Source organism: Tamandua tetradactyla, chromosome X (genome assembly GCF_023851605.1).
Source record: "Tamandua tetradactyla isolate mTamTet1 chromosome X, mTamTet1.pri, whole genome shotgun sequence".
NCBI classification, from domain to species: Eukaryota; Metazoa; Chordata; class Mammalia; order Pilosa; family Myrmecophagidae; genus Tamandua; species Tamandua tetradactyla.
This window is the reverse complement of record NC_135353.1, coordinates 44,303,374-44,591,731: the sequence shown is the minus strand read 5'-3', so window position 1 is coordinate 44,591,731 and position 288,358 is coordinate 44,303,374. Positions and strand designations below refer to the sequence as shown.

At 36.0% G+C, this 288,358-nt stretch overlaps 1 pseudogene; it reads left to right on the top strand.

Annotated features, from left to right (window-relative positions):
- The first annotated feature begins 189,084 nt into the window (after nt 1-189,084).
- LOC143671523 (CDGSH iron-sulfur domain-containing protein 1 pseudogene) lies at nt 189,085-189,411 on the top strand (annotated as a pseudogene).
- Nucleotides 189,412-288,358: the final 98,947 nt, after the last annotated feature.

Sequence of the window (288,358 nt, the reverse complement as noted above, 5' to 3'; positions counted from 1 at the left end):
ACAGAAACTTGGTACCAATTAACACCCCATTCTCATCTCTATCTGGCCCCTGGAAACCGGTATTCTTGTGTTCAACATTTTGAAGAATTGTTGTACTGTTTTTAACAGCAGCTGAACTGTTTTACATTCCCACCAGCAAAGTATGAGGGTTCCAGTTTCTCCAATGGAGGTTGGAGCAAGGAAGATTTATGATTTCTATATGATTACCCAATAACAGAAGTGGCTAGGATACTGGTCTCCTCAGGTAGAAGGTCTATTGTTTAGTTATTTCAATGAATCTTCCTACATATATGTATTTCTATATTATATATATACACACACACAGAGGCAGATATGTGATTATATATATGTGTGTATATATATATAAGTATATATATGGAATTTTGTTCACAAATTTCTTTTGGACGGATGCATGGGCTGGGAATAGAACCATATCTCTTGCAATTCGAATCAATTGGTCTATTTGACTATCCTTATGCCAGTAAAGCACTGTCCCAAGTGTTGCAATTCTTTATTTTGAAATTGCCAACTCTCTTATTCTTTTACAGGATTGTTTATACTAGGTTCCCTGAATTTCTATATGAATTTTAGTGTCAGCTTTTCAAATGTTTAAGGACCTTTTTAATCTCAAAAAATGAAGTTATTATCAGAGTTATTTATTATTTTTTATATTTTTGAAAATAATCACCTAAGTTGTATCACTTGTGGTAGCTTTATTAACAGCATATACAATTACATGGGGTACCCTATTTCTTGCTTTTCCTTGTTAAAATGAAGGTTTATTATCAAAGGGTGATGAAAAAGAAATCTATGGGGTTCTGCTATAATTATAAAACCATATATAGGCATATCTCCTCACCTTATTTATAGAATATGGAATGAATGCAGAAGTATCTGAACAAATATTTAAAGAATGGAGGCTATTAAGTAGGAAGTAGAGAAACAGATGAGGAAGGATGTTAAAGGAAAGAAACATTTTTATTGAGAAATTTAACAATATTTAATTTAAAATAGGTAATAATTTATCATGTGCTTCACTAGTGTTAATTTTAGTGTCATAACACCCAATAAGAGGAAAGAAAGTCCAGTGTTAATATCCCATTTTACAGTTTGGAATTGAAGTTCAGGGATTTTTGAGTGATTTGCCTAAAGACAGGCAGTGACCAGAGACAGCCCTTGAAAACCTCTTCCGTCATCATATCTAATGCTCCTTTCTCCAAACCAGCTGCCTTTTGAGCATATATTGTTTTACTCAACATTAAAACTTCCATTTGAGTTTAGAAACATAAAATCATGTGCAATTTATTAATTATATAGCAGTTATGGAGTTAGCTACTTGATGCTAAATACCAGACCATTTATATGTATTTTTTGAATACCAGTCAGTCACTTTGAAGAGTTTAACATATAACCGCTTATATTTGTATATATATCTGAAACAATATGAGGGCAAAGTAGCATGTAAACAAAGAAAGATAATAACAGTCATAATATATAATGTTGATAATTTTGTGGGGATTGGTCAAGAAAAGCTTTTTATTTGGAGACAGGAGTTTAAAGCCAAGCCTTAAATATACTGCAGCTTTAGTTTAGTAGACATGAGATTGGAGACTCCACTGGACAAGGACCGTGACCTAGTGCAAAATTCTCAGTGATCAGCACAATGTCATGTACAGATAATATGCTAAATTATATAAATTAATTGAATAGAAGGAAAAAGTAATCCATACAGGGATAAAAGCACATATAAAATTATTAAGGCTAGCATGGGAAAATGGCTGCAAGAACTTGAATTCTGTACTGTATTAGTTGATTTTGGACGACTGCTACTCACTCTACATTTCATTGATATGGAAAAATTATATACTCTTTCCATCGCCTCTGATCCTAACACAGAAGTGCTGTTTAGTTTTTGAATTGTTTGGGCATGACATCTGTAGCAGGTCTCAGAGATAAATCTCTCTCTCTCAGAATAAGCTAAACATCACCATTTCTGCTAGGCTGTTGTTTTATTTTTCTCTTTGTTTTTAAATCATTTTTCAACTCCAGTTTTTCATTGTACTTTGTGAGATGAATGTTAATAAACCATGACCTGCAGAGTCAGACCAACATTTTAGATGGTTTGGGTAAGCTTTAGAGAAAGAACAATAATGCCATGAAGACTTATATTCCAAATAACCCAGCTTCTGATAGCATGGAACTTTTCTTCTTAGATGTTCCTTAAAGGATGTCCCAAGTGACAGTCCTTGCAAATGCCTGTGCAACCAGAATGTCAGAAGTGAAATTTTTCCTTTTCACCTCCTAGCAATAGAAGACCCTGGAGGAACTAAGAGAGACTGTGACTGGAGAAACATGCTTTTCCAGGGTAACACCAAACTAGATCTCCTTGTCTCCCAATCATATCAAGTAAATATGACTCAAAATAGTACTTCAAATATGTTGTTTTGTATTTAGCTTTAGCATGATTTTCCCCTACTGAGTCCATGAGTGGTGTTGATTATAGCCCATTAATGAAACTAGGATGATGGGTTTAAACATCTGTGTTGATTTATATTCTTCTCAGCATAGATTACCTTTTGAAGGTTATAAAACAAATAAACAGGGTGGGCCACGGTGGCTCAGTGGCAGAGTTCTTGCCTGCCATGCTGGAGACCTGGGTTCGATTCCCGGTGCCTGCTCATGTTAAAATAATAATAATAATAAAATAAACAAACAAACTTCCATAAACTTGTGATCAGTTTAATTTACTTAAACAGCTGTTAGTGGGATGAAAGCATTGAGGAGCAAGGACTGCACTGGAAGGATCCCTTTATATTTACTGCCTGTTTTGGGGCAGCTGCTAAGAGTAGTGGAAGAATTATGGTTAATGTCTAAAATGAGGACAGGTCAAGCGCTGAATTTTTCTATTCAAAACATTTACAATGTTATATGCTGTGTTGATTTCTATCTCATGGTATGGAATAATTATCCATGCAGAGAAAAAAAGCTTTATTTTCCCAGAGTGACTTTAGCCAACCATATCATCTTATGTTATAGTTCACAGAGGAGTTAGTATGAGCAGGTGTGGTGGCTTGGATATAAAATAAATTCAACCCCATGTCTGACTCAGGTTTTTCCCTGCCTGTTGCTGAGTCAAATATATCATCTATGTATGAATGAAAGTTTTCATCTTGAACTACGCAGTCGAGAGATCCAAGTATTAATTTTATGATGAATAATGGGGACATATATTACAAAAGAGATTTCACACCAGCAGGCCTTGGGCTTATTTTCGCATACACACGTGCAATACTTTGGTTAGAGGGTATAGTCCCCCACATGCCTTAAAAGAAACAGAAAAACAAGGATGGATGGCTGTGAGGGTAGATCAGTGGTAGAATTCTTGTCTGCCATGCGGGAGACCTGGGTTTGATTCCCGGCCCATGCACTTCCCCCAAAAAACAAACAAATGAACAAACAAACAAAACAAAGAAAAGCAATTCAACAAATGGTGCTGCAATAACGAGATACATGGAAAAAGAATGAAATGTGACCCTACCATACAGCATTAAAACAAAAAAAAGAAAGCAACAGAAAAATCTAGAGAGATTTCACACAAAAATCCAGATTTCTGGCTTCTTTTAAACCTTGCAAATCTTACCACACTGGGCTCATGTTCATGCTGGCAATAGTAAGCTGGAGCTAAGAGACATCTGCCCTCCTTTGGGAAGAGCAGGAACTCTAGAGATGGCCACAGCTTCCTCCATTTTTAAACATCCGCTGCACTTCATATATTTATGTAAACATCCTGTTTCCTGTAAGCAGCTGTGTTTGAGAGTACTGCAAACTTGTTGATCTGGAGTAAAAGTCAGTCCAAATCAGTGAAAGGTAAACATCGCAATATACTTTAAAGGAAGACAGTTGTTCTCTTCAAGCACATAGTCTATTGTAGCATGGAATCAATCTTTGAATCATAGCTTAAACCTGGGATTGCTCCCAGGGTTCTTAGAAATCATTTAGCCAAATCCCCTCATTTTATGAATGTGATGCTTGAGACTTAAGTTTGCCCCAAATCTTTGAAGTTAGTTTCTAAGACAACTGGGCTCAGAAATATTAGCTCACTGTTATATTTAACCACTCTGCTACAACAAATTAATGAATATTTTCCAATAAGGCATGATTCAAATTCTACTCTATTTTAATTTCCCAGCTCACATTCCAGTTCTCAGAAATTCTCCTTGACTTGTCCAGCTAGTCAGAGCTCTCTCTTCTGTGAACTGCTTCAGAATATATAATTTGTACCTCTCACTTGGGCACTTAATCATTTACTACTACTGCGGTTATTTAACTGCACTTTATGCCTTGTTAACCCAATGAGGTTATGAGTTCCTCAAGGGCAGGAGCAGTATTGTATACTTCTTTTCCCCGCAATAGCATCCAGCACATGGATAAACACTTATTAAGAACTTAATTAATAATTGCTTGGTTGAAGTGAATTGAATTGAATAACCATGTCTGAAGCACAGAGGAGGAAACCACTTTTCCTTGTATGTACATAAAATAACCAAACTCCATCTTCCAGAAGAGCAAGGTCAGTGTGTTAGCTGAGATACCAAGTCCATCTTTTTTTCTTCATTCTCCAGCCACTAACCAGTCCTGACCTCTGACATATCAAGATCACTTTTGACTGGAAGGATGAAGGAAAATGTTTGGCATGTAACTTTACAGTAGAAAAATCAAGCAGATACAGCCTTAACCAAACTGTCCTTTTCTGAATTTAGAATTCCACAGTACCTTTGTTGTATCATTTCATAACCTCAATCACTTTCTACCTTGTGTTGCAACTTTCTACTTTATATTACAATTACTGTTAACATTTGAGTTGAAACTTACAGGTTAAAAAGGATTTAAACAGGCAAAGAGAATGTTATCCAAATAAAAAATAATAGTGAATTCAGAAGTTCAAAAGATCCCACAAAGCATAAATCCACAGCATTTCTGATGCAAGGTAAATGCAATATATTATTCCTTATTTGTGTTTTTTTAATTTATAGTTCAGTTCTGTTCTTTACTGACTTGTAACTACTATATGACTGTACTTCACTGAAGTTTGGGGGGTTACAAAGGGAAGGAGGATAACAGAGGGATTTGTAGTCAAACATAAGAAAATACATGTGTTCTTTGTTTGTTTGTTTTCTTTTCCTTTGTCTTTTTTAAATATAAAGGGTAGATAATCTGGCATTGCTTAAAGATAAAGGCATATCATTTCTGGGGATAAAGTTAAATAAATCATTTTTTAGCTTCCATTCCCCACAGATTCACTGATTATTGACATTTTGTCACAGCTATATTTTTCATGAACAACAAATATCTTAAATCACTGGATGGTATATATTAGTATTAACTATAGGCTTAGATATCATATTAAGTAATTAGCATCCAAATCAAATTTGAGGGGCAAATTCAGAACTTGGTGACTATTATCTCTTTGGCTTGTGATTTTTATTTTGCTGAAGGACTTTAAACTACACAATTTTGAGAGTGACAGCCCATTTCAATTGTAAAATTGCAAATACAAAGAATTTTAGACCTCTACTGTCAGCTTTTATCCCATCTTTTGAAAATTAAGCCTGTCCTATCATGCTGTCTTGCAATGGTTCTGACATATGTTGGCTATGCTTAATGTAAATGCTTTGGTCCACTCCATTACTTCTTTATTGGAGAAATCAGCCTTCTCCTGGAAATTTAAAATCTATCTTAAAATTTCATGAACAGATCCTTCCATTTTCTAGTGAAGTAGTTTATTAGAATCAGTGTACTTATTTGATATTAGAGATAACTGAAGATATACCCAATAAAACCATCCATGAAAACAGGTTAAGAGTAGTAAAAAGATCCTATTGGTACTTACATTTGGGTACATGTATGGCTAATGAAGTAGGAGCCACTGAGATATTTCTTCTACCTTTGTTAGCCTTCAAGCCCAGGAAGTCAAGAGCACAGTACATAGGTAGCCACAAGATTCAGAAGCTTTATGTAAAAAATAAATGCAGAAATATTAGACGGGTAGAGGGGCAGCAACAGTTAGCTGAACTTGTTCTGTGTCCTTCAGTCCTCCTTTACTTCCATCCTCAAGTGTTTATTAATCACTTTCTATGCTCTAGGCACTATCACATACTATAGTTTAAGCAGTCTCCTAAATATTTGAGATATGGAGATAAATGTGTTACACAGTATACAAAGTGTTTGGGAGTGATTCAGGTTACTTGAATGTAGTTGTGGTGGAGTTCTCTATGTTTAGTGTTCAGCATATAATACTCAGTAGTAACAGCTAACATCTAGTGAGCACTTACTATGTGCCATCATATATATTTTCCACGTTTTGTTTATCTGTTCATTCATTGATGGGCACTTGGGTTGTTTCCATCTTTTGGCAATTGTCAGTAACGCTACTGTGAACATTGGTGTACAAAAGTCTGTTTGTGTTCTTGCATTCAGATATTTTTTGTGTATATACCTGCTAACAGGATTGCAGATTAAATAGCAACTCTATACTTAGCTTCCTGAGAAACCATCAAATCATCTTTCACAATGGCTGTACCACATTACATTCCCATCAGCAGTGAAGGTTTTGTATTTATTCACATCCTTTCCAAAATTGTAGTTTCAGTTAGTTTATTTGTATTTTTATTTTTTGGCATGGACAGGTTCTGGAAATAGAACCCAGGTCTCTGGCATGGCAGGCAAGAAATCTGCCACTGAGCCCTGTCGCACTATCCTTCAGTTAGTTTAATAGTGCCCATTTAGTAGGTATGAAATGATATCTCATTGTGGTTTTGATTTGCATTTCCCCAATGGCTAGTGAAAATGACCATCTTTTCATTTGACTTTTAGCCATCTGTATAACCTTTTTGGAAAAAATGTCTATTCCTCATTTTTTAATTTATTTATCTTTTTAATGTTGAGTTGTAAGATTTTTTTTATATGTTCTGGATATCAAACCCTTATTAGATAGGTGATTTCCTAATATTTTCTTCCATTGAGTCAGATACCTTTTCACCCTTTTGAAAAAATCCTTTGAAGAACAGAAGTATTTGATTTTGAGTAGGTATCTGTTTTTTCTTTTGTTCCTCGGGCTTTGCATGTAAAGTGTAATAAACTGCTGCCTATTACTAAATATTGACGATGTTTATCTATATTTTCTTCTAGGAGTTTCATGGTACTGGCTCTTATATTTCGGTCTTTGATCCATTTTGATTTAATTTTTGTATAGGGTATGGACAGTCATCCTCTTTCATTTTTTTGCATATTGATATCCAGTTCTCCCAGCATTGAATTTCTCCCAATTATTGAAGACACTGCTCTGTCCCAGTTGAGTGGACTTGGGAGCCTTGTCAAAATGCAATTGACCATAGATGTGGGAGTCTAATTCTGAACTCTCAATTTGGTTCAATTAATGAATATTAATTACTATCTTTATGCCAGTACCATGCAGTTTTGGACAGTGGTAGCTTTATAATATGCTTTAAAGTCAGGAAGCATATGTCCTCCAACTTTAATTCTTCTTTTCCAAGATGTTTTTGGCAATTTAAGGCCCCTTAACCTTCAGAAAAATCTAATAATTAGCTGTTCCATTTCTGCAAAGTAGGCTGTTGGAATTTTGATATGAATTGCATTGAATCTGTGAAATAATTTCAGTAGAATTGACAACTTAATGGCATTTATCCTTTCAATCCATTATCATGGAATGTCCTTTCATTTATTTAGGTCTTGTTTGATTTCTTTTAGCAATGTTTTCTTATTTTCCTGAATATAGGTCCTTTACGTCTTTGGATAAGGTTATTCCCAAATATTTGATTTTTAAGTTACTGCTGTAAATAACTTTTTTTCCCTTGATTTCCTCTTGGGATTACTCATTACAAGTGTATAAAAATACTACTGATTTTTGCGTGTTGGTGTTGTAATCCACTTGTTTATTAGCTCTAGTAGCTTTGTTGTAGTTTTTTCAGGACTTTCTATACAAAGAATCATATTACAAGTAGAGAATGTTTTACTTTTTCCTTTCCAATTTGGATGACTTCTAATTTTTTAGTACCTCATTGGAACATAATTCCTAGAATTTCTAGGAAAATGTAGAATAATAGTGATGACAGTAAGGATTCTTAGCTTGTTCCCAATCTTAGAATGAGCGTTTTCAGTCTCTTACATTTGAGTACAATGTTAGCTGTGTTTTTTTCATATGTCTTTTATTATATTGAACTTTCCTTTGATTCTTACCTTTTGAAGTTTTTTGTTTTGTTTTGTTTTTTATCAAGAAAGGATGCTGGATTTGTCAAATGCCTTTTACTGCATGAATTGGAATGATTATGTGGTTTTCTGTTTTGATTTTTTAATATGATGTGTTATTTTCATTTTGATGAATTTATTTTCTTGTCTTGAACCACCCTTGCATACCTGGAAGAAAACCCACTTTGTCATGGTGCATAATTCTTTTAATGCACTGTTGTATTTGATTTTCAGTTGTTTTGTGGGTGTTTCTGCATCTATTTTTATAAGAGAGATTGGTCTAATTTTTTTGTAGTATGTTTATGAAGCTTTATTATTAAGGTGGTGTTGCCTTCATAGAATGAATTAGGTGGTATTCAAGATTGGTATTAGTTCTTCTTGGAATGATTGGTAAAATTCACCTGTGAAGTCATCTGGTCCTGGGATTTTCATTGTTGTGAGATTTTTGATAAATGACTCAATCCCGTTACTTGTGATTGTTTTGTTGAGTTCTTGTATTTCGTCCTAAGTCAGTATAAGTTGTCCATCTGTTTATAGGAAATCATCTATTTCATCTATATTGTTTAGTTTTTTGGTGTACAATTCTTCATAGTATCATTTTTTGGTTTATTTTTTACTTCTACAGTGTCCACATTAGTGACTGCCCTCTCATTTCGGAATTTACTTATTGGCATATATCTCTTTTATTTCTTTGTCAGTCTAGCTAAGGGTTTTTCAATTTTATTCATCCTCCCAAAGAACTAAGTTTTGGTTTTATTGATTCTCTCTGTTGCTTTTTCATCCTCAATTTTATTTATTTCTGCTCTACTTTGTGTTACTTCTTTCCTTCTGCTTTCTGTAGGGTTAGTTTTCTGTACTTTTATAGTTTATCCTGGAGTTCAGTTAACTCTTTGATTTTAGCTGTTTCTTCCTTTTTACTGTAGATGTTTAGGGCTATAAATTTCTCTCTCAGCACTGCCTTTGGTGTATCCCATAAGTTTTCTCATGTTATGTTCCCATTTTCATTCCTCTCGAGAGGCATCTTATTTATCTTGAAGTTTCTTATTTGACTCACTGATTGTTTAAGAACATGTTGTTGAACCTTCATATATTTGTGAATTTTCTAATTCTCTGGTTGTTATTTTATTCCAGCTTCATTGTATTATAATCAGAGAAAGTGGTTTGCACAATGTGAATCTTTTTAAATTTAATGAGAACTATTTTGGGCTCCTACATGTAGTCTTATCTTGGAGGATGTTCCATAAGCACTTGTGAAGAATGTATATCCTAGTGCAATGTTCTGTATATATCATTTAAGGTTAATTCATTTACATATTATTTAGGTTCTCTGATTCCTTATTGATATTCTATTTAAGTGTTCTATCTATTACAGATAATACTGTGTTGAAGTTTCTCCTATTGCTATAGAGACAGCTATTATTCCCTTCAGTGTTCCCACTATTTCCCTCATTTAATTTGGGGCACCTTGATTAGGTGCATAGATATTTATGTTTGTTATTTCTTCTTATTGATGAATTACCCCTTTTTATGAATCTATAATTTCCTTTTTTCCCTCTTTCAACCATTTTGCATTTAAAGTCTGTTTTGTTTGATATCTATATAACTACCCCACTTTTTTATTACTGCTTGTATGGAATATATTTTTCCGTTATTTCACTTTCAACCTGCTTGTATATTTAGGTCTAAGATGAGTATTTTGGGAACAGCATATTGCAGGATCTTATTTTTAACCATTTTTAGAATCTGCATCATTTTACTGTGGAGTTTAATCCATTAGCATTCAATGCTAGTTTTATAAAGGCAGAATTTATGCCAACCATTTTATCCTTTGGCTTTTATTTATCAGATCTATTTTTTTCTCTATCTTTAGCCTTTTAGTTACCCTTACTGATAATCTTTATTTCTATATTCTGCTCCAAGCCTCTTTCTCCTGTCTTTTCTTTACAGCCAGCAGATTTCTCTTTAATTTTTCTCGTAAGGCAAGTCTTTTGTTAACGAGCTCTCTCAGCTTCTCTCTATTTGTGAATATTTAAAACTTTCCCTCATTTTTGAAGGACACCTTTTCTAGATAAATAATTCTTGGCTGACAATTTTTCTTTTTCAGAATCTTACATATATTTTGCCATTGCCTTTTCTCCCCCATGGTTTCTGATGAGAAATCAGCACTTAGTCTTATTTGACTTCCTTTGTAGGTGATGAATCACTTTTTTTTCTTTCAAAATTTCTTTTTGGCATTTGACAGTCTGATTATTATGTGTCTGGGAATGGGTTTATTTGGATTTATGCTGTTTGAAGCATGTTGGTCTTCTTGGACTTGAATATTTATGTCTTTATAAGGGTTGGAAAATTTTCAAACATTGTTTCCTCAAATATTCTTCATGACCCTTTTTCCTTCGCTTATCCTTCAAGAATTCCCATGATGAGTATGTTTGCGAACTTTTCATTGTTAATTGTTTCCCTGAGGTCCTGTTCAATTTTTAGAAATTCTTTTCTCCTTCTGTATATTGTCTGTTTAAATTCAGTTGCTCTGTCTTCTAGCTCACTGTTGTGTGTCTCTAGTATGGTTTTAATTTCATCTATAGTGTATTTTATTTCCATAAGATCTGTGTGTATTTCCATTAAAAATTTATGTTTTCAAATTCATCTTTATATTCACTCAGCATCTTCTTAATATCCTTTATCTTTATCTTTTAAGCCAATGCTTTGAATTACTTAAGGAGATTTGTTTGAACATCTTTGATTAATTGTTCCAAATTCTATTTCTCCCTTGATTTTTAATTTGTTCCTTCCCATGTTTTAGTATGCCTATGATGTTTTGCTGATATCTGTACATCTGATAAACTTGATGGGTTTATTCTGAAAGTCAGTTTCTCTTTCTTATCTAGGATTTTGTTGTCGGTTGGGTTTGTATTAAGACTCTCCTTTGGCAGTTGTATCATCAGTATTTCTCAATGAAAATGGCCAGTTATCCAGGCAGGAGCCATATACCAGAAAAAATGTACCCTGAAAGAGGTCTTGGAAAAACTCCAAAACCTCAATTTTTCCCTTTCTCATTACCAGGTTGCACTTTCTGGGCTGCCCAACAGATAGTGCTCTTCAGTTACCTACTCCCCTCAACCCTGTGAAGGCAAGCTCTTTTTGCTTTTTTCCAGATCTTCATCTGCAGCAACACACTTCCCTTGGTGTTGCACTGAACTTCCTTGGTGTCTGGATCCTTAAACAGTAGTTTAGGACAATTTCTGCCTGGCTATTCCTTGCTTTGGGGAGATAAATATGTTCTGTCACTCCCTTACTAATACTCCATTTTGGAAGCTCCTCCCAGGGGCCCTTTTGTATGCAGCTGTCCTCAGCAGTTTGTGTTCTGCCCTGGTGTTCTGTGGACTTTGGTCCCTAGGTTTGGATATGTGTGGGGTTCTAACTCACTGCTGTGAGTGGCATTATAGTCTGTGTCCCAGGTGGTAGATGGGAGGGATCCTATTCACCACCTCTGAGTACTTCCTAAGTTGTGTGGAACCAAGTGAGGGTGAGGGAAGAAGACTGGCTAGTCTGGAATGGAATTTTCTTACCTGAAATTTTCCCCTTTCTTGAATTAAGCATTTGTGCAGTATTTATCCAGTCTATACCTTCCTCCTGATTTCTAAGCAAGTGAGATTTGTCCTTTTATTCACCGAATCTCTGGGGAGACTTTTTAGGGGATGTCTTAAATTGCCAGGTTGATAATATCACCCCTAGAACATTTAATAAATGTCTTTTATTAATAGTAGAAACCAAGCAATTTGAAAGTAGGACTTTTTGCACCACATTTTAGGATCTCTCAATAGATATAGAAATTCATTTATTAACTTTTTTATTGAAAAGTGTCCACTGAAGAACAGATTGCTGTAAATGACAAAGTAGAACACAGTTTATTGAGATTTTAAAAAGAATTGTAAGTGACAAGTACTGGATGACCTTTGTTGGTTAAGATAACCCTTAACATCTCTGGTCCTAGTAGAATAAATCTGACACCCATTCAATAATTTTGGTCATTAACTGGGTCTAGAAGAGATGCTGGACTGCTAGCCTACTTGTAGGAGAGAAGTAAAAATTTAAGTGCCTAACAATGTTTCCTAAACTGAATTAGGTGCATTGCATATGTTAGTTACTTCATCTAATTCCCATAACAGCTCTGTGAGATGCTATTTTTATTTTTTCTTTTCTAAAGTTGAGGAAATTGAGTCCTAAAGTCATGCCTGATTTGACTCCAAAGCCCAGTAAAACACTACCACCCTTCCTTGTATAAGTGGAAAGTATAAGCAAAATGTTTTGTATTAATGCCATGCTTAGGTTGTAGAATGTAAAAATAACAGCATAGAGGCTGCCTGTTTTACTGGCAACCACGCAAGTCAGTTTGACTACATTTCACCCTCTGGCTATACAAATCTAATGTGTCACTTTGGGAAAGTCACTTAATCCATCTAATCCTACATTTACTCATATTTATAAAGGGTATATAAGGTTCACTTCACAGAATAATGATCTAGTTTAAATATAAAGCATAGTAACACATAGTAGGTGTTTTATATATGTATATTCTGTAATATAACAACTAAAGAAACAAATTCACTCATTTATTTAGGCTTTGCTCCAAAAGGAGGTAATGAATGCCCCCCCCACAACCCATATAAGGAAATTGAGAGTAAGAGCTATTGAGATGATTGTAAATGTTTGCAGATGTTCATAGAGGAACAAAATTTTTCTGTCAATCTGCATGTAGAAAGGTCAATCTATGCCTTAGTGGACATTTCTGTGAAATACAGGCAATAATTAAGGGGATGTAGTGAAGTTTATCCCCAAGAACTTAAAATAAATGATATTTGAAATGTGAAATCAGTATGTGGGTACCACAGGAGAGATGCAAAATTGCCTTAAGAAGAAAAAAAAGCCCTCTGCAGTAGCAGTAATTTATATATAGCTCAAATGGAATTAAAAAAAAAAACATTTGCATCAGTCAGAATGATCTATTGGTCAGACCCAGAAACATAGCAACATGACTCTTTTGGCACATTGTGGGTGTTTTCATAGAATGAATATCTAGAAGCGAAGTTGCTTGGCTGATGTTTGTGTGCATCTTAAAATTTAAGAGCATACAGTCAGGGTGTGTGGGTGGTTCAGTGGTAGAATGCTCACCTTCCATGTGGGAGAGCAGGGTTTGATTCCCTGACAATGCACCTAAAAAACAAAAAACAAAAAACAAAAAAAAATACAGTCAAATTGCATTTTTGGAAAGACATTACTTATTTATACTCCCATCAAAAAAGTGCCCATTGGCAAACACTATAAGAGATGCTGGACATAATTGCTCTTTTAAAATTTTTGCCATTTTTGTGGGCTGAAAACACTATCATTTTTACTGCATTTCTCGGCTGAATAATGAGGTGAACATCTTTTCATATATTTAGTGACCTTCTGTATTTCTTTTATTCTGAATTGCATTTTCACTGCCTTTGCTCATTTCTACTGAGTTATCTGCATTTTTCTTATTGATTTATAGTAGTTCTTTATGGACCTTTGAGTCATTATGGAATTGAGCTAAAGAGGATGGTCTCTCAGTCCAGACTTTTCAGGTGTAAAAATCTTAGCACTACAATTACTGATACATGCCCTAGGAAAATTTACTTAAGAATCAGTTCCCTGATCTCTAAAATGAGAATAGCTTAACATTTTCCCCAAAAAGTTGTTATGATTTATTTAGTGCATGTAAAGCACAAATAAGTCTGGCATATAGGAAACATTCCATAGATAGCTGCTGTCATTGTTATTGTCCAATTCCATTAGACATGTTGGAGACATGGATTGATTTTTTACAGAATGATATTTGAGCCCATTTCAGATAGAGGACATGGCATAAAGAGACATCAACATGAGAAACACAACTTATGTTTGGGAAATTGCAAGTTATTTTCTTTGGTTTGAGTCTAGAGCATGTTTTAATGACTAAGAAAAAAGTCTGGAACAGTTTGTTGAGAAGAGTTTATTGATGTTATTTACATGCCTGGCTGAATTAAAGTGTTCAGATTTTATTTGGTAGACAACATGAAGCTATTCAGTGTTTTTCATTAGGATGAAATGTTCTTATCTGTGCTTTAGGAAGATCAACTTAGCACTATTGTAAAATTTGTATTGGATTGAGAACAGGTTATAGGACTGGTTACAAGATTATTTGATGTTACTCAATGTTTCCTTCCATTTATCTTGAACACTGTTAATGGCTGTGGCAATGCAAGGGAAAGGTTGGCTTGAGGTAACAATAAATGAGTAAATAGAAGATGGTGTGATGTTAAGAATAGAAGCTCTGTAATCACTCAGACTTGCATTCAAGTTCTGTTTCTATACTTATTAACTTTGTCATCCTCAGAACGTTCCATACTCTTTCTGACCCTTAATTTTCTCTTCATACAGTTTAAATAACAATACTTACCTTTTAGCATCCTTTTTAGGATTAGATGTAATATGTATTAATTATTTAACAAAGTATATACTTGGGGCTTAATGATGAATATTTACAACAAATAAACATTAAATTGCTTCCATATGTTTAGTACTATATTAGATAAGATCAAGTCCTTGCTTTCAGGGTATTTGTAGTCTGGTAAGGGAGTTAAATCTAACATTTGTGACTAATGTATATAAATAAATTCCAAATGGTGAGAGTGATAATATTCAGAGGTACATGAGGATTGAAGAAGCTTTGAAGAAGTACTCTCAAATTACAAACTAAGGTAGAACTTTTGCTAGATGTTTAAATACACTGTCAGTCTAAGCTGTCTGCTAATTTCATAATGAGAATCTGCTCTAGGTGGCTGAATTCTACTTTACTTTTCCAAGTAGAATAATAAAACTATTTTTCTTAATAATGTAAGAACTAAATATAAAAAGTTTGTGAATTAAATATGAAATACCAGACCCAGATAGCAGGAGACTAAATTTATTTAGTCAGTGTTCACATTTCCATGGCTTTCAAAAACGTTTCACGTGGGGAATCATGGTGAGCTTATCAAAAAGCATATGAACAGAGGCACTTCCGGGAAGGTGGCTGATAGAGTAGCTCAAGATTAGCCCTACTCCATGGAGAAGCTAAAGAAGGGAAAGGAGAGTGACTGAGATGGCAGTTCAGGTATGTGGCTGACCTGGGAGAACTTTCTGTACTACATGGGGCATCCCTGGTTGCAGAGGTAGAAACCTGGAGCTCAGCATGGAATCATGGAGCTGCAGAACCTACAGGAATGCATGCATGAAAGCACAGGACTAGGAAGTAAGCCAGGCCATGTTCCTTGGGTATGCTGCCCTCACCAGAGCAGTCCTGTGACCAGCAACTCACCCCACGCTCCACACACCTATATCCCATCACCCGCTCCCATTTTCCATGCTCCAGGTGCCCCCACCCCACCAACCCCTGGTGTACATACCTGCCCAAAACCCCCAAATCAAATGCAGCCCAACCCACCTCTCTACACCCCTCCCGAACACTACCTCCCCCTCCCTGTTCCCACCAGGCTGTTGCCAGTGCATAAAGGCTGTGGGCACTAACCTCCATAACTAGGTTACCACTGCCCCCTGCCCATAGTGTCCATAGCCTCACTCTGCCACCCGTGAGCTCAACTAGCACCCTGGAGGTGAGAAGGCAATGGTATGATATATTTAAGATCCTTAAAGAGAAAGAGTTCCAGCCAAGAATTATGTACCCAGCCAAGTTGTCCTTCAAATTTGAGGAAGAGATTAAATTTTTCACAGACAAAAAAGTCCTAAAATAATTTGTCAACAAAAGACCAACCTTACAAGAAATACTAAAAGGAGTTCTGCTGGCTGGAAAAAAAAAAAAAAGACTGGAGGGGGAGTTCTGGAGGAGGCAAAACTGAAGGGAGTGATACCTGTTTCAACAATAATAGTAGGAGACTTCAATACACCACCCTCCTCTGTAGGTAGAACAAGTGGACAGAAGATCAACAAGGAAATAGGAAATTAAATAGCTTGACAAATGAATCACACCTAACAGACATATGTAGGTCATTGCACCCCAAAGCACAAGGATATACATTCTTCTGTAGTGCTCAAGGAACATTCTTCAGGATAGATCATGCACTGGGACACAAAACAGGTCTTTATAAATTTAAAAACATTGAAATTATTCAAAGCACTTTCTCTGATCACAATGGGATGAATGAAACTGGATCTCAGTAACCACCAAACAATGAGAGCATTCACAAATATATGGAGATTAAGTAACACACTCTTAAAAAACCAGTGGGTCAAAGAAAATAAATTGCTAGACAAATCAATAGCTATCTGGAGATGAATGAAAATGAGAATACAACTTATCAGAACTTAAGGGATGTGGCAAAGGCTGTGCTGAGAGGGAAATTTATTGCACTAAATGTCTATATGAAAAGCAACAAAGAGCAAAAATTGAGGATTTAACTGCTCGCGTGGAGGAACTTGAGAAAGAACTGCAAACAAATGCTAAAGCAAATAGAAGAAGAGAAATAACAAAAGTTATAGCAGAGATAAATGAATGTGAGAACAAAAGAACAATAGAAAGTATCAGTAAAACCAAAAGTTGTTTTTTTGAGAACATCGAAAAATTGATGGGCCATTAGCAAGACTGACAAAGAAAAAGAGAGAGGATGCAAATAAAATCAGAAATGAGAAGGGCTGCATTAACACAGACCCTGAAGAAATAAAAGAAATCATAAGAGGATACTATGAACAACTATACACCAACAAACTAGACAACTTAGATGGAATGGACACATTCATGGAGACACACAAATAAGCTATACTGACTCAGAAAGAAATAGAAGATCTCAACAAACCAATAACAAGTAAATAGATTCAATCAGTCATAAAAAATCTTCCTACAAAGAAAAGCCCAGGGCCAGATGGCTTCACAGGAGTATTTTATCAAACATTCCATAAAGAACTAATATCAGTCCTGTGCAAACTTTTCCAAAAAAAAATGAGGAAAAAGAAACTCGGCCTAACTCAGTTTACGTAGATAATATTTTAATACTAAAACCAGGTAAAGGTGCTATAAGAAAGGAAAACAGACCAATCTCCCTAATGAACATAGATGCTAAGATTCTCAATAAAATATTAGTAAATTGAATCCAACAGCACATTAAGAGAATCATACACCATGACCAAGTGGGGTTTATACCAGGAATGTTAAGATGGTTCAACACAAGAAAATCAATTAATGTAATACGGAACATTAACAAATCGAAAGGGAAAAATCACATCATCATCTCGGTTGATGCTGAAAAAGCATTCAACAAAATTCAGCATCCTTTTTATGATAAAAACTCTCCAAAAGACAGGAATCAAAGGTAACTACTTCCAAGAAACGAATCCCATTTACAATTGCAACTAAAAGAATAAAATACCTAGGAATAAATTTAACTAAAGAGACAAAAAACCTATATAAAGAAAACTACAAAAAACTGCTCAAAGAAATCACAGAAGACCTAAATAGATGGAAGAGCATACCGTGTTCATGGATTGGAAGACTAAATATAGTTAAGATGTCAATCCTACCTAAATTGATTTACAGATTCAATGCAATACCAATCAAAATCCCAACAACTTACTTTTCAGGAATAGAAAAACCAATAAGCAAATTTATCTGGAAGGGCAGGGTGCCCCGAATTGCTAAAAACATCTTGAGGAAAAAAAACGAAGCTGGAGGTCTTACACTGCCTGATTTTAAGGCATATTATGAAGCCACAGTGGTCAAAACAGCATGGTATTGGCATAAAGATAGATATATCGACCAATGGAATCGAACAGGGTGCTCAGATATAGACCCTCTCATCTATGGACATTTGATCTTTGATAAGGCAGTCAAGCCAACTCACCTGGGACAGAACAGTCTCTTCAATAAATGGTGCCTAGAGAACTGGATATCCATATGCAAAAGAATGAAAGAAGACCCATATCTCACACCCTACACAAAAGTTAACTCAAAACGGATCAAAGATCTAAACATTAGGTCTAAGACCATAAAACAGTTAGAGGAAAATGTAGGGAGATATCTTATGAATCTTACAATTGGAGGCAGTTTTATGGACCTTAAACCTAAAGCAAGAGCACTGAAGAAGGAAATAAATAAATGGAAACTCCTCAAAATTAAACACTTTTGTGCATCAAAGAACTTCATCAAGAAAGTAGAAAGACAGCATACACAATGGGAAACAATATTTGGAAATGACATATCAGATAAAGGTCTAGTATCCAGAATTTATAAAGAGATTGTTCAACTCAACAACAAAAAGACAGCCAACCCAATTACAAAATGGGAAAAAGACTTGAATAGACACCTCTCAGAGAAGGAAATACAAATGGCCAAAAGGCACATGAAGAGATGCTCAATGTCCCTGGCCATTAGAGAAATGCAAATCAAAACCACAATGAGATACCATCTCACACCCACCAGAATGGCCATTATCAACAAAACAGAAAATGACAAGTGCTGGAGAGGATGCGGTGAAAGAGGCACACTTATCCACTGTTGGTGGGAATGTCAAATGGTGCAACCACTGTGGAAGGCAGTTTGGCGGTTCCTCAAAAAGCTGAATATAGAATTGCCATACGACCCAGCAATACCGTTGCTGGGAATCTACTCAAAGGAATGAAGGGCAAAAACTCAAACGGACATTTGCACACCAATGTTTATAGCAGCGTTATTTACAATTGCAAAGAGATGAAAACAGCCAAAATGTCCATCAACAGACGAGTGGCTAAACAAACTGTGGTATATACATACGATGGAATATTACGCAGCTTTAAGACAGGATAAACTTATGAAGCATGTAATAACATGAATGGACCTAGAGAACATTATGCTGAGTGAGTCTAGTCAAAAACTAAAAGACAAATACTGTATAGTCCCAGTGATGTGAATCGACATTCGAGAATAAACTTGGAATATGTCATTGGTAACAGAGTTCAGCAGGAGTTATAAACAGGGTAAGATAATGGGTAATTGGAGCTGATGGGATACAGACTGCGCAACAGGACTAGATACAAAAACTCAAAAATGGACAGCCCAATAATACCTAATTGTAAAGTAATCATATTAAAACACTGAATGAAGCTGCATTTGTTTTGTTTTGTTTTTACTATTATTACTTTTATTTTTTTCTCTATATTAACATTCTATATCTTTTTCGGTTGTGTTGCTAGTTCTTCTAAACTGATGCAAATGTACTAAGAAACGATGATCATGTATCTATGTGATGATGTTAAGAATTACTGATTGCATATGTAGAATGGTATGATTTCTAAATGTTGGGTTAATTTCTTTTTTTCCGTTAATTAATAAAAAAAAGAATACAATTGATGATCTTCCCATATCATAATGGATTTGGACCTCTCCCTACAAGTCTCTGAAGTAATGACTCTTTCAGAAACAAGGACCTGACCTTCTGATTGGAAGAGCTATAAGAAATTTTGAAATATGAATAAATTCGATAATGTACAGGCATCTCTGACAAGTTGAAAAGTGTTTTCTGGGGGGTGTGGGGGAGTAAAAAAAAAAGAATACATTGATGCCTAAGAGTTACTTCTGGAGGACCTCTTTTGTTGCTCAGATGTGGTTTCACTCTCTCTAAGCCCAACTCTGCAAGTGAAATCATTACCCCTCCCCCTGATGTGGGACATGACACTCAGGAGTGAAAATCTCCCTGGTGGCATGGGAGATTGCCCCCAGTGATGAGTCTGGCTATGGCACTGTGGGATCAACAATGCCATCTTGACCAAAAAGGGGAAAAGAAGTGTAATTAATAAAATATCAGTGTCTGGGAGAGTTCAAATAGAGTTGAGAGGATACACTGGAGGTCACTCTTATGCAAGCTTCAGTTAGACATTGCTACTTATCATAACTTGTGAAACCCTAACCAGAACCATTCCAGCCTATCCTATAAACACCTAGAGCAATATATAAGATTCTGAAAAGGTTGCATGCATTAGGGTAACTTTCCAGAAACCTACAACCTCCAGATGGTTCCCCCTAGACCAAATAAGTCCTGCAACCTAGAGAGCCCAGCTTCTCTAGAACATCAGCTTGTTTTATCTCTTTACCCCACATTACTGACAGCCACATCCAATATGAAAAAGTTAGAATGGCCATAACCCAAATACCCCTAAAGAGTGTGATAGATCAAAAGTGATGGTGGAGTCATACAGAGGAGGTAGGTTTTAACGAATGAATATGATTGCTGAATCATTAAGTTTATATTTCTTTTAGTCTCCAGTATCTTAGAGCAGCTAGAAGTAAAAACCTAAAATTGTGGAATAGTAACCCATAACAAACTCTGAAATCTTTTCTACAACTAATTGTGCTGTGCTTTGAAATTTATTGCTTTTTTGTATATATGTTTTTTTTTCATAAAAAGGGGAGAAAAATCGATTGTGATGATAAAAAAATATTTATTCCTTCTAGCCTCTTATATTCTGGAGCAGCTAGAAGGAAAAATCTGGAGGATGGCATGGTAGCCCATTACAAGCTCTGGGATCTGTCCTGTAACTACTTGTTGAAAAGTTCTTTGAAAAACTATTGCTTTTTTCTTTGTTTGTTTTGTATATGTCATATTATACAATTAAAAAGTTAAAACAAAAACAAACACAAAAAAGGTAACTACTTCAATATGATAAAGGGAATATATGAAAAATGGATAGCCAGCATTGTACTCAATGGAGAGAAACTGAAAACTTTCACCTTAAGATCAGGTACAAGAAAGGATGACCACTGCCACCACTATTATTCAACATTTTCTTAGAAATTCTAGCTAGCACAATCAGGCAGGACAAAGAAATAAAAGGCATCTAAATTAAAAAGGAAGAAATAAAACTCTTATTATTTGCAGATGATATGCTACTATACCTGGAAGGTACTCAGAAATCTACAGCAAAGTTACTTGAGCTAATAAACAATTTCAGCAAGGTGGCAGCATATACAATTAATGTGCAAAAATGAGCAACATTTCTATCCACAAGCAATGATATAGCTGAGAAGTCAGTTAAGGAAAAAATTCCATTCAAAGTAGCAACTAAAAGAATCAAATACTTAAAAATGAACTTAATTAGGGATGTAAAGGAATTGTACACAGAAAACTACATAACATTGCTAAAAGAAATCAAAGGAGAGCTAAATAGATGGAAAGACATTCCCTGCTCATGGATAGGAAGGGTAAATATAGTTAAGATGTCAATTCTACCCTAATTGATCTATAGATTCAACACAGTACCAATCAAAATTCCAGCAACCTACCTTGAAGATTTGGAAAAGCTAACTAACAAATGCATCTGGAAGGGAAGGAGACCCCAAATAGCTAAAAGCATCCTGAAAAAGTAGAACAAAGTGGGAGGATTAATACTCCCTGACTTTAAAACCTATTAAAAAGCCACTGTGGTCAAAACAGCATGGTGCTGGCACAAAGATAGAAGCATTAACAAATGGAACCAAACTGAAGTACAGAAATAGACCACCAAATCTATGGTCAACTGATTTTTGATAAGGACCCCAAATCATCTAAACTGGGACAAAATAGTCTTTTCAATAATTGGGCATGAAAGAACTGGATATTGATAGCCAAAAGTATGAAAGAGGACCCCTATTTTACACCCTACACAAAAATTAGTTCAAAGTGGATCAAACATATAAATATAAGAACTAGCACAATAAAACTTCTAGAAGAAAACATAGGAAAACATCTTCAAGACCTAGTAATAGCAGGCAGCTACTTAAACTTTACAGCCAAAGCAGAAGCAACAAAAGAAAAAAAATTGATAAATGGGAACTCCTCAAAACTAAATGCTCCTGCATTGCAAAAGACATCAGAAAGGTCAAGAGGCATCCCAGTCAATGGGAGAAAATTTTTGGAAATCACATCTTGGATGAAGGTTCGAATTCCTGTATATACAAAGAAATCATGCAACTCACCAACAAAAGAACAACTCAGTTATAAAATGGGCTAAAGATATGAATAGGCATTTTTCTGAAAAGTAAATACAGATGGCTCAAAAGCACATGAAGAAATGCTTATTTTCATTAGCTATAAGGAAAATGTAGATCAAGACTACAATGAGATACCACCTCACACCTATAAGAATGGCTGCTATTAAACAAACAGGAAACTATAAGTGTTGGAGAGGGTGTGGAGAAACTGAAACAATTATGCAGTGCTGGTGGGAATGTATAATGCTGCAGCCACTATGGAAGACTGTTTGGTGGTTCCTTAGGAAACTAAATATGGAGTTGCCCTGTGACCCAGCAATAGCACTACTTGGTATATACCCAGACGACCTGAAAGAAGTGATACAAACAGACAGTTGCACACTGATTTTCACAGCAGCAATAGTCACAATCTCTAAAAGACGGTAACAAAACAAATGCCCATCAACAGACAAGTGGATCAACAAAATGTGATATGTACATACGATGGAATATTATGCAGCAATAAAAATAAAAAAGACAAAATGACAGCCTGAAGCACATGACAAGGTGGATGAGCCTTGAGGACATAATGCTGAGTAAAATTAGCCAGACTCAAAAGGCACATGCTGTAGGATTCCACTTTTATGACCAGCATGAAGGTATAATCAAAAGCTTATCATACAGAATATAAAAAGCTTAGAGATACATAGAAGCTAGAGATGGGTGAACCATTAGCTAATGAGGTTGAACTCCAATGTAAGGGAATAGATAGGAAAAAAGGTAGTTCTCTAGTGGGTCTATAAGTACTCTTACTATATTAAGATGAACAAGATTGAAAGGGTTTGTATAGACCTATGTGTCCCACTGATTAACACTAGGAATATGATTTAGTTGTCACAAGAATTGCTTCAAAGATATGATTCTTGTATAAGGAGTGTTTAAGTCCAGGATACAGGGGGAAAATGGATATTGCAAGCTATGAGCTATGTTCAAAAGGAAACCATCAGCACTACCACATCAATAGCAGAGGTTAATAATGGGGGTAGGGACAAGAGTTAAGAGGATGCTTAGATTTCCTATTTGGTGAGGGTGTGTTTATTGGTTTTCTTTCTCCTGGGAAGAATGCAATTATCTAAAATTGAGAATCTTGATGAACTGTGAACTTTGAGCCCTCCACAAGATGCCCAATGAATGCAGGTGGCTGAAGGATGCACTGAAGAAGTAGATTGGTGAACAATGGTGTATACTTAGGAATGAGGAATGTGCTGCTACAAAAAGTAACAAAGTCATGAGGCATACAATGATGTGAGTGAACATGTAGGACATTTGGCGAGACAAAATAAGCTAGAAACAAAAGAATAAGAATGGTATGGTCACCTTTAGAAAATGATTATAAGAAAGCAGGGGCCTAGATTGTAAGCTTTTAGAGCAGACACATTAAGTCTGGAGTGGTGATTGTTGTTTCTGGATATGACAGGATGTTTTACATATATAACTTCATAATTAGAGATAACAATGAAGCCGAACATGTTGGGATTAAAATAATTCAGAGTGTAAGGGTAAGGAAGACAGTGTTTATATTTAGAACCACATAAACTCTTTGAGATAAATGAAAGAAAGGTTTATTTGGTCTGAAATCATAATTTTCTACAGTGTACAATCTAATTCAACCTATCTGTACAGGTAATTTGAACAATTGAAACACAGAGAACCCAGAATAAGAAAGAGGCCATTTAATCCTGTATAGATTATTGTAATGCTTGGATACATCTTAAAGTATATTAAGCAGACAATCAAAAAACATTGTCAAAGTCCCCTGAGGGAGGGGAGAAAGTATATGGAACTATTAAACCTTACCATCAGGGAATTTCCTGATACTGTGTCAAACTTTAGGGACACCCAAATCAATAGGCCATGCCCTTGATCATGAGGCTTACTCTTGTGAAGCTTATGTAGGTAGCAGTGAAGCTTAGCCTATGAGTTACTTTTGTTCTCATGCCTAAGAGTTACTTTTCGAGGACCTCTTTTGTTCCTCAGATGTGGCCTCAGTCTCTCTAAGCCCAGCTCTGAAAGTGAAATCACTGCCCTCCCCCCTATGTGGTACATGCCATCCAGCGGTGAAAGTCTCCCTGGCAATGTGGGTGATGACTCCCAGGGATGAATCCAAACGTGACACTATGTAATGAACAATTCCATCCTGACCAAAAGGAAGAAAAGAAGTGTAACTAATAAAGTATCAGTTGAAGAGAGAATTCAAATAGAGTTGAGAGGCTATTCTGGAGGTTGCTCTTATGCAAGCTTCAGTTAGACCTTGCTTCCTATCATAACTTACCACCTCCCAACCAGTACCATTTTAGCCAATCCTAAAGAACACCTAGGGCGATATATAAGATTCCATAAGGGTTCCATGCACTAGAGTAGCTTTCCAGAAACCTGCTTCCTCCAGATGGGTCCCTTGTCCAGATAAGTCCGGAAACCTAGCCCAATCTCTCCAGAACATCAGATAGATGCTTCTCCCTAACCCATATAAGTGACAGACCCTTCCAATATGAAAAAGTTAGAATCTCCATACCCCAAACACCCCTAAAGAGAGGGGTGGAAAAATCAAAGGTGATGGTGAATTATACAGAGAAGGTAGGAGTTCTTTACTTTCATTTCTTTTTCGCATGGGCAAGCACCCAGAATTGGACCTAGGTCTCTGGCATGGCAGGTGAGAACTATGCCTTCTGAGCCACTGTGGCCCACCTGAGAAGATAGGATTTAACAAATGATTATGAATGTTGAATCATTACATTGATATCTCTTTTAGCCTACAGTATTTTAGATCAGCTAGAAGTAAAAACGTAAAATTGTGAAAATGTAACCCATGTCAAACTCTGAAATATGTTCTACAACTAATTGTGGTGCTGTGCTTGGAAACTTACAGCTTTTTTGTATATATGTTATTTTTCACAAAAAAAGAAAGAAGATAAGTTGATTGTGAGGAAAAAATATTTAAGCCCTCTAGCCTCCTATATTCTGGAGCAGCTAGAAGGAAAAAATATGAGAGGATCATATGGTAGTCCATGACAAACTCTAGGATCTGTTCTGTAACTACATGTCAGTGAATGCATTGAAACCTATTGCTTTTTTATTTCTTTGCTTTGTGTATAGGTTATACTATACAATAAAAAAAGTTAAAAAAACAAAAGAACAACCAAACAGCATCTACTACAACACACACACACACACAAACACACAAAGTTTAGTTTAACCCTTATAACAAAGTTATTTGTAGTTAGATTCTATTATTATCCCATTTTATTTTATGGAGGGAGAGACTGAGAATTTAGAGAACATAAATGACTGTTCTAAAAAGTACACAGCCACTGTATCATAGTTTATTTTATTATATTTAGTAATGTGACAGAGATAGAAGATGCCTTCTTCAATCTTATAATAAAAGAATGAATAATTTCCCCCCAATTTTATATTCATTATGAACTACACCATGGGGTGAGAGAATTTTCTTTGAGAACAGTGTCTTGATTTCTATGCAGCATTGTGATTAGGGATATTAAGTGTGGTTTGCCTTTCTACCTTTACTGGGTACAAGCAGCATTTCTGGAGACAGACTGCCTGGATTATAACCATGACTCAAGTATCTATTAGTTGGGCAATGTTGGTAAAGTTACTTGAACTCTTTAGTTTCCTCATTTGCAAAATGGGGATAATAGTAGCACTTAGCTCATAGGAAGGTTTGAGAATAAAGTACATCATATATTCTAAGTTTTTGGTACAATTCCTGGAACATAGTAAGTACTCAAGAAGTTTTAGCTATTATTATCATTCTCACCCTGGCTTTTCATTTCCAGGTAGCAAATTTACTTAGAGAAGTGGTTACCAAACCTGAATGCATGTCAGAATTACTTTGAGGACTTATTAAAGCACAGATTACCGGGTCCCACACTCAGGGTTTCTGATTCAGTATGACTGGGTTGAGCCCTGAAAGCTTTCATTGATAACAGGTTTCCCCATGCTGCTGGTCCAGGAATCACACTTTGTGACCCATTGGCTTAGAGTATGTTGTTAAATCAAAGACAGATTACAGCTTTTGCAATAACATTGTTGGACACATTTCTTTGATTTCTCATCCTCTAACTATAAACTGTAAACTTCAGACTGACCAGACCTCTCAGAGAAAGGTGTCCATGTGGCTTCATGCTAAACATTCCCTGCACTGGGGAAACATGACACAAATTTGAAAGCTGGCAAAATCATAATCCTGAGTAATTACAAGTGATGAGATTGTTAAGTGCTTTAAATTCATTTTCTTTTTGTTCTATTTTAAACAGTATTACATTAAGGTCCTACTAATTTTATGATCTGAAAGTAAAAGGCAATATCTGTTTTTTTAATTGATAAAACAACATATGAGCACATACATTCTTAGCATACAAACATTCCATACATGATTTATGCCCAACCAGTGGCTCACAGTATCATCACATAGTTGTATATTCATCACCATGATCATTTTTAGAACATTTGAATCGCTTCAGCAAAAGAAATAAAAAGAAAAAAGAAACTCATACATACCCTAGCCCTTACTCCTCCTTCTCATTGACCATTAGTATTTCCATCTACCTGATATATATATATTAATTTTAACATTTATTTCCCCTATTATTTATTTATTTTTAACCCATATGTTTTACTCATCTGTGCATACCATAGATAAAAGGAGCATCAGACACAAGGTTTTCATAATCACACAGACAAATTATAAAAACTATACCATTATACAATCATCTTCAAGAAAAATGGCTACTGGAACACAGCTCTACAGTTTCAGGCACTTCCCTCTAGCCTAATACACCTTAAACTAAAAATGGGATATCTATATAATGTGTAAGAATAACCTCCAGGATAAGCTCTCGACTCTGTTTGAAATCTCTCAGCCTCTGATACTTTATTTTGTCTCATTTCTCTCTTTCCCATTTTGGTTGAGAAGGTTTCCTCAATCCCTTGATGCTGAGTCTCAGCTCATTCTAGGATTTCCCACATTTCCAGGGAGGTTTATACCCCTGGGAGTCATGTCCCATGTAGAGAGGGGGAGGATGGTGAGTTTGCTTACTGTGTTGGCTGAGAGAGAGATAGACCACATCTGAGCAACAAAGAAGGTTCTCTGGGGGTGACTTAGGCCTAATTTTAAGTAGACCTAGTCTTTCCTTTACGGGGCTAATTTTCATATGAACAAACCCCAAGATTGAGGGCTCAGCCTATTGAGTTGGTTGTCCCCACTGCTTGTGACAATACCAGGAATTCTCCAAATGGGGAAGTTGAATTTTTCCCCCTTCTCACCATTTCCCCAAGGGGACTTTGCAAATACTTTTGATACTCTGCTCAAATCACTCTGGGATTTATCAGAGCATCATGCTGAACAGACTTACTTTTTAAAGAACAGCTTACTTAAGAGGTAGGTCAGTAATATCAGCACCAGGATGAAAGTGAGGTGACCTTATTCATCTATCATAAAACTTCATAGAAAGCCAGCCCCTCGTTTGAGACCCCAACCCTGAGACACTGATCACTTGTGTCTTTCCCTCATATTGAACACTACCCTTGAAAAATTCAGTGTAACATACTCATAATTACAGTATAGAGAATGACTCCCTCAAGATCTAGGCTGCTATTTCAATGACTCATTGAGTTCATTTTCTTACTCTTTTTATATTTAAAAAATCTACTTACTATCCCTTCAAGTAATTCAGTCCTCAGCCTGTTATTTAGAGAGAGTGTCTTCTCTTTTTGAATTTTGTGTAGCATGAACATGTGTCTAGTATGAAACAGTGACCTACTAATAAAATGATGGGGCTGTTAAATTTCAAGAAATTGTTTCTGATAAACTAAATCATGAAGATGGTGCTTAGTTTTAATGCATGTGCCAGGTATCACAGGCTTCCCCACTTCTGGCATTTGTATTTCTAAACCATTCCTGGGAATTCATTAATTTGCTACAAAACATAGCATTGAATGAGCATAGAAATAAAAATGCAATGGCAGCCAAATGTACTTAATCAAGTTATTTAAAAATATATGTATTTACTGGGTAACTATTGTGGACTGAACTCTGTACTAGATGATTTGGGCGTTACTTGGGGGTAATTACTTTATTAGAACAATTGTAAGTTTACAGAAAATTCATGTAGAAAGTATAGAGTTCCCATAAACCCACACTTCACATGCAGTTTTCCTTATTATTAAAAATTTTGTATTAGTGTGGTACTTTTGTTACAATTGATGAAACATTATTATAATATTAACTTTGCCCATTGTTTATGTTAAGGTTTTAATTTTCTTTTTTCTTTTAATTTTCTCAAACAAGTCTTGTATTCATCTATAACCAACTGTTGTCTAATGTTAAATAAAGTTAAACATTCATTGCAGTAAGGAATTCTTGAAATTCAGTGAGAAAAGGTTGAGATCACACAATTTATAAAGTTTTTAATCTTTTTTTCCCTATTAACAAATATTTTGCTTTCCCATTATCAGAGCAAATATTGTTTTAGTGTCTAGAAAAGATAATATTAGTTACTCTAACAATGAATTGTGGCAGTGCTGTGGCCGATCTCAGATCACATAGTTTTAAAAACTTTTTAATTTTATAATATAACATATATACATATATATAAAGCAAAGAAAGAAAAAAGTGATAATTTTCAAAGCACCCATCAACAAGTAGTTACAGAACAGATCCCAGAGTTTTTCATGGGCTATAAAAATCTTATCTCAGATTTTCCCTTCTAGCTGCTAAAAATCACTGGAGGCTATAAGGAATATATATATATATATATATATCATCACAGTCGACTTTTTTTCTCTGTTGTGAAAATAACATATAACGAAAAGGCAACAAATTTCAAAGCACACCACAGAAATTAATTGTAGGACAGATTTCAGAGTTTGGTATGAGTTACAATTCCATAATTATAGGGTTTTTTTACTCCTAGCTGCTCTAAGATACTGAAGACTAAAGGAAATATCACTATAATGATTCAGCAATCATAATCGTTTGTTAAACCCTTCCTTCTCTGTATAACTCCACCATCACCTTTGATCTTTCTTCCACTCTTTAGAGGTATTTGGGTTAAACACATTCTAAATTTTTCATGTTGGAAGGGGCTGTTGATAATATGGGATAGGAAGATAGACTAGTTGATGTTCTGGGGAGGCTGGACCCTCTGCATTTCAGGACTTATCTGGTCCAGGGACCCATCATGAAGTTGTAGGTGTCTGGAAAGTTACCTTAGTGCATGGAACCTTTGTAGAATCTTATATATGGTCCTAGGTGTTCTTTAGGATTGACTGGAATGGTTTTGTTTGGGGTTTGGCAGGTTATGACAGGTAGCAATGTCTAACTGAAGCTTGAAGAAAAGTGACCTAGAGTAGTCTCTCAACTCCACTTGAACTCTCTCAGCCACTGATAGCTTATTTGTTACACTTCTTTTTTCCATTTTGGTCCAGATGGCATTGTTAGTAACATGTTGCCAGTGCCAAATTCATCCCTGGGAGTCATCTCTCATGCTGCCAGAGAGACTTTCACCCCTGGATGTCATGTCCCATGCAGTGGGGGGGCAATGATTTCACTTGCAGAGTTGGACTTAGAGAGAGTGAGGCCACATCTGAGCAACAAAAGAGGTCCTCCAGAAGTAACTCTTAGGCATACCTATGGGTAGGCTAAGCTTCTGTAATACATATGTAAACTTCACAAAAACAAGCGTCAAGATCAAGAGCTCGGCTTACTGATTTGGATGTCCTTAATGCTTGTCACAGTTTCTGGGTTTTCCCCAGTGATAAAGTTTAATAGTTCCCTATTTTTTCTACCATCCCTCAAGGGACTTTGCCTAGACTTTTTTATTATCTTCTTAATATACTCTGGAATGTATCCAGGCATTATATTAAGCTATATGGAATTAAAGGCCCTCATTTTTATACTGTGTTTAGATCATTTAAATGATGTATCCAGACTGGTTGAGTTAGATTATGTGCTAAAGAAAATTTAGGTTCTGGACAAAATAAACTTTTCTTCCCTTGGTCTCATAGAGTAGATGAGGTTCTAAAATATAGACAATGTCTTCCTTACCCCATGTTCTATATAGCCTTAATCCTGACATGATTGGCTTCATTCTTAAATCTACATACCAGGTTACACATATATAAAACAGCCTCTCAAAATCCAGAAATGATAATTACCACCATGGGCTAAATGTGACTGCTATAAGAGCTTGCAATTTATGCCCCTATTTTCTTATAAGCATTTTCTAAATGATAGTATGCAATAGTTACTGTTTTTTTCTGGTTTATTTTGCCTCACCAATTGTCCCACAGGTTCATTCACAATTTTGCATGCCTCACAACTTCATTCCTTTTCGTAGCAGCACAATATTAGATCATATGTAGACACCATTGTTTGCCAATGTCCTTCTTAGTCAGTGCATCCTTCAGCCACCTCCATTCATTGGGCGTCATGTATAATGTCCAAAGTCCACAGTTCATCAACACTTTGAATTTTAGATTATTTCATTTTTCCCAAGAAAAAGATAACCAATAACCACACCCTTACCAAATAGAAAATCCAAACCTACCTCTCCTTAACTCTCATCCCTCCCCTCGTTATTTACCCCTGGTGTTCCTGTGGTACTGTTGATGTTTTCCTGTTAAACATAGCCCATAGCCTGCAATAGCAGTCTTCCCCCTATACCCAGAATTTATACACTCTTTATGCAAGATTCATACCTGTGAATTAGTTCATGCAAGAAATTATTTTTATTTGTAGTGTTAATCAGTGGGACAAATGGGTCAAACAACCCCTTTCAATCATATTCACTTCAATATGGTAATATTACTTTTACCCAAAAGTGAACTGCCTTCACTTCTATCTATTCTCTTACATTTTAGTTCAACCTCAGTAGCTAACAGTTTTCCCATCTCTAGTTTTCATGCATCTCTAGGTCACCTACATTCTGTACTATAAGCCTTTGATTTTACATTTACCATGGTCACAAAAGTGGAATCATACAGTATTTATCCTTTTGTGTCTGGCTTATTTCACTCAGCATATGCCCTCAAGGTTCATCCATCTTGTCCTGTGCTTCAGGATGTCATTTCACCTTACTGCTGCAAAATATTCCATCATATATACATATGCTAATCCATGAGTTGATGGGCACTTGGATTGTTTCCATCTTTTGGTGATTGTTAGTAGTGCTGCTATGAATATCAGTGTAAAAATGTCTGTGTCATTGCTTTCAGCTCTTCTGGGTATATGCTGAGTAGTGTTATTGCCAGTTCATAGAACAACTTGATATTTAGTTTATTAAGGAACCACCAAACTCCCTTCCATAGTGGCTATACCATCATACATTTCCACCAGCTGTGCATAAGAGTCCCAATGTCTCCATATCCTTTCCAACATTTGTAGCTTCCTGTTTGTTTAATATCAGCCATTGTTATAGGTGTGAGGCGGCATCTTATTTCACTCTTGATCTGCATTTCTCTTATAGCTAATGGGAATGAGCATCTCTTCAAGTGCATTTTAGCCATCTGTATATGCTTTTCAGAAAAAATCCCTATTCAAATATTTAGCCCATTTTATAATTGGGTTGTTTGCTCTTTTGTTGTTGAGTTATATTATTTTTCTATGTACACAGAATATCAAACCTTTGTCCTTTGTATGATTTCCAAATGCTTCCTCCCATTGAGTTGGCTGCATGTTCACTTTTTTGACAGTCTTTTGAGGCCCAAAAGCATTCAAATTTGAGGAGCTCCCATTTATCTATTGTTTCTTTTGTTGCTTGTGCTTTGGGTGTAAAGTTTAAGAAGCTAACTCCTATTACTAGGTCTTGAAGATGTTTCCCTACATTCCTCATGAGCTTTACGGTACAAGTTCTTATATTTAGGTGTTAGATCCATATTGAGTTAATTTGTGTACAAGGTGTAAGTTAAAGGACCCCTTTCTTTCTTTTAGCTATTGGTATACAGTTCTCCCATACCCATTTATTGAAAAGACTATTTGTCCCATTTAAGTGAATTTGAGAGCCTTGTTGAAAATCAGTTGACCATAGATTTGGTGGTCTATTTCTGCACTCTAGATTAGATTCCATTGGTCAATACTTTACATGATTTTTGTGCCAGTGCCACGCTGTTTTGACCACTGTGATTTTATAACCAGTTTTAAAATCACAGTGGTTAATCCTCCCACTGTTCTTGTTTATTAGGATGCTTTTAATTATTCAGGGTCTGTTTCTCTTCCAGATGAATTTGGTAGCTAGATTTTCCAAGTCTTCAAAGTAGACTGTTGGAATTTTGATTGGTATTACATTGAACATGTAGATCAATTTGTGTAGAATTGGCATTTTGACCATATTTAACCTTCTTATCCATGGTCAGGGGATGCCTTTCCACCTATTTAGATTTTCTGTGATTTCTTTTAGCAATGTTATGTAGTTTTCTGTGTACAAGTCCTTTATGTCCCTAGTTAAGTTCATTCCTGGGTACTTGATTCTTTTAGTTGCAATTTTGAATATTTTTTCCTTAATTGAATCCTCAATTACAACATTGCTTGTGTATAGAAACTTTACTGATTTTTGCACATTCATTTTATATCCTGACCCCTTGGTGAATTTGTTTATTAGCTCAAGTAACTTTGTTGTAGATTTCTCAGGATTTTGCAAGTATAGTATCCTGTCATCTGCAAATAATGAAAGTTTTACATTTTCCTTTCCAATTTGGATGACTTTTCTTTGTCCTACATGATTGCTCTAGCTAGTACTTCTGGTACAATATTGAATAATAGTGGTGACAGAAGGCATCTTTGTTTCATTCCTGATCTTAGGAGGAAAGACTTCAGTCTCTATTGAGTACAATGCTGGTTATCAGTTTGTCATATATACACTTTATCATATTGAGAAAGTTACCTTTGATTCCTACTTTTTGAAGCACTTTTATCAGAAAAAGATGTTGAATTTTGTCAAATACTTTTTCAGTATCAATCCAGATGCTCATGTGAATTTTTCCCTTTTAATTTCTTAATATTAATTAATGTTCTTGTGTTGAAGCATTCTTGCATTCCTGGTATAAATCACACTTGGCTGTGGTGTATAATTCTTTTAACATGTTGTTGGATTCACTTTGCTAGTTTTTTGTTGAGACTTTTTGCATCTATGTTCGTTAGGGAGATTGGACTGTAGTTTTCCTTTCTTATAGCACCTTTACCCAGTTTTGGTTTTAAAGTAATATCAGCTTCATAAAATGATTTAGGGAGTGTTCCTTTTTCCTCATTTTTTTTGGAAAAGTTTGAACAGGATTGGTGTTAGTTCTTTTTGGAATGTTTGATAAAATTCCCCTATGATGCCATCTGTCCCTGAGCTTTTCTTTGGATGAACACTTTTCACAATTGATTGAATTTCTTTATTTGTGATTTGTTTGTTGATATCTTTTATTTCTTCTTGAATCAATGTGACTTGTTTCTGTGTTTCTGAGAATTTGTCCATTTCTTCTAAGTTGTCTAGTTTGTGGCATATACTTATTCATAGTATCCTCTTATGATTTTTTTATTTCTTCAGGGTCTGTGGTAACAGACCCCTCTTATTTGTGATTTTGTTTATTTGCTTCCTCTTTCTTTTTTCTTTGTCAGCATTGCTAGAGGACTGTCGATTTGATTGATTTTTCTCAAAGAACTGACTTTTGGTTTTATTGATTCTTTCAATTGTTCTTTTATTTTCCTATTCATTTAACTCTATTTATTCTTTGTTATCTCTCTTCTTCTATTTGTTTTTTTGGGTTAGTTTGCTCAAGTTCCTCCAGGTGAGTAGCTAAGTCCTTTATTTTTTCTCTTTCTTCTTTTTAAAATGTAGGCATTTAGGGCATTAAATTTCCTTCTCAGCACAGCCTTTGCTGCATCCCATAAGTTATGATATATTATATCATCATTTTATTTCATCTGCAGATAGCTGTCAATTTCTGTAGCAATTTCTTCTTTGACCTACTTGTTGTTTAAGATCGTATTATTTAATCTCCACATGTTTGTGAAGGTTCTGGTTCTTTGGTGGGTATTGATCTTCAGCTTCATTCCACTGCGACCAAGGAAACTGTTTCAGAAAACTTCAATGTTTTTAAATTTATAAAGACCAGCTTTGTGCCCCAGTATATGTTCTATGCTGGAGAATGTTCCATGAGCACTAGAGAAAAATGTATATCCTACTTTTGGGGGATGAAATGACCTATATATTTCTGTTAGGTATAATTTATTTATCAAATTGTTTAACTTTTCTATTTCTTTGCTCATCTTCTGCCTTGTTGTTCTATCTATAGAGGAGAATGGTGTATGGAAGTCTCCTACTAATATTGTTGAAATGTCTATCAACCCCTTCAATTTTCCCAATGTTTGTTTCACGATCTTTGCAATTCCCTGATTGGGAACATAAACATTTATGATTGATATTTCTTCTTCATGAATTGTCCTTTTTTTGTAGTTTATAATGTCCTTCTTTGTCTCTTATGATGTTTTTACATTTTAAATCTATTATGTCCTATATTAGTATAGCTACTCCTGCTTTCTTTTGGTTACAGCTTGCATGGAACATCTTTTTCCATCCTTTCACTTTCAAACTATTTGTATCCTTGTGTCTCAGAGGAATCTCTTACATGTAGCATATAGCTGGATTATATTTCTTAATCCATTCTGCCAATCTGTATCTTTCACTTTGTCAGTTTAGTCATTGATATTCAAAGTTATTACTGAAAAAACATTTCATGAATCCACCATCTCATCTTTTGGACTTAATTTGTCCAAAAGACAAACCACTGCTTTGCTTCAATTCTGTTCACTCTTCCAGCCCTCCCTCTCCTGTTTTTTAGTATTTCTTGTAGGGCCAGTCTCTTGTTGACAAATTATTTCAGCTTCTGTGAAAATTTTAGCCTCTCCCTCAGTTTTGAAGGACAGTTTTGCTAGGTACAGAATTTTTCTTGGGAGTCTTTCTCTTTCAGGATCTTAAATATATCATACCACTTTCTTCTCGCCTCCTTAGTGCCAGTTGAGTAGTTCAAACTCCGTCTTATGTGGTTCCCCTCATACACAGTAGAATGTTTTTCTCTTGCTGCTTTCAGGACTTTCTGCTTCTCTTTAACATTTGACAGACTGATTAGTATGAGTCTTGGCATTGATCTGTTTGGATTTATTCTATTTGGAGTTTGTTGGACTTCTTTGACTTGGATAGTTCTGGCCTTTAAAAGGGTGGGAAGATTTCCCCCATTATATCATCAATTGATCTTCCTCGCCCTTTGCTTTTCTCTTCTCCTTTTGGGATATCAGTGATTCTTATATTTGTGCCTTTTATTTTGTCCATCATTTTCCTGAGATCCAAATATACTTTTCCATCTTTTCTTGTCAGATGCTCTGTTTTGCATTTGAAATCAGTTATCCTGTCTTCTAATTCACTTATTCTTTCTTCTGCCTCTTCAAATCTGCTATTATGGGTCTTTAGTATATTTTTTATTTGGTCTACAGCATCTCTAATCTCTGTGATATCTTCTATTTTTCTATTTACTCTTTCAAATTCCTTGTTATGCTCTTCTAGTGCTTTCTTGGCCTCCTTTACATCATTACCCATCCCATTGATTTTATTTCATAGCGTTATGTGAATACCTTTCATTAGCTGTTCTAAAGTTTGTGTCTCTTCCAGTGTTTTAATTTGGTCATTAAGCTGGGCTATATCTGTCTGCATCTTGATATGCTTAGTGATCTTCTGTTTTTGAGGCATGTAAATGTTTTGATAAGGTTACTTTGGAAGTTGATTTCTTTTAGTAGTCTAGAGTTTTGTGTTTGCAGGATGGATGTGGAGCAGGATGTGATGTGTTGTACTGAGCACAACAGTGTGATGACTGGTTCCAGTGCAGGTATAGGCACAGGTTGGGGATGCTACATTGGTGCCTGTGAACATGGGGTGCAGGACACGGAGTTGTGGAGGTGAATGCAGGGGCTGTAGGAGTGGGGTGCAGCTCACACAGGCCTCGGAGGGCAGGTTCAGGGGCATTGTGCTAGTTTGAAAGGATGCATGTACCCTAGAAAAGCCATGTTTTAATCCTAATCCCATTTTGTGAAGGCAGCTGTTTCTTGTAATCCTTATTCAGTATTGTATGTTTGAAACTGTGATTACATCATTTCCCTGGAGATGTGATTTAATGAAGCATGGTTGCTAAACTGGATTAGGTGGAGGAGTGTCTCCACCCATTTGGGTGGGTCTTGATTAGTTTTTGGAGTCCTATAAAAAAGATAGAATTTTGGAGAAAGTGAGAGATTCAGAGATAGCAGAGAATGCTGTAGCACCACGAGGCAGGGAGTCCACCAGCCAGTGACCTTTGCAGATGAAGAAGAAAAATGCCTCCCGGGGAGCTTCATGAAGCAGGAAACCAGGAGAAAAAGCTAGCGAATGACTCTGTGTTCGCCATGTGCCCTTTCAGGTGAGAGAGAGAAACCCTGACTATGTTCACCATGTGCCTTCTCACTTGAGAGAGAAATCCTGAACTTCATCGGCCTTCTTGAACCAAGGTATCTTTCCATGGATGCCTTAGATTGGACATTTTTTTGGCCTTAGAACTGTAAACTAGTACCTTAGTAAATTCCCCTTTTTAAAAACCATTCCGTTTCTGGTATATTACATTCTGGCAGTTAAGAAACTAGAACAGGCAGCATGGGGAACACAGAGATAAGGCACAGTTGGAAGCTGATGGGAGAGCTGTATGGATGCACAAGAGCTGGTGCATAAGCAGGATGTGGGTGAGCACATGGAACGTGGGTTTTGTGAATATCAGGGTATAGTGTAGGTGGCAGAGATTTCAGGGCACAGTGAGGCAGGGTACAGGTATATCCTTGCGCCAGGGGTGGTATCCATGGGGCCATGATGCAGATGTGGGTGTGTGCAGGGGCAGGGCACAGGTCATGTGAGTTGCAGGATATGGGTCAGAGTTTGGGTGAGCTGGCCCTTGGCATGCATGTGTCTGTGCATGTGTGGGGGTTGGAGCCATGGTGCACATGTTTTCAGAGTGGAAGCTATGTAGCACTGATGTGCATGTGCGCACCTGCCAGGTGTGGGAGCAGGATGCTTGTACCATGGGGTGGGGCAAGGGTGCATGTGTATGGGGCAGGGAATTAGGGTACAAGGGTCAAAGGGCCAGGGCAAGAATGCATGGGAACTTTGCAGTGGTGGGGAAGATTTGGCTGTGCATGTGCAAGGGTCTGAAGGGCAGAGCCCTGTTGTGTGCTTGCTCATGGGCAGAGCCCAGAGTTGCACCTGTGTGGGCCAGGGACGGGTGTGGCCCTGATGTGCAGGTCAGTATTTGTCCAGAGCTGGGGTCATGATGGCTTGTACAGGTGCACATGCACAGATCTGAGAGGGCTTTAAACTGATGTACATGTGTGCCAAACTTAGGGTGGGAGGGGCAGGGCGAGGTTGCATAACTGTATAGGCTGGGGGCTGGTGTAGCCTGGGTATGAAGGTAAGCGCCTATAGCCTTGATGCACTGGTGACTGCCTGCAGCAGGCACGTAGGGGGAGGTTGAGACTGAGGGCCTGGGTGTGGGTGAGCCAGTCTTACACAGGGTGGGGTGAGACTGTGCTTCTGCACAGGAGAGGTGGGTTGGACTAGGGCAGGTGTGCACATGCTTTGGGCAGGGGTGTGAAGTAGGAATGCATGGTTGGGGGGGATTGGGGTGGGGGTGCTTAGAGCATCATGTGGGGTGGATGTGAGGTTCATGTGCATGGGGTGTGTGGGTGTTGTGTGTGAGTTTAGCATGTTCAAGGAACATGGTTTGGCTTACTTCTGAATCCCAGTGTCCTTGTCTGTACTCCTGAGGGCTCTGGGATTCTGTTTGGAAAGGGGTGCATTTGGCCATTTATACTAGCTGGATGGTCTCTAGTTTTCTGCATCTCAGTTCTTCAGCTTTAGCAACCAGGGCCTCCCTATATGGTATAGAAAACCCACCCAGCTTACCTACACCCTGGAATTGTTATCCCAGTAGTTTTCCCATCCCTTCTTTAGCTGTCTTTTGGAATCAAGACACACTTGACCTATCCTATTCTGCCATCTTTCTGGAACTCTCCAAGGTTCATTCTTTTTATTGTACAGTTATATGTTTTCTGTAGGTGTATGTGGCAACTTGCATACAACCTAAAAGTTATCTTTCTATCCCTTTTCATACATACAATTTAATCATCTTAATTGCATTGATGAAGTTGTGACTCCATCACCATTATTTACTGCCAAAATTTTTCCATCATCTACAACAGAAATGTCACACCAATTACACATTAACTCCTCATTCCCCACCCCAACCTGGCCCACTGTAGCTTTTATTCTAGTTTTTGACTGAGCTTCATGTTCCAGTGATTCCATATGAGTGAGATCATGCAATAGTTCAGTTTTTGCATCTGACTTATTTCAGGCAACATGAGTCATCAAGTTTCATCCGTTTGTTGTATGTATCAGAATTCCATTGTTTTCTTATGGCTGAATATTATTCCATTGCATGTATATACCATATTTTGTTTATATTTGCATCTGTTGATGAACATTTTGGTTGCTTCCATCTTTTGACAGTTGTGAATAAATATTACTATGAACATCATAATGCAAATATCTGTTCAAGTCTCTGCTTTCAATATTTTTGGGTATATACCTAGTGGTGGGATTGGTAGGTCATATAGTAATTCCATACTTAGCTTTCTGAGAAATCGCCATAATGTTTTCACAGCAGCTATATCATTTTACATTTCCACCAATGATGTGTTTTTATTTCTCCACATCCTTTCCTAGCCTTGTGGTTTTAATTCTTTTCTTTTCATTTTTTTTGACATGGGCAGGCACCAGAAATTGAACCCATGGCTCTGGCATGGCAGGCAAGAACTCTGCCACTGAACCACTGTTGCCCGTCTTCATTAATTTTATTTTTAGCCATTCTAGTGGGTGTAAGAGGGTATCCCATTATAGTTTCGATTTTGATTTCCCTGATGGTTAATGAAGTTGAGTGTTTTTCATATATTTATTGGACATTTGTATATCATCTTTGGAGAAATATCCTGTCAAGTCTTTGGCCCATTTTTGAATTGGGTTGTTTGTCATTTTGTTGTTGAGTTGCAGTTTATGTTTTCTGGATATTAAACCCTTATCAGATATATGTCTTCTAAATATTTTCTCCCATTGTGTAAATAGTGTTTTTATTTTCTTGATAAACCCCTTTCTTATACCAAAACTTGAAATTTTTATTAAATCCAATTTAATTATTTCATATTTTGTTGTTTATGTTAATGGTGTAAAGTTCAAGAAACCATTGCCTAACACACTGTCCTAAAGATGTTTCCTTATGATTTCTTATGAGAATTTTATACTTTTAGCCCTTATATTTAGGTCTTTGGTCCATTTTACATTTTTTTTCTTTTTTATTGTATAATATTACATATATACAAAACAAAGAAAGAAAAAAGCAATAGTTTTCAAAGCACTCTTCAACAAGTAGTAACAGGACAGATACCAGAGTTTGTCATGGACTACCATACCATCCTCTCAGATTTTTCCTTCTAGCCATTCCAAAATATAGGCAGCTAGAAGGAATAAATATGTTTTTATCATCACAATTGCCTTTGTTTTTCTTTTTTTGTGAAAAATAACATATATACAAAAAAAGCAATAAATTTCAAAGCACAGCACAACCGTTAGTTGTGGAACAGATTTCAGAGTTTGGTAGGTTACAAGTTCACAATTTCAGGTTTTTACTTCTAGCTGCTCTAAGATATTGGAGACTAAAGGATATGTCAATTTAATGGTTTAGCAACCATATTCTTTTATTAAACCATACCTTCTCTTTATAACCCCACCATCACTTTTGATATTTCTACCCCACTTTTTATGGGTATTTGGGGTATGACCATTCTGACATTTTCATGTTGGAAGGATCTGTCACTAATATGGGGTAAGGAGATGGAATTATCTGATGTTCTGGAGAGGCTGGCCCCTCCAGGTTTCAGGATTTATCTGGTCCAGGGAACTATCTTGAGGTTGTATTTTCCTGGAAAGTTAATCTAGTGCATGGAGCCTTTGAAGAATCTTATATATTGCCCTAGGTGTTCTTTAGGATTGGCTGGAATGGCTTTGGTTGGGGTTTGGCAAGTTATGATAGGGAGCAATGTCTAAATGAAGCTTACATAAGAGTGACCTCCAGAGAAGCGACACGACTCTATTTGAACTCGTTGAGTTAATTTTTATATATGGCATGAGGTAGTGGTTTTCCTTCATTCTTTTGCATATGGTTATACTATTTCTCCTAGCACTATTTATGCGAAAGAATATTCTTTCTTGATTTGATAGATCTGGCACCTTTGTCAAAAAGCAATTGATCAAATGTGTAAGGGTTTATTTCTGAACTCTCAATTATATTCCCGTGGTCTATATGTCTGTCTTTGTGCTAGTAACATGCTGTTTTGATTACTGTCACATTGCGATAAGCTTTAAAATCAGTAAGTTTGAATCCTCCAACTTTGTTCTTTTAGAAAATGTTTTTGGCTGTTTGGAGCTGCTTACCCTTTCATATGAATCTGATGATTGGCTTTTCCAATTCTGTGAAGAACTATATTAGAATTTGTGTTGGAAATGGGTTGAATTTGTATATTGCTTTGGATGGAACTGGAATCTTAAAAATGTTTAGTCTTCTAATCCATGAACATGGAATATCCTACCATTTATTTAGATCTTTTAAAATTTCTTTCAGCAGTGATTTGTTCTCCAGATACAAGTCCTTTACATCCTTTATGAAGTTTATTCCTAGATATTTGATTGTTTTAGGTGATTTCTAAATGGATTTTTTCTTCATTTCTTCGTTAGATTGTTCATTACTAGCTGAAATGTGGTTTTATTCACTTTGTGGACTTTCATCAACATGTACTAAGTAAATGGTGGAGACAGGACTTTTAGGATTCGAGAACATGGGTTTTCAATCCCGAGCTTGTCACTTTTTAGATGTCTGACCTGTACAAATTCATTAATTTCTGTTTCTTGATTTCATTATCTGTTACAAAAAAGTAGTACTAATGGTACCTAGACTGTGTGGTTGTTATGGACAGCAAATCAGTTGATATATGTTAAATTCCTAGTTCTAGGTCTAATGTTTATTATATTCTCAGCAATTTTAAATATTGTTCTTATTGAGAAGGGAATAGTTCTGTCCACAGTCTGTGAAACACTGAATGTGTTCTATTCAACATGTCTCTTTTGAGGCATATATTTTCTCTATAAAGTTATTGGTTCTTATGCTCTTCCACTTTACTCCCAACCTTAACTGGTGACATAGTCCTTATTTATTAATGAAAGATCATAGGCAAGTGTCTTGCTAAATACAAAAGGGATATTCACTTATTGGAACAGAAGTGATCTCCATATTTCAAGATTCCATATTTACAGAACTGAGTGACAGTACACATAATCTGGATTATACTTGTATGCTCCAATGTTGCCTTAACCACCAATCATCTTAAGTTCTTGCCAAGGAAATTTTGCCTGCTGCTTTTGATTTTGAAGTCCAACTTTTTTCATGCTTATCAGAAAAATAGTTCTTGCAGGCCTATTTTGGTCCTGATAGGACTCTCTTTGTATGTTGGAATTAAGACAGAGTGCTATGTGCCTCTTTATGGGTTGCTTTGGGAATGCTAGACCAGATAGCTAAGATTGTAGAATTCAAGCTTTGTTTATTGACTTTAATAAACCACAAAAGGTATATAAATGTAAATCTTATAAGATTTTTGCCTCAGTGACACTTGATGGTTGCTGCAGACTGAAGTAAATTTTTTTTTCCTTTTTTGATGTAAGTATGACTTTTGGAAAGCATTTGTTATAACTCTGAGCTCATTATCTAAATACATCCCATATGATCTTATTATAAGCTGTGTTTTTGTCATGATACTTCCTGGGGCTTATGCCTGCAGTGTAGCCCAAAGAGTTGAGAGACTAAGTCTGGAAAGGAAGAAATTTTAAAACCACAAATTGATTGTGATTATTAGGCTTTATAATTACACTTTACAGGTTTTTGGAAGATGGATCACAGCTCAGGCTCTTTATCCTTTTTCTACTTGTGATGGTTTAAATTCTTCCTATAGAAAATAAAATTATGTTTCCACATAGCCAAAGGTATCTTATTGGGATTATTAAAACTTTAGGATCAAATAACTTTTCTATGTTTAGTAGGTGACCACTAAAAGATAGTGAAATAGAGTATAACAAAATCACCAATGTGAAACATGGCATGAGGGAGAAGAATACAAAAGAGAGTAAGAAAGGGAAAGGAAAGTATGAACATGAAAACAATGAGAAAAATAGAAAATAATATGATAGAGCTAAATCCAAATATAGCAGAATCACAATAAATATAAATGGGTTAATCATTTCCATTTTTAAAAGACAAAGTTTGATAGAACAGAATTTTTTAAAAACCCAGCTATACAGCATTTATATGATACACAGCAAGCACTGTGTATTATGTACTTAATTCCATATTAAGTAAAGGTTGAAAGTTTGAAAAAAAAGGAAAAAAATGCCACTAAGACACTAGCAAAATTATGTGAGAATAGTTATTTTAATATAAGCTAAAATAAATTTTAAGTAAAAAAAATTCCTAAGGATATAAATAGGTAATACATATGAATAAAAATAAGTACCACAGAGTGATTGAGCAATTCTAAACTTTGAATACATCAAATAACATAATTTCAATATGATTTTTTTAAATGGTGAGGAAATTATAAATTCACTGGAATAAAGGATGGTTTAAACACACCTCTCAGTATGTGATAGTGTAAACAGATATACAAATAGTACAATTATAGAATATTTTCTATGTATCTATATTTATTTTTATATATAAAAATGAAATCCATGTAATTGATGATTTTTCATGCAGTTGAATGTGTAAAACGCTGCTTATATTAACTACAAATTAGTCATTATTTTCAAGCCCACCTGAAATATATTTGAAAATGCATCATGTTTTCTTCGTTAAACTAGCCACTACAAATTTCAAAGTATTATACAAACTACATTTACGACCAAAATGCAATTAAATTAAATGTTAATTACAGGAAAGCATGTAAAATTATTTATCTAGTATTTTTAAAGTATGCATTTAAGTAACTCATAATTGAAGAATAAAACATGTGGGATATTTAAAATATTTTAATTGAAATTTATGAAATACTATGTATCAAACTTGTGGAATTTTGTATTCCACTTGTGGAATTTTGGAACTTGTGGAATTCCATATTAAGTTAACTGGAATTTTATGGGATATTTATAGTAGCAAATTCTTATATTAGGAAATAAGAATGGCTAAAAAGAAATAAGTCCAGCGTAAAGATATAAGAAGAAAAGCAATAGAGTAAACTTAGATAAAGAGAAGGTAATAAAACAAACAAAAAATACAATAGACAGATTTGAAAAACTCCCAATTGAAATTATATATAAAATGATCAAACCTTTGGCTTGTTTGCTAAAGAATAAGGAGAAAGCACAAACATATCAGAATAGAATGAAAAAAGGTTCATAAATGCAAATGTAGGTGGGAACCTAGAAATCCTAAGATACATTATGAATAGCTTTATACCAATATGTTTAAAGACATAGGCAAAATCAACTAATTCCTAGAAAAATATAAATTAGCAAAACTGACTCAAGAGAAAAAACAGACAGCTTGAAAAGTTCTTTAACTGTTAATAAATTTGAATCAGAAACTACTCCGTTATATTGCCTCCTCATCATAAATGAAGAAAGAATATGTGTCATAAATAATGGAGAGAGAAGGCCACACAGGAGGTAATGATCTGAAAGTGGGATATTTGAATTTAAGTTTTAATTGGTTGATAAGTTCCAGTTATGACAAGGATCAGGGTGTGACAGGGTGGTGAGGATAACATAGAAAAATCACTGGAGATGAGGAGTTCAAGAATGTAGGTATTTAAGATAAACCATCTATTAGAGTTGTTAAAGTCAGCTAAAATGATGGTAAGGCTTGTTCTGAAAAAAGGAGGTTATACGCATTATGCCAGAACCTTTGAAGAATGAAGCAAACAGGGATCAGCCAGATGACTTGAGTCTTGAAGGAGCAAGTGTCTTTACATGGAAGTGGAGATATAATGGTCTGAAAGCTGCACTGAAGAGTAAAATGCACAGCATTTTCTTCTCTAGATCCTGATGGTACATGGAAGTTGTGAGAAAATCAATAGTTTTTATTTAATAGTATTGTTGGTGAAGCAAGTGTCAGGTAAGTTAAGACATTGACGATATCAGTGTAAAATGGGATTGCTTGAAATTTAATTAATAATTTGTGATCTATGGTATTATGGCAGTTCTTTGCCTAGAAAAGAAACATTTGGGGTCAGATGATAGAGAGAATTGGGAGTTTAATTTTGGGGAGGAGTAAAATTTTAAGTACTTGTTTTTTTTTTCCTTTCTGTAGTCTAGCTGTCATGGATGGTTAGATAGTAAAGAAGGTCAAACCAACTAGCTAGAGAAATATTCACTTCAACATCCACAGCAATCTACCTTCAATCCAGTTTAGAATGTTCTATGTCAATAACTTTATTTGTTGCTTACAAATTAAGAAAATACTTTTGGAAGTGCTTGAAGGTTGTGGTGAGAGCCAGAAAAGTTGAGGTTAAGGCCTTGTTGAGACCTGCATATGCTCTTACTTCGTTTCTAAAGTTTTGTTATTAATCTTAAACTATAGATTCCTCCCATCCCCCCATACCACTACAGTAAGCACTATCGACATGGGAAAGAGACAAATCACCCTGTGAACTTTGTTGGCTTTTCAGATTCAGAGAAATAAAAGCTGCATCATCTTGAAGTCTATTCAAAATAAGACATTGGAAAATATATTTTATTTCCCTTTTAAGAGTGATGAATGTTTTAGTTCTAGTATACCTAAAAGTGACACCCACATGTTTTTCCCTTAAAGACAGCGATATCTGAGCTAAAGGGGTACCTATATTGAGCTAAGTTTTGAGAAGTTGACTATATTTGTCAGAGCTTTTAGCAAAACAATATTATCTTTGAATGAGTACTCTCCAAGCTTGGTATTTTCCTCAAAGAAGCTTAGTTGGAATTAAAATTATTTGACTTGTGTCAGCTTTTAGAAAATAAATTTGTTAGAATGACATGTTAAAATAGCTGAACATTAATATCATGCCATCAGACATCAATTATAGATATATTTCTTAGAGAATGAATTTGCCCTTTCAATAATAGTCGAAAAATATTTTTACATGTCAAACTCACAATGAGAGGATGTTATAAATATTCTATATTATGTGGAAGCCTTACACAGTAGAATTAAATGACTGAATATCAACTTAGTTCATTATCAAGAGGATGAGGAAATTTATTATCATTGGTGGTACTTTCAGACCTAAAACTCTGAATAATGTATATTAAGTGCTTAATTTACTTGACATTTTCCTGATTTTTATGGTAGTTTAGTTACATGTTTTGCCAAATCCAAGTATCTATCTTCAGGCTTCTCTTTAGTGCCCAAGAAGGATAATGCATGGGTGAAAGGCAATTTAGGCAGCAATTTTATTTTAAAAAAATCAATAATGGGATAGATTAAAAAGTAAAGGTGATCTCAAAGACAAACAGATAATCATTTTCCTTAATAGATCCAATTAGGAAACATAGAGCTAAATGCAAAAACAAAACAAAATAAAATAGGGTTACAATTTTTTCTTCATATTTTTCAGACTATTCCTGATTGTGGAATGGATATTGTCTGTAGGGTTATCGTGTGTTAGAGGATTGGGAGGCGGTGAGCTATAAATTATTTTTTCCTTTTATATCTTTCCAGGTATTTTAAAGTTTAAATGAATTCTTCTTGTCATAGAAGACCAGAGGCAGATTCCCATTAAAGAAAGATCATGCAAAGGCTTTGAAAGACTGTTTCCTTCACTCTCCATGGTCAAGTGAGGTTTTTCAGGATATACTCCTTGTGACAATGAAAACTTCAGGATATGCTCCTTGTAACAATGAAAACAGTAGTCCAAGAACATAACTCAACTTCTAAAATGGCAACTCTATAATGCATCTATTATCTTGCCAAGTTGTAGTTCACAGCAGCCAGGCATGATTGGAATCATCTGCTCAGATATTGCCGCCCTAATCTGACAAGTCCTGGTGGTCATGGAAGCAGAAATAACACAAGTGACCAGCTTTGGTGACTCATATATGGAGTTGTGAGCTCTTTATTAAGTTAGAGTTGCTTGCTGCTCATTCTGGTTACTATTGATGCTATTTTTAACATAAATTGATCATAAGCCTGAAATTGAAACCAGCCCCAGACTGAAACAGATTCCGAGAAGCTAATATTGGTATATGTTTACCTGTGAGACTGGGGAAGAGAGTTGAACATATGTTTGCCTTATTTATAACTCCAACATTTGAACCAGAGATTTATTTCATTGCAAAAGTACTTTTAAGTGTGGATAAAATTTTGGCATGGAGGAGAACAATGTTAGATCACATATTTTTTCTTTACTTCAATACCTTCTGTGAAGAAGCCTCCCTTACTTGTGGGACCTATTTATTAATAATTAAGAGGAATTCTTGCAGCTCATTCCCCTAGAATTTAACTCCTTTCACAGAATTTTGGACCCTACTAGATACTAATAAAAAGTGGCCCACCAATATGTTGGAGGCTGTATTAGTAAGGTTGTCCAGGGAAACAGAACTGACAGGATATATAAGAAATAAATATGAGGTCTATAATAGGAATTGATTCATACTCTGGGGATGGATAAGTCTGAATTCCTTAGGGCAAGCTGCATGTCAGGAACTCCGAAGAAAGTATTCAATGAATTCTCCAGGAAAAGCAGGTTAGCTGAAAGTAGAGATGGAAATTCTTCCTTCTGACTGTTGAAATCATCACTACTAAGGCCTTCAAATAATTGAATGAGACTTTTCTCGTTGTTGAAAGCAATCTCCCTAGTTGATTATGGATGTAGTCAGCCATAGAGGCAATCAACTTACTGATGATTTACATCCACTATATATATATATATATATATATATATATATACCACAGTAACAATCAGGTAACTGCTTGTTTGACTAAACCCCTGGGCACCAAACTATGCCAAGTTGACACATGAGCTTAACAACCACAAAGTCCTTGTTTTCTTTTTTCCCTGGGGAGCAGGATAAAGAGCTGTTCTTAGAGCTTGTTGGGGAATAGTCATAAAGGGGATACAAGGGCTATTTTTCTGTTGTTCCCTAGAACATCCTCAAGTAATGGCACTAATTATATTTTCACACTCATACATTAAGTGGGTGTTTAAGTTACTTACTGGCATGTTAAATAATTTTCCATGTCATCTTAAAATGCATGTAATAATAATACCTCTTCGTATCATTGTTGTAAGGATAAAGTAAATTAATGCATGTAAAGTATTTATTTGTGTCTGGCACAAATTAAGTGCACAACTATTATTGACTGATCTTTTTCAAAGAAAGTATGCTTAAGCACATCCATCATGAGGTTCTTGGTGGACTGGCATTATGGGCCAACTTGATATGGTGGTCCTTTCTCATTTCTTACTAAGAATCTCTTAAATAAGTCAACATGTGCAAACAACCCAATTTTTTGAGTCAATGTGTGCAAACAACTCAATTTCTGTTCCAGCTAAATTATTTACCATTTTGTGCTGAACATATCAAGTTTCTGTCATGTGCTCCATATACAGAGTGACAAGGAATGGTTTGACCTAATAAAATGACATTCCTTCCCATTAGCTTTTTTTCCCTTTTCCTCTTCATTGAAGAAGAATGATGTACTATACCAGGGACCAGGGTTAAAAGCCAATTCTCTCTCTTACTAGCTATGTCACTCCAGATAATCAAATTCTCTAAGTCACCTCATTGATAAAATGGCATGAAAACATCTCTGCCTTCCTAGTAGAATTGTAATTAAGTAAGCACCGATAATAGAAAGTGATTTTATTACATTGTAATAAAAGAAAATATGACTTTAATGTAACCTTAATTTTATCCACTCCATACAGCTACCCGACCAGTCACCTCACTATCATCTGGCTCCTTCTCTTCATACAGAAAAGATTTACCTGAACACTCAAACTAAATTAGCCCACACTCATCACTCTATGATATCATCCTCTTACTTCCTTCACAGCACTCAACAAAATCTCTAATTATAATTTTTATCTGTTTGCTGAACTATTTAATGTCTGCATCTTTTACCCTTTTGCCTTGTTTTATGTGATCACTTCATATTAGATACCTTGATAGCACTTGGAAAAGTTCTGAAGGCAATGGGGAAGTGAGTGTATTAGTTTGCTAAAACCACTGGAATGCAATATACCACAAATTAAATGGTTTTTAAAAAGGGAATTTATTAAGTTGCAAGTTTACAGTTCTAAGCCCATGAAAGTGTCCAAATTAAGGCACCAACAAGAGGTTACCTTCACTCAAGAAAGACTGATGCAATCCAGAACACCTCAGTCAACTGGGAAGGCATATACTGGCATCTGCTGGGTCTTTGGTTTCTGGATATTTCTGTTAGCTGAGAAGGCACATGGTAAAATCTGCTAGCTTTCTTTCCAGGCCTCTCATTTCAAAAGGCTTCCTTAGGGGCATTATCTTTCTTCATTGTCAAAGGTCTCTGCCTCGGCCCTGTTGGCTCTGAAGTTTTTTTCAAAAAATAGGACTCTCTTAAGGCGTTGCAGAAAGCCACGCCATCTTGAATGTGTGGAGACACATGTCCAACAAAACCACCTGACCAAAAGGTCCCACCCACAATTGGTGGGTAACATACATGGAAACATATTAATCAAAAAGTTCCCACCCATCAATACAGCCAAGATTAAAGAATATGGCTTTTGTGGAGTACTCAACAGTTTAAAACCAGCCTATTCCTACCTCTGGAAACCAAAAAGGCATGTTCTTTCCATATACAAAATGCATCCATTCCATTACAATATGACAAATTAAGGCACCAACAAGAGGTTACCTTCACTCAAGAAAGACTGATGCCATCCAGTTAACAATCCAGTTAACTGATGCCATTAAACCATTTCAGTAACAATACAAATACAATACAAAGTCAGAAATAGTACAAAATCTCATCAAAGTCAGCTATAGGCATGGTCTGTCCTAAAGCAAAATTCTCCCCTGGAAAACTCATAGCAAGTTATCTCCTTTCAACATACAAAGGAAAGATAGTCATGCTTTCATTTCCATAGGGAGAAATTGGAAGAAACATAGGGGTCACCAGATCCAAACAGTTCCAACAACGTGCAGGGAAAACTCCATTAGATTTCAACATCTGAGAGTCATTTATCCTCAGGGCTGTAGAAAGCAGCACTCACACCCCTTCCAAGGGCCTGTGCAGTGGCTTTCCTCTCTACAAATGCTGGGGTGGGTTTTCCAACACTGAGGCTCATTGAGGGTACAGCTTTTTCTTGGCTCCTCCTTCTCCAAACATCAGGTCAGCACCCAAGATCTCTGCCATCCATGGCACATGCTCAAACACTCCAGAAAAATTGGGTGGTATTTAGGTTCCCCACAATCCTGAAGGAATGTACTCCACCTTCCAAGAGGTCTGGGGTACCATAACTCTTACAGAACATCTAGGAAGAGAGCCCACCATCTGCCTTTGGGATAAGCTTACCCTCTCCAAGTGCATGGGTTAGTCCAACTCTCCTGGCCCAAGATTTCTTGGCTTCAGACCTTAGCTTCCATGGTTCTGCCTTTGAAGTCATTTTTCCTTCAATTTATCCTTTTTCTGTCCTTTTTGGTCCAGACTGGCAGTGGTTCACCTTATCCAGATCTCACAACACTGTTGTTGATTTTTTGTGTAATATGCAGGGATCATAACTATCAGAAAATAAGACTTTCCACAAATCCTTCCTGGGTAACTCTGTCTCCAATCCTGGCTTTTTCTGTAATGGTTGACTGGTTCCATGTTTGGTTAAATCCTCACATGGGGCACTATTCTCTGAGGTCTCCCTTTCTGGAAACCCATAAATTTTCAGATGATCAATTTCTATTTTCTTTATACTTAATAGTTCATCTCTCAGGACTCTTTCCTCTGGCATTTCACTACAAGCTGCAAGGAGAAACCAGGCTGCACTTTCCACATTTAATATGGAAATCTCTCCAGCTAAGTATTACAGCTTGTGGTCTTAAAACTCTGCCTTCCATCCGAAACTAGTATTCATTTGCCAGATTGTCTTCTGTTTTAAGAACATGGTTGCCAGCTTTCCAGTTTCTAATGAGGCATTCCTCATTTCTGACTAAAGCTTCATTGAAGGTTTCTTTAGAGTCCACATTTCTACCAGCAGTCTCATTGAAGCATTCTAGGCCTTCTCTATTAAGTATATCACAAGTCTTTCAGAATCTTCCCCTTATCCATGTAAAAAGCCATTCTAACATGTTTGGTATTTTCAAAACACTGCAACTCCCTACTCTCAGTACCAAAATCTGTATCAGTTCACTAAAGCTTCCAGAATGCAATGCACTAGAAATGGAATGGTTTTTAAAAAGAGAATTTAGTAAGTTGCAAGTTTACAGTTCTAAGGCTATGAAAGTGTCCAAATTATGACACCAACAAAAGGTTACCTTCACTCAAGAGATGTTGATGCCATCCAGATCACCTCTGGCAGTTGGGAAGGCACATGGTGACATTCTGGAGCTTTCTCTCCAGGACTCTCATTTCAAAAGGCTTCCCTGGGGGCATTATCTTTTTTCTTCTCCAAAGGTCTTTGGCTGTCTAGGCTATGTTGGTTCTGAATTTTTTTCAAAAAATGGTTCTCTCTTAAAAGTCTCCAGTAAACAACACTGCCTTGATTGTGTGCAGACACTTGTCCATGGAAACCACCTAATCAAAAAGTCCCACCTACAATTAGTTTGGTAACATTTCCATGGAAGCAACTTGATAAAAATGATCCACCCAACAATATTGACCAGGACAAAAGAACATGGCTATTCTGAGGTATACAACAGTTTCAAACCAGCACAGTGACATTTTATTTTATATTTCCTTAAAGCAAGGTGGCTATGGATGACCACTCCAGAGTGCCCCCTTATGCTACCTCTATCACTCTCCATTTTAAAAAAATATTTCCTTCCACTCTCTTCCCCAGCAGTATTCTTTCCTCCTCCTCCTTTTTGTTCAAAGGCAAAAATGACTACTGGGTAGGGAAAGAAGAAAATAATGTTTCAGAGTGTAGAAAATTGGAAGAGGTCATTCTAATTTTCCTTTCTCCCTCTCCACTTCAAGTCCTTTGTTATGTGAGTACTGGGGTTTGGAGAGGGAAAATAACATCCTATTTGTGGAATTTTGTAATTGTTTAAAATGACTACTTAGTCTTAAAAGGGAAAGTAAGCAGTGCATCTTTTTTTTCAGCTTGGTGAATGGGATCTGAAAACAAAAGTTGACACTGCAAAGGAGCATGTGTTCAGAGTAGACCCACAGGAGACCTAATGCTTTAGAGAAAGTAAATGAATTTATCCGCCTTGAGATTTTTTGTGCCCAAGGTTGGTGAATTGATGAATTCCATATGCTCACCCTTTCTCTCACTACGCTATCAAGCATATGCACGATGTCCACTAGATTGTTTTCTATTCATTGTTCAAACATGTGCTTTGAATCAGAAGATTTTTCTGAATCTCATTCAAATATATACCTCTTGGTAAAATCTGGCAAACAGAGAGATATATATGGCTTATCTTTGTGAAAATTATGTAGAAAGGAGGGATGTGAATTGATTTGCAATTTTGAAGTTCACCTTGATCCCAGTGACTCAGCACCTACACATTTACTGCAACAAACCTCATTTTTCTAACCCAACAAGCACCCCTTGACATGTATCATTTGTTTAAATGATGTTATTTAACTATCCTGGAGTTGCTACTGCTGCTTTATCAGCCTTTGATGTCTGTAGATATTATGATACACCATACTAGTCCTGTGGGAATTCAGTCATTAAAGCAAGACTCCCTCTTCTCTGGGAGTTTGCAGCCTTCATAAATTAGAAAGTCCCAATTTTCTGTCTAATTAGCTAAGAGATCCATCTCTTAGCTAATAGGTTTCTCCAGGCTTCTTGTGTGAAATATTGCTTTGGCTAGTTCTTGCTTAAGCAATTACTCTAGAGCCCCAAGAGGTCCCTGATACAAATGCTGTTGATGGTAAAGAAGAGGTTTGAGCTGTTTCTTTCTTTTCACTTTTGTGAAGATGTAGAGGATTTTTACTAAAATATCCATTTTTCCTGAATCTGCTCTTCCCATTTTTGAAATGAGACCATTTTTATAGGTGAATCCATTTCAGATGTTTGTCTAATTATTTCAATTATGGTTATGTGGTATAATTGATAGAAGTACTTTGTTCCTGTCTGCTTCAGCTCATTGTTTTATCCTGTCTCTGAGTTCATTAAGAAAAAGGAGCAAAGGTTGGTGAATGGGGGTATATGCCCTGCAGCTGAATGGATTGTAATATACTAACTGAGGGGTGTAACTTTTGCAAAAGCTACACATTAATCTATTGAGCCAAGGCTTTAATAGGAGAAAATCATAACTGGGATGGACTTAAAATAAATATGTAGTGGGAGAGAAAGAAAGCAGAAGTGGAGAAAACTTGAATCAGGGAAACTCCAGAGCGGTCATTCCCTGCTTAGATTTCACCTATAAGAAATAAAATTCTTGATAAACTAAAATTGTTGAATAAGAACGTAGGCTTTGAAGTCAGGCAGACTTGGATGTGACCTTGGAGAGTCTCTGCATTTTTTTAAATGGGCATATTAATAATAGTGCTATTGCACAGGGTTGTTGGAAGAATAGAATTCAGTAATGCATTAAAGTGCTTCACATAGTGCCTGACAGAGTAAGCATTCATTTAAATAGAGCTGCTGTTATTGTTATCATTTTAAGCAAGCTATCCACTTAAGATGGACATATTACATATGTATATATATATATAAATGTAAACATCACACAAAAGGTAGTTAAAAGTTGTCCCATCACTTACATACCTATGTGATTTGGGGCAAACTAGGAAAAATCTCAGTATCTCAGTTTTCTCAAAGATCTAATGAGAATAAAGATGGCAACCAGAATTAAAGTTTTAAGATTAAATGAGATAATATAGGTAAAATCTTAGCTTAGGCCCTAGTACCATAATAAATCGTGAATAAATGTAAGTGATTACTTTTATTGTTAAATGGGCCTCAATAGTCCATGATTCCAAAATAAAAGTCTCCATTTATTACATCATCAAACATTTATTAAACCCCTATGATAAGCCAGACACTATTCTCAGAATTAAAGAGACATCAATGAAGAAAGGAGAAGAGCATCATTTACATTTTTGTGCTTTTATCTTGATGTGGAGAGGCAGCTGCTAAGCCCCATAAATAAGCACACTGTCTAATATTCTAGAAGGTTATAAGTCCTAGGAAAAAAAATGAGTAGAGTAAGGGATTGAAAATGCTGTGTTTTGAGGGGTGTGAATTACAATATTACTTAGGCAATCAATGTAGGCCTATCTGAGAAGGTAACATTTGAATAAAATTTTAAAAGAAGTGAGGAAGAGAACAGTGTGGATACATGGAAAATGTTTTTGGCAGAGCAAGAAACCAGGAAAAGACCTGAGCCAAGAATTTGACTTCACTGTTCAAAAAATAGTGAAGAGTACAGTGATTCTGAAGTGGAAAGAGCAAAGGAAAGCAATGCAGGAGATGATATCAAAGAGTTTCAGGAGTCCAGACCATGTAAGCCTTTGTATATCACTGTATGAAATTTGGATTTTACTATGAGTGAAATCAGAAGCCATAGGAGAGGTTTGAAAAAAGAGGTGCGAGCTGAATTATATTTTAAATGGATTAAAACGGCTGCTACATGGAAAGTAGATCATGAGGGAGTTAAGTAAGGGTGGAAGCTAGATAACCAGTTAAAGAAATATTAAAGAAATCCAATAGAGATGGCGGATGCTTGGACTAAAGTGGTGGTAGTAGAGGTGGTATGATCTTGCCAGATTCTGCATAATTTTAAAGTAAAGCTGACTAAATTTGCTTACTGATTATATTAGAGTGAAAGAAAGAGAAGAGCCAAGAATTATGCGAAAGCTTTTGGTTTGAATGGACTTTTCATTTAGCAACTGTGGCAAACAGACTCTAAGATGGCCCCTGCCTCATATTCACACTTCTTGAGTGTGGAAGGGACCAGTGATTTGTTTCTAACCAATTGAATATGAGAAAAATTGTAGAAAGACGTGTTTCATGACTATGTTACATAAGATTGTAGCTTCCATCCTGCTAGGAGACACTTTTTCTTACTAGTTTTGAAGAAATAAGCAGATATGTTGGACAAGCCCATATGGCAAAGAACTAAAGGTGATCCCTGACTGATAGATAGCAAGTATCGGAATTATGCCAACAACAAATGTGAATTTGGAGTGGGTCCTTCTCCCACTGAGCTTTTAGATATGACCCCAAATCTCGTCGAAATTTTTATTGGAGCCCCATGCAGGACCCTGAAGCAGAAGACCCACATAATCTGTGAGGTAATAAATGTATGTGGTTGTAAGCCATTATATTTGTAGTAATATTTTATGTAGAGATGAATAACTAATACATGAGAAAGAAAAGACTGATGTTGAAGGAAATTTGTGGAAGGAAAGATCAGGAGAATTACTTAATGAATGTGTTGATTTAGGTATATCTATTAGACCTTTAGGTTGAGAGCTTGAATATATAAGTCTGTATTTCAAGGTAGAAATCTGAGAAGATAAAAAATTGGGATCAGCAACATACAGATGGGATGTGAAAACATGAAATTAGATGACGTAACCTAACAAATGAATTTAGAGAAAGAAGCAATCTAAGGATGGAGATGTGGGACACTCCAAAAATGGAGAGAAGAGGAAGAACTAAAGGTGTAAAGGAGATTGTGAAAAGGTCAGTGAAGTCAGAAGAAATTCAAGATAATATGATTTCATGGCAATCAGTTTAAAATAAATGTGTTTTCAGGATAACAGACTAATATACTATGTAAAATGTTACTGATATGTCAAGAAAGATAAGGAGTGAGACATGATTGTTACAATTAGCAACATGGAGATCATTGAAATAAGCTGTAAAGTTAAAAGCCTGGGTGGAGTGAATTCAAGAAAGAATGAGTAAAGACAAATTGGTTATAGATGGAATGGAAAATTATTTTGAGGAGTATTACTATTAAGGGGAAGCAGAAAGATAGTTATGTAATAATAGAACACTAGTGGTACCCAGAAAAAGTAATTTTATCTATATAGAAAAAGTAGGACTGATTCAGAAGAGAGGAAAGTGGATGATATAATAAAGGGGCGATATTGGCTATAGTAATGTTTTGTTGGTAAGATAAGATGGAGTCTAATGTACAAGGGAATTGATTGAGCTTAGTTGGTAATCAGACAATTCATTTATCATACTAGAAGAGAAAGAAGAGCATATGAATCCAGAAGCAGTAAAATTGGTGGATGTGTCGTATATTTTGGAAAATTCTTAGTATTGCTTCAGAAATCTTTATCACTATTGTTTTAGTTTTTAAAAGATGTCAGAATGTGATATGCCAGAACTGGAATGACTTTTTAAAAAGGGAATTTATGTTGCAAGCTTACAGTTCGAAGACCATGGAAATGTCCAAATTAAGGAATTCAGGGAAAGATACCTTGGTTCAAGAAGGCCAATGATGTTCAGCGTTTCTCTCTCAGCTGGAAAAGCACATGATGATGTCTGCTAGCTTTCTCTCCAGGCTTCTTCAACGGCTTCTCTGGGGCTCTGTCTATTCTGACGGCTCTGTTGGTTTTGGTGGTACTAAAGCTTTTTTTTTCCAAAATGGTTCCATCCTAGAAGACTCAAGTAAGCAACCCCACTTTGAATGAGTGGCGACACATCTCCATGAAAAGCATCTAATCAAAGGTTATCACTCACAGCTGGGTGGGTCACATCTCCATGGAAACAATGAAAAAGAACCTTCCCAGCAATCTTGAATGAGAATTAAAGAACTTCACTTTTCTGGGGTACACAACAGACTCAAACTGGCACAACTATCAAAATTCAGAATATTTTAATCACCCCCAAAATAAACTCAATACACAGTAGCAGTCATGCCTCACCTCATCTATCCATTGCTACAGACCTTGGCAACCACTAGCCTTTGTGACTCTATGGCTTTTCCTATTCTGGATATTTCATATAAATGTAATCAAAATATACAAGCCTTTTGCATCTGACTTGTTTCACATGGCAAAATGTTTTTAAGTTCATCCACAATTTAGCATATATCAATATTTCATCCCTTTACATGACCAAATAATATTTCATTGCATGGATGCACAACATTTTATTTACCCATTCATCAGTAGATAGACTTTTGTATTGCTTCCACCTTTTTACTATTAAAAATAATGCTACTAATGAAAAAAAACAAAGCAAAGCAAAAAATTAATGCTACCAATAAAATTTGGGTACATCTTTGGCAGGAGACATATCCTGTAAATTTTCTTCAGTATACACCTATAAGTAGAAATTGCTACATCAGATAGTAACCATATTTTTAACTTTATGAGGAACCCCCCCAAATTGTTTACCAATGCAGCTTCAGCATTTTACATTTTCACTAGTTGTGTATGAGGTTTCAAAGGTATCTGTTTATTGAATTATAGCCATCTTACTGTGGTTTTGATCTGCATTTCTTTAATGACTGACATTCAGAATATTTTCTTGTACTTATTGTCCATTTGTGCATTTTTCTTTGAGAAATGTTTATACAGATCCTTTCTCATTTTTTTTTGTTGTGGCAAAATGCACATAAGATAAATTCAGATTTTTGCCCATTTTTGTTGTGGTAGAATGCACATAGCAACCATTTATGATTTGAACCATCATGAAGTGGAAAATTCAGTGGCATTTGGTCCATTTACAATGTTGGGTAACCGTCATCACTAACTAATTCCAGAATATTTTCATTACCACAAAAGGAAAACCACCTACACATTAAGGAGTCACTCACTATTACCTCCTCCCCACAGCGCCTGTCAATCACCAATCTTCTTTCTCTATCTATGCATTTACCTATTCTGGACATTTCATATAAAGGGTTTCACACAATAGTGCCAATTTGTGTCTGTCTTCTTTAATGATCATAATATTTTCAAGGTTCATCCATGATGTAGCAGTTATTAATATTTCATTTCTTTTAATGGCTGAGTAATATTACATTGTGTGGATGCACCACTTCTAACACATTCATCAGTTGATGGACTCTTTTGGATATTGTAAATAATGTTGCTATAAATATTTACAAATAAGTTTTTGTTCGCACACCAGTTTTTTATTATTTTGAGTATATATCTAACAGTGGAACTGTTGATTCATTGTAATTTCATATTAAAATTAGTGAGGAATTGCCAACTGATTTCCATAGTGAATGCCCCATTTTACATTTCCGTCAGCAATGTATGATGGTTCCAATTTCTCCAACCCCCCTCAAAATTTGCTATTTTTCTTTTTTTAAAAATTATAGCTATTCTAGTGAGTATGAACTGGTATCTTGTCATGACTTTGATTTACATTTCCCTAATGACTTATTCTGAGCATCTTGTCATGTATTTTTGTTGCCGTTTGTATAGCCTCTTTGGATAAATATCTATTCGCATCTTTTTCCCCTTTTAAAAATTGGGTTATTTTCTTTTAATTTTTGAGTTAAAAGAGTTATTCATATTTTTAGATATGAGTACCTTGTCAGATATATGATTTTAAAATAGTTTATCCAATTTTATGAGTGATCTTTTTACCCTCTTTAAAGTGTCCTTTTATGTACAAACATGGTGTCATATCTAAGAATCCATTGCCAAATCCAAATATAGGGATAATTGAATAATTATCCCTATATTTTCTTCTAAGAGTTTCATAGTTTTGATTCTTAGCATTTAGTTCTTTATATCTAGTTTGGATTATTTTTATATGGTGTGAGGTAAAGGTCCAACTTAATTCATTTGCATTAGCATATGCATTTTTCTCATTTTCCCTTCATTTTTCTTTGTCTCTTTCCCTTTTAATCCATGTTGGCAGTGATTTTGCACATGCAAAGTTCTCAAAAATACTTGTTGCCTTTGCATACAGTTCAAGAGAGTCCAAACAATCTACAAACGTCATTTCTCACAAATCCTTCTTGGAAAAAAGGAAAAAAATCCTTCCTGATCTCCACTGAGATGGCTGATGGGATCCATGGGTCATATGCTTAATGTCCTTAGCAAAGGGTGGCTCAGGACCCTCACATGTAGCTCTGTTCTCTGGGAATCCACCCACTCAGAGAAGGCCATGATAGAACTAATTCTGGTTCTAATATCAGAGCATTCTATCTGAATAGGCTGAGAATTTTCCAAATTAGTGATTTCTGTTTCTTCTCTGTTTAAACTTCAGTCCCCAGTTTATCTCTTTCCTATCTCATTTTGTAATAAGCAATGAAAAACCATGACATGCCTTCCATGCTTTGTTTGGAAATCTCCTCAGCTAAATATTGCAAGTTTCTCACTTACAAGTTCTTCCTTTCATCCAACATCAGAATGCAATTTCATTTATACAAAGGACTGCCTTTCCTCTAGTTTCCAAAAACACACTTTTCATTTCCTTCTAAGGTCTGACCAGAAACATCTCTAATATCCATATCTCTACCAACTATCTTTTCAAAGAAATATAGACTTTTAATACAATGCCTCAAAATCTTTCAGCATCCACCCATTACCCATTTCCAATGCTGCTTCCACATTTTTAGGTATTTGTAATAACAACACCTCACATTCTGGTACCAAAACTGTCTTAATTGCCATGCTTTATGAAATATAACATACAATTAATTGTCTTAGACAAGAAGCATTTTTTTTTGTCTCACAATTTTGGAGGCTATAACTCCAAAATCAAGTTGTTAGCAAGGCTAGTTTTTCTCCTGGGAATATATGCCATTTTGGTGCTGACCTGCTGCAGTCCTTGGCATTTTTTGACTTGTGTTTCTGTCTAATGCCATATGGTGATCTCTCTCTTCTTGTATCTATTCTCTGAGTTTCCACTTATTTCTGGCTTTTTTCTTTGTGGCCTTCTCTCTAACTGTATCTGGATTTCTTTTGCCTTTAAATTACTCCACGAATATGGATTAAGGGCCATCCTGATTCAGTTGAGGCACACCTTAGCGAAAATAAGATGTTCAAATTGTGTTATTTACAAATAAATCTACATCCAACAGATCATGGATTAAAATTAAGAACAAGTGTTGTTTGGGTACAAAATTCAGTCTACCAAACTGAGCTTTGAAGTAAGTTTGAAATCAGGAAATATGATTCCACAAATTTTGTTCTCATTTTTCCAGGTTGTTTGGCTATTTGGGTTCCCTTTCAGTTTCATATGAATTTGAAGATCACCTTTTTCATTTCTGCAAAATAAAAACATATTGCAAATTTGATACAAATTGAAGTGAATAAGTTTATAGATCAATTTATGGCTTTTTTTTTGCCAATTTAACAATATTAACTCATCCAATCCATGAACACAGGTGTCATTTCATTTATGCTGGTCTTCTTTAATTTTAGTCAACAATTGTTTGTAGTTTTTATTATACAAGACTTGCATGTCTTTGTTAAAATTATTCTTTTATTTTATTCTTTTTGATACTATTTTAAAGAGATTCTGTACCTTTTTATTGTTCACTGCTAATGTTTAGAAATAATGATGTTTATGTATTGGCCATGTGTCTTGAACGTTTGGTGAATTTTTTAGCTCTAATATTTTTGTGCATACAGATTCTTGAAAATTTTCTATATGTAAGATACTATACTTTGTGACACAGATACTTTTACATCTTCCTTTCCCACTTGGATGCCTTTTATTTCTTTCCTAATTACTGTGGCTAGAACTTCCAGTACAATGTTGAATAGAAATGGTTAAAGCAGGCATACTCAGCTTGCATTTGATCTTAGCAGTAAACTTTCAGTCTTTCAACATAGACTGTGATGCTAGCTCTGTGTTTTTCATAAATACCCTGAATCATGTTGTGGAAATTCCTTTCTAGTCATAAATTTTTTTAGAGATATTTTTATCATTTGATAAATCACCCCAGGTTATGGCATATAACTATTCTAATGTGATTTTTTGTTTGCTTTGCTAGGTTTCAAAATGATTTTTTGCATCTTTATTTATAGGGTATATTTGCTTATTGTTTTCTTTTTCTTGTGATGTCTTTTTCTAGAGTTGGTATTGGAATAATGCTGACTTATTATAATTTATTATAGTGTATTCCCTCCTTTTCTATTTTTTGGTAGACTTTTAGAAATATTACTGTACATTTATCTTTATATCGGTGATAAAATTAAACAGTGAATCCATTTGGAGTTGGTCTTTTCCTTGTTGGGAAGTTTTGGATTATTGATTTATTCTCTTTAGTTGTTATAGATTTATTCCAAAATTCTATGTCTGCAATACTCAATAATCACAATTAGTATGTATCTAGTTTTTTCACTTTATTCATGTAATCCAATTTTTTATTGAACAATTGTTCTTATTATTCTCTCATAATCATTCTTATTTCTGTAAGTTCAGTAGTAATATACCCATAATTTTTTTTATCTAAACAAGAGGAAATTATTGGTGCACAGCTTTCTTTCTTTCTTTATTTTTTTACATGGGCAGGCACCGGAAATCGAACCTGGGCCTCCAGCACAGCAGGCGAGAACTCTACCTGCTGAGCCACTGTGACCCGTCCGGTGTACAGCTTTTTAAATGCAATTTTATTGACATATTATATATTCACATACTGTAAAATCATCTGAATTATACAATCAGTGGTTCACAGTATCATCATATATAACTGTGCATTCTGCATCAAAATCTATTTTTGAACATTTTCATTACTTCAAAAAAATAAACAAAAAATAAAAGTGAAAATAAAAGAGAAAAGGAACACCCAAAACACCCTATTCCCCCCTCATCTCCATTATTTATTTATTTTTCTTTTTTTCTCACTCATCTGTCCATACATTAGATAAAGTGAGTGTCAGTTACAAGGTTTTTAAGTCACACAGTCACATTTTAAACCTCTACAGTCATTCGATCATCTTCAAGAATCAAGACTGTTGGATTACAGCTCAACAGTTTTAGGTATTTCCCTCTAGCTACTCAAATACACCAAAAACTGAAAGGGGAAATCTATATACTATATAAGAATAACCTCCAGAATGACTGTCATGCTCTATTTGAAATCTCTCAGCCCTAAAACTATTTCGTTTCATTTCTCTTTCCCCTTTTTGTCAAGAAGAATATCTCATTCCCATGATGCCACGGCCAGACATCCATGGGAGTGGATATATCCCACATTGCCAGGAAGATTTACACCACTGGAAGTCATGTCCCATGTAAAGGTGAGGACAGTGGGGACTGGGTGTGTCTCTTAGGCATGATCATAAGAACTTTTAGCTTCTCTTTTGAATGAATACATTTCATACGGTCAAGCCCCAAGATTGAAACTGGCAAATTGGCAGTTTCAAATGATTGTGAGAATATCAGGAATTCCCCACATGAGGAAGCCCCTCAAGAGGACTTTGCAAATGCTTTCTAAACTTCTGTACAGATTACTTTGGGATGTACCAGCGCATCCCACCAACCTGTACAGACCAACAAGATCTCACTCCTTATTCATGGTTCCATGTAATTATGGTTCAGAATAAGCTGACCATATGAATTAGACTAGATAGCATGCTACTGAAAATACAAATTTTGCACCAAATAAACACCTCTTTCTTTGGTCTCACACAGAAGTTGAAGTTTTAAGATACAGTCAATATCATTCTTTTCCCTGTAGTCTGCTTTAACTTAGTCCTACCCAGACCAGCTTCAGTCATATCTTTAATTGAAGTCATCAATTTTTCTGCATTTTTAACAGTTGCCATATGGGGTAATGCTGACTTTCATTGCTGAAGAACTACAGTTCTGCGTCTCAGGTGTCACACAGATACCCAAATTATCAGGTTATAAACAAAGAGTTCAGAATCTCAGAATTTTGAAATAACAGGTAAAACTAGAATACGAGTGACTGCTATAGGAGTTTACAGTCTAGGAATCTTTATAGTAGACCCTCAGCTGATAATCTATGCTCTCAATTTCAATTCTCAGAGTTTGCACATTATAGTTAGTCTACATTAGTGAGGCATAATCATATTTGTTTTTTGTATCTGGATTATTTCATTCAACATACTTTCCTCAAGGTTCATTTACATCCCTGCATTTCTCGGACTTCATTCCATCTAGCAGCCACTCAACAGTACAATATATGTGTACAATACAGTTCCTCCCTTCCATTCTTCAGTTCTGTACCCTTAGGAACTTTCATTCTTGTAAATGGCTAACACTTCCATCATAAATGCCTGTGTGCAAATGTCCATTCATGCCCCTGCTCTCAGTTCCCCCAAGTATACAATTAACTAAGTTGCGAGATCAAATGACACTCCCACCCATAGCATACTGTGGAGCCATCATGTTGCTCTCCAAATGGATTGCAGATCTCTCTCTTCACATTTTCTCCAGCACTTGTATCTCTCTGTCCATTTTTAAATGTTACATTCACACACCATACAATCCAACCTATGTAAAAAATCAATCATTCCCATTATAATCTCACAGCTATTACTTCACCACCACAATCTATATTAGGACTTTCCATTTCTTCCAAAAATAATCCCATTCCCTCCCCCATATCCCCCTCTTGTTGACATTTAGCTTTTCCATAATGCCTTTGTTGCATTCATTGGAAGCATAGTGCAATGTTACTGTTAACTATAGACCCTAATATTCATTGATTACTTTTTTCTCATATACTATCCCATTTTCAACACCTTGCAATGTTCATTTATCCTCCCTCATGCAAAAACATTCTTATATTTGTGCATTTCATCACCATCACTGTTCACTCAAAGCATCCCTAAATTATACCATCTCAGTGTTTATCCTCTATCTTTCCTTCTAGTGTTACAGATGTCCCCATCCCTTCTCCCTCAATGATACTCACACTGAGGTTCGATCAGTGTACTTGCAATATTGTGGTACCCTCAGATAGTATTGTGCTATCCATTTCTGGATTTTTACAATTGGTTCTGTTGAACATTCTGTACTGCTTCAACATCAAATGCTCAATCACTATGTTCTTTCTATCTCTTGATAACCTGTGTTCTCAACTTTAACTGTCAAAGAAATAAAAGACATCCAAATTGGAAAGCAAGAAGTAACAACTTTCACTGTTTGAAGATGACATGATGCTATATGAAGAAAATCCTGAAAAATCTACAGCAAAGCTACTGGAACCAATAAACAAACACAACAAAGTAGCAAGCTCAGATCAACATGCAAAAATCAGTTGTGTTTCTATACACCAGCAATGAGAAATCTGAGGAATAAATGAAGAAAACACTTGCATTTACAATGCAACCAAAAGAATCAAATATTTAGGAAAAAAATTAACCAAGGGCATAAAATACTTATACACAGAAAACTACAAAATTTTGCTAAAAGAAATCAAGTAAAACCAAAATAAATAAAAAGACATACTATGTACATAGATTGGGAGAATAAAAACAGTTAAGATGTTGACTCTAACCAAACTGATTTATAGATTCAAGGCAATACCAGCTAAAACCCTAACATCTTACTTTTCAGACATAGAAAAACCAATAACCAAATTTATTTGAAGGGGCTGTATGCTCTGAATAGCTAAAAATATTTTGATAAAGGGGAATGAAGTGGGAGGTCTCACACTACCTAACTATATCTTATTACAAAGCTACACTATTCAAAACAGCTTTGTACTGGCATAAAGATAGATATACTGATCAATGGAAATGAATTGAGTGTTAAGAAATAGACTCTCTCATCTACAGACACACAGTCTTTAATAAGACAGTCAAACCAACTCAACTGGAAAAGAGAATCCTCTTCAACAAATGGTGCTTGAACAACTGGATATTCATATCCAAAAGAATGAAAGGGAGACCCTATCTAACATCTTATATAAAAATTAACTCAAAATGGATAAAAAAAACCCTAAACATTAAAACTAAGATCATAAACCATTTAGAAGGAAATGTGGGAAAATACCTTAAATATATTGTGATAGGCAATGTTTTCCCCCTTACACCCAAAGCATGAACAATGAAAGAAGGAGATAAATGGGCTCTCAAAGAACTTTGACAGGAAAGTAAAAAGGCAGTCTACACCACATATCAGATGACAGTTTAATATCCAGAATATATAAAGAGATCCTACAAATCGACAACATAAAGGCAAAGAACACAATTAAACAATGGGCAAAAGACATGGTCAGAGACTTTTCTGAAAAAGAAATGCAAGTTTCTAGTTGCCCTTTTTTTCTTTGTTCTTATTTCCTATTTTCCTGGCTTCCTTTTGATTAATAGTGTTTTCCTTATTGCATTTTATCTTCTCTAATGAGAAAATAAACTATATTTATCCTAACTATAACTATATTTCTCCTTTAACAATTGCTCTATGGCTTACACTAAGCATCCTTAACTTAGCGTAGTCTAACATGAAATGATATTATACTTCTTCATTTATAAGAAACATACAACATATATTTCAATTTTCCCCATCTTTCCTTCTGTGCTATTATCATACAATTTGTGTCTCCATGTGATATAAATCCAGATTTTTTTACTGTGCTTTAAACATATATGTTGACCTCCAAATGAATTATCTATCTATTTATCTATCTATCTATTTATCAATACATATGGTTTTAATATTTATTCACTTGTTTATCATTTCTGGACCATTTCTGGATTTCTTCAATTCTTTTTATTGATCTCTGTATCTCTCTGGAATCATTTTCCTTCAGTCCAAAGAATTCCTTTAACATTTCTCCTAGCTCAGGTCTGCTGGCTTCTAAAGGTCTCAGCTTTCATTTGACAAAAAAGTCTTTATTTTGCCTTCTTTTTTTGAAGAATATTTTCAGTGAATATAAGATCATAGTGTGACATATATTGTTTCCTAAAAATGGCTTTTTCCATTTTCTTCTAAGTTCCATTGTTTCTGATGAGAAATAATCCAATTTCTCATCAGAATTTATTTCTTTCTGATGAGAAAGAAATAAATAATGCCAAACCTTATATTTACCCTATACCTGATGTTTACCTCCATACCCCATATGCTTTTCAGATTTTCTCTTTATCATTTCTCTTTACCATTAGTTTTTAGCAATTTAATTATCCTGGATATTGGTAAGGGTTTCCTTCACTTTGTTATGTTTATAGCTGCTGGAGTTTACTGAATCTTTGGATTTACATTTTTCATCAAATATGGTGTAAAATGCCCATTATGTCTTCTAATACTGTTTTGTAAATTCCCCTTTTTGTTTTCCTGAGCCTCCATTTGTTTGGACATAAGATGTTTTATATTATCCCACAGTTCACTGAAGCAATATTACCTTCTTTTGACTTTGTTTTATTGGTTAATATTAGATAATTTCTACTGCCTTGTATTGTGTTTCATTAATCATTTCCTTTGCTGTGTCTTATCTGCTTTTTTTGGTGGGGGGTGGGTATGGTCCAGAAATCAAACCCGAGTCTCCCACATGAAAGGCAGGCATTCTAACAACTGATGTCCCCATCCGTATCCGTGCACCCTCTTATCTGTTTTTAAATCTATCCAGTGTTATTTTTTTGATTTTCTTTATTATATTTCTCATCCTAAATATTCCATTCCTAGAAATTTAATTTATGGTATATAATTTCTATTTCTTTCCTTATGTTTTATTTTCCCTTAAATACTTGCTCTTATCTATAATAACTCCTTCAATGTATTTTTTTATTAATTAAAAAAATAAACTAACACAACATTTAGAAATCATTCCATTCTACATATGCAATCAGTAATTCTTAATATCATCACATAGATGTATGATCATCATTTCTTAGTACATATGCATCGATTTAGAAAAAGAAATAGCAAGACAACAGAAAAAGAAATAAAATGATAATATAGAGAAAAAATAAAAATAAAAATAAAAAATACAAAAATATATGAGAAAAAAATAAAAAAAAAACTATAGCTCAGATGCAGCTTCATTCAGTGTTTTAACATAATTACATTACAATTAGGTAGTATTGTGCTGTTCATTTTCTTTTTTTTTTTAGAAATCATACCATTCTACATATGCAATCAATAATTCTTAACATCATCACATAGATGCATGATCATCGTTTCTTAGTACATTTGTATCAGTTTAGAAGAACTAGCAATATAGCCGAAAAAGATATAGAATGTTAATATAGAGAAAAAAAATAAAAGTAATAATAGTAAGAACAAAACAAAACAAAACAAAAACCTATAGCTCGGATGCAGCTTCATTCAGTGTTTTAACATGATTACTTTACAATTAGGTATTATTGTGCTGTCCATTTTTGAGTTTTTGTATCTAGTCCTATTGCACCGTCTGTATTCCATCAGCTCCGATTACCCATTATCTTACCCTGTTTCTAACTCCTGCTGAACTCTGTTACCAATGACATATGCCAAGTTTATTCTCCAGTGTCGATTCACATCATTGGGACCATACAGTATTTGTCTTTTAGTTTTTGGCTAGACTCACTCAGCATAATGTTCTCTCGGTCCATCCATGTTATTACATGCTTCATAAGTTTATCCTGTCTTAAAGCTGCATAATATTCCATCATATGTATATACCACAGTTTGTTTAGCCACTCGTCTGTTGATGGACATTTTGACTGTTTCCATCTCTTTGCAATTGTAAATAACGCTGCTATAAACATTGGTGTGCAAATGTCTGTTTGAGTTTTTGCCCTTAATTCCTTTGAGTAGATACCCAGCAATGGTATTGCTGGGTCGTATGGCAATTCTATATTCAGCTTTTTGAGGAACTGCCAAACTGCCTTCCACAGTGGTTGCACCATTTGACATTCCCACCAACAGTGGATAAGTGTGCCTCTTTCACCACATCCTCTCCAGCACTTGTCATTTTCTGTTTTGTTGATAATGGCCATTCTGGTGGGTGTGAGATGATATCTCATTGTGGCTTTGATTTGCATTTCTCTAATGGCCAGGGACATTGAGCATCTCTTCATGTGCCTTTTGGCCATTTGTATTTCCTCCTCTGAGAGGTGTCTATTCAAGTCTGTTTCCCATTTTGTAATTGGGTTTACTGTCTTTTTGTTGTTGAGTTGAACAATCTCTTTATAAATTCTGGATACTAGACCTTTATCTGATATGTCGTTTCCAAATATTGATTCCCATTGTGTAGGCTGTCTTTCTACTTTCTTGATGAAGTTCTTTGATGCACAAAAGTGTTTAATTTTGAGGAGTTCCCATTTATTTATTTCCTTCTTCAGTGCTCTTGCTTTAGGTTTAAGGTCCATAAAACTGCCTCCAATTGTAAGATTCATAAGATATCTCCCTACATTTTCCTCTAACTGTTTTATGGTCTTAGACCTAATGTTTAGATCTTTGATCCATTTTAAGTTAACTTTTGTGTAGGGTGTGAGATATGGGTCTTCTTTCATTCTTTTGCATATGGATATCCAGTTCTCTAGGCACCATTTATTGAAGAGACTGTTCTGTCCCAGGTGAGTTGGCTTGACTGCCTTATCAAAGATCAAATGTCCATAGATGAGAGGGTCTATATCTGAGCACTCTATTCGATTCCATTGGTCGATATATCTATCTTTATGCCAATACCATGCTGTTTTGACCACTGTGGCTTCATAATATGCCTTAAAGTCAGGCAGTGCAAGACCTCCAGCTTCGTTTTTTTTCCTCAAGATGTTTTTAGCAATTCGGGGCACCCTGCCCTTCCAGATAAATTTGCTCATTGGTTTTTCTATTTCTGAAAAATAAGTTGTTGAGATTTTGATTGGTATTGCATTGAATCTGTAGATCAATTTAGGTAGGATTAACATCTTAACTATATTTAGTCTTCCAATCCATGAACACGTATGCCCTTCCATCTATTTAGGTCTTCTGTGATTTCCTTTAGCAGTTTTTTGTAGTTTTCTTTATATAGGTTTTTTGTCTCTTTAGTTAAATTTATTCCTAGGTATTATATTCTTTTAGTTGCAATTGTAAATGGGATTCGTTTCTTGATTTCCCCCTCTGCTTGTTCATTGCTAGTATATAGAAATGCTACAGATTTTTGAATGTTGATCTTGTAACCTGCTACTTTGGCGTACTCATTTATTAGCTCTAGTAGTTTTGTTGTGGATTTTTCCGGGTTTTCGACGTATAGTATCATATCGTCTGCAAACAGTGATAGTTTTACTTCTTCCTTTCCAATTTTGATGCCTTGTATTTCTTTTTCTTGTCTAATTGCTCTGGCTAGAACCTCCAACACAATGTTGAATAATAGTGGTGATAGTGGACATCCTTGTCTTGTTCCTGATCTTAGGGGGAAAGTTTTCAATTTTTCCCCATTGAGGATGATATTAGCTGTGGGTTTTTCATATATTCCCTCTATCATTTTAAGGAAGTTCCCTTGTATTCCTATCCTTTGAAGTGTTTGCAACAGGAAAGGATGTTGAATCTTGTCAGATGCCTTCTCTGCATCAGTTGAGATGATCATGTGATTTTTCTGCTTTGATATGTTGATATGGTGTATTACATTAATTGATTTTCTTATGTTGAACCATCCTTGCATACCTGGGATGAATACTACTTGGTCATGATGTATAATTCTTTTAATGTGTTGTTGGATACGATTTGCTAGAATTTTATTGAGGATTTTTGCATCTATATTCATTAGAGATATTGGCCTGTAGTTTTCTTTTTTTGTAATATCTTTGCCTGGTTTTGGTATGATGGTGATGTTGGCTTCATAGAATGAATTAGGTAGTTTTCCCTCCGCTTCGATTTATTTGAAGCGTTTGAGGAGAGTTGGTACTAATTCTTTCTGGAATGTTTGATAGAATTCAGATGTGAAGCCTTCTGGTCCTAGACTTTTCTTTTTAGGAAGCTTTTGAATGACTGATTCAATTTCTTTACTTGTGATTGGTTTGTTGAGGTCATCTGTGTCTTCTTGAGTCAAAGTTGGTTGTTCATGTCTTTCCAGGAACCCGTCCATTTCCTCTAAATTGTTGTATTTATTAGTGTAAAGTTGTTCATGGTATCCTGTTATTACCTCCTTTATTTCTGTGAGGTCAGTTATGTCTCCTCTTCCATTTCTGATCTTATTTATTTGCATCCTCTCTCTTCTTCTTTTTGTCAATCTTGCTAAGGGCCCATCAATCTTATTGATTTTCTCATAGAACCAATGTCTGGCCTTATTGATTTTCTCTATTGTTTTCATGTTTTCAATTTCATTTATTTTTGCTCTAATCTTTGTTATTTCTTTCCTTTTGCTTGCTTTGGGGTTAGTTTGCTGTTCTTTCTCCAGTTCTTCCAAATGGATAGTTAATTCCTGAATTTTTGCCTTTTCTTCTTTTCTAATATAGACATTTAGGGCAATAAATTTCCCTCTTAGCACTGCCTTTGCTGCGTCCCATAAGTTTTGATATGTTGTGTTTTCATTTTCATTCGCCTTGAGGTATTTGCTAATTTCTCTAGCAATTTCTTCTTTGACCCACTCGTTGTTTAAGAGTGTGTTGTTGAGCCTCCACGTATTTGTGAATTTTCTGGCACTCCGCCTATTATTGATTTCCAACTTCATTCCTTTATGATCCGAGAAAGTGTTGTGTATGATTTCAATCTTTTTAAATTTGTTAAGACTTGCTTTGTGACCCAGCATATGGTCTATCTTTGAGAATGATCCATGAGCACTTGAGAAAAAGGTGTATCCTGCTGTTGTGGGATGTAATGCCCTATAAATGTCTGTTAAGCCTAGCTCATTTATAGTAATATTCAGATTCTCCATTTCTTTATTGATCCTCTGTCTAGATGTTCTGTCCATTGATGAGAGTGGTGAATTAAAGTTTCCCACTATTATGGTATATGAGTCTATTTCCCTTTTCAGTGTTTGCAGTGTATTCCTCACGTATTTTGGGGCATTCTGGTTTGGTGCATAAATATTTATGATTGTTATGTCTTCTTGTTTAATTGTTCCTTTTATTAGTATATAGTTTCCTTCTTTGTCTCTTTTAACTGTTTTACATTTGAAGTTTAATTTGTTGGATATTAGTATAGCCACTCCTACTATTTTCTGGTTGTTATTTGCATGAAATATCTTTTCCCAACCTTTCACTTTCAACCTGTGTTTATCTTTGGGTCTAAGATGTGTTTCCTGTAGACAGCATATAGAAGGATCCTGTTTTTTAATCCATTCTGCCAATCTATGTCTTTTGATTGCGGAATTCAGTCCATTGACATTTAGTGTTATTACTGTTTGGATAATATCTTCCTCTAACATTTTGCCTTTTGTATTATATATATCATATCTGATTTTCCTTCTTTCTACACTCTTCTCCATACCTCTCTCTTCTGTCTTTTTGTATCTGACTCTAGTGCTCCCTTTAGTAGTTCTTGCAGAGCTGGTCTCTTGGTCACAAATTCTCTCAGTGACTTTTTGTCTGAGAATGTTTTAATTTCTCCCTCATTTTTGAAGGATAATTTTGCTGGATATAGGAGTCTTGGTTGGCAGTTTTTCTCTTTTAGTAATTTAAATATATCATCCCACTGTCTTCTAGCTTCCATGGTTTCTGCTGAGAAATCTATACATAGTCTTATTGGGTTTCCCTTGTGTGTGATGGATTGTTTTTCTCTTGCTGCTTTCAAGATCCTCTCTTTCTCTTTGACCTCTGACATTCTAACTAGTAAGTGTCTTGGAGAACGCCTATTTGGGTCTAATCTCTTTGGGGTGCGCTGCACTTCTTGGATCTGTAATTTTAGGTCTTTCATAAGAGTTGGGAAATTTTCAGTGATAATTTCTTCCATTAGTTTTTCTCCTCCTTTTCCCTTCTCTTCTCCTTCTGGGACACCCACAACATGTATATTTGTGTGGTTCATATTGTCCTTGAGTTCCCTGATACCCTGTTCAAATTTTTCCATTTTTTCCCGATAGATTCTGTTTCTTTTTGGAATTCAGATGTTCCATCCTCCAAATCACTAATTCTATCTTCTGTCTCTTTAAATCTTTCATTGTAGGTATCCATTGTTTTTTCCATCTTTTCTACTTTATCCTTCACTTCCATAAGTTCTGTGATTTGTTTTTTCAGTTTTTCTATTTCTTCTTTATGTTCAGCCCATGTCTTCTTCATGTCCTCCCTCAATTTATCGATTTCATTTTTGAAGAGGTTTTCCATTTCTGTTCGTATATTCAGCATTAGTTGTCTCAGCTCTTGTATCTCATTTGAACTATTGGTTTGTTCCTTTGACTGGGCCATATTCTCAATCTTCTGAGCGTGGACAGTTATCTTCTGCTGCTGGCATCTGGGCATTTAGTCAGATTTCCCTGGGTGTCGGACCCAACAAGGTTGTAAGATTTTTCTGTGAAATCTCTGGGTTCTGTTTTTCTTATCCTGCCCAGTAGGTGGCGCTCGTGGCACACGTTTGTCTCACGTGTTTGGAATGGATCCCCCCCGGTCACCGATCTCCGCGGCCTGGGGATTTCCGATCCAATTCTCTAATGTTCAGGGGCCGCGGGTGTTGGGGGCATAGCCGCCGTGGCTTGAGGGGACCCTGTGGTTGGTCGTCGGCCGCAGTGGGCCTGGGGAATTCGCCACCGGACCAGGATGTCACCCACGGGGGAGGGGCGTTGGTCACCGGCCGCTGCAGCCTGGGGAATTCCCCACCGGACCAGGAATCTGCCCGGGGGGGGGAGGCACTGCGGCTTGGATAGCCCTCTGATCCGAGACTCGTAGCTGCGGAATCGAAGCCGAGACTCGAAGCCGCCCGCAAAAGAGGGGCGCCGGCCACCTCGGCTTGGGAAACTTGCCTCTCCGAGAATCTCAGCCGGCCAGGGAAGGAGGGAGGGTGTAGCTCCGACCGCCGCAGCTGCAACTGCTCGGGAAATCACCCGCCGCTCGGGTATCTCACTGCAGCCGAGTCTCGCAGTCAGACTAGCCAGTCCAGACTGGGGTACGCTGTGTGTCCATTCCCTGCCATAGCCCTGGGAGCTGTTCTGCACTGTTTCAGTTCACCTAGTAGTTGCGATCCTCAGGGAGTGTGGGCTGCAGGCAACCATCAGGAGCCACACTTCAATGTCTTTTTGCTTGACAATTGTCTGTCCATTCCATCAACTCTGTCATTCTTAGGGCTGCTTCATTTTTTAAAATTATTTTTCATTTTGGCAGACTGTGCTGGTTAGGTCCATGCGTTGACTTGGCCAAGTGATGGTGCCTGGTTGTCGGGTCAAGCAAGCACTGACCTATCTGTTATCATGAGACATTTTGAGGACTTAAATCAGGAGCACATTGGTTAAATCCATGGCTGATTGCATCTGCACTTGACTAAGTGGAGTTTCCTTTGCAATTTAATCTAATCACCCAAAGCCTTTTAAGAAGAATTCAGAGGAGAGAATCTCACTCTGCCTCAGCTAGCCAGCCTCACCTTACGAGTTCATTGAGGTGTTTCATTGGAGCTGCCAGCTCATGGCCAGCCTTACAGATTTGGGGCACTTGCATCCCCATGGTTGTGGGAGATAATTTTATAAATCTCATATTTACAGATATCTCCTGTTTATTCTGTTTGTTGAGAGAACCTGACTGATACAGGGACAAATTTCCTGCTTCTTCCCATGTCTATGAAATTTTATTGTATCCTAGACGTTGTGAATATTACTTTCTTGTGAGTTTGGCTATACATGTCTCTTTTAAAAAGTGATACTTTTGCTCTGACAAGTAGTGAGTCCTTTCAAGTCTTGTTTTAAAGTTTCTTAATGTGGGTATAGAGTAGTCTTTACTTGTGCCAACTTGGTTCTGCTTATATTTTGTGACCTTCCTGGTGTTTATATAGAATGTTTTTGGTGTTCAATGAGGTCTTTCCATTGTGGTTTTTGAGAAATTGAATAGCTCCCCATCCTGTGTGTACTATGTTGATCAGTTTATTTCTTTACATCTAGTAGCTGTTTTTTTTTACCTCATATTTAACCTTTGCCTGCCTTTGTGAAGTTTTATCCTATGAATGAGTAGTTTAGAATTTAGCTAAAGACTCAAGAGACCCTTATGAAGATGTGTGGACTTCTTTTCCTGGGTTTTCCTTCCTCTCTAGCATTCTTCTCCCCAAATCCAGAGTCTTCAATCTCCCTTATATCTAATCCCTCTACTCAGGGTGACTGTAATGTCTGGGCTTTGTGGCAGATTTAGTTAATGTCGATTCCTCATTGGTGTCAAATATTAGGAAGTCAAAATCAGAACTTTCCTATTTTAGAGTTTATTACATATACACTTGTGAGACTCTGGAAATATCTCTATGCTTTGGGACCCAGTTGTTAAATTTCCAAATAACAAGAGCTTCATTTTTGCTCTATAGAACAAGTATCACCAATTCTTTTATTGGAGAGCCCTTTTAGTGCTATATTTCCATCTTTGGTTTTCTAAGCCTTGGTTTATTTCTCTCCCTCCTCCTACTCTGCCCCCAGCCTTTTCTTGACCATTTCTTGTATTTGGTGAAGTCTGGTATAGCTCAGGACCCTATATGTCTGTTAATGTTACAACCTTTCATGGATCTCTTTCATTTGCTCACCAACTGTCCTGTGCACCTTTGAATTTGTATTAGCTTTATTGTTTGCACTAGCCTTTGGTATGCTGCCACTAAGTAATTAATCAAAGTCCTATGGGTAAAGATTGACAGGCCATACAAGCTTAATTTGTGATTAGGGCTTTGCAGGATTCTAATCCGATATGCCAGTCCACATGTGGTGGTTAACATTTAGTTAATAGGTTGACTGGTTTATTTTTTTTTCTGAATCTATGACAAATTTACTACTCCTGATTTGCTCACTTATTTCCTTATATCAGCTCATGCCTTTTTGGAACTTATTCATTTGGATTTCTTTGAATCCTCAAAATTTTAGACTCATAAAATGAAACGAATAACTGTTACAAAATGAGAAAAATGTAGGACAAAGCCTGAAGTAATATAATAATTGCTAAGAGTTTGTAAAAATGGAAATTATGGTGAAAATCAAAAAAGATTTCAATGAGTCTAAAATGACAATGTTTTCTTGGACTCAGCCTGTTCTAATGAAAAGATTAAAAAAAATTTTTTTCTAAATAATCAATGTAAAAAGCAAAGAGTCTGTGTTTTATCAAAATAACTTATGCTAACTTTTATTGTGTCATTATCTGTATTAAAAATATTGATTTTCTCCTGGGTATCATTATACTGGCAAAAAACTGTTTCTTTTCTTGCCCTGAACCAGGTGGCTTAATCTATTAATCCAAATAATATTGCTATAAATGAATCTATTACTGTCCAAATATTATTCAAATCATGTAAATACCTAAATTCCTTTAAACCAAAATATCTTAATGTTTTGTCCAGTGTTTATATAAACTACATATGTTTAAACTAAATTTATCCCCAAATAACCATGGCCTATATTGGGAGCACCTGGCCTCAGTGTGGTGGCAGTAAACTGTGGAGATTGCTATCTGCTTTACGTAGAACAGTCTGGGAGGAAGAGAACATTTACCCCAAATGGTTATGTTAAGTATGAAGGAAAAGAGCACTGAAAGATAAGCACTCTGTTCCCCCAGGAAATGCATGCATACCTTTTGTCACCCTGCAGTATATAAGCAGGATCTGGTTTAGAATAAAGTTGTTTGTTGTTTGTTAATGTTAAGCTTCACACCCCCTGAACCCGTCTGTGTCTTTCTTTCTTCCTTTCTTCCTTTCTTTCTTTCCTTCCTTCTTCCTTCCTTCCTTCTTTCCTTCCTTCCTTCCTTCCTTCCTTCCTTCCTTCCTTCCTTCCTTCCTTCCTTCCTTCCTCCCTCCCTCCCTCCCTCCCTCCCTCCCTCCCTCCCTTCCTTCCTTTCTTTTCTTTCTTTCTTTCTCGTCATTTCTTAATATTCTCCGAGCTCTGTTTCATAGGAAGCAACATCTGGTGCCCAATGTGGGGCTCGAAGAAGAAGACTCCAAGACAGTATTAAGGAACCCAGGAAAAGTCTCATTAGAGGCACGTGTGTCCAGCCAATAGAAGAGGACTCGAGTCATATGGGTAATGTAAGCATTTTCCTTGGAGCATAAGGGTTACTGCAGCCAACATCAAATCTCTAACAGGTAAAAAATATGAGTTTCTATCTTATGCCACTTTTTCTCTTTAAGGGTGGGAAGAATGTCTCTTGTAATTTTCTAAACCATAACTCAAAATACAAGTCTCCCATGTATAACTTTTATATTTTGTTTTTCAATTCATGCGTGTTCCTCCACCCCACCCACCTCCCTTACAAAATCTGAAATGTGCTTCCATTCCTATATGCTTTTGTCTGAAAATAAAATTTTCCACATGATGGGCACCCTACATGAGTGGCATCAATTTAGGGAAAATATAAAAGATCCTTTGGTTTCTTGTTGAATTAAAAATAACTCTCACCCAAAGAAAAACATTGCTGTTCAATTGGGATAAAAGCAAAAAGTTATTAGTGCAAAAAATAAATAACCCAAACTATGGTAATTATCATTGTTTCCATTTCATTTCTGAAGAAATAATAATTGCTTGTGCAATTAAAATAATTAGGAAAATGTGGAGGCACAAAAAGAGAAGTGTTTTAGACGTGGCAATTGAAATGCATAAGGAGAAATTCATGTATGGTTGCTGTACCTCATCCTAGAGCAGACTAATTATCAGGTGCTTTTTACTTGGTTGACAATTGATAAACTACATGCAGTCTGATAACTGTTTGGGAGAAAGACCCACTTGATGCATACTCACCTTGGAAGGTAGACATAGTTGTAAAGTAGGCTTCTGGGGATCCTGGGATTTATATTCTGCGCAGTACCTTTATGATAAAGGATGATTTTCAGAAACCAAATTTGTTCATCTCTTGGAGACTTGTATGTAATTTTATTTGGAATACAATATCTTGTACTATGTGTAAATGTGGATAAGAAAAATGTAGCTGAAATTTTTGGATGGTCTTACCAATTTAGAATGCTTATCCATTTTGTGAGCTGCAGGGCATAATCTAAAGGAGGCTGTGGAAATTATTAGAAGATTGTCAGTGGCTTTGTGAGAGAAATGTCAGTTTCTGTGAAGAATAGAATATTCTTAGGTAAGATAGACCAACATTAACGCAGAGAGAATGCACTTTAAAATCAATCAAGAGGGCATTAACTGAGAGAACTACTTTGCTCTTTGTGTGCACAACTAACACTTAAGTTTCTCCAAATTCTGATGGGATTGTGACAGCTAGGATTGTAGCCAGAGATTGATGATACCAATTTCTAAGACAAGGCTACCTTAGAAGTAAATATATGGTATTTTATAACAATTTTATAAAATGTTTTCTATTAGGTATGACTTATTCAGTTCAGGTACATCCATATTAAGTTATTCATTCAGAATATTGTAGTAGACCACTGATAGTTGTATGTATCAATACCAAATATTTATCTCGGATAATATGCCCTTCATTTAACTAATTTAAAGTTATAGTCCTTCTAAATTAAAATTGACCTTTATTACATAGTAATTTTTTCTTCTTCACAAAAACTCATTTATCTTATTTAACTCCTGTCAGGCAAAGCATAAAATATTGTTGTACATTATTTATACTCATCTACTGTCCATGCACAGATGAAGCTAACCAGGTTTAGACCATAGCAAAATTGGGGGAAGATGAGGTTTGAAATGAGAGTATTCAGTGAATTTTGAAACAAAAGTTTCTACCAAAAATAAAGCTAGAGAATACTAGGGTCAGCAAAAATCATTTGGGAGAGATTCTTGAATATAATAAGCTGAGATGCTTATTTCAAAATAAATTAGTATGTCATTCTGTTTTCCATTGCTTAAGCATGATGGATGATAGCAAATAGATAACTTTACTTAGAAAACTAATTCTCCTAAATGACATTTAAGAAAGTATTAGACTAATAATGCCAGTCAATCAACAATATTTATTCAATGCTCACATTGCTTATGTATATTTTACTAAGTACAAACATTTATTGAATGTCTACTCTGGGGAGTCCACACTATAAGTTACAGGGAACACTGCATTAGGCATTGTGGAAAAACTGGGACATCTGTAAATAAACAGAAGACAGAATTTTTACTCACTGAGTATAAATCAACATAGTATAAAAATTACATGTGTCCATACAAAGCAAAGGAGTGATCTGTATAGGTAATCATAACTTCATCAGTATATAATATAACACCTGTTTAAAATTGGTAAATATGTTCCTTAAATAGGACTCTGTTTTGAAATCTCACAAGCATTTTCAATAGGCAACTGAGCTTTTTACCTGCTCAAATTAAAAACACCATTTCAGATACATGAATGAAATTTCAACATACTTTCTAAAAAGATGATTTTCATGATTTCTTTTTATTTTGGATTGTTTTTTCTTTACTTCAGGAGATTTATCACTTTCTTAATCAACAAACAAACTAGCACTGCTAATGATTCTCTAAAGGGTGGTCAGAAGTCTAATATAAATTGGTGTCATTTGACTTTTACTTACAACCAAAGAACAAACAAGGTTTATTGCACCATGAATACATGAATGTTGAAAACCACAACATGGAGAGATACCCGAAAAATTCTTCCCAGTCATCTCCCCTAGCCTCATGACAGATAAAGTTCTAGATGTTTTAAAATCTTGGCTAAATATGCACTGCTTTGTGTGCAGATATGTGAAAATGATGGGTTGGAAAATGATGAAAAATCTACAATTTTTGTGACTTGGGAAAAATTCAAATAGCCTCATAGCCTTGGCAGCAAGGGTCCCTTTAAGCAGTGACATGTATGTTTCAAATCTGCATTTAGCTAAACCTTATTTTTTTTTTACTTTATTTTGAAATACTTTCAAATGTATGGGACAGATACAAAAGTTTTCAAATCACTTACAGAAAACTTCAATATACACATATACTGCAAGACAACCAAATGTACCAATTTTAACATTTTGCTACATTTGGCATAACATACTATGTATCCATCCATCCATCCAGTCTATCTTTCTGTCTGTCTATCTATCTATCTACTTGTCTACCTACTTACTATCAATTTATCATTTTCTGAATACTTCAGTGTAAATTATATACATTGTCCCCTATGAACATTTAATACTTCCATGTACATTTTGTAAAAGCAAGGGTATTTGCTTATGTTACCACCTTAAGTGCACATTTCAAGTTCAAGTAATTGAACTTTGATAGAAGGCTTATGGTCTATATTCCAAGATTTTGTATGTCCCAATAATGTCCTTTAGAACCTTTTCTCTTCCTTTGTAAGATCTCATTAAGGGTGGTGTATTGCACTTATTTTCCTTGTCTCTTTTGTTGCTCTTTCTTTTTTCTTAAATTGTGGGACCATATTTACCATAAACTTTCCCATCTGAACCACTTCCAAGCATATCATTCAGTGTGATTAATCATATTCACTATGTTGAGGTATCCTCACCACCTTCCATTATTAAAATGTTCCCATTTCCCCAAATAGAAAATTGATACCAACTCTGCAAGTGAAATCATTGCCCTCCACCCTATGTGGAACAAGACATTCAGGGGTGAAAGTCTCCCTGGTGACATGGGAAATGACTCCCAGTGATGAATACAGACCCGGCACCATAGGATCAACAATTCCATCCTGACCAAAAGGGGAAAAAGAAGGATATTAATAAAGTATCAGTGGCAGAGAGAGTTCAAATAGAGTTGAGAGTCTACTCTGGGGATTGCTCTTATGCAAACCTCAGTTAGACCTTGTGACCTATCATAACCTGCCCACCTTTAACCAGGACCATTCCAACCAATCCTAAAGAACACTTAAGGCAACATATAAGATTCCACAAGTGTGCCATGCACAAAAGTAACTTTCCACTCCATGTGGGTCCCTGGGCCAGATAAGTCCTGAAACCTAGCCTAGCCTCTCCAGAACATCCGATAGTTCCATCTCCCTACCCTACGTTAGTGGCAGACCCTTCCAGTAACAAAAATTTAGAATTGCCATAGCCCAAACACCCCTAAAGAAAGGTATGGAAAGATCAAAGGTGATGGTGAAGTTACACATAGAAGATAGGCTTTAACAAATAAATCTGAATGCTGAATCATTAAATCAATATCCCTTTTAGTCTCCAGTGTTTTAGAGCAGCTAGAAGTAAAAACCTAAAATTGTGAAATTTTAACCCATGTCAAACTCTGAAATATGTTCTACAACTAATGGTGGTGTTGTGCTTTGAAATTTATAGCTTTTTGTATATATACTATTTTTCACGAAAAAAATCGATTGTGATGATAAAAAAATAGTTCAGCCCTCTAGCCTCCTATATTCTAGAGCAGCTAGAAGGAAAAATATGAGAGGATCATATGGTAGTCCATGACAAACTCTGGGGTCTGTCCTGTAACCACTTATTGAAGAGTGCTTTGAAAACTATTGCTTTTTTTATTTCTTTGCTTTGTATATATATGCTATACTATAAAAAAGTTAAAATTATAAAAAAACTGTTTCCTTTTTGTTACCATTGAGCTTAAATTTAACATCTTAAATCTATAAGAATCACATTTTTTTGATACCAAATTAACTTCAGTAGTATACACAAATCAAGTTCCTATAGCCCTTCATCCCCACTTTTATATATTTATGGTCATAAATGACATGCTTATGCATCATGAGTCCAAAACCACTAATTTGTTAAGAGATTTTATGCATTTGCCTTTTAGACTGTACAGGAAGTAAACAGTTGGATTACAAGATAAAAGTAAAATAGTACTGGCATTTAAAATTACCCATATCATTACTCTTACAAGAGATCTTTATTTCTTCATGCAGCTTCAATCTTCTAGTATTCTTTCACTATGCTCACAGAACTCTGTTCAGCATTTCTTGTAAGTTGGTCTAGTGGTGACAAATTCCATCATATTTTTTATTTATCTAGGAATACCTTTATCTCTCCCTTGTTATTTTATTAATAATATTTTTCATTGGAGAAATTTTAGACATATTGATATATAATGCATAAAATACATAAATACAGAGTTCACATAAACCACCTTATTATTAACAGCTTGCATTAGTGAGGTTCATTTGTTATAATTGTGGAAGAACATTTTAATAAATATACTATCAATTATATTCCATCACTTAAAATAAGGTTCATTGTGTTATACAATCCTGTTTTTTCTTTTCATTTTTGTTCTATTAACATAAATATGACTTAAAATTATCTCTTTTATCCACATTTACAGATATAATTCAGTGTGGTTAATTACATTCACAATGTTGTGCTACCATCTCCACATCTATTACCTAAACTTTACCATCTACTCCAGTAGAAATTCTGTACAATTTGAGCATTAGCTCCCCATTTCATATCCCATCCCTCCGGCTAGTAACCTATATTCTAGATTTAAACACTATGAGTTTACATATTCTAATTATTTCATGTCAGTGAGATCATATGTTATTAATCCTTTTGTGTCTGGCTTATTTCACTCAACATAATGTATTTATCATTCATTCATGTTGTCTCATTTGTCAGAACTCCTTTTGGTTTTTATGGCTGCGATATGCCATTGCATGTATATGACACATTTTGTTTATATATTCATTGGTTGATGGGCAGTTGGTTTGCTTCCAGCTTTTGGTAATTGTAAATAACGCCACTATGAACATCTGTGTACAAATATCTGTTTGAATCTGCTTTCACTTTTTTGTGTATATGCCGAGTAGTGAGATTTTCAGTTCATGTGGCATTCTAGTCTACCTTTCTACCAAACTGTGTCCCACAGCAGCTGCAGCATTTTACATTCCCACCAGCAATGAATAAGTATCCTTATTTCTCCACATCTTCTTCAACGCTTGTAATTTTCTGTTTTTTTTTTTAAATAGTGGCCCTTCTAGTGGATATGAAATTGTATCACATTGTGGGTTTTATTTGCATTTCCCTAATATCTAAAGATGATGAGCATCTTTTCATATGCTTTGTAGCCATTTGTATATACCTTTGGAGAAATGCCTATCCAAGTTTTGTGCCCGTATTTTTTTTTTTGTCTTTCTTGTTCACTTGTAGGATTTCTGTATATATTCTGTATTTTAAACCCTTATCAGATATGTAGTTTCCAAATATTTTCTCCCATTGAGTAGGTTGTCTTTTCACTTTCATGATAAATTACTTTGATGCACAAAAGTTTTTTTTTTTTTTGATCTGGTCTCATTTATCTATTTTTTTCTTGTGTTTCTTTTGTTTTGCATGAATTGTCTAAGAAATTATTGCCTAATGCAAGATCCTGAAGATGCTTCCCTATGTTTTATTTTAAGAGTTTTATCATCCTAGTCCTTACATTTAGGTCTTTGATCCATTTTTTAGTTAGTTTTTGTAGGTGGTATGAGATTGGGGTCCTATTTCATTCTTTTTCTTAAGGATGCCCAGTTTTCTCAGCAGCATTTGTTGAAGATAGTATTTGTTCCCAATTGTGTAAACTTAGTACGCAGATACAAGGATCTGTATCTGAATTCTAAAGTTAATTTCATTGATTTATAACCTGCCCTTGTGTAAGCACCATGCTATTTTTTCCCACTGCAGCTTTCCAATAAGTTTTAGATTCAGAAAGTGAGTTCTCCATTTTTGTTCTTTTTAAAGGTGATGTTAGCTGTTCAGCGCCCCTTACCTTTCCAGATAAATATGATGATTGTATTTTCCATTTCTGAAAAGTAGACTTTTGAAATTTTGATTGGAAATTCATTAAATCTGTAAATCACTTTGGGTAGATTGACATCTTGACAATATTTAGCCTTCTAATCAATGAGCATTGAAGGTACTTACATTTTAGAACATCTTTGAATTCTTTCAGAAAGTTCTGTAGGTTTCCTTTGCATCCTTGGTTAAATATATTTCTAGATATTTAAATGTTTTAGGTGCTATTGGAAATGGAATTTTATCCTTGATTTCCACCTCAGATTGTTCATTAAGAGTATACAGAAACACTACTGATTTTTACATATTGATCATGTACCCAGACACTTTACTGAATGTTTTTACTAATTCTAGGAGCTTTGTTGTAAAATTTTCAAGACTTTCTCTCTATATAAGACAATGTCAGCTACAAATAATGACAGCTTTACCTCTTCCTTTCCAATTTCAATTCATTTTATTTCTTTTTCTTGCCTAACTGCTCTGGCTTGAACTTTTATCACAATATTGAATAACAATGATGACATATGGCATGCTTTTCTTGTTCCAGATCTTAAAGGGAAACGTTTCAGTTTTTGAGTATGGTGTTAGCAGTGAGTTTTCATATAGGCTTTTAATATGTTCAGGAAGTTTCTTTCTCTTTTTATTTGTTCTAAGTGTTTTCATCAAGAAATGATACCGGATTTTGTCAAATGCTTTTACTGCATCAATTGAGATGATGGTATTTTCCCCTTCATTTTGTTAATGCAGTATATTATATCAATTAATTTTCTTATGTTGAACCACCCTGATATACCTGTATAAATCCCAGTTGATCATGTGTGTATTTTTTAAAATGTGCTGGTGGAATGAATTTGCTAGTGCTTCATTTAGGATTTTTGCATCTATATTCATAAGAAAATATGATTTGTTAATTTCTTTTCTTGTAGTATCATTATCTGGCTTTGGTATCAGGGTGATGTTGGCTTCATAGAATGACTTAGGTAGTATTTCCTCTTCAATTTCTTTGGAGAGTTTGAGCAAGATTGGATTATTTTTTCTTGGGATGTTTGTGACAGTTTACCTGTGAAGCCATCAGGTCTTGAGCTTTACTTTCTTGTGAAGTTTTGGATGACTGATTCAATCTCTTTACTTGTAATTGGTCTATTGAAATTTTTTATTTCTTCTGGAGTCAGTATAGGTTGTTGGGATGTTTCTAGGAATTTGTCAATTTCATCTAAGTTGCTTAATTTGTTTGCATAGAATTCTTCGTGCCATCATTTTATGATCCTTCTTATTTCTGTGGGATCAAAAGTCATGTCACCCCCTTCATTTATGTTTCATTTGCATCTTCCCCTTTTTTGTCCCTCTAGCAAAAAGTTTGTCAATTTTTTATTTTTTCAAAGAAACATTTTTTGGTCTTGTTGATGCTCTCATCATGTTTTAATTCTCTATTTCAGTTAATTCCTCTTTAATCTTTGTCATTTCTTACATCCTACCTGTTTTGGGTTCAGTTTGCTTTTATTTTTCTAATTCCTCCAGGTGTGCAGTTGAGCTTTTTATTTAACTCTTTCTTCTTTTTAAATATAAGCATTTAGAACTATACATTCCCCTCCCAGCTTTGCCTTGGCCACAACTCATAGGTTTTCATTTGTTATATTCTCATTTCATCCATCTCAGCATATTAGTGATCTCCCTTGCATTTTTTTTCTTTTGACACATTTATTGTTTAAGAGTGTGATATTTAACTTCCATATATTTGTAGATTTTCATGTTCTCTGCCCATTAATCATTTCCAGATTCATTCCCCTGTGGTCAAAGAAGATGCTGTTTTATAATTTCAAACTTTTAACATTTTTTGAGAATTGTTCTTTGACTGAACATGTGGTCCCTCCTGGAGAATGATCTGTGTGCACTAGAGAAGAATGTATATCCTGCTGTTGTAGGGTGCAATGTTCTATACATACTTGTTAGCTCTAGTTCATTTATCACATTATTCAAGTTCTCTCATTCCTTTCTGATCATCTAGAAAGGTGTTCCATCTACTGATGAGATTGACATATTGAAATTTCCAAATATTATTGTACAAAAGTTTATTTCTCTCTTCCAGTGTTTTTCCAGTTTTTCCAGTGTTTCCCTCATGTATTTTGAGACAGTGTAGTTAGGCACATAAATATTTATGATTGTTAGTTCTTCTTGATGGATCAGACTTTTTATTAATATGTAATGTCATTTTTTGTTTCTTATAGCAGGTTTGACTTAAAATATATCTTGTCCAGTGCTAATATAACTACATCAGCTCTTTTTGGGTTATTATATGCAAGGATTATATTTTTCCACATTTTCACTTTCAACCTATTTATGTCTTTGTGTCTAAGCTGAGTCTCTTGTAAAGACTATATAGATAGATTTGTAAATTCATTCTGCCAATTTGCGTCTTTTGATTGAAAAGGTAAATATAGCATTCAGCGTTTTTACAGTAAAGGCAGTACTTCAGCTCTTTTGACTTTTGGTTTTAATATGTCATATATTTTATATTTCTTTTTATTATTGCAGCCTTCTTTTCTGTATTGTTGGCCTTTTGTGATATAATTGTTTGATACATTTTTCATTTCTGTTTCTGTATATATTTAAAATACTTCCTTTGTGACTACCCTGGGGTTTGTATTACATAACCTGCATCAAAGATACCAATTTAGCTTCAATGGCATAAATGTTCCCTACCCCCATATCCTTCTGTTTCCTCTCTGCATATTGTATTTGTGCAAGCTCACTTCTTCATATTTTGTATGTCCATTATCAGGAAATATGCTTCATGCTGTCTCTCAGATCCCTGTGGTTCTGCTCAAATTTTTGTATTCTTTTGTCTACCTATTCATATATTGGTGTTATTTTGATTGCCCCATCTTCTAGTTTGCTGATTCTTCTATTCTACCTGTTCAAATCTGTTACTATATGCCTCTAGTTTATTTTTAATCTCCATTATTGTGCCTTTCATCCCCATAATTTCTGACATGCATTTTAAAGTTTTGAATTCTTCTTTATATTTATATAGTATCTTCTTAATCTCTTTTACCTCTATTCCCATTATTTATTTTATCCAATTTTGTTTCATCTTCTTGAATTTTTTTAAGAGATTTGTTTGAAATTCTTGATTAGTTTTTCCAAATTCTGTGTCCACTCTAAAGTTTTATTTTTTTTCCATTGATTGATCCATATCTTCTTGTTTCTTCATATGGCCTGTAATTTTTTCCTAATATCTGGGATTACTATTATGCAGATGTGTTAATTCTGAAGCTCAGTTTCTCCCTCTTTCCTAGGACTTTATTGTCAACTGGATTTGTTTTAAGGTTCTTCTTTGATGCTTGGTCCAACTTATTCTGGACTTTATCATAGCCCATATTTAATTGTTCCCTTTTCTCAGTTCTTCTGCAGGTATTTCTTGTCCTGGATATGCGGTACAAATTTTATTGTTGCCCTTTTTGCGTCCAATTGTTCACTTCGTGGAGAAAGCTTCTTTTCTTCTCTCCTTTCTCCAGAAATTTTGATCTGTTCTGTTTGTCTTTGTGCAGAATTTTCTCCCCAACTCCTATGATTTGTTTGCATTCTCTCCCTCACTTAATGTCCCCTCTTCATTGTACTTTTTAGTTGTGCAATCCATTCTGCTTAGTTTGATTTATTTGCTGTTAGGGTATCCCATGCCTGTGACCCTAATGGGCTCTATTCAGAATTCATATTTGAAAACATAAACTGGACTGTGTGTGTACCTCTTTCTAACAGTTCTGCCGTCGTCTTTTTTTTTTTTTCCTCTGGGGTCACTTTTCATTGTGGCACTCTCAGCTGTTTGTCTTCCACCCTGTATCTCTGTGGACTTGGAACTCTTCCTGCATATGTGTAGGATTTTAACTCACTCTTCTGAGTGACTGTATGGTCTCCATCTGCAACAGGTGGGACCTGGGCTGTACTGCCTTTTTGGGACTCCCCACTGCATGGAACTAATTGAGAGGGAGAAGTCCAGAATAGTGGGTCTGAGACAAAAATCTCCAACCTAATTTTGGTAGTTTTTATTTTTTTTCACTGATTCAGTGTTTGTGGAGTCATTCTCCATTCTCTATCATACTTCAGAGCTCCAAGCAAGTGAAATTCGTTCTCTTATTAGTTGAGTCTGAGGGTATACTTTTCCAGGGGATGCCTCATCTTGTAATAATGTTGATTACTTCACCGGCCTCATTTTTGAAAGACAGTTTTGATGGATATAGAATTCTTCTGTGGTTTTTTTAAAGTTATTTTGAACTTGAAATGTATCATCCCATATCCTCCAGGGTTTCCAATGAGAACTTGGCAATTAATCTTATTGAGATACCCTTGCATATGAAACATTACTTGTCTTTTGCATCTTTGAGAAATCTTTTTTTTTATATCTTTTGATTGTTTGATTATAACAAGGCACATTGTTGATCTGTTGGGTTTATCTTGTTTGGAGTTCATTGCACATCTTGGATGTAGGTATATTCATGTATTTCAATTTGGAAAGTTTTCAGCCATTATATCTTTGAATATTCTGTCTGCTTCTCTCTCTCTCTTCTTCTGTGACTCCATAATACATATATTGTTATGCATGATGGTGTCCCTCAGGTTCTTCAGGTTCTGTTCACTTTTCTTCATACTTTCTACTTTCATTTTCTCAGACTGGGCAATTTCAATTTTCTTCAAGTTTACTGATTATTTCTTTCTTCTACCAACTCCAATCTGCTGTTGAACCTTTGTAGGAAATTTTAGATTTCTGTTACTGTGGTCTTCACCTCTATTTGTTTCCTTATCATAATTTCCACATCTTTATTGATATTCTCTTTGTGTTCATCTATTATTTTCCTAATTTCCTATAGTTCTTTGTCCTTACTTACAGTCCACTCTTCCCTTAGTGACCATTTTTTAAAATACTTTTTCTGGTATGTCCCGGATCTTGTCCTCCTCATTTATGGTTTTTAATGCTTTAATGTTATCCTTTGCAAAGACAATCACTTCTTGTATTTTATTATATTTTGTACAGTTTTTTTTGAAACCTTGAAATTGTGATATATTAATGTGCTATTGCAGCAGCAATAGACTCCAAGGCATCTTTTCTTTAAACTCATACATAGCTAATCTTATGACAGAGCTTTACTTAAATGACACCTACAACTTGTTCCTCTATTAACTTTCATATGAAATTTGTTTAGTTAATCTAACATTTTTCTGTTTATCTTCATTTGAGCTAAAGATGTATGTGGGATAATTTTTGAAGAAAAGAATAAAACTTAGCGTGTCCAAAAGTATTCGCTCATTTGAAGTTCATTTCAAAAACAACATGTTAGTTTAAATCATGCTTTGAGCTGAATCAGGGGACTTATTAGTGAAAACAGAACTTCGCTGTACATGGCTCCCTGGAGCTAATGTTGAATATACTTTTAAAATTTAAACCTGCTTGCATGTTTCAAATATATTTTTTATTAATTTAAATATGTTACATGTTTTAAACAAAACAAAACTTACACCCAAATAAGTAGATAATAAGTGTGTGAATTTGAGTGGTAAGCAAAATATTCTTAACTTACTTCCTAATTACTCTTCAGTGCTGTGATCCCTATGCCACACAGACTCTGACAGGAATGTTAATACATTTTTTATCTTTCAAAGAGTTCTGGTATGGAGGTCTACAATTTTTAGTGTGATTTAAAATAAACCATGATGGCATTGTGGCATATAATTAGGTTAGAAATTTTTTACAACTTATTTTTTGAACAGAAACACTTTTAAGCAATGAGTTGTTTGGTAGCTCCTCTGAAATCTTGGGCAAGGTGCTTCAATGAATAATCTTTCCATCCACAGCCTGTCCTACCATGTACCATTTGGAGTGCTTTTAATGCTTATTTTCTGAAGGCCCAATGTGAAATTAAGCATCAAGACCAAGGTCAATGTCGATTGGTTCTTACTATCATATTCCATAAAATTACATGCATTTTATAAGTACTTATACACTATTGGCTTCTAAAACACCTTAGTGGAGAGCATGGGGATAGAAGGGTGGAAGTGAAGAGAAAATAGAAGACAGAACTAAACAAGACAGAAAATTAGGAAACAATAGGAACACTTGAAACAAGTAAACATGCTGAAAAGAACATGAAAAACATGAAAGAGCAGCACAACAAGTAGGTATATGCTGATAAAAGAAAGACACAGAATCATCTCAAGCACAGATCACTGCTTGGAATAATGACTTTATGGGACCTCAGAGGACTCAGATCTCTTGCAACCGCTGTAGACAAATGATTCATTGCTTACACCCTCTTCTTAGAGACTTCATTCCTACAATCTCCTGGGTGAATAGCGGTTCCTGTGACTTTATTCTCTAGCCACTTTTGATTGGACCATGAGTATACGACCAATCCAGAAACAACTACTCATATTCTACATGTTAGAAATTATAAATTGGGTAAGAATATTTCTGAGGTGATCTAGACACCATGCCATTCTAGATCAACCATGTTGATCATGTTCATGGAGAATGTGAGGAAATTAATTTTCAGGGAGAAAGAAGACTGCAGTCGAATCAGAGCAAAGTAGACCCAAAATATAGTTCCAGATTTAAGGAGAGAATAACTAGTGACCCAGTTAGCTTTCTAGTCTCTGGTTCTATTCCATCATGTAGGCCATCTACATCTCTTGTCTTCAGGTTCTTTGTCCTTACAAAAATGTACATACCCCGTTTTTATGTTCATAGTGGCTCAAGTGGAAATGGTTTCAGAAACTGTATTATTTTTAGCAGACTCCCTGGTTATTCTGATTTTGTTTGCTTGTAGTCCACATTCTTGGAAACTCTGCACCAAAGGAATGTGAAATGAGGATCAGCCAATAAAAGATTAGAGCAATTCTAGCAAGAGATAAATACAAAATTATCAAACAACAGAGCAATAGATATGATAGGCCAAGACAGTACCGTGAATAAAAGAATGAAAGTAGCGTGAGGAAGTGGTCAGACTAGCCTATACATGAAGGGTTGGGACAGAATGAAGCTGACATTATAAAGCTCTTATTTCTTAACGCTCAGAATTACAATCTGAAACAAACATGTATATCAAAATGACAATTTACTCTTTGAAATGAATTCACATGAGCAAATGAAGAAATGTAGAAATCATTCTTGATTCCTCTCCTTCTCTTAAGCTGGAAAATCCAAATTATGACCAAATTACATCAACACTATCTTCAAAATGCATCCAGAATGTCATTTCTAAATCTCCTCTAACATGGCCTGAACTACTTAAATAGGCTTCTCTTTTGTCTCCTTGCTTCTAGTCTTGATCTTTTCCAATTTTTTTCTCAACAGCAGTCAGAGAAATCTTTAAATACTAGATGTATGATTATACCCCTTCTTTACTTAAAATAATTTACTGTATTTAATATTCTTCGGAATAAAGTCCAATCTCTGATAATGGTATAGTTTCTTAATTGTACTACATTTTTTATTCTCATACTTTTTCTCATATCTTTTAATATACCTAGGTACCCACTGCCAGAGAAGAAGCAGAACATCAACAGTAACCTCATAAAATCCCTTTATATTCCTTTACAATCACTATCTCCTCCTCGCAAACCTAGTCACTGTAATTATGGAATATTATACTTGTTTTTGAAATTTACATACATGTAATTTTAGTGTATATATTCCTTTATAACTGCTTCTTTTGATCAGCACTATGTTTGCATGATTCATCCATGATGTTGCTTCAGTAGACTTTAATTTCTTTTTAGTATTAAATTATATGAATTTACAGCCATTTAAAAATCTATTATATCCAGCAATCTACTTTGAAGATTTGGAAAAGTTAATCACTAAATTCATCTGAAAGGGAAAGGGACCGACCATGAATAGCTAAAAGTATCCTAAAAAAGAACAAAATAGGAGGATTAACATTCTCTGACTTTAAAGCCTATTATAAAGCCACAGTGGTCAAAACAGCATGGTACTGGTGCAAAGATAGAGGCATTGACCAAAGGAATCGAATTGCGAGTGCAGAAATAGGCCACCAAATCTATGGTCAACTGATTTTTGACAAGGTCCCCAAATCCTCTGAACCTGAACAAATTGCTATTTTCAATAATTGGGCATGGAAGAACGGATATAAATAGCCAAAAGAATGAAAGAGGACCCCTACCTTACACCCTACACAAAAATTGACTCAAAGTGGACCAAACACCTAATATATGAACTAGCACCATAAAATTTCCAGAAAAAAATATAGGGAAATATCTCTAAGACCTGGTAATAAGAGGTAGCTTCCTACACTTTACACCGAAAACACAAGCAACAAAAGAAAAAAATAGATAAATGGGAATGCTTCAAAATCAAATGCTTTTGTGCTTCAGAAGACTTTATCAACAAGTTGAAGAGGTAGCCAACTCAATGGGAGAAAATATTTGGAAATCACATATCAGAGAAAGGTTGATTTCCAGTATATACAAAGAAATCATACAACTAAACAACAAAAGAACAAGCAACCAAATTACAAAGTGACCTAAAGGTATGAATAGGCACTTTTCTGAAGAGCAAATGCAGATGGCTCAAAAGCACAGGAAGAGATGCTCATTTTCATTGGCTATAAGGAAATGGCAGATCAAGACCACAGTGAGATACCACCTCACACCTATAAGAATGGCTGCTATTAAACAAACAAGAAACTATAAATGTTGGAGAATGTGTGGAGAAACTGGGACACTTATGTGCTGCTGGTGGGAATGTATAATGGTACAGCCACTATAGAAGACTGTTTGGTGGTTCCTTAGGACACTAAATATGGAGTTGCCCTGTGACCCAGCAATAATACTACTTGGTATATACCCAGAAGAACTGAAAGCAATGACACAAACAGAAAGTTGCACACTGATGTTCATAGCAGTGTTATTCCCAGTCATGAAGAGATGGAAACAAAACAAATGCCCATCAACAGAAGAGTGGATCAACAAAATGTGTTATGTACATAGGATGGAATATTATGCAACAGTAAGACAAAATGACTGCCTGAAACACATTACAAGATAGATGAGCCTTGAAAACATAAAGCTGAGTGAAATTAGCCAGACACAAAAGAATACATACTTTATGGTTCCACTTTTATGGCCAGCATGAGGGTATAATTGGAAGTTTATAATACAGAATATAAGGGACTTCTTAGAGATGCATAGAAGCTAGAGATGGGTGAATCATTAGCTAATGAGGTTGAACTCCAAAGTAAGGGAATAAATAGGAGTGAAGGTAGTTCTCTACTGGGTTTATAAGTGATATTACTATATTAAAGATGAACAAGATTGGAAGGGGTGTATATGTGCCCCACTGATTAACACTGGAAGCATGAATTAGTTCTCACAAGAATTATTTCAAAGAAATGATTCTTGTATAAAGAGTGTTTAAGCCAGGGTACAGGGTGAAAACTGTTATTGCATGCTATGAGCTATGTTCAAAAGGAAACCATCAGCATACCACAGCAACAGCAGAGGTAAATAATGCGTGTATGGACAAGAGTTAAGAGGAGGTTTAGAGTCGCTGTTTGGCGAGGGTGCATTTATTGATTTTCTTTCCTTGGGAAGAATGAAATTATCTAAAATTGAGATTGTTGATGGATAGTGGACTTTGAGCTCTCTACATGATGCTCAATGAATGCAGGTGGCTGAAGGATACATGGAAGGAGAAGTAGATTGGCAAACAGTGGTGTATACTTATGAATGAAGGTTGTGCTGCTACAAAAAGGAACAAAGTAGTGAGGCATGCAATGATGAGAATGAACACGTGGGACATTTGGTGAGACAAAATAAGCTAGAAACAAAAGAACAAGAATGATATGGTCACCTTTAGAAAATGTTTATAGGAAAACAGAGGCCTAGACTGTAATCTTTTAGAGCAGACACATTAAGTCTGGAGTGATGATTACTGTTTCTGGATTTTGAGAGGCTGTTTCATATGTATAATTTGATATTAGAGATAACAATGAAGCTGAACAGGTCGGGGTTAAAGTAATTCAGAACATAGGGGTAAAAATACAGTGTTTATATTTAGAACCACACATATTCTTTGAGACAAATGGAAGAAAGGTTTATTTGCTCTGGAACTGTAATTTTCTCCAATGCATAATCTAATTCAACATATCTGTATAGCTCATTTGAACAATTGAAATACAGGGAGTCCAGAATAAGAAAGAGGTCCTTTAATTCTGTATAGATTGCTGCAATATCTGGATACATCTTAGAGTATATTAAGCAGATAATCAAAAAGTATTGGCAAAGTCCCCTAAGGGATGGGAGAAAGAATATGGAACTATTAAACCTTACCATCAAGGAATCCCCTAATACTGTGTCAAACTTTAGGGAAACCCAAATCAATAGGCCATGCCCTTGATCATGAGGCTTACTCTTGTGAAGCTTATGTAGGTAGCAGAGAAGCTTAGCCTACTTATAGGCATGCCTAAGAGTTACTTTTGGAGGACCTCTTTTGTTCCTCAGATGTGGCCTTAGTCTCTCTAAGCCTAACTCTGCAATTGAAATCATTGCCTTCCCCACTAATTGAGACATGACATACAGGGGTGAAAGTCTCCCTGGCAACATGGGTTATGACTCCCAGGGATGAATCCAGATCTTGCACTGTGGGATCAAAAATTCCATCTTGACCAAAAGGGGGAAAACAAGTGTAACTAATAAATATCAGTGGCAGAGAGAGTTCAAATGGAGTTGAGAGGCTACTCTGGAGGTTGCTCTTACATAGGTTTTAGTTAGCCCTTGCTACCTATCATTATCTGCCAACCCCCAACCAGGACTATTCTAGCCAATCCTAAAGAACACCTAGGTCAATATATAATAATCCACAAGGTTTCCATGCACTAGTGTAAATTTTCAGAAACCTACAACCTCCAAATGGGTCCCTGGTCCAGATAAATTCAGAAACCTAGCCCAGTCTCTCCAGAACATCAGATAGTTCCAACTCCCTATCCCATAGTAGTGACAGACCCTTCCAATATCAGAAATTTAAAATTGTCATAGCCCAAACACCCCCAAAGAGAGGGATGGAAAGGTCAAAGGTGATGGTGAATTATGCAGGGCAGATAGGATTTACCAAATGAATCTAAATGCTGAATTATTAAATTGATATCTCTTTTAGTCTCCAGTATTTTAGAGCAACTAGGATCAAAAACCTAAAATTGTGGAATTGTAACCCATGTGAAACTCTGAAATCTATTCTACAACTAATTGTGGTGCTGTCCTTTGAAATTCATAGCTTCTTAATACTATTTTTTACAAGAAAAGAAGGGGAAAAAGTTGATTGTGATGATTAAAAAAAAATTAAGCCCTCTAGCCTCCTATATTCTGGAGCAGCAAGTAAGAAAAAATATTAGAGGATCATATGGTAGTCCCTGACAAAAATCTGGGATCTCTCCTGTAAGTACTTGTTGAAGAATGCTTTGAAAGCTATTGCTTTTTTATTTCTTTGCTTTGTATATATTTTATACTATACAATAAAAAAGTTAAAAAATAATAAAAATAAGAAAAAGCTTAAAAAAAGAAAGAAATGCTCTACAAAAAAAAATCTATTACAATGTTTATGGCTTTTTGGATGGCTTTCCAGATTGAAATTATTATAAATAAAGCTGCTATGAGCATTCTTATATATGTCTTTTGAAACATATGTGCACTTATTTCTGTTGGGTCCAAAGGACCTCTTTTGTTGCTCAGATGTGGTTTCTTTCTCTCTAAGCCCAACTCTGCAAGTGAAACAATCGCTTTCCTCCTTATGTTGAACATGACATCTAGGGATGAAACTCTCCCTAATGACATGGGAGGTGACTCCCAAGGATGAGTCTGGCCCTGTCATCAAGGGACCAACAATACCATTCTCACCAAAAGGTGGAAAACAAGTGTAACAAATAAGGTATCAGTGGCTGAGAGAGCTCAAATAGAGTCGACAGGCTATGCTGGAGATCACTGCTATGCAAACTTCACTTAGACATTGCTACTATCATAACTTGCCAAACCCCAACTGAAACCATTCCTGCCAATCCTAAAGAATACCTAAGCCATTATATAAGATTCTACAAAGGTTACATGCACTGGGGTAACTTTCCAGAAATCTACAGCACCCAGATTTGTCCTTGGACCAGATAAGTCCTGAACTGCAGAAGGACCATCCCTTCCAGAACATCAACTAATTCCATACTCTTATCCTATATTATCACTAGCCCTTTCCAACATGAAAAACTTGGAATGGCCATAGCCCAAATACCCCTGAAGAGTAAGAGAAAGATCAAAGGTGATGGTGGAATTATACAGAGAAGGTAGGGTTTAACAAATAAGTATGAGTGGTGAATCATTACACTGATATTTCTTTTATCTTCCAGTGTCTTAAAGCAGCTAGACATAAAAATCTAAAATTGTGAAATTGAAACCCCTACAAAACTCTGAAATATGTCCTACCACTAATTGTTGCAAAGCACTTTGAAATCTATTGCTTTTTATGTGTATATGCCATTTTCACAAAAAAGAAAAAAATAGAAAAGGAAGCATAGTAGAGATCATAGGCTTTAACAAATGAATATGATTGCTGAATCAGTATATTGATATTCTTTTGGTCTCCACTGTCTTGGAGCAGATAGAAGAAAAAATGAAAAATTGTTGAACTTTTATCCCATTCCAAACTTTAAGATATGTGGTATAACTATTTATTAAAAGGTACTTGGACATTTATTGCTTATATATATATATATATATGTGTTGTTTTTCACAATTAAAAAGTTAAAAATAAAAATAAAATAAATTAAAAATGAATAAGAATCACACTCTTCATTTTATCAAGATTCCCAGATGATTCACAGGCTTAAGTTTGGGGACCACTCATCTATATGACCTGGAGGCCACAGCTGTATAAGACCTTGAAAAGCATCCTCTTGTCTTTGTGAAGTCTGATGGTATGTGTCTTCCTATATTCTCATGAATTCTGGTCATATGGCCTTATTTTTCCCTCATGTATTTCCACAATAATTCCTTCTCCCCCTATAACATGTAAACCCCAAAAATCTTTAACACATTTCAATGTAACTGTTAAAATTTAGCTTCTCCATTGAAATGCACTATAAGCATAAAATACATGCAGGATTACATATACTTAATAGAAAAAAAAGAATGTAAAATACCCCACTGATTACTTTTATGTTGACTATATTTTTCAATGATAATATTTTGATCTATTGAATTAAAGAAAATATACATTTAAAATTTAAGAAAGTATTTTATTGGTTAAAATTACACAATTTCCGTTATTTCCTTCTGGCCATTCTAATACACTAAAACCTAAAAAGTAATATCTATATAATGATCAATAGTGATAATCAATTATTAAGTCCTAACTTCTCTATCACAACTCCTCTCTCTCATTTGACCATCCTCTCAGCGTTCAGGAATATTTGGGCAATGGCCATTCTAATTTATTTATGTTGAAAAGGGTTATTGACATTATGGGATAGGGGAATACAACTGGTTGATATTCTGGGAAAAACCGGTACCACTAAGATTCAGGGCTTATCTGGCATAGGAACAATCTAGAAGTTTTAAGTTTCTGAAAAATAAACTTAATAAGTAAAACATTTTTAGAGTCATAGTTAGAGCCCTGGGTTTTCAGCAATACTGTTGGATTGAGTTTGGCATACTGTGGTAATTTGTAATATCTGGTTGAAGCTTGTGTAAAATTAACCTTCAGAATGACTTCTCAACTCTATCTGAAATCTCTTAGCCATTGAATCTTAATTTGCTAAATTTCTTTTCCCTCTTATGGTCAAAAAGGCATTCTCAATCCTGGGATGTCAGAGCCAGGCTCATCTTTGGGGACTCTATATTTTAATGAAGTGTTCTAGTTTGCTAGCTGCCGGAATGCAATATACCAGAAACGGAATGGCTTTTTAAAAGGGGGGATTTAATGAGTTGCTAGTTTACAGTTCTAAGGCTGAGAAAATGTCCCAATTAAAACAACACTATAAAAATGTCCAATCAAAGACATCCAGGGAAAGATACCTTGGTTCAAGAAGGCCAATGAAGTTCAGAGTTTCTCTCTCAAGTGAGAAGGCACATGGCAAACTCAGTCAGGCCTTCTCTCTTGGCTGGAGGGGCACATGGCGAGTATGGTGTCATCTGCTAGCTTTCTCTCCTAGTTTCTGGTTTCATGAAGCTCCCCGGGAGGCATTTTCCTTCTTCATCTCCAAAGGTTGCTGGCTCGTGGACTCTTGGCATCTCATGGCTACATCGTTCTGTTCTCTCTGAATCTCTCATTCTCTAAAATATTTCCACTTTTATAGGACTCCAATAAACCAATCAAGACCCACACAAATGGGTGGAGACATGTTGTCCCTTAATCCAGTTTAACAACCACTCTTGACTAAATCACATCATCCAGGGAGATGATCTCATTACAGTTTCAAACATGCAGTATTGAATAGAGATTATTCTACCTTTATGAAATGAGATTTATGTTAAAACACGGCTTTTCTTAAGGGGCATATTTCCTTTCAAACCAACACATGAAGCAAATAAGATATCATGGAAAAACTTTAGACAGAAATAACCAATCTCTGACCCTAAATATTTCAGTGTATCATGACAATATATAATAATTTTTAACATTGATATTCTTCATATGAGCACAGAAACATCCTTTAGATCTAGTTATACTTCACTAACATAATTCTTACATTGAAATGCAGCTATGAACTATTAAAGGAAAAATGTTGGTGTTGAGTATCAACAAAGGCATTGTGAGTTATTTGTTGATGTATCTGAGTGCAATTTTTAGTTATGAACAAAGGAAAAGCAGGCAGTTTTCAGCAACAGTTTCAGAAAGACCTCTACACCCATAAATTCATAGAGTTCAAGGGAAGTGACTCTGAAATAATAGTTTCCCATCGTAGCTGTACATGTGAATAATAGAGGCAGGGATGAGCTTTAAAAATACTACTAAAAATACACTTCTCTAGATTCTGATTTATTTGGTGTCTGTGGGGCCTGGCAATCACTATTTAAAAACATAACTCTAGGTTATTCTAATGTGCAACCATGGTGCACATGGCTCTCATCAATGAACTAATATTTTAATACTAGAATATTAATATTAATATCAATATTAATAATAATATGCATATTACTATGCAAAACATATGAAGCATTTCATCAAAATAGGGAGCACAAAAGGGTTATTGATGGTACAATCGAGATAGTTCTCTATAGAATTTGCTTATTTTGAGGTGTCTGTGAAAAATTCAGGTAGAGATGCCCAGAAGACATTTATTTCTATGCTCCTATTGTCATTATTCTTATAATATTTAAGACTGAAAACTTTTCCCTAACAATTATCAAAATAACATTTGAATGGAATAGCCAATCAGTTTAGCATATGAAAGCCTAAGATACTTGAAAAGGATGACTCAGAGCAAACTTCTAATTTAAAAATATTGCTGTCATCAAGTTTCCACCCATAGCAACAGAGCTTAAAAACTGCTTCCTGCTTTGCCTGTAGTTTCATCTCTTGCCACAAAATAATATATTGTCACTTCATGTGCAATTCTTAACTTAAAGAAAAGAAAAATGCACTAAAAGCATCCTGAGCCTTTTAAGATAACAAAAGGATTCATATGCATAAGTGAAATTCACAAACTAAACAGAGAAAATGAAGTATATTCTAGAGACAGAAGTTTTTCCCAGATAACCAAAGAAAACTTTCACTAAATATTTTGTTCTTTTGTTTATAACTACATAAAATTCTTTACAATTCTTTACAAACAAGGGGAACTGCATTTTGAACTCTAAATTTTATTTAATTCATCCATTTCCTTACTGTACACACTCTAGCAATTCATCATGATCAAATCTTATCTGTGGAGTTTAAATATCCCAAAGGCAAACTGAAAATAATTTGACTTGCTTTGCTAACATAAATTTAAAATACTGTTCTAGTTTGCTAGCTGCCAGAATGCAATATACCAGAAACAGAATGGCTTTTAAAAAGGGGAACTTAATCAGTTGCTTGTTTATAGTTCTAAGGCCAAGAAAATGACCCAATTAAACAAGTGTATAGAAATCTCCAATCAAAGGCATCCAGGGAAAGATACTTTGGTTCAAGAAGGCCAATGAAGTTCAGGGTTTCTCTCTCAAGTGAGAAGGCACATGGTGAACACAGTCAGAGTTTCTCTCTCATCTGGAAAGGCACATGGTGAACACCATCAGGATTCGTCTCTCATCTGGAAGAGCATGTGGCAAACATGGCATCATCTGCTAGCTTGTTCTCCTGGCTTCCTGCTTCATGAAGCTCCCCAGGAGGCATTTTCCTTCTTCATCTCCAAAGGCCACTTGCTCGTGGACTCTCTGCTTCGTGGTGCTGCAGCATTCTCTGGTCTCTATGAATCTCCCATTCTCCAAAATGTCTCCTCTTTTATAGGACTCCAATAAACCAATCAAGACCCCCCCCCAAATGGGTGGAGACATGTCGTCACCTAATCCAGCCTAACAACTACTCTCGACAAAATCACATCATCAAAGGAGATGATCTGATTACAGTTTCAAACATACAGTATTGAATAGGGATTATTCTACCTTTATGAAATGGGATTTTGATTAAAACATGGCTTTTCTAGGAGGCATATATCCTTTTAAACCAGCACAAATACCTTTCTTTCCATTTCCATAAACTTAGAGCTTTCAGTCATCTCTGGTGAGATCATTAATTATTTTCTGTGTATGCAAAATGAAATAGAAAGAAGTAAGGCAATTATTATCCATAAGTATTTTAATCCTTCCAATATATTCACTTTGAAAAGCTGGATTCCAGAGGCAAATGAGTGTTTCAGCATGAATTATCCAGAGAACAATTTTATCACTCTTCTTCACTTTGCATGTACAAATTGATGTCCAATATTCATTTTTATGCTTGACCAGCTTTATGTGGAAAAATATAATATAGCTAGCTATTGGTCTAAAGAAGACATGGTCTGGCAACATTAGTTTGAAAGTGAATTCCATTTTGCTATTGACTTATTAAAAATGAATATATATGTGTGCATGTATATGATTTATAGAGGCACATATATTTGGGCGTGTGTGTGTATGTGTGTGTATGTATATGAATAAGTCATTTTGCTATTGACTTATTAAAAATGAATATATATGTGTGTATATATATGATTTATAGAGGCACATATATTTAGGCGTGTGTGTGTATGTGTGTGTATGTATATAAACTGAGCTTAAAATTTTTTAGAAAAAGAGAATTTAAGATTATTTTAACCCTATTTCCTTTCAAACAATGTAGTAAACCCACTATGATTCATGTCAGAAGAGTTTATCCAGTTTAGTATTCTTTGCAGCATTTTAAGCACTTCCAAAACATACTTTTACTATTGCTTGTTTCTCTCTGCTAGGTTATAAGAATGTTTTTAATATATTGTAATTACCTGACCTCATATATTGCTTAATATTTTGTTTTGAAATAATTATAGATTTACAAGAAATTGTAAACAAATGTGTAAGAAGGTCCTGTGCACACTTGACCCAGCCTCACCCAGTACTAAGATCTTCCATGACTATAGTACAATATCAAGACCAGGAAATTGACATTAATAAAATCACAGAACTTTACATCATTTTAAAACCATTCATGTATATGTTTGGGTGCACGTGCACATATGTGTAAAGTACTACACAATTTTTCATATTTGTAGCTTTGTGTAACCATTACAACAATCAAGAAACAGAACTTTCTGAATTCCTTGCAATTGCCCCAAACAAATGAAATATTGGCATTTATCTTGTCAAAGATATTTGCATAAATTCTAGATGCTGATCTCTTTTTGCCCTCAACCACCATCTTTCCCATAGTTAACTGCTGCTTCCCTGACAAAAATTAGCTTAGAACTTTGTTCTTTAAAAAGTGTTCCCTGAATTCGTTGGGCTGTTCTGTCACAGCCGGTTTACATGTTTCCTTTCTCTACATGACATTGGAACATTTGAGAGCTGTTCTCTTTCTATTTAGTGTGTAAGTTACCTAGGACAGAACCTGCTATTAAATGCCAAAACATAGTTTATGAAGAAATTATTAAATGAGGCTGTGCCATTCTGAATCTGTGGTGGATCCTAGAAAATCCATGTCCTTTAATCCTCATTCAATATTGCTGGGTGGGGGTATTTTGATTGTTCCCATGGAAGCATGACCTACTCAATTGTGGTTGTTAACTTTTGATTAGATGATTTCCATGGAGGTGTGTCTCCACCCATTGAAAGTGGAATTGCTTACTGGAACTCTTTAAAAGAGAAAACATTTTGAAGGGAGTTCCTTTTGGTAGAGCCATGAGAAAGCCAGCAGACATGGCCATGTTCACCTTGTGTCCTTCCAGCTGAGAGAGAAACATTGAACACCATCGGCCATCTTGAACCAAGGTGTCCTTCCGTGAATGCCTTAAATTGGACATTTCTATAGACTTGTTTTAATTGGGACTTTTACTGAGCCTTAGAACTATAAACTAGCAACTTATTAAATTCCCCATTTTAAAAGCCATTCTGTTTATGGTATATTGAATCCAGCAACTAGCAAGCTAGAACAGATTTTGGTACCAGGAGTGGGGTGCTGCTGCATTTTGCAAATACCAAACATGTTGGAATGGCTTTTTAAATGGATACTGGGAAGATTTTTGGAGGATTTGTGAGGAGTTTGATAGAGAAGGCCTAGAATGCCTTTAATAGACTTTTGGTAGAAATGTGGACTCTAAAGATACCTCTGACCCAGCTCTACACATAAATGAGATGTGTTATTGCAAACTGGAAGGAAGGTGATCTTTGTTTTAAAATAGCACAGAATCTGTCAAAATTGACTACTGGCTGTGACTAGAGGGTAGATTTTAAAAGCCATGAACTTGGATATTTAGCAGAAGAAATTTCCAAAATAACATGGAAAGTGCAGCCTGGCTTCTCCTCACAGCTTGTAGTGAAATATGTCAGGAAAGAGATAAGCTGAGAACTGAACTCTTGGGTACAAATAAACCAGAAATTGATGTTCTGGAAAATTCTGGGCCTCCAGGAGGAGAGACCCCAAAGAATGGTGCCCATGTCAGGTTTTGGCCAATCTGTGAAACCAGTCAGCCATTTCAGAGAAAGCCAGGATTGGACATGAAGTTCTCCAAGAAGGCTTTATGGGAACTCCTTATGTCTGATGGACATAATCTGAGGCTACTGCATAGAAAGCCAATGAGAGTGCTGCAGCATCTGTATAAAGAGAACCACTGCCAGTCATGACTGAGAAGGACAGAGAAGGGACACCTTGGAGAAAAAGTAACTTCAGAGGCAAAACCATGGAGGTGGGGTTCTGACATCATGAAGCCTTGGGCCAGGAAAATGGACCCACCCAAGCATGTGGAGAGGGTGAGTCTGCCCCAGTGGCAGAGGCTGGGCCTTCCACTTCATTGCAGTGGAAAAGTCATGTTGCCTTAGGCTTTGGAGAAGTTGGAACACATTCCTTGGGGTTTGGGGAGAGCCTGGCTGCCACCACATGGAGGGGTTAATATGTGCCCAGAGATCATAGAGAGCCTGGATGCAGCCCTGATCCTTGGAGAGGGTGGAGCCAAGAAAAATGTGGTCTCCCCAATATCCCCCAATACTGCATTCAGAGAGAGCCAGTCCTCTGTGTAGCCACTCAGAGAGTGTGGGACTGCCACTTTCTAAAGCTATGAGGATAAATGACTCTCAGATTTTGAAATCTTTGTACTGTGTCCTGTCAGTCTTCAAAACTACTTGGGTCTGGTGACCCCTGTGTTCCTTCCAATTTCTCCCTATGGAAATCGGTATATATATATCCTATGAATAGGTATATATATCCTATGACTATTCCTCCTTTGTATGTTGGCAGCAAATAATTTGTTTGAGTTTCAAAGGTCCAGAGCCAGAGGAAAATTTTACCATAGAGCAGACTATGCCTGTAACTGACTTTGATGAGACTTTGTAGTGGATTTAACCTTGTACGGTATTTGATTGTTACTGAATTGCTTTAAGTTTTCTGATATTCTAATGGAATTAATGTATTTTGTATAAGGGGAAAGCATGTCTTTTTTAGGGTCCAAAGTGTGGAATGTGCTGGTTTGAAAGGATTTGTGTAACCTAGAAAAGTCATGTTTTGAGCCTTGTTTGTCTTCTTGGAGGAACAATATCTTCTAGTCCCTATTCAGTACAGGATATTAGAAACTTTAATCAGATTATGTCCACAGAGATGTGATTCAATCAAGTGTGGGCATTAAACTTGGGCTTCGTTTAGTTTGCTGGAATCCTATAAAAAAAAAATTTTGGAGAAAGCTGCAAAATGCTGCAGAACTAGGAAGCACAGAGTCCAGCAGCCAGCAGCCTTTGATAGCAGAGAAGGATGACAGAATGCCACAGAACCACCAGCCAATGACTTTTGGAGATGAAGAAGGAAAATGCTTCCCGGGGAGTTGGAAATGAAGCTATCAGATGATGCCGTGCTCAGCACGTGCGTTTCCATATGAGAGAGAAATCCTGATAGTGCTTGCCATGTGCCTTTCCATTTGATAGAGAAACCCTGAACTTCATTAGCTTTCATGAATCAAGGTATCTTTCCCTGGATGACTTAGATTGGACATTTCTATAGACTTGCTTTAATTGGAACATTTCCACAGCCTAAAAACTGTTAACTTGCAATTTACTAAATTCCCATTGATTAAATTAAAAGCCATTCCATTTCTGGTATATTGCATTCCAGCAGTAGCCAACTAGAAGAAGATGTAAGATAGGGACCCTGTTTCATTCTTTTGGCTATTACAGTTCTTCTATGCCCATTTATTGAAAAGATTATTTTCTCCCAGTTCAGAGGATTTGGGGGCCTTGTCAAAAGTCAGTTGACCATAGATTTGTTGGTCTGTTTCTGCACTTTCAATTCAATTCCATTGGTCAATGCTTTTATCTTTGTGCCAGTACCATGCTATTTTGAGCACTGTGGCTTTATAATATATTTTAAAGTCAGGGAATGTAAATCTTCCCACTGCATTCTTCTTTTTTAGGACACTTTTAGTTATTTGGGGTCTCTTTCCCTTCCAGATGAATTTGGAAACTAGCTTTTCCAAGTCTTCAAAGTAGATTGTTGGAATTTTGATTGGTACTGTGTTGAATCAGTAGATCAATTTGGGTAAAATTGACATCTTAAAAAATACATTTAGCTTTCATATCCATAAGGAGGGAATGTCTTTCCACATATTTTGATCTTTTTTTAATTTTTTTAAACAATGTTATGTAGTTTTCTGTGTACAAGTACTTTACATCCCTGGTTAAGTTCATTCCTAGGTACTTGATTTTGTAGTTGCTATTTTGAATGGAATTTTTTTCTTAACTGATTTCTCAGTTAAGCCATTGCTTGTGTACAGAAATGTCACTGATATTTGCACATCAATTTTATATCACACCACCTTGCTGAATTTGTTTATTGACTCAAATATCTTTGCTGTAGATGTCTCAGGATCTTCCAATTATACTATCATGTCATCTGCAAATAATGAAAGTTTTACTTCTTCTTTTCAATTTGGATGCCTTTTATTTCTTTGTCCCACCTGATTGTTCTAGCTAGAACTTCTAGCACAATGTGGGATGATAGTGGTGACAGTGGGCATCCTTGTCTTGTTCTTGATCTTAGAGGGAAAGCTTTCAGTCTCTCTCCATTGAGTACAATGCTGGCTATTGGTTTTTCATATATTCCCTTTATCTTATTGAGATAGTTACCTTTATTACTATCTATTGGAGTGTTTTTATCAGAAAAAGATGTTGAATTTTCTTGAATGCTTTTTCAGCATCAGTCAAAATGATCATATTATTTTCCCTTTTGATTTGTTAATGTGCTGTATTACATTAATTGATTTTCTAGTTTTGAACCACCCCTGCATTCCTGGTATAAACCCCACTTGGTCATGGTGCATAATTCTTTTAATGTGTTACCAGATTCAATTTGTTAGTATTTTGTTGAGAATTTTGTATTTACATTCATTAGGGATATTGGCCTGAAGTTTCCCTTTCTTATAGCATCTTTACTCGGTTTTGGTATTGAAATGACATTAGCTTCATAAAATGAGTTACGTAGATTTCCATTTTTCTCAATTTTTTTGAAAAGTTTGAACAACATTGGTGTGAGTTCTTCTTGGAATGGTTGATAAAATTCCCCTGTGAAGCCATTTGGCCCTGAGCCTTTCTTTATAGGAAGATTTTTGATGACTGATTGAGTTTCTTTATTTGTCATTGGTGTGTTGAAATCTTCTATTTCTTCCTGAATCAGCGTACCTTTTTGTGTGTCTCAAGGAATTTGTCCATTTCATCCAAATTGCCTGGTTTGTTGGCATATAGTTGTTCATAGGATCCCCCTTATGATTTCTTTTATTTCTTCAGAGTCTGTAGTAACACATCCCTTCTCATTTCTGACTTTGTTAATTGCATGCTCTCTCTTTTTTTCCTTATCAGTCTTGCTAGTGGCCCATCAATTGTATTGATTTTCTCAAAGAACACACTTTTACTTTTATTGATTCTTTCTGTTGTTCTTTTGTTCTCCCATTCATTTATCTCTGCTTTAATCTTTGTTATTTCCCTTCTCCTGTTTGCTTTGGGATTAGTTTGCTGTTCTTTCTCAAGTTCCTCCAGGTTTTCTGTTTAGTCAATGATTTTGCTCTTTCTTGTTTTTTAATATAGGCATTTAGAGCAATAAATTTTCCTCTCAACACAACCTTTGCCACATCCTATAAGCTCTGATAAGTTGTATTCTCATTATTATTCATCTCCAGATAGCTAATGATTTCTTTAGCAATTTCTTCTTTAAGCCACTGGTTGTCTAAGAGTATGTTATTTAACCTTCTTTTATTTGTGAATGTTGTCATTCTTTGGTGGTTATTGAGATCCAGCTTCATTCCATTGTGATCAGAGAAATTGCTTTGAATAATTTCAGTGTTTCTAAATTTATAAAGACCTGTTGTGTGTCGCAGCATATGATCTATCCTGGAGAATGTTCCATGAGCACTAGAGAAGAATGTATATCCTTGTGCTTTGGGGTGCAATGACCTATATATGTCTGTTAGGTCTAGTTTATTTATAAAGGTTTTTAACTTCTCTGTTTACTTGTTGATCTGTCTTGTTGTTCTATCTATAGAGGAGAGTGTTGTATTGAAGTCTCTTACTATTATTGTTGAAACATCTATCTGTCCCTTCAATTTTGACAAAGTCTGTCTCATGTACTTTGGAGCTCCTTGATTAGGAGCATATACATTTATGATTATTCTATCTTGTTGGTGAATTGTCCCTTTTATTAACATATAGTGTCCTTTATCTCTTATAATGCTTTACATTTGAAATCTATTTGTTCAATATTAGTGTAGCTACTCTTGCTTTCTTTTGGTTACAACTTGTGTGGAAAGTCTTTTTCCATCCTTTCACTTTCAATCTACTTGTAGCCTTGTCTCTAAGATGAGTCTCTTGTAAGCAGCATATAGTTGGGTTATATTCCTTAATCCATTCAGCCAATTTGTATCTTTTAATTGGTATGCTTAGTACATTAACATTCAAAATTGTTACTGAAAAGGCATTTCTTGAATCCACCATCTTATCTTTTTGTTTTATTTGTCAGATCTATATATTATTTTCCTTTTTTCTCTTTATATCCTTTAAGTTACCCTTACTGACAGTCTTCAATTCTGTTTCCTCCTCCAGACATCCCCTTCCTGCCTCTTTTTTTCAACTGACAGAACTCCCTTTAGTTTTTCTTATAGTGCCAGTCTCTTTTTTTTTTACAAATTCTTTCATAATTTCTTCATTGGTAAAAATTTTAATCTCTCCCTCTGTATTGAAGGACAATTTGGCTGGGTACAGAATTCTTGGCTGGACGTCTTTCTCTTTCAGAATCTTAAATACATCATACCACTGCCTTCTTGCCTCCATGGTGTCAATTGAATAGTCTGAACTCAGTCTTATATGGTTTCCCTTTTGTGTATTAGATTGTTTTTCTCTTGTTGCTTTCAGAATTTTATCTTTCTCTTCAACATTTGACAGACTAATTAGTATGTGTCTTGGGGAAGGCCTATTTGGATTTATTCTGTTTGGAGTTTGTTGGGCTTCTTTGACTATATATTTATGTCCTTTATAATGTTTGGGAAGTTTTTTCCCATTATACCCTCAACTACTCTTCCTAGCCTTTTACTCCTCTCTTCTCCTTCTGGGACACCAATGATTCTTATATTTATGCGTTTTGTTTTGTCTATCATTTCTCTGACATCCAATTCAAATGTTTCCATCTTTTTTCCATTTGCTATTTTGAGTATCTGAAATCAGTTATCCTGCCCTCTGTATTGCTTATTCTTTCTTCTGTCTCTTCAAAACTGCTGTTCTGTGCCTCTAGTATGTTTTTTATTTGGTTGACAGAGTCTTTAATTTCTGTGATATCTGGTATTTTTCCATTTATTCTTTGAAAGTCCTCTTTATACTTTTCTACTCTCTTCTTCATCTCTTTTATGTCACTAGCCATTCCACTTATTTCATTAAATAGAGTTATATGAACATGTTTGATTAGTTTTTCCAGCATCTGTGTCTCCTCTGGTGTTTTATTTAAGTTGGGCTATATGTATCTGCATTGTGATCTTCTTAGTGGTCTTCTGTTGTTTTCACTGCATGTAAATATCTTGATTGATTTAATTTGGGAGTTGATTTCTTTCAGTAGTCTAAAATCCTGTTGTTTGTAAGGTGGATGTCTAGCTGGATGCAGGGTATGGGGTGGGGCACAACCGTGCAATGATGCATTGCAGTGTATGAATAGGTGCAGGTTGGGGATGTTACCTTGGTGCTTGTGTACATGGGTGCCCAACTGCCAGAGAGGATGTAGCTGTGCAAGTTCACAGGTCTGGGGGTGTAACCCCGAGGTGCACTGGTCTAGAGCACAGGGCCCTTTGTGTGCATGTGTACAGCTATGGCAGCAGGTTGGCTTTATGTCTTCCTTGGCTAAGGGTTGATGTTACCTGGCTGTGCAGGTCAGCACTTTCTCAGAGCTGGGAAGTGTGACTGAGGGTTGTGTGCATTTGTGGGTCTAGAAATGCCATAAACTAGTTTTCCCCGAGCTGAGAGGCATGGCTGGGGGCTGAGCACATGTGTGGACCTACGAGTGCTGTAAACTGATTTGCAGAGCTCAGGGGGTCAAGGTGAGGCTGTGCTATGCTACGGATGGGGTGGGTTGGTGTACCCGGAGTATGGAGGTATGCACTCACAACCTTTATGCACTGGTGAGTTAGTGCTCAGGAGTGGTGCAGGAAAGGTGTGTTGGGTTGCACTTGAGGTGGGGGTGTGGGGTGTGAATACATGCTGGGGGTTGGTGGAGAGGGGCACTTGGAGCATAGGGAGTGGGAGTGGGTGATGGGGTTCAGGTGCATGGGGTGTGGGGTGACTCATGGGTCATGGGGTTGTACTGTGAAGGTAGCATGTTCAAGGAATATGGCTTAGTTTATTTCCTAGTTCCCATCTCCCATTCATGCACTCTTGTGGGCTCTGCGCTTCCCCATGAGATCAAGACCCTAAACTCAAGGTGGTGTTGGAATTCTGGTTAGGGCTTTGAGAGCTAAGCATATGTACAATATGTCAGACTGGAGTTTCTTCTCCCCAGTAGATGGAACACTTAAACCCTCTCATCCCCTTCAGCTGACTTGACCCTGACCTGAGGTGCCACCCAAATCAAGTGAAAACCTGATGGGACAGTAGCCAGGGTTGACAATCCTGGCATGCACCAAAATCCACCAACTCTGGGGCTGGGGGATGAGAAGCACACACCCCAATGAAGGCTTCTCCTGTGTGACCAATGAATCTAGTGGCCCCCAGACTCCCTTCCAGGATGCCGCTGGACTGTGGAACCAGGTATTTCAGCTTTACCCACCCACAAACAGTCTGGGAATTTCTGGGAGGGCAGTGATGGCGCTCGGCTGACTGCTTTTCTTGGATTCACCTCTCTGTCTGCACACACCTGCAGTCTTCTGGCCTCTGTGGTGGGAGGGGAGGAGCACCAGGACCCAAACAGGCCTTTTTGCTGGTCAGGTGTTGGACTGGTGCATACAATGTCCCCTTCTTCTCCCTAGGTTAAGGCACCCTCAGTCCTTGCCAAGCAAAAATCTAGGCACCCACAACAGCATGTCACAAGGTTAGGGAGGAGGCACTTTCCCACCTAAGTGGAGCCTGTGCACGGGAAAATGATATCTGTATCTTCCAAGTATGCCATGGGCAGCCCAGCTATGAAACTTTAAAGAAAATCTTTCCAATCCAGCTCCAGGGGTAGGTGGAGCCAGGACAGAGCACATTCACTCTATTCTTCTCAATTTCAATTTCTCTGGTGTTTTACCCAGGGCCTCCTTATGTGGGGTGGAAGATCCTTCATGATAGCTCACACCCTGGTACCACTGCCCGTGTCATAAATAAAATATCAATAAGACACTGATGATCAAATACAAGGGAAGAATTCTAAAGTTTTAATCAAAATCTTTCCTGAAGTGGAAATCTTTGTAATAGGTGAAACTATCTTCTGATTCAGCTTTTTCTCAAATATTCTGAGGAAACTATGGGATGGCAAGAGGGAGGATATATCCAAAACAAGAGTATTTAATTTAACCTATGCATTCTGTAGCACACTTTTTGTGATATTAAAGTATAGTACAAAACATGAAGATTTTACTGATCCACAAACTAGAATTTTTCCTATTGCCTAGGATGTTTTTTTTAATTTGAATTCACTGTTTATTTGATTATAGTGAGAAAGTTGATATATTACCAATATTACAGAATTTTAAAAAATCTGTAATTCCATAATCCTAATAAAGCAGCTATTTCCTTGTTTTTGCTTGTCTTATATACTTGCACATATGTTTTCACATGATTGCAATTTTGTCGTACATATTGTTCTTTTCTCTTTGCATTTGAAATGGCTTTAATCTTAATGTTTCCTGCATAATAAACACTTTTTAAAGTTGTTAAAATATATATTTAACAACAACTTGATAGATAGAAGTGTTGTCTTATCCTATCATCTTGAATGCTTGTGAATTTTTAAAATTGAATTTGTAATAAACTGTACCTGTACATCCCTCCAGATATTTTTCACATAAATAAAGGATTAAATGGGAAATTGGATTATATTATCAATATTCTTTTGTAGAACTTATCATATTTATTGCTATACATATTGGGAATTTTTCCAAGATACTAGATATTCTTCATTATTTTGGTTATCCCTTTTGTTCAATTTATGAATATGTAATATGTTATTAAGCAAATTTCCTACTGTCAGATATTTGGTTTGCTCCCAAGTACTGTTACTAAAAATAGCATAGTGATATTTTACTTAAAATTAGTAATTATTCATTTTGGAAAAGCTTCTAAAATTATATTGTTTGATAAAATCATATGCATATCTAGTGCTTTTCATATTTATTGTGAAATTCCCCTCCAGAAATGTAGTAAATTTCACTCCAGTCTGGTTTCTTAACAATGGAAAGATTTGTCACTAATTCCATAGGCAAATATACATACTTAAAATAATTAATATGCATTTTATTACTAGTGAGATGAAATGTGTTCCAATATGTTATTAACCTTCTGGAATTACCTCTTATGAATTTTTTAAATTATGATTTTATTTACGTATATTAACACACCATATAGTCCAAAGTATACATCAACAGTTCACAGTATCATCACATAGTTGTATATTCATCATCATGATCATTTTTAGAGCAATTGCATTACCCCAGAAAAAGATACAAGGGGTAAAAAGAAAACCCCAAACATCATATATCCCTTTCGCCCCCTCTTATTGACCACTAGTATCGGACTCTATCCAATTTTTTTTTTTAACTTGTGCAGATACTGGGAATGGAACCCGGCTGTCTGGCATGGCAGGTAAGAATTCTGCCACTGAGCAACCATCACACCACCCTCAACTTTAAGACTTATAATAGAGAGAGGTTAAGTAAGACAGTGTAGAATTGTCAAAAATACATGTGTGTATATTTATCAGTGGAACAGAACAAAGTATTAAGAAGCAGATCTTCACAAACATGGACCATTTTATTTCTGGTATGTAGTTTTACAAAGACCAATGCTGCTGGATTACAGTGCAACAACCTCAGGTAATTCCTTATAGCTATTTTAAAACACTGGACACATGCACAAAAATATCTTTATAATGAGTCAGTAGTCATGGTCATTTGTTACCTCCTAATTTCTCAGATATAGCTCCTCCCTCTCATTTGATGTTCCTCTCGATCTTCAGGGAAAAATGAAGTTACTAAGAAAAACTTTTGTACAAACTTAGAACTTAAAGCACTGTCTAGGATTTTCAGGAATACTGTTGGTTGTGCCTTGGCATACTGTCATAGTCTGCAATTTCTGGCTGAAGCTTGAATAAAAATGACCTCCAGAATAACCTCTAAACTCTATTTGAAATCTCTTAGCCACTGCAACTTTATTTTGGTCTATTTCTTTTTCCCTTTTTTGTCAAGAAGGCAATCTCCACCCCATGGTGCTAGGGCCAGGCTCATCTCTGGGAATCATGTCCCTCATTGCCATGAAGCCTTGTACTCCTGGGAGTCGTGTCTCTCATAGTGGGTGGGCAGTGAGCTTATTTGCAGAGTTGGCTTGAAGAAAGAAGGCACAACTGAGCAACAAAAGAAACTCTGAGGTGACCCTTAGGAAAAATTACATGCAGGCCTAGCTTTGTCATTTTGGAAACAAGTTTCATGAGGGCAAGCTTCAAGACTGAGGGTTTGGCTTGTTAAATTGAGAGTACTTAATTCCTGAGAGAATATGAGGATTTGCTGAGGTGGGGAAGCATCATTGATCCATATTTTGCCCAGTCCCTCAAGGGGACTTTGCAAATATATATATACATATATATATACATATATATATATAATTTTCTGCCCCCAATACTCTGGAGTGTATCAAGGCATTACATTGGCTTGTACAAAATAATAAGATTTCATTCCTTAGTCTATGTTCTTTGTAATTAGGTTGTTTAAATAAGCTGACAAGACAGGTTATATTAGATGGTGTGTGCTTTTTGAAAGGATTATGTACCCTAAAAAAGCCATGTTTTAATCCTAATCCATCTTGTGGAGACAGATGTCTCTTTTAATCCCCATTCAACACTGTAGATTGGAAATTTTATTAGATTATCTGCAGGGAGATGTGACACACCTGATTGTGGGTATTAACCATTGATTAGAGGGAGATGTGACTCCACCCATTCCAGGTGGGGTTTGATTAGTTTACTGGAATCCTTTAAACAGGAAACATTTTGTAAAAAGCTTCAGAGCAACAGAGCCTTGAGATTCATGAGAACACATGCAGCCAGAGAACTTTGGAGATGAAGCAGGAAAATGCCCTCAGGGTAGCTTCATGAAACAAGAAACCCAGAGAGAAAACTAGCGGACAGCACTATGTTCACCATGTGCATTTCAAGTTGAGAGAGAAACCCTGAACTTCATTGGTCTTTCTTGAGTGAAGGTAACCTCTTGTTAATGCTTAATTTGGACACTTTTATAGATGTGCTTTAATTGGGACATTTTCTCAGCCTTAGAACTGTATACTTGCAACTTAATAAATTTTCCCTTTTTAAAAGCCATTCTGTTTCTGGTATATCACATTCCAGCAGCTAGCAAACTAGAGCAGTGTGCTACAGAAAATATAAATTTTGAACCAAATAAACATCTCTTCCTTAGTCTCCCAAAGAGGTTGAAGTTTTAAAGTACAGGCAGTGTCATCCTTTACCCTGTATTCCAGTTTACTGTAATCCTAACCAGGTCCATTATATATCTGTATCCAGTTGGAGTTTGATTTCTTTTTCAGACTCTTTAACAGTTGCTGCATGGAGTAAAGCTGACATTCAGAGCTGTAGAATTCTCAGAATCTCAGTTGTTCCAAAGATACCCAATGTTCCAGAAAACTACCAGGTTATACCCAAAAAGCACAACACCAAAGGATTTAAAGGCAACAGTTAAAATTCAGAAATACATGTGATTGTAAGAGCTTACAATTCAGGAGCATTTCTGCTGAGCCTTATTTGAATATTCTGTTCTCCTAAATCATTGACTGCCTAAACTTTGCTCATTTTGTATCCCTTCATAACCTATGAACTCGAATTCAGTTCTCAGAGTTTGTTTATTATAGTTTACATTAGTGAGACCATATATTATTTTCCATTTTTTCATGCTTATTTCACTCAACATGATATGCTCATAGTTCACTCTCTTAGTTGCATGATACACAACTTCATTTCTTCCTGAAGTCATACATTATTCCATCATATTTATGCACCATTTCTCACCTTTCCATTCATCAATCAGTGTACACTTTGCATTGGGTGTATTGCATTGAGTACAATGGATGGAGATAATCTACATTACAAATCATGAAAAATGCTCCCATAAACACCAGCGCGCAAATGCCTATTTATGGCCCTGATTTCAGTTCTTCAAAGATTTTGTCTACTAGCAGCATTACAGGATCATGTGTCAACCCTATATTTACTCTCCTTTGGAAACACTAGGTTGCCATCCAGAGGAGATGCACCTTTCTACTTCCCTATTGTACAATCCCATAATTATTACTAAGTTATTATCACAGAGTTATGCTTTCACCACCACAATCTATATGAAACATTGTCATTTATTCCACAAAGAGAGAAGGATAGGATAAAATAAAAAAAGAAAGAAGAGGAATGACAATAAGAATCTCATACCCCTCCATTATATCCCCCTCAATATTGATATTAATTTTGACATATTGCCTATGCTACAATTAATAAAAGAACACTACAATATTACTGTTAACCATAGATCCTAGTTTGCATTAATTATTTTTTCATATACCATCTTCTTTTTAACTCCTTAACATGGTGACCTTCAATTGTTCTCTCTCAAGTAGAAATTTTCTTATATCTGTTTGCTTAATCACCTTCACTGTCCACTCCAGGTTTCACTGCTATAGAGTAGTAATTTTTATCCTCTATCTTTATTTCTGGTGTCATACATTTCCTTACCTTCCTCTTTCAACCATAGTCACATTCACCTTTGTTCAATACATTTACAATACTGTGCAACCATCACATTGTATCATGCTGTCAATTTCTGTTTCTTTGCAACCAACCTTGTTGAATGCTCTGTACTCCTTCAACATCATGTGCTCAAACTGTTCCCTCTTTCTATCTTCTGATAACTTGTGTTCACAACTTTATATCTCAAAATTTGTCATTATAGTTAATTCATATTAGTGAGATTATACTGGATTTCTTCCATTTTTCTGGCTTATTTCGCTCAACATAATGTCCTCAATGTTCATTCATGTTATTGCATACTTCATGACTTTACTTTGTGTTACAGCTGCATAATATTCCACCATATGTATATTTCACAGTTTGTTTATCCACTCATTCATTGATGAACATTTAGGCTGTTTCCATCTCTTGACAGTTTTGACTAATTCCACTAAAAATATCGGTATGTAAATGTCCATTCATGTCCCTGCTTTCAGTTCCTCCAAATGTATACCTAGTAATGGGATTGATAGATCATATGACAATTCTGTGTGTAGGTTCCTGAGGAACTATAAAACTGTCTTTCAGAGTGATTGCACCATTCTACATTCCTACCAATAATGAATGAGTGTACCTACTTCTCTACATCTTCTCAAGCACGTGTAGATTTGTGCTTACTTATAGCTTAAATTTAACAATTTAAATATGTAAAAATTGCATTTGATTTGATTCTGAGAACTTCAACGGCATACACAAGCCCTGCTCTTATACCCCACTGCAAGCCCACTTTTTTGTCATACTTACTGCAGATTATGCTTTTACATATTGTATGTCAAAAACTGTTGTGTTGGTTTGAAGGTGTTCTGTACCCTGTAAAATGCCATGCTCTTTTAATCAATTCATATGGGTGAATTGTGGGTGAAAACTTTGGCTAGGTATTTTAATTGAGAGGTAACCTATCCCTTATGAAAAGATAAAAGGACAGAAAAAATGAGACTCAAAGAGAAAATCCCTGGGAGAACTAAACAAGTATCCACAGAAGCTGAAACAGCTCTGTCAGCTGGAAAGGTACCTGCCTGGCATCTCCTGGGGTCTATGGCTTCTGGACATCTCTCAGCTAGGAAAGCACATGGAGATATCTTTCTAGCTTTCTCTCCTCATTTTATAAGGATACCCCAGGGAGATTTTCCTTCTACATTTCTAGATATCTCTGGTTGTGTGAGCTCTGTCTGCACTTTCCAAAATAGTTCCCTCTTAAAGGGCTCCAGTAAGCAACCCAATCTTGAATGGGTGGAGATACATCTACATGGAAACCACTTATTCAAAAGTTACCACCCATAATTGGATAGGTCATATTTCCATGGAAACAATAAAAAGATCCCACCCAGCCAAGTTGAATGAGGATTAAGTAACATGGCTTTTATGGGGTACACAATGGTTTAAAACTGGCACAACTGGCAATTGTTTTTTATCCAGCATTTATTTTTTTATCACTGCCTTCTTGCCTCCATGATTTCTGGTGAAAAAATATATAAGCATTTAATTTTATTGGAACTCCCCTCTACATAACATGTTGCTGCTTTTCTTGCAATTTTCAGAAGTCTCTCCTTGTTATTGTACTGGACAGTTTGACTTTCATGTGTTGGGCAGAGTTCACTTTGAATTTATCCTGTGTGGTGTCCATAAAGCTTCTAGAATGTGCATATTAATGTCTTTCATTAAATTCAGGCAATTTTCTGCCATAATTTCTTTTAATATTCTTTCTATATTTTCTCTCATCTTCTGTAACTCCCATAATGCATATATTTGTACGTTTTATGATGTCCCTCAGTCTTCTTCAACTCTGTTCACTTTTACTAATTCTATTTCCTTTATACCCCTCAGTGTGAATTATTTCAATTATCTTGTCTTTAAGTTCACTGATTCTCCACCAGCTCTTACCTGCTGTTGAAACACTTTAGTGACTGTGTTCTTAAAATCCAGTATTTTGTTCCTTTTAAATTTTCTATCTCTTTATTGAGATTCACCTATTGTTAATTCATTGTTTTCCCAATATCCTTTAGTTCTTTATTTTCCTTTATCTTCTTTTGCATATGGAGGGTCATTTTTTCTCTTAAAAGTAATTCAACCTTTATTGTAAAAAAAAAAACAGCAGCAAAACAAAATAAATAAGCTAAAACAGCACAAATAATGCACCAGACTGTCATAGAAATATACCAGCAAACCTTGAATTCTCATAGAAAGTCACATCTGCAACTTTAGAAAACAAAGCAAGATGGATCTTCCTTGTCTTGTCCAAAATGGCCCTATACTCAAATTAGTCTTTAAAAAATGAAGCCATTCCTTATATGCTGAAGTAAGGGTTTTAAAGGAAACTCTTCCAAAAGTCAATTTCTTGTCCATGGAAATATGACCTATCCAATTATGGGTGGTAACTTTTGAATAGGTGGTTTCCATGTAGATGTATCTCCACCCATTCAAGATTGGGTTGCTTACTGGAGCCCTTTAAGAGGGAACTATTTTGGAAAGTGCAGACAGAGCTCACACAACCAGAGATATCTAGAAATGTAGAAGGAAAATCTCCCTGGGGTATCCTTATAAAATGAGGAGAGAAAGCTAGAAAGATATCTCCATGTGCTTTCCTAGCTGAGAGGTGTCCAGAAGCCATAGACCCCAGGAGATGCCAGGCAGGTACCTTTCCAGCTGATAGAGCTGTTTCAGCTTCTGTGGATACTTGTTTAGTTCTCCCAGGGATTTTCTCTTTGAGTCTCATTTTTTCTGTCCTTTTATCTTTTCATAAGGGATAGGTTACATCTCAATTAAAATACCTAGCCAAAGTTTTCACCCACAATTCACCCATATGAATTGATTAAAAGAGCATGGCATTTTACAGGGTACATAACGCCTTCAAACCAACACAACAGTTTTTGACATACAATATGTAAAAGCATAATCTGCAGTAAGTATGACAAAAAAGTGGGCGTCTTGGTGGTGTCTTGGTGTATGCTTATATTGAAACCTAAAAGGTAACAACAATAACTTTTGCGTATTACTAGACATGGTTAGTGACATGTCATCTTATTTTTACTTGATATCAATGTTCCTATTACCTCAACCTCACTTTTTACCAGTGAATCAGCCATACATAAAGACAATAGTTGCTCCAAAATCTGGAATTAAGAGCTCTGCTCAAAGCCATTTAAAAAAAGTGATTGGGAGACTAAAGAGTTCTAGACCATATGCCATGTGGAAAAATGATGAATGCCTCACAAATTCTGCAGGGCTGGGGATTAGAAATCATTCCTTTGGTAGAAAGGTAAGGAAGAGGCCTTGAGGTTTTTGTTTTTAACCATTTAAACCTTTTTCTTTGAAGTAATTTCAAACTTATGAGACAATTGACAAAATAAAACAAAACCTATACAGAGTACTCCAGCATATCTCCACCCAGACACCCAGATCCACCAACTCATTAAAAATTTATTATTATTTTAATTAGAGAGGTTGTTGGTTTTACAGTAAAGATACATAAAAATATAACATTCTAATGTATCCTCCCATTACTGAAAATTTGCATTAGTGTGGTACCTTTGTTACAATTTATGGAAGAATATTAAAGTAGTACTGTTAAATATAGTCCATTATTTACATTAGGTTCATTTCCCCCATGCTATTTTATTATTAACAACTTGTAATAGTGTTGTGCTTTTGTTATGATTCATGAGAGAACATTCTTATATTTATATTAACCACAGTCCCTCATCCACAGCAGGGTTCAATTGTGTTATATAGTCCCAGGTTTTATCTTCTAACTTTCCTTCTAGTAACATACATGACCCAAAACTTCCCCTTATAACAACATTTAACAAACACAATTCAGTGCTGGCAATTACACTTACAATAATATGCTAGTATCACCGCTGTCCATTTCCAAACATTTACAATCAGCCTAAATAGAAATTCTGCACAAAATAGTTAACTTCACTTTCTCTACCCCAATTCTATTCCCTAACCTATATTCTAGATTCTGACTCTCAGAGTTTGTTAATTTTAACAAGTGTGTTCAGTTAAATCATAGTATATTTGCCCATTTGTGTGTGATTTATTTCACTCAACAAAATGTTCTCAAGATTCAGTCACATTGTCACATAGATCAGAATTTCATTGTTACTTCTAGCTGAATAATATTCCATCATATATATATATATACCACATTTTGTTTATCCGTTCTTCAGTTGATGGACACTTGAGTTCCTTCCATATTCCAATAACTGAAAGCATTTGTGAATATGCCACTAAGAACATCAGTGTGCAGATGTACATTTGAGAACCTGCTTTCTGTTTTTCTGGGTATACACCTAGCAGCAGAATTGTCAGATCATATAAAAATTCTATACTTAATTTCCTGAGGACCAACCAAATTGTTATCCACAATAGTTGCCTCATTTTATATTCCCATTAGCAGTGAATAACTTCCTAATTCTCCACATCCTCTCCAACACTTGTAGTTTTCTGTTGGCTTCATAGTGACCATTCTAGTAGATGTTGAATGATATTTCATTTTGCTTTTCATTTGCATTTCCCTAACGGCTAGTAATGTTGAGAATCTTTTCATGTACTTTTTTGGTAATTTGTGTATCCATTTAGAGAACTGGCTGTTAAAATCTTTTGCTCATTTTAAAATTGTGCTCCTTGTCTTTTTATTCTTGAGTTGTAGGACGTCTTTTTCCTCTGTTACTTCTCTGAGAATCTTAATTTGTTCTTTTTGTTTTTGTTTTGCACCTCCTCTCTAGAGATAATAAAATACTGTGTGTGTGTGTATATATATATATGTATATAAAATATATATGTACTCTCCTTTCATGGTCTGCCACTGCTTTTTTCTTGGAAGGCAGAGTCCTGGAGGAAGGAAGTCACCCCAGAGAGAACCTTTCAGGTCAGTATTTCCCAGCCAAAGCAGGATCAGGAATCCATGAAGAGGACTTATACCAACTCTAAAAATCCCTAGGAAAACGGTCAGAAAATAATCTAAAAAACATTATGATGGCTCCCTAAAGCTGGGCTTTCTTGCCCTGCCAAACTTCTGTCACTCTTCAGCAAAGTTTTCCCACAGCTTTACTTAGGCCCTAGGTCTTTGAATCTCTGCTGCTTTCTCCCCTGTTGGGATTAAGATCGGAATAATGGTGCAGCTGCCCCATCTGGGCTAGGCTGGAAAAGCCAGACCCATCTATCTAAACTCACCAACCAAGGGTATGATCAGTACTCAACTCTGCACCCCACCCCTCTTTCTTGGTGATGAAGCTTCCACATCCCTCTCCATCTGCAAGAGCCAGGTAGGAACCAGAGCCCAAGTCTGGGGGATAAGGGATGGGCACCAGCAGTCACTGCTGAGCAATTTACTCACAGGTATTTTCACCAGCTTTTCATCTGCTTCATCCTGCTCTTACCTGGATATCATATAGTGCTCCTCTGGCTTCTGTACTGCTAGAACAGTCCTTTCAGACATTTTATTCCTGTGCACTCACTGTCTTTGAGGAAGAATGAGCACTGAAACCCCCTACTCCACCCTCTTACCCAGAAGTTCTCACCTATAATTTTTTTAACCTTTGACTTGTATGTCCATGTTCTGGTCTTCTTCATTGATGGTTTCTGAATTTTTATCTTTTCCTTTGGAAGGCCTGTTACTTTGTCTTGTCATATTTTATTGCATCCTATACATTTTAAAATTTAAGGCGTTAACTCTGGATTTAGTCCCTGAGCTGACTGTTCCTTAAATTTTTATTTCACTAATGATATGATTGAGATTTCCTTTAGTGCCAGTAGGTCACACACACACACACAAAAAACAGCACAAAAAAACCTCTTTTTACCATTTTTCCAAATTGGCTCTATGTTGGCTGGTGATTATCTTCAGAGTTTAGCCCTCTTGTTTAAGTCAGCCTAAAGCAAATGTTGAAATGCGGGATCTTCTCCAACTTTTCTGAACCCAAGTCTTGTCCTGGACTTGTGCTTTCTCATAACCTTAGGAATGCCCCCGTTTACAAGAATTGGAATGCCCTATCCACTGCCTTTGAAATACACTTTCTCCTCCTCCTGAGTGTGCATTTCATGACTTAAGGCAGGTAAACCTTTTCCCCAGGCCACTTTGACTTCATTGTTTCTTACACTGCTTTAACTGTCTGCAAGCTTTTTGTAACTACAAGGTAACTTCTGGGAGCACTGGCCAGAGACAAATATTTTGTTTAAGTATTTCATGCTGCCAACAGATAGAGTGACATTGATAGTATATGCTTATGAGTTACTCCTCTCTCTCAAAAACAGAACCCAGGGATCCATAATGGGAGTGCAGTCTCTTTCCACACTTCCCTATGGAGGGATTGGGGAAAGGGCCACCAGAGCAACATGATCTTATACTCCTTATTAAAGCTATCATTTATTGAATCACCTTCCTTCAAGTTACTGCAACCATTTAATCATTTTCTGGGAATTGGAGGAAAGTGTCTCTGCCACTGTTTGCTAGTTGTCCGAAGATTCTGTGGGGTCACCACACCCTGGAATTTCTTACACTGCCATCTTGCTTTTCTGTAAGCTTATAATAAACATTTTCAATTTTTGTATACAATCCATCATTCATTCAGATACTTTGTCTATTAAAGGTCAAGCCATAGATTTACCCCCCCAACTCAGTAAATTGATTTCATTCATATTTCACGAGTCATTTTTCTCAGATGGTACCTCAATCTTGGATGTACATTACTTGGGCTAGTATGCTAAAATCTCATGAGTGTAATATTTTCACTGAATTCAAATGAGCTCAAGGCTGTGTCCACATAAATGAATGATTTCATTACCTCTAAAATCCTGACATAATACTCAATTTGTGGGTTTACTGTTAATGAACTTTTTGATGGAATTTGAAGGCAATTTGCCCAGAAGCGCTCTGTTCCTTGTGCTTTACTACAATATGAACCTCTGTTTGAAATACTTTCCATTGTATCTTTTTTTCTTTTATCAATTAGTATTTCGTGCAACCACAGTATTTTTGGTAAAATAGATGTTTATCACATTAATTGAAAATGTTGAACATGGATCCTTAATCCAAAATCAGTAAATCACACATTTCCTGAATATTAGAAACATAGAATACAGAGATAATGTTTGTTACCAATGGTAGTTAAAATTGGTCACCACATTTTTTTTCTCTTCTTGATTTTAGATGATAAAATAAGCTTCATGCTGATGCAATTAAACTACTAACTCCATGTGTTGTCTCAATGATATTAAATGGTTTCATCCGAGTAGAATTCATTATGACATAACTTTCTCCTCCTATACTTGTCAATTCCCAGCTCTCCTACATCAGAATCATGTTTGGGTTGTTTTCAGAACTTCCACCTTTTATTTCCTTAGTGGTCAACTCTGCAAACTCTCACTTCCTGTACTACAAATAAAAATGAGAATAAGTAGGATTTAATGGAAATGACTTAGATTACAATGAAAGAATGCAGTTGCTTCACTCAAAAAAAGCATTCCTAAAGAATTAATTAGTAAGACTCTGATTAGGAATGTTTCATAGTACCTGTTCTTGAGGAATAATGCTCCCTGCTGAGAGACCCATGCAGTGGGTAGAAGAGAACTTTTAATAACTCTGCATTTAGGGCTTGCTATTTATTTCATCAGGAAGGTAACATAATACATTTTAAAATGGACCTGAACAAATGTAAAAAGGGAGACATTTGGCACAATTTGCTTAACCTAAACTTATTAGGTATATGCTTTGTTATTGCTATGTGGGTTCCTACACCTAAATAGCCACCATTAGTCCTGTATTCATGCTGCATGAGGAGAGCTCTTTTACCTTCTCAGCCAAAAGCCTTAATTTTGTTTGTTTATATACAGGCCTGATTGGTATCGAATTTCTGCCCAGCTAGGAAATGTTCTATGCTCAAATTAATCAAATGATTTTCTCATTTTCCAAAAGGTTTTGAGATTCATTGATGTCTGAGCCTTGGATCTCTTTGTTTCATCAATGAAAACAAACTTTCTTTTTGGGTTATACAGACTTAAAGTGAAAATGAAAGGAAATAAGTAAGAGCAGATAAATTATGTGAGGGAGACTTGGGAGTACTAAAAGCAAAAACAAATGGAGATATGTGGCCAGATAAGTATTTGTTTAATTATTATGACATCTATTATTTGTTTTACCAAATATGATTGACTAATACTATAATAACAAGTATGAGCTAAATGTGAATTTTTATTTGTCTCAGGAATGATGACTAATTGCCATAGACATATTTTATTTGTGTTTAATGAGGATCTCTATGCACACCTCTTGTTGCATGCAGCATAGTAAATATTAAGTTAAGTGAATATTCCATGCCCCTAGGGACATTCTAATCAAATCATCTTGCCTCTTTCTAAATTTTGTCTATGTGATATCAAAGTATTAGAATGTATATTTTGTCCTCAGGAAAAGACATTTTTAAGCCAACTATTGCACCAAACTGATACCGAAACAAAATACCATAAAAAATCATACCAATTTGCTGAATTGTGAATAATCTATTAATCTATCTTTTTCATCTGTCTATATATGTATCTATGAAACAATGAAACACAGCCTTTTCAAAGGTACACAGTGAAAATGATTTAAAATGGAAAGAAATATACTTTGTGTAAGGTTATTTAAATGGAACAAAATTGCAATGTTTTTTTTTTGTGTGTGTGTTCTCTAAATAGAATCTAAATACATTGATAAATCATTGGATACAACCCTTTCTGTCTTTGTCCAGCTTTTCTACAACCTCCTCCTCTGAAATTCCACATTAATTTACCGGTACCTCTTATAACTTTGTATCACTTTCCATTGTCTATTAGTTACTTCTTCTTGTGTTATATTTTCTGCTGGATGGTAAGCTACCTATCCATCTCTACCTGGTACAAAGTCTCATACCTAGTTATATCACAGTATTCAACTAGAGAAACAACTATCAGCATATATATGCATATATATATTTATATATGTGCACACATATATACATGTATACACAAATGTACATACTATATGCCATATTTATCTATCTCTCAAACCACCACACACTATCTAATAGAACATAGAATAAGGAATAAGATCTTATTATTCAGTCCAAGCAGTCTTGAAAACCTGTAGGGCAAACTCCATTAGAATTCAATGACTAAGAGTCTTTTATATTTGGGGCTTTAGAAACCAGCACTCCCACCCTGTCCAAAGGCCTATGCAGTGGCCTGCTTCTCCCCAAATGCAACCTTGGTGGACAGTGGGGAAACCACCTTTTTCTTGGCTCCACCCTCTCTAAGCATCAAGGCCACACCCAGACTCTCCCATCTCTGGGGCACATACTCAACAGCTCCATATGGTGGCAGCCAGGCTCTCCCCAGTACCCAAGGAATTTGCTCCAACCTCTCCAGTGTGACAGAACTCTTCCTGAGCATGAGGTGGAAGGCCGACCCTCTGCCTTTGGGATAAATACACCCTCTACATATTTATGGGTTGTCCCACTCTCCTGGCCTAAGATTTCCTGGCTCCAGTCCTTAGGCTCCATGGTTCTTCTTTTGAAGACATTTTTTCTTCACTCCATCAGTTTTCTGTCCTTTTAGACTAGACTGGCAGTGGTTCCATTGATACAGATCTCACTACACTCTTGTTGGTTTTCTATTCAATACACTGGGATCATAAACTTCAGACAATGTGACTTTCCACAAATCCTTTCTGGATAACTCAATCTCCAATTTGGCTTTTTCTGAAATGGCTGACTGCTTCCATGTTTGCTTAAATCCTCACATGGGGCTCTATTCACTGGGGTCTCACCTTCTGAAGGCCCATAATTTTCCAGAACTCCAATTTCTGTTTTCTTTCTTTGTGAGAGTATGGTTCTCAACTTATCTCTTTCCTCTTGTATTTTACTATAAGCTTTAAGGAGAAGCCAGACTGCATTTTTCAACATTTAATTTGGAAATTTCTTCTGCTAAATATCCAAGTTAATCGCTCTCAAATTCTGCCTTCCTCCTACAAAAAACACCTTCCTTCCAGTTTTCAATGACATAAGTAATCATTTCTGTCTAAAGCTTTATCAGAAGTATCCTTAGAGTCCACATTTCTGCAAGCAGTCTTTTCAAAGCATTATCTATCAAGATCCTTGCAACTCTTCCAGAATCCTCCCCTTATCAACTTAAAAACTATTCCAACATTTTGGTATTTAGCATCTGTGTCAGCTCTGAAGTCTGTCAACTCTGTCATTTCTGAGATTTCTCCAAAATGTTTTCACTTTTAAAGGATTTCAGTGAACTAATCAAGACCCACCTGGAATGGGTATAGTCACATCTACACTTAAAAAGAGTCATACCCACAATTGGTTATACCACATTTCTGTGGAAATAATCTAATCAACAGTTCCACACTACACTATTGGTTCAGGATTAAAGGAAGTGGCTGCCCCAAAAAGATTGGATTAGGTTTAAAACATGGCTTTTCTGGGGCACATAACATTTTCAAACTGAAACACTTCCTTTCAACTTTCAATTTTTATTACTTCCAATTATTTTGGCTATGTACCTAGAAGTGGGATTTACAGATTATCTGGGAATTCTATAATAAACTTTCTGAGTAATCATCAAATTGTTTTCCACGGTGTCTGCAACATTTCCATTCCTACCAAAAATTTATCTTAACCTCTCCAACATTTATTATTTTCAATTTTTAAATAATAGCACCTAGTGTATCCCAATGGTATCTCATTGTGGTTTTGATTGCATTTCCTTAATGTTAATGGTATCAAGCATCTTTTTTGTGGTTTTTGGTTGTTTGTATATCTTTTTGAATCAATTCTGTCAACTTTTTTGCCACTTTTAATTGGATTATTTGTCTTTCTGTTGATGAGTTGAAGGATTTTCTTGTATATTCTGAATAATAAACTCATATTGAATACATGTTTTCCAAATATTTTCTCCTATTCTGTAAATTGTATTTTTACTATTGTGATGAATTCCTTGAATGCATGCAAGCTTTTCTTTTTAATGAAGTCTCAATTATATAGAGAGAGATAGATAAATAGATAGATAGATAGATAGATAGATATAGATAGATAGATAGATAGATAGATAGATAGATAGATAGATAGATGATAGATAGATAGATAGATAGATTGACATGGGCAGGCACTGGGAATCAAACCCAGATTTCTGGCATGGCAGGTGAGAATTCTGGCACTGAGCCACCATTGCACCACCCTCGATTATTTATCTTTTATTTTGTTGTTTGTTCTTTTCTTGGGATGTGTCAAAAGCCATTACCTAACACTGGAGTCTGAGAATGCTTCTTTATATTTTCCTCGAGGAAATTTATAGTTCTGATTTTATATTTAGGTCCTTATTCCATTTTGAGTTAGTTGTTGTATGTAACTTGAGGAAGAGGTCCACCTTCTTTTGTTATATATAAAGATATCCAGTTTGCCCATCACCAAATCATGAAAAGACTATTATTTCCCCATTGAATGGAAATGGCACCCAGTCAAAAAGATCCACAGTCTATAGATGTGAAGGTTTATTTTGAAATTGATATTTGTTTGTATGTCTGCCTTGTGCTGTTACCATGTTGGTTTGGTTACTGTAGTCCATATATATTAAGTTTTAAAATTGGGAAGTGTAGGTCTTTCAGTGTTTTTGTTTTTCAAGATGGTTTTGACTATTAAGGTACTCTTAAATTTTCATGCATATTTCATAATTGTCTTCTGATTTCTTCAAAGGATGACTATTAGAATTTCGATGAGATTGCATTAAATCTGTAAGTCAGTTTGGGACAAATCAACATCTTTATAATATTTACCCTTCCAGTACAACAACATGGACTGTCCTGCCATTTATTCAGTTCTTCCTTGATTCCTTTCAGCAAGTTTTTTTAGATTTATGTCCTTTACATCCTTGATTAAATTTATTCCTAGCTATTTGATTCTTCCAGTTGTTATTGTAAATGAAATTTTTTCTTGATTAACACTTCAGATTGCTCATTCCTAGAGCATAAAAACATTACTGATTTTTTCATGTTTGATCTTTGACCCTAGAAACTTGCTGAATTTGTTGATTATCCTTCGAAGTTTTGTTGTGGATTTATCAGGACCGAATTGTGCCATCTGCAACTAGAGGAAGTTTTACTTCTTCCTTTTCAATCTGGCTACTTTTATTTCTTCTTTCTTCTTTCTACCTACTTGTCTTTGAATATAAGGTGATTCTTTTATATACAACATATAGTTGGGTGATTTTTTAAAATCCATTCTGACAATTTCTGTATTTTCACTGGTGAACTTAATATACTTGCATTTAAGGTAACTATTGATAATGCAGAAATTTCTTCGGCCATGTTACTGCTATCCAGTCTTTTTAAATCTTATGAATTTTTTCTCAATTATTGTTAATGTTTACTGTTATATTTATTTGATATTTTTTGTAACATTTTGTGTCCCTTCTCATTTCTCTCTGTTTATATTTTTCATATATTTTCTTTGTAGTTTCAATAGGGCTAAAGTCTAACATCTTAAATCTATAACAATCACTTTTGATTTGTAACACCTTAACTTCAATAGCAATGCACATATATTGTTTCTTTCCCCTCCTATTCCCCACTTTTTTGTTGTTGTACTTGTTAGAAATTATATCTTTTACATCATATGTGCAAAATCATAGACTCATCATTGCTTTTTTATGGATTTGCATCTTAGAACATTTAAGAAGTAAAAAGTGGTGCTACAAGCAAAAAATGCAATGCAATATTATTAGCATTTATAGTTACATGCATGGCTACCTTTAACAACTTTTTTATTATTTTACACCATATCAATCAACTCTTAGTGTCTTTTCCTTTTAGTCTGAAAAATTCCCATAAATATTGCATATAGAACAAGTCATAAACTTCCTCAGATTTTTTTTAAATCTAGAAATAGCTTAATCTACTTCTCATTTTGAAAAATTGTCTTGCTGGATACAAAATTCTTGGTTGCAATTATTTTTATATTAGTGCATTAAATATTTCAGCAATTCTTTTTGTTTCAGCCCTTTACCATCTTCTTTCTTTTGTGATTCTTGGTGAGATAACAGCAATTAATTTTGTGATTGCCTTTTACTTAACTTGTTGCTTTTTTAATGCAGTTTGCAGGACTCTGTCCTTGTCCTCCCTATTTTTCACTTTGACTTTTATATGTCTGGGTATTGTTTTCTTCGAATATATTTTGCTTGGGGTTTGTCGGGTTCTTGAATGTATGTATTCATGTCTTTTGTTAAATTTTGAAAATTTCTGCCATTATTTCCCTGTCTTCTTCTATCTTTCTTCCCCATCTGGGAAACCTATCATGCATGCATTGATACTCTTGATGGTTTCCTACAAGTCTGTTCACTTCTTTTCTTTCCATTTTTTCTCTGATATTCAGCCCAAATCATTTCAATTATTTTGTTTCTGAGTTCACTAAGTGTTTCTTCTGTCAACTCCAATCTGCTATTGAAACTCTCCTTAGCTTTTTCATTTCATTTATTGTGTTCTTCAATTCTAGTGGTTCTTCTGTTTGGTTCTACATTTAGCAGTTTTATTGAGATATATTCACATACCATACAATCCACCCAAAGTGTGCAATCAATGTTTTTATTGTAATAACAGTGATTATTTTTATGAAAATATCTTAATCTCCCCCTCATTTTTGAAAGACAGTTTTTCTGGGAATAGTATTCTTAGCTAGCAGTTTTTCTCTTTCAGTGTCTTACATACCACTGCCTTCTCACCTCCATGATTTCTGCTGATAATCCTCACATAGTCTTAGCGGACTTCCTTTGTATGTGATCAATTGCTTTTCCCTTGCTGCTTTAAAAATTCTCTCTTTGCCTTTGATATTTGGCAAACTAATTTGTAAGCATCTTGGAGTATGTCTATTTGGATCTATTCTGTTTGGGTTACATTGCAATCTTGGATCTGTTATTTTATGTCTTTCTTAAAAGATGGGAAAGTTTCAGTGAATTTCCTTCTTTAGTCTTTCTGCTCCTTCTCCCTTCTCTTCTCCTTCGGGGACACCCACAAAAGATATATTTGCATGTTTCATTTTGTCATTCAATTCCAAGATTGTGTTCATACTTTTTTCCATTCTTTTCCCTATATTTTGTGCATCATATTTCAGATGCCCAGTCCTCTAGTTCACTAATCCTTTTTTCTGCCTCTCCAAATCTATTGTAGGTTTCCATTTTTTAAACCTTTTCCATTGTGCCCTTCATTCCCATGTGTTCTGCAATTTGCTTTTTCAAACTTTCAAGTTATTCTTTATGTTCTCCCAATGTCTTCATATTCTCCTTCAACTCATTGATTTGATTTTTGATGAGATTTTTCATGTCTATTCAAACATCTTGAATTGGTTCTTTCAACTCCTGTGTTTTATTTGAGGTTCCTTTTATTGGGCTGTACCTTTGATTTTCCTAGCATGACTCATTATTTTTTGCTGGCTTCTAGGCATTTGACTTCCTTAATTGGTTTATTCTGGAGGTTGTTTGCACTTTTTACCTAGGGTCCTCTTCCTGGATGTTTTTTTTTCCTCTATCTGTTCTTTGACATTCAGTTCAGCTTATTCTTGGCCTCTAGCAGAGGTTCTGTTTAACTGATCATAATTTTTCAGTTCTTGGTTTTCTGTTTCTTGCCACACATAATTGGAGCCTTTATTTGAGGAGAGTCTCCTCAGATATTATAGACTGCAGTCATATTTTCCCAGAACAGGCAGCCCACTTCTCAGGAGGAGAGAGTAGCCAACATCAGTTTTCCCTGAGGGTTATACCCAGAAGATTGCCAGACTTTTATATGAAGACTCTAGACTCGGCACTTTTTTTCTATCCTGCCCAGTGTGTGGTTCTTGTCTGCCTGTATCTTCTTACTGCTGTAAAGTGATGGAATGCTTTTAATTTCAGCAGATTCACCCTGGCAGGGGAGTGGTTGAGACAAAAGTGTAGTAGTAGGAGGTTTTTCATTGCTTCTGGTTTCCAACTCCTGGGGCCTGAATTCCTTGAAGTTGGGATTTCTCTTGAGCTGGGCCCCACCCCTCTTTTCTTGAGGAAGATATACCATTTAGGGAATTAACCCCTTTCACCTGACCAGTCACTTTGTCTCTCAGACTTGCCTTAGTTCCAACCTTGCCAGGGCAGTGCTGGAACCTGAGAGTGATTGCAATTCTATTTAAAGAGTTATTAAGAAAAAAAAAAGGCAAAAATTCATTCTCAGAGACTGACCCTACTCCTTGGGTTTGCCAATCAAGAGCTTGCATTAATATGTGGTTCTATGTATCTCCAGGCTCTTCGTGCCCCCTTTTCTTGGGTATCAGGCCTTTTGCAGTATTTTGTGCTATCCAACTCAAAGAGCCTTCGTTTTTTCCATTTTTCTCCAGCAGCCCTGACCCCTATATGCCATGGTAAAACTTCTAATTGTTTTAGTGCTTATTCCAGTTTTATCTGTGGTAGAAGCCTGCTTTTGGTAGTCAGAATTTGTTAATTAATTCCACAATTGGAACTTGGTTGAGATAAGCCATCACTACAGGTAAAGTCTGTTTCCTTTCCCTTTCAGTTTTAACCAACCATATCAGTGCAGGAGAGGCACTGATCTCCACGGCTTGGGGCACTTACAGTTATGCATGAGATCTCAGATGTTCTACCTGGTCCAGACTGGTGTACACTGTGTATTTGGTCACTTATGTCCCTGCAGCAGTTGTTTTATACCATTCCTGTCTATTCATTAGGATGTACTAAATTTCACACTTTACTATGCCACCATCCTGTCCCCTCTTTGCCTACATCTGTCCCACCTTCAGTTTTGAAAAGTACTTTTCAGAGTATATGTATCAAGGGTGATAGGCTTATTTTTCCCTCTCTCTCAGTGCGTTAATATTGCTTTTCCAGTGCTTTATTATATTGATTGTATATGATGAGATGCCCCCATCATTCTTAATGCTTTTGTCTTCACACTTAAATGTATATATATATATATATCTTCACACTTAAATGTATATATATATATATCTGGCCCATGAAGATGTTTATCTTCTTGTAAACATGAATTTATCTTTTTTTGATTACTCTCTTTATGAAAATTCACAAACATTGAGCTCTCATAAAGATCCAGATAGTAAATAATTTAGGCTTTATGGACCAAATAGTTTCTGTCCTGACTCCTCAACTCTGACTTGGTAGCAAGAAAACATCTATAGAAAATGCATAAATAAATGAACACGACTGTGTTCTAATAGACATTTTTTTCAAAACCATCTGTCATGCAATATTTTACTGATAAGCTATAGTTTGCTAATTCTTGTGTTTTATATTTTCTATTACTGGTAAACACAAGAGCCAAAGATTTCATTGAATTATAAACTCTGTGGCCCAAGACTGGAATTACTAATTTCCATGCACCCTCTGGTTGGAGATTTAATTCCTCTTTTGAGCTAAATTTTATTTCAGTATTTTTTTTCAATTTTTTTGAAAAGTATTTTTTGCTTTTTTGTACCCTAGTTATTAATTTCTAGTTTTATTGCAATACAAAAGGAAAAATAGAGCCTGTATAATTAATGATTTATAAAATGCTTTGGGTTTTCTTTTGTGGCTTTTTGTGAGATCAGTTTTAAACCTGTGGGCACTGGAATCATGTGTAATCTTAGTTTCTTGATTATAGTAGTCCCTAGATTACTTTTAACTTAATATTCTTCATTGTAATCTGTAGAACTTTACTCTTCTAAATTAAATTGGTGCTTACTTGTTTAATAGAACATTTAAGAATGTAAAAAATACCATCATTATTTCACTTCTAGCGTTTTTCCTTGTATATATAACCATTTATATGTACATTTCTTTATTCTTCTATATTTATCTAACAGGATATTTTATTGGACTTCATATTTCCATGAAAGTGGAGAGTTAGGTTCCAAAGGCAATGACAAAAAATAAATACTCCACATTATTAAATAAAGCTGCAAGCATTAGGGGCAAGACCCTCCCTACAATATTTATTAAGAGGCCATCAACACGGCTTTGATATCCCCAACCACTGGATTCTGCTATATCTTTTTCTCAGAATAGAGAAATAGAAGTTGGTACAGGGAAAGTAGTTTTTTGGAGTACTGAGCCATTAACCTGTTGGAGTGTGCTCTAACTTTTACATGTATTTTTTATAGGGAGAGTTAGGAGTGTTTCTCTCATCCTCAAGCCACTGAAGAGTGAGTCCTAAGAATTATTCCTAGAAATTGGATGTACATACAAGCAAAGGAGATTTGTATCTCATTCCCAATTGTGCATTTACTCTTCAAGTAATCTTTTGATTATGTGAGCATGGAGAAGAGGATTAGAGAAGCAATGTCAGTCCAAGGAGAGGAGGCTGAAATGGAACATCTTGAACTACCAGTGTATGAGATGGCAAGGAAATGGACTACCCTGGATAAAGTGGACATTGAGGAAATTAGTTGATTTTGAGACATCTTTTAGAGTCTCATGGAAGAAGGCTGACCACCTCATAATGGCATACCTGCAGCAAATTCTATGAAATATATTGCAGGGAATTAGATCTGAGTGAGAAAGTATAAAATGCCAAGCCCAAATGTTAGGCAATTGCATAATGGAAAAAGTCATCTGTGGAACTCCCTGAAAAACTTGTACATGTTCCCCAGAGGAGAGCCAAATTTGAGTACCTGCTTAATAGAAGATGTTAATAGACCAAATGTTTACTAAAGAAGCAATGAGAGGGAAGAATGCATCATCCAGGTAGCTAATTATATAATAGAACATCTGTTATTTTGCCTATATTTTCCCTCAGGCTGCCATCCCTGAGAGTCTGGAACCAGAAGAGGGATAAGGAGGGCTAAACAAACATCAAACCACTTCTCTTACCCTCAATAGTTGTCTTGGTCTAAATATCATGGTAGATTTGGAAGTAATACAGGAAATTAGCTAGAGTTTAATTGACCTGACATGTGCAATTTATAATCATTGAAATGGACCAAGCATGAAATCTACATTAAAAATCATTAACAAATTGGAAAGACAGATTCAGCTGAGCATGACTGAAGGCAGTGACTAGGGTAAAATAATAAAACCATTTTTTATTTGGGTCCCACAGAGCCTATGATGATATTTAATTATGCCCTCCATCTCCAGAGGCACTTCATTGTGAATTTTCTTGCTTTATTTGTTGTACAAATAGGAAACGTTTTTCCTAAGAGTTTAAAAGAGAAATAATTTCTTTAAAAAGGCCTTAATACAATGTATTTTAATCTCTTATTACGTGTCTCCAATTTCAAAAATGCAGATATGTCACTTGAAAGGGGCACAGCGACTTTGTCCAAACATTATTATGACCAATAATCATAACATATCCTAGGTTATACTGAGGAAAAAAATAATGGTTAGGATGATTTTAATGGGTAATGAGTGGGGAGATGGGTAATTAGACTACCAATCTCAACCTACCATCTTACTACAGCATTGATTGCAGTATTTTCAACTCTCAATTCTGCAGTTATTTCCAAATGCTTTCCCTTGAAGAGAAAATTCTGGAGCAAATTGTTTGATTTGTTATTAAGCAGTTAGGGTCACTTCACACATTCCAGAGTATATTTTTCTACTCTACTGGCACATATCAAAATTAAGAGAGGGATGCTCTGGATAAGACATTTGAAAGTTTATTTCTTGGATGAGAAATAAATTTTTTAATTCCTCAACAGAGTTTTATTTTAGGTAACACTTTCTTCTCCCTTTGGAAATTTAGTTCATAATAGCAGAGGCCAGTTTAGACACATCTGTGAAAATCCAAACTGAGAGTTTTCTTCTAGAGCATGACATATGCATTTTTTGCAATTAGAATTCATCCAGCCACCTTTCATAGAAAGTGATACAGTGTTTAAAATGATACAAAGGACTTAATGAGAGGTAAAGCAAAGTGTAACAGGTATGAAAAATCATTGAGAACAATCCATAGACTGAATAATTCATAGCTTGGATTTTGAATTTTAGGCATTGGCTAACAACAAATATGTTTGTTCAGTAATTATATTTAAAGTTCTGAGGACTCCTGTATCTTCCTCACCTACAATAAGAATGCTATTCAACTAATAATAATGGTAATCACATAACAAATAAGAATTCTTATTTTATTATAGTAACTCCAAGTAATTCTACTAAATTGTTCCTTTTGAAATCAATTTTAGCAAGATGTTTTTAAAATACTAAGTAATGAAATTGCAACTTTGAGTCTTACTTCTTAATTATTTCCATTTAAAGGAATTGGAGAGATGTTTTATATCTAAACATAATAGTGACATATGCTGTCCTATGAATTCAAGAGACAGCCCAATTAAATTTCTTTGGGTGACTCTAAATTATCTAATTTAGGCTGCCATCATTTTCCACAATAATAATGGCTTTAGTTATCACAGAACACCCCAGCAAAATTTAAGGCAACATGGATTATCTTGTAACTAAGAAAATGTGTCACCACACAGAAAAACTGCTTCTAGCAATCAATGTGAAACTCCACCATTAAATCTCATAAGAGATTAATGCATGTGCTTGCTCAAAACTTATATTCTACCTGGAATTTTCATGGAATAACAGATTACAAAAGTTGGAATGGAAAACATCATTTTAACCTCCTCCCTCTAGATGTACCTTCTATTTTAACAGTCCAACTCAGAAATGCACAAAAAGTTTTAAATATACCCATAAATAATCCTTAGCATTTGGCTTCAGGAGTCATGGTGGAGCATATAATTATAATTCTAGTCTTCAAAATAAATAATCTATTTGTGTGCTTCTTATGAAAAGATATGAGTTCAAGAGAAAAATAAGTAAACATCTAAATGAATTAAACTCAGTTGAGAGTAAGGAAGATCATCTAAAATAAGTTATTAGAATTTAGGTTATCTCTTAGGAAAATTTATTTTTGTTATTCTCAATATGTTTACATTGGTCTTTGTGTTATAGCTGAAGAAGACGGGTGTATGACCTGTGGAGATCTCATGGTTTTCTGCTTTCTGTGTAATATGCTGGGATCATGCTCATCAGACAAAAGAACTTTCCACAAATCCTTTCTGGATAACTCAATCTCCAATCCTGACTTCTGAAATGGCTGACTGCTTCCATGTTTTCTTAAAACCTCATGTGGGACCTTATTCATTTGTGTCCCACTTTCTGGAAGCCCAGAATTTTCCTAACCATCAATTTTGGTTTCTTTGTACCCAAGAGTTCAGTTCAACTTATCTCTTTCTCCTGGCATTTTACCATAAGCTTCAAGGAGTAACTAAACTGCATTTTCATATTTAGTTTGGTAATTTCCTCTGCTAAATACCCAAGTTTGTCATTCTTGAATCCTGCCTTCCATCTACAAAGAACGCCTTCCCTCCAGTTCTCAATGACATGTTCATCATTTCTGTCTAAAGCCTTATCAGAGATGTCTTTAAAGTTCACATTTCTACCAACAGTCTCTTCAGAGTAACTCAGGCTATCTTTATCAAAGTCCTTACAATTCTTCCAGAATCTTCCCCTTCTCCATTTAAAAAGTTGTTCTAGCAAGTCTGGTATTTGTAAACTGCAGCAGCAGCATCCCACTTCTCTGGTACCAAATCTATGTTAGTTTGCAAGCTGCAAGAATGTCATATACCAGAAATTGAATGGCTTTTATAAAGGGGAATTCAATAAGTTATAAGGTTACAGTACTAAGGAAGTCAAAGTGTCTGAATTAAGGCACCAACAAGAGGTTACCTTCACTCAAGGAAGGCTGATTGGTTTGGAACATCTCTGTCAGCTGGGAAATTGCGTGGCTAGTATCTGCTAGTCCCCTCCTCCTGGGCTCTATTGCTTTCAGCCTCTGTTCCTGTGGAGGTTCCTCGATTCACTTTTCCAAGACTGGCTTTCATCTCCTGGCTTCCTTTAGCTCTCTCCAGTTTCTGTTTTTGTAACATCTCATGACAATGTCTGCTGGGCTCCAAGCATCTCCAAACATCTGTGTCTTTGTTCTCCACATGTCTGCATCTGATTTAGTTCTGCTATGAAGTTTCTGTTGTCTCTTAGGCTTCTGTCATTTCTCTAAGCTCTGTCATTTCTGTTGCTTCTCCCAAATATTTCCTCTTTTAAAGAATTCCAGTAAACCAATCAAGACCCATACGGAAGTGGAGTCACATCTCCATCTAATAAAAAATTAATACACAATATTGGGTGTGTCACCTCCATGGAGATAATCTGATAAATTTCCAAACAACAGTGCTGAATAGGAATTGAAAGAAAACAGCTGCTCCCACAAGATAAGATCAAGATTAAAACGTGACTGTTTGGGGATACGTAATTTCAAAGACACAGACAGATCCAATTTCTATACGTATTAGTCAGGATTCTCTAGGGAAACAGGGCCAGCAGGATCTATAATATAAATATTATGGGATTTATTATAAGAATTGGCTTACATGATTTTGGGGATGAGCAAGTCCAAATTCAGTAGGGCAGGCTGCAAGCTCTAATTGCTGGTAAAAGTTTTCATTGATTTTCCCAGGAGAAGCTGGCTGGCTGAAGTGGAAATGGAAATTCTCCCTTCTGCTAACATCATTGATTCTCCTTTTAAGGCCTTCAATTGATTGATGAGACTTCCGTCATTATTGAAGGTATTCTCCTCAGTTGATTAAAGATGTAATTAGTCATAGATGCAATTAATTTCTTGATGAATTAAATCCATGAGACATGCTCACAGTAAGAATCAAGCTAGTGCTTGCTTGACCAAACAACTGGACAGCATAGTCTGGCAATTTGACATATGAACTTAACCATCACACTATATGTATAACATTTAATATTATATTAAATATATTAGTATTTCATGGTATAATATTTACCATGAAAATAAGATTATGGAACTTTCTTTTATTAATTTTTATAATTTAGAATACGGCTATATGTTATTTAGAAGAAAATTAAAATTTATTACAAGTAATATATGCTTGATAATTGGGCAAATAAAGACAAATCACCTGTAATTCAGCATACAAACCCATCTAAGCCTATGTCCTAGAATCAGCTATATTTGTGGCCACCTTTACTCTGCTGTAACTAGGAAGATCATATAATTATCCACACAATCCAGGACACTTTTGAGAAGAAAATCAGAAATTCTTAATAATTACATTCAGACAACAGATGTTAATATGACTGTCTGGACAATTGAGGATACATGGTTACCCAATCTAATCTCTCTTAGCATACAAGCTACTTACCCACTGTAATGCAGTACACCTGTGCTTTCCTTGGATTCAAAATTAGTTTGTCACTAAATGCATTCTGATTGAGGTTTCCATCATTCTTCACTTGGATTATTCCAATATCTTCCTGAAAGAGCTTGCTACTTGTATCATTGCTTCCATTCCATCTTCACAGTTACCAGAGTAATAATTTTAAAATATAACGTTTTCTGCTCAGATTCCTCAAATAAATTTCCATGTCACTCAACAAATTTCAAAATGTTCTTTCGACTGCCTTATGCAACTACCCTATCTTTATTTTTTCTTTCTTCCAACCCAGACCCCATTATTTCTCTGACTTTATTTCCTGCTATACTTCATCATTAGTATGGCTCCAGACATATTCATTCTATACCCCTCTCTGTTCATCTTTTTGCCAACCACATGCCAACAATTCACATTTTTGTTATTTTTCTCAAACATTTACTTCTCCAGAAGGCTAACTCAACTATTTTATTTGATAGTTGGTTTCTTTGTTTCTTTATTTTCTCTTGCCATTCACTAGGATATAAGCTTCTCCAAAGTTGATAATTAATGTGTCTTCACTGTTATATCTGTATTACCTGAATAAGTTCCTGCCTCATAGTGCATATTTGTTGAATGACAGTGAAGACACTTTCATTTGCTTCCCCAATTTTTACAAGCACAGACTTGTTTATATTATTGCATTGCAGGAACTAAACTGTACACTTTTGGGGCTATGCCTAATGCTATAACTTCTATGAACACATTGCCTGTCCATTCCGAACAATCTCATGAGTTCAGTATGCCATAACTCTGTATCAATATGTAAAGTAATTTGCAAGTTTCTGGGAGCATTGCCCCCTCATATGCTTTTAAATAGGTATTAACAAATGGGAATCTGTTATCTGCACCAGATCTTTATTTTACAGCCAGTAATTCTTCAAAGGAGTAGTAAAGTGTGACAATAACAGAAGGAATTCCAGACTCATTTTTGTGTGATGTTTTAGTAAGAACAACATAGTTGTGACTACAGGATTCCAGGACTTTATTGTCTGAATTGAGATGTTCCTTGCTACTATTGCTCATCATAACATTTTCTCATAAAAACTGTATGTTAAAGAAGCAGAAGAAGGGTCATGCTTTAATTTCTTTCTTGCCACATGGGATATTTAAGATATTAAAGATGATATTTTGGAATAAGCAAGGCATGTTGAAAGGAGAGTCATGGGACATTCCAGGAAATATATTTTTTTCTGAAGACCAAGATTAAATGAACATATGACCTTGTTATCATCATCATCACAAAATGCAATTGACATTGCCTCTTCTTTGCCACCTTCACCCATGGGTTGCTACCAAGGGGTTGGAAACACTATGACATCCCAGACTATATCTACTACTGCTAATAAAGATGAGGAAATATTTAGTGATACAACTGAAGAGAAAAAGGAAATTTCAGGTAAATCTGTGCCCTCCTGAACAGTGTGAAAAAGCAAACTTCTACTACCATTTTGTTTCATTATTTGGTATCCCATTGCTTAGAATTTTGTGTTTGGGTCAAGACATATATGATGGAAACTTTCAGAGCAAAGATAGGTGAAAGCCTGTACACCTATTGGATTTATGTAATTGCACTTTGCATATCATAAGTAATTAGTCTGAATTTTGCCTATATTTAGACTTGATTTTTTAACATTAGAGTATCCCATATTCACGTGGTAGAAAATGATCCCAACTAAATATTCCTGAACTTGCATTGCTTTATCAAGAGAATGGACAGAAGCAAAAGCAATGCTTTCTACCCATACTGCATGACTATAATGCTCTGGAATTAGGAGAAAGCATAATTAAGAAATATGAATTGGTGGGGCTGAGTCATAATCATGTGCCATGTAATTTTACCTAACAATGATTTCTCTATTTCTTAGCTGGATGTTTTCTAATAAAGAAGAATCACTTAAATATCAATTGGCCATATATGTGTGGTTCTATTTCTTGACTTTCAGTTCCAGTTCATTTGTCTATTTGTCTGTTTATCTTTATACCAGTACCACACTGTCGGATTTTTCAGCTTTGTCTTTGAACTTGGGAAGTGTGAGTCCTCCACCTTTGTTCTTTTCTACAAGATCATTTTGGGTATTCAGGTCTCTTTTAATTTTCATGTGAATTTTATAATCTATTTTTCTATTTCAGCAAAATGCTCCTGGAATTTTGCTAGGAATTTCATTGACTCATTAGATAGCTTTGGGTAAAATTGACCTCTTAATATTTATGCTTCCATTCCATGAGCTTGGGATGCCTTGCCATTTATTTAGCTCTTCATTAATTTATTTCAGCAGTGTTTTTTTTCAGTGTGCAAGTCTTTAATATTATTGCCTAAATATAATTCCTACATATTCTTTCCTTTTTTTTCAAAGCTTAACAGGTTTATCGGGGTGAGGGAGTAGGAAAAAAGTAGGTGGGAGTGTGAAAAAGAGAAAGCAGGTGGGAGCCTGAAAATGGCTCCTATTTTATTCTTGAAGATTATTTTGTAAATCGACTTGTTTTCTTAATTTCCTCTCTGGAGTGTTCATTGTTATTATATAGGAACACAATTTTTATGTATTAATCTTGTACCACACCACTTTGATGATTTTGCTTATAAATTCTAATATTGTTCTTGTGGGTTCTTTTGAATTTTCTATTTATAAGATCATGTCATCTACAAGTACAAGGAACAAGTACAAGTTACTTCTTCCTTTCCTATATGGATGCTTTTTATTTCTTTTTCATGCCTAATTACTCTGGCTAGAATTTTTTCATACAATATTGAATATCAGCGGTGAAAGAAGCATCTTTGTCCTGTTCCTGATCTTAAATGGACATTTTCTCCAGCTATTACCACTGAGTATATTGTTAGCTGTGGGTTTTTACATATGCCCTCTATTATGCTGAAGAAATTCACTTCTATTCATATTTTTGTGATTTTTTTCATCAAAAAAGCATACTGGATTTTGTCAAATGCGTCTACTGCATTATTTGTGATTATCATGTGTTTTATACCTTCATCACTCTATTGACATGATTTATTACATTTGAGAAATTTTCTTAGGTTGAACCAGACTTGCATTCCTTGGATAAATGCCACCTGGTCATGGTGTATGTCATTTTAATGTTCAGTTAGATTCAGTTTTTTATTATTATTTTGGTGAGGTTTTTTTCATCTATATTCATAAGTGATAGTTGTCTATAATTTTCTTGTGTTACCTTTATGTGGCTTTGGTATTAGGGTAATTCTAATCTCAAAGGATGCGTTAAGGAATGTTCCATACTCTTAGATTTTTTTGGTAAACACTGAGAATGATTGGTGCTAATTCTTCTTTGAATGTTTGTTAAGATTCAATAGTGAAGCTGAATTTCTTTATTGGTAGATTTTCAGTACCAATTCACTCCCTTTATTTCTCATAATTCTCTTCAGATCTTTAAATTATGGCTCATGATGTCTTCTTATAAGCTTTTTAAATTTCTGAATATTTGGTAGTAATGGATGTATTTTCATTTCTTATTTTTAAATTTGCATCCTTTCCCTTTTGTCTTATTCAATCTAATCAAAGTTTTGTCAATTTTATTTATCTTTTTAAAGAAGTAACTTTTGGCTTAGTTGATTCTATTGTTTTCTTATTATCTATTTCATTTATCTTCATTCTGATATTTATTATTTCCTACCTTATGATCTCTTTATTTTTTTTTTTTTGCTCTTTTATTTCCTAGTTCTTCCTTTTGTAGGATTAGATTACTGATTTGAAAACTTTCTTCCCACTTAACGTGCTTATAGCTATAAATTTCCCACTGAGTACTGCCTTTTCTTGGTCACACACTTTTTAGTTTATTGTGTTTTCATTGCTATTCATCTCATTGTACTGTCTAATTTCTCTTTGTGATTTATTTTTTAGTAATGCTTAATTTCCACATATTTGTGAATTTTCTAGTTTCCCTTCTATTAATGTCCATCATTCCATTATGGACAGAGGAAATTGTCGGCATGATTTAAATATTTTTGTATTTATTGAAACTTGCTTTGTGACCCAGAATATGGTTTATCCTGGAGAATAACCCATAAGAACTTAAGAAGAATGAGTATTTTACTGCTGTTGGGTGAAGTCTTCTATATATGACTGATAGTTCTAGTTAATTGATTGCATTGTTCAAGTTTTCTATTTCCTTATTGATCTTCTGCTGGATGTTATATTCATTATTGAAACCTCCTACTATTTATGTAGAACCACCTATTTCTCTCTTAAATTCCTCTTATCTATTTTCTTCATATATCTTGGGCATATTGTGTTAGACGTATATATGTGAATAATTATCATATCTTCTTTGAGTTGACTCTTTTATTGTATATTATGTCTCTCTTTTCTTCTTTAACTGTGTTTGACTTAAAATACATTTTTATGATGTTAATATAGTTACCCTAACTCTTTCCTTTTTTTCAATATTTTTTTGTATGCTATATGGCAGGATCACATTTCATTCTTTTTCCAAATGAGTAGCCCATTATTGCAACACCATTTGTTGAATTGTTAGCTTGTTTTTGTTTCTTTGTTTTGTTTGTTTGGAAAGTACATGAGCCAGGAATCAAATCTGGATCTCCTGAATGGCAGGTGAGAATTCTACAACTGAACTACCCTTGCACCCCTACTCTAATTCTTTTTTGTTTACTATTTGCATGGAATATTTTTTCTAGCTTTCACTTTCAACCTATTCATATCTTTAAACATAAGGTTAGTTTCTTTTAAGCAACATATAGTTGATCCATGCTTTTTCATCCATTATGCCAATCTCTACCTCTTGGTTGCAAAGTTTAATCCAATTACATTTAAATTGACTATTCATAATGTGGGCTTTCTTCTGCGAAATTGCTATTCAGTATTTTTGTTTGTTTTATTACTGCTTACATTTGTGTCCCATACATTCTTTATATTGAGCAATTTAGAATCACTTCTCATTTACTTCCATTCGTAATTTTTAGATATTCTCATTGTGGTTGCCTTGGGGCTTATTTTAACATCCTAAATCTCATCTGATTTGAAACCAATTGAACTTTAATAGCACACGTAATCTATGACCCTGTATTACACCATCCCTTCACCTCTAGGTTGTTCTTGTCAGAAATTATGTTTTTATACATTCTGTGCCAAGCACATAAACTTATAACAACTTTTTATACATTATAAAAAATGAATTTAAAAAGTGGAAATTGAAGTTGCAACCCAAAATATGGGCATTTATGCTTACCCCTGTAGTTAACTTTGACAGTGAGCTTTATTTTTTCTTAGGGCTTTGGATTATTTTCTCTCTTCCTTTCCTTTCATACTGATGAGTTCCCTTTAGCATTTTTTGGAGGGCAGGTCTGGTGGTTATGAACTCCTTCAGCTTTGTTTGTCTTGGAATATCTTAATTTTCCCTCATGTTGATGAACAGTTTTATCAGATATAGATTGGTTGATTGGCAACTTTTTTTCTTTCAACACTTTTAATATATCATCCCACTGCCTTCTCTGTTCCTGATGAGATATTAGCACTTAATCTTATTAAGACTCCCTTGAACATGACATTTTTCTTCCTTCTTGCTGCTTTCAGGATTCTCTCTTTGTCTTTGGCATCTTTGAGTTTGTTGATGCTTTTTTCTGCTAGCTTCAATTTGCTGTTGGATCTTTCTAATGAATTTTCATTTCAACTACTTTACCTTTCAGCTCCAGTATTTCTGTTTGGTTCATTTTTACAATTTTTGTATCTTTATTGAATTTTTCATTTTGTTCATATATCATTTCCCTGGTTCTCTTTCATTCTTTATTCATGTTTTCCTTTAGCTTTTTGAGCATAGTTAAGGAAGCTTTTTAAAAGTCTTGGATATGTCCATTTACTGTTCTTACTCTATGATTCATTGTTGGTTCTGTCATTTTAGGTTGTTCTTTATGAATGGATACTCTTTTCCTGATTTTTTGTCTGCCTTGTTATTTCTTTTGTTGAAATCTGGACATTTGAATATATGTATTCAGATTTTTTGTTGAAATCTGGACATTTGAATATGTGTGTGTATATATGTGTGTGTGTGCGTGTATATATATATATATATATATAATTTTTTTCACATGGGCTAGCACTGGGAATGGACATTTGAATATTTTAACATTTTAATTCTGGAAATCAGATTTTTTCCCCTTCCCAGGATTTGCTTCTTTTCCCTTCTTATTTTTGAAGCCTATAATAGTCAATTTGCTTAGTGATTTTCCAAAGTCTTTATGCAAAGACTATATCTCTTGATAAATGTTTGTATTGAAGTTTGCATTCCTTAAGTAGATATTCAGCTAGTCAGGAGAGAGATTTCTTGAAAGCTGAGAGCTAACAACAACAACAAAAAAAAAAACAGAAAAAGAAGATAAAATAAAAAGAACATCTTTCCCAGTTTGCAGATTGACTCTGCTCAGTTGTTTTCATTCAGTATTTAGCCAGCCTTACAGTGAGACTAAAGAACAGACTGTGGTGAAAACATAGGTCCTTTTAGTCTTTTTCTAAGCATGTGTCTTGTCTGGGAATACACATTTGTGTCCTTATCAATTCCACCATATTCACAGAGAGTTGAAATGGACTTAGAATCACCATGAAGTTTTGCAATACATGCACTAGGGTTACTGTGATCCGTCCAGATATTGGGAACAGGGACCTACACCGGCAGTGTTTGTTTATACTACAACAAACAAAGGAGGGGATAGGGGAAGAGCTTGTAAAGGTGCTTGTGCCTTTAAGTTGACTTTTTCTTTATCTGAGGCCTTTCTAGCTACCTCAATCCTTTATTATTTTCCAGAGGTCTGAGAAAGTTAGTTCTGCCAGTTTCTTTAGGCTTTTCAATGCTGTTGGAGGATGGAGCCCTGGAGCTTTTCAACTTGTTGATACTAGTCCCTAGCAATGGTATTTTAATTCCTCTTTTTTATTTTTTTGTAGAAGCAATAGAATATATTCATGGCAAATTCATGCAATGAAGTACTATACAACAATGGAAAAAACTATATGTACACACATCAACATGGATGAGTATCACAAATGTAGTATTAAGTGACAAAAGCCAGAAACAAACCAGTGCTCACTTATGATTACATTTATACCAAGTTTAAAAGTAAGCAAAATTAATTTGTCTATTAATCTATGTTTTTTTAATTGACAAACCAAAACAATATGCAAACATGAACGTTCTTAACATACAAACATTCCATACATGGTGTACAATCAATGGCTCACAATATCATCACATAGTAGTACATTCATCACCATGATCTTTTTTTCAAACATTTGTATCAGTTCAGAAAAAAAAATTAAAAAAAGAAAAAACGCATATATATCATACCCCTTATTCCTCCCTCTCATTGACCACTAGGATTTCCATCTACCCAATATATTTTAACCTTTGTCCCCCTATTTTTTTCTATACCCTTTATCACTCCCTTTCATTGATCACTGGTATTTCAATCTATTCGATTTGTTTTAGCATTTGTTCCCCCTATTATTTATTTATTGTTAATCCATAGTTTTTACACATCCATCCACACTGTAGATAAAAGGAGCATCAGACTAAAGGTTTTCACAATCACATAGTCACATTATGAAAACTATATCATTATACATTGGTCTTCAAGAAACATGGCTACTGGAACACAGCTCTATATTTTCAGGCATTTCCCTCTAGACTCTCTAATGCACCTTGTACTAAAAAGGGGATATCTTTATAATGCATAAGAATAACCTCCAGAATAACCTCTCAATTCTATTTGAAATCTTTCAGCCACTGAAATTTTATTTTGTCTCATTTCTCTCTTCTACCTTTTGGTCAAAAAGTTTCTCTCAGTCCCTTGATGCTGAGGCCCAGTTCATTCTATGATTTCTCCCCCACATAGTCATGGAGGTTTACACCCCTGGGAGTCATGCCCCACATAGAGATGGGGAGGACACTGAGTTTGCTTGCTGTGTTGGTTTAGAGAGAGATAGGCAACATCTGATCAACAAAAGAGGTTCTCCTGGGGTGACTCTTATGCCTAATTTTAAGTAGGCTTAGTCTATCCTTTGCAGGGATAAGTTTCATATGAACAAACCCCAAGATTGAACACTGGGCCTATTGATTTGGTTGATCCTACTGTTTGTGAGGATATCAGGAATTTTCCAAATGGGGAAGATAATTTTCCCCTTTCCCTTCCATTCTCCCAAGGGGACTTTGCAACTTCTTTATTTATTGTTCTAATCACTCTGGGATTTATTGGGGCATCACATTGAACAAACTTACAAAATTTAATGCCTTATTCAAGGTTCCATGTACTTATGGTGTTCAATTAACCTGGCCATGTAAGTTATATTAGGAAATACACTAGTCAAAGTGTAAATTTTGCACCAAATAAATGTTTTTTTTTCGCTTTGGTGTCACACAGAAGTTGAAGTTCTAAAATATGAATGACCATCTATTTTCAACACCCTGAAAAATTGATATTCCTTTGTTTTTCCTCATGCAAAAACATTTTTAAATTTGTACATTTAGTCACTATCATTCTACACTCTAGGCATCCCTAGATTATACCATCTCAGTCTTTATCATCTATATTTCCTTCTGGTTTCATATGTGCCCCCAGCCCTCCTCTCTCTAGCATTCTCACATTCAGCTTCATTCAGTGATCTTACATTATTGTGTTAAAATCAGGTAGTATTGTGCTATCCATTTCTGAATTTTTACAATCAGTCCTGTTGCACAATCTGCATTCCTTCAGCTCCAATTACCCAATATCTACACTATTTCCATCTCCTGATGAGCTGTGTTCTTAATTGAAATTCTCCAAGTTCATTCATTAATGTTAGTTCATATCAGTGAGACCATACAGTATTTCATACATTTTTTAACCAAATGAACATATCTCCCTTTGGTCTCACATAGAAGTTGAAGTTTTAAAATATGGACCATATCATCGTTTACCTTGTATTCTGGTTTACCTTAGTCCTGTACAGATCAGCTTCTTTCATATCTCTACTCAAAGTCTAACTTTTTCAACTTTTTAAACAGTTTCTGTATGTAATGCTGACTTTCATAGCTTCAGAGCTCTAACTCTGAGTCTTAGGTGTCATATAAATACCCGAAGTTTCTGAGAGTATTAGGTGTCATATAAATACAGCTCAATATCTCAGAATTTAGAAATAACAGTTACAACTCCTGAATATATGTAACTGCTGTAGGAGCTCACATTTGATAACTCTTTACAGTAGGCCACAACCTGATAATCCATGTTCTCAACTTCTGTTCGCTGAGTTTTCTATATTATAGACAGTCCATATGATTGAGGCATGATAATATTTGTCTTAACAACTGTTAAGGTTTATTCACCTATTTGCATGTCTCATAACTTCATTCCTTCTTTTGGCCACTCTGTAGCTTAATGTATATATACACCATAGTTACCCTTAGTCTACTTTCATTCATTGTAGATCATGAACAATGCCACCAGAAATACCAGTGTGCAAAGGTCCATTCATGTCCCCACACTCAATTGCTCCAGGCATATACTGATCAACAGATTTCAGGATCATATGATAACCCAACCCATTAGCCCCCATCGGAACCACCACATTGCCCTCCAAGGGTCTGCACCTCTCAGTTTCCCTAGCAACAATGCTCTTTCTCCACATTTTCTCTAGCACTTGTTTCTCTCTGTATTTTTAAAGAGTTTTATCCACACACTATGCAATCCAACCTAAGTGCACAAACATGTTTTTGCCACTATAATCTATATGAAGACATTTCCTTTTCTTCCATAAAGAATCCATACCCCTTCCCCATGTCCTCTGCCTATTGACATTTTGTTTTGGCATGATGGCTTTGCTACATTCAGTGGAAGCATATTACAATGTTACTGTTGGCTACAGATGATAGTTTACATTGATTATACTTTTTCTTGTATCCCATCTACTTTCAGAACTCTGTAATGTTGACATTCATTTGCTCTCCCTCTTGCAATAATGTTTTCCTTATCTGTACATTTAATCACAGTCTTTATCCATTCTAAACATTCCTAAATTGCACTGTCTCAGTCTTTATACTCTATCTTTCCTTCTGGTTTCATATGTGCCCTCAGTACATCTCGGTCACTCATACCCTCATTCAGCTTCATTCAGTGTACTTATATTATTGTGCTTCAGTCAGGTAGTATTGTGTTATCCATTCCTGAATTTTTAAAATCAGTCCTGTTGCACAATTTGCATTACTTCAGCAGCAATTGGCTTATCTATACCCTATTTCTATCTACCAATAACCTCTGTTCTTGACTTCTATACTCAACGCTCACTCATTAATGTTAGTTCTTATTAGTGAGATGATAAAGTATTTGTCCTTTTTTTTCTGGCTAATTTCACTCGGTATCATGTCTTCAAGGTTCATCCACATTTTTACATGCTTCATGACTTTATTCTATCTTACAACCGCATGACATCCCATCATATCTTTTTACCACTGCTTGATTAGCCACGCATCCATTGCTGGACAATTTGGCTGTTTCCATCTCTTGGCAATCATAAAAATGTTGCTATAAGCATTTGTATGCAAATGTCTGGTTGTGTCCTTGCCTGCAGATCCTCTGAATATATACCTAGTAATGGGATTGCTGTATAATATGGCAATTCTATTCTTAGCTTCCTGAAGAACTGCCAAACTGCCTTTCAGAGTGGTTGCACATTTTACATTTCCAACAAGAGTGGATAAGTTTGCTTCTTTCTCCACATCCTTTCCAGCACTTGTCATTTCCTGTTTTTGATCATGGCCATTCTATAGGTGTCAGATGATATGTCATTGTGGTTTTTATTTGCATTTCCCTAATAGCCAGTGAAGTTGGGTGTCTTTTCATTTACCCTTTAGCCATTTGTATTTCTTCTTCTGAGAAGTGTCTGTTCATGTCCTTTGCCCATCCAAGACAAATTGGATTATTTGTCTTTTTTTTTTGGTGAAGTTGAAGGTTCTCTTTATATATTCTGGATACTAAACCCCTATCTGAAATGTGGTTCCTAATATTGTCTTCCATTGCGTAGGCTGCCTTTTACTACTTGACAAAGTTCTTTGATGCACAAACGTATTTAATTTTGAGGAATTCCCACTTTTTAATTTCTTTTTTAATGCTTGTGCTTTGGTCCAAGGGTTAAGAAACCACCTCTATTGCAAGTTTTACAAGATATTTCCCTATATTTTCTTTAAAAATCTCATGGTCTTGGCTCTAATGTTTTGGTACTTGCTCCATTTTGAATTCATTTTTGTATAGGTTGTGAAATATAGATCTTTCATTCTTTTGCATATGATATCCAGTTCTCCAAGCACCATTTATAGAAGAGGCTACTGTATACATTGTGAATTAGTTTGATCGCCTTATGAAAGAGCAGTTGTCCATAGAAGGAGGATTTATTTCTGAACTTTCAGTCCAATTCCATTGATTGGTCAGTATATCTATCTTTATGCCAGTACAATCCTGTTTGACCATTGTAGCTTTGTAATATGCTTTAAAGTCAGGTAGTGTGAGGCCTCACTCTTCATTTTTCCTTTTAAAGTAATTTTTAGCTATTCAGAACACACTTTCCTTCCAAATAAATTTGATTATTGGTTTTTCTACTTCTGGAAAATAAGTTGTTGGAATTTTAATTGGTATTGCATTGAACCTCTAAATCAATTTGAGTAGAATTGACATCTTAACTATATTTAGCCTTCCAATCCATCAACACGTTATGCCCTTCCACTTATTTAGGTCATCCATAATTTCTTTTAGCAATTTCTTTTAGTTTTTCTAATTTTCTGCATATAGATGCTTTGCAACCTTAGTTAAATTTATTCCTAGATTCTATTGCTTGCTATTGTAAATGGAATTTTTTTCTTAATTTCCTCCTCAGATTGCTCTTTACTACTGTATAGAAATGCTACTGACTTTGGGGTGTTGATCTTGTACCCTGCCACATTGCTGTACTAATTTATTAGTTTTAGTAGATTTGCTGAAGAATTTTTTGGGATTTTTGACATGTACCATCATATAATCTGCAAACACTAAGATTTTACTTCTTTTCCAATTTGGATGCATTTTGTCTCTTTTTCTTGTCTAATTGCTATGGCTAAAACTTCCACCTCAATGGTGAATAACAATGGTGGCAGTGGGCATCCTTGCTATTCCTGACTTTGGAGGAAAACTTTCAGACTTTTCCCATTGAGAGTAATGTTAGCTGTGGGTTTTTCATATAGTCCCGTTATCATGTTTACCATGTTTAGGAAGTTCCTTTCTATTCCTATCTTTTGAAGTGTTTTCTTCAAGAAAGAATGTTGAATTTTGACAAATTTCATTTATGTTTGCATCAATCTAGATGATCATATGGTTTTTCTGCTTTGATCTGTTGATATGATGTTTTACATTACTTGATTTTCTTATGTTGAACCATCCTTGTATACATGGAATAAATCCCACTTGGTCGTGGTGTATACTTCTTTTAATGTGATCCTGGATTTGATATGCAATTATTTTATTGAGGATTTTTGCATCTAGATTCATTAGCGAGATTGGTCTGTAATTTTTCTTTCTTGTAGTGTCTTTTTCTGGCTTTGGGGTTAGGGTGGTGTTGGCTTCATAAAATGAGTTAATTAGTTTTCCCTCTTCAATTTTTTTGAAGAATTTGAGCAGAATTGATACTAATTCTTTCTTGAATGTTTGGTAGAATTCACATGTGAAACCATTACATTCTGGGCTTTTCTTTTTGGGGAGCTTCATGATGACTGATTCAATTCCTTTACTTGTGGTTGGTTTGTCCAGTCCTCTATCTCTTCTCAAGTTAAAGTTGGCTGCTCATGCCTTTCTAGGAAGTAGTCCATTTCATCTATGTTGTCTACTTGATTATGCTCTCATTGCCTCCTTTATTTCTGCAGGGTCAGTGGTTATGCTTTTTCTTCCATTTCTGATTTTATTTATTTATATTCTCCCTTTTTCTTGTCAACCTAGCTAAGGGTCCATTGATTTTATTGATTTTCTCAAAGAACCAACTTCTGATTTTATTGACTTTCTCAATTGTTTTGTGTTCTCAATTTCATTTATTTCTGCTCCAATCTTTGTTATTTTTTTCCCTTTTGTTTGCTTTGGGGTTGATTTGCTATTCTTTCTCTACCTCTTCCAAGGGAGAAGCTAATTCCTTGATTTTTACTCTTTTTTTTTTAATATAAGCATTTAGGGCAATACATTTCCCTCTAAACACCCATCTCACTGCATCCCATCAATATTGACATTTTGTGTTTTCATTTTCATTTGCCTTGAGATATTTTCTGATATATCTTCTATTTTCTTCCTTGACACATTGACTGCTTAAGAGTGTGTTGTTTAGCCTTCATATATTTGGAAATGTTCTGACCCTCTAGCTGGTAATTATTTCTAACTTCATTGCATTATGATTCAAAAAAATGTTTTGTATGATTTCAATCTTTTAAAATTTATTGAGACTTGCTTTGTGACCCAGTATATGGTATATCTTTGAGAATGATCCATGAGCACTTGGGATAAATGTGTATCTTGCTGTTGTTGGGTGTAACATTCTGTAAATGTCTGTTAAGTTTAGTGCATTTACCATGTTATTCAAATTCTCTGTTTCTTTATTCACCCTCTTTCTAGATATTCTATCTATTGATGAGAGCAGGGATTTGAAGTCTCTGAGTATTATGGTAGAGGTATCTATTTCTCCCTTCAGTGTTGTCAGTATTTGCCTAATGCACTTTGGAGTACTCTGGCTCAGTGTATAAATATTTATAATTGTTATGTCCTCTTATTGAATTGTTCCTTTTATTAATGCATAGTGTCCTTATTTGTCTCTTTTATTGTGTTACATTTGAAATTTAATTTGTTGGATATTAGTATAGCTACTCCTGCTCTTTTCTGATTGTTGTTTGCATGAAATGTCTTTTCCCAACCTTTCATTTTCAATGTGTTTTTGTTCTTTGGTCTAAAATGAGTCTCCTGTAGACAACATATGGACCAGTCTTGTGTTTTAATCCATTCTGCCAGTCTATGGCATTTGATTTGGGAGTTTAATCCATTAACATTAATGTTATTACTGTAAAGTCAATACTTTCTTCTACCATTTTGTCTTTTGGCTTTTATATATCATATCTATTTTTATTTCTCTTTCTAACTTTGCTAATACTCTTCATTTCTACACTATTCTCTAGACCTCTCTCTCCTGCCTTTTTGTATCTGCCTGTATGGCTCCCAATAGATTTTCATGCTGAGCCAGTTTCTTAGTCACAAATACTCTCAGTGATTGTTTCTCTGAAAATATTTTAACCTCCCCCTCATTTTTGAAGGGCAATTTTGCTGGATACATAATTCTTGGTTGGCAGTTTTTCTCTTTTAGTAACTTAAATATATCATGCCACTGGCTTCTCATATCCATGTTTTTGCTGAAAAATCTACGTAGAGTCTTCTTGGGCTTTCTTTCTACTTGATGGATTACTTTTCTCTTTCTACTTTCAGAATTCTTCTTTGTCTTTGACATTTGACAGTCTGAGTAGTAAGTGACTTTGAGTATGTCTAGATGGATTTATTCTGTTTGGTGAATGCTGCACTTCTTGGACCTGTAATTTTATGTCTTTCATGATAAATGGGAAATTTTCAGCAATTATTTCTTCCATTAGTCTTTGCCCTCCTTTTCCTTTCTCTTCTCCTTCTGGAACACCCATAACACATATATCATGTGCTTCATATTATTATTCATTCCTCTGAGAACCTATTCATATTTTTTCTATTATTTTCCTTACATTTTCTTTGTGTATTGGATTTCAGATATCAAGTCATCTACTTCATTAATCCTTTCTTCTGCCTCTTCAAATCTGTTGTTGTAGGTTTCTATTGTATTTTCCTCTCTTCTATTGTGCTTTTCACTCCCATCTGTCTGTGATTTGTATTTTCAAATGCTTGGTTTCTTCTTTTTTTTCACTCAATGTCTTCTTTATAGCCTCTGTCAACTCATTGATTTGATTTTTGATGAGATTTTCCATGTCCATTTCAACATTCTGAATTAGTTGTTTTAACTCCTGTTTCTCATTTGAACTGTTGGTTTATTCTTTTGGCAAGGCTGTATTTTTGATTTTCCTAATATGACTCGTTATTTTTTGCAGGCATCTAGACACTTGAATTCTTTAGTAGCTTATCCTGGAGGTTATTTTCAATCTTTTACTTAGATTTTTCTTGCTGGATTTCTTTGCTCTCTTTCTGTTCTTTGACATTCAGTTCAACTTACTGTAGTCCTCTAGTATAGGTTTTGCAGAACTTATGAGTATTTTTCAGTTCTTGTTTTTCTGTTTTTCTGTTCTGCTTATATGGAGCCTTATTTTTTGAGGATTGCCTCCTTGGACATTATAGATCCCAGTCCGAGTTTCCCCAACCATACAGGCCCATGTCTCCGGAGGAAATTGTAGCCAGAGTCAGTTTTCCCTGAGCGTGAGACTCAGCAGGTTGACAGACTTTCCTATGAAACCTGTAGACACTGTGCTTTTCCTATCCTGCCTAGCATGTGGCACTCCTCTGCCTACAGCTACCTACCAGTGTAAAGTGATGTGGTTCCTTTAAATTCAGCAGACTGTCCTTGCTGGGTGCATGGTTGAGACAGAAGTGATGTCATATGATTGCTTTAATTGCTTCAGTTTTCCAATCCCTGAGGCCTGAATTCCTTGAAGCAGGGATTCCACTTGAGCTGGGCCCCACCTTTCTCCTAGGGAAGACACACCCTTTAGGGAATTAACTCCTTTGGCCTGACCAGCCACTTTGTCTCTCAGATGAGCTTAATTCCTTCTTTGCCTAGGGCAATTGGATCCTGAGAAGCCTTGCCTTTCTATCTAAGGAGTTGTTTGTAGTAGAAACAAAGCAAAAAATTAATCCTATCCAGAGCAGAAACCCCATTTCTCGGGTTTGTTAATCAACAGCTTAAGTTGGTACATTGCTCTATCCTTCTCCATACTCTATGTATCCCCTTTTTCTAAGGTCCTCTCCTTTTCTAGTATTTTGTGTTGTATTTGACTCAAGAAACCTCTGTTGTTGTTTTTTTTTTCTGTCAGCCCCGCCCCTCTCTGCCAGGACAAAAACTCCTAGTGCCTTTAATTCTTATTTCAGTTTTGCTTGAGCTAGGGTCCTATTTTCAGTACTCAAACTTTTTAATTCCACAATTGGAGCATGGTTGAGCTAAGCCCTTGCTGCTGGTAAAGTCTGATTCTTTTCCCCTCATGGAACCTGGCTTCCTCATCCATGGGAAAGGAGCACCAGCCTCCATGACTTGGGGGATTTAAAGTTCTGTGTGGGGTCTCAGTTGGCCAGCTTGTCCAGACTGGTGTTACTGTTTGTCTGGTCACTGATATTCCACCAACAGTTGCTCTGTACCATTCCTGGCTATTTACTAGCTGCCCCAGAGGATGAGCTAAATTTCACACCTCACTAAGCCACCATCTTGCCCCATCTCCAAATTCATTTATTTCTACTTTTTGCTATTTCTCTTCTTCTTGCTTTAAGGTTAGTTTGCTGTTCTTTCTCTACCTTTTCAGATGAGTAGTTAAGTCCTTGATTTTTTGCTCTCTTCTTTTTAAATATAAGCATTTAGGGTAATACATTTTCCTGTCAGTACTGCATTTGCCACATCCCATAAATTCTGATTCGTTGTAATCTCATTTTCATTCATTCCAGATATTTACCAGTGCCTCTAGCAATTTGGTCTTAGAACAAGTGATTGTTTAAGAATGCATTATTTAATCACCTTATATTTGCATAAATTCTGATTCTTTGGTGGTTATTGATTTCAAGTTTCATTCCATTGAGATCAGAGAAAGTGTTTTGAATAATTTCAGTCTTTTCAAATGTATAAGGTCCTGTTTTAATATCGATTATTGTAAGTGTTGTTAATTTACAGGGAATTCACAAAATGTTTCTTTTGATTTAAATCCAATAATTACATCATAAGAATGAATAAACGAGCAGAAATTTCATTGATAAAGACAATAAGCAGGATACTTGTATCACAGTTTGAAAAATGAACATAGATTTACAGTTTTTTAGTAATCTTTCAACAAAATATAAATGTTCTCCTGAGTCTGAATACATGTTTAAAATATAAAACACTACCTTTTACAGATATATATTTTTACTAAATATGTTTAATCATTCTGTAAAGAGTAAGGGTAGAACCTGTTTACCTACTCATTAAAATCATACGAAATATGCAAGTAAGACACAATCCAAGGAATGGGTTTATATGAAAAATCACCCAGTTCTTTCTTATTACTGAAAATAGTGGAAATGTGCAAAGACCCTGCTTTACAGCACATTCGTATTTCCCTGCTCCCTTTACAGAACTTATGTTGTTAAGACAGAACTTTCCAATCTCCTGGATGTAAAAGGGCCCTATCACCTGCAATATTTTGCTTTGATTTCCTAGGGACTCTCCCTTAGAAGCAGTGTATTCTTTGACAATTCTTGGGAGATTGAAGAGGCGATGTCATTAAATGAATGTATGTCATAACCACTGCCCCACTTTTTAATATATCTGAATATTTTTCTCACAAAGATCAATATAAACATGGTTTATATACCATGTTTTACTCCTAACACAAATAAGTATAAGACATTTTGTGGGCTTGTAATGCCTTGTTTAAAGGATATTTTAAAAGCAACATTTCAAATGGTCACTCTGTCACCCTTTAGATATTTACATTCCAGCAGTAGAATGAGATTAGGGTAGGATGAGGGTTGTAAATTGTGGTAAATAACTACAGTGATATTCTCTGGTAGTTCGTTTCAGGGACATGATCATATGGACATTGAAGATCTAGAAATTGAATTTTTTAAAACTATCAATGCCTGTGCATCTCTTGGAAAATATTCATAAATCTGGCTTATGTATATAACAGTTTGACAAATGGAAGTCTAAATCACCACAGCAACAAATATATGAAATATTTCATTCTCTCATTGAAAAATACTTTGATTTAGAATACGTAGTTTTAGCTGGTTGATTCAGGGAATCATCACATTAGTTGTTTACTTTCATGAGAATCAGTTTGCTAACTCACCAATGAACTTAGTTTTCTACTAGTAAATGAAAAGGCTTGTTAGTGCATAATATGCTTTCATCTACTCATTTATCAACAAATAAGAATGTGTGGCAACTTAATTTTGTGCTATGCTTTTTTTGGGGGGTGTTTAATAATTCCTTTGGTTTTGGATAGATATGGTTTATTTTTTCAGTCCAATGGATCTAAATACCTTTACTATTTCATTTGTCTTATGGCTCATTAAAAATCATTTAAATGAAATTGAATCACATATTTCTTGTTTTGTCTCATAATATTAACTCAGTTTCTTATATTCAGAGCTGAAAGAAACAGTTTTTATGATAATCTTGAAACATACAAACCTTGAATAGTAAACTGAAGTACAGTGTCAAATTATGTGCATTGAATGTCTTGGTTGACATTTGAATTTCTTCAGGGTATTCTATTGAACAAATGTGAAGAGCTAAATACCATCCTCATTTCCAGGGTGTGGAAGCATCCTGAGGATTTTCAGTCATCACCTCATGACCTAGATCATGACGGAAGTCTAAGGTTTAAGTTCTTCCATAAGGTCCTCATTAATTTGACATTTCATTAAATCATATCATGGAATGATGAAATTCTGCCTTTTGAAAAAGGAGGTTTTCCTTTTGTTTCTCTTCATTATCAGGTTACAGAAAATCATTACACAGTTGTTTTATTTCATAGACAATCAGGATAATTTATTGGAGAAAGAAGGCTGCCAGAACTAGTGAAACAGTTAAACTATAGAACAGTTCCTAAAAAAAATATTATTTCTCATTAGATAGGGTGAGGATAAAGTGGCTTTTGAAGGAATAAATATTCTTTCCTTCCAGAAATTTTGAATATATTATTTATCCATAAGTCATTCCTTTTTAGGAAATACTTAGATCAGGTTAATATCACCCAATACACATCCTTATAATTAAAAATTCCTCAGTATTTCCTCTGAATCACTGAGAAGCATTGTTCTCAATTTATTTTGCATCTGTAATTTAAAGAAAAATATTTCAGTTAGACTCTCCTGTGTGTGGATAGAACAATGAAGGTCCTCTTTGAATCCTATTTGTCTACTTAAGACTTGACTATGGCCTTTTCCATCACAAAAGAAAGGTTGGGAAATTAGAACTTGAGTATTTGTAAATGAATTGATTTCTTCAAGGATGTTTATTGGCATCTTATGTGCTATTTAGTTGCCTTTCTTGAAAATGGTTGCATTAAGTGACTTAAATTTCCCAACAGGCTTTTGTTTTATTTTCTCCAGTTTATATGCAAACAATGTGATGTTCCTTGCTTTTTTAATGGAAAAATGCAAGTGCCATAGTACAGAATTAGATATTGATTCAATATTTTGTTATCCATTAGCCCAATATAGCCATTTGGTAGCCTGTTGCTAATATGGCAGAGATATAACTCAACTTAAATACAAGCTGCCAATCATTTTCAGAAGCATAATTCTTTGGTAGGTAACTGGGTCTATTCACAAATTAAGCTTTTATTCACAAATCAAGTTTAGTTCCAATCTTGTTAACACACAGCTTTAAACAAAGTTGATAGGGCGGAAACATGACTCTTCCTTGGTATTTTCCTTATAACCCATCAAATTTGAGGCTTAACTTATACTCATATCAATGCTAATGATCCCATATGAGGAACATATATTGTTTATTTGTTTGTTGTTTTGCAACATGGAATTAATTTTAGTTTCATTTATTATAGATATATTTTTATCTTCAAACAAACCACCACACTAACATGAATATATCTGAGGAATAAATTCATATCATATGTAATTATTACTTATATTTCCACCCTCCACAGATAGCTGGTAACACATTTTATGCACATGCTTCATGAAAAATTTAATTTTTACTTTGGCCATTTGTATTCAAACAAGATACATTCATGGGTGATCTAATATAATGCAGAAAAATTAAGACAGTCTGTTTTTGTTCTTTCCCTTCAAATTTCAGGTACATAGAATTAAATAGATTATGCTACTCAGTGTCTGAGACGCTGTCAGTGTACGACTGTACTAACCCCCTTCTTTCTTTTATAATATATATTTTTTAATTTTAAAGGAAGTTGTAGGCTTACAGAGACATCATGCAGATAATACAAAGTTTTTAATTATTCCCTTTCTTATACGTATGCATGCTCTTTCCCCTTCTTCTACCATTGATACCTACTCCACTGTATTTAAATTGTTTCCAATCTAACTTCCATATAATTATTTGAGTATTTGTGTATCCTTAAAATTATATAAGGTTATATTATGCATATGTTTGATTGATGTAAGTAGTCATGTGCTTTGAATATATACATTTATCTTTTTCTCTTTTAAATGCTCCATAACATTTCATTGTATTCCTATGTTAAATTTTGCATATTAATTTTCCTACTGATGAGCATCTAAATTCCTTCCAAGAAGGAATTGTGATGGATCTCTCTACATGTTGCCTTGTAGACCTGTATTAGAATTTCACTGGAATCTATACCAAGAGAAGATTCCTGACTCCAAGTTTGCACACACAGTTAGTGTCACTAAACAAATATTTCCTGAATGCTCTCCAGAATGTGTTCATCAGTGTAGATTAGCACAGCAGTATAAAAGAGTTCTTGTATCCCCATGAGCTTTTAATATTATCTGACTTCTTAAATCTGACAATAGGAAAGGTGTAAAGTGGCATCTTATATCTAATTTATGTGTGTTTCACTGATTATTAAAGACATTAAACATTTTTTCATGAATTACTTGCCATTATTTTCCTCTTTCTGAAAATGCTCATTAATATCCTTTGTCTATTTTTTCTGTTGTGTTTAATTTGTGTTATTATTTTGCAGGAATTCCTTGTGTATTATAGATATTAATCCACTTTTGTTTTTAGATTTTGTGTACATTGTCTAGTCTGTCACCCAACTGCTAATTTTATGATGGTGCTTCCTTTCTCTGAACAAGACTCCTTATTTGGGGGAGGTAGTCACATTTCTAATTTTTCTCCATTGTTTGAACTTTAATAAGTCTTTCCCCAAAATCAAAATCACAAGGAGATTTCCCTATAATTTTTCCATATTAATGTCATAGTTTTATCTTTTTTTCACATATTTCCTTTATCCATTTGGTGACTTTTGTATATCTTGTGATGTAGAGATCAACCAATATCCTACACAGAGTTAAACCATTTTACTAAGCCATTTAGTAAATAATTCATTTTTCTCAATGATTTGTTTTACTTCTTCTGGTCTGTTGATTACTGAAAATTATATCATTATTTTTTATTATATTGCTTTGTAATAACGTCTTAACATCTATCAGGAAAATTCCCTTCATTTCAATTTTAGGTAATCTTTTTCTAAGTTTCCTTATTTACTTGCACACATTTATTATTTCTGTATTAGTTAGGGTTCTCTAGAGAAACAGAATCAACAGGAAATATTCATGAATATACAATTTATAAAAAGTGTCTCACATAAACGTGGGAATGTAGAGTCCAAAATCTGCAGGGCAGGTTGTGAAGCTGACTATTCCGATGTAGGGTCTGGACAAACTCCACAGGAAGGGCTCGTTGACCAAAGCAGGAAGAGAACCTGTCTCTTCTTAATCCTCCTTAAAAGGCTTCCAGTGATTAGATTAAGTATCACTCGTTAAAGAAGACACTCTCCTTGGCTGATTACAGATGCTATCAGCTGTGGATGTAGCCAATGTGGTCATGATTTAATTCTATGAAATGTCCTCATAGCAAAAAACAGGCCAGCACTTGCCCAACCAGACAAACAGGTACCACCACCTGGCCAAGTTCACACATGAACCTGACCATGGCGGTCCACACCTTGTCTACTTAGCACCTATATTCATCACCTTAAAGCATACCTAATTTCTTAATAGAAAACAATAAAAAACACATTTTTTCTCATCTAACAATACTCAACTGTCCTGCATATAACCAGAAACACATTAAGTCTCTCCAGAATAAGGTGCAAATCCTGGGGTAATTGTTCTAGTTTGCTAGCTGCCAGAATGCAACACACCAGAGATGGATTGGCTTTTAATAAAAGGGGATTTATTTTGTTGGTTCTTCAGAGGAAAGGCAGCTAACTTTCCACTGAGGTTCTTTCTTACGTGGAAGGCACAGGATGATCTCTGCTGGTCTTCTCTCCAGGCCCCTGGGTTCCAAAAACTTTCCCCTGGGTGACTTCTTTCTGCATCTCCAAAGGCCTGGGCTGAGCTGCTAGTGCTGAGATGAGGAATGCCGAGCTGCTTGGCTGTGCTACGTTGCGATCTCTCATTTAAGCACCAGCCAATTAAGTCAAACGTCACTCATTGCAGCAGACACGCCTCCTAGCCGACTGCAGATGTAATTGGCAACAGATGAGGTTCACGTACCGTTGGCTTATGTCCGCAGCAACAAGATTAGGTATGCTCACCTGGCCAAGTTGACAACTGAATCTAACTAACACAGTAATATTCATTCTTAAATCCAATATCTTATAACTTAAATAGTATACTATGAAAAATGGCATTACAGTCCTAATTTCTGTAACTGATCATGTGGTCATAGTTCATATTTATCAATACTTTCTTTCACTACCCATTCCATGCTCCCTTTACCCTCAGCAAGCACTTCAGCTGGCCATGGTTCTTTGCCTGGTGCAGTGACCCAAATCTTCATTCCTGAAGTTCCAGAGCCATTGATAGTCCTGCTTAGATTGGGTTGTTGCAGTTTTCCATTGATTTTAATCACAGGGCATGGTAGTACTATAAGATGCCCTAAGGAATCTCCTATATTCCAAGAAAGTCCTTCTTTACCTCCATTGTGTAGTTGCAGTCCTATTTTCCCCTGATAGTCAGGGTCAATCACCCCAGCCAGTAATGTAATCCCCTTCTTGGCTTGTTGATCCAGAGGCATGAGTAGCCCAAATTGACCAGTTGGCAGTCTTAGATTCCACTTCAGTGGAATCATTGTCATTTCTCCTGGTGGAAGCACTCCCCCTTTTGGAACTAAAACCTGTAGACCAGCAAAGCTCAGGGTCTCAGGAACAAGAAGCAAAATTTTTTCTAGTGGATCACTAGTGGTAATAGTGAGTGGTACCACTCCCATTTCTACCCCTTGGTTCCTGGAGCCATGGATCCTGGCTATGGGAGAAACAGCACCATACAGCGGATGCTGATTCAGAGCATACACAGCTTCCTGGAGAACATTATCCCAGCCCTTCAGGGTGTTGCCACCTAGTTGGTACTGTAATTGAGTTTTTGAAAGGCCATCCCACCATTCTATCAATCCAGCTGCTTCGGGATGATGGGGAACATGGTAAGACCAGAGAATTCCTTGAGCATATGCCCATTCCCACACTTCATTTGCTGTATAGTGTGATCCATGATCAGAAGAAATGTTGTGTGGAATACCGTGATGATGGAGAAGGCATGCTGTAAGCCCATGAGTGGTACTCTTGGCAGAAGCATTGTGTGCAAGGAAAGCAAACCTATATCCAGAGTATGTATCTATTCCAGTTAGAACAAATCACTGCCCTTCCATGAAAGGAGTGGTACAATGTAATCAACCTGCCACCATGTAGCCGGCTGGTCATCTCAACTAATGGTGCCATATCGGGGGCTGAGCGTGGGTCTCTGCTGCTGGCAGATTGGGCACTCAGCAGTGGCTGTAGCCAGGTCAACCTTGGTGACAGGAAGTCCATGTTGCTGAGCCCATGCATAACCTCCATCCTTACCACCATGACCACTTTGTTCATGAGCCCATTGGGCAGTGACAGGAGTTGCTGGGGAAAGAGGCTGACTGGTATTCACAGAACAGGTCATTTTATCCACTTGATTATTAAAACCTCCCTCTGCTGAAGTCACCCTCAGGTGTGCATTACATGGGACACAAATATTTTCATGTTTCTAGCCCACTCAGAAAGATCTATCCACATACCTTGTTCCCCAGATCTCTTTGTCACAAATTTTCCAATTATGGTCTTTCCAAGTCCCTGATCATCCAGCCAAACTATTAGCAACAACCCATGAGTCAGTATACAAATGCACTTCTGGCCAGTTCTCCTTCCAAGCAAAATGAACAACCAGGTGCACTGCTCGAAGTTCTGCCCACTGGGAGGATTTCCCTTCACCACTGTCCTTCAAAGACACCCCAGAAAGGGTTTGTAATGCTGCAGCTGTCCACTTTTGGGTGGTACCTGTGTATCATGCTGAACCATCTGTAAACCAGGCCTGAGTTCTCTCTTCCTCGTCAATTCACTGTAAGGGTCTTCTCAAGAGACCATAGCTCTGGTCTGGGAAATATAAGGCAATGTGGCAGGAGTGGAGACCATGGGAATTTGTTCCATTTCCTCATGTAAATTACTTATGCTTTTAGGACCTGTTCTGGCCTTATCTCATATATACCATTACCATTTTATGATGGAGTGCTGCTGCACATGCCCAAATTTATGGCTTGGTGGGTCAGACAACATCCAGCTCATGATAAGCAACTCAGGTCTCATGGTAACTTGGGCCCAAGGTTAAGTGTTCAGTCTCTACTAAGGCCCAATATCAGGCCAAAAGCTCTTTCTCAAAAGGAGAGTTGTTATCTGCAGCAGATGATTAGACTTTTCTCCAAAATCCTAAGGCTCTGCATTGTGATTCTCCTATAGGGGCCTGCAAAGGCACCAGACAGCATCTCTATTTGCCACTGACACTTTCAGAACCATTGGATCTGCTGGATCATATGGTCCAAGTGGCAGAACAGCTTGTACAGCAGCCTGGACCTGTCACAGAGCCTCCTCTTGTTCAAGTCCCCACTCAAAATTAGCACCTTTTCTGGTCACTTGATAAATGTGCTGGAATAACACACCCAAATGAAGAATATGTTGTTGCCAAAATCCAAAGAGACAAAGTAGGCACTGTGCCTCTTTTTTGGTTGTAGGACAGACCAGATGCAGCAACTTATCCTTCACCTAAGAAGGAATATCTTGACATGTCCCACATCACTGGAAACCTAGAAATTTCATTGAGGTGGAAGATCCTTGTATTTTTGTTTGCCTTATCTCCCATCCTCTGACATGCAAGTGCCCAGTCTAGAGTAGTTGCTACATCTTGCTCACTAGGTCCAATCAACATGATGTCCCTCCCAATGTCTTGTGGGAGGGAGAAATGATCAAGGTCCCTGCGGACAAGATTATGACATAGGGCTGAAGAGTTGATATACCCCTGAGGTAAGACAGTGAAAGTATATCGCTGACCTTGACACTTGAAAGCAAACTGTCTGGTGGTCATTACTAACAGCTATTAAGAAAAAAACATTTGTCAGATCAATAGTTGCATACCAGGTACCAGGGGATGTATTGATTAGCTCAACAATGATACTACATCTGGAACAGCAGCTGTAATTGGAGTTACCACCTGGTTGAATTTATAATCCACCGTCATCCTCCAAGACCTATCTGTTTTCTGCACAAGCCAAATAGGAGAGCTGAATGGGAATGTGGTTGGAATCACCACCCCTGCATCCTTCAAGTCCTTAGGATTGGCAGTAATCTCTGCAATCCTTCCAGGAGTTCAGTGTTGCTTCTGACTTACTATTTTGCTAGGTAGGGGCAGTTCTAGTGGATTCCACTTGACTTTTCCAACCATATTGGCCCTCACTGCATGAGTTAGAGAGCCAATGTGGGGATTCTGCCAGTTGCTCAGTATGCCTATTCCAACTATGCATTCTGGAACTGGGGAAATAACTACAGGATGGGTCTGGGACCCCACTGGACCCACAGTGAGAGGGACCTGAGATAAAACTCCATTGATCAGCTGACCTCCATAAGCCCCCACTCTGACTGGTGGATCAGAGTGACGTTTCAGGTCCCCTGGAATTAATGTCACTTCTGAACCAGTGTCTAATAATCCCTGAAATATCTGATCATTTCCTTTTCCGGCAATGCACAGTTACTCTGGTAAAAGGCTGTCAGTCTCCTTGGGGAAGACTTGGAGGAAGATTAACAGTATAGATTTGTGGCAGTGTAACAGGGTTCTCCCCCAAAAGGACCTGGCCTCCACTTCATTCAAGGGGCTCTGGGTCAGTAAGATGTCTCAAGTCTGGAAATTGATTAAGGGGTCATGACTCTGTCTTTTTGTAATTTAAGTTAGACTTTTGTTCACTTGAATTAGAGCACTTTTGTTTATGCATCTTGCATTAGTTAGATTTAGTTGTCAACTTGGCCAGGTGAGCATAGCTAGTTTTGTTGCTGCGGACATAAGCCAATGGTACGTGAACCTCATCTGTTGCGAATTACATCTGCAGTCAGCTAGGAGGCATGTCTGCTGCAATGAGTAATGTTTGACTTAATTGGCTGGTGCTTAAATGAGAGAGCACAACGTAGCACAGCCTAGCAGCTTGGCATTCCTCATCTCAGCACTTGCAGCTCAGCCCAGGCTTTTGGAGATGCAGAAGGAAGTCACCCCAGGGAAAGTTTTTGGAACCCAGGGGCCTGGAGAGAAGACCAGCAGAGACCATCCTGTGCCTTCCACGTAAGAAAGAACCTCAGTGGAAAGTTAGCTGCCTTTCCTCTGAAGAACTAACAAAATAAATCCCCTTTTATTAAAAGCCAATCCATCTTTGGTGTGTTACATTCCGGCAGCTAGCAAACTAGAACACATCTCAAACAAGGATTTAGTAGACTGCCCATCTACTATGTTTCTAGGTACCCCATGATTTACTAGCCAATGCCACAAATCTCTGTGAGTCAGATTATTTTGACTCCTGCTTTGAGTTTGCTGTTTGTTATAATAGCCACATCCACCCTATCTTTGGTGATTAAGTGCTGCTACCTGGCTTCTGCCAACTCAGGATCCTGTCATCCCCATTGTGTTTAAGGACTCCAGCTCAGTGGCAGCAGTTCCTGCAGTAATATCTGACCTACAGAGAAGTGCAACTACAGAGCTGTTCAGGGATGAAAGCACTAGTCTCACAAATTTATTTCTCAGTGTTCTGGTAAAAGGTGCATCCTCCGGACATTCCTGAGGTGTAAGATCAGGCTTTGCATGATAAATCCACTGTAACATTCCAACCTCTCTAAGCCTCTGGACCTCCCCCCCCATCTACATTATACCAGGGCAGTTCTGGCATTTCAACCTCAGGTAATGTTGGCCACCTTTTGATCCATGTTTCAGCCAACCATCCAAACAAACTATTAATGCCTTTTCTAACCCCTCAAGCTATAACATTGAATGTAGAATCTGCACTTAGTGGGCCCATATCAATAAATTCAGCCTGATCCAGCCTTATATTCCTCCTGCCAGTACCCCACATCCTTAAAATCTGTTACCACACATATTCCCCTGATTTCTGTCCATATAAATTGGAAAACTCACACAGTTCTTTTGGAGTATAACGTACCTCCTCATGTGATACTTTGTACCTCACCTTTAGGGGCCCGTTAGGACTTTAGTCTAGTTATAGATCTGGAAAAAATGAGGGATGGTGGAGGTAGGTCATGAAAAGAATTAGAAATATCTTCCAAGCCATTTGCTTTTGGGCCTCCATTTGCAGTTTCACCTGGTGAAAGAGGATCAATCACTCTAGGGCTAATCCCTTCTGGTGGAGGTTGGGTGGCCAGCTCCTCAAGGCAGACTGGAGGTGGGGTGGCTATGTCCTCAGGAAAGATTATTACAGGGTTATATAAAGAATACTCCAGATGAACTAGGGTTTCAACCTTGCCAGCAACACCATTATCAATCCATACATCACCATCTTTTTTTTCAGGGTTGAACTCCTTTCCAATCAATACCCTCACTTTAAAGGCAGATACCATGCAAGATTGAGATTTCAGTTTATGTTGTAAAGTTGCTACTCTAGCAATAAGATTCTGAGTCTGATTTTCAGAGATCTCAAGTCTACAGCTACAGGAAATAAGATTTTCCTTCAGGACACTCACTGAAACATCTACATCTGTCAGACAGCACTTAACCTTCTTATTTGAAGACTTAAGCCCATCCGTTTCACTCATTAATGTATACAGTGTATCTAACAACAACCAGCCAACATCTCTATACTTACTATTTCCACAAAACCCTGTAAAAGTCTCAAAAACATTAACCCCCAGAGTCTGGCTTTATACAAGCAAAGCATTAAAAGAATTGAATGGTGATATTTTAACTATCTCTTTTGCCAACTCGCTCCATGGATTGTCAATGTCATCCTGATTATGGGAATCAGAGTTCTTACTGTCTTTGAGTCCAGTCAATTTAGAAAACCGTTCATAAAAGCCCATTTTTAAGATTCTGTTTCTTAAGAACCACTCCTGGTACCAAGTTGTATCAGTTAGAGTTCTCTAGAGAAACAGAATCAACAGGAAATATTCATAAATATAAAATTTCTGAAACTATCTCATGTAGCCATGGGAACATAGAGTCCAAAATCTGCAGGGAAGGTTGTGAAGCTGACCATTCTGATGTAGGGTCTGGACAAACTCCACAGGAGGGGCTCGTTGGCTGAATCAGGAAGAGAGCCTGTCTCTTCTGAACCCTCCTTAAAAGGCTTCCAGTGATTAGATTAAACATCATTCATTAAAGAAGACACTCCCCTTGGCTGATTACAAATGGGATCAGCTGTGGATGTCGCTGACATGATCATGATTAATTCTATGAAATGTCCTCATAGCAAAAGAAAGGCCAGCACTTGCCCAACCAAAGAGGTACCACCACTTAGCCAAGTTTGCAAAAGAACCTAACCATGACAATTTCGTATAAATTTCAGATCAGATGATCAATTTTCTAATAAAATACTGCAGAGATCTTATCAGAATTGCATTATGTTCATATGTTCATATGGGGAAAATCAGCATTTTTATATTGTTATGTCATCACAGGAATGACCATGGTAAGTAATTGTTCCAAGATTTCCTCAGAGAAAATGTATCACATTTACTACTATTTAAAAAATTTTTTTTCTGGGTTTTTTGACAGAAATAGATTGAAAAGATGATATTGTAAGTGGGATACCTCTAAAGAGATTATTTCAATACCGTTGAAAAGTGATGATGATCAGTGCTTAGTCTAATGTGGCAATGAAAATGGAGATGAATGGATATATTCAAGAGATAGTTTAGTGGTGGAAACAGTATGACTGTATAGGAATCCATGTGATGATTGAATTGGGTTAATCAAAGATTACACATGTTTCCACCTTAAACAACTTGGTAAATTGGTAGTTCATTACTAATTAGGGTACAGTTCTGTGGGGGTCAGTGTTAATGAGAGGAAAGTTGAAATTCTCTTTCTATTACTGATTTTCTTTTATGAAAGATGAAGACTTCCTGTTTAACATACCTGTAAGATAATAGATTCAGGTGGTATAAAGAGGTGTAGAATTTAGTTCTTCCTCTAGGACAACTAGTTAATAATTAGAACTGTCTCTAAGAACTTTTGGGGGACTTCCATGACCAGATGCACATCGTACACTAGCCTAGAATGGGTGGAAGGGCTGAGATCACAGCAAGGAACCTGAAGTAAATTATTCCACATTGTGGAGGCTGGAGCCCTTCCCTCACTGGCATAGCAGGCTGTTTTGGGATCTACCTCAATGGGAAACAGAAACTCTTTCTACTAGGAGCAAAGGAAGGAAAGCTCAACCAATCTTCATCTGAAGATTTGATTAACAAAATTTAGACTGCAATATACAAGCACTGAGCACAGAAAAAACTACAATACAAACATGAAAAAACCAAGAGGTCTATCCCCAGAAGTAAAGGGGTTTGGTCAATGAAAAAATAGAGAGCTTGGAGTTGGTTAAGACCAGAATACTGGAAAAAGGCTGTGCTCCAAGAAAAGGGACACATAGAGCTGAATATCAACTCTGGCTCTTGACTGGCCAACCTGGGGAGCTGGGGAGCAGCTCTAAAAATGACTTTTTTTTCTTAGTTTTGAATTTTCTTCCTCTCCCCCGCCCTCTTCTTCTCCTTCTTCTTTTACTGACAGTAGGCATTCAAGTTTTCAGCACTTCCCCAAGCAATATTGGAATTAAGGAATGACTGAGAGACAAAAAAGTTAATCTGGTGGACACAGTTCCCTAAAGAGCATATCTTCCCAAGGAAAAGGGGGAGCAGGGCCCAATACAAGAGGCAGCTCTCATTCAGAGAATTTAGAACCCTGTGGCTGTGATATCAGCAACAGTTTCAACCTACAGAAAGTGGAAGGCAGCCTGTCTCAAACATATTCTTGGCAGGGGAAAAGTAGAGCTTCTGGAGACACTGGTAATTTTTTCGGCCAGCAGTGAACAGGAGGCTGAAGAGTGGATTCCCCTCACAGAAAAGGAGAGGGGACAAAGCCCAGCACAGCAGTGACTTTGTTTTAGAGAATTCAGACCCCAGAAGTTGGAAAATAGAAACAGTTTAAGCTTGCCTTCAACCTCAGCCTCTGTCTCAACCACCAGGAGCAGTGTCTGCTGAGAATTAAAGGTACAGTACCACTTTATCCAGGTAGGGAGCAGTGGGGTAACAACTTCCATCTGCTAGGAAAGATAGGAAAATAACAGAATTAAGAAGCTTCACAGGAAAGATAAGCACCTTACTGTGTTTCAACCTCAGGGAAACTTGATATTAATTATAGATTCTTCAGGAGTCTTGGGTCTGTTTGGTGTGGGAAAATCGTTGGATCAAGCCTATCTGGGGAGATCCTCTTCTCAGGGCTGGAAAAACAGGCAAAAGTTCTTACACGTAATGAAAGGAGTGCTAAAACCATGAAGAGACTTAAAAAAAATCAAAACAAAAGAAAACAAATAACAACAACAAAAATCCCCAAAGAGGATGAGGAAAACAAATGCACAAATAGTAAAAGGGAAATCTCAACAAACTTTGATATAGACAGGGCAAGAGCCAGAAAAACAAGAAGTGACAAGTTGTCATCAGTTAAACAGAAGTTATGCCATAGGCCTTGAATAAGTTGAACTGGATGTCCAAAAAACAAATAGAGAACAAAGTCAACAACAAAAATACCCTCGTAAAAGTCTTAAAATGACCTCCAAAATAAACTAGTCAAGGAGACCAGATGCCTAGACAGCAGCTACAATCATGAGTCATACTAAGAAGGATGAAAAAGAACAAATTAAGACTTCAATGAGATACAGAAGTTGAAAGAACTAACTAAAAATGTTCAAAAATATTCAAAATCAAATCAGAGAGTTGAAGGAAAATTTGGCAAAAGAGATGAAGGACATAAAGAAGACATTGATTGACCATACAGATGAACTCAAAAGTTTGAACAAACAAATGGCAGAGCTTACAGGAATGAAAGGCACAATAGAGGAGATGAAGGTCACAATGAAGATGTACAACAACAGATTTGAAGATGCAAAAGAAAGGATTATGAACTAAAGAGCAGGACATCTGAAATGCAGCACACTAAAGAACAGATAGGGAAAGGAATAGAAAAATATGAGCTGGGTCTCAGGGAATTGAATGAGAACATGAAGCACATGAATATACCTATTTTAATGTCCCAGAAGGAGAAATAAGGGGAAAAGGGCAGAAAGAATAATGGAAGAAATAATCTCTGAAAATTTCCCAACTCTTATGAACACATGAAATTACAGATCCAAGAACTGCAGTATACCCCAAACAGAACAGATCTGAACAGGCTTACTCCAAAATTCTTATTAATCTGATTGTCAAATGTCAAAGACAAAGAGAATTTTTAAAGCAGCAATGGAAAAGTGATCTACCACATACAGGGGAAACTTGATAAGACCAAGCAGAGAGTTCTCAGCAGAAACCATGGAGGTGCAAAGGCAGTAGTAGGAAATATTTAAGATACTGAAAAAGAAAGACTTCCAACCAAGAATTCTATATCTGGCTAAACTGTCCTTAAAAATGAGGGAGAGTTTTAAGTACTTTCAGACAAACAGACATTGAGAGAATTTGTGAACAAGAGTCCTGTTCTATAGAAAATACTAAAGGGAGTGCTACAGGCAGATAAGAAATTATAGGAGCGGGAGCTTGGGAGAACAGTGTGAGCATGGTTGAATGAGAAAGCTACTGGCATAGATAACTCTAGAAGTGAAGATGGGGAATAAAACCTGGGATTGTTTAGCTTAGAAAAATCTAGAGAGGACAATGATGGTGCTTAAAGGTACAAATAAATGAAAGTTTTTACATGAAAGAAGACAAATTACTGTCACCATTGCAAGGTGTTGAAAATGGGATGATGTGCTGTTTTCAAACTGTTGTGTACATCATAAAAGCCATGTTCATTAATCCTCATTCAGTATTGCTGGGTAGGATCCTTTTGATTAAGTTGTTTTCTTGGAGATGGGATCTGTTGACTAAGTGGTTTATGTGGAAGTGTGTCTCCACTCATTCAAGGTGGAGTGGCTAACTGGAGTTTTTTTTTTTTTTTTTTTTTTTTTTTGCATGGTCAGGCACTGGAAATCAAACCCAGGTCCCTGGCATGGCAGGTGAGAACTCTGCCTGCTAAGCCACTGTGACCCGCCCAACCGGAGTTTTTTTAAGAGGGAACCATTTTGTAAAAACCTTTAGAGCTCACCCAACCAGGACCTTTGGAGATGCAGGAGGAAAACAACCCCAGGGAATCCTTATGAAATGAGAAGTCAGGAGAGAAAGCTAGCATAAATCACCATGTGCCTTTCCAGCTAACAGAGGTGTCCAGAAGCCAAAGACCCCAGCAGACACCAGCCACATGCCTTCCCAGCTGATTTAGGTGTTCTAGATGGCCTCAGCATTTCTTAAGTGAAGGAACCTCTCATTGGTTCCTTAATTCAGATATTTTCATGGCCTAAGAACTGTAAACTTGCAACTTAATACATTCCCTTTTGAAAGCCATTTTTTTTCTGGTATATTGTGCTCCAGCACCTATGACCAATTAAAACATATGGCATATGGAAAAAATAAAATTAATGTAAAATAAAGTTTACCTATAGTTAACAGTAGCATTGCAGTCATCTTCTATTAATTGTTACAAAGGCAATATACCAAAGGTAAATATCAATCAGAGTGGGATATAAGGGAGGCATATGGGATTCTTCTTTTTTTGTCATTTCCACTTTTAATTACTATTATTATTATTTTTTTTTTATTTTTCACTCTTCTTATGTCCTTGCAGAAGAAATGGAAATGTTCTCATATAGACTGTGGTGGTGAATGTGTCACTATGTGATTATACCAGGAGCCATTAATTGCTTATTTAGGATGAATCATATAGTGTATGAATAAAGTTTAAAAAGTAAGCAAGGGTATAAGTTCTGCAGAAGATGTGGAGAGAGATACATACAAATTCACTGTTGGTGGGGAAGTAGATTGGTGCATCCTCTCTGTAGGGCTGTGTGGTGGTTCCACAGGACACTTAGTATATGCTTGTCATCATCCTGCAAACCCAGTATTAGGTATATACTTGGACGAACTGGAAGCAGAGACAGTGATGGTCTTTTACACCCTGGTATTTTCTGGGATATAACAGCTTCAAACCAGTACAAAATAATGTGCATGTTCATAGTACTCATGTGAAGATTAAATGACAAGTAGTTCATGGCAGTGTGTTTGGCACTGAGCATGTTTCCCATCTACCTCTTCTTTCATCCTCTTGGTTTCATAGAATATATTTAATCCATGCAATATTAGAATTATTGTAGCATCTAATTTACAGGTAAATAGCTGTTATTCCTAATATCTCATTTTCGGTACACTAGTGGATCTCATTTTATAAAATTGATGTAGTTATATAACAATTAAGAAATATTTCTTAAGTAGAATCCCTTTCAAATTGTATTAGAAAGATATTATATATGTATATATATATTAGGAAAGAAAACTTACAGGAATCCTCTTATAAGCCCTCCTGTAAAATAAAATGCCACTCTCCTTTTCTTATTCCTTTGACGCTGTTATCATAATTGTTATTTTTCGAATTATTTTTAACATCATTAAATCTCTTTTTCAAAACCCCTAAATGTAAGTAACTTAGAAACAAGACACACAATTCTTTATATAAATTTTAAAAGTAAAATCTATTAAGAGTAAATTACCCACTGTTATACAATTTAATTTGGGACTTGAGGAGAAAGAAAGAAAGTGTTTACTTAATGCATGTATTTGTGACAGAGTTCATCACACAACAGCAGTGTAAGTCATTCATCCTATGCTATGCTGTCTGCTGTGATAACTAGAAACGCATATTTCTCCATGACAAGTTTAAAAAAATGAGTGACTTATTTTGAGTGACAAGTGTTATCAAATTTTGTATGAAGTTAAATCTCTAAGTAAGAAATTGTTTTAACAATAAGCATATAGGGGTAAACATTTTCTAATTAAGAGGGTTTAGTAATATTTTATTGTTTTTGTTTTGCTTTTGTAAATCTAATAAATTCAAGGAATTTCTAGATTATTGGAAAATAGAAATATAGATAAAGAAGCAAGAAAAAATACCAATAGCAACAGCCATTAAGATTTTAGCATGCTTTTCAGAATTTTTGCTGTGAATTGCTTAATATAATTAAGATGATACTCTATATTCATTTTGCATTCTTCTAATTTTATTTGAAGTTATAGAAATGGAATTTACCTACATCATTTAAAATTCTTTTCACGCATTACTTTTTAAAAACATTTTTGTTGTTAAACATAGCATATATACAAAGAAAAGTAAGAAAATGCAATGGTTTTCAAGGTACATTTCAACAAGTAGTTACAGAATAGATTTCAAAGTTTGTTATGGGTTACCATTCTACTATTTGAGATTTTTCCTGGTAGCTACTCCAAAGCACTGGAGGTTGTATATCATAAAGCAATAAATTTCAAAGCACATCACAACATTTGGAACAAGATTTCAGAGGTTGGTATGGGGTACAATTCCACAAGTTTGGGTTTTTACTTCTAGCTGTTCTAAGATACTATAGACTAAATGAGACATTGATATAATGAGTCAACAATCATACTTATTTGTTAAACCACTTGTTAGAGTTTGTTAAACTTCTCTCTATAACTCCACCATCACCTTTGATCTTTCTCCCACTTTTTAGGGGTATTTGGGCTATGCGTATTCTAACTTTTTCATGTTGAAAAGAGTTGTCAAAAATATGGGATGGGGGATGGATCTACTTAATGTTCTGGAGAGGCTGGCTCCTCTGCATTTCAGGACTTATCTGGTCTAGGGATCCCTCTGGAGGTTGTAGGTTTTTAGAAATTTACCCTAGTGCATGAAACCTTTGTGGAATCTTATATAATACTGAAGGCGTTCTTTGTGTTTGGCAGGAATGGTTTTGGCTGGGGTTTGGTAAGTTCTGGTAGGTAGCCTGAAGCTTGCATGATATGACCTCCAGAGTAGCCTCTCAACTCTATTTGAACTCTCTCTCAGTCATTATTATGCCATATTTGTTACACTTTTTCCCTTTTTGGGCAGAATGACATTGCTGATCCCATGGTGCCAGAACCAGACTCATCCCTGGGAGTCATCTCCCACACCACCAGGGAGACTTTTACCCTTGCAGGTCATGTCTCATGTAAGGGAGAGGGCAATGATTTCACTTACAGAGTTGGATTTAGCAAGAGACCAGCCACATCCGAGCAACAAAAGAAGCCCTCTGAAAGGAATTCCTAGGCATACTATAGGTAGGCTAAGTTTCTCCACTACATACATAAGCTTCACAAGAGCAAGCCTCAAGACTAAGCATTTAGCCTATTGATCTGGGTGTCCCTAATGTTTGACACATTATCAGAGGTTTCCCTGGTGGTGAAGTTTAATAGTTCCCTATGTTTTTCTCCCGTTCCTCAAAGGACTTTGCCAATACTTTTTTTATTATTTGCTTAATGTAGTCTGGGATGTATCCAGGTGTTACATTAAGCTATACAGGATTAAAGGCCCTCATTTTTATTCTCAGCTCCCTATGTTTAGATTGTTTAAATGATCTATCCAAACAGATTGAGTTAGAGTATATATTGCAGAAAATTCAGGTTCCAGACAAAATAAAGCTTTCTTCCTTTCTCTCAAAGAGTAGATACAGTTCTAAAATATAAACAATGTCTTCCTTACCTCTGTATTCTGAATTACTTTAATCCCAACCTGATTGGCTTCATTCTTACCTCTATATAACAGGTTATGCATATATAAAACAGCCTCTCAAAATCCAGAAATAACACTTACCACTCAGGACCAAACATTACTTTTAATGGTGCCAGAATTTCCACTGAATATACGTATCTTATTTTTTGTTTAAAATGAGGAATTTGGGGGGGTTAGAGTTCTTTACAATGTTTGCACATTTACAAATTGCTTATTATTTCCTTTTCAGTTTCAGTCACCCCTTCTTCTGGGAGCTACTCTTACGTCTACTCTAACCACGTGGTTACCAATGATGCTGTCATATTCTTAACATGGCCTTATCCTCTAGACTGCAAATAAAAGTTAAGGTGTTAATGAGTACCTGACTTCGTTTGGATAATCATTTCCTTCTCTAGAATTTTTGGAATTATAACTGAAAAGAGACTTCTCTCTTATGTCTTAAAGCTGTTGTCAGCTGCATTTAGTGTCATCTGCCAAGAGCTGATTCATGATGAAAGACAATAAAACTGCTATTCAGAGAAAAATAGACCTGAGAGACAGTATTTGAATTCTTGGTTCAGGAATTTTTAAGCCTTTTTTTAAGTGACTTTCTAAAATGTGCAACAAAAAGAACAAAATTTCTGTTGGGGTGATGGGAAAATTTGGAGCATGCATGGTGGTGATTATAGTACAATGTATTAATTGAAAACATTGAATTAAATATTTGAGCTTGGTTAAATAGAGCTATTTTAGGTCATCTAAGTGTTCCTAAAACAAAAATAAAATAAAAAAGCATAGGACTGCACAACACAATTAACCCTAATGTAACTATGGGCTATAGTTAATGGTACATTGTGGTAATCTTTCATCAAGTATAAGAAAAGCACCACATTAATACAAGTTGCTAGCAATAGGGAAGGTATATAAGCACTTCATTTTCTGCATGATTTTTCTGTAAACCTACATTTTCTCAAATTAAATATACATATATATGTAAAATTCTGGAGCATTATGAAAGTTTCTGTTGAGAAAAGACATATATTAAAAAGAATGCATGGAAACAACAGATACTGAACATTTTATGTTCTACTTATCTCAGATGAAACTAGACAACGCTAATGGATTGTGGTGCAAAATCAACTTATGCAACAATACACTTTTAGAACAACATAAAAGTATTGCATCAGTGCCTAGAATGACCAAGTCTTCCATTATTCAAAGAATTCTTCATATGTGAGCCACAAGTGAACATAAGGAATGCTTTTTAGTGTGACATTAATGGTAAATTTTTGTCAAAATGTATTTAATAAGATCAAGTGTTCTATCAATCTTGTGTAACAATTTTTCAAGAATTTTTAGTCTTGTGATTGGTTTACTCAGCATAAGGCATGGCTTTTAGGATTTCTTCTTTGCAATTTTATTCACCAAATATTTGTTATTCAGATTGATCACCCTATTCCTTTACTGAATCATGTTTTAGTCTCTAGATTTATACTAACAATTGAAATCCATCTCCAAAAATGAAAATTTATTATAATTGAGTATACATAAAGGCTAAAATGTCTGAAAGTATAAGAAAGCTTTATGAATGTATTTTAAAATAATAGCTGTACTATTGTAATAAGTACACTGTCAATAATGGTGCTTAATATAGAGTGAATGCCACTTCTTTAGATATATATAGAGAAAACGCATCATTTTCTTGTGATCATATTTCTTATAACACCTTATCCTAAGTTTATCCCTGTCTGAAGTTAACTGCAACTGATGCCAAATCTTAATCTAGTGCTAAAAATTTTTGTACCAATTAGCACAATTCCTTTGCCAATGTTCATTTTATAAGTGAGAAATGTAATAATGTCTCCAGCCCTATTTATTCTTCAGCTTTCAGACTTTGTACTTCATTCTTCAGATCTGGATAAAGTAATTCTTAATTCTCTGCTGAGGCAAGAACCTTTATGTTTAATTAAGCAATTCCAAGATATGTATGCAAATTAAAATGTCTCTACCTTAGCAAAATCTTTCTTATTTGGACTCAGTTCTGTTAAATATTTAAAAATGACTGAATTCCCTTAACTAGTAAAATAATAATTGAAGACATAATAAAGTGGATTAATCACCTATATATCAAGTTCTATTATTGTTCACCCTCAACAGACCTTTACCTTGCAGTCATGTGCCAGGAATGGGCAGAAATCTTTGTGGGAAGTAAATGGACAAAATATATGCATATAATTATATAATCTCTTATTGTCCACCAAATTGGATAACCTGGTTTTAACCCTTACTTCAATTAACACATGCATTTGCTCATCTCCTTGACGCTATGTCATGGATTTCATGGAGTATCTGAGGAGCTCTTGTCACTGAGTAACTCAGACTTCAGACCATCTATCCTTGTTTTCTTCTCTATTGCAGCATACTCATATTATTAAGAACCCAAGATGATTCTGTCTAAAAACGTGATAGTTACAGAATTATTATAAAAAAGGACTTAACAGGCAACAATCGGTGGAGGGTGCACTATAAGGTTTGTCTGAGAGCTGTGTGTTTACAGAGGTTGCACACTTTTTGTTTTAACTTAGTCTGTATAATTACATGAAATAGCTTGAGGAGATTTTGGAATGATTTTACCATCTATGTACCACAGCCTTTTTATTTTACCAGCTGTCTAAAATCATCACAAATTTAACCACCAAAAAGTATATATTTAATCCTCCTGTTAAAACTAATGAAAAGCTCTCTGAAGATGGAGATGAATTTCTATTAACCCCAAACTATTTATGCAATTGGAGTAGATCTTCAACAGACTGAGTTTCAATAAACCAAAAATACCAGGTACCTGAAAGAATTTGTGAGGAGAGGGAGATTTCTTCTAGGGGTGGTGAGGAAAATACATTAGGAAACAGTAGATCTAAGGAATATGAATTTTATAATTTTGATAGGAAAGATTCATTTTACAGTTTTGGCTTTGGTAGAACGGGACATATTCAGTACCAACTGAGATAAAATGAAGCAATGAAGAGACTCGTCAAGGCATGACAGAAAACTTTAAATTAGAATAGTTAGAATAGAATTTTTAGAGAATGTCCAAATAGTTTCCTATTAGCTGGAATTAGGTCATAAGGCATGACCTTGGAGATATTTAGAGAATAAAAAAGAGAATGTATATTCTGCCATTGAGAAAAAATGGTTGAATATCCCTTGAAGCCCATCAACACTTCCATTTTACAAAGCAAGATGATCACTAAACCAGTAGCAGAGATACTTCATAGCTCAAAATTTCAAGTGGAGATGTGTATTTCATAACTGTGTAATGCAGTCTGATTTTTGTTACTCAATGAAGCCTGAGATGAAAGAATAAGGCTTGTGAAGTATGGAGGGACAGAAAGGCTGACAAAGAGCAGTAGGAAGCAGAGTAAGGAGGGTCACTTTGCATTTTTACTGTTATGCAGAACTTTACAGTTAAAATGGGAAGAGAGGTTTGGAAATCACATATCTGCTCAATGGGAAAGACTGGAAATATTTCCGTAAGTCACTGTAGCAGACTTGAAATGGACAGATGACATCTATAACTTTTTCTTTCAGAGTTTTTTTGTGCTTCAGGGAAAGACAGCCACTCTTTGATTGAACTGCTCACCTCTAATGTTCTTTGCCATCAGCAGAAAGCTATGCCCCACTGCTTAGTACAGTGCTTCTCTGTTTTCAGGATGCTGCTGCTTCTCAGCAGCTAAAGAAAGTATCTTTCCTTTGCCAGCCCTTTCCGTGAAATGTTGCAAGTGGAGATAAACTGCCTATTAGAATAGGGGCAACATCATTCTGATCCTTGGAAAGGGCCTTAGACTGGGTTTTGGAAGTGGGGGACTGGTAAGCATTATTTGAATACTTGTAGCTGTGTCAATGATGTGCAGTAAAGACCTGAAGTAATTGTCTTTCTAGAGAGGTTTAATTAAAAACTTCCACTCTGGTGACAGGTGCAGCGTGAAAATTTCTTTCTTGTCTCATGACAATTCTTTCTCTTTTGGTGTATAAAGCTGTTTTCTGTAGAAAAAGTTCTATAAAATTCTTTAACAAGTTCTATTCCATAGAACAGTTTTTGTTTTATAGTAAACCCTGCTTCCCCTTGAAGCCAGATAGTCCAATAGTTTTCAAATATGTTTATATGATATAATTTGTATTGCAACTTTAATACATACATATATAAATGTGTACTGAAACACAAATTTCAAGAAGCACATTTACTAAATGCAAGACTTATGATATTTTCTATCATATTCTATTAAAAATCTGATATCTTAATAAAATTACATTTAAAAGAATCTGCTGACCCACATCACTGATTTGAAAACACACTAAAAGATTATCACCCACAATTGAAAAACGTCAATCTAGTCCAATAAAAAAACCAAATTCCTTCTTTTGCATATATTTAATATGTACTTGTTTTCTTAATTGGAAAACATGATAATTTTCAGCTTCCGTGAAGAGAACTGAATGTTCTATTAATGCAGCTTAAAATCCAACAATAAATAATGTTAATCACCTATGCTTCACATTTCCTTGCATGAGTTGCAGGATGGTGAAGTAGAAAGAGCATTGGATTGGAAGTGTCAGTCTTGGATCTGATACTAGTTAACTTTGATAACTTTAGCAAGTCTCTTCCTTAACTAGGTCTCAATTTCCATAACTACAATATGATAAGATTGGATTATAAATGATTTAGAACATCTATTTCAGGTAGAATCTTTGATTTTATGTCTTTTCAAATGAACTGCTATTATGATAATAAGAGATAATATGCATGATCAATTTATATAAAATATGACCCTCATATATTTATAATAAATAGGTAAATAGTGAATTTTACACATAAATTGTGACTCAGCTACTATGCCAGATAGATGAGGAACAAAGAAAATGTAGTTAACTAATATGTTAGCATAAAATAGTGGTATCTGGTCTCCAAGTTGCAGGGACTCCTGAATTTAAATCATAGTCTAAAGCACTAATTCACTGTCTTTGAGTATCACTTTCCTTATCAGTAAGAGAAGCAGTTATAGAATCACAGTGTCAGAGGTAGAAAATAAATCTGAATTTATTTCATTCAAAGTGTGTAATTGTGTAGCCCCAATTATGTCCATACTTGGTAGAGAAATGCAAAGCAAACCATGAGCATGAAATGGATTTATTCAGTAGTGCAAAGGAATTCAGAAGTCTTCTCCCTGGGTGGAGAGGGACTTTTAAAACCTGTTAAAACAGTCTCAGCTTTAATGAAATCATGGAAAGATCATTTGGGAATTGGAAAGTAAAATACCTGGTGGATTTTTGCATGTTTGGGAGAATATTCTGCAGTAAAAAATTATTTTATCCTTTAACCTGTGTCTGAAATGAGGTGTTTAACTTTAGTAATAGTTTAAAAAGTGTGATCTCTTTGTTGCTGAGAGGTTCCCTAGCTCTCATGAGTTGCACTGAAGAATTTATGGTGTCAGTAAGCAAAGTTCAAGTGAACCTTGTCCCAATTGTGAAGTAGTGAGAAAATTAGTCTGTTATACCTTATTGGTGGATAGCTATATAGCAACGTAATGAACCTGTATACAGAACCTACTGGGGTTAGGCTTTGTGTACTGACATATCAGACATAGCATTTGTACTTTTGTCACTCTTTTTTGTAAATGATAATTACCAAAGCTTTGTAGTTGAGATGAGGGATGACGCACTACTCAGAATTAGCAAGCATGCTGATTTAAGTAGAAGTCAGAAGTTTTGACACTTCATTAGAATTCAAAATGGAACCATTTTATTTATTTATGAAAAAAATAGTGCTTTTTTTAACTGGTAGGAGGTTTTAACTTCTTGATTACACATTCTAAAACAATTTTATGTTGGCAGGAAGAAAGCATTCTCTGTGAAAAACAAACTCATATATTCCCCTTTAAGTTGTATGATTTAACTTGTTGATTAAGTTCCCTGAATTATTCAGCTGTTTTTAACATAGTGCACACATTATTTGTTTTTGTTTTTTTTAATTAGCTCATTTATTTTTAATTGTGGTAAAACATACATAACATAAAATAATTTTGGCCACTTTACATGGACAATTCTTTAAAATTAAATACTCTGACAATCCCCTGTAACTTTCATCACTATGTATTTCCAGACTAAAACCAATATTCATACTCATTTAGCAATAATTTCTTATTACCCCACAACCACAGTACTGGAAAACACTGTTTTGTTTTCTGTCTCTATGAATTTGCTTTTTCTATATATTTCAAATGAAACAGTTCATAGAATATTTGTCCTTTGATGTCTGACATTTCACTCGATGTGATATCTTCACAGTTCACCCATATTGTAACATGTGCCAGTGCTTCTCTTATTTTTAAAGTTGAGTCTTATTCCATTGTATGTACGCACCATATTTTGTTTATCCATTCATCTATTGATGAATAATTTGGTTGATTCCACTTTGGGCTTTTGTGAATAATGTTGCTGAATATTGGATTACAAATATCTGTCTGCATCTCTGCTTTCAAATTTTTGTATATATCTAGGAGTGGAATTGCTAAATCATTTGGTAATTCTATGTTTAACTTTCTGAGGAACTGCCAAACCTTTTTCCATAGTAGCAGTACCATTTAACATCCCCACCAAAAATTTTAATAGGGTTTCTTATTTCTTTGCATCTTTGCTAACACTTGCTATTTTCTGTTTTTTAATAGTATTTTTTCAGGTATTTTTAATAAAGAAATTTTAGATTAACAGAAAAATCATTAAATATAGATTTCCCATACACCGCCCTATTAGTAACATCTTGCCTTCGTGTGGTACATTTGTTGCAATTCATGAAACTTCATTTTTGCTATTGTACTATTACCTATAGCACATGGTTTATAATAGGATTCACTGTTAGAACTTCATGCCTATTTATGGTTGAACAATATTCCATTGTATATATTATGGCATTATATGTATACATTCATTGGTTGATGGACACTAGGGTTGCTTCCACATTTTGGTTTCTGGAATAATGCTATCATGAGCATTGGTATGTATATATTTGTTTGAGTCCCAGCTTTAAATTATTTGGGTATATAACTAAAAGAAAGATTACTTGGTTCATATAGGAATTCAATATTTAACTTTCTGAGGAACCACTAAACTGTCTTCCACAGTGGCTGAACCACTTTGCATTCCTGCAAACAATGAATGATTGTTCCTATTTCACCATGTGCTCTCTAATACTTGTAATTTTCTGTTTACTTATTAGTGGTCATTATACTGGGTCTGAAATGGTCTTTCATTGGAATTTTGATTAGCACTTACTGATAGCTAATGATGTTGAGGATACTTTCATGTATTTATTGGCCATTTGTATATTTTTTTTGAGAAATATCTGTTTGAGTCTTTTGTCCTCCGCTCTCTGTGTTTGATTGGGTTTCTTGTGTTGTTGTTGTTGTTGACTTGTAGGATTTCATTATATATTCAGGATATTAAAACTATCAAGGTAACAGGGCAAGATGGTGGCATCGTGAATTGTGGAATTTAGTCCATCCTCCAGAGCAGCTAGTAAATAGCCAGAAAACATACAGAACACCTGCTGGAGAGATATCAGTGATCAGACACACAACATACACTAGTCTGGAATGGGAGGAATGGCTGAGATCCCACACAGAACAATAAGTTTCCCAAAGCCATGAAAGGCGATACCCCTTCCCCATGGGCAGGGAAGACTGGTTCCCAAGGGAAAGGAAACACACCTTACTAGTAGAAAGGCTTAGCTCAACCAAGCTTGAAATGCAGATTTAATGAACAATTATGACTGCTGAAGACAGCCCATGAGCACAGATAAACCTGGAATAAGCACTAAAGGAATAGGAGAATTTGCACTGGCAGAGAAGGGACAGCCTGGTGAAACAAAAGAAAAAGTATGCAGAGGCTTTTTGAACTGGATAGACCAAATATTGGAAAAAGCTGGATCCTGAAAAACAGGTGGTGCATAGAGTCTGGGGATATGTAGAGCCTTGTACCAACACAAGATCTTGATTGACAAACCCAGGGAGTGGTGGTTCAGCTCTGAAAAGGCTTTTTGCTTTTTTCACTTCTTAGCAGCTTATTAGATAGAACTGCAATCTCAGGCTCCAGCACTGCTTCCAGAAAGGATGGAACTAAAGCACATATGAGAGAAAAAGTAACTAATCAGGTGAAAGAAGTTAATTCCTTAAAGGGTGTACCTTCCCACCCTGAAAATGTGAACAGGGCCCAGCTGAAGTGGAGACCCTCCCTCAGGAAATCCAGGCCCCAAAGGCTGGAAACAGAAGCAGTAAAATCCCACCTATGACCACATCTTCAGTCTCAACCACATCACTGGCAGGGAGAGTCTGCTGAAATTAAAGGCACTGCATCACTCTACACCAGAGGGAAGCTGTGGGCAGATATGCCTGCTAGGCAGGATAGGAAAAGAGCAACATCTAGAGGCTTCATAAGAAAGTCTGACAACCTGCTGGGACTCACCCTCAGGGATAACGGATGCTGGCTACTCTCTCCTCCTGAGATGGGCACAAATGGTCTGGGAAAATCTGACTGGGATGACAATATCTGAAGAGAAACATCTCAGTAATATCATCCACACAGACAGAGCAAGACAAAGTTAAACAGAAGTTAACTTCTTATTTAACATAATCTATTCTAGAAGTCTATAATAAGTTGAAGATGAGTAAAACATATGGAATAAAGATGAATAATAGGGGGAACAAAGTTAGAATAAATTTAGAGTGAAATGCTGGTGATTGGTGAGAGGAAGGGGTGGGGGTATGGTACATATGAATTTTTTTCTGTTTCCTTTTTATTTCTTTATCTGAATATGTAAATATTCCAAGAAATGATCACGATGATGAATATGCAACCATGTGATGATGTGAATTAATGATTATATATGTAGAACAGAATGATCAAAAATTGTGAATGTTTGCATTTGTTTGGTGGTTTTGGTATTTTAAAAAAATTAAAAAAATAATTTTAAAAAGTGAGCATGTAGAATAAGTTGAATTAAATGTCAAAGAGCAGATAGAGAACAGAGCCATACCTCAAGAAAACACTAGAAAAAAAAGTGACAACAACCTCCAGAATAAACTAATAAAGGAAATCAAATGCCTAGATATCAGCAAAATTTACCAAGTCATACATGAAAATTAGAAGACATGGCATAATCAAAGGAAGAAGCCAACATTTCAAATGAGATACAGGAGTTGAAACAACTAATTCAGGATGTTCAAACAGACATGCAAAATCTCATCAAAAATCAAATCAATGAGTTCAGGGAGGATATAAAGAAGACAATGGATGAACATAAAGAAGAATATCAAATTCTGAAAAAACAAATCACAGAATTCACAGGAATGAAAGACATCACAGAAGACATGAAAAAACAATGAAAACCTAAAACAATAGATTTGAAGGGGCAGAAGAAAGGGTTAATGTGCTATAGGACTGGAAATTTGAAATCTGAATCACAAAATAAAATATAAAAAAAGGATTGAAAAATATGAGCAGGGTCTTAGGGAATTATGACAATATGAAGCACAAGAATATAGATGTTTGGGTGTTCCAGAAGGAGAAATGAAGGTAAAAGGAGCAGAAAGACTAATGGAGGAAATAATCACTGAAAATTTTGAATATCTTATAAAAGGCATGAAATTACAGACCTCAGAAGTGTAGTGCACCCCAAACAGAAAAGATCAAAATAGACATACTCCAAGACACTTACTAATCAGATTGTCAAATGTCAAAGACAAAGAGAGAACTTTGAAAGCAGCAAGAGAAAAGCAATCCATTGCACACAAGGGGAACTTGATAAGACTATAGGTGTATTTCTCACAGAAAACACAGAGATGAGAAAGCAGTGATATGATATATTTATGACTCTGGGAGGAAAATCTTCCAACCAAGTGTTATGTACCCACAAAAACTGTCCTTTAAAAATGGGGGGAAGATTTAAATATTTTCAGCCAAATGATCACTAAGAGAATTTATGACTAAAAGACTGGCTTTACAAGAAATACTATTGGGGACACCAAAGGCAGATAAGAAAAAGCAGGAGGGAGAGGTCTGAAGAAGAGTGTAGAAATGAAGGATACAATAAAGGTAAAAAGAAGAAAAAAATAGCTATGGCATTTAAAAATCCAAAAGACAAAATAGTAGAGGTAAGTACTGCCTTTACAGTAATAACATTAAATAAAAATGGATTAAACTCTCCAATCAAAAGATATAAAGTTGCAGAATGGATTAAAAAGCAGTACCCATCTATATGCTGCCTACAGGAGACTCATTTTAGATGCAAAAACAAAAATAGGTTGAAAGTGAAAGATTGGCAAAAGATATTCCATGAAGGCAACAGTGAGAAAAAAAGCAGAAATAGATATACTAATATCTGAAAAATTAGACTTCAAATGTAAAAAATTGAAAGAACACTACATATATACAAAAGGAACAATTCAACAAGGAGAAAACAATCATAAATATTTATGCACCAAGACAGAGTCCTCCAAGATACATCAGGCAAACACTGACTAACTGAAGGGAGAAGTAGACATCATGATTTAGTTGGAGTCTTCAATTCCTTGCTTTCATCAATGGATATAACATATAGACAGAGGATCATTATGGAAACAGATATTTTAAGTAATTCAATAATGAACTAGACTTAAGAGACATTTACAGAACATTACAGCCCACAGCAACAAGATACACATTTTTCTCAAGTGCTCATGGATCATTCTCAAGAATAGATCATATGCTGAGTCAAAAAGCAAGTCTCAATACACTAAAAAAGATAGAAATTCTACAAAACACTTTCTCAGGCCATAATTGAATGAAATTGGTAATCAATAACAGGCAGAGGGCCAGCAAATTCACAAATATATGGAGGCTAAATAACACACTCTTAAAACAACCAGTGGATGGGGAAGAAATGACAAGATGAATCAGTAAATATCTCAAGGCAAATGAAAATGAAAACAAAACGTATCAAAATTTATGGGGTGTAGCAAAGACAGTTCTGAGAGGGAAATGTGATACCTTAAATGCCAAAATTAAAAAAAAGAAAAAGCAAAAACCAAGGAATTAACTGTTCACTTGGAAGAACTTAAGAACAGCAAACTAACCCCAAAGAAAACAAAAGGAAAGAACAAATGAATATTAGAGCAGAAATAAATAAACTGAAAATATGGAAACAATCAAGAAAATCAAGAAAACTAGAACTTGATTCTTCAAGATAATCAATAAATTTGATCGACCCTTAGCTAGGCTAAAAAAACAGAGAATGTGAACACAAATAAAATCAGAAATGGATGAGGTGACATAACCACTGACTGCACAGAAATAAAGGAGGTAATGAGAAGATACTATGAGCAATTTATGCTAATAAATTAAGCAACATACATGAAATACACAACTTCCTAGAAAGGCATGGAAAACCAGCATCGGCCTGAGAAGAAGTAACCTTGATAAACCAATCACAAGTAAAGAGATTGAATAAGTCATTAAGCAGCTCCCCAAAAAAGAAAAGTTCAGGACCAGATGGCTTCACATTTGAATTCTACCAAGCATTCAAGAAAGAGTTGTTACCAATCCTGCTCAAAAAACTTCAAAAAATTTCAAGAGAAAGGAAAGCTAACTAACTCATCCTACAGAGCCAACATCACCATGATACCAAAACCAAAGGTACTACAAGAAAATAAAACTACAGACCAATCTCTTTAATGAATATTCAATGCAAAAATCCTCAACAGAATACTTGCAAATAAAATCCAGCAGCACCTTAAAAGAATAATACACAGTGATGAAATGGGATTTATTCCAGGTATTCTAGGCCCATTGTACACAAGAAAATAAATGTAATACACCATATCCATAAGTCAAAGTGGAAAAACCACACAATCATCTCAATTGGTGCAGAGAAAGCATTTGATAAAATTCTACATCATATCTTGATGAAACCCTTCAAAGGATAGGAACAGAAGGGAACTTCCTCACATGATAAAGGGAATATATGCAAACCCCTCAGTTAACACCATCTTCAATGAGGAAAGACTGAAAGCCTTCTCTCTAGAATCAGGCACAAGATAAGGATGTCCACTGTCACTACTGTTATTCAACTTTGTGCTGGAAGATCTAGCCAGAGCAATTAGACAAAAAAAAGAAACAGAATCATCCAAATTGGAAAGGAAGAAGTAAAACTCTCAGTGTTTGCAGAAAATACTATATGTCAAAAATTTTTTTAAAAATTACAGTAAACATGCTGGAGCTAATAAATGAGTTCAATAAAGTGGCAGGATACAAGATCAACACCCACAAATTAGTAGTGTTTCTATACATTAGTAATGAGCAATCTGAGGAGGAAATCAAGAAAATAATTGTATTTACAATAGCAACTAAGAGTATAAAATATTTAGGAATAAATTTAATTAAGGATAGAAAGGACATCTACACAGAAAACTGCATGAAACTGCTAAGAGACATCTTGGAAGATCTAAATAAGTGTAAGGGCATACTATGTGCATGGATTGGAAGACTAAATATAATTAAGATGTCAATTCTACCAAAATTGATTTATAGATTTAATGCAATACCAATTATAATCCCAACAACTTTGCAGGAATAGAAAAAATAATAACCAAATTTATTTAAAAGGCTGGGTTCCCCCAAAAGCTAAAAATATATTGAGAAAGAAAAATGAAGTAGGCAGTCTCACACTACCCAAATTTAAATCATATTACAAAGTTACTGCAGTCAAAGCGACATGATACTGGTATAAAAGTAGATATAGTGACTAATGGAATGAAATTGAATGTTCATAGATAGACTTCCTCATCTATAGAAAACTGTTCTTTAATAACGGTCAAGACAACCCACCTGGGACAGAGAAGCCTCTTCAATAAATGGTGTTTGAGTAACCAGATATCCATATGCAAAGGAATGAAAGAGGATCCATATCTCACACCTTATACAAAAATTAACTCAAAATTGATGGAAGTCCTAAACATTAGAGTTAAGACTATAAAACTTTTAGAAGAAAATATTGGGAAACATCTTATAAATCTTTAAATAGGAGGTGTTTTCCTAGACCTTATACCCAAAGCATGAGCATTAATAAAGAAAATAGGTAAATGTGATCTCCTCAAAGTTAAACACTTTTGTGTATCAAAGAACTTTATCAGGAAATAAAAAGGCAGCCTGTGCATAAAGAAACAATATTTGGATACCACATATCAGATAAGGGTTTAGTATCCAGAAAATAGAGAGACTCTTTAACTGAACAACAAAAGACAGACAAACCAATTTAAAAATGAACAAAGACATAAACAGATACGTTTCTGAAGAGAAAATACAAATGGCTAAAAGACACATGAAAAGATACTCAACTTCACTGGCTATTAAGGAAAAGCAAACAAAAATCACAACAAAATATAATCTCATACCTACTAAAATGTCCATTATCAAAGAAACAGAAAACAACAAGTGTGTGAGAGGATGTGGAGAAAGAGGCACACATGTCCACTCTTGCTGGGAATATAAAATGATGCAATCACTCTGGAAGGCAGTTTGGTGGTTTCTCACGAAGCTAAGTATAGAATTGCTATATGATCCAGCAATCCCAATACTAGGTATATATTCAGAAGAACTGAAGGGAAGGACACAAGTGGCCATTTGCCCACTGATGTTTATAGCAGCATTATTTATGATTGCCAAAATATGGAAAGAGTTCAAATGTCTATCAATGGATGAGTGGCTAAACAAGCTGTGGTATATACATATGATGCAATGTTTACACAGCTGAAAGACAGAATAAAGTCATGAAGCATGTAGCTACATGCATGAACCTTGAGGACATTATGCTGAGTGAAATTATCCTGAAAAAAAAAGGAAAAACTACTGTTTGGTCTCACTAATATGAACTAATATTTAGTGAAATGTGAGAGTTAAAATTAAGAACACAGGTTATCAGGAGATGAAAAGAGGTTTGAGATTGGACATTTGGTGCTGAAGGAATACTTTTTATGCAACAGGATTTGTTATAGAAATTTAGAAATGGATTTCACCATGCTATCTCTAGCACAATATAAGTACACTGAATGTAGATGAAAGTGAGAATGGTTGAGGGATAAGTGCTGGGGACATGCATGAAATTTGAAGGAAAGACAGAGGATAAAGACTGAGACTGTAAGACTTAGGAATTCAGAGTGGGCAATGATGGTGATTAAATGTACAAATGTAAAAAAAAATTGCCTGAGGGAGAATAAACATTGCAAGGAGTTGAAAATGGATGGCACACAGAAAAAAGTACAATCAATGGAAGTTAGGTTCTATACTGAACAGTCATATTGTAATATGCTTCCACTGAATGTAATAAAGGCATTATGACAAAACTAAATTTAATAAGCAGGGACTATCGGGTAGGCATATGTATTCTCTGTAAAAGAAGTGGAAATGTCTTCATATAAACTGTGGTGATGAAGGCATGCCTATTTCTTTAGAGTGGATTGTATGATGTGTGAATGAAATTGTTTAAAAATGAACTTGGAAAAATAAGTGCTTAGTGAAAATGTGCAGAAAGTGATGTGCCTATTGACTGTTGGTAGGGAAGCTGAGAGGTGCAGCCTTCTTGAGAGCAGAGTGTGATGCTTCCACAGGAGTCTAGGGATGGGGTTGCCATATGATCCTGTAATGCTGTGGCTAGGTATATACATGGAGGAACTGAGAGTAGAAACACAAATGGACTTTTGCACACTGGTGTTTATGGCAGCAGTGTACACTAATTGCAAGGGATGGAGGTGGCCTAGGGGTACAATGACTAAGGGAAAGAGGGGAGAACTATAGTGGCTACATTGAATGGTCTACTGAGCAGCTATAAGAAGGAATGATGTTGTGTGGCATGCAAATACCAGATTGAACTTTAAGGACAGTGTGATGAATGAAATGGCAGAAACAAAAAAAAACCCCGAATATTATCATGCCTCACTCATTATGGACTAACTATAATGTACAAACTCGGAGAATTGAAGTTGAAAGCATGGGTAATCAGGTTGTGGGCTATTGCAAAGGGTCCTAGATTTTAAGCTCTTGTGGTAGTCACATATATTCAGGAGTTGTAACTGTGTTTCTGTAAATTCTGTGGTAGTGAGCTATTTGTGTATAACCTGGTGGTTCCCTGAACTTTGCATATGTATGTGACACCTGAGACTCTGCATTAGAGCATTGAAGCTATGAAAGTCAGCATTATCCCATTCAGCAACTCTTAAAAAAGTTGAAAAAATGATCAGACTTCAACTAGTGATATGAATGAAGCTGATTTGGATAGGACTAAGATAAATAAGAATATAGTGTTTAGGATGATACAGTTCATGTTTTCAAACTTCAACATTGTGTGAAACCAAAGGAAGGGATGCTTATTTGGTGCAAAATTTATATTTTGGGTAGTACATTATCTAATTTAACTTGTAGAATCAGTTTATTTGAAAACCATAATTACATGGACTCTTGAATAGAACAATAGATCTTGTTAGTTTGTACAGGGTAGTGAATTGCCATGATTTATGCCATAATAATTTGGGCAGAAAGTAAAAAAATATATATATATTTGCAAAATTCCCTTGGGGAACTGAGGAGAAAGGAGAAAATATTTAACTTCCTCATCTGGTGAATTCCTGATATTCTCAAAAGCATTGGTGACAACCAATTCATTAGGTTGAGTCCTTGATCTTGGAGTTTGCCCCTATGAAACTTATTCCTAAAAGGTGAAGCTAAGCCTGTTTAAAATTATGACTAAGTCACCCCCAGAGAACCTCTTTTGTTGATCAGATGTGACTTTTCTCTCTAAGCTGAGTCAACATGTGAATTCACTACCCTCCCCCCTACATCAGATATGACTCTCAGGGGTGTAAATCTCCCTGGCAACGTGAGACAGGACTCCTGGCATAAGCCAGGAACTATAATCTTGGGATTGAGAAAGTCTTCTTGACCAAAAAGGGAAGAGAGAAATGAGACAAAACAAAGTTTCAGTGGCTGAGAGATTTCAAATAGTTGAAAGGTTATCCTGGGGGTTATTCTTATGCATTATATAGATAACCCTTTTTAGTTTACGGTGAATGCAGTGACTGGAGTGAAGTATCTGCAACTGTTGAACTGTGTTCCAGTAGACTTGAATCTTGAAGATGACTGTATAACTATATAGCTTTACAATGTGACTGTGGGATTGTGAAAACTTTGTGTCTGATGCTCCTTTTATCTAGGGAACATACAGATGAGTAAATATATAGGAATAAAAAATAAATAGTTAATAGGGGGATAGAGGACAAAAAAATCAGTATGTTGAAATGGTAGTGGTCAATGATATGGAGGGGTAAGTGGTGTGGGATATAGGAGTTTCTTTTTTTCTATTTATTTTTCTGGAATGAACCAAATATTTGCAAAATGATCATGGTGATAAATACACAACTATATGATGATATTGTAAGTGGTTGTTTGTATACCATGCATGGACTGTCTGTGTGTAAAGATTTCTCAATAAAAATATATAAATAAATAAATAAACAAATAAACAAACTTATCAAATATGTGGTTTCCAAGCATTTTCTCCCATTGTGTAGGTTGTATTTTTACTTTCATGATAAAAGCCACTGATACGCAAAAGTTTTTAAGTATCATGGTCTCCCATTTATCTATTTTTTCTTTTGTTCATGCTTTAATTGTGAAGTCTAAGACACCATTGCCTAACACAAGGTCCTGAAGTTTGTTACTTCTGATGAGAATTTAGACAGAAATGATGACTGTCTCATTGGAAACTGCAAGAAAGGTAACCTATGTTTTAAAGTGGCAGAGAATTTGACAAAAATATATGCTGGTATTGGATGGAAGACAGAATTTGAGAGTGATGATCTTGGATATTTAGCTGAAGAGATTTCCAAACTAAATGTGGCAAATGCAGCCTGGCTTTCCTTGCAGCTTATAGTAAATTGTAACAGGGAAAGGACAAGTTGATATCTGAACCCTTGGGAACAAAGAAACCAGAAATTAATGGTTTGGAAAATTATGGGCTTCCAGAAAGTGAGACCATAGAGAATAAGGTGATTGTGAATATTTAGCCAAATGTGGAACCATTCAGGCCATTTCAGAAAAAGCCAGAATTGGAAATGGAGTCATCCCAAGAAGAGTTATGAAAACCCTGTTGTCTGATGGGTGTGATCCATGTATACTGCATGGAAAATTCACGAGTTTCTTGCAAAATCTGTATGAGCAACCCTTAGTACGCCTCTCACACCTTAACTCTGGTTGTCTTCACCAGCCCTGTTTGTGATCAGCATCCTGTATACACATCTTGCAAGCAATGACTCCATGAACCTGTCTTCCAATTCCAGCATATGAATTGAATGGATTGCATCAGTTACAATTGCTGCTGGAACAGCTGCAATTGGCTATGTAGCCTACAGAAGATTTTATGTTAAAGATCTTTGCAACAAAGCTATGGCAAACCTTCACATCCAGAAAGACAACCCCAAAGTAGTATATGCTTTTGACATGGAGGATTTGGGAGATAATGCTGTGTACTGTTGTTGTTGGAGGTCTAAAAAATTCCCACTTTGTGATGGTTGTCACACAAAACACAATGAGGAGATTGAATACAAAATGGGAGTTCTGATCATTAAGAAAAAAGAAACTTAAATGGACAATTTTGATGCTGCAAACTAACTTGTCATAATGTTACTTGATTGTTTAATTACAATGAATACTACTTCTGTGTGATACACATCCCCTAGGTTGTAGGCGTGACATATTGCAAACTACAGCTTTCACATTCATGGTTTACCTTACTTGTTGGAACATCATTTGTTTAAACAGAAAAAAAAGGAAAAAGGAAAAACCAACCCCATGACCTGTGGGTTATTTTAGTCTTGTAAGGAACAATTCTTTAAATTTAAAATAATGATATTAGAATATAGTTGCATGTTGACATTAACAAATTATTCTCAAACTCATATATATAGAGAGATTGTACTTGTAATTTTCAAAGAAAAATCATCACCACTTCACTTAATTAACTTAACAAGTTAATTGGCTGTGGTTAAAGTAAAATACTTTCTTAATACAATGCAGAAAAAAATCTTATGACCTTGATTTTCTTCTTGATAGTAATGTCACTGAGAAAACGTGGCTTCCATGTTTTCACAGTTTTCAATCAAAAGGCACTATGAATAACATTCTATTTAATTATGAGTGGGCCAAATCAATAATGAAGGAGTGGTAACGTCTTTGTATTCCTCTTCATAAGTATTTAATTGGTCCATTAAAGCAACCAATAGTGGAAATTTAGAAGAAAATGATATTAAATTTATAGTCATTATGAAGGCATTCTTAATATACAATGCTCTGGAATTCTAGCCCAAGTTGCAGCAAGGACTTGAAATGGGACTTTGAAAGAACTGAGGGAGGATATAATCTCAAGTCTTCTGAATGTAATTTATATTTATGTCATTATATCATGATATAAATGGTAGTTACAAATATAAATCTAAGGTGTTGGGAATTTTTTTTCTCATTTTGGCTAATCCAGCACGTGGTTAGTACTAGTACAGAAACTATTTTGAAGAGAAAATTAAAAATGACATCTTCTAAATTGTATGTTCTTTTTCTTAAAAGCAAGAATTTGAAGATGTTTTTATGTAATATTCTCCAAAGATTGAGACAAGAAACGTTACATTCAATACTATTTCAGAAAAAAGAAAATATTGAAACTGAAAATTAGAAATAATAAATGAATTAAAACAGAAATTAAATATATTCTTAAGTGGGATTGTTTTGAGTTTTATTTGTTAGAAGGAAAAAATGACAATTCATACATGATATATATTTAAGTAAAATAGATTGTTTGAAATTGGTAAAAGTACTCAAACAGGTAAATATGCCCATTATTTCTTTTAATATAATTGAATTCTCAGTAATAGTCAACCACCAGTTTTCTATTGTAAAGTCCAGTTATCTTAGAGCTCTCAAGAATCCATGAAACTAGATACTAACATTCCTGTGTTATATATAATCACTAATAGTTTAAAAATATAAAATTGTGTATTATGTAAAAAAAAATCTGTAGGAACAGAACATCTGCCAGTCTGAACTAAAAGGGAGAAAAAAGGGAAAGATTGAAGAAAAAAATAACTTCAAAAGCAGATTAATGGAGGCAAACATTTGAATCCAAGAAATCTCAGGCCAGGAGTTCAGAAAGGAGAGCAGCTCCTCATATCCATGTGGAATGTGTGAGTTTGCCCAGAAGGCACAGGGCAGGCATTTTGCTTCATTGCTCAGGAAAGTTTTACCACTTCAGGTATTGCAGAGGGTGGAGCAAATTCCCAGGAGATTGGGGGGGCTGGTGATCACTCCATCATTTTGAGGAAGTTGAGTGTGTGTCCCAGAGATGGCGGAGATCTCAGGTGTTGCCCTGATGCTTGAAGAGGGTGGAGCCAAGAAATTTTGTTCCTCCTATGTTCTCCAGTGTTTCAACCCTCACTCCAGCATTCACAGTGAGCAGAGCCAACTGCATAAGCCCTTGGAAAGGATGGGACTATGGCTTTGTAAAGTCCTGAGAAAGATAAATGATTCTTGGATTTTGAAGTTTAATGGAGTTTGCCCTACATGGTTTTGGAACTGTTTGCATCCAGTGATGCCTGTGTTCCTTCCAATTTCTCCCTATGGAAATTCTAAAAAGTATCTTATGACCATTCTTATTTTGTATATTGGCTGCACATTACTTGTTTTGAGTTTCACAGGACCACAGCCAGAAAAGAATTTTACCTTAAGACAGACAATTCCTGTAACTGATTCTGATGCAATTTTGTACTTTTTTTTTTTACTTTGTATTGTATTTGTATCATCACTGAAATGGTTTACATCTCTGTGATATTGTAAAGGAGTGAATGCACTTTGTATATGGAAAGGGCGTGTCATTTTTGGGTCCAGAGGGTGGAATGTGTTGTTTTGAAAGTGTTGCATACCCAAGAAAAACCATGTTCTCTAATCCTGATTCAATATTGTAGGGCAGAAATCTTTGATTAGACTGTTTCCAGGGAGATTGATCCACTCAATTGTGGGTGTGACCCTTTGATTAGATTACAATATGGAGATGTGACATGCCAAATTTTGGATGTGTCCTTTGTCTAGTTGGAGATGTGACTCCACCCATTCATGGTGGGGTTTGATTCATTTACTGGAGTCCTTTAAAATGGGAAACACTTTGGAGAAACCTCAAATGAAAATGCCTGAAGAAAAATTGCTTCAGAGCCTACAGAGATTGGGAGATGCTTGGAGTGCCAAAATAGAAAACAGATGCCAGACATAGATATTTGGTGATGCAGAGCCCAGCAGACATTGCTGTCTGCTTTCCCATTAGATGCTAAGCAAGCCAGAAACCCAGAGTATCCTGGAGGAGCTAAGTGAACCCACAGATGTTTAGAGAGGAAACCCCTGGCTTCAGAAGCTTGAGGCAATGGAACTGCGAACAAGAACCAGCAAATGCCAGTCACATGCCTTCTCATGTGACAAACATTGACCTTTCTTGAGTCAAAATATCTTTCTCTGGGTGCCTTAGTTGGGAACATTTTATGGCTTTAAATTTTTTAACTTGTAACTTAAATTCCCTTTTTAAAAACCATTCCATTTCTGGTACATTGCGTTCTGGCAGCATTAGCAAACCAAAACACCAAGTGTCACCGGTATATGGGTAGGAACAGATAGATCATGTGAACCATAAATCTGTGCTAAGAGGTTAATATGTACCTCACAACCAACATTTTTTTAAGGCCTTGTGGAAATTCACTTACTTCAAAGGAATAACTTTAATATTATTAGTTTTATGCATCATACTGGTTCATTGATTCCAAAATTTAGAGGCAAGCAAGTCCTTGAAATTATTCTTACTTTGCTCTATATAAGTGTCTGTATCTTTTGCTTCATCTATCTCAGTAATGTGAGTTAAATTTCTAGGTTTGATATACTCACTTATCATTAAATAGCTGATAGTTTTCCCGGTGCTTTCACCTTTATGCTCTCTAATATTTTTACATATTTTGCATGATGAAAGAGATACTCTTTCTTATTAGAAACCCTATTGTGAGACACCATAGAAATACACCTGTGTGAACTGAACTATCTACAATGTAATACACTATATTAATATGAACTTTTGAAGTAGTATTATAGGGGCACACATAATTATTTCTCCTGGAAATTTGATGTATTTAATGCTTCCAGAGAAAAGTGGTAATTGTGAACAATCGTTACCTCTTAAAATAGTCTAGGCCCCATGTATTATTGAGAGGTATAGTGACAGAGAGAAATGGAAGGAAGTCATGGGAAGTAGCAATAAAATAAATGGCCTTTTAGTGCAAAGGCGATAATTTACAAGTGTTATTTTCAGAAGGCAAATATTTGAGGTACCGTATCATTCCAGCTCTTTGAGGACTTTGGTCCTGGCAGTGTGACTACTAAAGAACACACTAGGCACAGTTAGAAATGAATTTTAATTAGGACTTATGAACAGGAAAGAATCTCCCATGGTTCCAGCCAGCCAAGGAAAATGAAATTAGTGCTATGCAGAGGGTGGGCAACGTCAGAGAGTGGCTTATAAGGGTTTAGGAAAAAGAATTTTCACAGCAGGGTCTCATGACACAGGGGTTTGTATGCTTGTTAGCAGCAGTGATCAGGGAAGGGTTACTTCAATACTTTGTTTATGCTTACCATTTGTACACTCTTTCCTCCTGAGGAGGTTTGCTGACATTTAATATCTGTCTCAGTCATGTAGGGGGCGACTTCTAATGACCTCTTAATATGGAGGGGAATGCTCTCAATATTGAGGGGAATTCTGATCCTGCCTCCCTACAATCCACTGCCATGAAGCAGACTACATTAACCGTAGGACAGCAATGTGTCTACATTCCTCAGTGACAGTTATAAAAGACAACAGAATACTAAGAGTACCTCCCACAGAGAACAAGCCTATCAAAGGTACCACCATGGTCAATAAAGGGAATTAAACCATTTAGATAAGGGGTCTATGATAATTGATCAATATTATGCATATGCTATTGCATATGATTTAACATTTGTGAAACATTCTGTGAATGAGCAGGAATATATGCAGCACTGCATTTAATTAAGACACAAGTGCCACCCAGTGCTGTAGTGAGGTTGTCTAAGGCCAATCTATTTTTTTTAATTACTTGTCTAAATTGTGTGGTTTCTTAATTTAGCAAGGATATAGCCATTTTGGAAACATTAAGTGTTTGGGCAGTGTGAGTATGTGAAGCTGCCACATGTTGTTCAGTGACTGTTGCAGCTCCAACTGGTACAAGAATGGCTGAAGGATAATACCACCAAGGAGTGTGTTTTATTCTATATCTAGGCTTAACCATTTCCCAATTATTAAGAGTATGGGATAAAGAGTCATGTAAGGTATCAGGGTCATCCAGCAATCCTCATGTACAATGCCATATCCAGTTATAAGGTAAATAGGGCAAACTATATTGCCCACAGATACATAGTCATCCCTTAGGGGGAGGATAAGCTCCATGTTAGTTGGAGACATTTTGCCAGTGGAAAAACTATTATTTCGTAGTCTGAAAGTAAAATCACAGAATTCTGGGGGTAGCCATCCCACATAATGAATTCCATCAAATTGTTACATACAAATAGGAGCAACATTGTCTACTGTCACAGCTTCTGCTGCCAACCAACCTAAACAATCAGATTCCACACATCCTAAGAAAGGATGTGACTAATTTACTGGTTCTACAAGGGGGGGATGTAAGCCCTAGTCTCATTACAGAATGGTAGTTGGATTTCAATCTTAAATGAGAAAATTATTTTCCAGAATTCTGCAAGGACAGTAGGTTGTTCCATGCAGACCAATTTGCAGAGGTCACAGTACAAGGAAGGCTGGTAGCACCTGAAGATGGCAAGTCCATGCAGACCCATAATTGGGTCCAATTGTGGAAATGAGTTACTCCTGAAACCCACTAGAAGAAGGTGTTTGCTAGGGTTGTATGGGTGAAAAGAAAGATGATTATGAGGAGCAATAAGCGGTAATTCTTGCTGATTTAACAATATGCATTATAGAGTTCCATTGGTTGACAACAAGGTGTCAGGCATAAGAACCTTATAGGACAATTTTAAATACTAGATATTTCCACCCAACAAATCTTGAAAGTCCTCCACTGTTATGTCAGTTGTTAATCTGGGCATAAGAAAGGCCCAAATAGTCATACATAAAGAATCTGTGGGAATAGGAGGCCCCAGATTGGTCATAAAGATTTTAACATCTATTTTCTGAATAAATTAAGGTCTTCTTACAATAGGTTGGGTAATTCCTATTCCCTAGGTACTTAAGATTCTTAACCAACACTGCTGCATACACAAGCACCAAGACCAATTGACCTTATTTTCCCCATTTTTTATGGTCTGAGGCACAGGCAGAGATCATACTACTTCACTGCTTAGGCAGTAAGGGACTGGCCTTTCAAATTGGAATCTCAATGCTTGTATTGGTCCTTACATTAACATTTCAAAAGTGGTGGATGCAGCAACCCAAAGAGTTGCATTCAAGCAGCTGAATGCCTGATACAGCCATTTACTGCACTTCTGCAAGGATGTCTTATCATCTTTTAGCTGTTACTTTAACAAAGTATTCATTCTTTCAATAAGGCCCACTTCTGTGGGTTTGTAGGTTAGATGGAACATCCACATGATGTGCTGATCCAGGGCCTAGGATTGGGCTATCTGCCCAATGATAGGGGTCCCCCAATCACTGTCTACCTGTGTAGATACAACATTCAGAGCACTCATTTTTTCCAAACATCTGATGGTAGTCTTCTAGTTAGCCTTCCCCACAGGGAAAGCTAACAAAAGTCCTGTAGCTGTGTCCCAGCAATAAAAGCATACCTTATTCCCTTTGAGAGTGGAAGAGGAGTATTGTAGTCCATTTGCCAAGAGGTCATTGGGATTTGTGACTGACCAGTGTATCCCATCTGATGTTGTAGCCCATGTGGTCATTACAGGGAGCATGAAGTGCATTCTCTAGTGATGTCTACTAGCTGCTAGCATGATTGGCAGCTGGAACTACTTGGTCAGATGCCACAAGGCTTGACACCCTTGGTGTCTCCTTTTCCAATGAAGTCACTCCACCATTTCCCTGATGTCAGCTGTACTACTCCAAACTTGTGTGAGTGCATCTGCTCCCACATACCTGGGTAATGACTTGGGAAAGGGGGCAGGGATATGATAAATGGTTACCATTCATCATTGGCAGGCATCTCAGATGTCTTTCTATAGTTCTTGTCCCCAGAGAGAGTGATCTATTACTGCCCATTGCTCCTGGTTCGAAGTTGCCATCGAGGTCATAAGACCTTTGTAAACAGCCCAGCTGTTGGTATAGACAGTTAGAGTGTTTACTATAGTGGCTCATGTACATACCGCTCTTAACTCAGCACACTGAGTGATTTGCATAGCACCAGTCTCCCACCATACAATGACAGTGCTGGGTTGTACTGCCACAACTATACAGATGGGTGGCTGCCTGCTTGCAGAACCGTCAGTGTACTGAGAAGGTTTGGGAATGGTACCTGTGCCTTCTGTAGTAGAGATTTCAGCAGGTATTTCAGGTGCAGCAACTTTAGCTGCTGAGTCCTTTATATAGGATGTTGGCCTTAGAAATGCATGTATTTCTGCACTCAGAGGGCTGGTATTGAAAATATTGTGCTGTAGCAGGTAAGCTTTCCACTTGGCCTGTGGGCTCAGTTGGGCACTGCCAGTGCATGGCTTAGGAGCCATGTCAATTATCCACCTCTGAAAAGGTATGGCTTTTTTCAAGGTGAGTGGGCATCTTTGTGTCAGTCCCTCCACTTGCAGTAAGGCATTACATGCAGCACAAAATTACTTTTCCAGAGGGTTGTATCTCAGTTCTGCCCCTTTCCATAACTGTGATTAAAAGCCAAGGGGCATTCATTTAAAATGTTGCTTCTGCCATAGACCACACCCAAAACTCATATCAGTGTTGGCCATAAACAATTCATAGGGCAGGGCTGGATCTATGCACCCCAGTGTGTGCTTGTGCTATTGCTTTCTTTGCTTTTTCAAAAACAACCTGTTGGGAAATATCCCATTCCCAGGGATGGCCTTTCCTAATCAAAACATACAAAGGTTTTAACATTTGGTTTAAGTGAGGAATGAAAAGTTTCCAATACCTTAAAAACCCCAAGAAAGCCATTAGTTGTTTTATCATTTGCCGTGTGGGGAAATATTGCACCTTATCAATTATAGTAGACAGTATAGCTTTTGTCTTACCTGACCATACAACACCCAAGAATTTCACAGAAAAGCCAGAGCCTTGTAGCTTGTCAGGAATAATGACTCATCCCTGACTTTCAAGGTGAGATAGCAATGAGACTGAGGCTTCTTTCAATTCTGAAATAGAGTTACTAGTGAATATGACACCATGAATATAATCAAATAAAGTTACATGTGCAGGACCTTTCCAATAAAGCAAATCCTTCACTGAGACCATAGCAGATGATCTGGCTATGCACATAGCTTTGGGGAAGCACACAATAAAAGTCCATTGTTGGCTTCCCCAAGTGAAGGGGAATGCAGTCCCACCTAATTTTTCTAGGGAGACACTAACAAAAGCAGTATCAAGATCCAAAACAAAATGATATTGACACAATTAAGTATTAATTTCTTGCAACAAATGAGTGACATTCAGAACTGCAGCATAGAAAGGTGGTTTTATTTTGTTTAACTCATGATAATTTTGTCAGTCACCACATTCCATCAGACTTTAGTAGCTATACAGGGATATGGAAAGGGCTATGGGTAGGTATTATTGTCCTCACCCACTTCAACTCTTTGACAGTGGCTGAGATATCTTATTGCTCTCCTGGAAGTTTTTATTGTTTTGCAGCCATGACCTTCTGATCTGAGGGTACTATTAGAGGGGACCATTTTGCCTGACCCTTTAAGACCACTTTAATTACTCAACCCTGGAGATATAATTCCCCTATAGTGGTTCACAATGTGGCGTTTTGTAGAAGGTCAATTTCTAAAATGTACTCCAGTATAAGAGAAAAATATACTTTTTACACTGGAGGGGGGCAATCTCCCAATTTGCAAGATCAAATTATGCCATTTGGCTCCGATTGTCTTTTATCCATAACCATCTATGGTCAGCACAGGTCCATTAAATTGAGCTGCTTTCCATGAATTAGAGTACATTCAGCTCCCATGTATACTAGTGGTAACACATGCTGTTGTTTAGTAGAAGACCGATAAATGGTTAATTCTACATGCAGCCTCTGATCCCATCCATTGTTCTTATGCAGGGATCTTGACCCCCCCAACTATGAGAGAGGGAAAGGAGCTTGACATATCTCTTTTAGGGAAGTGGAGGGTTCCTGGGCTTGGACTTTCAACAGTAGTATTTTCTCTGAATTCCTTTCTCCCTCAGAGGCTTGGGAGCTTGCAGTGGTAAATCTTTGGTCCTTTGGCAGTTTGCACCATAGTTTTGCCAGAGCTGCATTAAGTTGCCTGTGAATGGTTCCTATTTCTGTGCCTGCAGCAATGAGATCTGCCCACATCTTTTGCAGGATACCTGATTAGAGCCTTCATGCCCCAGGGGAGTCTTTCCCATTGCCCTTACTCCTGCCCCATTTTCTGCATCGTCTCTGCCTTTCCAAGGTCAACTATGACTTGAGTGGCAAGGGAAACAGGCTATCCTACCATCAGGCTATGACAGACATGAAAGACTCATAGTAATGTTTGGGGGCAGTATTCAATACCATGCTTTTCATTCTGCGGTAAACGTTTCAGTGCCAGGACCTATGAAGACCACAGTATAAATGATGTGTTTAATTCCCAGCCCTCTTTAAATGTCTTATGCTCCTTCATATTTTTCCAATGAAGTGAATTGTGTGGTATATTCCCCTCATTAGTCCATAGAGTCTTACGCCTTTCAAATAGCCATACTAACAATGAGGTATTTTTTGCATCAGCTGAGGCAGGATAGAATCTTTGTTGTAGTGAAGGGTGGGTATGATTGATGGAAATTTACTCATCTCCACTCCAGAAAGCAGTACCCTCTCTGTGCCAGTGTCCCATAATCTCAGAAACCAATTGGGCAGAGACTACCCAGTTGTTTGCCTATACCACTTTTCAAAATCACTCAATTTGATAGCAGTATAAGCTCTCATAGTAATGTGTAATTTCTGTTCAGGAGGTTGGAGCTGTTGAACCGCAGAGGACCAATTTTGTGATGTCTTCTATTTCTGCTGTATTATGAGGCATACCTTTTGGGGCTCTTCATCCTCCACCTCCCATTTCCTCTTCCCATTCTCTTCTGAGGAGGAGTCTACGGGGTCCCATGCTTTGGGATTCTATCCCATAGTATCTGAAATCCTCCAGACATGAGCTTGAGGCTCCTTACTGCCTCTGACTTGGGCATATCTGCATGCCACCGTATCTAACTGTCCATCCACCTGGTGGAAGTGATCAGCCAGGGTCCTTCATTTCCACCTAAGCAAGGTGCATATCTCTTTCTAGTTTAAATTCCTCATCTAAATGGTGTGTCCTTTTGCTTTTTGTTCTGCCTTGGTAGCCATTCACAGGGCTCTTAACAGGGACCATGCTATGGCTGCTACCATTTGGCAGTCCCTGTTCTTTTTGCACAAATTTAGTTGTCTTGCCATCTGTTGCAAATAGTTAGCAATCTAATGAAGTTTTCAAGGTTTCACCATACTCTTGTGGGGGTCCCCATCTGTTTAACATGACAGACACCTATCCCCACATAGATGATAGAGGCCAATTTGGGATTTCTGCTATGGATTCTCATGCCTGCTATGGCCAGCAGCTCCCTTGTCCCCCAGCTGGCTTGCCAGTTGTTGCAATCCAGCTCTTGGAGGACTTGAGTCAAAGAAGCCTGAAGACCAACGAACATGTTAGGCTGAGTTAGACATGAATTTTAATTGGGATTTATGAACAGAAGAGGATCTTTCATGGTGGCAAGCAGCCATGAAAAATGAAGGCTAGTGTACTGCAATGGGAAAGGAGTGCAAGAGGATGGCTTATAATGCTTAGGAAAAGAATTTTCATAGAGTGTGACGAAAGAGTTTCTGCAGGGTCTCATGACACAAGGGTTTGGATGTTTATTTTCACCAGTAATTAGGGGAGGGATGTTTCAATGCCTTGCTTATGCTGCTATCTGTACATTTTTTCCCCCCTGAGGAGGTTTGATGGCCTTTAATGTCTGTTCTGGTCATGTAGGTGGACACATCCAATGACCTTCTCACAATATGGAGGGGAATCCTGGGCATTGGATTCCCACAAATATAACTAACAGAGAATTAACTGACCTTGGATCAACATATCCCACACCACTCCACCATCCTGCTGAATGCTACAGGGACTTAATCTTTTCTAACAACTAGATAAAGGGGGCATTTATTTGACAACTCCATCATCAGTGGGAAAAGTTTGAGATGATATCTATGTAACTCTCTAAAAAGCAGTCAAGAACTTTGTAGAGTACTCCATAAAATAGTAACAAATACATGGTTAACTGAGTAAATATAGTGGAAAACCAAAAGTTGAGTTCTATTTTAAACTCAGCAAGTTCAATATATTATACATGAAGTGTCTAAATTTTTCTCTCTCTCATTACACACATACAGACACAAAATAAAGATTCATAAAAATATGAATTTACTCACCTGATATCTGCTTATTTTATATAGTAAAAGTTTCATCCCATTAATGCATGTGATTGCATGTCAAAATTAACAATATGATTCATTTTTGACTAGATTAAATTACACATTTTCTTCATATAACCAGAAAAACTTTTGAGAAAATTCAGAAATTATTTATCATCAAAACGTTCACACAAATATGAATATATGGTGTTTTAGCAAATGAAGCATGAGAATGGGCAGATGTTAATGTGATTCACTGGTTTTACCATGTTCCCTATCAACCTGAAGCAGCTGGATTGATAGAATGGTGAAATGGCCTTTTGAAGACTCATGGTGACAACTGGGTGGCAACACCTTACATGGCTGGGATAATGCTCTCCAGAAGGACATATATGCTCTGAATTGGTGTCTGCTGTATGGTGCTGGTTCTCACATAGCCAGAATTCACTGGTCCAGGAATTAAGAGGGTGGTAATGGGAGTGGCACTACTCACTATTACCCTCAGTGATACACTACAAAAAATGTTGCTTCCTGTTCCCCTGACCTTGAGCTTTGCTATTCTAAAAGTCTTATCTCTGAATGGAGAAGTGATTCCATCCCAGAAGACACAATGATTCTATTGAAATGGAATTTAAGGCTGCCACCTGGCCACTTTGGAATCCTCATGCCTTTGAATCAGCAAAAAGGAAATCACTGTAGTGATTATTCCTGATTATCAAGGGGAAGTAGGATTGCTACTACATAATGGAAGTAAAGTAAATTTTGGCTGGAATGCAGAAGATCTCTTAGGTTGTCTCTTAGAACTATCATGCCCTGTGATTAAACTCAGTGGAAAACTGCAGTAAATCATTCGAGGCAGGACTACTAATAGGGGGCCTTGGAGAGGATGGAGCACAATCCTTGGGAATTGGGGAAAGCCTGGCTACCACTCTTGTTCTGGAGGCATTGAGTGTGTGCCGTGGAATTGGCAGAGAGTCCAGATGCATTTGGGGAGGGTGGAGCCAAGAAAGATTGTCTTCCCAATGTCCTCCAAGGTTGCATTTGGAGAGAACAGGGTTGTTGCCTAGGCCTTTGGGTAGGGTGTGACTAATACTTTCTAAGACCCCAAAGACAAATGACCCTTAGACTTTGAAATCTAATGGAATTTGCCCTGCAATTTTTAAAACTGTTTGGGTCCAGTGCCCCCTGGTACCTTCCAATTTCTCCCTATGGAAGCGGTAACATCAATCCTATGGCTCTTTCTTCTTTGTATTTTGGAAGCTGATAACTTATTTTGGGCTTCATAGGTCCACAGTCAGAGGAAAATTTTGTCTTAGGACAGACCATGTCTGTAGCTGATCTTAATGTGATTTTTTTACTGTTTCTGACTTTGAATTTTATTTGCATTGTCACTGAAATGATTTAAGGATCTGTGATGTTGTGATGGAATAAATGTATTTTGCATTCGGAAAGAACATGTCTTTTGGGGGTCCAGAGAATGAAACATGCTGGTTTGAAGCTGTTAGGTACTCCAGAAAGTCCATATCCTTTAATCCTCCTTCAGTTTGCTGGGTGGAAGCTTTTTGATTGTTTCATTGAGCTGTGACCCACCAAATTGTGGATGGTAACTTTTGATTAGATGGTTTCCATGGAGATATCTCCATCACTCAAGGTGGAGTTACTCCTCAAGAGGGAACCATTTGTGGAAAAAGATTTAGAGCCACCAGAACCAACAGAGCCCACACAAGCAGAGACCTTTGGAGATACATAAAGAAAAGAGCACTGTAGAGGCCACTGAAGAAGCCTCCAGAGAGATATAACAAAACTATTAAAAGAAATCAAGGAAGACCTGAATAAGTGGAAGAACATAAAGTGTAAATGGATTGGAAAACTAATTAAAGTTAGGATGTCAATTCTAATCAGATTGACTTATAGATTCAATGCAATACCAATTAAAATCCCCAAACTTACTTTTGCAGATATAATAAAAAACAATAATTAAATTTATTTGGCAGGGCAAGATGCCCTGAATAGCTAAAAATAATTGAAAATAAGAAATGAAGTGGGCAGTCCTACACAGCCTGACTTTAAATATCTGACTTTAAAATGTCTTGAGATGGTGCTTGGGTAGTTCAGTGGTTAGAATGCTCACCTTCCATGTAGGAGACCTGGGTTCAATTCCCGGACCATGCACCCCCTCAAAAAAAATCTTGAGAAAGAGGGATTACATGAGTGACCTCACACTACCTGACTTTGAATCATATTACATATTTACAGTGGTCAAACCAGCATGAAATTGGCATAAAAATAGATATACTGACCAATGGAATAAAATTAAGTGTTCAGAAACTGACTATCTCATGTACAGCAATTGATCTTTTATAAGGTGTACAAGGTGACTCCCCTGGGACTGAGCAAAGTATTCAACAAATGCTGTTTGGATAACTGGATATCCATATCGAAATGAATGAAAGAAGATTCCTATTTCACACATTTTACAAAAATTAACTCAAAATGCATCAAAGACCTAACTATTAGAGGTAGGAACATAAAACTTTAAGAAGATAATGTAGGAAATATCTCAAAGATCTTGTAGCAGGAGGTGATTTCCCAGCCTTTACACCCAAAGCATAGCAATGAAAGAAGAAATAGATTAATGGAATCTCCTGAAAATTGAACACTTTTGTGCTTCAAAGGACATTGCCTGGAGAGTGAAATGTTGCCTGCTGTAATGGGATGCAATTTATATTCTTCCCTTAATTGAAAGGAAGGCAATATATCAAAGCTAAATGTCAATAAGAGGGGATGTAAGGGAGGGTTAGAGGATTTTTGTTGCTTTTTTCTCCTTTTTCAGCTTCTTCTTTCTTTGTGGAGAAAATAGAAATGTTCTCATAGAGACTGTGGTAGTGAATGCATAATTATATGATTATATCAGGATCTACTGATGTTTATAGGATGGAGTGCACGGTGTGTGAGTAATTCTGTTTAAAAAATAAAGATAAAAGTGGTGAAGAAAATATGGACTGGGAGATATGCCTATTCGCTCATTTTAAATGCAATTTTATAGAGATATATTCATATATCATATAATCATTCAAAGTGAACAGTAATGTTTCACAGTACCATCATACAGCTGTGAGTTCACCATCACAGTAGATTTTTGAACATTTTTGTTACTCAAAAAAAGAAGAATAAGAATAAACACGAACATAAAAGTGAAAATTAACACCCAAATCCTGACATCCCCCCAATCCCCCCTATTGTTTAATTATCGTTTGTGTTTTTTTTCCAAACTCATCTGTTCATACACTGGATAAAGGGATTGCCAGTCACAAGGGTTTAACAATCCCAGGAACACAGCTTAAAAGCTCTATAATTACTCAATCTTCAAGAATCAAGGCTATTTGATTGTACTTCAACAGTTTCAGGTATTTACCTCTAACTACTCCAATGCACCAATAACTGAAAGGGGACATCAATATAATGAATAAGAATAACCTCCAGAATGACTTCTCAATTCTATTGGAAATTTCCTAGCCACTGAAACTTTAGTTTGATTGTTATGTCTTCTTGAAGAAATATCCATTTTATTAATAGAGTCTTTCATTTACTCTTTTAATTGTTTTACATTTTAAGTCTAATTTATCTGTTGTTAGTATAGCGGCCCCTGCTCTTTTCTGGTTGTTGATTATGTGGAATATTTTTTTCCATCCTTTCATTTTCAACCTATTTCTTTTTTTCTTGGGTCTAAAGTGAGTCTCTTGTAGCCAGCACATAGATGCATCCTTTTTTAAACTCATCCTGCCAGTCTATGTCTTTGTATTGGTAGTTTAATCCATTAATGTTTAATGTTAAGACTGTAAAGGCAGTAGTTTCTTCTAACATTTTGTCTTCTGGATTTTATATGTCATATTATATTATTTGGTATCTTGTCCTCTTTTTACCCTTACTGATAGTTTTAATTTCTACACTCTTCTTCAAACCTCTCTCTCCTGTATTTTTTTTCCCTATCTTCTTGTGGTGCTTCCTTTAGGGAGCTTTTGTAGAGCGGGTCTCTTGTTCACAAACTTTTTCAATGTCTCCTTGTCTGAAAATCTTTTAAACTAACCCTCATTTTTGAAGGAGGGTCTTTCCTGCTATAGAATTCTTGTTTATCAGCTAATCACTTTCATTTTAAATATATCATACTATTGCTTTCTCACATCCATGGTTTCTACTGAGAAATCTGCACATAGTCTTAGAGTTTCCCTTGTATGGGATGGGTATTTTTCTATATTTGCTATTTTTGGAATTATCTCTTTGTCTTTGACATTTAACAATTTGATTAGTAGGTGCCTTGGAGTAGGTCTATCAGATTTCTTTGGGGTATGCTGCAAATCTTGGATCTGTAATTTTATGTATTTCATAAGAGATGGAAATTTTCAGCAATTATTTCCTCCATTATTTTTCTGTTTCTTTTTCATTCTCCTCTCTGAGACACCCATAACATGTATATTCATGCACTTCATGTTTTCATTTAATTACCTGGGACCCTGCTCATATTTTCCATTTAAGGAGCATCTCCCCAGATATGGTTGACTCCAATCAGGTTTTTCAGACCTGATAGGTCCAGGTCTCAGGAGTAGGGTATTATCAATATCAAGTTTTGCAGAAGATGAGACACAGCAGGTTGTCAGACTTTCTTGTTATTGCTATAGACTCTGTTCTTTTCCTATCTTGCACAGGAGGCTATGCTTGTAATCTGCAACTCCCACGAGCATAAAGTTGAAATGTTGTGGTGCCTTTACTTCTCAGCAAACCTGCCTGGGTGTTGACTGAGACATAGGCTGAGGTAAAAGGAAAGTTTAAGCTGTTTCTGTTTTCCATCCTCTGAGGTCTGAACACTCTGAATGAATGCCATCACTTGAGGGTAACCCTACCCCCCCCTTTTCTTCGGAGAAGATATATCATTTAAGGTATTACCTCCTTCACGTGACTGGTTTTTTTATCTCTCAGATCTATCTTAAATTCACCCTTGCTTGGGTCAGTGCTGACCATTGAAAATGCCTGAGGCTTTCTGTGATATATACTTAGAATAGTTTAAAATAAAGATATCCCTTTTCAGAGCCAGTCCCCAACTTTCAAGAGTCAAAGCCAGAGTTGGCACCCATCTCTATGTTCATCTTTTCTTGGGGCACAGACATTTCCCAGTATTCTGGATTTGACTGACTCCAAATCCTTCTGTTTATTTTTTTCCATTAGCCCTGCCTCCTCTCTGCTGGGAGAGACTTCAGGGTTTCTTTCCTGCTTTCTCTGTTTATTTGTGCACAGAGGTTTTATTCAGAAGTCCAAATTTGTTCATTAAAACCACAGTTGGATCTTTGTCAAACTACCTTTACTTGCTCCTAGTAGAGTCTGGTTCTTTTTCCCATTGGGAAATGTCTACAACTGACTGTGCTGTGACAGTTGGGGTGTGGTACCAGCATTCAGAGTTTGGGGTTTCACTTGAAGTTCTGTACTATAATCTCAACCCTTCCACCCATTCAAGACTGGTTCTGAAGCTTAATCTTATGCAGGCTTCAGTTAAGTTATTGCGAATTGCCACAGTATGCAAAGCCTCAACCAATAATATTCTTGAAAATTGAAATAATACCCTGAGCTGTACATAAAACTCTATGAATGTATTTCTTAGTAAGTTTACTTCTTCAGAAATTTAAGGTATCCAGATTGTCCCTGAGTCAGATAAGCTCTGGAACCAGAGGTACTAATCTCTCCAAGAACATTAACTAGTTTCATTCCTGTATCCAATAAGATAATTATTCTTTTCCAGTATAAAAAAAGTTAAAATGGTCATTTCCTTGATATTCCTGAAGATAGAGTAATCAGGTGAGATAGAGGATGAGTAACTGAGTAATTAGGATTTGGCAAATGATTATGACTACTGGTTTGTTATATAGATATTTCTTTTTACTTTCTAGACTATTTGAATAGATAGAGGGAAATATCTGTACTTTTTGCACTGTGGCCCAGGAGTATTGGCCTTTGGTAATGATTGTGCAATGGCATAGCTTTTGTCATGTGACCAGGTAACTGTAAAGTCCTTGAGATTGGTACTCCCTTTGTCCAGTGGATGGGTAAATGGGTAATAAAATAAAGAAAGATATGTGTATGATGGAGGAGATAAGAGGTATGGGATGTTTTGGGTGTGCTTTTTATTTTTATGTCTTTATTTGAAGTAATGAAAATCTTCTAAAATTTATTGTGGTGTTGAATGCACAACAATATAATGAAGCTCTGAGCTACTGGTTATATAGTATGGATGGTTTATACAGTGTGTGAGTATATCTCAATAAAATTACATTTAAAAATTACGTTTTAAAAGCATGTGAAAAGATGCTCAACTTCATTATCCACTAGGGAAATGCAAATCAAAGGAACAATGAGACATCATTCTTCAAGAATGGCCAGTATTAAACAAACAGGTATCTACAAGTGTTGTATGGGATTTGGAGGGATAGGTCACCTATTTACTATTGTTTGGAATGTTGAAGTGTATAGCTACTCTGGAATTCAGTTTTGTGGTTCCTCAGAAAGCTAAATATAGAATTACCCTAATATCCAAAAATCCCTTTACTAAGTATATATTCAGAACTGAAGCAAGGACATGAGTGGACATTTGTACACTGATTTTTACAGCTGTATTGCTCATGATTGCCAAGAGATAGAAAGAACTGAAGTGTCAACCAATAGAGGAGTGGATAAGCAAAGTGTGGCATTGGTATACAATGGAAAATTATGCAGCTGTAAGAGGGAATAAATTCCCAATACATCTGAGAATGTTGATGAATCTTGAAGACATTATGTTAAGCAAAGTAAGCCAGAAAGAAAAGGTCAGATACTTTATGGTCTCTCTAATATGAACTAACTATAATGAGCACACTTTGATAGTTATAGTTGAAGACACAGGCTGTCAGGAGATAGATATAAGGTGGAGGTTGACATCTGATGCTGAAGGAGTGCAGAATGTTTAATAAGCTTGATTATAATTGGATATTTAGGACTTCCAGGAAAACAAAATAATAGGATAGGCTGAGTTTGCCACTGCTCCAAAGAACAGGTAGAGAAGGGACAGAAAAAACAACCAGGAGAGCAATCCCAAGATGTAAGTGACCTTGAAGTGCCTTCTACACAACATAGAGAGGTCCTGGTTGAAAAAGCAGAAGAATTTAGAGGCAGAGTGGAGACTAGCCAGCTAGTGCAAACAGCCTAGCATGTCTATTTCCAGACAGACCCAGAGCCCTCAGGAATGCATGGATTGGGAGACACGGACAGGGAAATAAGCCAAACTGTTTCTTGAATGTACTACCCTCATGTGTGCTGCCCCTGCCCTGCAACCCATGACTCCACCCACACTCCACACACATGAACCCTGTTATCTGCCCCTCACTGTGTTCCAAACACCCCCACCCTGACACCACTCCCCATGCGTCCCCACCCCATCCCACTGCCCTGTGCATGTGCACAAGCTTGTCCCAGCTCAGCCTACCTCTCCCACACAAGTGCACAGATTCTCCCAAGCCCTAGACCCTTGTACCCACAGTCAGCCCCTCAACACCCATCTCCCCCGCCCTGCCTGCTACAGGCAGTTACCTACACATCAGGGTTGCAGGTACTCACCTTCATACTTGGGCCAGACTTGCACCCAATGCATACTGTGACTCAACTTGCCTGTTCCCACCCTGAGCTCTGCACATGCACACATTATTATCTGGACACCAGATGTGTTCACGTGCACACGTCCACTCATGCCATGCCCCCTCAGTTCTGGGCAAACGCTGACCTGCACGTCTTAGCTACACCCTCCCCAAGCCCATACAGGCACAATCCCAATGCATTGCCCCTGAGCTCTGCACACGTGTACACCAGCGTCATACCACCCAGACCCACATACACCAGGGCTTTGGCCCCCTGACCCCAGATTCACACACTGACACAGCCACATCCTCCCTAATGGGCACCTGTATATTCATTCATGGACTATTGACTCCTGCATCTCATACCCCCTGCCTCACACATGTGCACACACTTGCCCTACCACACTGCACAATTGCCTTTCTCCAACACCTGGTAGATGCTCTTGGGCACATCTGTGCTACAAAGCCTTTGCTTTGCACAATCAGGTACCCCTACCCCACCCCACCCCTGCCCCTGTGGACTAGTGCCAGGGCCCTGCCCACCTGTCATCACCAACCCTTGAAATACATCCCACAAGTTCTATGACCTTTGTCCCACACCTGCACAGTCACACATCCACATCCCAACACCCTGGAACCCTCTCCCTGTGCAAAGACACACCCGTGCTCCAACCTCCCTGTGCCCCGATGTCTATGCTCTGTACCCCACACACTGACAACACATGAGTCACATGCTTTATGTGCCCATCTGCATCCTGCCCACATACCATCCACCATGCATGTGCTCACCACCTACATCTGCTTCCTGCCACACCTTACATCTGTGTCTCCTATGCTGCACCCTGCTCTTGTGCTCAAAGGCCAACCTGAGCTTCACCTCACCCCCAAAGCCCACACACTACACATCTGTAACCCCATGACCTGCAACCCATCCTAATAGGCACCTCTGTGGGGTCCCCGACTTGTGCATTTACTTGAACTGCAACCTGTCACCAGACTGTTGTGCCCTTCCCCACACACCGAATCCTGCTCCATACCCGGTCCCACAAATGTAAAGTTTTAGACTATGGAAGAAAACAAACATCTGCAGTAACCCTATTAAGATATTTACATTCCATGAAGGCAACAGAAGGTCACAAACTCTTCTAGTTTGCTAGCTGCTGGAATGCAATACACCAGAAACAGAACAGCTTTTAAAAAGGGAAATTTAACAAGTGGCTAGTTTAAAGTTCTAAGGCTGTGAAATTTTCTAAATTAAAACAAGTCTATAGAAATGTAAGGGAAAGATACCTTAATTCAAGAAGGTCGACGATGTTCAGCATTTCTCAAGTGGAATGGCAATGGTGATATGGTCAACGTTTCTCTCTCCTCTGGAAAGGTGCATGGTGAACATGCACCATCTGCTAGCTTCCTCTCCTGAACTCTTGCTTCATGAAGCTTGACCAGGGGTGTGATCCTTCATCTCCAAAGATTGCTGGCTGGTGGACTCGGCTTCCCTTGACCTCGTGGTTCTGCTTGCCTCTGCTGTTGTTTGCTCATCATTCTCAAAAGGCATTATCTCCAAGAATGTCTCCTCTTTTATAAGATCCCAATAAACTAATCAAGACTCATGTAGAATGGGTGAAGACATATCTGCATCTAATCAAGTTTAGTATTCACAATTGATTGAGTCACATCACCGTGGAGACAACCTAATCAAGTTTCCAACCTACAGTGCTGAATAGGAATTAGAAGAAACTCTTGCTCCCACAAGACTGATTAGGATTAAAACATGGCTTTTCTAGGGCACATAAATCCTTTCAAATCAGCACACTAACCATATGAAGATGCAGACAGATACAGTCCAGTCTAATGACCAAATTAAAGCACCAGAGCAGGCACAGATATTGGAACAACTAATCAAAGATGTTCGTATAATTTTACTAAATAAAATCAATGAGATGGCTAATGACATAAAAGAGATAAAGAAGACATTAGAAGAGTATAAAGAGGAATTTGAAAGAATAAATAGAAAATTAGCAGATATTACAGAGATTAAAGATGCTGTAGACCAATTAAAAATATACTAGAGAAACATAACAGAGAAGAGGTAGAAGAAAAAATAAGTGAACTAGAGGATAAGACAACTGATTTTGAACACACAAAAGAGCAAAGAGATGGAAAATTTTGAATTGGATATCAGGGAAGTGATGGACAAAACAAAGTGCACAAAAATAAAAAATCATTGCTGTCCCAAAAGGAGAAGAGAACAGTAAAGGTCTAAGAATATTAGTAGAGGATATAATGGGGGAAAACTTCCCAACCTTTATTAAAGGTGTAAATATGCAAATCAAAGAACAAACTCCAAATAGAATAAATCCAAGCATACTTACCCCAAAACACATGCTAATCAGTCTGTCAAATGTTGAAGAGAAGTAGAAAATCCTGAAAGTGGTAAGAGAAAATTGACTGCAAACAAGAGAAACCACATAAGATTGAGTTCAGACTATTCAACTGGCACTATGGAGGTGAGAAGGCATGGTATATTTAAGAACCTAAAAGACAAAAATTTCCAACCAAGATTATTGTACCATCCAAATTGTCCGTCAAAACTGAGGGAGAGATTAAAATTTTCACAGAAAAACAAAGGCTGAGAGAGTATATAATCAAGACAATACCTCTACAAGAAATACTAATGGGAGTTCTGTCAGCTGAAAAAGAGAGGCAGGATAGAGAGATATGGAAGACAGCAAAAATTGAAGAGTACCAGTAAGCGTAACATAAAGGATATAAAAGGAAAGAGGGAAAAGAACATACAGATCTGATAAATAAAATCCAAAGGATAAGATGGGGTGTTAAAAATGCCTTTATACTAATAACTTTGAATGTCAATAGACTAAACCTACCAATTAAAAGATGCAGATTGGCAGAATAGATTTAAAAATATAATCTATGTATATGCTGCTTACAAGAGATTCATGTCAGACATAAGGATACAAATAGATTGAAAGTGAAAGGATGGAAAAAGCTTTTCCATACAGGCTGTAAACAAAAGAAAGCAGGAATTGGCTATACTAATGTCAAACAGAATAGAGTTTAAATGTAAAGTATCATAAGAGACAAAGAAAGGCATGATATATTAGTAAAAGGTACAATTAATGAAGAAGAAATAACAATCATAAATGTCTTTGCTCCCATTCAAGGGGCTCCAAAGTATGTGAGACAGACACTGACAAAATTGAGGTTAGCGATAGATGTTCCAGAAATAATAGTATAGGAGACTTCAATACACCACTCTCCTCTATAGACAGAACAACCAGACAGAGGATCAACAAGGAAATAGAGAATTTGAACAATTTGATAAATAAATTAGACCTAACAGACATATATAGGTCATTACATCCCAAAACACCATGATATGCATTCTTCTCTAGTACTCATGGAACATTCTCCAGGATAGATCATATGCTAGGGCCCCAAACAGATCTTTGTAAATTTAAAAATATTGAAATTATTCAAAGCACTTTCTCTGACCACAATAGAGTGAAGCTGGAAATCAATAACTACCAAAGAATGACAACTTTCACAAATATATGGAGATTAAACAACATACTCTTAAACAATGAGTGGGTGATAGAAGAAATTGCTAGATAAGTCAGGAGCTACATGGAGATGAAAGAAAATGAGAACAAAACATATCAGAACTTTTGGGACGTGATAAAGGCTGTGCTGGGAGGGGAATTTATTGCTCTATACGCCTATATTAAAAAAAGAAGAAAGAGAAAAAATTGAGGAATTAACTGCTCACCTGGAGGAACTTGAGAAAGAACAGCAAATTAACCCAAAGCAAGTAGAAGAGAAATAACAAAGATTAAAGCAGAGTTAAACAAATGGGGAACAAAAAAAAAACAATAGAAAGAATCAATAAAACCAAAAGTCAGCTGTTTAAAAAAATCAATAAAATCAATAGGCCATTAGCAAGGCTGACAAAGAAAAAAGAGAGGGGATGCAAATAAACAAAATACAAAATGAGAGAGGGGTCATTTCCACAGAACATGAAGAAATAAAAGAGCCATAGGAAGATACTATGAACAACTTCATGCCAAGAAACTAGACAACGTAGAGGAAATGGACAAATTCCTGAAAACATACAAATAAGCTACATTGACTCAGGAAGAAAAAGAAAATTTCAGCAAACCAGTTGTAAGTAAAAAGATTCAAACAGTCATCAAAGATCTTCCTAGGCAGGCAATGGTGGTTTAGTGGCAGAATTCTCACCTGCCACGCAGGAGACCCGGGTTTCATTCCCATTGCCTGCCCATGTTAAAAAAAAAAAAAAAAGCAAAAAAAACTTCCTACAAAGAAGAGCCCAGGGCCAGATGGTTTCACAGTGAAATTTTATTAAACATTCTCTAAGGAATTAATGCTAATCCTGCTCAAACATTTTTAAAAATTGAGTAAAAGGGAACACCACCTAACTCATTTTATGAAGCTAACATCACTTTAATACCGAAACCGGGTAAAGATGCTACAATAAAGGAAAACTACAGGCTGTTCTCCTTAGTGAACATAGATGCAAAAATCTCAACAAAATATTAGCAAATTGACTCTAACATTGCATTGAAGGAATTAGTTACAACCAAGTGGGGTTTATACCAGGAATGCAAAGATGGTTCAAAAAAGAAAATCAATTAATCTAATACAGCACATTAACAAATTGAAAGCAAAAATCATATGATCATCTCCATTGATGCTGAAAATCCATTTGACAAAATTCAACATCTTTTTCTGATAAAAACATTTAAAAATGTAGGAATCAAAGGCAGCTTCCTCAATATGATAAAATGTATATATGAAAAACCTATAGCCAGCATTGTACTCAATATTGAGACTGAAATCTTTCCCTCTACAATTGGGACTGAGACAAGGATGCCCTCTGTCACCACTATTATTCAACATTGTACTAGAAGTTCTAGCTAGGACAATCAGGCAGTAAAAAAAAAAAAAAGATAATCATAAAAGGCATCCAAACTGGAAAGAAAGCAGTAAAGTTTTCATTACTTGCAGATGACAATGTAGTGTACTTGGAAAATCCTGAGAAATCTACAAAAAAGTTACTTGAGCTAATCAATAAATTCAGCAAGGTTTCAGTTTATATAATCAATTTGCAAAAATCCATAATGTTTCTATGCACAAGCAATTACCTAACTGAAAAGTCAATTAAGGAGAAAATCCATTCAAAATATCAACTAAAAGAATCAAGTATACAGGAATGATCTTAACTATGCAGAGAATGACATAACGTTGTTAAAAGAAATCAAAGGAGATCTAAATAGGTTGAAAGACATTCCATGCTCATGGGTAGGAAGGTTAAATGTAGTTGCGATGTTAATTCTACCCAAATTGATCTTCAGATTCAATGCAGTACCAATCAAAGTTCCAACAACTTTCTTTGAAGACTTGGAAAACCTAGCTACCAAATTCATCTGGAAGGGAAAGAGACACTGAATAGCTCAAAGCATCCTAAAAATGAAGAATGAAGTGGGAGAGTAGACACTCCCCGATTTTTAAACTTATAAAGCCACAGTGGCTCAAAACAGTATGGTACTGGCACAATGATAGAAGTAGTGACCAATGGAATTGAATTGGGAGCACAGAAATAGACCACCAAATATATGGTAAACTGATTCTCAACAGGGACCCCAAATCTACTGAACTAGAACAAAATAGTTTTGTCCATAAATCAACATGGGAGAACTGGATATCAATTGCCTGAAGAATGAAAGAGGACCCTTACCTTACACCCTATTCAAAACTTAACTCAAATTGGATCAAACGCCAAAACATCAGAACTGGTGTCATAAAGCTCCTAGAAGAAAATGTAGGGAAACATCTCCAAGACTTAGTAATAGGAGGTAGTTTCCTAAATTTTACACCCAAAGCACAAGCAAGAAAAGAAAAAAAGGATAAATGGGAACTCCTCAAAATCAAATGCTTTTCTACCTCAAAAGACTTTGTTAAAAAGGTGAAAAGGTAACCAACTCAGTGGGAGAATATATTTGGAAATCACACATCAAATAAAATTTTGGTATCCTGTATACATAAAGAAATCATGCAAGTCAAGAACAAAAGAAAAAACAACCTGAATATAAAGCAGATTAAATATATGAATAGATATTTTTTCTGAAGAGCAAAAGTAGGTGTCTGAAAAGTACATAAGAGATTCTCATTCTCATAAGCTATAAGGGAAATGCAGATCTAAACTACAATGAGATGCCACTTTACACTTGTAAGAATGGCTGCTACTAAAGAAAAAGGAAACTACAAATGGTAGAGAGGATGTGGAGAAATTGGGACACTTATGCACTGCTGGTGGGAGTGTATAATGGTACAGCCACTATGGAAGACAGTCTGGCATTTTTCAGAAAACTAAATATTCAGTTGCCCTATGACCTGGCAATTTCACTACTTGATATATACCCAGAAGAGCTCGAAACAATGACAGAAACAGAGATTTGCACACTGATGTTCATAGCAGCACTATTCACAATTGCTAAAAGTTGGAAACAATCCAAGTGTCCATCAACAGATGAGTGGTTTAAGAAAATGCGGTATACACATATGATGGAATATTATGCAGCAGTAACACAAAATGACCTCCTGATCTACATGACAAGGTGGATGAACCTTGAGGACATAATGCTGAGTAAAACAGGCCAGACACAGAAGGACAAAACTGTATGATTCCACTTTTATGACCATGGCAAAGGTAAAATCAGAGGTTTATTATACAGAATACGGGAAACCTAGAGTTACATAGAAACTTGAGATGGGTAAACAATTTGCTAATGAGGTTGATCTTAACTGTTAGGGATAGACAGAATTGAAGGACATTCATTAATGGGTCTGTAATATTACCATATTGAAGGTGATCATGATTTGAAAGGGGCTTTATAGACTCATGTGTCCCACTGATTATGACTATAAATATTAGTAAGTTCTTGAATGAGCTACTGAAAAGGTATGAGTCTTGTAAAAGAGTGCATAATTTTGGGGTGTAAGGGGATAATGATACATACTCTGGGCTATGTTTAACAGGAAAACATTAACATCACCACAGCAATACCAGGGGTAAATAATGGGAAAGGAACAAGAGTTAGGGGGAGGTTTGGATTTTCTATTTGCTGAGAATTTGTTTATTGGCCCTCTTTCTCTTGGGAGCAATGAAATTATCTAAAATTTAGAATGTTGATGGACAGTTGATGTTGGACATTACACATGAAGCCCAGTAAATAGAGGTGGCTGAAAGGTGCATTGACTGAGAAGTAGATTGGCAAACAATGGTGTAAACATGATTGAATACAGTTACAGAAAGGAATGATGTTCTGAGGCAAGCAAAGATGTGAATCAAACTGTGGGACATTTGGTGATGCAAAATAAGCCAGAAATGAAAGAATAAATATAGTATGATTTCATTTAGAAAATTCATGTCAGAAAGCTGGGGCATAGATTATAAGCTTTTATAGCAGGTATGTTTAGTCCAGAGTGGTAGTTGTTATTTCTGGATTTTGAGGGGTTGTTTTATACATGTATAGCTGGTATTAAGACATGAATAAAGCCTATCAGGTCAGGATTAAGGTGATTCAGAATACAGGGTTAAGGAAGACATTGCCTGTATTTCAGAACTTCATTCACTCTTTGAGACCAAAGGAAGAAATTTTTATTGTGCCCAGAACCTAGGTTTTCTGTAGCATATTATCTAATTCAACCTATCTGGATAGATCATTTAGATTATCCAAACACAGGGAGCCCAGAATGAGAATAAGAACATTTAATCCTGTATAGCTTAATGGAATGTCTGGATACATCCCAGAGTATAGTAAGCAGATAATTCCCGATACTTTCCCAATAATCTCCCAAAGTATTGGGAAAGTTCCTTGCAGGATGGGAGAGAAATTATGGAACTATTAAACTTTACCTGGGGAAACCCCAGATACTATTGCAAATACTAAAGTCACCCAAATCAATAGGCAGAGCCCTTGGTCTTGAAGCTTGTTATTGTGAAGCTTATGTATACAGCAGAGACATTTATCCTACATGTAGGTATTCCTAAGAGTCACCTCCAGAGTATCTTTTTTGTTGCTCAGATATGACCTTTCTCTCTGTCTCAGCCCAACCCTTAAAATGAAACAATTGCCTTCCCTCCTACATGGGATATGATACCCAGGGATGAATGTCTCCCTGGTGGTTTGGGAGATGATCCCCAGGGATGAGTCTGGCCCTGGCACCATGTGATCAACAATGTCATCCTGACCAAAAGAGGGAAAAGAGTTAACAAATTAGGTATCAGTGGCTGAGAGAGTCCAAATAGAGTTGAGAGGCTACACTGTAGGTCACTTTTAAGAAGGCATCAGGTAGACATTGCTTCCTACCATAACTTGCCAACCCCCAACCAAAACCATTCCTGCCAATCCTAAAGAATACCTAGGGCATTATATAAGTTCATGCACTAGGGTAACTTTCCAAAACCTACGAACTCTTGATGGGTTTCTGGACCAGATAAGCCCTTAAATGCAAAGGGGCCAGCCTTTCCAGAACATCAATGAGTTCCATCCACCATCCCATAATATTGACAGCTCCCTTCCAACATAAAAATACTAGAAAGGGCATAACCCAAATACCCCTAAAGAGTAGGAGAAAGATCAGAGATAATGATGGAGTTATACAGAGAAGGCTGAGTTTAGCAAATGAGTGCTGAATCTTTATATAGATGTTTCTTTTAACCTCCAGTATCTTAGAGCAGCTAGAAATAAAAACCTAAAATTGTGAAATTGTAACCCATACCAAACTCTGAAATCTTTTCTACAACTAATTTTTGTGATGTACTTTGAATTGTATTGCATTTATGTATATATGTTATTTAAAGAGAAGGGAGAGTATAACAAAATAGATAGGATTTAACAGATGAGTATGACTGCTGAATCATTATACTGATATTTCAGGGTATTGGAGCAGCTAGAGGAAAGAAGAAAAAATCATGGAACTGTAACCCATACCAAACTTTAAAATCTGTTCTATAATTACTTTTTAAAATGCACTTGGAAATTTATTGCTTTTTTGTATATATGTTATATTTCATGATAAAAACCAATGTTAAGAAAGAAAAAGGTTTGATTATAAAACTTCAGAAATAGATAGCACAATACTGAGTAATGGTAGCACAATATTGTATGTATAATGAACAAAGCTGTATGTTGATATGGTTGAAAGAGGAAACCAGAGACATGTATGCCACCAGAAGGAGAAGTAGAATATAAAAATTGCAACTGAGTAACTTAGCTCAATTTAGAGTGGGCAATGATGGTGACTAACTTTGCAAATATAAGAAAGTGTTTTCATGAATGAGAATAAATATATGTCACTTTTGCAACGTGTCATAAATGGGATGGTACAGAAAAATGCAATTAATGAAAACTAGAGTCTACAGGTAACGGTAACATTCTGACATTCTTTCATTAATTGTAACAAAGACATTATACCAAAGTTAAATATCAATAAGAGTGGGATATAAGGGAGAGGTATGGGATTTTTCCCTGTTTCCCTTTTCTTTCTGGTTTTCTTCTTTCATTGTGAATGAAATGTAAATGTTCTCATATAAATTTTTGTTATGAATGCACAACTATGTGATTATATTAGGAGAACTGATTACTTAGGATGGATTGTGTTGTGTGTTAATAAATCTGTTTAAAAAATAAACAGAAACACCCCAGTACCAGAAAAGATGTGAAGAGAGAAGTATACCTATTAAATGTTGATAACGAAGTAGAATGGTACAGCTCCTCTGGAGGAAAGTGTGATGATTCCATGTGAGGCCATATAGGAAGCTGCCATATGATCATGCAATCCCATTACTTGAAATGCATAGAAAAATTGAAGCAGGGACACATGTAGAAATTTGCACACTGATGTTTATGGTGGTGTTATTCATGATTGTCAATGGATTAGGTAGCCCAAGAATCCCAAAATGATGGAATGATGAGAAGAAGGTCAAACTGTGATACGTACATAAAATGGAATATTGTGCAGCTACTGAAAGAAATGAAGTTGTCAGGCATGCAAGGAGATGAATGAACTGTGAGGAGATTATGTTGCATGAAATAAGCCAGAAACAAAGGGACAAATACTGTATGATGTCATTTAGAAAACTCTTACAAGAAAATTAATGTCCAGATTTTAAGCTATTGCAGCAGCCACATTTATTCTTGAGTTTCAGTTGTTATTTCTAATTTCTGAGATGCTGTGCTCTTTGTATATAATGTGGCAGTTCTCTTAAACTTTGGAAATTTATGTGACACCTAAGATTCAAATTTAGAGTTTTACAGCACTGAAAGTCAGCATTACTACATACAGAACCTTTCAAAGATACTGAAATAGAGATCAGGCTTCAATTAGAGATGTGAATAAAGCAGATCAGGTTAGGAGTAAGGTAAATCAGAATACATTGTAAAGAATAATATTATCTTTATTTTAAAATTTCAACTTCTGTGTGAGACCAAATGAAAAGTTGTTTATTTGGTCCAAAATTTAAATTTTTTTGTAGCACACTATCTAATTTAACCTTTCTGGTCAGTTTATTTAAAGAACCCAAATATTTTGAGTCCAGAATAGGAAATGGAATCTTGTTATTCTGTATAACTTAATGTAATGCCCTAATTTAGTCCAGTGTATTTTTGGCAGAAAATTTTTTAAAAAATAGTATTTGCAAAGTCACTTGAGGTACGGGAGAAAATATTTTATCTTTGTTTTCATTGAGTTGCAGAATCTCTTTATATATTCTGGATATTAAACCCTCATCAGATATATGGAGTCAAAGAAGTTTTTCTGATTGAATAGGTTGACTTTTCCACATCTTGACAAATTCCTTTGAGGTTCAAAAAGTATTCAGTGCTGAGGAGGTCCCATTTTTCTATTTTTTTCTTCTGTTGCCTGTTCTTTTTGAGTCAGGACTAATAAACAAACCTCCTACCACAAGATCTTGAAGATATTACCTTATGTTTTCTTATAGAAGTTTAATGGTTCTGACTTTTATATTTAAGTCTTTGATCCACTTAGAGCTATTTTTTTTTTTTTGTATATGGTGTGGCATAAAGGTCCTCTTTCATTCTTTTGGATATAGATATCCAGTTTTCCCAGCACCATTTAAAAAAATTTTTAGTGACAATACCAAACAACATACAAACATGAACATTCTTAACATATGAACATTCTGTATTTGTTGTGCTAGCACCATTTTTTGAACATACTACCCAGTTGAGCAGACATGAAATTCTAGTCAAAAATCAATTGACAGAAGACCTGGGTTCGATTCCTGGCCCATGCACTTCCCAAACAAATAAGCAATGAAACCAATAAAAACAAACAAAAAATTCAACAAATGGTGCTGCAGTAACGGGATACTCGCTTGGAAAAAAGATGAAAAGTGACCCCACCATGCAGCATACAAAAAAGAAAAATCAATTGAACTACCATGTCTGCCCAACTGGGTAGTCTATTATGGAAATGCAAATCAAAACAGCAATAAGGTGTAATTTCACACATACTATTGTACACACTATTAAAAAACCCCAGAAAACTATAAGTTTTGAGGATGTTGAAAAATAGGAACACTTATTCAATGTTGGCGGGTATGGAGAATGGTACAGTCACTGTGGAACACAGTTTGATGGTTCCTCAGGAAGCTAAGTAGAGAACTGCCATATTATCTGTCAGTCTTGCAACTACGTATACACTCAGAATAATTGAGCATATGGACATGAACAGGCATTTGCATACCAATGTTCATAGTGGCATTATTCGTAATTGCCAAAAGATGGAAACCTTTCAGATGTCCATCAACCAATGAATAGACTAACAAAATTTGAAGTATTAATATGATGCAGTATTACACAGCTGTAAGAAGAAATTAAGTCATGACACATGGGTCTACATGGATGAAAATTGGGGACATTAAGTTGAGTGAAATAAGTCAGAAAAAAAGGATAAATATTGTATGATATCATTAATATGAATGAAATATAACTATCAAAATCATGGTATTAATATCTAGAATATAGGTCACCAGAAGATTTACTATGGGTAGAGAATGGGGGGCTGTTGTTTAATTAGTGCAGAATATATACTAAGGTTTATATTAAATGTTTGGAACTGAATAGAGGTGATCGCAGCATCTTATAGTGAGTGCAATTAACAGTGATAAAATTAGGGCACAATTGTGGTTGAAAGAACATTTAGGGTTGTGCATGTCACTAGAAGAAGATAAACCAGATGATGAATCCTAGGACTGTAAAGCATAATGAACCCCCTTGAGGGTGAAAATATTATAGAATTGATTGTGGTGATTAATGCACAACTTTGGGAATATAGTAAGAGACATTGATTGTACACTTTAGATGGGTTGTATGGTATGTAAATTTATCTCAATAACAGCACTTCGAAAGTATGAAATATTTTCCATAAAAAATGAAATCTGAAACAGTGGTTCTCCTGAGTCTATATTCTACAGTATCTATATACTTACTATCAGTTTTAAAAATTATCTTTCCTTTAGCTTCCTTCCTTAGCCCCTAATTCCATTTGGAAGTCTTCCTTCATGTTTTTTTTTTTTTCTGGTGGGTCACACTGACCAATATTGAAAAGTTCAACCAGCCTTGCATATCTGGAATAAATCCACTGTTGTGTATAATTATCAATCTTTTTTGATATTTTTTCAATTTTATTTTTTCAGAAAATTTGTCCAGACTTCTAATTCTGTTTGCTATATTTTATTTCTCCTTTGATATTTATTAAAACTCAAAGAGTTGGTTTTGCACTATCTCCAGTTCATATATTTTTCCTATAACTCCATTTTTGTATTGACTAGGTTTCCCCACCAGTTTTCAACAAAATTTTATTTGAGGGACACAGATTTTATGTTGTTCTGAGTTTTAAAATAAAACAAAATATTAGTGGCATTCTGTATTTAGTTAAAAGTGGCCACATAAAATTAATTACTAGAATATAATTTACACACCAAAAATCATGAAAGGGTACTGCTCAATTAAGTTTCATTAAGTGAACGAACCCAGGTAATCACCACCCTGTTCAATATGTAGAACATAGCCAGTATCCCAAGAACTCCATTCCAGTTCCAAACGAACCTCTTCCTAAAGTAATCACTCCCCTAATTTCTAACAGATTCATTTATCATGCTTTTTTTTATTTTGATATGAATATCATTTCACTTACTCAGCATTATAATTGTCATTCATTCATGTTGCTGCATGTAGTAGATTGCAAATATTTTCTCTCAACTGTGGCTTGCCTTCTTTCTCTTCATAGTGATTGTTTTATGTAAAACTTTTCTAATTTTTGTGTAGTCCAATTTATCAATTGTTTTCTTTGTGTTTATTTCTTAAGATATATTTTCCTAACCCAAGATCATCATTATTATGAACTATCTTTTAAAAGGTTTATTACATTACCCTTTATATATCTGTATGCAATCCATTTGGAATTAAATTTTGTGTTCATTATAAGGTATGAGTAATAATCCATGTATTTTTTTCATGTGAAGATATCCAATTGACCCCTTCTCTACTGATCTGCAGTCTGTATGTTTTCCAGACACAATTTAACTAATTTATTATTATGCCTGCTATTTCTAGTTTACTAACAGCTGTTTTTAAATTACCTATGGGTGATGGAATTTTCTTAATTTTTTTCTGCATTAAATGGAAGGAACTTTTTATTTGTTCTATTTATATGAAGAATTACATTATTACATGGATTAATTTGGACAAACAGTTATACTGTATTATTTTCATTAGTTTCACTAGAGATTACAGAATGGATCCTTGAGTTTGTAAACCTAATATGAATTTATGTTTTTACTTTTGTTGGCCAATGCAAAAGCTTACAAACTCTATTTAGCATCCTCCTGCATTTTTTCCTTTTGCACAGATTTTAATTCTATAAAATCTGAAAAAATTTTATACATCACAGGCTATCATTATATTATTGTTCTATATGATCAATAAGAATTTAGATTTTAACTCCATATTTACCTGTCATGCTGATGCTCATTCTTTTTAGCTGATGGTGGATTTTCTCAGTTTTTTAATCATTATTTATCTTACAAAGTTGTTTTCCTTATTTTAGAAATTAACTGTTTAGGTATAGTTTGCATATATTAAAATGCATAATCTTTATATATAAATTTAATGTTTTTTTATATATGCTCTTGTAACTACTACTCATTCAAGATGTAGATCAATTCCATCACTCAAAGTTACCTTATGTCCTGATATGTTAATGTGTTAGCACTCAATCCACCAAAGTAACCACTCCTCCTATGGCAACTTAATTTTGTGTATTGTAGAAATTCAGATACATGTGATCATGCAGTATGTACACTTTCATATCTGGATTCTTAAACATATTTTTATACTCATCCATTCTCTTACTTGTTTCAGCAGTTATTTTTATTGTGAGTAACCTCTCATTAAACAGATAAAAACAATTAATACATTCTCTTCTTAATGGATGTTTGAATTGTTTTCAGATTTTTGGAACTATAAATAAACTATGAATTTCTTTGTATCTTTATTATATATGTTTTTAATTATCTTGGAGAAATAACTAAGAGTAGAATGGCTAGGTGATAAGTTAGGTGTATATTTAACTAATGTAAAAATATTACATTTGTTTCTCAAAGTGGTTAGTACTATTTTATATGCACAACAGGAATATATGAGACTACACACTGTTCTTTATCTTTACCTACACCTGGAATTGTTATTCATTTTACTTGTAGTTATTCTCTTGGGTATCAAGTGGTATCTTAATTTGCAACTCTGTGATGCTAAGCATCTTTTTATATGTTAATTGGCCAGACCTATGTCTTCTGGTTAAATTTCCAAAGGATGAATTGTCTGTTTTTAAATTGATGCATTTTCATTATTTATTTGTAGGAATTCTTTATACATTTTGAATACAATTCCTTTGTTCATTTTGCATTATGAATTTTATTCATGCGTCCATGGCCTGCATTTTTCTTATCGTAATAGTGTCTGCTAAAGAGCAAAATATTCTTTTAGTTAGAATTTCAAGTTTTGCTAATGGATTAATTTTTTTTTACCTGTTTCAGAAATCCTTGTCTATTCACAAAGTCATTCTTGGTTGCCAATTACTTATGTGCTGGAAATACAAACCCTGTTTCCTCCACAGCCTTTTCTAAATTTTGAATCCTTTCTTTTTGGTCCTTGTTCTTTACTTGGGATATATTTTACTAGCATTTCTATTTGTTTAATTATCCTCCTTTCAGCTGTGTATAATCTGTTATTTTACACATCTACTGAGTTCTTAATTTCAGTTACTGTTTTTTAATTCTAGAATTTTTTTATGTTTATTTTTAATTCAAATTTTACATGAAATTATTCATTTTTTCTTGAATATGTTTTATCAGTTATTTAATTAACATTGTAGTATGAAAAAATAAAAATATAGGAACACTGTATAAATATTATGCTGAAGTTTTTTATGCCCTTCACATAAATTCATCCATTGTTCACATTTTGCCACATTTGCTTTAGTGTTCTTTTAGATTGTGCTTGGCATTAATTATTTTTTAATGGTTATATTTTGCTGAACATTTTGAGAGTCACTTGTAGACATCCTGAACATTTACCCCATACTGGGTTGAATTCTGGACCTCACAAACTATATATCTACCCAGAACCTCAGAATGTGATCTGATTTGGAAAGAAGAACTTTGCAGATACAATTAAGGTAAGGTTCTGCAGATGAGATAATCTTGAATTACGGCAGGTCCTAAATCAAATGATGGATGTCTTTATATCAAACTGAAAAACAGGAGATCCAAGAGACCCAGAGAAGAAGGCCATGCAGAAATAAAGACAAAGATTGGGGTTATGCTTCCAGAAACTGGAAGATGTAAAGGAGGATTCTCCATTAAAGCTTCAAAAGGAGCATGACTGTTGACTTCTGCTCCCCAGAGCTATGAGAGAATAAACTTCTGTTGTTTTTAACCACCAAGGCTATAGTAATTTACTCTAGCATGTCTAGGAAACTAATGCAAACCTTAAATATTTCACTGTCTGTCCTTACAAGGACATGATTTTACATATTTTGTATTAATTGCACAATATCAAATCAGAGGACTTTAACAATTTTAAACATTATTATATTACTGTTATCTAATATACAATCCTTATCTCATTTCTGTTTTCACTTCAATGATATGATTTATAGAACTCATTTTTCTCCAATCCAGGAACCAATCCAGTACCACCTATCGAATTTACATCTCTTAAGCTATTACAATTTGAAATAGTACCTCAGTATTTATCCTTCAGATCACTGATAACTTTTAAGAATACTGGCTAGTCATTTAGTAGAATGTCACTCAATGTGGGTTTTTAATATCTAGTTCAAGGTGATGCATTAGAAGAAATGCTCCATGAATGGTGCCATGTTTTTCTTACTGCATCACATAAATAGGTGCATAATGTTAGTCTGTCTTAACATCAGTGGTGTTAATCTTGGTCATTGATGGTGTCATTCATATTTTCTCCCCTATGAATTATTCCCTCCTTTTAATCAATAAGTAATTTGTTCAGAGACTTGAGTACTGTGTAAATTTTCTGTTAACCAGAAAACTCCCATCAAATGGTGTGTTATCAATTGATGATTCTTGCTTGTGATCAATTATTAACATGATGGTTGGGAAATTGTGATTTTCTTTCCATTCTGGGACATTTATTTGTTTTCTTCTACCCTAAATAGAATCTATCCCTCCTTCCAGGTTTTGTATTTTTCTTTCTTTACTTCCCTTCCTTCCTTCCTTCCTTCCTTCCTTCCTTCCTTCTTTCCTTCCTTCCTCGCTCCCTTCTTCCCTCTGTCCCTCCTTTCCTTCCCCTCTTACTTTCTTTCTCTCCCACCACTTTATGCTCCTCTGTCATTGTGGTTTTCTTACATTTTCAATAAGAATAGATGGAATAAATATTTATATATCCTTTTTTATATTCAAGTGGATTCTGTTCCATTACTGAACATTCCATTTTTATGTTTCAATGGTGCAAAATTTAGCTAGGATGAGATAAAATGTTTAATTCTAATCCAATATTCAAGCTCACAATGTTCTTCTTTGTTTTCTCTCATTACATACAAATGTCTCTTCCTTCATAATCAGAACCACACTACACCCCTTATTCTCATTTGAAAGCTTCTGCAATGCAACATACAAGAACCAGAACAGCTTTTAAAAAAGGAAATTTATTAAGTTGCAAGTTTACAGCTCTAAGGCCATAAAAGTGTACAAATGGAGGCATTAATAAGAAGTTACTTCATTCAAGAAAAGTCAATGCAGTTCAGGATTTCTCTCTTTGTTGGGAGGGCACATGGTGAGATATACTAGCTTCCTCTCCCAGCTTCATGAAGCTCCCCGAGGGGTGTTTTCCTTCTTCATCTCCAAAGATCTGTGCTGGTTGTCATGGCTCTCTTGGCTCTAAAGATTTTTCTAAAATGGTTCCCTCTTAAAGGGCTCTAGTAAGCAAACCCACCCTGAATGAGTGGAGACACATCTCTATGGAAACAACCTAATAAGAAATTATCACTCACAATTGGGTTTGTCAGATCTCCATGGAAACAATTAAAAAGTTCCTACCCTGCAGTATTGAATGACAATTAAAGAACTTAGCTTTTCTGGGGTATACAAGAGTTTCAAACTGGCACAGCCCCTATTCAAGTATATATTAACTTCTATGGGACACATTCACACACACACACACACTCACATGTAAACACGATTCAAAATAATTTCATTTGTACCAATAGTTAAACCAACCTACAATTGAAGTTCATTAATTTTGCATGTTCTTTTAGGTTTTAGCCTGGAAGCATATTTTCAAAATTTACTTGGATGCCTTCTTTCCCTTGTATCTTTGTTCTAACCATTAGTATACCATTATATACATTATTTTGGTTTTCCAAAATTTTTGTTGTTTAATTTTATTTTTAATTATGTAAAATCTCAATGGAATTCCAAATTTCAGAATTATAAATCTTTAATATTCAGAGAAGTGTTGCTAAATAGTCTATCCCCCCCATCCTGCTCTCACACTTCATATGTGGATAACAAATTCATTGGATTCTTCCTGTTCCTTCTTATGTTTATGTAACTTTCTAGCAAATTATATATTATGAAAGTGTACTGGGATTTCAATAAAATTATCGTTCACTTCACATCCTTTCATAAAGATCGTCTGTATCATTTTAACAGCTGCATAGGAAGCATCTTTGTACATAGAATATAGCTTGGGCGACTCATTTACTCTGCATGGGATTTTAAATTGTTTATATTTTATTGTAAGATGTAATATACCAAAGCGTAAAAGCATGTGTAGGCTAAAAACATTCCATACATATTTTTTCTGCTTCTGTTGAATCATTAGGATAAGTTCCAAAAAGTTATATTGCTTTATCAATAGGCAAATGCACATATGGTTTTGAGGCTATAAGTGCAAAATCAAGACATCAGCAAGGTGATGCTTTCTCCATGAACACAGTGGCATTCTGGCTCTGGCTATGATAATCCTTGGGTCCTTGGTTTTCCATCACCTTGAAGGTACATGTTGGCATCTTTTTCGTTGTATTTTGGGTTCCGCTAACCTCCTGCTTCTTCATCTTCTCTATCTATGTCTGGATTTCATTCTACTTATAAAGGACTCCAGTAATCCAAATTAAAGCCCAAACTGATTCAGCTGGCTAAGCCTTCATGAAAAATTACCTCTTCGAAAGGTCCTATTCACAATGGGTTCATACCCACAGGAACAGGATTAAGATTAGGAACATATTTTTCTGGGGTATGCAATTCAACCTACCACAGAGATCATGTACATTACATGAAAGTTTTAGAAATCATTTCCCAAATTTTCTCATTCTTTCCCAGAACCTAAGGTGGGTACATTGTAGGAAGGTGGCATATAATTGTTGGATGATATTTAAATAACATTTCTTTCTATACCCATAGCTATGAAGTCATTATAAGAATATATTTAAGCAAAACCCATCACCTCTTATCTACCTACATGTTAGAGCTCTAGGTTACTTTACTGGGATTGAAATGAATCATTTTTGGCTTGTTCATTTACAATTTTATCCTGGCATATGGACACATCTAAAGGAGTCCTGCATATTTCTAAAATTACAATATTTATGTTACATTGGGGAATATTTTCTTGCTCAAATGTGGAAGAAATTAAATTACAGGTTAAAGAATATGAGTATTATCACACTTTCTGGGCTCAGTTCCTGCAAGTACAATAATTGCCCTACCCCCTACATGGGATATGACATTTAGGGGTGAAATTCTTCCTAGAAGCATGGGAGATGACAACCAGGGATGAGTCTGGCACTGGCACAGTGGGATTAACAATGCCATCCTGACCGAAAAGGGGAAAAGAAGTGTAACAAATAAGGTATCAGTGGCTGGCAGAGTTCAAATAGAGTCGAGAGGCTGCTCCAGAGGTCACTTTTATGAAAGCTTCAGTTAGACATTGTTACCTATCATAACTTGCCAAACTCCAAACAAAACCATTCCAGCCAATCCCAAAGAACATCAATGGCAATATATAAGATTCTACAAAGGTTTCATGTACTAGAGTAACTTTCCAGAAACCTACAACCTCCAGATGGTTTTACTGGACCAGATAAGTCATCAAACTCAGATGGCCCAGCCTCTCCATAACATCAGTTAATTCCATCACCCTACCTCATATTATTGGCAACTTCTTCCGACATGAAAAAGTTAGAATGGACATAACCCAAATACCCCTATAGAATGGTAGAAAGGTCAAAGATGATGTGAATTATGCAGAGAAGGTAAAGTTTAACAACTGAGTATAATTGCTGAATCATTACATTGATATTTCCTTTTAGTCTCCAGTATCTTGGAGCAGCTGAAAGTAAAAACTTAAAATTGTGGAATTGTAACCCATACCAAAATCTGAAATCTGTTTTACAACTAATTGCTGTGTTGTCCTTTGAAATTTATTGCTTTATTGTATATATGTTATTTTTAAAAAAGCAGAAATTCACTTGTGATGATAAAAAATATATATTTATTTCTTCTAACCCCCAATGTCCTGGATCAGCTAGAATTAAAAATCTGAAATGAAGATATTGTAGACCATGAGCAACTCTGGGACCTGTTCTGTATCTACGTGTTGAAGAGTGATTTGGAAACTATTGTGTTTTTTTTTTCTTTGCTTTGTATATATGTTATATTGTACAATAAAAATGTTTAAAAAATAATACGGCCACTGTATGACACTGAATGACATTAGTGATCACTCAGCAGAACAGTGTTGTTTGATGATATATATTTTAAGAAACATAATGTTAGAACTGCATATAATGGCCCAAGTGAGAGAAGCAATATTTCAAGTGGAAAATGTCATCAGGAGTCATGGAATTGTCTCAGGATCCAGTGAGCTAGAATTATAGCTTAAAGAATATGAGTTTATGTTAGGGACTCTACAATGAAAAGGGAAATAGAAGGAGGGAAATTGGAAAAAAGCAAACAAACAAACAGCAAAGACTACACAGGGTAAGAAAACCAGTTCAGAAGCACATCAATTTCTTAGAGTACCAGCTTTGTACTTTCACGTATGTTTTTTTAATGGGTGCCAATAATATATAGGTGTGTCTTTATCAGAGGCATTCCAGTAGACAATAAATGACTACTTGTTCAGGATGCTGTAGATGAAATTTGTTTGTTTTTAATCTAGTGGGAATCTATGGTACCTTCAGGAATTTATTTTTACTTGAAGAATGTGTTTGTGTGATTCAGTGAGGGTTAGTACTTCTATAATAAAAACAAAGAGGTACACTCTTTGCTGTGTATTCCAGAATGACAAGATTTGTTACATCATCTAGTCATTTTACAATGAATCTTTTAATGAAAGTTAGTAAAATCCTTGAAAGCAAGATTGTGTAAATGAATTATTCTGTATTAGGTATTTCAGAATAGCTGTTACATTACATTATATTACATATATTATTATATATGTAATATAATATATATTACATATATAATACAATAGCTATATTATATAGCTATTATATTATAGCTATATAATAGCTATAATATTACAGCTATTATAACAGCTTGTAATAGCTGTTACAAGACATGCATATCCTCCCTAGTAGTATAATAATAGTATGGAAAGGTGTGCAGTATAAACATTTAGGTATGTATCAAGGGAAAATAAAAGTTTAAAATTTAGCTAGTGTAGAGAAAAAAAGAGGGGAAAGTTTGGTTAAATTTTTATCATACTTGCCACTAATCTATCAATTCAAAGTCAATTTCTGGAGTGTCTATGCTTTTCAAGCTCCCATGAAAAGACTTCCTGATTTGTACAGGAGGAAAAATTTCTTTATGCAAATTGACTACTTGGCAGTACTTCTGCTTCTTTTAGTGTTGACTAGTACCACCTCTGATAAGACAGCTATAATTTCATTTCCATTAAAATGCAATGAAAACACACTTATGAATTAAATAATTTTTTGGTCTGAGTTTGATAGGAGCATTAAAATTGTTAGCTGTGGAGTGTTTTTGATAAACATTGCTTTTAAAATTAAACTAAACTAAGAACACCTAGCTGCAAAAGGATTTTTCCATAGATTATGAAAAAATGATTTGATAAAAGAAGTAGTAATTTGCCAAAGAGTTATTTTAATTGGACATTCTTGACTATCTCATTGTCAAATTATTTGAAAACCTAAGCTGTTCTACGTAATTTAAATGTTGCTGTATATGCTTTGCATAACATTCATTTCCTGAAAGGAGCATGAAGCAAATAAATATTCATGCTTTATAACAAAGCATGGAAAGAAAAAAAAAACAGACATTGTGATTTTTCTTCTAATTTTTCTCTTCAGAAATTTGTCTTAAATGTTTTATTTTTTTCTAATAGTTTTGATGCTTGTATCTGAACAACTTTCTATCTAAATATTCTTTTGAGTACTTCTGTCTACGTGTTTGATCCTTGATCCTTTGTGATGAAGTGGCATTTGGTTGCAGCTCTTCTGCGTAATCTGCGTAATCAGTAACCATTTCTTTTTTAGCAAAGAAAGGGAAAATATGTGTGAAAAAATTAAAAGTAAATGAAAAGGTGCTTAAGGATTGTAAGAAACACTGGTAACAGAGCTAATCCTGATTTTTGGTCTAATTTAAATTCCTGACTTCTTCTCCTCCAAAAACTTACCTTTTTACCACTTAAAAATCATTTGATTGGATTGATAGTTCAGGTAAGATAAACAAATTTCTTGGCTTGAAGAGATATGTATATTGAGACAAAATAATGGGAAAATCTGTATACAAATTAGATACATTGGGTTGCATGGATTGAGAATGCTGAAATGTGGCCAGAATGGCAATTTCATAAGCATAGTTACTTTAAAAATGCTGAATTTATGAGCTAGGAATTTTCTTAACAGGGTATTGTCACACATATCAATCAATACCATCCAATGTCTTAGTAAGTAAAAGATAAAGAATTCTGAATTGGAGTGTAAAAACGTTGTTATCCATCAAAAACATTGTTACCAATTCTTTACCTGATGCACTCAAATGACAAACCCTGAGACACCAGGGTTTCAATAAGAAAAAAAGTTTATTGTTTCCCCAAACTGCAGTAATTCTGATGTTTTATATGATCTAAAATGGTCAAGTTTTAGGATAATAAGCATAATGACTCTGGATGATGTAATTAGAGGTGACCTAATCATTGAGAATGCACAAATTGATTTTACACTTAGTCACAGAATGCATGTTCGAAGCTACTGCATGTGTCAGGTAAGCCCATTTTAGTTGGATCCAGCTTCAGTTATCAAGATAACTTTGGAATTGGGGTGGGTTAGTTCTGAACCTACTAAAGACCTTTCATCAATAAACATTAGGGTCTGTCTTTAGTGATCATAAGACTCTAAAGTAAAAAAAAACCTAGATAAAATGGGTACTAGCAAGGGCCAGTCACAAGGGTTTTATGATCCAAGGGCATAGGATAAAGGCTATACAATCATTATCAGAGATCAAGATACCTGGATTACAGTTCAGAGATTTCAGATATTTCCCTCTATCTACTCTAGTATTCCAGAAAGTAAAAAAGGAATATCTATATACTGATTCAGTAATCATTAGCATTCCTTAAATCATAAATTCTCATAACATTCTCAGGTATCAAACTATTCTGGCTCACTGATAATGACTCAACCATCAAGTTTTATTTAAATATTTTGGATCTATATATCAATGCTTATATACTAGTTCCTCTTTTTATTATTTTATACACTTACTTCAAAATCTTAAATGATATTTCTACTATTTTGTAAACATAATCTAAATTCACCATGCTATTTAAATCTTAGAAGAGCTTTATGTTGAATCCTGGGGAGTATTTTGAATGTGAAATGAAAATCCATTTTAATTGAGAAATATATTGTTACTCTGTTTAAAGAAAATATATAAAATTAAATAAATTAAATACTTAACAGAAAATATTTGAAACATACATCCTTATTCCAGTTTAAATTTCATAGGAAATTAACAACATAGAAAAATAGTCTTAATTTGATAAGTATATCAACTATAAACCTAAAACAAAAATCATATTAATAAGAGAATACTAACAGTATTTCATCCAAAATCAGTAATAACATAATTGGTGCTATTATTTATTATTTTACTAAAAGACTTAGCATGTTCATCAAGACATGTAAGAGAGAGAGATATATGTGTTGGAAATATTGATCTGATTGTCTTTATGTAAAAAAGAAGCAGTTAAACAAAAAAGAGTTCTTCTACACTAAAACATCCACTAAGAACTTTATAACCAGAAAAATAAAGATTCATATTAAAATAAATTCAATATTGGACATGGAGCAAGATGGCAGCTTAGTGAAGTGTACAATTTAATTCACTCTCCAGCGCAGCTAGTAAATAGCCAGGAATTGTTTGGAACAACTACTGGGACAATATCAGCAACTGGACACATAACATACATCATTCTAAACAAGCTGAACCTGCTGAGACCCTGCAAAAAACTGCAAGTCCTCCAAGCCATGGATGCTCATGCCCATCCCCCATGGATGCAGCAGCCATGTTCCCCAAAGGGAAAGGAAAAAGACTTCACTAGCAGCAAGGACTTAGTACAGCCAAGCCCCACTTACAGAATTAATTAACAAATTCTGACTACTGAAAATAGGACCCCAGCTTGCATGAATCTGGAATAAATGTTACAAGTGGTAGAAGTATTTGCCTCAGCAAAGAGGTCCTGAGATGATTAAAGAAAAAAGAAAAACGGAGGCATTTTCAGTTGTAAAGCACAAAATACTGCAAAAGGGCTAGACTCAGGGTTTTGGAAAGATGGTGAAATGGAGAGTTCCAAGAAGATGATGAAATAGGATAGATCAGATTCACCCTTGCTCCAAGGAACAGCTGGAGAAGGGATGGGGAGGCAACAGAGGTGGCAGTTCCAGTGTGTAAGTGACCTAGGAGGGCTTCTCCACCACATGGTAAGACCCTGTATACAAAAGCTGGGACCCTTATGTCCCTCTACAATCCAGTGACACTCACCCCATGCTAAAAGGCACCAGCATAGCATCCACAACCTGCACTGAAACCTGTGCTATGATGTGTCATAGCACTGATGTACCCCAACCTGTGCCCTGCATCCTGTTCCACATCCATCTCACAAATGCAGACCTTTAGACTACTGAAGGAAATCAACTTACAAAATAAACCAGTCAAGATAATTACATGATGGGAAGACAACAGATCACTAAGCATACCAAGATGCAGACAGATACATTCCAGCCTAATGACCAAATTAAAACACCAAAGGAGATACAGACTTTGGAAGAACTAATCAATGATGCTCATATAACTCTACTAAATAAAATAAATGGGATGCCTAATGACATACAGGATATCAAGAAGACACAAGAAGAGCATAAAGAGGAATTTGGCAGAATGGATAGAAAAATAACAATATCACAGAGATTAAAGATGCTGTAGACCAAATAAAAATACTCAAGACACACAACAGCACATTTGAAGTGGCAGAAGAAAGAATATGTGAACCAGATGACAGGACAACTGATTTCAAACACTCAAAACAACAAATGGCAAAAAGATGGAAAAGCTTGAATTGGATCTCAGGGAAATGAGAGACAAAATGAAGTACACAAATATAAGAATCACTGGTGTCCCAGAAGGAGAAGAGAAAAGGAAAGGGCTAGGAAGGTTAGTTGAGGATATAATGGGGGAAAAGTTCCCAACTTTTATAAAGGACATAAACATGCAAGTAAAAGAAGCTCATTGAACTCCGAATAGAATAAATCCAAATAGGCCTTCCCCAAGACACATATTAATCAGTCTGCTAAATGTTGAAGAGAAGCAGAAAATCCTTAAAGTGGGAAGAGGAAAAAAAATCTACTACATACAAGGGTAGCCACATAAAACTGAGTTCAGACTACTTAATGGCATTTTGGAGGCGAGCAGGCAGTGGTATGGTATATTTAAGATGTTGAAAGAGAAAGACTTCCAGCTAAAAATTCTGTACCAGCCAAACTGTTCTTCATAACTGAGGGAGAGATTGCAATTTTCATAGACAAATGAATCCTGGAAGAATTTGTCAACAAGAAAGCAGCCCTACAAGAAGTACTAAAGGAAGTTCTGCCACTTGAAAAAAAAGACGAGAGAGGGGTGTCTGGAAGAGGGCACAGAATTGAAAAGTACCAGTAAGGATACTTAAAGGATAAAAAGAGAAAGAGGGAAAAGATCATATAGAACTGACAAATACAATCCAAAATATAAGATGGGGGATTCAAGAAAAGCCTTTTCAGTGATGAATTTGAGTGTTGATGGACTAAATTTATCAATTAAAAGATACAGATTGGCAGAATGGATTAAGAAAGATGATACAGATATATGCTGCCTGCCATGCCAGAGACCTGGTTCATTTCCCAGTGCCTGCCCATATAAAAAAATAAATAGGTAAACAAAGAAACAAATAAAAGTTTATCAGAGTATCTCTCCAAAAATCAAATCATGTTTTATTGGATGCTTTTCACAGATACAATTTCGTTTTTCTAATTGATTTTTTTATTTTAAGATAATTGTAGATTCACATGCAGTTGTAAGAAATAATGAGGATACTGTGTACAATTTACCCAGTTTCTCACAATGATAATATCTTGCAAAACTATAGTACAATAGAATAACTAGGATATTGAAATTGGTATAGTCAAGGTATAGGGCAACCCCAACATGTTGCCTTTTTATCACCATACCTATTTTTCTCCCACCACACCCTTTTCTCAATAGCTGGGAACCCCTAATCTGTTCCCCAAGTCCATAATTTTGTCATTAAATATTATTTTATAAATGGAATCATACAGTATATAGCCTTTTAGGATTAACTTTGTTCACTCAACAAAATTCTCTGAATTTTCAATAGTTCATTGCTTTTTACTACTGAGTAGTATTCCATGGTATGGAGGTACTATTGCTTGTTTATTCACCCATTGTATAACATAGGGGTTTTTCCCAAATTTTTAAATATTGCTAATAAAACATATATGAACATTCATGTACAAATGTTTGTGTAAATATGTTTTCATTTCTTGAGAATAAATGACCAGAAATACAATTGCTGTATCATATGGTTGCTGCATGCTTATTTTTTCTTTAAGAAACTCCCAAACTGTTGCCCAGAGTGGCTGTACCATCTCATATCCTCACTAGCAATATGTAATGCTCTCATATTTCTCTGAGAATAGTAATCAGATAATTTTTAAAAATAATCTGTTTCCTGAATGATGTTTATTTTTATTTAATATTTTGCTTTATTCTATTGTGCTAAATTTTAATTGTCTGTACACTTCAGAATGAATTCATTGGTTGATTATAATAGGTAAGTTAGAGCTGTTTTTCTCTGCTCTTATGCAGGCTGATATGCTTCCTGATAGGAGGATCACCTGATTTGGAAGCCTGGATGGAAGCTTTGATTCTGGGAGCAAGGCTGGACATTCTGAATATGTACCTTCATTTTTTTTGTATTCTGTAAGATGAGGGTCACATTTCATTCTTTCTATATGTAAGAATCCCACTATTGCAGCACCATTGGTTGAATTCTTCTTTGTTTGTTTGCTTGCTTTTTTTTGAGAAGTTCATGGGCTGGAAATTGAACCTGGGTCTCTCGCATGGCAGGCAAGAATTCTACCACTGAACTACCCTTGTTCCCCTGTTTCACTTCATTCTAAGATGCATATATGAAGAGTCAGAGTTTTAGGCTTGGGATTCCCAAATGCAAGACTGAGAAGTACTTCAGATGTCAAACCCAATATTTGAAGACCGATCTTAATCGTGGGCATACACAATCACTGTTTTCGTGTGTGTGCATGTGTGTGTATATTATGTGTATGTGTGCGTGTGGTGTTGAAACTGGGGCAGGATGCAGGGAAATGGTCCTCCCAATCCCTATGTTTGGAGGTGTAGAGCAGGGTCTGATGAGAGTGGAGTGGGATCATTTTTCCCGAGACAGCCTTTCAAATTAATACCTCCACAATCCCCTGTAAATGCTGACTTCAGGAATAGACTTTCACTGAGATTTTCCCACAAATCAAATTCTACTTAAACTACCATATTCACTTATTCAGAGCCAACTTTAGAAAAGGACAAGAGAGGAGCTTGCCCTGGGGCCTATGCTTTAGGTGATTCCATATCACAAACACACATAATATCATAATTATTGAAAAAGCATATTGTTCTAGTTTGCTAGCTGCCAGAATGCAATATACCAGAAACAGAATGGTTTTTAAAAAGGGGAATTCAATAGGTTGCTAGTTTTGAGTTCCAGGACTGAGAAAATGTCACAATTAAAACAAGTCTACAGAAATGTCCAATCTAAGATATCCAGGGAAAGATACCTTGGTTCAAGAAGGCCAATGAATTTCAGGGTCTCTCTCTCAAGTGAGAAGTGCACATGGTAAACAGGGTCAGTATTTCTCTCTCATCTGGAAAGACATGTGGTGAACATGATATCATATACTAGTTTTCTCTCCTGGCTTCCTTTCATGAAGCTCTCTGGGAGGTGTTTTCCTTCTTCATCTGCAAAGGTCGCTGGCTGGTAGACTCTCTGCTTTTCATGGCTATGTCATTCTCTCAGAAATCTCTTTCATTTTCTAAAATGTTTCCTCTTTTATAGGACTTCAGAAACTAATCAAGACCCACCCAAATGGGTGGAGACACACCTCCAGCTAATCCATTTTAGCAAGCACTTTTCATTAAATCTCATCTTCAGGGAGAGGATCTAATTATAGTTTTAAACCTACAATACTGAATAGGGATTAGAAGAAATGACTGCCTTCACAAATGGGATTAGGATTAAAATATGGTTTTTCTAGGGTACATACATCCTTTCAAACCAGCACACATATATATAGCAACCTCTGTCATTAAGCATGTGGTGCTCAGACCCACAATACTAGCAATCACTTTTTTGGCAAACATTTCTTAGTTCCAGGGCAAACATTGCTCCACCTATCTTTTACTGTGATGAAATGCACTGAAAGAGCAACAAATTGTGTGCTGGAGACAGGTACTGCTTCAGGGAATGTGGAGTATTTGAGCAGCTTCTGTAAAAGAAAACACAAATTAATTAACTTGTTATATATATATATATACCCTCAGATAGTATGAATACAATAGATTCTTCCTTAAAGAAGTATTATTTCCTAGTAGTGCCAAGCATGCTTTTCCTTGCTTCTCTGCATGTTCCAAATATTGTTGCTGGAAGGATAAACAGACCTGCATGGTTTTCTACAAGGAACATGCAACCGAGATAATATTAGTACCTTCAGCAAATCATATTCCTTTTAAATATGCTTATACATAGGTCATATATGCTTAACATTCTTATATATAGTTTAAGATGTATCATGTATATCATGCAATGTACCAGTTCTTTATTCTGGTAGAGAGATAGTAAAATGGATAATAAAAGGTAAAATTGAAAATGGTTTTATATTTATAATGAGCTTGGACAATGTGAGTTCCACAATTTTGTTCTTCTTTTCCAATATTGCTTTGGCTATTCATGGATATTTGTCATTATATATGAGCTTGATAATTGGCTTTTTCATTTCTTCCAAAGGTATGTGTGCCAAATCTGTTGCTTTGGGTAATATTCACATCTAAGCAACATTAAGTATTACAAACTAAAAGCACAGGGTGTCTTTTCATTTGCTTACATTTTTTATTATTTCAGCAGTAATTTGTAGCTTCAGACTGTGATCCTTTGTTGAAGTTTATTAATCAGTAATTCATTTTATTTAATAGATACAGTCCTATTTAGATTTTCTATTTCTCATTGTTTGATATTTATTTTCAAATTTCAATGAATTTTTCCATTTTGTCTAAGTTATAAAATTGTGGTCATAAAGTTGTTCATGGTGTTTTTTTTTTTTTTTTTTTGGCATGGGCAGGCACTAGGAATTAAATCTAGATCTCTGGCATAGCAGGTGATAACTCTGCCAATGAGCCACCACTGCCCACCTTCATAGTGTTTATTATTATCTTTTTATGCCCATGTGATCAGTAGTGATAAGCCCTCTTTCATTACTTATATTGGTAATTTTTGTCTTCTTGTTTAACTTGGCTAGAGATTTATAATCTTTACTGATATTTTCAAAGAACCAAGGCTTGGTTTCAATGAGGTGATGATTAGGTTCATGTGTGTCAACTTGGCCAGGTGATGGTGCCTATCTGTCTGGTTAAGCTTGAGAAGACATTTCATGGGCTTAAACCATCAGCATGTTGATATGGCTAATCACATCTACAGTTGGCTAAAGAGAGTGTCTTACAGAATGAGACATGTTTAATCTAATCAGTTGATGACTTTAAAGGAGAAGTCAGAAGAGAGAAACTCTGCCTCGATTTTAGCCAGCCAGCCTCTCCTGGGGAATTAATTAAAGACCTTCACCAAAGTTCAGCTCATGGGCTTCCCTATGGAATTTGGACTTGTGCATCATCAGTATTGTGTGAAATACTTTTATAAATTCATATTTATAGACATCTCCTGTTGGTTCTGTTTCCCTAGAGAACCCTGACTATTAGAGCTTTGGTATTGGGAGTGATTCTAGAAGAACAAAGTTTAAAAATTGGTTTTGTAATTGGTTTTCTACTCTGATTAGACTCAAAAGAATTGCTAACTGTATTTCCAATAATCAAGATGGCACTGACAGACCATGGTGTGAGCTGGCAATAGAGATGCATAAAATATCACTATTTAATTCTGCTAATTGTGCACTTATACAAGGCAAGACGCTGCATGACAAGGTTCTTGACATCTTAACAGAGCTTTGTGGAGTTAAAAGGTGTAATGATGCTGGATGGTTGTTCTTATATATGCCAAATAGAGTTATAAAAGAAAGGGATGAGCTGAAGCCTTCAAATCTACATTTTAAACACAGTATGAAAAATGTAAGTATTTCTACATGAGCCCTGAAAGAAAATATTATCTCTTGTGGTTGCAGACATGAGATCTCTGAAAACCACACCCACCCAGGGTCTCATTTACAATGTAAACTAAATTTGCAGCCTTTTAAGATGTCTGCTGTTAAAGTGAGGGAGTTGATTGGAAAGGAGTGGGATTCTGAAAATTTTGATGGGGACACAAATGTTAAAAATGATGGTAGTGGGGACATTGAAACCCTAAATACTGTTGAATGTTTGCTAGATAAACCTGTAATGATCTGTCCTGAGGCAACAGCCACACCACCTTTAGCCTGCCTTGAGCAAAGAGCCACCCGATCTCTAATCTGTCCTGAGGAAACAGCTTCCCAAACTCTGGGCTTTCCTGAGGAGTCTGCCATCCAAAATGCACTCGAAGATATTAACCTTTCAGTGCCTGCTAAATTTGTACACTTTCCCTGGGGAAACAGCCTTCACTACTTTGTCTGGAAAGATTAATACTGCTTTACCAGATGAAACTCCAAGGGAATGTTGAAGTAACTGGCTTGAAAGATACTTTTATTTCTTTTCATGATCTACCACCATACCCCTCTTTTATTCTAGGCCTGTAACCAAACTAAATTCCCACAGCCACTGAAAGGTGAGGTACAAAATGTGACCTATGAAGAGGTATCCTATACTCTAGAAGAACTGCATGGCTTTCCATGAAAGACAGAAATGAAGGAAATATGAGTGTGAATGGGTATTAAGGGTGTGGAATAATGGTGGAAGGAATAAAAAGCTAAATCAGATTGAATTTATTGATATGGCCCTACTAAACAGAGATTATGGATTCAATGTAACTCAACAGGTTTGAAAGGGCATTAACGGTTTCTTTGGTGGTTGTTTGAAACATGGATCAAAAGGTGGCTGACATTACCTGAGGTTGAAATGCTAACACTTTCTTCATATACTGTAGATGAAGTGATCCAAAGGCTAAGAGAGATGGAATGTTAGAGTAGATTTATCATGGAAGACCTCAAACACCCAAGAAATGTCCAGAGGACACACCTCTTACCAAGACTGTGGGGGGATAAGTTTTTGAGACTAACTCCATCATCTCTGGAGAGCTCTGTAGTTAACCTTTTCTCTAGGTCAGATATTACTGTTGGAACTTCTGTCACTGAACTGGAATACTTAAACACAATGAAGATGATCAGATCCGGAGTTGGCAGATGCCACATAGCAGCAATTAATCACCAAAGATAAGCTGATTTTCCTATTATAATAGATAGCAGACTCAAAGCAGCAGTCAAAATATTTTGTCTCACAGAGACCTATGGAATTGGCTGGTAGATCATGGGATATCTAAATGAAAAATAGATGAGCAGTCTACTAAATTCTCAGTTGATCTGTATAAGCAGAAGAGTTTTCAGTCAAAAGTTAACAAAAGTCTAACTTGAATTACAAAAACAGAGAGTTATGGCCCCTTAATCGATACTCAGACTTGAGACAGTTTACAGACCCAGAACCCCTTGAATGACAGGAAGCCCAGGTCCCCGTAAGGAAGAACTCTGTTTCAATGCTAATAATGCATACTGTTCATCTTTCTCCAAGCTTTTCCCAAGGAAACATATGGCCTTTTCCCATGGTGACTGTGCATTGAGGAAAAGGAAATGATCTGGATATCATGGATTTCATGGATTAGAAGTGACCTTAATACCAGGAAACTTAAAATGTCACTTTCTTCCACCATTCATAGTGGAGGCTCATGGAGTTTAAATCAGATCTCTCTCACACTGGGTCCAGTGGGTCCTCAGAACTATTATCTAATTGTTTCTCTACTTCTGGAATGCCAAATTGGAATAGACATGCTTAGAAACTTGCAGAATCCCCACACTGGCTCCCTGACTTGTGGTGTGAGAACTATTATGGTAAGAAAGGATAAGTGGAAGCCACTAGAACTATCTCTACCTAGAAAAATAGTAAATCACAAGGAATACTAGATTCTGGGGGGACTGAAGAAATTAGTGTCATTTCTAAGGACTTGAAGGATACACAGATAGTGATTCCCACCACATATCCATTCAACTGTCTTATTTGGCCTACACAGAAAACAGAAAACAGATAGATCTTGGAGGATGACTAGATTATCATAAACTTTACCAGGTGGTGACTCCAACTGCAGCTGCTATTCCAGATGTGTTATCATTGCTTTAGCAAATTAACAGATCATCTCATTCCTCGTATGCAACTATATGGATCTGGCAAATGTACTTTCTCAAGAGCTGTCAGTAAGGATCAACTTAGTGAGAAATAGTTTTCTTTCAGCTGGCAAAGCCATCAGTATACTTTCACTGGTATAACACCTCATAGGTATATCAACTCTTCAGCCCTATAACATAAACTTTTCTGCAAGAAACTTGATTTCTCCTTTCCACAAGAAATCACACTGGTCCATTACATGGATGATATAATATTGATTGGACCCAATGAGCAAGAAGTATGAACAATTGTAGACTTATTGGTAAAGCACTTGCATCTCAGATGATGGAGATAAATACAATAACAATACGGGGTCTTTTTACCTTAGTGAAATTTCTAAGTGTCCAATATTGTATGGCATGTTGTGATATCCCTTATAAGGTGAATAATAAGCTATTGCATTTGACCCCTTCTTTGACCACAAAAAGAAACACGATACCTAGCTGCTCTTTTTGGATTTTAGAGACAACATGTTCCTCACTTGGGTGGGCTAGTATGGCCCATTTGCCAAGTGACCAGAAAAGCTACTAGTTTTGAGTGGAGATCAGAACAAGATGAGACATTGCAACAGGTCCAGGCTGATATACAAGCTGCTCTGCTACTTGGGCTATATGATCCAACAGATCAAATGATGCTGGAAGTGTCAGTACAAATAGATATGCTGTCTGAAGCCTTTGGCAAGCCTCTATAGGAAAATAACATCACAGTCCTCAGGAATTTGGAGTAAGGCCTTGAAATCCCCTGAAGGTGACTACTTTCCTTTTGAGAAACAACTTTAGGCTTGCTACTGGGCTTTAGTAGAGACCAAATGCTTAACCCTGTTACACCAAGTTACCATAAAGTGTGAGTTGCTTATCATGAGCTGGGTCTTGTCTCACAGAACAGTCCATATAGTTGGGCATGCACAGCAGCACTCTATCATAAAATGGAAGTGGTATATACAAGATAGGGTTTGAGAATTTCCTGAAGGCACAAATAAGTAATATGAGGAAGTGGCCCAAATGCACACAGCCCACACTCGTACCACATTACCTTCACTTTCCCAGCCCGGAGGTATAACCTCTTGTGGAGTTTCTTATAGTCAGTTGATTAAGGAAGAGAAAACTTGGACCTGTTTTAGATGATTCTACTTGATATGCAGATGTCACCCAAAAGTACACTCGCAGCACTGCAGCCCCTTTTTGGGATGTCCCTAAAGAATAGTGGTGAAGGGAAATCTTCCAAATGGATGGACCTTAGAGCAGTACACGTGGCTGCTCATTTTGCTTGGAAGAACTGGTAGAAGGTGCATTTGTATACTGATTCACGGACTGTTGCTAATAGTTTGGATGAATATTCAGGGACTTGGAAGGAGCATGATTACAACATTGGTGACAAAGAAATCTAGGGAAGAAATATGTGTAAAGACCTTTCTGAGTGGGCAAAAATAATGAAGATATTTGTGTCTCATGTGAATGCTCAACAGAGGGTGCCCTCAACCAGCAGAGGAAGGTTTTAATAACCAAGTGGGTAAGATGACTTGTTCTGTGGATACCAGCCAGTCTCTTTCCTTTGCATCTCCTGTCATTGTTCAATGGGCAGAAGAAGTGGCCATGGCTGTAGGGGTTGAAGTTATGCATGGGCTTAGTCATGTGGACTTCCACTCATCAAGGCCAATCTGACTACAGTCAATGTTGTGTGCCCCATCTGCCAACAGCAGAGTCCCCAAATCAGTCTCCTACACCATTCCCCAAGATGTTCAGCCTGCTATATACTGTCAGGTTGATTACACTGAATCACTTTCATTATATAAACTACAGTGATGTGCTCTAACTGGACTAGGTGCATACCCTAGATATGTGTTTGCCTTCTCTTCATGCAAATCTTCTGTCAAAACTATCATCCATGGACTCACTGAATGCCTTAGCCACCATTATGACATTCAACAAAGCATTGCTTCTGATCAAGGAACCAACCTCACACCAAATAATTTGTGGTAATAGGCACATGCTCACGGAATTCTCTGGTCTTAAAATGTTCCCCCTCACCCTGAAGAAACTGAAGAGATGTAACAGTGGAATGGCCTTTGAAGACCAAAATACATGCCAACTAGGAGGCAATACCTTGTAGGACTGGGGCAATGTTCTCTAAGAAGCTGTGTACGCTCTGAATCAGTGTCCACTCTAGGATGGTGTTTCTTCCATTGCCAGGATTCATGGGCACTGGAATTAAGTGGTGGGAATGATGTAGCACCGCTCAGTGTTACCCTTAGTGAACTACTAAGAAAATTTTTCCTTCATTCCTGTCCCTACAATCTTGAGCTCTGCTGGCCTATAAATCTTAATTACAGAATGCTTCCACTAGGATATAAAATGACTATTCCATTCAACTGGAAGTCAAGATTTTCATCTGACCATTTTGGGCTTCTCATGCCTTTGAATCAACACACAAAGAAGGGGATTGTTTTTTACTTTGGTGATTTGTTTTGACTATCAAGGAGAATTATAACTACAACTAAAAAATATAGTTAAGAGTTTTCTGAGAATACAAGAGATCACCTAAGACATCTCTTAGTACTCCCATGCCCTGTGGTTAAGTCCATGGAAAACTGCAACAGTCCAATCCAGGTAGGACTATCAATGGGTAAGAAACTTCAGAAATAAAGTTTTGTTTGCTCCACCAGGTAAAGAACCACAGCCATCTGAGGTGCTTGATGAGTGTACAGAGGACATGGATTCCCAGTGCCTACCCATGCCAAAAAAAAAAAATGGGAAGAGAACTTGGAATAGGCTGTGGAAGAAGGTAGTGCTGAATATGAACTGTGACTATGTGAACAGGTAAAGAGATTAGGACTGTAATGGTATGAATATTCTTCCCTTGATTTTTTATGATTATGCTTGTATTTATACATAAAGAAAATATCTTTGTTTTCTTCTGTATTTTATCCCCTCATTGACATAAGTTGCATTGTTAATGTCATAATATTTACATTACAGGATATTAAATTTAAGAATGAATGTTACCCAAGGACTTGCACCCTATTCTGGAGAGATTTAGTTCATTTCCAGTTGTATATATGAGAGTTGAGTGTTGTTAGGTGAAAATATGTCTGTATTTTTTTTATTTAGAGATTAAACATGGTTTAAGGTGCCCTCTATAGCTTCCAAGTTTACAAGGGGTGAACTGTGATGGCTAATTTCATGTGTCACCTTGACTAGGTGATGGTGCCCAGCTGTCTGGTCAAGCAAGCACTAGCCTGTCTGCTGCTGTGAGGACATTTTGTGGACATAAATCATCAGCATACTGATTGCATCTATAGGTGATTATATCTGCAGTAGGCTAAGAGGAGTGCCTTCTGTGATGAGGCACTTTTTGTTTCCAAAGAGATGTATTTTAGCATATGTATTTCGATTTCTTTCTAACAGGTGTTCACTAAAATTGAGAAAGTCTAATGATTTTTGCATACTCACATTGAACTTTGACACTACAAAATTTTGTTAATTCTGGCTTTGAATTTTTGCCTGTCTGTTATTTTACTTGTTTAGCTTTCCTAGAATATATTGGTTTGTATTAGTGTGGTGGTTTGAAAGGATTTATGTACCCTAGAAAAACTATGTTTTATTCCTAATCCTATTTTGTAAAGGCAGCTGTTTCTTCTAATACTTATTCAGTGCTATAGGTTGGAAACTTGCCTGGGTTATCTCCACAACGATGTGATTCAATCAAGTGTGGGTATTAACTTGTTAGATGGAGACGTATCTCTACCCATTCTATATGGGACTTGATTAATTTACTGGACTCCTATAAAAAATAATGACTGGAGATCTTAAGAGAGCAGAGAATGATCACAGAATAGCAAGAGAATCACAGAGTCCACAAGCCAGTGACCTTTGGAGATAAAGAAGGAGAATCCTCCAGGGAGCTTCATGAAGCAAGAGGCCTGGAGAGGAAATGAGAATGGCACCATGTTTGCAATATGCCCTTCCAGCTGAGAGAGAAACCCTGAACTTCATCGGCCTTTTTGAACCAAAGTATCTTTCCTTGGATGCCTTAAATTGGACATTTCTATAGACTTGCTTTAATTAAGACATTTCCATGGCTTAAAGACTGAAAATTTTCAATTTATTAAATTCCCCTTTTTAAAAGCCATTCTGTTCTGGTATATCACATTCTGGCAGCTAGGAAACTAGAACACTAAGTATCTCACCATATTACATAACAATAATAATGTCTCTGCTATTGTTTTTTTTTAAAGGATTTCTGTTGTCAAATATAACATACATATAAAGAAAATAAAGAAATAGCAATGATTTTCAAAGTACATCTCAGCAAGTAGTGGAAGAGCAGATTTCAGAGTTTGTTATGGGTATCCATTCCACTATTTCAGATTTTTTACTTCTAGGTACACCAAAACACTGGAGGCTAGAATATTTTTTTTCTTTTTTGTAAAAAATAACTTACATACAAAAAAGCAATGAATTTCAAAGCACATCACAGCAATTAATTGTAGAACAGATTTCAGAGTTTGATATGGGTTACAAATCCCCAGTTTTTGTTTTTTGCTTCTAGCTTATCTAAGATACTGGAGACTAAAAGAAACATCAATATGATGGTTCAGCAATCCTATTCATTTGTTAAACCCTATGCTCTTTCTCTAACTCCACTATCAACTTTGATCTTTCTCCCATTCTTTAGGGGTATTTGGGCTATGTTCATTCTAAAGTTTTCATGTTAGAAGGGGCTGTCAATAATATGGGATAAGGGGATTAAAAAGTTGATGATCTGGAGAGGCTGGCCCCTCTGCATTTCAGAACTTAACAGGTACAGGAACCCATTTGAAGTTTGTAGGTTTCTGGAAAGTTACCCTAGTACATGGAACCTTTGAGTATAATGGCCTTGGTGTTCTTTAGGATTGATAGATATTCTTTAGGATTGGCTTTGATTGGGGGTTGGCAAGTTATGGTAGGTAGCAATATCTAAAGCTTGCATGAGAGTGACTCCAGAGAAGCCTCTTGACTTTATTAGAAATCTTTAGCCACCGATAACTTACTTATTACACTTTTCCCCCCTTTTAGTCAGAATAAAATTGTTGATCCCATGGTGCCAGGGCCAGAGGCTTCCCTGGGAATCATCTCCCACACTCCAGGGAGACTTTTGCCCCTGGATGTCATGTTCCATGCAGGAGAGATGGCAATGATCTCACTCGCACAGTTGAGCTTAGAGAGAGTGAGAGGCCACATCTGAGCAACAAAAGAAAGTTTCATAAGAATAAGCCTCAAGATGAAGGGCCTGGCCTATTGATTTGCATGTTTCTAATATTTGACACAGTATCAGGGCTTTCCCTGGTGGTAAAGTTTAATAGTTCCATATTTTTTTCTCCCATCCCTCAGGGGACTTTGCTAGTACTTTTTGATTTTCTGCTTAATATACACTGGGATGTATCCAGGCATCATATTAAGCTGTAAAGGATTAAAGACCCTCATTTTTATTGTGGGCTCCCTGTGTTTGGATTGTTTAAATATTCGATCCAGATAGTTTGAATTAGATTATGTGCTACAGATAGTTGAGGTTCGGGGTAAAATATACCTTTCTTCCTTTGGTCTCAGAGAGTAGATAAGGTTCTAAAATATAGAAATGTCTTTCTTACCCCTGTATTCTGAATAACATTATCTGGACCTGATCAGCTTCTTTCTTCTCTCTAAATACTAGATTTTATATATATAAAACAGCTTCTCAAAATCATGAAATAACAGTCATTGCTCTGAACTAAATGTGATTCCTATAAAATCTTACAATCTCGGCCCCTGTTTTCTGATATGTATTTTCTAAATGAGACCATACAATAATTGCTCTTTTGTTTCTGGCTTATTTTGCCTCACAAATTGTCCAACAAGTTCATTCACAATGTTGCATGCCTCGCAACTTCATTCTTTTTTGTAGTAGCACAATTTTCAATCAAAAGTGTACACTATTTTTAGCCAATGTATTTCTCTTTCAGTGCATCCTTCAGCCACCCCCATTCATTGGGCATCATATATAATGCGCAAAGTCAACAGTCAAAAATCACTCTCAATTTTAGATATTTTCATTGACCCCAAGAGAAAGATAATCAAAAAACACACCATAAGCAAATAGAAAATCGCAGCCTACCTTTATCCTTTGTCCTTTCCATCATTATTTACCCCTCGTGTTGCTGTTGCACTGTTGATGTTTTCCTGCTGAACATAGTCCATAGTATGCGATAGCAGTTTCCCCTTATACACCAAACTTATACATTCTTTGTACAAGATTCATTCCTTTGAAGTAGTTCATGCAAGAACATATTTATATTTGTAGTGTTAATCAGAGGGATACATGGGTCAATACAACCCCTTTCATTTTCACCTTCAATATTCTATTGCTTTTAGACATACTAGTGAACCACCTTCACTTCTATCTATTCCCTTACATTTGTGTTCATCCTCATTAGCTAGCTGTACACCAAATTTTGACTTCCACGTATCTCTAGGTCCCCTATATTCTGTATTATAAGCCTCCAATTTTACCTTTACCATGGTCATAAAAGTGGAATCATACATTATCTTTCCTTTTGTGTCTGGCTTGTTTAAAAAAGCATTATATCCTCAAGGCTCATCCATTTGTCATGTGCTTCAGGACATCATTTTGTCTCACTACTGCATAATATTCCATTGTATGTGTATACTACATTTTTGTTAATCCACTCATTTGTTGATGGGCACTTGGATTGTTTCCATCTCCTGATGATTGTAAATAATGCTACTATGAACATCAGTGTGCTAATGTCTGTTTGTGTCACTTCTTTCAGATCTTCTGTGTATATACTGAACAGTGGTATTGCTGGATCATAGGGCAAATTGGCATTTAGTTTCCTAAGGAACCACCAAACTGCCTTCCATAGCAGCTGTACCATTATACATTCCCACCAGCAGTGCATAAGTGTCCCAATTTCTCTACATCTTCTCCAACATTTGTAGTTTCCTAATTGTATAATAGCAGCCATTCTTATAGATGTGAGGTAGTATCATATTGTAGTCTTGATCTGCATTTCTCTTATAACTAAAGAAAATGAACATCTCTTCATGTGTATTTTAGCCATGTGTATTTGTTCTTCAGAAATATTCCTATTCATATCTTTAAACCTTTTTATAATTGGTTTGTTTGTTCTTTTTGTGGTTGAGATGTATGATTTCTTTATGTATAGAGGATATCAAACCTTTATCGATGTGTGATTTCCAAATATTTTCTCCCATTGAGTTGGTTGCCTCTTCATATTTTTGATAAAGTCCTTTAAGGCACAAAAGCATTTGTTTGAGAAGTTTCCATTTATCTATTTTTTCATTTCTTGCTTGTGATTTAGGTATAAAGTTAGGAAGTGGCTCTAGTTTGCTAGCTCCTAAAATTCAATATAACAGAAACAGAATGACTTCTAATAGGGAGAATTCATTAAGTTGCAAGTTTAAAATTAGGAGGATTGAAAATGTCCCAATAAAAGAAAGTCTATAAAAATGTCCAAATTAAGGCACCTGCAAGAGGTTACTTTCACTCAGAAAGGCTGATAAATGTCAGTGTTTCTCTTTCAAATTGAAAGGCATTTGGCAAAAAAGGCAACATCTGTTAGCTTTCGCTCCAGGCTTCTTATTTCTTGAATCACCACCCAAGATCATATTCTTTCTTCATCTCTAAAGGCCTCTGGCTGCTTGGGATCTCTGCTTCTCATGGCTCTGCAGCTCTTTCCAAAAAATGTTTCCTCTTTTTAAAGTATTCCAGTAAACTAATCAAGACCTACCTGGAGTGGTTGAAGTCACATCTCCCTCTAATTGAATGTTAATGCCCACAATTCAGTGAGTCGCCTCTCCATGGTGATAATCTAATCAAATTCCTAACCACTAATATTGAATAAGGATTAAAGGGCATGGCTTATCTGGGGTACACCATAGATTTAAACCAGCACAGCAAGCAAATTCCTATTACTAAGTCTTGAAGCTACTTCCCTACATTTTTTTCCAGGAACTGTATGGTACTATTTGATGCATTTAATTTTTTATCCACTTTGAGTTAACTTTTGTATAGGGTGTAAGGTAAGGTCCTCTTTCATTATTTTGGCTATTGATATCCAGGTCTCACATACCCATTTATTGAAAAGACTATTTGGTCCCAGTTCAGTGGATTTGGGGGCCTTGTTGAAGATCATTTGACCATAGATTTGGGGGTTTATTTCTGCACTCAATTTGATTCCATTGGCAATACTTCTGTCTTTGTGCCAACACCATGCTGTTTTGACTACTGTGATTTAGAACAAGACTTAAAATCAGGAAGTGTTAATCCTACCAGTTCATTCTCCTTTTTAGAATGCTTTTACCTATTGAGGGTCTCTTTCCTTTCCAGACTGATTTGGTAACTAGCTTTTCCAAGTGCTCAAAGTAGGTTTTTGGGATTTTGATTGGTATTACATTGAATATGTAGATCAATTTGGGCAGAATTGACATTTTAGCTATCCATGAGCAGCCAATGTCTTTCCACTTATTTAGATCTTTTTTGATCTCTTTTAGCAATGTTATGTAGTTTTCTGTGTAGAAGTCCTTTACATCCTTGATAAATTCATTCTTAAATACTTAAATACTTAGTTACTTTTTCAATGGATTTTTTCCTTCATTGACTCTTCAGATCTTTGCTTGTCAATAGAAACATTACTGATTTTTGCACATTAATTTTAAAACCTGCCAAATTCCTGAATTTTTTATTAGCTTAAGTAACTTTGTTGTAGATTACTCAGGATTTTCTAAATATGATATCATGCCGTCTGAAAATAATGAAAACTTTACTTCTTTCCTTCCAATTTGGATGCCTTTTATTTCTTTTTCCTAACTGATTTCTTTAGCTAGAATTTCCAGTACAATGTTGAATAATAGTGGTGACAGAGTGCATCTTTGTCTCAGTCAAAATCTTAGGGTGAAAAGTTTTTGTCTCCCTCCATTGAGTAGGATGCTGGCTGTGGGTTTGCATATATGGTCTTTATCATATTGAGGAAGCTACCTTTTACTCCTGGCTTTTGAAATCACTTTAATCAAGAAAGGATGTTGAATTTTGTCGAATGTTTTTCAGCATCAACCAAGATGATCATGTGATTTTCCCCTTTTTATTTGTTAATGTGCCTTATTGCAGTAATTGATTTTCTTGCATTGAAACATCATTGTGTTCCTGGTAAAACTTCATCTGGTCATGGTGTATAATTTTTTAATGTATTGTTGGATTTGATTTGCTAGTATTTTGTTGAGAATTTTAGCATCTATATTCATTATGGTGATTGACCTGTGGTTTTCCTTTATTACAGCATCTTTATCCAGTTTTGTTATTAAAGTGATGTTAGCTTCATAAAAATGAGTTAAAGAGTGTTCCTTTTTCCACAATTTTTTGGAAAAGTTTGAGCAAGACTGGCATTATATCTTTTTGGAATGTTTGATAGTTCCCCTGTGAAGCCATTTGGCCCTGGGCTTTTCTTTGTAGTGAGATGTTTCATGACTGATTAAATCTCTTTATTGTGATTGGTTTGCTGAGATCTTTTATTCCTTCTTGAGTCAATATAACTTGCTCATGTATTTCCAGGAATTTGTCCATTTCATTACAGTTGTCTGGTTTGTTGGCATATAGTTGCTCACAGTATCCTCTTATTATGATTTTTTAATTTTTTCAGGGTTTTGGCCTGCCATTCAGAATAACAAAATTGGGAATTAATATAGGTTGACTTGTTGTATTAGTTTGCTAATGCTTCTGGAAAGCAATATAGCAAAAGAGGAATAGTTGTTAAAAAGAGAATTTAATAAGTAACAAGGTTATGGTTCTAGTGTTGAGTATATGCCCAAACTGAGGACCAACAAGAGATCACCTCCACTCAAGAAATGCTGATGCCATCTGGAACACCTCTGGAGCTGGGAAAGCATGTGTCTCGCATCTGCTAGTCCCTTGTTACTGGGCTCCATTGCTTTCAGACTATGTTTCCTTTGGTGGTTACTCACTTGGCATCTGTGATCCTTCATTTTGCTCCTCCAAGACACAGCTATGGGTTTTGGCTTGCTTAGCATCTCATTGGGAGGTACTTGGCAACATCAGCTGGACTTCACATTTACAAATGTCCAGGTTTCATGTTGGCTTCCTCTGCTCTGAAGCAACTGTTCTCCAAGTGTTTGCATCTGATGTGTTCTGAGCTCTCCCCAAAATGTTTCCTCTTCTAAAGGACTCCAGTAAACTAACAAAGATTCACCTGGTATGGGTAGAATCACACCTCCATTTAATCAAAAGTTCACACCCACAATTGGGTGTGTCACATCTCCATGGAGATAATCTAATCAAAAGTTTCCGCCTTACAATGCTGAGTCAGGATTAAAAGAAACAACTGCTCCCATAAGATTGAATCAGAATTTAAACATGGCTTTTCTGTGGTATATAATATATTCAAACTGGCACATATGGTCATTCTTATTGGTGGTAGTGGGAAGTTCAAACAACAGGGAGACTTGCCCTGTCCCCACAAACTCACCACCCCTGAACCTCCAAGTTAGTCTCCTTTGCCCACATTTTCAAGCAATTTTCAGACCTGCTTGGGAGTCTCTCTTCTGCCCTCAGAAAATCTAATTATTGGAGTAATAAAACTTTTTCTACACTCTAGGTTTGTTTGTGGCATCCTCAGTTTTAGTATCTGATTCTGAAGAGTGACTACAAAACCGGTTCTAATTTATTACCTTCCATACGGTTATCAAATTATCCCAGCACAATTAATTGAAAGACCACTCTTTCCCCACTGAGATTTCTTAGCACACTTATCAAACACTAATTTAAACTAAATGATAAATGATCACATTGCCATAGGGAGAAATTGGGAGGAAAAAAGAGGTCACCAGACCCAAACAGTTCTGAAAACCTGCAGGGAAAACTCCATTAGATTTCAGGTTGAGAGTCATTCATCCTTGGGGCTTTAGAAAGTGGGACTACACAGTGGCCCTGCTTTCTCCAAACATGGGGGTGAGAGTTGCAACTTTGGGAAGAATACCTTTTTTGCAGCTTCACCCTCTTCCAGCATTGGGGAAGCACCTGGGCTCCCTGCCATCTCTGGGGCACTTGCACAATCCTCTCATAACAGAGGGCAGTAGCAATGCTCTCCCCAATCCAAACGAATATACTCCGACACACTTTGAGGCCTCAGGACCAACATACCAGAAATGGATAAGCTTTAATAAAGGAAATTTATTAAGTCACAAGTTTAACATTCAAAGACTGTAAAAACGTCCAAGGCAGGGCTTCCAGAGAGATACCTTGACTCAAGAAATGCTGATGGGATGGAAGACCTCAATCAGCTGGGAAGGCTCCACTGGTCCTTTGGCTTCTGGTTTCAATCAGCTTCCCTACAGGTGTTATCTTTCTGCATCTCCAAATGTTCTCTCTCTATATTGGCTCAGAAGTTTTACCAAAATGGTCCTCTTTTAAAAGACTCCAGTAAGTGATCTTCCTTGAATGGGTGAAGACACATTTCCATGGAAACCACCTAATGAAAAGTTCCCACCCACAATTGGATGAGTCAAATCTCCATTGAAATAATTTAATCCAAAAGATCCTACTGAATAATATTAAATCATGATTAAAGAGCATGGCTTTTCTGGAGTACACTGCAGTTTCAAACGGGAACACATATGGGTCATTTTAGCCCCCTCTACTTGTTTATCTGTAACCTCCCACTAGTACAAGAGCACCCATCACACACCAACCATTAACTTAATCCCTCAATTCCAGTATGCCTGTATAGTGGTTTCAGTACTGTTAACCCATACTCTCATGGAAAACAACTTTATCAAGCAGAGTACAGTGCTTTTGTACATTTCCATTTGCTTTTAGTCTTAAACTTTCCACTCATTTCCAATGTTAATTAGCGTAGCACCTTACTCCCCTATTCCCTCACATTATGTTATTTGATGCACTTAGATTCTATTTTTTCCCATGCTGAATTTCATACTGAAATGCCCCAACTTTCTAAATGAACTTTTACATTTTGCATATATTTAGATTCACACTTTCAGCTGTAAAATTCTGTGGATTTTGACAAATATATAGTGTCATGTTGCCATCATTACAGAATGGTAAAGGATTTATTTGCCACATTAAAAATTCCCCATGCTTCATCCTCTCAACACTGACAACTACTGATCTCTCTTCTGCACTATTATTTTCTGTTTCCCAAATGTCATGTAATTAGAATCTTACAATATGTGTCCCTTTCAGACTTAGCAATATGTGCCCATATCTTCTCAGGACATGTTAGATTATTTTCTTTTATTGTTGAATAATAATACATTGTTTGGAATTCATTGCATGGGTATATCACAGTTTGTTTATCTGTTCACCTATTGAAGGACATTTTGGTTTTAGTTTGGGCAATATGATTAAAGCTGCTATGAACACTCAAGTGTTATTTTTGCATGGATATAAGTTCTCAAATTAGTTGGCTAAATACCTAGAAACATGATTGTTGAATCATGTGGTAAGAATATATTTGCCTGAAAAGAAACTACTAAAAATGTTTTCCAAGTGCATGTGTATTTTTGCATTCCCAAAAGAGGTAAATGAGAGACTTTATTGTGCCACATCGTTGAGGGCAATTGATATTGTCAGTTTTGTTAGTTTTAGCCATTTTGATGGATGTGTAATGATATATCATATTTTCTTCTAGAAGGTTTATAGTTTTGCACTCTGTATTTAAGTTAGTGATCCATTTGAATTAATTTTTGTGAAATTAACAGAAAAGTCTGTGTCTAATTTTAATTATTTTTCATATGAATTTCCACAGATTCCAACATCATTTCTTGAAATGACAACTTTCAATTTTGTTTTTTCAGTGTTTTGTGTATTCTAGGTCTTTATCCTTTGAATTACCTTTGCTCTTTTGTCAAAGATCAGATGTGAGAGCCTTTTTCTGGGCTCTCTATTGATTCATATTAAGGTTTGAAAACTGTTGGGGTCAGTCCTTCAATTTAGCTTTTCAATATTGTGCTGGATATTCTAGGTCACTTGCCTTTCCATATGCACTTGAGAATCAGTACTTTGATTTATGCAAAATAACTTCTGGAATTTTTATCACAATTGCATTGTACCTATAGAGCACCTTAACAATTATTGAAATTGGTGTGCTGAAAGCTCCAACTTTAATACTGGATTTATCTCCTTTTACTTCCAGTTCAATCAGCTTTCATCTCACTTATTTTTATGCTGTATTTTCAGGTACATACACATTAAACATTGCTATTCCTTCTAAGAAAATTGACACCTTTATCATTACATAATGGCACTTTAGAACCCTGATAGTCTTCCTTCTGAAGGCTGCTTTGGCTGAAACTAATATATCTGTTTGAGCCTTCTTTGGAATAGTATTATCAAAATATTCCTTTCTCCATCCCTTTACTTAAAAAATGATTTTTAGGTAAAAACTCTCCAAACCCTCCGAAAGCTCCTCCTTCCCTGAGAATTTTCCAATTCCAAACATCTCGTATGATATCATGCAATATTTGTCCTTATGTTCCTTGCTTATTTCAAGATTCATACATGCTGCACAGCATGTGTCAGAACTTCATTCTTTCTTATGGCTGAATAATATTCCATTGTGTGTATGTACCACAATTTGGTGATCCATTCATATGTCACTGTACACATGCAATGTTTCTATCTATTGACTATTGTGAGTAATGCTGTAATGAGCATTGGCATAAAAGTGTAAATTTAAGACCCTGTTTTAACTTTTTAGGTATATACAAAGGAGTGGAATTGCTATATCATATGCAAATTCTATATTTAGCTTTTCGGGGAACTGCCATACTTTCCACAGTGGCTGCACCGTTTTACATTCCCACCCACAATGAACTAGATTTCAAATTTCTGTGCATTCTCTACAGCACTTGTTATTCTCCCTTTTATCTTTTTTTTTTTTTAATACCCATTCTTGGGCAGGCCATGTGGCTCAACGGGCCGAGTTCTCACCTGCCATGCCGGAGATCGGGGATTGATTCCCGGTGCCTGCCCATGCAAAAAAAAAAAATAGCCATTCTTGAGAGTGTGAAAAGGTATCTCATTATGGTTTGATCTACATTTCCCTAATGACTAATGACGTTGAGCATCTTTTAATGCGCTTATTGGACTTTTTTATACCCTCTTTGGATGTAAAAATATTGGTTCATGCCATTTGCACATTTATAATTGGGTTGTCTTTTTTGTAGTTGGGTTGTAGATGGTCCTCATATATTCTGGATATTAAGCTGTAATTACATTTATGGCTTTGTAATTATTTTCTCTTTTCACTTTCTTGATTCAGTCTTTCAACATGAAAAGTTGTTCTTTGTTTTAGTTTTCATGAAGTGGATTCTCTACTTGTCATTTTGTTGCTCATGTTTTTGGCACCATATAAAAAAATCTATTGCCCAACTCTAGATAACAAAGAATTATCCTTATGCTATTCTAAAGTTTTACGGTTATAGTCCTCTAATTTAGGTCTAATTGGATCAATTTCTGGACTTTCACATCTATTCCGTTTGTCTATTTGTCTAACCCTATGTCAGTGTACATTGTTTTGATTACTTGAAATTGGGAAAAGTGAATCCTCCAACTTTTTCCCTCCTTTTCAAAATGGCTTTGGCTATTTGGGACCCCCTTACATTCCATATGAATTTGAAAGCAGACTATTCCATTTCTTTCAAATAAGGCTGTGGAAATTTTATAGAGATTGCATTGAATCTATAGGCTGCTTGGGATAGCATTGATATTGTGACAATATTATGTCTTCCAATCCTTTGGCATACACATCTTGCCACTTATTTGGGTCTTTAATGATTCTGACTGTGTTTTGCAATTTTCAGTGTACAGGTTTTCATATTCTTAGTTAAATTGATTGCCAGGTATTTTAGTTGTTTAGATGCTATCATAAAATAAATTTTTCTTAATTTCCTCTTTAGATTGGTAATTGTAAGTTTGTAGAAAGCCAATTAATTTTCTTGTGTTCATCTTGTACCCTGCCACTTTGCTGAATTTGAGTTTTAGTTCTAGCAGTTTTCTGTGGATTCCTTTGGATTTTTTATATATAAAGTATTGTCATATGCAAATAGAGATATTTTTACTTTTTCCTTTCCAACTTCAATATATTTTAATTCTTTTTCTTGCCTAATTGATCTGACTAGACATTCTAGTACAATACTAAATAACAATACTGTAAACAGGCATCTTTGTTTTGTCCTGATCTTAGGAGGAAAGCTTTCAGGTTTTCACCAGAGTATCATGTCAGCTGTGAGTTTTTCATAATGACCTACATCATGTTGAGAAAGAATTCTTTGTTTTCTGAATGTTCTTATCATGAAACAGTATTGGATTCTGTCAAATGACTTTTATGCATATATTGAGAAGATCATGTTTGTTTTTTCTTCATTCTGTATATGTGGTATATAGTATTGATTTTTGTATGTTGCCTCACTTTTTGCATTCCTGGGATAAACCCTCCTGATGAAGGTGCACAATCTTTTCATACAGTGTTAGATTCAGTTTGCTACTATTTTAGTAAGGATTTTTGCATCCATATTCATTATAAACCATCCTAGGGGTTCTCCTAATCCTGACATTGTGATCCAGATATTCTCCTTAGCCTAGCATTCTGGTCCTCGGTCCTGTCTTTGTGCATTTGTGTGTAATAGTTCTGTTATCTTTTTCTGTCATGAATTTGTCTCTCCACCGTGAGAATTTTAACTGCATCATTGGTTCTGCAACTTTTAGCAAGATATTCCCAATCCTCTAGTCAAGTCCCACAACTCTTCTGAGAATAATAGTGCCCTTTCTATCAATTTTTTGTAAGTTCTACAGGAATCCAGTAATACCGTTTTTACATCTACTCTAATGTTAATCCAACTTAAGTGGCTGAAAGTATACCCTAAAAGAACTTCTGATTAGCTAAGGGAGTTTAAAGACATTTGTTTTATATTTTAAGAATTGGGTTTGATCATACTAAAATACTAATTTATAAGAGTAATTTAGATATTGTTGGTTTAAATATAAAGGTCCTAGCTTATAAATAAGCATATCCCATCTGTCTTAATGAGCCCTCTGCAACTTTACATGGGAAAGCAAAGTTTTCCCTCAAAAACTGTTCAAATTCCACTATTAAATGTTAAATAAAAAGAGGAAATGATCCTTGTACTGGGTTTGAGAAAGGAGCAATAAATTATTCATTAAGTAGTTTGGTGATGGGCTACTTTTGGTTTCCCAGTTAATTAGGTATTATAAAAGAGAAAAGTAATGTATGTAGGAGGAGAGCTACTTCTCAAGAACCAAGATTAAATTTTCATTTATAACAGAACAAAAGGTTTTAAATATATTATATATTATATACATATTTAGGTATATATATGTGTCTAAAAGTAAATTATTTATTTCCATCCATCCTCCAATCACTCATGTCACAATTCTTTTGTTTCAGGGACCTCCCAAAATCTACCCATTGAAAAAAACCATAATTTTTAAATATATGTTTTTCTTTATTATAGAAGTTGTGGGTTTATTACAGAAAAGTCATGCATATAATAAAGGATACTCACATACGACCCCACTATGAACACCTTCTATTGATTTGGAATATTTGTTATAATTGGTGGTAGCACAGTTTTGTAATTGTACTATTAACTAAGGTCAATGATTTAACGTAGGGTTCACCGTTTGTGTACTTGTAGTTCCATGGATTTTTAAAAAAAAAATTAATATGTTATCATATCTACAATCTAACATTTCTTCTTTTAATGATACTCAGTTATATATTTCAGTGCTGTTAATTGTGTTCACAATATTATGCTATCATCACCACCATTCATTACCAAAAGATTTCCATCATCCCAAACAGGAATCAAGAACATTTTAAGCCTTAGCTTCCCATTCCCTATCTCTACCTTGTCACCTGGTAACCTATATTCTAGCTACTGTCTCTATGAGTTTGCTTATACTAATTGTTTCAAATCAGTGACTTGATACACTATTTATCCTCTTGTGTCTGGCTTATTTAACTCAACTTTATGTCTTCAAGTTGCATCCATGTTTGTGTATGTATCAGGACTTCATTCCTTTAAAGGCTGAATAATATTTAATTGTAGGCATAAAACACATTTTATTCTTCCATTCAGTGGTTGATGGACACTAGGATTACTTCCATCTTTTGGCAATTGTGACTAATGCTGCTATGAAGAACAATGTGCGAATTCTTTTTGTGTCCTTGCTTTCAATTCTTTGGGGTTTATGTCAAGCAGTGGGATTACTGGGTCATATGGTAGTTCTATACTTAGATTTCTGAGGAACCAGCAGCAGTCTTCCACAGTGGCTGCACAATTAACATTGCCACCAGCAATAAATGAGTGTTTGTGTCCTTAATCCTGTCTAATATTTGCTGTTTTCAATCTTTTATTTATAGCAGCCATTTTAATGGGTGTGATATGGTATCTCATTGTGGTTTTGATTTTATAGAGCTACTTCTAGCTCTAGCCTTTGAAAACACTATCATCATAGCTCAGAATTTTCCAAACGATCAATTGCTGAGTCCTTTGTGCTTATGAGTTCATTTCTCAGCTTATCCCTTTCCACGTGTATTTTGCTGTAAGCTTCAAGGAGAAACTAGGCTATACCTTCTGTACTTAGCTTGGAAATCTCAGTTAAATATCCAAGTTCATCACTTTCATATCCCACTCTCAAACTAACATCAGAACACAATGTTGCTAAGTTCTCTGTAAATTTATAACAAGGATCACCTGTCTTTCAATTTCCAGGGGTACAGTCATCATTTTCTTCTAAGATTTCACCAGAACTACCTTTAACATCTATACTTCTATCAACAGTCTGTTTGAGACAAATTATGTATTTTAAGATGTTACAAACTTTCTTTTCATCTCTCACTCATTTTTGAGCCCTCACAATTCTTGCAGCCTCTACCTGTGAATGAATTCCAAAGCCATTTCCACATTTTAGGCATTTGGAATAGCAGAGCTCAATTTTCTAGTATGAAAAACTTTTTGTTTCCTGCCTTCTAAAAAAAAATACCACACAATGGGCAATAACAGGAATTCATTAGCTCATAGTTTCAGAGACAAGAAGGCTTCCACTCGGGATCCATATCTTCAGGCTGGCCAGCAATGTTGGTTTTTTAAGTTGCTTTTCTGTCACTTGACAATCCATATGGCACCATCATCTCCTTTCTCTTCTAGTTTCCATTTACTTCCAGGTTCTGACTGCTCCTTGTGTCTTCTCGCTTTCTGCCCTGACTCAATGAACTGGTCATTCTTCACCGATATTTTTCAGCAAAGAACCTCGCAGTGTGTGCACAGCTGAGCAGTTGGTGGTGATGATGTGACTGCCTCCTGGCAGCTGAATCTCAGGGTCTTCCCAGCCTGTGAAAATGAAGGTCTGCTGTAGGGATGCAGCTGGTGATTTCTCTAGGTGATTTTGACAATGATGAAGACTTCAGGTGGCTGTAGGTACAAGGAAGCTGGACAGGGTGGGTGCACAGGGCAGTGGCAGTAGCAACATGACCAGTATTTCCAGCAGCCCCAGGCAGGCCCTGAATAGTGCTCACCCCACACAGTTTATGTCTCTATGGCTGATAGCAGACACGAACCTCACAAGGAGCATAGTCAAATGCATAGCCAGAGTTGCTTCTGCTTTTTAAATGTAAAGCATTTAGACCCACAATTGTCCCTCTCTGCTCTGTCTTCACTGCATTCCATAAGATTGGCATGTTCTATTTTCATTTTCATTCACTTCAATATATTTTCTAATTTTGCTTCTGTTTTCTTCTTGAATACATTCATTGTTTAAGAGTATATTGTTTTTTTAAATTTTTATTAATAAAACCAATCGACATACAATATAAACATTCTATTTCTCATCAAATAGTTGTATATTCATCATGATCACTTCTTAGAACATTTGCATCAATTCAGAAAAAGAAATAGAAAGAAAACAGAAAAAAAATCATACATACCATACCCCTTACCCCTCCCTTTCATTGATCACTAGCATTTCAATCTACTAAGTTTATTTTAACATTTTCCCCCATTATTTATTTATTTGTAATCCATATGTTTTATTCATCTGTCCATAAGGTAGATAAAAGAAGCATCAGACACAAGGTTTTCACATCACACAGCCACATTTAGAAAGCTCTATCATTATACAATCATCTTCCAGAAACATAGCTACTGGAACACAGCTCTATGTTTTGAGAAGTTCCCTCCAGCCTCTCTGTTACACTTTAACTTAAAAGGTGATATCTATTTAATGCATAAGAATAACCTCCAGGATAACCTCTCGACTCTGTTTGGAACCCCTCAGCCATTGACATTTTATTTTGTCTGTTCTTTCCTCCCCCTTTTGGTCAAGAAGGTTTGCTCAGTCCCTTGGTGCTGAATCCCAGCTCATTCTAGGATTTCTGTCCCATGTTGCTAGGAAGGTCCACACCCCTGGGAGTCACATTTCATTTAGAGAAGGGGAGAGCAGTTTGTCTGCTTGTTGTGTTGGCTGAGAGAGAGAGGCCACATCCGAGCAGCAAAAGAGGATCTTTTGGGGGTGACTCTTAGGACTAAATAAAATAAAATAAAAAGAAACCCACACCAAAAAACAGATTGCTAGTAAACCAGGTGTGCTGGTTTGAAAGGATGTATGCCCCCTAGAAAAGCCATGTTTTAATCTAAATCCCATTTCATAAAGGCAGAAAAATTCCTATTCACTACTGTATGTTTGAAACTGTAATCAGATCATCTCCCTGGAGATGTGATTTAGTCAAGAGTGGTTGTTAAGCTGGATTAAGTGATGACATGTCTCCATCCATTTGGGTGGGTCTTGATAAGTTTCTGGAGTCCTATAAAAGAGGAAATATTTTGGAGAATGAAAGTGATTCAGAGAGAGCAGAGCAGAACGACCAAGCCATGAGAAGCAGAGTCCACCAGCCAGCGACATTTAGAGATGAAGAAGGAAAATGCCTCCAGGGGAGCTTCATGAAACAGGAAGCCAGAAGAAGAAGCTAGCAGATGATGCCATGTTCGCCATGTGCCCTTCCAAATGAGAGAGGAACCGTGGCCATGTTCACCATGTGCCTTCTCACTTGAGAGAGAAACCCTGAACGTCATTGGCCTTCTTGAACCAAGGTATCTTTCCCTGGATGCCTTAGATTGGACATTTCTATAGACTTGTTTTAATTGGAACATTTTCTCAGCCTTGGAACTGTAAACTTGCAACTTATTAAATTCCCTTTTAAAAAAAGCCATTCCATTCCTGGTATATTACATTCTGGCATCTAGCAAACTAGAACACCAGGTAACCAAGAATATTAGGTAAAGCAGGAGTAAATAGGCTCTATGTGAAAGTCTGATGAATTCTACTCTTAGTAAATTTCATAATCTTTAGTAAATAACTAGTGTGACATTTAATTTGCTGTTCAAATTTTGTTGTTGTTTTTGCTTTCTGTTTGCTTTAAACCTGTATTTTGAATATAGTTGCTGAAAGTGTGAGTTTGAGATATATGAAATATAACTGAAATAACTTAATACCTGAATGTAATGCACAGTAGATTCTAATGGATATAATAAAGATTGATGAACGGATTATAAAGCAAAGTTTCAAAAACCAAGAACATATGTACAAATTAGGCTAGCTATATACTCAAGCCCAAACATTTGAAGTTAATATCTCTCTTAAGACTCTTTCCAATTAGTTTTAGATAAGATAGAATAAGCAAGGGAATTAAATTCATAAAAATGCTTTATCACAATACTTTACCATTTCCAAGGACAGTTTCTATTCCTGTGTGCAGCTACAAAGACTAACTATAGTATGAAAACCTGGTGAACTAAAGTTGACAGCATTGATTATCAGGTTGCAGCCTATTGTAAAGGGTCCTAGATTGTAAACTCCTACAGCAGTTACATATATTCAGGAGGTGTAACTGTTATTTCTAAATTGTGAGGTACTGAGCTGTTTGTATATACCCTGGTTGTTCCCAGAAACTTCAGGTATTTATGTGACACCTGAGACTCAGAGTTAGAGCTCTGAAGCTATGGAAGCCAGCATTACTTTAAACAGAAACTGTTTAAAAAGTTGAAAAAGGGATCATACTTTGAGTAGAGATATGAATTGAATTGATCTGGATCAGACTAAGGTATATCAGAATCCAGGGTAAAGGATGATATCATCTATATTTTAAAACCTCAATTGCTGTGTGAGACTGAAGCGAGAGATGTTTATTGGGAGCAGAATTTATATTTCGGGTAGTGCATTTACTAATTTAACTTGTATGGTTGGTTTAATTGAGCACTACAAGTATATGGAATCTTGAATAGTGTGTGGGACTTTGTTGGTTCTTCCAGATTAGTGTGATGCCCCGATATATCACAGAGTAATTTGGACAGTGAGTAAAGAAGTATTTGCAAACTCCCCTTGGGTGACTAGGGAGAAAGGAGGAAATACTCAACTTCACCAATTGTAGAATTTCTGATATTCTCGCAAGCAGTGGGGACAACCAAATCAATAAGCCAAGCCCTCAATCTTGGAGTTTCCCTCTATGAAATTTATTCCTGCAAAGGATAGGCTAAGCCTACCTAAAATTAGGCTTGAAAGATACACTCCCAGGGAACCCCTTTTGTTGCTCAGATGTAGCCTCTCTCTCTAAGCCAACTTGACAGGTGAACTTGCTTGCCCTCCCTCCTATGTGTAGAGTATCATTTCTAGTCTTGTATTTACTTATTGATATTCTGACTACATTTTGTTTTCAATAGTGTGTGTGGTGTGTGAAGGTCTCCTACTATAAATGTAGAACCATCAATTTCTCCCTTCAAATCTGTCAGTATTTGCTTCATATATTTTTGGGCTCTGCTGTCAGGTACATGTATATTTATAATTGTTACATCTTCTAGTTGAATTGTTCCCTTTATCAATATATAATGACCTTTTTTGTCCCTTGTTACTGTTTTTGACTTAAAGTCTGCCTTATCCAATATTAATATTTCCATCCCATCTCTCTTTTAGTATATTTTTCCATCCTTTCATCTTCAACCTACTTTATCTTTGAATTTAAGGTGAGTCACTTGCAGACAGCATATAGTAAGGTCATGTTTTATTTTGCATGATGTATGGTGGGGGTCACCTATCACTCTATTTCCATGTGAGTGTCCCATTATTTTAGTACCATTTGTAGAATTTTTGTTGTTGTTTTTTTCTTTCTTTGTTTGCTTGTTTGTTTTGGGGAAGTGTATGGGCTAGGAATTGAACCTGAGTCTCCCACATGGCATGAAAGGATTCTACCACTGAACTACCTCTCCACTCTTGTGTCATGCTTGTTTTTCTTAAATCCTTTCTCTCAATCTCTGCCTTTTGACTGAAGAATTTAATTCATTAACATTTTATTTCACTGCTATTAATAAGACTTTCTTAGTTATTTTGCTATTTAGTCAATGTAAGTCATATCTTTTTTCCCTCCCTTCTGTTAATGCCTTCATTTACATTTATTTAAATTTCTATGTTGTACCATATTGAGTATGTTCTCATTTCTGTCTGAATATATTTTTCTTCTGTATTCCTTGTTGCTACAATGGGGTTACAATTTAACACCCTAAATATATATCAATCACATTTGGCTTGATTAAAACTTAACTTCAATAGCATGCACATCTACTCCTATCCCCTTCTATCCTCCCCCTTTTTTTGTATTTGTTACCGCTTATATCATTGTACATTATAAGTCCAAAAACAGATTTATCATTGCATTTGATTGATTTGCATTTTAGTGTCTTTTCATTTCAATCTGAAGAACTTCATATAACATTGCTTGTAGGGTCAGTCTAGTGGTGGTGACCTCCATTAGTTTTTGTTTATCTGAGAATGTCTTTATTTCTCCATTATAATTAGATCAGAGTCTTGCTGGACATAAAATTCTTGTCTGGCATATTTGTTTTGCTTTGACACTTTAAATATTTCAAACCACTGTCTTCTTGACTCTATGGTTTCTGATGAGAGATCAGAACTCATTCTAATGGGCACTCCCTTCAAAATAGCACATTGTATTTGTCTTCCAGCTTAAAAACCCTCTCCTTGTCCTTTATATTTGACAGTGTGAGCAGTATGTGGCAGTTCATATATGACTTCATGTTTATCTTGTTTGGTGTTCTCCGAACTTCTCAGATGTACATATTCATGCCTTTTGCTAAGTTTGGGAAATTCTCTGTCATCATTTCTTTGAATATTCATTCTGTCCCTTTTTCTCTTTCTCTTTCTGAGACTCCCATAATGGGTAGATTGGGGCACTTGATGGTGTCCCATTGCTATCTTAGGCTGTTTTCATTTTTACTGTTTCTTTTTTTTTTTTTCTACTCCACAGCTTGACTCATTTGAAGTGTCTTATCTCCAAGTTCACTGATTCTTCTGCCATGTACAATCTGGTCTTGAAATCCTCCTGGGAATTTTTCATATTTTTTTTTATATGGGCAGGCACTGGGAAGTGAACCTGGGTCTTCTGGTATGGCAGGTGAACATTCTTGCCCGCTGAGCCACTGTGGCCCTCATATTGGTTTGTGTTGCCTTCAAGTACAGTAGTTCTATTTGATTCCTTTCTAAAATTTTATCTGTCTACTTAGACTCACACATTTTTCATTCATTTTTTTCCCGGTATTCTTTAGTTCTTTCTCTCTACTTTCTTTCATCTCAAGCATTTTAAGATGACACTTTTAATAGCTTAGTTTGGTATGTTCACATTCTCATCTTGTGCATTACTGTTTTCTGTATTTTTATCTTCTTCCTTTGGGTGGGTCATCATTACCTATTTCTCTGTTTGCCCTGCACTAATTTATTTCACCCTGTACATTTTAATATTTTAAATTTTTAACTCTAGAATTCATTCCCTCAGATGTCTGTTTTATGTTTCGTAACAATTTGGTGATAAGATAGGGTAATTATTTACCTCCAGCCCTCCTTTCAGAAAGGTTTTCCCAAGGTGCAGGGTTTTCCCTGTCTTTCTGGGCTTCGTTCTTGTCCTGAGCTTTTGCTAGTTAGGTGTTTTGGAGTTCCTCTATTTACAGGAATTTGGTTGTCCACTCTGCTTCCCAGAAGACAGGTTTTCCTCTTCTGGATATTTGACACTTGCAGGCCTTTGTCCCAGAATCTCTTCTTGCTTATGTTTTTACACTATTTTGTTGCCTCAAGCTGCTTTTGACTCTATGGTAAATTCTGGAAGGAACATTTCCCTAAAGATAATGTTCCCTAATCAGTTTTTCCAAGCTACCTCATAGCCAGAGCCCCAGGAAGGGGATGCAGAAGAGCTCCAAAGTGCCCTGGGCTTCAATATCTTCTCCAATGGCTCTCTGAAGTGTAGCTTTCCTGGCCTGTGTTTGCTGCAAATACAGATTTTTAGCTAACCATTGCATGTAGCCCCGAAGAAGTGCTGTGTCTTTATCTCCACTCTCTCTGCCCCTGTCTGGGGAGGGTTTCTACAATGGCAGCTTTGTCAGGGTAGTATTAAAATAATGGTTGCCATCTCACTTTACCTAGTCTACGTTGAAACAATAGCTTCATTCAGAATTGGTAATCAGCAATCAAAATTCACTAATCAAAAGCCATATTCAGTGATTGGCCATGCTACCTGTTCTAGTTTGCTAGCTGCTGGAATGCAACACACCAGAGACATATTGGCTTTTAATAAGAGGGGATATATTTAGTTAGTTCTTCAGAGGAAAGGCAGCTAACTCTCAACTGAGGTTCTTATGTGGGAAGGCACAGAGTGATCTCTGCTGGCCTCCTCTCCAGGTCTCTGGGTTCCAGCAACTTTCCCCAAGGTGATTTCTTTCTGCATCTCCAAAGGCCTGGGCTGAGCTGGGAGTGCTGAGATGAGGTTTGCTGAGCTGCTTGGGCTTTGCTAGGTTGGCTCTCATTTAAGCACCAGCCAGTTAAGTCAAACATCATTAACTGCAGCAGGCACGCCTCCTAGCCGACTGCAGATGTAATGAGCAACAGAAGAAGTTCACCTACCATTGGCTCATGTCCACAGCAACAGAACTAGGTTCCTTCACCTGGCCAAGTTGACAAATGAATCTAACTACCACACTACCCTTATTCTTGGGGAAGAGGACTTTTATGTTCTTTTCTGGTTCTAACAGCAATCCAGGGACTGGACTTCATGATGGCCTGTTGCAAGAGTGGGGGATGAACACCTGTGTTTGCTGGTAGCCATGGCCTATTATTTATAAAAATTTATCAGCTCCTTCTTTCTCCTCTCCACTGGAAAATGTAAAGTGTTCTTTTTGGCCTCTAGAGTTTCAAAATAGTTGCTTTAGACAATTCCTACCAATTTCCTAGTTTTTCAGGTGGAAGAATTGAATCCTCAAGCTCACTAACATGCCATCTTCCCACAAATACAAGATGTTATTTTTGAGGATGTTTTCCTCTTTCCACTAAAGGTAATTGATGCATACAAATTTTTCATTTATTCACTGATTTGAAAATAGTATGTGCTGCTTTAGAGACATGTCACAGGAGCATACAATGTAGTCTTTCAATTGCATAAAGAGTTTGTTCTACACTTTAGAGAGTGCTACCAAAATAAGCTTGTTAGCAGCTGTTAATCAACTACAACTGTACTTAAAAGTGTTGAAATAAGGGGTGCAAGGTTAATTCAATGGCAGAATTCTCATCTGTCATGTGAGAGATCTGGGTTCATTTCCTGGTCCATGCACTTTTTCCCCCACCAAAAAAAAAAAAAAAATCAACAAACTATGTTGCAATAATCGGATAGCCACATGAACAAAGAATGAAATGTGACCCCAACCATAGAGCATGTAAAAAAAGTTTAAGCTTAAAAGTGTTGAATTATATCTGAATATGGTGATAAACCTCAAGCATTCTCTATATATCTAAAACCACCCCTGTCCTAGAATTTTCTCCTTGTGATTTAATCCTCAGCAACACGTTTTCAAACCATGTATCAATACCTCTATCAAGTGGTGTTTTGTTCTTGAGCTTACTTTTCTGGTAACATCGTAAATGGAGGCCAAAATCTGTTGGAACACTTCTGTTTGAGTTGTGGCCTGTGTTTGAATTGTGGACTTTGTTTATCTTCCTGCTCTGAAGTTAAACATTTTCTTCATCATTAATAAGAAATGCCACAATTCATACAACCTCTGGCTAGAAAATTCTTGACCTTTATTGTGATCATCATTATGCATCTACAAAATTCTCAACTAAGTGTCAAAGAAATTAGCATTAAATTGAGTAACACACTTTCTTCTTCAGCTTCTCTGACATAACCTTTGAAATGGTGTTTGTTTTAGAAGTAAATTATTAAAAATTTATTTCATTAATTCAAAAAAAATGCACTGAATGTTTAGTATTCATCCAGAACTGTGCTAAGTTTTTTCACAAGCTTCATTTCCCGATTTTCACAAACATCCTGATTCTCACAAACATTTATAGAATGGAAACTGAAACTTAGAGAGTTTGTATAATCTAGCTAAGTTTGCATATCTAGTAGGAGGCAAAGAAACTGTAACTAATTTATTATCTGAATGTTTAATCCTGAATTTATGCCACAATTTTCTATCACTTTCCACATTATAAAATCTATCTTAACTGCTTTAGAATGTTTTTGGTGTACAATAAGTTGTGAAGAAATAAAAGTAATATGGGAGTCTGTATATCAAGATTTATCAGCCTCAGCCTTCTTTATATTTTGAGCCAGATAATTTTTTTGTAATGAGAGGAGTGCTGTCCTGTGCATTATAAGATGTTTAGTGATGCTGCTGTGAGAACTGCTTCTCCAGAGAAAAACAAATGCCATGTCTCCTCACTGAGTCATCAAATTTATTATTCAGATGTATAATTTCCAATAGATTGGCACAATCAGAACCTCATCAAGAAATAGTTAAATTTATTTTTTATGTGATTTCCATGGAAACTGGGAGAAGGTCATCTTCTATTACTTTAGTCTACAGGCTCAAATTTTAAGCTAATTTAGTCCTGTGAAATTATAAGAGCTTTTCTTTTACTTTAAGAATAATTTAATTCCAAAACCTTGTTATTTTGACAAAATCTAAGTTCCTTTAGAAAAAAGAAATACAGCAACAGTCTTTTAAGTTACTAAGTATAATTGTGGGCAACAGTTATGAGATTGCTGAAGTTTTCTTTAAAGAGGGAAGTATGCAGAATTCTCTGGCTTTAAAGCTCTTCTGAATTTCATGATCTAATCTACATAAGAAGATTAAAGCTGTGCTATCTTTAGTTATTCCACAAGCATCGTAGTCTTGACTTAACTTTAAAACCCCTCAAGTCTCTACGTATAAATTAGACTACCATGGGTTTCCATGGGGTATCAATTCATATACATAGAAATATAAGTGAATGTGTATATAAAAAGCTAACTAGGCATTGTAATCAGCATAGTCATGTCTTCAACAGACTCTCGTGAGTATCCCAATGGCTCCCTGAAAGCCCCAAAATAATTTGAAAGGAACTCAGTGATAATTAATTCCTGTAAATCTAACATATATTGTTCTTTGTTCAAATACCTAATGCTTCATTTTCAATAACATAACCACACTCCAGGTTTTATGGTATTCAAAGCTGCTTCTTTTGCTTGGCTAAATTAAACACTGAGAATAAAGATACAAGGATTATATTGACCAAATAAGACCACATCAAAAAATATATATATATGTAATTGCATCATTAGCTTTTTGTAAAAAATTTGTAAGACTTTCTCAATCCTGTGGAAAATTTTGCCTCTATTGCCACATCTCCCTGGAATACCACTTTATATTCTATAGTCAGAGAAATTTGGACCAAAGGAAAATTTTTGGAAATTTAAATTCAACAAATCTTTAAAAACAGACAATGTCTAAAGGGTGGTGGGACATTACTGATGATTTACTCTCACCTGACTTTTTTTTTTTACTGAAATTTAAATGGACAAGGGCTAGGCTACCAGAGAATGTGGCCACATCCATCCTTAGCAGCTATTCTCAGGGAAACTCCATTTTAATTTGTGAGCAGTGCTAATTGCTCCTTATTACTCTGCCATTATGTTTCTCTTCCAACGTAAATAATATTTATGAAACACTGGAACAATAAATAAGCTGTATGTTTGTTGTGTTTATTCAACACTGAGGTTTCCTTTCCAAATTACATCACTCAGCTCTGACTGCTATTCTTGCAGAGTCATCATGCTTTTCAAACTGCCCTGCCAAGTTGCTTATCTTTGAACATACATTTTTTTTTTCTTTGAGGCTCAGAGAATAGCAATTAGGCAATTGCAGGTAGTGTGGTTACCAGAAAATAATCACCTCTTGGAACCATTAGATGATTAACACACACCGAGGCTTTGAAATTCTGAGGGGTGTGATCATCTCATTCCTGCTCTTCTTCGTTCCAATGCAGCATCCCTTTCTGTTTTCACAGTATTAAGTTGCAAATTCTTCAATCCCTTACCCCAAATTATGTCCATTCAACCATACGATCACATTAAAAGCAGTGTCAGAAAGCAACAATGAACCCAATGCTATGCTGAAACAGCATTCTGTTTGTTTGTTTTTTAATGTCTAATTACAATATGTGTTATATTTTCAAGTAATTTAATGTTCTTGGAAATTTTGCAGTGTAATTTGTGTACATCCAAACTCCAGAGAGATCAAATTTTGGTAGACAGTGGCCATATCTCATGTTTCCATGCATTCCCACCTCACCCTATTCCTTCCCTCCCATAACACCTATAAAAGAAGCATGGGGTAGAGTAGGTATGCAGCAATTGTTTTATCTTGCCAGTGTTTCTGAGCAACTAATGTGATACAAAGAGGTCTGGCATAAAACTCTGAACCTAAATGTGAATTTTCCTCAGAAATATTATCAAATGAGTCCCTGCTTTCAAAGACAGTTGTTCTAAACTGTGCTCTATATTGTATTATGAAATATTTATAGACTGTAAAAATAAGTCCTGTGATTACTCAAGCTTTGAAAAATCTGAGTTAAATAGACTTTCTTAAATATATTAAAGAATCTGATAAATCTATAGTTGTCCACATTGGGACTTGCAAGAAATATTTTATCCAAGAAGGATTTCTAAAATTTGACTGCAAAACCCTTTTTTATTTACATGGGGCATCATAGGTGTAGGACTCCCAACTTTTTGCAAAACCCATTAAGTCATTTGAGCTTATTAAACTGAATGCTTAGTTTACATATCTATATCTTGTGGTCCATAAATAGGCTTCAAGAGATCAATGTTAATATCTGTATTTTACTAGACCTAAACTAAATCTATTGGCTATTTGTTTGTATCCCCATAAAATATATAGTACAGATTAAGAAGAATTTCATTTCGGATGGGTAAGGAAATCAGTGAAGGCCTTTGGAAAAGATGCCATTTGTTTGGTTTTGAAGATTTAAAAAGTCAGAAATGACAAGAGAAAAACAAGCCATTAAAAAGAGATAGCTTAAACAAATGTACAGGAATGGTAAAATTCTGCCCATATTTGAGGAATGTTCAAATGTCACATCAGGTTGAGTCTTAGAATGCATGAGTTTTGACCAAAGATCATGGGCAGTCAGCTTCATAATGGGTAATGGCAGATACCCATTATATGATGGCAGATACCCATTATATAATTGGGTAATGGCAGATTTCCAAGCTAAGTTTGGAAAGGGTGGCCTCGTTTCTCCTTGCAGCTTATAGTAAAATGCAAGAGGAAAGGGATACACTGAGAACTGAACTTATAAGCACAAAGAATACAGAAGTTGAAGGTTTGGAAAATTCAAAGTTTATCCAGGTAGTGTTGTGTGAGATTAACACCAGATGCAATTCTATCAGGGACCATCCTGAGCATCCAGAAAGTTAGTTCCTGTAGAATTGAGCTCCATGTGAAGTATTAACTGAATATAGATCCAGTGAGCCATTTAAGTGGGAGTTAGGACTGGAAATGCAGTTATACAGGAAAGATCTGAGGAAAGTTATATTGTCTAATGATTTGAACACTTGTGTACTGTATGCAATGACAACAAGGTGTTTGCAAAATTTGTATGAGTAGAAGCACTGCCAGCCTGAACTGAAAGGAACAGAGAAGGGATGGATTGAAAGAAGAATGACTTCAAGGGCAGAACCATGGTAGCTGAGGCTTAGACCAAAGAGATCTCCATATGTATGGAAAGACACATTTGCTCCTGTGTTTGGAGGGGCCAGGCCACCTGAACCAGCACTTGGATAGGGTGTGCCTTCTGCCCTTTTCTGGGTGAGTGTTGCCACCTTGATGCTCAGAGATCATGGGGTCTGTGTCCAGTATCCATAGAGAGCCTGGCCACTACCCCAATATGCAGAGATGGTGATGTAGGCATCACCATGTCCTAGCATTCATGAAGATGCTGGTTGTCATCCCAATGCTTGGAGAGTGTTGGGCCTTCACCCTAATGTTTTGAGAAAGCATGGCTGCTGTACAAGCACATGAAAAGAGTGGGACTGATGCTCCAATCAGGAACGGAGTGCAGAACACTTATCCATATTTGACTCTCAGATGTTGAAATCTAATGGAATTTGCCCTACTAGTTTCAGGATTGCTTGGGACCTATGAACCTTGTTTTCCTTTCATTTTCTCCCTTCTGTAGTGGGAAATTTACCAATGCCTGTTAATCTATTTTATATTGAAAGCAGATAACTTGTTTTCTAGATTTCACAGGTCCACAGATAAAGGGAAATTTGCCCCAATATTGACCACAGCCATAACTAATTTTGAGGTGATTTTGTACTTAGTATTGTTACTGAAATAACTTAAGGTTTTGGGGATATTGTGATGGAATGAATTACTTTGCAGGTGAGAGGAACATGTCTTTTTGGGGTCCAGAGGTCAAACTGTGGTGGTTTAGAGTTATGTACTCCAAGAAACCATGTTGTTAAATCCCAATGCTTGGGCATGGACCTATTGTAAATAAGATCTCTTCAAGATGTTACTTCAGTTAAGGTTTGGCCCAAATGAGTCAGGTTGGCCTTAGTCTGGATTGCTGTGATTCTTTATAGGGAGGGAGAAAGTCAGATAGAGAGATAGCTAGAGGCAGCAGACAGAAGCTGGAAGTCATTGGAGCCAAAAACAAAAAAGGAGAGGCTGCCATGTGTATTGTCATGTGACAGAAAAGGCAGTTTCTAGGGCTCACCAGCAGCCAGCCTCATATTGCTACATTCTTCTGGGAGAAAGCATCACCTTGATGACATCTTGATTTTGTACTTTCCTAGCTTCAAAACCATGAGTCAGTAAATTCATATTCTTTAAGCCAGCCACTGTATGGTATTTGCTTTGAGAGCCAGAAAACTGAAACAGAGTGAGTATATTACACAAGCATGTCCAATCAGACTCACTCTCTCACATTGACATATGGTCTGTAGACTTTCATTCTATTCAGGTCTGAATCTATTTCTGACAGTAATTTCTGCACATGGTTGCCACTGGGCACAAGGAGGATTTGTAGAAAATTTGCTTGATTCAGCATAATCTTTCTCCACAGCTAGAATCAAACGATTCCATTTAATTAATATCATTTTAGGCTTGTATAGTCTTTAAAATATGACTATCTGTTTATCTAGGAACATTCTTCTTCTATCCTAATTTGCATGAAATTACTTATTCCATTTTTTTTTAATTTAGCATACACACAAGTAGAGCAGATTAAAATGAGCCACCAGATACATGAAATTCACATTCTAGAATTGTAATATTTTGATACTTGTGTTTCATAAATCCTCTCTTTATTGTGGTGAAATATTTTAAAGAAAATCCTAGGCAGTTTGTAATTTCACTCCAACATACTTCAGCATACATCTCCAAAGCTATGGATATCCTCTCACATAAGTAAAATGCCATTATCACACACTTTAGTATTGGAAACTTTTTTTTTTTACTCTGGCAGCGTAGTGGCAGGAAACAAACACTGCCCTCAAGAAATATTAGGAACCTTTAATAGCAGGACTATTTATAAAAGTGAAAGCAAGGTTTAGGAACTCTAACAAAGGATAGGGCAGTATTCTGGGACTAGAAACAACAAGGGTCCATTGCCATTATTAGGCCTAAGGGAGCAAGGAGAAAGATGTAATCGTCAGAATCTTGAGATTATAAGTGAATGGAAATGTTCACCCATAGTGACCACCTATCCAGATTTTCCTGAAGAGGGGAGGGTAGTTCTTGCGATGAGGTAATTACAGTGCTAAAACTGAGAAACTCTTGGTCAAACTGGTATACTTGGTGTTGTAGTTTTCTAGTGCTGCTGGAAAAAGTAACCACAAGATGGCTTAAAAGAACAGAAAGTTATGGACTCAAAATGCTGGAGTCTGAAATCAAGGTGTTCAGAAGACCCTTGCTCCATCTTGTGTCTCTAGGAAAGAATCTGCTTCCTACAACTCTGTTTGCATGTAGTGGCTAAAATCTTTGACATTTCTTTACTTGTAGCTGTATCACTTTGCCCCTCCCCCATCTCACATGGCCTTCTTCCCTCGTTTTTCTCTACATTTGTACAACTGTCCCCTCCATATGAGGACGCCAATCATATTGGATTAAGGCTCACCCTAATCCAGTTTGACTTCATTTTAACTAACCATATATTCAAAAATCCTACCTCTAAATAAGGTCACATTCAAAAGACCAGGAATAAGGATTTGAACATGTATTTTAAGGGGACACAATTCAACCCATAAAGTTGATCACCCTAGGTTCAACAGACAGGTGCTGTCTTTGTTAAACTGATAGGACAAGCTCATAGAAAGCTGTTAGGGAAGGAGTTTCTTGGAACATGGTAGAATAGGCTGAATTCACCCCTGCTCCAAGTAACTAGAGAAGAGGCAGAAAAATTACCAGAAAAGAAGTTCCAGGGTGTTTGTGACAAGAGGTCACACTAAAGAAAGTGCCTGCCACTGCAGTTAGCTTGGGATATCTGCCCTCTCAGCTCCATAGCACAGAGCTCCCATCGGGAATGTAGAAGCGTAAACTAATTTTTCCTGCACATAAAGACCATCCAACTAGTGCACAGATCCTATGGTCCTCCTTTATAAATGGAGGCCTGGAGCTCTTAGGAGTGCCTGGACAGGGAGGCAGGCATGAGGAAGCAAATCACTCTCCAACCCATGAACACTGCATGAACAAGTGTACCACCCTCACCTCACCCCACATCCTGACTCCCCCATGCACTCTCCCATGCCCCACATACCCTGCCCACACACACACACCCTGACCCCCATGCCCCATGCATGTGTGCACCTATGCACATGTGTCAGGTCTCCAGTCATCCTGCACACTCATGCACCTGCCCTATGTCCTTCCATTGCTGCTTCCCCACACCCTTGTGTATCCATGAAATCATGTTCCAAACACCTGCACACCCCCAAACCTGGACTGACTCTTTGACCCACCTTCTGCTGCACTCTGCCTCTGCATCCCATCCACAATGCCCTTTCTGCATGACAACCCATCCTTGTACCATTCTCTACAACCCCATGAACTATATCCCATGTCCCTGGTCAACTGCATAGCAACCCACCCCATGACAAGTCCTGTGCCATGCCCCACACCATGCTGTGCACCCTGCCCCACACACCACCTGGAAACCCCACACATCATGCTGCAGACTATGCACATACCCCACGCTACACCCTGTGAACCCTGACCCACACTCTGTGTCCCTTCTCCCATGCCCTGTACCTGTACCACACCTTACAACATACCCCATGCCCCTGCACCCCCCACTTGCCTACTTCAAGCCCACATGCCTAATGCCCCAGCTACACCTAGTAGACAAGTATTTCCATTTGGGCTGTGGACAGGGGCAGATGACATACACAGTCCCCCAACCCAAAGTCATTCCAAGAGGGACCCTAAGGATCACCAGTCCCATCATGCCATGAGCTGAATCTTCACTGAGGTGCACACTGCCCACCCCCAAACCCCAGGGTTGGCAGATCTCAGCATGCATCAAGACCAGCAGACATGGCTGGAATTGCTACACCCTGCCTATACCCTATACCTGCAGTAAGGGAGAGGCAGGTCTGAGAGGACAAGGAGGTTCAAGCGTGCCATCTTCTGGGAAGAAATAGAAAGGGCAATCCAATAAACTTCCTATCTGTCTAGCTTCAAATGGACCCTCAAGTAGAGCTGCATCCCCTGAATGAAGTCTGGAACTTAGTTTAGTAGGGAATTACTGATGAAATAAGCGCAGAAGGAGCCCTCCAACACAAATCCAAGCAAGTACATATCCTTAGGTGACTGAAGGAAATCAACTTCCAAAAGAAAATATCAAGATAATTAAATGTCTCAAAGACAACAAAAAACCACAAAGCATATGTAAATGTAGGCAGATAGAGCTCAGCCAAATGACCAAATTAAAACACCAGAGGAGACACAGACTTTGGACAATTAATAAAAGATGTTCTCACAGCACTCCTAAATAAATTTAATGGGTTGGCTAATGACATAAAGGGTTTCAAGAAAACACTTGAAGAGCATAAAGAAAAAAATGAAATAATGAGTAAAAAAAATAAATATCACAGAGATGAAGGAAACTAGATGAAAAATAAATATATTTTAGAGATGCAAACAACACATTTGAAGAACAGGTGAACTAGAGGACAGGGAAATTGAACTCAAATGCACAAAAGAACAAATGGCAAAAAAGATGGAAAATTTGAATTAGATCTCAGGGAAATGATGGACAATATGAAGTGCACAAATTTGAGAATCATTGGTTATGTCCCAGAACAAGAAGAGAAGACTAATGGGCTAGTTGAAGAGATAATGGGGGAAAACTTCAAAACTCTTTTTGATGGTTAGGTTTTGGGGTCAACTTGGCCAAGTGATTATGCCCAGTTGTCTGTTCAGACAAGCACTGGTCTGACCATTGCTGCAAGGACATTTCATGGCTGGTTGATAAATTGGAATACTTGTGTATTAAATCACCAACCACTTGATTACATCAGTGACTGATTACATCTGTGATCATCTAAGGTGTTTCTCCCTAAATGAGAAAATCCAATCAGTTGAAGGTTTTTTAAGGAAGAAGAGAGACTCTCACTGCATCTACAGCCAATCTGTGGAGTTTATCCAGACCCTTCATCAGAGCCGGCAGCTTGACAACCTGCCTTGCAAATTTTTGATTCTTCAATTTCGATGGTTCTGTGAGACACCTTTATAAATCTCATATTTACAGAGCTCTTCTGTTCAATCTATTTATCTAGAGAACCCTGAATAACAGCTTGGTACTGGGAGTGGGGCTTGAGAAACAGAATCTTAAAAATGGGTTCTTCCAATGAGTTTTCAACTCTGACTAGACTCAGAGGCACTAATGACTGTTCCCAATAATCAAGATGGCACTGTCAGTCCATAGGGTGAGTTGGGAAAAGAGATATGTAAAATATCACCATCGATTCTGCTAACTGTTTGCTTATATGAGGCAAGTCTCTGAGTGAAAATGTTTTTGACACATTTACAGAGGTTTGTGGAATCAAGAGGCTGGTTGTTCTTAGAAATGTTGGATACAGTGATGAGGGAAATGGATGAACAGAAGGCTTCAAATTTGCACCTTAAATGCTATATGAATGATCTAAAAGTTTCCACATGTGCCCTGAAAGAAAAAGTTATTTCCTGTGGTTGCAGACCTGAGATCTCAGAAAACCAGACATAAAGCCTCATTGTGAAAGTAGCAGATTTAAAACTACACTAAAATCTCAACTTTGCAGGGTGTGTGCTATTAAAGTACAGGCTTTGGAAAAGAATGGGATCCTGATATGCAGGATGGTGATATATGGCTTAAGAATGATGGTGATCGGGAGATGGGATCCCTGGACTCTGTTGAGCCTTTGCTAGACAGACATAATGGACTGCCCTGAGGAGAAAGCTTCTCAACCTCCAGCCTGCCTTGAGGAAACAGCTTCCTGGCCTCCGGTCTCACCAGCACAGTATGCCACTGAATATCTACCTACTGAGGTTAAAACTTCAGTGCCTGCTAATCTTGCACCACCTCCCCTAGAAAAACAGCATGCACTCCCCTTTCTGGGGCAACTAATCTTGTTTCACCAGAAGAAACTGCAATGGAATGTCCTGAAGTAATTGACTTGAAAGACACTTCTATTTCCTTTCATGACACACACCAAACACACTAGTTTTCTTCAAGATTTACAACTAGATTAAAGTCCCAACAGGCTCCCCAAAATTACGTACAAAGTGTGACCCATGAAGAGGTATGCTATACTCCAAAATACCTGCATGAGTTTTCCAATCTATATAGACAAAATCAGGGAATAAGTATGGGAATGGATATTAAGGGTATGAAATAGTGGTGCAAGGAATATAAAGTTGGAATTTATTGATATAGGCCCACTAAGCAAATATTCTGCATTCAATGTTGTAGCTCGAGGGGCAGAAAGAGCATTAACAGTTTGAATGGTTGGCTGAAACATGGTTCAAAAGGTACCTGAGGTCAAAATGCCAGAAGTGCCTTGGTATAATATAGATGAGGGGATCCAGAGGCTTAAAGAGATTGCTACACTGAGTGGATTTATCATAAGAGATCTGCTCACACAACCAAAGAATGCCCAGAAGACTCATCTTTCACCAGGATTTTGAGAAATAAATTCATGAGACTAGCTCCAATATCACTGAAGAGCTCCGTAGTTGCCCTTCTCCATAGGTAAGATTTTACTGTGGGAACTGCTGTCACTGAGCTGAAATCTTCAAAGTGATAGGGGAAGATTGGATCCCAAGTTGGCAGAAGCCATGTGCCAACATTGAATCACCATAGATATGGTGGGCATGGCCACCATAATGGACAGTAGACTCAATGCATCAGTTGAAATAATCTGACTTGTAGAGACTTGTGGCATTGGGTAGTAGATCGTTCTTGTTTGAGCTGTATAAGCAGAAGAATTCTAGATCAGGTGAAGTGTAACTTGAATTACAAAAACAGAGAAACATGACCCCTATATCAATTCCCAGACTTTAGACAGTTTACAAATTCAGAGCCCCTTGAATGAGGGAAGGGCTGGGTCCTTTGGGGAAGGACCCTTTTACACTGCCCAAAGTTTACACTGTTAAACTTCCTACTATTCTTCCTTAATGAGAACTATGGCCTTTTACCATGGTAACTCTGCACTGGTGAAAAGGAAATGATCATATATTTGGGGAATTACTGGACACGGGCTCAGAACTGACTCTAATTGCAGGAGACACACAACATCACTCTGGTCCACGAGTCAGAGTATGGACTTATGGGGTTCTGGTAATTGATGAAGTTTTAGCAGAGGTCCATCTCACAGTAAGTCCATTGTGTCCCTGGGTTCATTCTGTGGTCATTTTCACAGTTCCAAAATGCATTATTGGAATTGACATAGTCAGCAACTGGCAGAATCCCAGCATTGGTGCTCTGACTCATGGAATGAGGGCTATTATTGTAAGAAAGGTCACATAGAAGCCACTAGAACTGTCCCTACCTAGCAAAATAGTGAATCAGAAGCAATACCATGTTCCAGGAGGGACTGCAGATATTAGAGCCACTCTTCAGGGCTTGAAGGATGCAGGGGTGGTGATTCCCTACACATCTTCATTCAACTCTCCTCTTTGGCCTGTGCAGAAAACAGATGGACTTGGAAGATGACAGTGGATCATCATAAATTTAACCAGATGGTGATTCCTGTTTCAGCTGCTCTTCCAGATATGGTATCATTGATTGAAAAAACCAGTATATCACCTGGCACATGCTTTTATCTCAATAGCTGTCACTAAGGACCACCAGAAACAGGTTGTATTCAGCTGGCAAGACGAGCAGTATACCTTCACTGTCCTGCCTCAGGGGCATATCAACTCTCTAGCCTTATTTCACAATCTTTTCCCCAGGATCTTTGATCATTTCTCCCTCCCACAAAAAATTACACTAGTCCATTATATTGATAATATGCTGATTGGACCTAGTGAGCAAAAAGTAGCAAATAATCTAGACTCATTGGTAAGGCATTGGCATGTCAAGGGAGGGAAATAAATGCAAAAAAAAAAATACAGGGTCCTTCAACCTTAGTGAATTTCTAAGTGTCCAGTGGTATAGGGCATGTTGAGATATCCCTACTAAGGTGGAGGATAAGCTACTGCATCTGGCCCCTTCTACAACCAAAAAAGAATAAAAGGCACAACACCAAATTGTTCTCTTTGGATTCTGGAAACAAAATAGTCATCATTCAGGTGTGCGACTCCAGCCCATTTACTAAGTGACCAGAATAGCTGCTAGTTTTGTGTGGAGACTGGAACAAAAAGAGGCTCTGTAACATGTCCAGCCTGCAGTGCCAGTAGCTCTGCCACTTGAACCATATGATCCAGCAGATCCAATGGGACTGAGAATGTCAGTTTCAACTAGGGATGCTATCTGGAGCCATTGGCAGGCCCCTATAGGATAGTCACAATGCAGGCCCTTAAGGTATTTGGGCAAAGCTTTACCATTCACTGTCGATAACTATTCTCCTTTTAAGGAACAGCTTTTCACTTGCTACTGGGCCTTATAGAAACTGAACACTTAACCATGGCCACCAAGTTGCCATGAGACCTGAGTTGCCTATCATGAGTTAGGTGTTGTCTGACCCACCAACGCATAACTTGGGCATGCACAGCAGCATTTGATCATAAAATGAAAATGGTATATTAGAAATAGGGCTCAAGCATGTCCTGAAAGCATAAGTAGGTTACATGAGGAAATGGTTCAAATGCCCATGGTTCCCACTCCTATCACATTACCTTCTTGTTTCCAGACCAGATCTATGGCATCTTGGGGAGCTCGTGACAGTCAGCTGACTGAGGAAGAGAAAGTTTGGGCCTGGTTTACAGATGGTTCTCCATGATATGAAAGGACCACCGGGAAGTGGACAGCTGCAACACAACCCCATTCTGGGATGTCCTTAAATGACAGTGGTGAAGGGAAATCTTCCCAGTGGGCAGAACTTTGAGCAGTGCACCTGGTAGTTCATTTTTCTTGGAAGTAGAACTGGCCAGAGATGCATTTGTATACTGACTCATGGGCTGATGCTAGTGGTTTGGCTAGATCATCCAAGACTTGGTGGGAGCATGATTGGAAAATTGGTGACAAATAGGTCTGGGGAAGAGGATGTGGATAGACCTTTCTGAATTGGCAAATGACATGAAGATATTTCTGATCCATGTGAAAGCTCACCAGAGTGTGACTTCAGCAGAGGAAGGTTTCAATAATCAAGTGAATAAGAAGACTTGTCCTGTGGATACAAGTCATCCTCTTTCCTCGGCCACTCATGCCATTGCCCAATAGGCTCATGAACAAAGTGGACATGGTGGTAGGGACAGAGGTTATGCCTGGGCTCAGCAACATGGATTTCCATTCACCAAGGCCTACCTGGGTACAGCCACTGCTGAATAACCAATCTGTCAGCAGCAGAGACCCCATTCAATCCTTAATATGGCACCATTCCCCAAGGTGATCAGTCTTCTATCTGGTGTGAGGTTTATTACATCGGAGCACTTCCATCATGGAAGGGGCAGAGATTTGTTCTAATTGGAATAGACGCAAACTCCAGATATGGATTTTAATGCCCTACTCGCAATGCTTCTGCAAAAACGACCATCCCTGGACTTATTGACAGCCTGATAAACAATCATGGTATTCCATACTAACTGCTTCTGATCAAGGAACTCACTTCATAGCAAATGAAGTGTGGGGATGAGTACATCCTCATGGAATTCTTTGGTCTTACCATGTTCCCCATCGTATAGTGACAGCTTGGTTGATAGATCTGTGGAATGGTCTTTTGAAAACAAAATTACAGTGCCAACTAGGTGGCAATACCTTGCAAGGATGGGGAAATGTTCTTTAGGATGTTGTGCATGTTCTCAATCCTTATCCATTCTATGTTGCTGTTTCTCCCATAACCAAGGTTCGTTGGTCTAGGAATCAAGGGGAGATAATACAATAAGTTGAAGGCTTTTAAGAAAGAGGAGATACTCTCAATGTTTCTTCAGCAAGAAAACCTCTCCTGTGATATCATCCTGAGCCTTCATCAAAGCTGTCGGCTTCACAGCCTACCCTATCGATTTTGAACTCTTTCATTTCAATAGTTGCGTGAGACACCTTTATAAATTTCATATTTATAGATCTCCCCTGTTCACTATATTTCTCTTGAAAACCCTGACTAACACAATCTTATAAAAAACATAAATATACAAATCAAAGATGCTCAGTGAAATTCAAATGAAATAAATTCAAATAGGTCTATTCCAAGACATATTTGATCAGTCTGTCAAATGTGGAAGAGAAGCAAAAAATCCTAAAAATTGCAAGAGAAAAGTGACACACCACAAAAACAGGGAAACAACATAAAGTTGAGTTTGGACTACTCACCAGGTACCGTGGAGGCAAGAATACAGTGGAATGATATATTTAAGATTCAGAGAGAGAAAGAGTTCCAGCAAAGAATTCTGTATCTAGCCAAATTGTCCTTCAACAGTGATGGAGAAGCTAAACTTTTCACAGACAAAGTCTGAGATAATTTGTCAACAAGATACTGGCCCTACAAGAAATACTAACAGGAGTTCTGTCAGCTGAAAAAAAATGACAGGAGAGGGAGGTCTGCAGAAGGGCACAGAATTGAAGAGTACCAATAAGAGTACCTTAAAGGATCAAAAGAGAGAAGGAAAAGAATATATAGATATGACAAAAACCAAAGGATAAAAAGATGGTAGATTTAAGAAATACCTTTACAGTAATAACTTTGAATGTTAATGGACTAAACTCACCAATTAAAATATACATATTGGTAGAATGGATTATAAAATATGATCCAGTTATATGCTGCTTACTAGAGACTCATCTTAGACTCAAGGATACAAATGGATTGAAAGTGAAAAGATAGAAAAAGATGGTCTATGCAAGCTGTAACCAAATGGAAGCAGGAGTAGCTATATTATCAGAAAAAAACAGACTTTAAATATAAACATCATAAGAGACAAAGAAGGGACAATTCATCAAGAAGAAATAGCAGTCATAAATGTTTATACTTCAAACCAAGGCTTTCCAAAGTACATGAGGCAAACATTGGCAAAACTGAAGGGAGCAATAGCTGTTTCTACAATAATAGATAGAACCACCAGCAGATGACTGACAAGGAAATAGAGAAGTTAAACAATGTGATAAATAAATTAGACCTAACAGAAATATATAGATTGTTGCACCCCAAAACACCAGGATATGCATTCCTCCTTAGTTCTCATGGAACATTCTCCAAGATATATCATATTCTGGGACACAAAACAGGTCTTTATAAATTTAAATAGATAGAAATTATTCAAATCTCTTTTTCTGATTACAGTGTAATGAAGCTAGAAATCAATAACCACTAAAGAACCAGAACTTTCACAAACATATGAAGAATAAATAATGCACTCTTAAAAAAAATCAGTGAGTAATGCTAAAATTAAAAGAGAAAGAGGTAAATATCTGGACATGAATAAAAAATGAGAATACACCATGGGATTGGCAAATACAACACTGAAAGGGAAATTTATTTCCTTAAGTACTTATATTAAAAAAAGAAGAATTAGCAAAAATTGAGGACTTACCTCTTCAACTGGAAGTAAAGAGAATGAACAACACACTGACCCCAAAGCAAATAGAAGAAGAGAAATAACAAAGATTAAAGCAGAATTAAATGAATTGGAGAAAAAAACACACAATAGAATTCGTCAATAAAACCAAAAGTTGATTATTTGAGAAAATCAATAGAATTGATGGACCCTTAGCTAGGCTGACAAAGAAAAAGAGAGAGGATGAAAATAACAAAATTAGAAATGAGAGGGAGTCATTACCATGGACCCTATAGAAATAAAAACAATCATAAGAGGATACTAGGAAAAACTCTATGCCAACAAACTAAACAACTTAGAGGAAATGGAAAATTCCTAGAAACACAGGAACAAGATATACTGATTTGAGAAGAAATAGAAGATCTCAAGAAACCAATCACAAGTGAAGAGATTCAATAAGTCATCAAAAATCTTCTTACAAAGAAAGGCCCAGGGTCAGATGGCTTCGCAGGGGAATTTTGTCAAGTATTCCAAAAAGAACTAACACCAATCCTGCTCAAACTTTTCCAAAAAGTGAGGAAAAAGGAACTCTACCTAACTTATTTTATGAAGCTAAAATCATTTTAATACCAATACTGGGTAAAGATGCAATAAGAAAAGGAAACTGCAGGCCAATCTTCCTAATGAACATAGATGCAAAAATTCTGAACAAAATACTGGCAAACCAAATCCAATGACACATTAAAATAATTATACACCATGACCAAGTGTGATTTATACCAAGAATGCAAGTGTGGTTCAACACAAGAACAGCAATTGATATAATGCAGCAACATTAACAATTCGAAAGGGAAAAATCACATGATTACCTTGATAGATACTGAAAAGGAATTTGAGAAAATCTGTCTTTTTCTAACAAAAACCTTTCAACAGGTAGGAATTGAAGGAAACTTCCTCAATATGATAAAGGGCATATATGAAAAACCCATAGCCAGCATAACACTCAATGGAAAGAGACTGAAGTCCTTCCCCCATAATTGGGAATGAGACAAGGATGCCCTCTGTCAATACTATTATTCAACATTGTACTAGAAATTTTATTTCTAGAAATGTGTCCCACCAATAAGCACAACACATATAAAGAAGTTCTTGCTTAGACTACTTCAAAGGTATGAATCTTGTACAAAGAGTGAATATTAGAGGAGTGTGGGGGGAAACTACTATTGTGACCTATGGTCTATATTCAACAAGAAGAAATCATCATTACCACAGCAATACCAGGGCTAAATATTTGGGGAGGAGGCAAGAATTAAAAGGAAGTTTGGATTTTATATTTGCTGAGGGTATATTTACTGGTTATTTTTCTCTATGGAACAATGAAAATTGTCTAAAATTGAGAGTGTTTATGTTTGTACAACTAAATGAGGATAATGTGAGACATGGATGGTTGACTTTGGATATTATACATGTTGACAAATGAATGGAGGTGGTTGAAGGGCACACTGACTGAGAAGTAGAGTGATGAACTATGATGTGATGTATATATACATATGATTGAATATTGTACAGCTACAGAAGGCAACGAAGTCATGAGGCATGCAATGAGGTGAATGAACCTGAAGTGCATTATATGATGCAAAATAAGCTAGAAACAAAAGAACAAATATTATATGGGCACTTTTGGAAAATATTTGTAAGAAAATTAGGTTCTAGATTGTTAACTCTTATAACAGTCACATTTTGTTCAGTGCTGTAATTGTTATTTCTACATTTTGAGATGCTGTGCTATATATCTATAATCTGGTATTTCCCTGGAACTTTGGGTACCTAATTGACACTTAAGTCTCAAAGATGGAAACCTGCAGCCTTGAAAATCAGCATTGTTATACGTACGGCAAATGTTAAAGGAACCAAAACAGAGATCAGCCTTCAATTAGAGATAGGAATACAGCTGATAGGGTCAGGATTAAGGTAAATCAGAATGCAGGGGTAAGGAGGAAATTGTTGGTATTTTAGAACTTCACCTACTTTACAAGACCAAAAGAAGAGATGCTTATTTTGTCCAAAACATAAATTTTCTGTAGCACATAATTTACCTCAATCTGTCTGGATAGCTCATTTAAACAACCCAAACACATAGAGCCCAGAATGGGAATGAGGGCTTGTAATTCTGTATAGCTTAATGTAATGCCTGTATACATCCCAGAGTATGCTGAGCAGGTACTTAAAAAGTATTGGCAAATTCTCATGAAGGTCTGGAGTAAAATTTGGAGCAGGTAAGCTTTAACATCACTATAATCCATGATACTGTCTAAAACATTAAGGACTCTCAAATCAATAGGCCAAGCCTTGATCTTGAGGCTTGCTCTTGTGAAGCTTATTTATGTAGTGAAGAAGCTTAGCCTTCCTATAGTTACGCTGAAGAGTTTCTTCCAGAGGACCTCTTTCATTGCTCAGATGTGTCTTCTCTCTCTCTAAGTACAACACTGCAAGGAAAATCATTATCCTCTGCCCCCCCCCATGGGATATGACATCTGGGGTGATAGTCTCCCTGGCAATGTGGGACATCGATCACAGGGATGAGCCCGGCCCTGACACTTGGGGATTGACAATGACTTCCTGACCAGTAAGGTGAAAAGAAATGTAATAAAATAAGGTTTCATTGACTGAGATAGTTCAAATGGGGTCCAGAGACTATTCTGGAGGCTACTCTTATGCAAGCTTCACCTAGATATTGCTATTTACCATGGTTTGCCAACCCCAACTGAAACCATTCCTCTCAACCATAAAGAAAACCTAGGGCTCTATCTGAGACTCTCCAAAAGATTCATGCACTATAATTACTTTGCAGAAGTCTCAAAACCTGCAAATGGACTGCTACGCCAGATAAGCCCTGAAACCCAGAGGGTCCAGTCTCTCTAAGAACATGAACTAATTACACCCCCCATCCCATATTATCGACAGTCCCTTCCAACATGAAAAAGTTAGAATGGGCATAACCCAAATACCTCTAAATATTGAGGAGAAGATCAAAGGAGAAGAAAGAGTTATAACAGAAAAGATGGAATTTAATAGATGGGTATGACTGCTGAATCATTATATTGATACTTCTTTTAGTCTCCAGTGTCTTGGAGCAGCTAGCAGGAAAAACCTGAAATTGTGGAACAGTAACCCATAGCAAACTCTGAAATCTATTCTATAATTACTTGTTATAATGTACTTTGAAATGCATTGCTTTTTAAATATATGTTATATTTCATAATGAAAACTGTTTAAAAATGAAAAAAATAAAATTCAGAAGACCAAGTAGTAACCCTCAATAAGCAAAACTATATAGAAATATATGTGTATGTCCTCAAGGGCCACTACATGAAAATAAGATTATTTCCAATAGTGGTGGCATTATGGGTTGTACATTTTCAGTTTTTAATCTGCCTTACTATTAAAGAGTATTGTCCTTTAAATGTAAAACAATAAATTAAATTGAAAAATAAATAGCAGAAATGAATCAAAGGAAAGTAAAGAATAGATATCCTGAGTTAGGGGACTTTGTTCTGAAGTTGGTCCAGCAATATCTGCTTCCCATTTCCCTAATCTGCTGACTTCACCCTTCTAACAGGCAATGCAAGTTGCCCTACTCCTCCTATTGGTTCCCTTTTTTTGCTTCTGCCTCTGAACTCCCGCCTTTTCCTTCCAGGGAATCAGCCATGTTTTTCATTGTTCCCTGTAGCTCTAAAGACAGAACAGATTGCGATCAGTGAGTGCAGAAAACACAAGGCATAAATAAAAATAGCTACTATTCATTTAGCACTATACTAAGCATTCTCTCTCTATATTATTTCGTTCAATCTCACATCAATGCTCTGAGATAGATATATGTATCCCCATTTTAGAGATGTGCAAACCAAGACTCAGAGATGTTAAGTGCGTTTCCTAATGACACATAGGCATTGCTAGAATGAGGATTCAAGTCCTAGATGGCCTGTTTACAAATCCTTTACATTTAGTTCTGCCTGGGAACTGAAACCTAAGTGCCACTGATCAGTGATTTCCAAATCTTATTTCTTGGACCTTACCCTCAATTATGAAGTTTCCACTATTTGAACCATCCTGATTGCTCCTTACTGGACCCCGGTTTCCTTGGTGTGAGAGGTAAGCAAGGAATAGACCGCCAGTGCCCTTACCCTAAAGTGCTACTGGCTGGGTTTCTAACCTGTACCCTGGTTGCAGGTTTTCAGGCCCTCAAAGGAATAAGTGGAAGAAGATGATGGGTCTCACAGATCCATTTCTTAGAGTAAATCCGATGATTCTATGTGAGGCTAGACTAGATTGTGACAGACCTCAAAGTTTACATTGGCAAACACAGAGCATAGAAAACAATTTTACAGAAATGTAACATAAAACAAAACTTGAACTTCTAATTTTTGAATTTGAATTTTTAAATTAAATCCTTTTCTTAAAAAAGAAAGAAAACTGTTAGGGAAGAAATGTTCTATCCCTACTCTCTCTTACCCTACCACCTCTTGCTAGCACATCAAACTGGACAAACTAAATTAGAAAATGAGAGCAAAGGCACCCGTTTATATAAGTCATACAAATCAACCTCCATGGTCCAAGAATGGGTGAAAGAGTGAAGAGTGAATTGGGAGAGGCAAATAAAATATGGCCACACCAATAGGAATCACCTAACAGAAGCCATTACTCATATATACCTCATTGTCTAAAATAATATCTATTTGAAGTTGGCTTTTTGAATAGAAATCTGACATTGTTTCTTTGTTTAATACAGTTTATATTTTTAATATAGAACATGCTACATTTCCCTAATTTTTGTTTTTTTCTTCTTTTTCATGCTACTGACCTATTTAAGAGTCAAGCTCAGATGTCTTGTAAGATATCTCATAATCTAGATTGTTTTCTTCCTTTTGCCATTGTTTAATTTGTTAACCAAGCCTTTTTATTTCTTATAAATAAGAAATTATAAAAGACTTTATTAGTGCTTGTTCATATTTCATATTGCATCATATCAAGAGGTAGATAATGTCTGATTGTCTTATGTTTACTGAAGCTTAGAGTTCAGTGGGTTAAGGTGATATCCTGATTCCTCCATTATGAATTCCACATAAGTCTTTCATCTAATGGTATTCTTCATTGGTGATTATAATCTAAATGAATTATTTCATTAGCTGTTACAACATATTTTTTTTGAAATCTAGCATTTCTTCCATCTGTATTAGCTGGAAATCTACTGAGGAAGAAATATCACTAATAAGTTAGGGTTATTTGGTTAACATGAAAACTATAAATTAAAAGTCAAGATTATACCTTGATTATATTATCATTATTAGTCTCTCTTGAAACTAATGAATTGCATCCCTACCACAAATGGTTACTGATTTTATTTTTTTTTGCATTCTCTTTTTTTGTGTATCATCATAATATGGGTTTTAAAATGCAGTCAAAAGAATTATTTACTTTTAACAAGATTTGGTGTATACTTTCTATAAATCTAGTGATATTAACTGTGCTGGTTTGAAAGGAAGTATGCCCCCTAAGAAAAGCCATGTTTTAATATAAATCTCATTTCTTAAAGGTAGAATAATCCCTATTCAATACTGTATATTTGAAACTGCAATGAGATCATCTCCCTGGTTGATGTGATTTAGTTAAGAATGGTTGTTAAACTGGATTAGGGGATGACATGTCTCCACCCATTTGAGTGGGTCTTGATTAGCTTCTGAAGTCCTATAAAAGAGGAGACATTTTGGAGAATGAGAGATTCAGAGA